The 288358-nt window shown below is 37.1% G+C and overlaps 1 protein-coding gene across 1 annotated transcript; it reads right to left on the minus strand.

Moving 5' to 3' along the window:
• Positions 1-40837: 40837 nt before the first annotated feature.
• LOC150083362 (fanconi-associated nuclease 1-like) lies at positions 40838-218574 on the minus strand. The gene is made up of 14 exons (XM_090377215.1): positions 218463-218574; positions 191300-191398; positions 181803-181937; positions 159953-160097; positions 151499-151579; positions 143939-144100; positions 136862-137015; positions 116876-117075; positions 110278-110373; positions 102362-102490; positions 79433-79538; positions 66729-66773; positions 57641-57695; positions 40838-41117 (listed from the first exon to the last, which is right to left on the minus strand). Exons 1-12 carry the CDS (start codon positions 218498-218500, stop codon positions 66739-66741), a joined length of 1380 nt encoding a protein of 459 aa, XP_090233341.1. The 5' UTR covers positions 218501-218574; the 3' UTR covers positions 40838-41117; positions 57641-57695; positions 66729-66738.
• Positions 218575-288358: the final 69784 nt, after the last annotated feature.

The following is a 288358-nucleotide window of genomic DNA, read 5'->3' on the forward strand; positions in this document are numbered from 1 at the left end:
ACACTATGAAGACCTCAGAGGGCTACTAATAACAAGGTTAAGATACTTCCCAAAAGGACTGGAGCACCACTTCCTGGACACTGAGGATGAATATAGGGCACTCTCCCAGTATGCGCAAGACTTATTCACCAGGAGAAAAACACTAATAGCTATCTACAGCAACGTACACAGAGATTGACAAAAATCGGCGCCAAATGTGACAAAAAAACTGAAACCTTGCAGAGGACCAGTACTTGGAAAAGAAGAGTGCTGATCACACGGAAGAGAAAAGCAAGGACGGGGGAATGCAGCACAGACAGTAGAGAACAGACTAAACGCAGCACAGTTGCAAACAGCTTGATGGCGATCTGAAGAGGACACCCTCGCCCTCTTCACCTATTATTCCCACTTCCTTGGGGGGAGGGGACATTTTTTGTTCCTTCTCCTCCACCCCCAAACTTCTACTCTGGTGGGGCATGGGCATGCCCCACTGAAAACTGGGGCTATCTACTCTATTGGCCCCATATTTCTGTCTTTTCCCCCCAATCTTCGGTCTCCCTCCCCTCTCTACCTTCATCATAGCGAAAGCCCCACACGTCAAAAACTAAATATGATAAAATTACCTTACGCCCAAAACTCGGCCTAGCAAACCAAAGCGACATTACCCCAGCGCAGATTTTTTATTTACTTATATATTTATTTTTATTATTATTTTTTTTTTTTTATTTATTTATTTTTATTTTTTTTTTTTATTTTATTTATTTATTTTTTTTTTTTTTTAAGGTCCTAGCCGCCGAAATCCCAGGAAATTAAGCGGCAGGACCTGCCAGAGTGAATCTACAGCTACTGGGTTCCTGGTCTGCCTCCACGGGGCGTAAGTGGGACAACGTTGGGCCTCAATAGGGGTCCAACGGCTAAATGACCAGATGAACAACGGTACAGAACACAACACATGAACAATTCCCACACACTTTTAAATCTCTGGCATTTCCCAGTGAACTGGTTCACCACAATGAAAGCAACGCGGAGATGGGGGAAACCCCTGGTGCCGTAAGACAACAACACACACTTACACTTACACTTACACGATAGGAAGGAGTATATGATGAGAGTCTTGTCGATCAATTCGGCCCTGGAAAGATTGTGCAAGGCTGAAGGGGTTGAATTTTTTTCAGCCTGGTCTGTACTTGTTAACAGGAGAGACTGCTTCTACAGGGATGGGATACACTTAAATAGAAAGGGTGCAAGAATTTTTGCTGATGCTATCGAGGCAGTGTTAGGTGGGTCGGAAAACTGCTAGCTTGGGGGGGGAGACAAAGACGAATAGATTAAAAGTAGCCACTGGCAGAGGTGAAAGCGATTCTTGCACTGCTTCTATTGGAATGAGCAGCAGCCTGGAAAACAGAATGCAGGATATTTCAGAGACTGCTGGTAGTCATTGCGGTACAAGTAAACACATGGGTTGTGTTAGGGTAGCTAAGAACAGGAACAGGTGCATGTATACTTGCGTGTACACCAGTGCTAAGAGTTTGGTAAATAAATTTGATGAATTTGAGGTATTGCTCAAAACATCAAAGGCAGATATTGTTGGGATATCAGAGACGTGGTGTCACACAGATATAAGGAATGCAGAACTAGAATTTGGGGAGTACAATGTGTACAGAAAGGATAGGAAGGGTTATGCTATTAGTTAAGAAACACATAAAATCCAAGGAGGTACAGCCAGTTGACATCACTGGACAGTGCAGTGTCGAGTCAGTTTGGTGTGACGTAAGCACTGGGAAACCAAAATTGAGAATAGGAGTGTATTATAGGCCTACCGACTCTGAGGGGTATAATAAAAAACTGTACAGGGAAATAGAGTGGGCCAGTAAATCAGAGAGTCTTATAATGGGGGATTTTAATTTCCTGGAATTTGTGGGTTGGTCACTCACACACTAGCAAGGCTTTTGTGGATTTATTGATTGATTGTTTTGTACATCAGCATGTTCGGGAGGCAACTAGAGGGAGTAATACTCTTGATCTGATTATCAATAGTGATTCTTCATGCACTAAGAATCTGCAGATAAAGGAACCACTAGATGTCAGTGGTCACAGTGTGCTGAAGTGGGATTTACTCAGAGATAACTACCATCAGGGGTAAAGGGAAGGGTTTTTGCTTTCGTAAAGGCGACTACGATGGTCTGAGACAGTATTTAAATTCTATACAGTGAGACCAACTGATGATGTTACCAACAGCAAATTCAAAATGGGAAGCATTCAAAGAATTTATCTTGGAAGCTACTAGGCTTCAGATACCAACTAAGAAATATTGTTTAAGTTTAAGGGATAAATGGATGTCAGATGAACTAATGAGACATATGGCAGAGAAGAAAAATGCATGGGATACATGGTGACATGGAAGGGTTGCTCTTATGAAGAAAGGCTTATGTTTTGCAAATTACAGTGTCTGGAGTCTAGACATCGGCGAGGTGATCTGATAGGTCATAAAGCCTTGAATGGTTTGAGCATGTTCAATGCTGATGGGATTCTTCCTCTTGCTCAGAATAATCACCTGAGAGTGCATAAATTCAAATTGAGGAAAGACATGTAGGATAGATGTGCCGAAATTTGCCTTTGGCCAGCGGGTAGTTGGTTGGTGGAACAGACTTCCATCCCTTGTTGTGGAAGTTGATGGCCAAAATAAATTATTTAAGGCTCAGCTGGACAGGTATTTCGAACGAACGGAGGGGTGAAATGGGAGTGGTTTTTTTTTTTTTTTTTTGGCTAATGCTGCATAAACTTGCTTTCCTGCATCATATGCCTCTACTAATGCTAATGCTTTATGAGTTAATTCGCTCCTAGCGCGCGCTCGTAAAGCGGGATTTTATTGCCCATAGATATAACGTTAAAAATAGGGGTTACGTTCTCGACAATGAAATTAGTTAGTTAATTAGTTTGTTTGAACAATGATTGATTTATCCAAAGTAATGAAAACCAAGCAAATTATAATAATAAATAAATTATTTATGACTTACAATTGTTAAAGAATATTTGTTCTTCATCATCATCAAATGCACACTCGTCAATCACTGATTATTGATTCACCACTCGCTGGTTTGTTGCACAAGGTGTCATCTTCTTCATAAATGCTTCAAGAGGCGTTTCTTTCCAAGATGATTATCTTTCATAAATTTCACGATAGCATGCATAAGCATTTTTTAATGGAACGCACAAATTGCAATTAACACGATTTGCGCGGAGTAACAAGTTTAAGAAGCGTTTAAAAAAAAAAAGGAAGAGAAGATTCTGAAAATTTGGTTTTTTTTTATACGATTGAAGATTTCAGTAAAGGGGAAACACATTTCGCCATAATAACGTAAAAATCACAATTCCAGGTTTTTCGCAAATGCAAGAAGATCAAGTTTACTACCCATTTATAATAGATTGTACTAACAGAAAAGCCCATAAACCGGAAGTGCAAATCGCTTTTATTGTTTTATGTGACCTCCAGAGAAATATCACAAAGCTGTTCAAAATTGGATTTTATAACAGAACATATGATAACGATGAAAGTGTAGTGCCTTTTAATGATTTGAATTGGTAACTAATACAATTTACACTATAAAAACGACCTTTTAGAGAATTATATTGCGAAAATTTTTTAACTTCCAAGGTCGTGGAACGAATTACCAAAAAAACAACGTTCACATTACAATATTTTCACGGTTAAAGGTCAAGGTGTCTCTGGTACGAATTAATACCGTAAAGCAGGGTACACTGTATTGTTTAGCTACTGGTGTGGTTTGAAATGCGGCGTTTATGAAATTGCAAAAAAAAAAAAAAAAAAGAATGTTTAACGTTCATTTTTTTTTTTGCAATTAATGTTCATATTTTCGATTTTGTTGATGATTGGAAAAAAAGAACTCGTAAAGCGGGAACTGCCTGTATCTTTAAAAAAAAAATTGCAATCTTCTCTGCTAATATAGTTGTGGTTATAAAATCTTCGTAGCCAGTGACAAAATTTCGCGCCTTTTTCTTTTTCACTCTGCCCGAATGCACTGAGTCTACTTTCTCCCATCGAGCACGAAACGTTAGCTCAGCTGTACACGTAAAGCAGTCAGACTTGCGTTAATTAAGACATTGGATGTATTCGAAAATTTGGTGAACATAAAATTTCTTTCCCCATTCACCACCTTGAAATTTTATTTAAAAATAAAATCCATTCTTTGGTTATTTGTTCAAAATAGATTAATAACTTTTTCATTCAAGTTTGCTTGAATGAAAAAGTTAGTTTGTTTGACACTGATATAATTATTTAATGGGAATTAAGTAGCTATATTAGTGTCAATTAAGAATTAAGTCTTTCTGTTATTTCTGCGAATAACAAAAAGACACACCCTTCACGGTTAAAGGTCAAATCGGCACTGCTCGCTTTGACTCATTTTGCCACCTCTAAAAAATGCGTATTGGCAACCCATCGACCAGGCATTGACTTGACCTCTGGGAGCAAAATGTGTAACTGTCTAGCACAGTTACGCCTGTGGTTAACCTTCAAAGTTGAAAACGATTTTGGGTTTTTATTCGTTTATTACTGAAATGATTATTGGAAATAGTTGTTTTCCCATGAATGGCTTTGCTTTATTTTAATTTTTGATTATTGGAAATAGAGGTTGAACATACTGTATGCAGGACCGGTTAATAAAAAAAATTCATTGCGTTGCACTGTTTTTCACAAAATTTCATATAACTGACTGTAAGCTGGGGTGCTTACCAATGAGCTGCCCCTGCAAACATTTGTGTCTATTCTGTGTTAAAAGTACAATGGTCAATTGTTCCTCAATGGAAAGCATCATAAAGCAGGATGCTTTTTTTTAAAATCAGCCAGAGATTGGATATGTCCTTGAGAAATAGTAGTAGTGTCAAATGATGCAAGAAAGCAAGCTTATACACCGATGAGCCAAAACATTTTGACCAGTGAGTCGTTATGCAAATCGAAGCTTGTTTGTTTGGGTTTTTTTGGCACATTAGCAACTAAGGCTATGCAAATCGAAGCAACTGCAGGTGAACTATGGCATGTGCATGAGTTGGGACACAGTATAAAAATATCTGATACTGAGCTCCGTTAAAAAGTGTTACTCTTGTTCTTCGAATGGGAAAGGCAGTGGACTTAAGCAAGTTTGACAAAGGCCAATTTTAATGGCCAGAAGACTGGGTCAGAGCATATCCGAAATGGCACAGCTGGTGGGGTGCTCATGGTCAGCTGTGGTTAGTACCTACCAAAAGTGGTCCGAGGAGGGGAACCCCACGAACCGTTGGCTAGGTGTTGGAAAACCACGGCTCATCGATGCTCGAGGTGAGGGAAGGCTCTCCCAGATGGTACGTAGTGACTGTGCCGCAATTCACCGGTCATTGCAATGCTGGTGATGGGAGTAATGTACATCACAACACACAGTACATCGAACCCTGCTGGAAACGAGGCTGCGTAGCTGCAGGCCACTCCAAGTGCCCATGCTAACCACGGTTCACTGGTGACAGCGCCTACAATGGGCACACGAGCATCGAAACTGGACCTTGAGTGATTGTAAGGTCATCTAGTCCGATGAATCACATTTCCTGTTGCACCATGTGGACAGCCAGGTATGTGTGCATTGTTTATCTGGGGAAGTGATGGTGCCTAGATGCACCGTGGGACGAAAAAAAGCCTGTGGCAGCGGTCATACTTTGGGCGATGTTCTGCTGGGATACGTTGGGTCCAGTCATCCATGTGCCAGGCACTCTGACGTCTACCACCTACCTATTTATCATTGCTGACCAGGTACACCCTTTCATGGCAACGGTCTTCCCCTCTGGCGGTATCGCCTTTCAGCAGGATAATGCGCCATGCCACACCGCCCGGATTATTTGAGACTGGTTTGCGGAACGTGAAGACTTCCAGGTATTGCAATGGCCTCCAAATTCCCCAGACATCAATCCCATCGAGCAACTGTGGTTTATGTTGGAACAGCAAATCCGATCTGCAGCATCTCAACCACGGACCTTACAGGATCTGCTGGTTACATGTTGGTACCAGATACCACAAGACACATTTAGAAATCTTGTAGCATCCATGCCTCGCCAGGTACGAGGTGTTTTGGCTGCACGTGGAGGACCAACGTCATATTAGGTAGGTGGTCACAATGTTTTGGCTCATCGGTGTATAGCATCAAGGCAAAAAAAAAAAAAAAAAAAAACTATACTTCACTCATCTGTACCCTCCAAGAATTTGTCTAATTCTTCCTTGAATTTCTCAACTCATCCACTTCCACAACAATAGATGAAATCCTGTTCCAACAATCAACCACCTGCTGGTTGAAGATAAACTTCCACACATTTTTCCTGCAATCATCCTTCCTCAACTTATGCCTCATGTGTGTAGCTCTGCAAGAGAAAGAATGTCATTAACATTTGGCTTACTCAATCCATTCAAGGCCTTAAACACCTAAATAAGATATCCCCACAGGGGAGATCTTATTTATCTCTTATTTTTAAATCATCTCAGAAGCATTGCAACTGTCACTGAGACACTGATGAGATTAGATTTGAATTCTTGCATAGTTTCCACAGATGGCAGTTTTCAGAACTAATATTTTTGCTCTTCCACTTGAGCATGCATTGAATAGTGTACTGATGCACTGCACTTGGAACTATTCCATATTATGTTAATTAGGGGTGCTACTGGTATATTACAGAACCATTCTGATTTCCAGGAGCATAGCTACCCTTTTTTTGGGCTCGGAGGCAAAGAACATGTTCAGGCCTCTACTTAATTAATGAAAATTGCAAAAACAGGAGATAGCCAAAGATGCCAGGCCCCTAAAGAGCCTGGAGGCAATTGCTTTGCCTGCCTACATGGTAGCTATGCCACTGCTGATTGCATAATATTCAGCAATGTAGATAATTAGACAGAATCACTGTAGCATCCATGGATGTCTCTTTTTGAGCATTAGTGAAGTACGTGTGAAGTTCCTATAACACTAAAGCACATGTGAATTTTTGATGAATCAACTGCATATAGCTGTTGGATAATTTGATTTGTTATAAAGCATTAAAAATAATTATTGCAAAATTGTTTGTATATTATGGAGGTTCCATTTTTTACTCATTTCTGGGAAGATATTGTCCATGGTTCCAGATTCCACATTTCCATACATCCCTTCAGTGTGACTTTAGTAAGTTTCTTTTTGTTAACTTTATTTCTAAAGTTGCTTACCAGAGGATTGCAAAGGTAAGGCCAAGCATCTTTCTCCTAAGGGATAATAGAGTTTGATGTGCATCTATATACAAACTGTGGACTGAGGATGTTAGTATGCACCTAATGCTATTCAAAGGACATTATGTAAACTGGATTTTGTTGCTGCAATGCTGGCTTCCTTGCTGAGCCATAGGATAGGACAGCATACAGTTCAGTTGCAATCAGATTATGATTTAGTAGAAATGACAGAGAGTACTCTGAGATATTCATTTTTCAGACATGTGGCTCATACATGTTGTACGTGTTTTTCTTAAACACATACAACATGTATGAGCCACAAAGTTCGTATGAGTTCAAAGTTAGTTGAATCATTAATTTCTTTAAAGATGATATATATATATAGAAGCAAAGTACTTATTGCTGAACACTGGGGTGCCAAAAGTCCTGTTCCATTATTTTAATAAACTCTTAATTAATTTCAACCCTTCATCCCTTTTAATAACTGGATATGCATATGATTTTAAGCTTTTTCGACTTGAAAATCGGTAAACGTTTTTTTGAAACAAACCTGAACATGAATGTTGTAAAAAAATAAGTTGCCAAATACTTTTCTGTTATAATTGACTCAACCATTGATGTAAGCAGGACTAATCAGTTTTCCTTATCACTCCGATATGTGACAGAAACAGGTCGTATTGCGGAGCGCTTTGTTCGATTTCTTGATGAAGACTTCTTTAGTGTTCTTCTTGCTCCTTTAAACAGGCTAGGGCTATCAATCACAATGTGTTATGGCCAGGCATATGATGGAGCCAGCACCATGGCTGGTCAAGTATCAGGTCTTCAAACAAGAGTAAAAGAAATTGCCCCTCATGCATTTTATACACATTGCTGCACTCATTTTAAATCTTATCTTAGGTGACTCAGTAAATTGCAAAGTTCCCAGTTGGTTGTACTTTGGAACTATAGAAAGCTTGTACACTTATTTTTCTGGAAGGAGAAGAGCAATGTAGCCAATTAGAGTCTTTTGCATTAACATTAAAGAAACTATCTGATACTAGATGGGGGTCCAGGAAATCTGCAGTAGAGGCAGTTGTGCAAAGTTTACCAGCTATTGTTGCTGTTGCCCTGCAACAAATATTAGATAGGGATATTAATAGCACCCCACAGCAGCTTGCTGAGGTAAAGGGCATTCTTACAACAGTTAAAACATATGAATTTATGATTTTTCTTATAGTATGGATAGAACTCTTAAACAAGGTGCTACCTTTATCTAACTATTTGCAGGAAGCAAGCATAGACACCCTGACAGCCTCTCACCTCATTAAGGTGCTTAACAATGATTTAAAAAACCATGCAAAATAATGACAAAAGTCATTTTAAGGAAATTGAGCAGGAAGCCGGTGAACTTTCTTCAAAGTGTGAGATAGCTTCCACATACAAATTCCAAAGAGGATGAAAGAGAATGAGATTCCGTGATGAAATTGCAGAAGACGACAGAATATCTGATAGTAGAAAACATTTTATAATAGAATTGTACTTGATGTCTGTGGATACAGTAATCAGCAGTACACAGGGGAGGTTCAAAAATTTCCTTGATGTGGCTTCAAACTTTAGTGTACTGGATCCCAAGCATTTTGATGATGAGGGTAATGTCAGCAGGTTAGAATTTCTAGCAAAGAAATATGCTGCCAATGTTCTTGATGACCAAAGTGAAATTATTCAGGAATACTTTTCCTGTAAAGCCCTGAAGAAAGAAATGATAAATAGCGAAACAAATTTTGGAGAACTTACCATCACAACAATGTTGAAATTTATGACTACCAATGATTTGATCTCAAGTTATCCAAATGTAAGCACTATATCAAATATTTTACACTATACCCGTAAGTACTGCTTCTGCAGAAAGATCTTTTAGCTGTCTAAAACTGATAGGGAATTGCTTATGCTCTGCTATGACAGACTCTCAGGACTAGTGATCCTTTCCAATGAAAAGGAATTAGCAAGCAAGGTTGACTACAGCAACGTGATAGATCATTTTGCCGCAGTGAAACCAAGATGCAAAAAATTTCTCTAAGACTCAAGATTGTAACTTTTAACTGCCAATGTGTTCAACTGTATAACATATTACATGCGTTTTGTGAGCCAAGGCTATTTTTTCATTTAATATATTTTTTTTTTGGTGTTGAATGTAACAACAGGGAAATTTCCCAAACTTAAACTTATAGATATGTATGTGTTTTATTAGCCTTAACTAAAGCATATTTTTTGTGTTGAATAAAGCAACATTATATATATTACAGCCTAAATAGATGCACTCTTGAAAATGCACGTGGTCTTAAAAATGCATTAAAAACATGTGGTCTTAAAAAAGCGTTGTTGATGTGAAATGGCTCTGAAGTAATCCCTTGACCTTTGTATGGCACCTATTTTTTTTTTATTATTATTAGTTACTTGGTGCAAGGAAGCCTGAGGCTTATGATGTACTAGCCAAAAAAAAAAAATTCCCCAAGTTACCCTGAGAGAGATTTAAAAGTAGAAGGGAATCACCAAGAAAGAGAAGAATAATGATATCCAGCTGGGTACACCACTGATATCAGTGGCAATAGTAATTTAAAATCATCCCAGGAGGAGCTTTGACTAAATCATAACAAAAAATTAATAATCAATTGTTACATAATCATATGCAAACACCAGTGTATTGTAATAAGAGGGCATGGATTTATTACTCTACTTTTCTGAAATAGATTAGTAGGGGCAATGGCGGGCCGTCCCGAGGGTGAAAAGCCTGGCACACGTCTCAAGGATGAAAGCACTGCACCCAGGCACCAACGTTCAAGGGGCACCTGGAAACCTGAAACTTACATACACATATGAAGAAAATTTTAAAAGGGAGTGCCAAATTTCAATTGGCACCACGTACCCTAGGAATGCTGCCGTGTAGAGGCACAGATGTAGATTGTTTACTGTAGTTTATCAAAATCGGTACATAGTGATATGACACTATGGGAGAAGACAGAGGGTGGTAATTAAAGGGTGCTGCTCTTCGTGGATTAATGTTATTAGTGGAGTCCCACAGGGTTCGGTGTTGGGTCCTCTGTTGTTTTGTTATATTTATCAATGATATTGATGAAGGTATATCAGGCTTAGTGTCGAAGTTTGCAGATGATACAAAGGTTGGCAGGGTTGTTAATGACAGTAATGGCAGTGTGCTGCTGCAACAGGATCTAGATAATTTGGGCAGATGTGCTAAGAAGTGGCAACTGAAGTTTAACCTTGGCAAATGCAAAGTACTGCATATGGGTAGAAGTAACCCCAGAGAAACGTACCAACTGTGTGGCACTACACTTAAGGTGGTAGAAAATTAAAAAGACCTGGGAGTAATTGTGCAGTCAGATATGAAGTTTTCTGAGCAATGCAGACAGGCTGCCAGGGCATGTCATGGGGTTTTGTCAATGATATATAGGAATTTTGCTAGCAGGGAAAAGGAGGTGATTGTCCCTCTGTATAAGGCAATGGTCAGGCCACGTACAGGTCTGGAGGCCTCATTTTAGGAAGGATGAGATTTGCTTGGGCATGTACAGAGAAGGGCAACAAGATTGGTGAGGGGAAGGAAGGGATCCTCTTACCAAGAGAGGCTTAAGTTCTGTAAATTGCAGTGGCTGGAGACTAGGCACCTGCGCAGTGATCTGATTGAGGTGTATAAGGCCTTGAATGGGTTGAGCACGCTGAATTCTGATGGGATCCTTCCTCTTCTTCAGATTACGAACCTAAGGGGGCATAAATTCAAATTAAGAAAAGACAGATGTAGAATAGATGTGCGAAAATTTGCCTTTAGCCAGCGGGCGGTTAATTGCTGGAACAAACTTCCATCTGTCGTTGTGGAAGTTGATAGGTTAAATAAATTTAAGGAGGAACTGGACAGGCGTTTGGAGGGAATGGTGGGATTTTTTTTTTTGGCTGATGCTGCATAAGCTCACACTTGCTTTCTTGCATCACATGCCACTACTACTAATACAAGAAAACTTATATTTTCAGCGATGGCCAGAAAGTAACTATGCTCGTATCAATATCAGCAAATATGATTTGGTAAATTATATCTGACATTTACAAAACTGTTAGCTACTACTACTACTACTTAAGGTCACCAATTTGGCACCTCCATAGCCAGGTGGGCAGGAGCAGCAGTGCGTAGCACACGCTTCTTGATAGACCGGGGTTCGAGCCCGTGACTACCAAATACGGAGGATGCGGAAAGGTCAGGGAATAACCACCGCATATCCCAGAGCAATATGGCCTTAGTTGCTAATGCTCCTAAAAACCAAATAACAAACAAATATCACCAATTTTAAACAGGAACATGGAAATAAAAAGGCTCAGGCATTTTATTTTCATTGAACTGCGAATTCAAAACCATATAATTCACATCAGTAAGAGCAGCCGCCAATTTACTCATTCTCCAAATGCTTGTTTCAACTGTATTGAAATCGTTGTATCTACTTCACATTAATAATCTCATTGCGTGAATTAACACCTACGTGATTCCTCTACTAAAAGCCATATACAAATTCTATTAAAATGTAAATTAAAATAATTAAATGTCAATTTGAAAATTGTAGATCTCTTAAAGTACTTTAATTTATTATAATAAATTAAATTAAGCTACACTATTAAATTGTAATAGCTAAATGTTTAATGAGGCGTCTCCGTAGCCAGGTGGGAAGGAGCAGCAGTGCGTAGCACACGCTTCTTGATTGGACCGGGGTTCGAGCCCGTCACCACCAAATACGGAGGATGCGGAAAGGTTAGGGAATGACCACCGCTTATTCCGGAGCAATATGGCCTTAGTTGCTAATGCCCCTAAAAACCAAATAACAAACAAACAACAACAAACAAAACAAATGTTTAATGATATTAAAACTGCTTCACACATCATTCCACTGATTATAATCTCCACTTAAAAACTAAACAGTCTGGAAAACAGATTACCTATCATCGGTTCAGGTTTGTATATAAAGATATTCATAGTGCACAGTTAACACCAAATCTGCTTTCCTATGCATTGCTGTTAGTTTCTTCCTATAAATTGTTGTAGGAAAGAAAATTTGGAAAATAGAGGAAAATAGTATAAAGGGGAAGTTGTAGGATTTTCTAAAGGGAGGAGCTGAAGCAATGTTTTGGGGAATCATTAAGCTTTAATCATGTAGCAGTTAAAAAAAATCCATATTATTTTGATCATAATGGGGGATATATCACTATATAATATCAGTGTAGACATACCATAGACAACTCTTAAAAAAAAAACTACAGTAGTAGTGTGAAAGGCATCATTTCATCTGTATCTCATATTGTGCACATCCTTTATGAGTTACCATGTATTGCATTACCTGGAATAAGTAATGCTTCACTTATAGAAGGCTATTGTTACTTATTCTCGGTGGGTTATTTTGTTATTTGGTTTTTTTCAGAAGCATTAGCAACTAAGGCAATATTGCTCTGGGAATATGCGGTGGTTATTCACTGACCTTTCCGCATCCTCCGTATTTGGTGGTGATGGGCTCGAACCCCGGTCTAAACAAGAAGCGTGTGCTGCGCACTGCTGCTCCTTCCTACCTGGCTACAGAGGCGCCCTCTCGGTGGGCACTGCTTGCAAAATGGTATGGGATAAGATACTCTGTTATCCACATACTATTCCTATTAGATTTAGGAAAGCAAAAAGGTGTAGGAAAGTGATAGTATGAGAGGGAGAGGAAGAAATGCCGGCGAAAGAAGAAAGGGACTGTTACTCCCACTCACTGACTGAACGAAATCACTCACAAATCCCCCGAATAGGCAACGCTTCTCCATCCTTCACAACAAGTTACCATGTATTGTACTATGTCAAATAAGTTTTTTTTTTTTTTTTTTTGTTAGTTGTTGGCGCATCAGCTTCTGTGGCCATATCGCACCTCCCAAGGTTTTTGCATTTTGTACTCTGATCCAAGCCCGAGGCAGGATTCGAACCTGCAACCTTTGGGTTGCCAAAATAAGTAATGCTTCAGTGGTGAAAAGCCGATGAAATGTCAACTAGCTTTGAAACGGTGCCATCTGGGTGGGTGTCCATAAAGAATAAATAATAGTCTTCTCTATTAGTGGAGCGTTACTTATTCGAGGTAGTGCAATACATGGGAAAGTCATTGTGAAGGATGAGCATAATATGAGATACAGATGAAATGATGCCTTTCACACTACTACCGTAGTTTTTCTTTGAGTTGTCTATGATGTATCTACACCAATATTTTAGATATAGAATCTTAAACTCTTAAAATATTATGCCTAGTTTCATTTATTTAAATTATAAACATTATGAAAATTTGGTCTCCGTTTTAAGTGAAATTTTCTGGAACCAATTATCCTCGGATAACGAGGATCCCTGTATAGTAAATTTTCAAGAACAGTTATCAATTTCTTTGTCACAAAGTAAACAAATTAATTTTGTGTATTACATAGGCTGAAAATATTTATTGTAGTCTGAAAATTTATTCTTTTAATTTACTTTCAGATATAAAATTTTTGTAATCTGTTTTGTTATTTGGTAATTATTACTCTGTATTCACAATCAATATGCAGAGTTTGGCATGTTTTTATATGAATTTTTAAGATAAATTAAAATACAAACACTGATGATCATATCTAGGAAAACTACTGCATTTTCGTTGTTCTTAGCCTACCACTATGCATGGTGCCAGAAAAGTTGCACATAAAATCACACGATTTTATGGGAAAAGTAGGAAATTATTAATTTGTGTAACACTATTTTAGGTATATTGGAGCACCATAAAATAATCGCATGGTTTTAAGTGGTGTCAGTTTGAATGTTCTTAGTAACTGGAGAAATTTTTAAAGATCTCTTCAATAAGGGCTGTAGTTTGCTGATTTCAGGCAGAAAGCTTAGTTTCCTCCCATGAATTCTTTTGGGATTTAAAATTTCACAACATGGAAATCAGCTGGGGAATATGTGCATGAACAGAGAAAACAGGTCACAAATCATATCAACTCAACTGGAGTACCAAAAATTTTGAAGAACAATCATCTGTGAAATGAACTGTGTGAAACTGATTGTAGAGACCAACTACAATCTGTGTTAAAAGATTTCCTGCATAAGGAATGCAAAGTATTTCCATTAAATTTTCCAATAACTGGTGGAAAGTTTGGCTGTGTGCAGTATTTCAAGGACAAAGGTGCCTTCACTATTTTTTTTTTATTATACTAGGCATTTCCTGTCATACCATACAATGTATGTAACAGATTGTCACAAGATGAAATGAATTCAGTCTGTATGCCATCATCCCTGCAAAGAAGTGATCTTGACCAATAAGATATTTGTAAATATGGCCCGATACTTCCATTATCCAATTTCTACCAGTTTTTACCTTATTCACACTCCCGAAATACACCAAGACCTCGCCATCCATTTCTGTCTGTCACATTCATACAACTGATATCCATTTCTGTCTGTCACATTCATACAACTGATATTTCAGTCATATAACTCATTCATCAATTCATTCTTGCTGATCTCCTCACTGACATCATAAATGATCACTTTTGGTCCCGGTGACCTAGGCTTGCAGAATGAGACACCCAAATGTCTTATTCTTTCATTCATTTTTATGCAATCATTATCTTCCTCACTCTTCACCTCCATGACTATTCCTTTCTCTACTATTTGTCAAACCTTTCTAACTCTAACTGATTTCAACATTCCTTTCATTGCTTTACCAATGGCATCATGCACTTACTTACTACTCTTCAGTAGAGAATCATCATCATTTGCTCTAATTAAAATTGTATGACCCTCTGCAGTGTATGCCTTGCTGCTTGTCTTATTATTGTGCTCATTTTCCCTAACTACGTTTGTCTCCTTTTTTACCATATCACTATAAAAAGTATCTCCTGTACACAAAGCAATTTTCCCACGTCCAACATTTACTGTAATTTTCCGTAAATCATTTATTTGTTCTTTATAGGTCGCAACCATCTTTTCCAGGGTGGACATCCTCCCTTTTAAACTTTCATTCTGAGCTCCCAGTTCTACTGCCCAACCTAGATAAAATTTTGAAAATCCCACTTCTGCTTATTCCAATATTCTCATTGAACAGAAGCTGCTGTATACTGGTTCAGAGCATTCCTGTTAATTCAGCAACCAAGCACAGAAATACATGACCCTGATTTTTAGATGGGCACACCCTCACTTCTTCAGCATCTGATTTTTTGGGATTACTTCATCCAGCTCAAAATCCAGGTTAAAGGCTACATTCTCATTTTCAACTGCATGCTCCACAATAGACTGAGGAGAAACTAATCTCCTTGATCCGCTCAGTCCCTCCATATCGCCATTAGTTATCAAGCTCTGCTCACTTCCCATTAAAACTAGATCTAAATCCACATTCTTGTATCTTGCATACCTTATCAAGAATTCCCTCCTCTTCTGATTGAAACAGTCTTCAAGTCATACTCCTGGTATTTTAACACCTGGATATTGATTGTTAACAGAATTCGGAGTGCAACCTGTGCTCACAAGTTTTAATATGGCCCTCCCAAATTTTTGCTGTCTTTCAGGTCTTCCAGTCAAAATTCCAGTCTCATTTTGAGTCATAGAGTTGCGGGACAGAGGGCTTTTTCAAGGACAACCCCAGAAACCACATCTTCCCATTCCCAGTCTAGTATTGTCATTTCCTCATGTTCAAAAGCTCCAGCATCCCCTAGTTGCTCCATAAGTTTCAGAGGCATATCTAGTTCTCTCTTGAATTTATACTTCCATCCACTTCCACAACAGATGAAAGCATGTTCCAACAATCAACCACCTGCTGGCTGAAGGCAAACGTCCGCACGTCTATCCTGCAACCATTCTTCCTCAACTTGAATTTATGTCTCCACGTGTGTATAGTCTCAACAAGTGAAAGAATATCATTAGCATTAAGCTTACTCAATCCATTCAAGGCTTTAAACAGCTCAATCAGATCTCCTCACAGGTGTCCAGTCTCCAGACGCTGCAATTTGCAGAACTGAACTTGCACCCTTTTGTTTCCTTCACCAATCTGGTTGCCTTTCTCTGTATCCATTCCAGCAGATTTACATTCTTCCTAAAGTGAGGCCTCCAGACCTGTATACTTTTTTTTTTTTTTTTTTTTTGTAGTTGTTGGCGCATTGGCTTCTGTGGCCATAATGCACCTCCCAAGGTTTTTGCAGTACTTTGATCCAAGCCCAAGGCGGGATTCGAGTCCGCGACCTTTGGGTTGCCAGGCAGGCACTTTACCCACCCGGCTAGCCCGGTCGGCCCAGACCTGTATACAGTATTCAAGATGCGGCTTAACCATGGCCTTATACAAAGGGATAATCACCTCCTTATCCCTTAGCAAAGTTTCTGTATATCATTGAAAAAACACCATGAGCTGTCCTGCAGCATATTTGCACTTCTCAGAGAATTCACATCTGAGTGCACGATTACCCCAAGGTCTTTTTCATTCTCCACTACCCAGAGTGTAGTACTACATAGTTAATAAGTTATTTTGGGGTTACTGCTACCCATGTGCAGTACCTTGCATTTGTCAATGTTAAACTTCAACTGCCATTTCTCAGCCCATTGACCCAATTTTCCTAGATCTTGTTGCAGTAGCTCACCCTGATGACTGTCGTTAACCACCCTGCCAATCTTTGTATCATCTGCAAACTTAGACATTAAGCCTGATATACCTTCATCAATATCACTGATAAATATTGAAAACAATAATGGATCCAGCACTAAATTCTGGGGAACTCCACTAATAATATTAGTCCACGAAGAGCAATGCCCATTGAGAACAACTCCGTCTTCTTCCACTTAACCATCCCTTTATTCATAGCAGTAACTTGCAAATGTTAATGCCACATTGCTCCAGTTTGTATAGCAGTCTTTTATGCAAGAGTATCAAAAGCCTTCCTAAAATCCAAGTACATGATGTACAAATTATTTTTTGCATATAGTTCCTTGTTCACTGCATCATAGTAACCTCTCATTGTTTAGACAAGACTGCCCCTTGACAAATCCATGCTGTGATTGCAGTATAATAGCATGCCTGTCCAAATGGTCCTGCATTACTTTTTTAACTAGTGATTCCATTATTTTACCCCAGAACACACGCTAAGCTAACAGGTCTGTAATTACTCATGTCACCTTTTCATCCCCTTTAACTTCCATTTTGCCTTCCTTTTCTTCTGATCCCTTTGTTTTGTTACTGCTACCATGGAGTCTGCACCAACATTATTTTTAGAATCCGCACTTGTGTTATTCTCCATCATTCTTTACTGCTTGCAGTCTTACAACTGCTGAATGAAAGGGACAGCCCCTCCATTATCAAACGATTTTACTATCAGTTATCGTCTCCACTAATTCTAAACATATACAAAGAAAAAATATATCTAGGAAATCTACTGCCTAGGAGAACCCAAAAACACATGTCTGTATCAATCTTAACCTCCCCTACAAGATCCAGCAAGTTCCCAGTTGGAAGAAACTCCTAAATTTGAAATACAAATGCACAAAGAGTAATTGCCAGCTCCCTATGCAATAGCGTATGCAGCCATTGTTACTGTAAGCAGTTAGAGAATATTCTAACTGCCAAAATATATTTTCACTTCTAGTATCTATATAATTACCAGACTTGTGACAAAAATTATATCCTCAGATAGAGCCTAACTTCCTGAATACAATACACATATCTATTATCTGCTATACTGCATTATTATTCATAAAACTGCCATTTAAATCAGCATTTTATCATAACTTTCATTGACAATGTTCTTCACCATAATACAATGGTGTTTTTGGTTGCTTATAAGTGAATTAAATAACTAATCTTTATTATTGCAAAGTAAAAGACAATCTCTAATATTAGCTGCACAATTTTAAGCCTGTTCCTGCTTTGCATATGACTGTTCAATGAATAGGGAGAGATTTCAGAATACTTTTGGCAGGGTAGGGCACAAGTGAATGAAAACATATTTAAATTAAATTGGAAGGGATCTAACACAAAAAGGATATTAGTCCATAAAAAGAATATTGATTAAAGAGCTATACTGAGTGTTCAATGAATATTTTACTTAATTTCCAGTTAATAAGTGTTTCTTGGTGTCCCAATACTTTTTGATCTGGTAAGAAAAAGCAACCGATATTCAAAAAGGTGTAATTACCTAGTCTGAAGCAACTACATTCCGATACTTGAATGGCCAGCTCAGACCAGAGTGCTGATCAAAACCTTTATTATAGATATTAACCTAACCAGGTGCATGAAAAATTCAAATTCCTCTGTGAACACAGAATTGGAAAATCAGCAAAAAATTGGTAAAAATTTTTAATTTTTTGATGCTACCTTTGTTTTCAGTCCTTTCTAATCACAACTGTGAATAATCCATCTTTTATATTAAAAACATATTTTAAATTAATATTTGAAATTAAAACTCCATTTAGACTTTGTCTGAACAAAATATAAGTTGAAAAACCACAAGCTTCTAAGCCCTTCTAAGTACACGGTCGAAGTGAGAGGTCCTTTAGGCACTTCAGATCACAACTTGGTGATTGTCTCTTCTCCAATGGAACCTTTATCTCATGGCTATTCCCAACCACGTGTTGTTTGGCATTACAAGAATGCAAAATGGGATGACCTGCGAGACTTCTTTTCTTCTTTTCCTTGGTCGGATTACTGTTTCAAAACTTTTGATGTCAACATTTGCTCAGATCGTGTCAGTGAAATTATTCTTGCAGGAATGGAATCCTTTATCCCACACTCCACTTTAAAATCTCGTCCTTTATCTAAACCTTGGTTTTCCAATAAATGTGCTAAGGCTGTCCAAGAGAAGAATGTTGCATATCGTAATTGGCTTGTTTCCAATTCTTCAGTTTCATTTTCTGCCTACACCAAAGCTCGCAACAGTTGTAAAGCAGTTATTAACCAGTCCAAACTAGAGTTTGAACAGGCTAAGAGTAGAAAACTTGCTTCTTGCCCTAATGGTAGCCGAGCATTCTGGTCTCTTGCCAAAGCTATTGGCCGCAACTTTTGCCCATCTTTGCTCCCACCTCTGTCCAAACCAGATGGTTCTGTTGCCACTTCAGCCAAGGATAAAGCTGACCTGCTAGCAACCCATTTTTCTTCCAGCTCATGTATTAATGATCTTGGTAAAACACCTCCCACCATTCCCAACACGCTTCATTCAATGCCTCCTGTGGTCTTCCGTCAAAAGGATATCAGAAGGATTTTGATGAATCTTGATGCTAGGAAAGCTCCAGGTCCTGATGGTATTTCTCCACTTGTTCTCAAAACCTGTGCTCCTGAACTTACTCCTATTCTTTGCCGCCTTTTTTCACTTTCTTATTCCAAAGGTGTTTTTCCTTCTGCTTGGAAATTTGCTCATATCCAGCCAGTTCCTAAAAAGGGTGACAAATCCCTCCCATCCAATTATCGTCCCATTGCAATTACTTCTACTCTTTCTAAAGTAATGGAGAAATCAATTAACCGCCAACTCTTAAACTACCTAGAAACCTTCCGTCTGATCAACGATCACCAGTATGGATTCCGTCAGTGTCGATCCACTGGAGATATTCTGGCTTATTTTACCCATTTATGGACTAATTCAATGGAAAGGTTCGGTGAAACACAAGTAGTTGCTCTTGACATCTCAAAGGCTTTTGATCGTGTTTGGCATAAAGGTCTTCTAAACAAGCTTCCATCTTATGGTTTGCCAACTGTTTTTTGTAATTGGTTATCCAGTTTTCTCTCTGATCGCTCACTGAGGGTGATGGTAGATGGCTCTCTGTCTTCTAACTTCTCCACTAATGCCGGTGTCCCCCAAGGTTCAGTTCTTTCCCCCACTCTTTTCCTCTTGTATATCAATGACCTTCTTCCATTGACTGGAAATCCTATCCATAGTTTTCCGATGATAGCACATTGCATTCAACTTTCCATTTTGAGAAACCTTGTCCTGCTCAATCAGCTTCAACTTCTCGAAAATCTGCTAACAATTCCTTAAATGCCGATCTTCAGGTAATTCTCCAGTGGGGCAAAGACAACTTAGTTGATTTCAACCCTTCTAAAACCCAGTCTTGTCTTATATCTCGCAAAAAGGATTCTTCTACTCCTATGCTTATCTTTAGTGACACTCCGATTTCTAGGCAAAATGATATATCTCTTTTGGGGATTACCCTGACTTCTAATCTCTCTTGGCACAAGCACATTACAAATATTGCTTCCTCTGCATCTAAAAAACTTGGTTTTCTCTTTCGCTCTCGGCGTTACTTTTCTTCCAAACAGCTGCTCACTCTGTATAAATCGCAAATTCGCCCTGCCATGGAATATTGTTCCCATATCTGGGGTGGTGCCCCCAAAACCTCTCTCCGGCTTCTTGATTCCATTCAGAAGAGGGCAGTTAGGTTAATTAATGATTCATCTCTAACAGAGTCTCTCCACTCGCTTTCTCATAGACGCACTGTTTCTGCTGCATGCCTCTTCTACAGATACTTCCATGGGCACTGTTCTTCTGAATTAACTTCTATAATTCCTGCTCTCTCTTTCAAAACAGTCCGAACACGTGCCGCCACCAGCCAACATCCATTTACTGTCCAACTTCAAACCCACAGAACCAACTTTTCATCTTCCTCATTTATTCATTCAACTGCCGTTTTCTGGAACAACCTTCCTTCATACGTATTTCCTGAAAATTACAATCTACAGAAGTTCAAGTCCAATGTCAACAAATATCTTCTTTCGTCTTCTTAACCTCAAACCCAAGCACGGTACTAAGTACTATAGGTTCTAATACCTCTCGTGTTTGTGGTTCACATAAAAAAAAAAAAAAAAAAAAAAAAAAAGCTTCAAAGAACATGTGCAGTTGGATGCCAGCCTGTCAATAACAGGAGTATCTGCTGAACGAAGTGGGAAGCATGCGTGTCAACAGTTTGGTTCTAGATGATACTTCAATATCATGAAGCCAGAGAGAATTACCAATTGGAGGAAAGCACATGGTAGTAAAGCCAGCTTGCTATTAATAACTGTACATTACAGATGTTATTCAACAGTGCATATGATTTGGTTTAACTTAATTCATGAATTTTTCCTAATTATGCAATAATTAATAGAGATTTCTGGAAATTTCAGTGGAGAAATCAAAGACAACATTTTCACAAACACCTATTAGGAGATTCAGCTATGTGGTGTAGTAGAGAAAGCAAAAATTGCTGAAATATTGTCTGGAGGTCTCAACCACCCTATATGTCTGACTCAGGGTTAAATGAAGACAAGTTATTAAATAAATAGTAAATAAATTTGATGAATTTGAAGTGCTGGTCAAGACATCAAAAGTGGATATCATTGGGATATCAGGGATGTGGTGCCACACACAAAGCAGTGCAGAAATGGAATTTGGGGAGTACAATGTAGGGTAGAAGAGGAGGAGGGGTGATGCTATTAGTTGAGAAACACATAAAATCTAAGGAAGTGCATTGAGTTGACAACGGGGGGAAGTGCAGTGTTGAGTGGGTTTGGCGTGACATAAGCAATGGGAAAACCAAGTTGAGAGTAGGAGTGTGTTATAGGCCTAATGACTTTGATGAGTACAATGAACAACTGCACAGGGAAACAGAGTATGCCAGTAAATCAGATTGCCTTATAATGGGGGATTTTAACTTCCCAGATATAGACTGGAACTTGTGGGTTGGTCACTCACATACCAGCAAGACTTTTGTGGATTTATTGGATGATTGTTTTCTACACCAACATGTTCGAGAGACAACCAGTGGGAGTAATACTCTTGATCTGATTATCAGCAGTGATTCTTCATGCATTAAGAATCTGGAGATAAAGGAACCATTAGGTGGCAGTGATCACAGTGTACTAATGTGGGATTTACTTAAAGATGTAACTATCATCAGGGGTAAAAGGAAGGTTTGCTTTCGTAAAGGTGACTACACTGGTCTCAGAGATTTTTAAATTCTATACAGTGGAACCAATCAACTAATGATGTTACCAACAGCAAATTCTAAATGGAAAGCATTCAAAGAATTAATCTTGGAAGCTACTAGGCATTTCATACCAACTAAGAACTACCAACTACTGAAATACTGTTCAAGGTTTAGGCCTAAATGGTTGTCAGATGACCTAATGAGACTTGTGGCAGGGAAGAAAAATTGCATGGGACGCATATAAATTATCAGGAGACACAGATGCCTATGGTAGATATAAGATAGTATGTAATCAAGTCACAACGGACATTAAGCAAGCAAAGGCAGATTATGAGAAATCTTTGGCAAACAATGCAAAAAAAACCAGCAAAGACTTCTTTATTTATGTAAACTCTAGAAGGCAGGGAATGAATCAGATTGGTCCACTTGACATCGACGGTTCGATTCTTGATAAACCTGTTCAGGTAGCTGACACTGAATGAGTATTTTGTTTCTACATTGACACACAAGGAGGTCTGTAGAGAAGTGGAGGCCAGAAGCTTATCAAACTCTGGCAGGGAGCTAAATGATTTTGTAATAACTGAAAGCAAAGTGGAGGAGAAATTATTGAATTGAACATAAGAAAGACACCTGGGATCTATCCAGTTATATTAAAGGAAGCAGCAAAGAAAGTAAGCAAACCCTTAGCCAAAATTATGTTTGTTTGTTATTTGGTTTTTAGGAGCATTAGCAACTAAGGCCATATTGCTCCGGGGATATGCGGTGGTCATTCCCTGACCTTTCCGCATCCTCCGTATTTGGTGATCACAGGCTAGAACCCTGGTTTCATCAAGAAGCATATGCTATGCACTGCTGCTCCTGCCCACCTGGCTACGGAGGTGCCGCCATAATTATGAAACTTCCTTGGACTCAGGGGGGGTCTCCATGGACTGGAGATGTGCAAATGTGTCCCCAAATCACAAAGGGGGATCAAAGAGTGGCACGGTTAATTACGTGGGAAGGAGCAGCAGTGCGTAGCAGACGCTTCTTGATTAGACTGGGGTTCGAGCCCATCACCACCAAATACGGAGGATGCGGAAAGGTCAGGGAATGACCACCGCATATCCCGGAGCAATATGGCCTTAGTTGCTAATGCTCCTAAAAACTAAATAACAACAAATAACAACGGGTAATTACAGACTTATTAGTCTAACTTCTGTTCCGGGAAAAATAATGGAGTCACTGGTTAAAGAGGTGATACAGGATCATCTAGACAAGACTGCAGTTATAGTTCAGACACAGCATGGGTTTGTTAAGGGGAAGTCTTGTCTGACAAATCTGATTGGATACTATGATGTGATCACAAAGGAACTGGATACAAAGAATAATATTTTGATATCATATATTTGGATTTTAGGTAAGCTTTTGATACTGTGGCACATGGAAGACTACTGTTCAAATTGGAGCAGTATGGCATTAAGGACATGTTGCTACTACGGATAAAGGGATAGTTGAGTGGGAGAGTGTGGTAATCAACAGACACTACTCTTCGTGGACTAGTGTTATTAGCGGAGTCCTCAAGGGTTCTATGTTAGGCCCATTGTTGTTTTCTCTATTTATCAATGATATTGATGAAGGTATATCGGGGTTAATGTCTAAGTTTGCAGATGATATGAAGGTTGGCATGGTTGTTAATGACAGTAATGATAGTACACTACTGCAACAGGATCTGGAAAAGTTGAGCAGATGGGCTGAGAGGTGGCAACTGAAGTTTAACATTGACAAATACAAGGTACTGCACATGGGCAGCAGTAACCCCAGAGTAACATATCAACCGGGTAGTACTACACTCAGGGTAGTGGAGAATGAAAAGGACCTGGGGGTAATTGTGCAGTCAGATATGAAGTTTTCTGGGCAGTGCAAAAAGGCTGCAAGAATAGCTCATGGTGATATACAAGAATTTTGGTAGCAGAGATAAGGGAGTGATTGTCTTCTTGTATAAGGCAATGGTCAGGGCACACCTTGAATACTGTATACAGGTTTGGAGGCCTCGTTTTAGGAAAGATGTAAGGTGATCTAATTGATGTGCATAAGTCCTTGAATGGATTGAGCAAGCTCAATGCTAATGGGATTCTTCCTCTTGCTCAGATTACTCACCTGAGAAGACATAAATTCAAATTGAGGAGGGACAGTTGTAGAATGGATTTGCGAAAGTTCACCTTTAGCCAGCGTGCAGTTGATAATCATAACAAACTTCCATCTGTAGTGGTAGTAGAGGTCAGTAACTTAAATAAGTTCAAGGCAGAACTAGACAAACATTTCGATTGAATGGATGGGTGAAATGGGAAGGTTTTTTTTTTTTTTTATTTGGCCGATGCTTGCTTTCTTGCATCATATGCCTCTACTAATGCTATTACATATGATTTTAAAATGAACAGTATACTGTATATCTTTGTCTAGTGATGGATGAAATGTATATATTTTTATTTCCATGGAAGAAATCTCACTGTAGTGTAAAATTGCATGTAAAACTGAATTAAACTAGCCCAAAAAAGTAGTATATATAGCCCAATGTATTGATTTAGTTGCATGGAGATATCTTTTTTTGTAACCCAATCTGTGACTTTTCACCCAGTCTGGCAAAATACTATGGGAATGGTTATGGACAGGGAGTTCTGAAAGTCAACTAATTTCATGACAATTGTGTGACTGATGCACCTCTTTGAACATAAATATTAATTCAACTCTTTCCTTCAATGTTATGTTTCTTTCCATCCTACCAACAATTATAAACTTGACATTACAAACAATATTATTTTCCCCTCTGCTTTACAGCTTTTTGGATACCTTGCATTATTGTAATTATGGCTATACTGGTAATAATAATAATAATAGTACCAATATTTTTTCAGTTGGAATAACAAGTACTAGTATTACCAAGGTATAGGAATATTGAAAGCCTCATGTTAATTAGAAGGTTATGCAATTTTTACCTGTGTTTAATTTAATTTTCTATTAATATTACATATTTCTAGAGAGTGGTTAAGCAAAATACAGCTTTTATTAAAATGTTTTTCAAAATGAGATTAAGATCATACCCTGAGTTTGAATAATCTCAGGAGAGTACTGAGTTTGTGTGGTGTGAGATAGTGGCAAAGTAAAGTGAAGGGTATTACAAACAGTATGATAGCAATGAACACATTAAAAGTCTCTATATGCACTTGAACATGCATTAAGGAGGACTGTAATGAAATAGTTTAAAGTGGAAATTTAAAGTACAGTGAGAATATGAAAATACAAATTTTTGCAGTTGAACACTTGAATTTTGTTTTAACTATTCCACAAACATACGATATGAAATTTTAATTTTTTTTCAATAGGAAGAAGAACTTTGCAGCCTTCTAAAACCATTAGCCTACGGGTAAAGAAAAGCTTTCTTAGTAGAGTAGCTAACAAAAAAACATTGAAATGGTTTATTAGTCACGAAAATACAAATACTTTAATAGATAATCTTTATTTGCTGATATACAACTGTTGTGAAGATAAAAATGAGGTTCAAGAAGTATATAATACTATTATTAAGGTATTTATTTGGTTTAATAGATTACGTGTTTTTCATTCCAATGCTTATTCTAATACTGTGATTAATTTACAAATGTATTTAACAAAATTAAAGTATTTTGCTTTTATATTTTATAAATAGTCCGCCCACACTATATTCTGAATTTATTTATATATTATGTGCATGTTTTTTCCAAAAATCCTTCCTTTGCAATATATCAAGTTGTGCTAAGAAATCAAGATGACCTGTCATCAATACAGTGATTCTGATTTAAGAACATCATACATTCCTCAGAAGTTGTTCATAAATCAGGAGCGCTTTTCCTGTACAAATGAGGTGTGGCAATAAAGTATTCAGACTGGTGCAATAACCCCAGGGGCTCATATCTAGCAAGTATGGGCTTGGTGCACCCAGGGTCCTGAGCTGGATATCATCATTCTTCTCTTTTTTGGTGACTCCCTCCTACTTCTCTCTCTCTCAGGGTACTCAAATTTTTTTTGGCTGGTGCATCATAAGCCTCAGGCTTCCTTGCACCATATGGCTAATAATAATAATAATAAAAAGAACACAAAGTGAAGGAGTTCAAAAAATGGTTTTATTTTTATTCAAAGTAATCACCACCTGATTAAATGCACTTATTACACCATTCTAAAAGTTTCTGGAAAGAGTCAGTGAAGGTGTGCAAAGAGAGGAGTTTAATTTGGCAGTTATATTTTTCTTTGTCTTGAAAATCTTGAAATCTGTTTCCTTTGAGGGCAGTTTTCACCTTGGGAAAGAGGGAGAAGTCTGCTGGTGCTAGATCAGGAGAGCAGGGTGGATGGTTGATCTGTATGATGCCATGTTTTGTCAGAAATGTCTTCACAACAAGTGCAGAACAGGCACGGGCATTATTGCAACAACCTGCTGCCTTTCTCTTGAAATTGTGGCCTCACCCGGGAAATGCACTTCAATAGCCTTTAAAGCATTTTGTATATAGAACACAGCATTGACTCTGTCTCTTTCAGGTGCATATTCCTTGTGAATCACACTCTGTTTTTTAAAAACAGCATCATCTTGATCCTGGACTTCTGCAAATGAAACTTTTGGCTTCAAAGGAAAAAATATTTTGAAGTCCACTGCATGCTCTGATGCTTTGTCTCTGGATTACTTGTACTGAAACACCTAGCACTCATTTCCAGTGATAATTCAGTCAAGGAAATTAGGATTGTCTTGACAAGCCTGGATAAAGTTTTTGCATAATGACACTCTTCATTCCTTCTGTTTATCTGTGAGGCTGTGTGGCACAAATTTTTTACAGACCTTCCTTTTCCCTAAATCTGCATGAAGAATTTGATGAATTGTGTACTTATTCATATCAAATTCATCAGCCATCATTCTGAAGATCAAAAAATGATCTCTTGTCATAATATCCAGAACTTTTGAAACAGATGCCCACTTCTTGGGTCATCAAGAAAATTCCCATGTCCATCTTTGAACTAGTTAACACTTCATCATCCATAAACAGTTTTTAACATTTCATACATTTCTGTTTCAGATTTTCCTAGTTTAAAGCAAAATTTGATATTCATTCATTGCTACATTGCAAAATCATAACACAGAACATTAATGCTACTAAAAAAACTGGTTGTTACTTGTAACCTGTCAGTCTACTGGACAATCTTTGTATCATCATCTGTTGGAGGAAGTTTGAACTACAACATACTGTTTCCATTTATTTTCAAACTCATCAAACATAACCACAACAGCACCAGTCCAGGAACTTTATTGCCACACCTCATAATGACACTTATATGAGAGAACATCAAAAAGTAAAGTTTTCTTTTTTTTATTGCTAAGAAAAAGTATTTTAAATGCCAAGTACAAATGAAATGCACATGTTTTTGATAAGACATATCCTTAAACTGTTTTTGAAATAGTCACTCATACTTGTTCAGGTACTTGTCCTATGATAAGTGCCTGAACAAGTGCCTCAAAGCTATGGCAACAGAAAAATGTGTTTTCATGATCGTCTGACAGCTTTCCACATTTAAAAAGGCATCCATGAGGGGGAATGAATATGATGAGTGCATACAGCATGTGGACATACATTTTCATGAAACTCCACTATTTCATACGTTGTATTGACAGATCATAAAGCCCATAAACGGCCACAAGTTCCCAGTGGTGGAGAGTGTTTTTTGCCCACAGATACTCAATTATTGCTTGCACCTCTATCAGCATATACACGTTCAGTATGGTTGCTATTTTCAACAAATGCTTTATTGGGGCATGCATTAATGTGTGTTACATTTGCCTGCCATCTATGGGTATCGCTACATACTAATGACTCCAAGTCACAGCCCACATGATTGTTTGTTACTGAGGTATATAATACAGGGAATTATCATTTTTGATTACCATCAAGTAACAATAGGATGCATGGAAAAAAAATTTTTTTCTATATTTTTTTACATTAATGCATTTTTATTTGCAATTTATTTTATATACACCAAGTATCCAGTGTATTAGATTGCTATATCTAATATTCCAATCTACCATCTTCAACTTCTTTAGTGTTCATAATGGCCTCAAGCTGTTGGGTCGTAGGTTCTATGATGTGCCAAAAATATTTTACAGGGATGCCGGCAAGTGCAATCTTGATCATATCCTACAGTCGGTCCAGATTGGATGGTGACAGATCCCTGGCACAGCAGCTTATCCCACTTTATTTTCACATATGTTCAAATAGGTCCAGTGACTGAGCAGATCAATGAATTATAGTAAAGTCACCTTTGTGCTCCTGGAACTATTTCTGAATGATCTGTCCCTTGTGATATGGTGAACTTAATAGTGGGCTGTGATATTAAATTGTTGCTCCAGTGGTATCAGATCTGACATTTGCCACAAAACCAGTTCCCACACCATCACACTTTTACTACCAGCTTGCAATACTGACACTTGGCATGATGGATCCATTATTCATATTGTTATTGTCATATCTTGGTCCTGCTTTCAGCATGGGAAAACTGGACCTATGGAATTCATTGGATTAGGCAATATTTCCCATTCTAGCTTACAAGAGTGGAGCCTAATGTGGTTGTCTGCTGACAGGATCTGACAGATTGTGCATTTCTTAAATTTTAGCAACTACAGTACTTACATTTCTCTAAACTTTTCCATAGAATTTGTCTACAGATGCATGATGTAAGCTACCTGTAGGCCTATTACCATTGATGTTATCCACATTGGCAGCTGTTAATTAGATGCAATGTAAGAGCCAGCTCTTACAATATATTGAATCTTTTCAATGTTCTTTCCAAACTAATGGTGAAATCCATTACTTTGGAAAGAACTGACAAGGCTTTGAATTAGATAAAGTAATCAAACCTCACTAGTTTGTGTGTGGCATCCTTGAATATTCTGACTTTGTCCTTAATTCTCAAGGCTTTCCAGAGACACCTGAAGAGGTGGCTACAGTTGTTGTTGAGATGGATAAGGACCTGAACTTGGAAGTAAGAGCTGAGGATGTCAGTGAATTGTTGGCATCTCATCCAGAATTTATAAATGTAGACCTTCTATTATTGAAAGAGCAGAAAGTTTCTGAACTGTTGAAGAGATTTCCTGTCAAGGCACTGATAAAAAAATAGGGGGGGGGGAAGTGTTGAGGGAGGCTTTCCAGTGTTTGGATATTGCCATGGCATGTTTGTAGAAGCATAATCCTAACCTTGTGACAACATCACAGGTTTGTCACAAGGTTAGGCTGTCACAATTCAAGGCTTATCTAACTTCATCATCTATTAGAGAAATATACAAGCAGAAGAGTTCAGCTGTCAAAACTTCTTTGAACTACTTCTGCAAGCTATCTACTAAATCACCATCAACTTCACACTTAGATCTTGAAGGGCTGCTCTCACCTTCTGCAACACCTCAATAATTTTAGGCCTATTAAACATGTGAAGAAAGAAGATAGGGCAAATAAAAATTAATAACCATATCTGATTGTTATTTGTACAGTACAGGTACAGTACTATACTGATTGCTGTTCTTTAATGTTTACCATTGATAATAACTATAAATATAATAAAAAATTTTCATTTTTTTTTATATTATGAGATGATCATGTAAGTCAGAGGAATTGACAGGATAGAGAAAATACAAGCACACTGCTGTATTTAATAATCATGTGGGCTTGAACCATGGCCACTCAAATGCATATGCTTCTGTACCCTAGTGCCTAACCACTCGGCTATAGTGGCCACTGTAAATATGTATACAAGTGTATGTATTTAAGATCTTTGGAGTAATAAATACAGTACTGTACTGTATTTAAGATATCAGTTCAATGTAAATTTCTGGGTTATTTAGATTAAAGTAACTGACACAACTAGGATATAGGTTATCTGGCTCTTGGATGAGAAACTAACACTTTTGCTACTGGTTTTTCTAACAACAGTTTTGATCCAGGATTGAGTCAATCTGTATTGGAAAGGGGAGAAACTTTTTTGGGCTTTCTTCTCACTATGACTGAATTAATCAGCCTCTGGTGAAGAATGCTTGACAAAAAATATTCAGTTTTTCTTTGTAAAATTGGAAGAAAAAGTTCTAAAAGTAGGATGGTTTTCCCTCCAAGTGAATTAAAATCTGAAGCGACATATTTATATTCAGGAATCAATGAATGTGTTAATTTATAATGCTAATCCCATGGGAAAATTGGCTTTATTATCTGATGATTCATTATCTGATGTATAATAAATGAAGGCATTATGCTGAATAATCAAGGACCATTTGTACTTCTTTCATCACCTGGCATTCTTAATATTTTAAGTAATGCAATTGTTCACAATAACTAAAATAAAATACTTTTTGAAAATTACAATTAAATGAATATATCCTATGAAATAAACATGAGCATAACCATCCAACAGTGACTATGAAGTCCACATCAATAAAGCATAACACATGTAAAGCAGGGATATCAAACTCAAATATGCTTGTGGGCTGCACTGGTACACACAGCCGAAGGCAGATTACGAGAAATCTTTGGCAAAGGATGCAAAGAAAAACAGCAAAGAGTTCTTTACTTATGTAAACTCTAGAAGGAAAGGGATGAATCAGATTGGACCACTTAACATACATGGGTTGACTATTGATGATCATGCTCAGGTAGCTGATAAACTGAATGAGTAATTTGCATCTACATTCACACATAAGGACTTATTCAATGAAGGGAATGCCAGAAGTTTATCAAACTCTAACAGAGAGCTAAGTATTTTGTAATAACTGAGAGCAAAGTGGAGGAGAAATTATTGAAGTTAAACATAAGGAAGGCACATGGGGTGGACGGGATCTATACAGCTATATTAAAAGAGGCAGCAAAGGAAATAGGAAAACCCTCAGCAATAATTATGAATGCTTCCTTGGACTCAGGGGCAGTCCCCATGGACTGGAGGTGTGCAAATGTAGCAGCAATTCACAAAGGGGGTTCAAAAGGTAACACAAGTAACTATAGACCTGTTAGTTTAACTTGTGTTCCAGAGAAAATAATATCACTGGTTAAAGAAGCATTGAAGGATCATCTAAACAAGACTGCAGTAATAGTATTAGCATTAGTAGAGGTATATTATGCAAGAAAGCAAGCTTATGCAGCATCAGCCAAAAAAAAAACACCACTCCCATTTCTTCCCTCCGTTCATTCGAAATACCTGTCCAGCTGAGCCTTAAATTTATTTAGGCTATCAACTTCACAACAAGGGGTGGAAGTCTGTTCCACCAACCAACTACCCACTGGCTAAAGGCAAATTTCCACACATCTATCCTACATCTGTCTTTCCTCAATTTGAATTTATGCCCTCTCAGGTGATTATTCTGAGCAAGAGGAAGAATCCCATCGGCACTGAGCATACTCAAACCATTCAAGACTTTATACACCTCTATCAGATCACCTCCCCGGTGCCTAGTCTCCAGACACTGTAATTTGCAAAACTTAAGCCTTTCTTTGAAAGAGCAACCCTTTGTTCCATTCACTAATCTTGTTGCCCTTCTCTGTACTCATTCCAGCAGCTCTAAATCCATCTTGAAATGAGGACTCCAGACCTGTATACAGTACTCAAGGTGTGGCCTGACCACTGCCTTATAAAAGGAAATAATCACCTCCTTATCCCTGCTAGAAAAATTCCTGTATATCACTGACAAGACACTATGAGCTACTCTTGCAGACCATCTGCACTGCTCATAAAACTTCATATCTGCCTGCACAATTACCCCCAGGTCCTTTTCATTCTCTACCACTGTCAGTGTAGTACCACAGAGTTGATACATTTCTCTGGGGTTACTGTTTCCCCTATGTAGTACTTTACATTTGTTAATGTTAAACTTCATTTGCCACCTCTCAGCCCATCTGCTCAACCTTTCCAGATCCTGTTGCAGCAGCATAGCGTCAGTAGTGTTCTTAACAACCATGCCAACCTTTGTATCGCCTGCAAACTTGGACATTAAGCCTGATATACCATCATCAATGTCATTTATAAATACAGAAAACAACAATGGACCCAACACTGACTCCTGAAGGACTCCACTAATAACATTAGTCCACGATGAACAGTGTCCATTGATTACCACTCTCTGTCTTCTACCCCTCAACGATCCCTTTATCCATAGCAGCAATTTGCCTCCAATGCCACACTGCTCCAATTTGTGCAGCAGTCTTTGATGTGTAACAGTATTGAAAGCCTTTCTAAGATCCAAATATATATTTTCAAAGTTATTCCCTGCATCCAGTTCTTTTGTGACTGTATCATAGTATCCAATCAAATTGGTCAAGCAAGACTTTCCCTTAACAAAACCATGCTGTGTCCGAGCTATAACTGAAGTCTTGTCTAGATGATCCTGCAGTGCTTCTTTAACCAGTGCCTCCATTAATTTTCCTGGAACAGAAATTAAACTCAAGTCTATAATTACTTGTGTCAGCATTTGATCCTCCTTTGTGAATTGGGGTCACATTTGCACATCTCCAGTCTATGGGTACCTCCCCTGAGTCCAAGGAAGCTCTCATAATTATGGCTAAGGGTTTGCTAACTTCCTTTGCTGCCTTCTTTAATATAACTGGATAGATCCCATCCACCCTGGGTGCCTTTTTTATGTTTATCCTCAACAATTCCTCCTCCACTTTCCTCTCAGTTATTAGAAAATCATCTAGCTCACTGCCAGAGTTTAACTCACCTCTGGCATTCCCCTCCCTGAATAACTCCTCATGAGTAAATGTAGATGCAAAATACTCGTTTAGTTTGTTAGCTGGCTGAGCAGGAGCCTCAACTGTTGAACCATCAATATTCAGTGGACCAATCTGATTCATCCTTTTGCTTCTAGAGTTTACATAGGTAAAGATACATAGGTTTCAATAGGTAACACTCTTGATTTGATTATCAGTAGTGATTCTTCATGCATTAAGAATCTGCAGATAAATGAACCACTAGGTGGCAGTGATCACAGTGTGCTGAAGTGGGATTTACTCAAAGAGGTAACTACCATTAGGGGTAAAGGGAAGGGTTATTGCTTTCGTAAAGGCGACTATGATGGACCGAGACAGTATTTAAATTCTATACAGTGGGACCAACTGATGATGTTACCAACAGCAAATTCAAAATGAGAAGTATTCAAAGAACTTATCTTGGAAGCTACTAGGCTTTACATACCAACTAAGAAATATTGTTCAAGGTTTAGGCCTAAATGGATGTCAGATGAACTAATGAGACATATGGCAGAGAAGAAAAATGCATGGGATACATACAAATTAACACGTGACACAGAAGCCTATGATAGATACAAGTTGATCTGTAACCAAGTTACAAAGGAGGTTAGGCAGGCGAAGGCAGATTATGAGAAATCTTTGGCAAGGGATACAAAGAAAAACAGCAAAGAATTCTTTACTTATGTAAACTCTAGAAGGAAGGGGATGAATCAGATTGGTCCACTTGATATCGATGGGTCAACTGTTGATGATCCTGCTTCAGGTAGCTAACAAACTAAATGAATATTTTGCATCGACATTCACAGATGAGGAGTTATTCAGCGAGGGGAATGCCAGAGGTGTATTCAACTCTGGCAGTAAGCTAGAGAATCTTGTAATAACTGAGAGTAAAGTGGAGGAGAAATTGTTGAAGATAAACACAAGAAAGGCACCTGGGGTGGATGGGATCTATCCAGTTATATAATTATGGCTAAGCAAACCCTTAGCCATAATTATGAGAGCTTCCTTGGACTCAGGGGGAGGTACCCATGGACTGGAGATGTGCAAATGTGACTCCAATTCACAAAGGAGGATCAAAGGCTGACACAAGTAATTATAGACCTGGGAGTTTAACTTCTGTTCCCGGAAAATTAATGGAGACACTGGTTAAAGAAGCACTGCAGGATCATCTAGACAAGACTTCAGTTATAGCTCGGACACAGCATGGTTTTGTTAAGGGGAAGTCTTGCCTGACCAATTTGATTGGATACTATGATGCAATAACAAAAGAACTGGATGCAGGGAATAACTTTGATATTATATACTTGGATCTTAGAAAGGCTTTTGATACTGTTGCACATGGAAGACTGCTGCACAAATTGGAGCAGTGTGGCATTGGAGGCAAATTGCTCCTATGGATAAAGGGGTGGTTGAGGAGAGAAGACAGAGAGTGGTAATCAATGGACACTGCTCACCGTGGACTAATGTTATTAGTGGAGTCCCTCAGGGTTCAGTGTTGGGTCCATTATTGTTTTCTGTATTTATAAATGATATTGATGATGGTATATCAAGCTTAATGTCCAAGTTTGCAGATGATACGAAGGTTGGCAGGGTTGTCAAGGACACTACTGACGCTATTCTGCTGCAACAGGATCTGGAAAGGTTGAGCAGATGGGCTGAGAGGTGGCAAATGAAGTTTAACATTAACAAATGTAAAGTACTACATATGGGAAACAGCAACCCCAGAGCAACATATCAACTCTGTGGTACTATACTGACAGTGGTAGAGAATGAAAGGGACCTGGGGGTGGTTGTGCAGGCAGATATGAAGTTCTCTGAGCAGTGCAGACGGACTGCAAGAGTAGCTCATGGTGTATTATCAATGATATATAGGAATTTTTCTAGCAGGGATAGGGAGGTGATTATTCCCTTGTATAAGGCAATGGTCAGGCCACACCTAGAGTACTGTATACAGGTCTGGAGGCCTCATTTCAAGAAGGATGTAGAGCTGCTGGAACGAGTACAGAGAAGGGCAACAAGATTAGTGAATGGAACAAAGGGGTGCTCTTACGAAGAAAGGCTTAAGTTTTGCAAATTACAGTGTCTGGAGACTAGGCACCAGCGAGGTGATTTGATAGAGGTGTATAAAGCCTTGAATGGTTTGAGCATGCTCAATGCTGATGGGATTCTTCCTCTTGCTCAGAATAATCACCTGAGAGGGCATAAATTCAAATTGAGGAAAGACAGATGTAGGGTAGATGTGCGGAAATTTGCCTTTAGCCAGCGGGTGGTTGGTTGGTGGAACAGACTTCCATCCCTTGTCTTGGAAGTTGATAGCCTAAATAAGTTTAAGGCTCAGCTGGACAGGTATTTCGAACGAACAGAGGGGTGAAGTGGAAGTGGTTATTTTTTATTTATTTATTATTTATTATTTATTTTTTTGGCTGATGCTGCATAAGCTTGCTTTCTTGCATCAAATGCCTCTACTAAAGAACTCTTTTCTGGTTTTTTTGCATCCTTTGCCAAGGTATTTCTCATAATCTGCCTTTTCCTGCCTAATCTCCTTTGTGACTTGGTTACAGACCTGCTTATATCTATCATAGGCTTCTATGTCACCCATTAATTTATATGTATCCCATTCATTTTTCTTCTCTGCCATATGTCTCATTAGTTCATCTTACATCCATTTAGGCCTAAACCTTGAACAATATTTCTTAGTTGGTATGTAAAGCCTAGTAGCTTCCAAGATAAGTTCTTTGAATGCTTCCCATTTTGAATTTGCTGTTGGTAACATCATCAGTTGGTCCCACTGTATAGAATTTAAATACTGTCTCAGACCATCGTAGTCGCCTTTACAAAAGCAATAACCCTTCCCTTTACCCCTAATGGTAGTTACCTCTTTGAGTAAATCCCACTTCAGCACACTGTGATCACTGCCATATAGTGGTTCCTTTATCTGGAAATTCTTAATGCATGAAGAATCACTACTGATAATCAGATCAGGAGTATTACTCCCTCTAGTTGCCTCCCGAATGCTGATGTAGAAAACAATCATCCAGTAAATCCACAAAAGCCTTGCTAGTGTGTGAGTGAACAACCCAAAAATTCAAGTCAGTATCTGGGAAATTAAAATCCCCCATTATAAGACTCTATGATTTACTGGCCCACTCTATTTCCCTGTACAGTTTCTTATTATACTCATCAGAGTTATTAGGCCTATAGCACACTCCTACTCTCAATTTTGATCTCCCAATGCTTATGTCACACCAAACTGACTCAACACTGCACTGTCCAGCGATGTTGACTGGCTTCACTTCCTTGGATTTTATGTGTTTCTTAACTAAGAGCATAACCCCTCCTCCCTACCTATCCTGTCTATCCTTTCTGTAGACGTTGTACTCCCAAAATTCCAGTTCTGCATTCCTTATGTCTGTGTGACACCACGTCTTTGATATCCCAACAATATCCGCCTTTGATGCTTTGAGCAATACATCAAATTTATTTACCAAACTCCTAGCATTGGTGTACACGCAAGTATACATGCACCTGTTCTTTTTCTTAGTTACCCTAACACAACCCATGTGTTTATTTGTACTGCAATGACTCCCAGCAGTCTCTGAAATATCCTGCATCTTGTTTTTCAGGCTGCTGCTCATTCCAATAGAAGCAGTGCAAGAATCACTTTCACCTCTGCCAGTGGCTACTGTTAATCTATTAGTCCTTGTATCCCCCCAATCTAGCAGTTTTCCGACCCACCTAACACTGCCTCGATAGCATCAGCAAATATTCTTGCACCCTTTCTATTTAAGTGTATCCCATCTCTGTAGAAGCAGGGATGGGATACACTTAAATACAAATTCGACCCTAATTCATGGCTTTCTTTCAACAGTGACCTGTACTTGTTACGTAATTCCGCCGGTCTCCTACTCTTAATATCATTAGTGCCAACGTGTACAACTATATCACCTTTTGTGCCCTTAAAAGATGATATCCGCTCTACAACATCATCAACCTTTGCCCCTGGCAGACATAGTTAAGACACAGCATGGGTTTGTTAAAGGGAGGTCTTGTCTGACCAATTTGATTGGATACTATGATGCGGTCACAAAGGAACTGGATGCAAAAAATAATTTTTGCATCATATACTTGGATTTCAGGAAGGCTTTTGATACTGTTGCACATGGAAGAGTGCTGTACAAATTGGAGAGGTATGGCATTAAGGGTAAGATGCTACAATGGATAAAGGGATGATTGAGTGGGAGACAACAGAGAGTGGTAATCAATGGACACTGCTCTTCGTGGACAAATGTTATTAGCGGAGTTCCCCAGGGTTCGGCGTTGGGCCCATTGTTGTTTTGTATATTTATGAATGATATTGATGATGGTATATCAGGTTTAATTTCTAAGTTTGAAGATGATACAAAGGTTGGCAGGGTTGTTAATGACAATAAAGACAATACGCTACTCCAACTGGATCTAGATAAGTTGGGCAAATGGGCTGAGAAGTGGCAACTGAAGTTTAACATTGACAAATGCAAAGTAATGCATATGGGTAGCAATAACTGAAGAGAAACGTACCAACTGTGTGGTACTACACTCAGGGAAGTGGAAAGAGAAAAATACCCTGGGATAACTGTGCATTAAAACATGAAGTTCTCTGAACAGTGCAGACAGGCTGCCAGGGCAGGTCATGAAGTCTTATCAATGATATATAGGAATTTTGCTAGTAGGGACAGGAAGGTGATTATCCCGTTGTACAAGGCAATAGTTAGGCCACACCTAGAGTACTGTGTACAGATCTGGAAGCCTCATTTTAGGAAAGATATAGAGTTGCTAGAACAAATACAATGAAGGGCAACAAGATCGGTGAGGGGAACAAAGGGGTACTCATACAAAGAAAGGCTTAAGTTCTGCAAATTGCAGCACCTGGAGAGCAGGCACCTGTGAGGTGATCTGATTGAGCTGTATAAAGCCTTGAATGGGTTGGGCAAGCTGAATGCAGATGGGATTCTTCCTCTTACTCAGATTAAGAACCTAAAGGGGAATAGATTCAAATTGAGGAAAGACAGATGTAGAGTAGATGTGTGGAAATTTGCCTTTAGCCAGTGAGTAATTGATTTGTGGAACAGACTTCCATCTTTCGTTGTGAAAGTTGATAGCCTAAATAAATTTAAGGGTGAGCTGGACAGGAATTTGGAACGAATGGATGGGTGAAATGGGAGGGTTTTTTTTTTTACCTGATGCTGCATAAGCTTGCTTTCTTGCATTGTATGCCTCTGCTAATGCTAATACACATATCGTCGATCCCATGCCAAAATCACAAATCTGCAAAAAGATAGTTTAAGATATTTAAAGATTCTTTGACTTTGGAAAAATCTAGTTTCTTTAATATCACGCCTGTATTGGTTTCTGGAAAATTTCATGCCTAGTACTAGTATTATTTTCTCTAAATAATTTGATATATGCCTTGTTAAAGAAGGCTCCTTGTTTTCTGTTTATGGTAGTTGTGCACTTAATGATATATATAATATATATATATATATCTTTAAATGTTCTTCTATGTTATGATGAATCTGTGAACTACATGCTATTCTATTAAAATTTCTACTAAGCAGAACCAGACTTGTCTGTACTTCCATATTATATTTTTTTTACTGTCAGTCAATGTTCTGTAACAGTTGCTCATATAAAGTACTATTAAAGCCCAGTTTCAAACTGGGCCTCTGGGTTATAATATCCATCTGAAATATATTTGAAGAGATGTTTTTGTGGTCTGTAATGCAGAATATTGTTACTTGTATTGTGGTTTTTGGCTTTCTCAGTTTTTTTTTAAATTCGAGTTAATTAACTTGACTAAAGTTAATGTTAATTAACTTAATCAACACTCTTTGCTATTTACTAAGTGCTTTAGTTTCTGATTCAACTTTTTAACTGGCAATGAACAATTTATTCAGTATTTCTGTTTGAATTATAATAATTAAAATAGACAAATTAGGTTTCCCATTTATAAGAAAATCAAAACTATACTTGTAATGATCTAAGTGGGATGGGATACACAGAACCTATATTCAGAATTGTAAGTTGGAAGTCATAGATAAAGATAGTAAATAAGACAAATGACAAATATATAATGTATAATTTATTTAGGCTTTGTTCAGTTTTAATGAATTCCTTTTGTTCTAATACAAACTCTGTTGCAATTACTCATAAGCATGGAAAAGAAATAGATGCTGAAATGATTCATAAAGACAAGTGCTGCACTCTGAGAATTCAGTAATGAATTTTCATTATGATCTTAAAGTTTTAAGATCATAAAATACTGAAGTTTCACTGTAATTATTTTTCCTGCTTTCCCTTATCAAATATTTATACTAATTTGGATGATTTTTCAACCAGTCTCTTTTCCATGAAAAATAAAACTAATAATGTGCTTTGTATTTTCATATTTATTTTTCCTATATCAATTTTCATCTATGAATTAATTATAATTGATGTGTTCAGTTTGTGGGTTATTTAGATAAAATGCTTTCATATCAGGCGAAAAAGATTTACTTCTTGCAAACAAAAATGGCAGTTCATTTGGCAGTCAACTTTAAAATTAATTTAAAAATTATATCTCTAGTCAAGTTTACAAGTTTCAATGAATTTCCAAGTATTTTAAGTTTGCTTATTTATTTATTTTTTTTTTTTTTCAGCTTGCTGTCAAGATTGGATTATTATATAAACATGAGCAATTAAATGAAGCAGAGCTGGTAGCAGCACATACATTTATGATAAAGTTACATGCTGTTGTAATTAAAATCATCTACATATATCAAGCAAGCTATTTTCAAAATATTCGATTTTTGTTTGAATCACTTGGTGAGTGCCATTTTCTGTTGAAACTTATTGCATCAAGGCACCTTTCAGAGAAATCTATGAACAGGATAGACAACATATTTATGTTCCTTAGCAGCCCTAGTCTAATAAACAGCATTTTCAGAAATGACAGTGAACATAACATGCTCTTAGAAGAAGTTGTGCAAGGTATGTCACAGCTGCTGAATGATGGTATCCTATAAAATTATAAGGTGTTCAAGATATTTTACTCGCAACCACCCACATAAAGATGCAAGCCGTGAACAATAAACTAAATTTATTTTATTATTTATGTAATCAAATGTAATGCTAGTTGCAATGAAAATGTTGAGAGTAACGTATACTATAGAAAGCTAACCTGGAGATTTAATTTAATTTCTTGCACATCCTAACTAATTCAAGGCCTGCTACTCTCTATGTAATTCCATTCTGTGCATATCTCCTCCTAATTCCATTATGAATTTCTTTAGCTATTATTTCAACTAGTAATATGAGTAAAGAGTATTCTCAAAGTTTTTCTTGAGAATTATCCATCGTTATTTCCAACCATCATTTATGATGGTTGATTCATTTATTTTTGTGATATATTTCATTTTTACCTTTTTTTTTGCAGCTCACCTCATTTACTATTGCTCAGTGAAATAATTATTAATATATTTATTATGTAGAAAATAACAGATATAAATAAAAAATATGAAAAAGCTCACAATCAAGTGGTATAAAGAGAGGTGCCATATTTTTCAAAATGTACCAAACTTTAGTCTGTAAATTAAGTAGATCAGTATATTGTGGGTTAGGAGTAATCATATGAATTTTGGTATTGCAGAAAAAAAAAAAATCTGTAAACTGGTATAGAAGGTATCATGGGACTGTGTGAAACCTGTGATGAAGGTTTAGTGCCAGGTATGCCAAATCTAAACTAAAGAATACTAAAATCTTTTTGTACACGATATACAAGAGTATGCATATGAATCTATTTAAATTAAACAGAAGGTAAGCAGCTTTCTTAGATTCAGTTTTTTTAAAGAAAAGTGTGACAGAGGTTGGACTATTTCAAAATATTTACCTTTTTTGGTCCTTGTTTACAATGTAATTCAAATACTCCTTACAAAAAGTATTTTAGCACAACAAACTTTGCGCTCCAAACATATGCTAAAATAAAATGAAATAAAATGATCAGAATGCCAACAGATGGTAACATTTCATAACAGGCACTAACTTTAAGGAAAATATTTACACTGTTTACATTGCCAACCTGGTTAAATGGAGCAAATGGTGTTAAATAGAAAACCTGGTTATAGGATGAGTGCAAGAGCAGATAATGATATCACATGGATGGCTAGGAGTCACAAATCTGAAAGGACAAAGAAATATTTTTGTAGGGATAAGCAGATCATGATGAGAAATTAATAAATTCTGAATTTAACCCCCTCCTTAACTTGGCTTGAAGATAGGATTCGAGAGTGAACCCAAAAATGTCTATTTACATGAAATAGACAATTAGAATATCACAAATAAATCAATTTCATCATTTGAAATTGAATCAAATGTCTTCTCTAATTTAATTTTAGTATTTCTATTCAACCATGTTATCACTTTCTCATAATTTAAAAAATTTTCTTCCTATTAGTACTTTGAATTAAACTATGTTAATTCAAAGTACAGAAGACTAGAAAATATGAGCCTCTATATTCTTGGGAAAAATTTTATTAAATTAAGAGAGATTGATATACTACACAATTAAAATTGCTACTAGAGTTGCCAAATCATGGAACTGATATCATATCAGTGGCTTAGGCAAATAATAGCATTAATGATGTCAGTCATTAATGATAGCATTAATGATTTGACACCTGCACCAAAACATCAACACATCCTATAGTCAAGTGTTTTCATGATGCATATGAGGCAAATCTTACTCCAATCTTTATACTCATATAGTATAGGCATTTAAGAACACAATATTTAAATTGATTTTTTTTGTGTCTTTGTGTTGTATTACTTTTAAACAAATGGCACTACCCAAAGATTAATCTGCCATTTATTTAAGTGTAAGACACTTCTATGACAGCCTGTTTTGGAACTTACTGGTCCCTCATCAGATAGCAGGTAGTTTTTCTAATGACAATTCAAACAGTAGTAATGTTGTTCAATGTGAATTACAACACAGTAGATGAAGTTAGAACTTTGTCATTATACAATAATCACTATTACAATCACTAAGCACTAAATACAATAAGCACATTACAATCACTAGGCAGTTTAAATTGTGATCATGCTAGTAGAAAACACAAAAGAAAGAGCCCTTCTACATTTCATAATTTGGAAAGGCTAAAATTAGTATTAGTAATTTTATAATTTTGAAGTTTAACTTCATATATTGCATGGCAGTTCACACATAGAACAATTTCATCATCTCTTTTTTTTTGGTGAAATGTCACAAGAAATCATGTACTTTTTCATAAGGGACCAGTATGTCCCAAAACAAACTGTCATGGCAGTTAACCTTTTTTGTGATGCTTTAAAAGTACTGCAACGATAAGTCAACTTGTGGTAAAGGCAAAGTTTATTCTGCTCTGAATGTTAAGACCATTGCATTTATTAGGTAGGTGAAATCCTGCTGGCCACAAAAACATAAGGGGGTGAAAAAGTCCTACTTTTCATAATAATTATCTTATTCATAAAAAAAAAAAAGATGTGCGAAACTTTCCCTTTATTCAGAGTACAATCAGTCCTTGTATAACACGTGTTTACATTACACGAATTCGATCATACACGATTTATAAATAGGGGAACGATATCTTATATAACACGAACCGAATTCACTTATGCACGATGCGCCTTCGTGTTTACAAGAAATGGCAGTCGAACGCAGAATCACCCCAACTGAATGCAACACGACAGGAATGAAGAGAAGATTCTGAAAATGTATTTATGTTTTTTATATCAGTGAAGGGGAAACACATTTCACCATAATAACGTAAAAACCCACACAATTCCAGCTATCGGTATTATCGCAAATGCAATTAGATCGAGTTTACTACCAGTTTATAACAGATTCCACTAGCAGAGAAACGCAACTGGTAACTGTTTTTGTTTTATGGTAACAACCCCTAGAAATGTGCTTTAGTAAAATGTGAATTGTTAATAGTGTATCTCTGCCTTTACGGTGTTGTTTATTCAGTTGCTACACACGTGCACAGCTTTGTTTATGTGTATCAAGCGTGCCTCCTTGTTTTGTAATTGTGCTTTGTTCCCTAAAAATGAGTAAAATACTTAATTAAAAGGTGTGAAAAGGAAGCGTCCTGGTGAAGACACTGCAGATTCAGAGAGAAAAAGAAAAGCAATATCGATAAACAGAGGCAGACTGGGTCAAAAATTCTTACCAGGAGAAATTTATAGTGGCCTCATACTATGATTTATGGCCAAAATCACACCGGCCTCCGGCCCACCGGGGTTTCCCCGGTAAGGCTTATGGCCAGTCCGCCTCTGTCGATAGAGAAAAAATATGAAATTGTGAAACGCTTTGAGCGAAATGAAAGACCATGTGATATTGCATGTGCTACAGACCTAAATGAGGCAACGCCGGGAATTACAAAGGATGCAGAGAAAATAAAAACAACTTTCATAGCAGGAACAACTCAAAGTGTAATTAAAATCCATTAGATTAAGACACAAAGAATTGGAAGAGATGGAATGGCTGTCATCTGTTTGGATAGAAAATCAAACAAAAAACAAGTTTGCTTACGACAGAAGCAAAAGCATTAGCAATATTTTATTACGTAATAGTCGTAATAAAATACTTACGTATTTTATTACGATTATTTATTGTGTTTGGTAATGTTTTGGTTACAAATGTGTGTTCAATCTTGGGTGGTCGGCACCTAACCCTATTTTTCCCATAGGCCCTGTTGTTTATATTGCACGATTTTGCATTGCACGAGGGTTTTTAGGAACACAACTATCGTGCTATACGAGGACTGACTGTAATTGTCTTTTGGAATAACTCCTACTTGTGGAAGTGGGAAGTTTATTTAAATTTAAAGAGGGAAATAATTAGATGGCAGTTAATCTTTTTTGCGATTAGAAAAATAATTAGATGGAATATGCAAGTTAAGGTAATGTAGTTTGTATTTAGTATGGTTTTTATTTTTTTTTCTGACTGATGCTACATTAATTTACTTTCTTGCATAATTTTAGCAATACTACTCACAATAAGTCAGCAGTTCTTAACCAATATATCGCTGAAAATGTGTAATAAGTTCATAGGAATACTTTAAATATGCCATCATTCAGTTGACAGAAAATTATAACGTGGTTGTGAACATAAATTTCTTAATATTTCCTCAGGTGGTAGATGACTTTCATCAACCGGTGAAATACCACCGCTTTGCTTATTGGAGGCTTGAAGTGGTGAAACCCATGTTTAGTCTCTAGAGCAAAGTTTCCGGCATCCCCTTCCCCCCCATACTTCTCCTTCAACCCATGCACAGTACTAAGTACTATAGGTTTTGATACCTTTCGTGTTTGGGGTTTTCATAAAAAAAAAAAAAAAAAAAAAAAAACTAAACATTGCAAAAATAAAAATAAAACCTTCATTTCATACACAAAGTTTCCATAATTGAAATCATAGTATGCTTATAAAATGTTAAAGAGTCCGATGATTCTGAGGAGAGTTAGGAGAGAGAGAGAGAATCACAGAACTCAAAAATTGACTTTCATTATTTTTCATATAAAACACATTAGGTGCATAAGTACAGCTGAGTTGTATTTCTTCTATCAGAACTATATGAGAAACATAAAAATAAACCAAGTTGTTTGAGGGACAGTACTTTCATATTCCAAACTTTCTAGTTTGGAATATGAAATCCTATTATTTATGAAACTTGATTATCTATTGAACAGTCGCTGAATGAATAATTTTTTTGCCCTTCTTTTGGGTATACTCTTTTTTTTTTTTCAGCATAGAGAAAGGATAAAATTGGAGGTGGTTTCCTGATTCTAGCTAAAACACATCTTCAAAAGATATATGCTTGTAAGTTGATTGAGAATAAAATCGAAGCATGTGCTCTTTTCGAGTTATGGTGATTGTCATGTATTGTGCTCCATCAGTTGCAATGGACACATTATTATTATTATTTTCTGGATGGATTTTGTTTTTTCACTTTTCTTGAAGAGTTGCAAAATTTTATATTGTCTGTATGTCAACACCCCCTACTAGAGGAAAACACTTTTTGATAGAATTTTTACTAATGAGTTTACTATGAATTTTTACTATGAATGACATTTGTGCTAATGTTGAGACTCAGTTTGTTTCTGATTACACCTCTTTAATTTTTAGTATGGTGTTCTGTCTGTTTCTGCAATTTCTAATAAGTTAGCTAAACAAGAGGGTTCTCCATCCAAAATATATTAATTCTGCAAAAGCTGATTTATTTTTCATAATCTTTTCAGGGTCATTCCTTCCCTCCCTACCAATTAATGATGCACTGGTTTGCCAGGTGGCTTTATGCAATTGCCATCAATTTGGTGTCACACATGTGCATGTGCAAACTGTTCAGTCAAAGCCTTGGTGGTCTGAGCAATCAAACAGAGCTTATTTAAACTGTGTAAGAAAAGAATATTGTATTGTGATGCTCATTTAAACTTTAATGAGTTAAGAAAGATGCACTTGAGAAGTTTGTTTGCTTAAAGGTTGCTGTGGGTAAAAAGAGTGTTTTCTGATAATGATGTTTATCATGTGAAATTGTGTTGGCTGTTATGGCATTCCAGTCAACCTTATCAGACTTCCATTGTGATAACCTTGATGGCTAACAAGGACTTCTCTCAGATATAGTCATATCACAGGGAAAAGATCACTCCCATAAGTTGTTCTCAACCTCTCATGTAAACAAAGGGAGGGGAGCAGACAGAAAGATCAATGACAGAAAACATAGGTAGGCATGTGGAAAAAGGTAATAAAGATAATGCAGACTCTATTACTTATATACAACCTTACCAGGTATTTATGTCCATTGAGATCCCTTAAAGAAGGTCATCAAGCTCTGTCTGGAAGATACTGAACTTGTAGTGCTAAATACAAAGAACAGATTGTTATGCAAACCCTAAAAAAAGGTATGAAGCAGACCCATTATACAGCAATTTCCTCTATGTTGTCAGTAAGAAGCATTATTTAGAAAGGGTATTGATGCCCACTAGGATGGTGACTCTACTGTGAGAAGGTCTATGCCCTGTTCTGTCCTTGCATTTTAGAATGACATTCCATATTCTGCAAGGTAGGGTCCTAATTTGCTTTCAATTATGTTCCCCACAAACAAAGGCAAATTGGCACCTGCCTATGAAGAAGCACCTCAATGTCATCAATATTCAATTGCAATATGAATTTGGTCATTATTCATGTTTTGTGTCTCTCAGGTGACTTCTGAAGTGCTCTGGGCTTCCTTTTCTCAGGCTTGGATTTATCCTTTTTGGAGAAGCAAGCACAGATGTTATCCTATGTCCATTTCTTCTTCCACAGAAAGCTCCAAGAGTAAATCATCAGAAACTTTGTCAACCTTTATATCCATTTTTTTCCCTTAAGTTACTCAGTTATTTAGGTTTGAGAGGCATCTCCTTTTCACTCTCTTTCAGTAGGGCTAGTGCATAAGGAGGGACAGTCATTTCAGGTTGCAGGGAAGTGTTCCATTGCAACACTTCCCTACAACCTTCTCAGTGTATGTAGGTTTATCACTGTATGTAGAATTTTACAGATTTTCCTGCCTCCCAGTTTGATATGTTCAGCTCTGCCCTCCTTCCATTGCTGGCATGTCTGAGAGTATGCAGATTGCACTCCTTGGCTTTTTTTTTTTTTTTTGTACCAGGTGTTCTCTACCAAATTCTGGCATCCCACTGATATTTACAATACCGTACATACAATATTATAGATACAATTTACACAATTGTACAGAAAATGAGGTACAGCCATTTAAAAGTACGCAACAACATTCGAAGTCCATCTAGCTCAATGTCACAAAGATAAGAACTGCAGTCCAGCTGCACATTTTGGCATCCAGAACTGAACAGCACAAGGAGCTGCCCAGTCCAGATGATAACAACACCCAGCACCAAAAGGTGCTTAGATGATAATAACTTTCTTCCAGATGTCAGGAATGATGTTATTTAAGGGTAAATAATCCATTATTAATCAGAACGGTACCACACACCCGATACCTACCTTAATCAATTAAGACTTTGTTCCAATAGCCAGAGACCAACTTATACAAATTCTGTGTCAGGCAAGCCCATATCCACCACTTTTCCTCCTTTTTGCCGCAGTCACATTGCATTGCAATCGACATTCTCTCATACATCCATCCTTTCCGATGTTAAAAACACATTAACCTAAAGAGTAGACTCAAATCAAGAGGCATGCTTCCTCTTAATACCTGCAGTGCATCATTGGACACAATCCAGCATGCCATAACAGCATTGCTCTCTGAACTGCAAATATCTTGTGCACATTTGTCCTTTACAATGTAGGGTGTATCCAAACATAAGCACCATAACTGACAATTGGTAAAACAACAAAGTTACAGAATAGCCCAAGTGCTTTGCTTTTAACTCCCCACTCCAATCTGGTTACTTGCTACCATATCAACAAAATGACGGATCTTCTGCATAACATGATAATGCCCAGCGCATGTCCCAAATTTACTCATTATTAAAGACTATTTTCGAGACCAATTTGTTATGTTAAAATTAAGCTGTGGGACTATTACTAAATGACTGGCTACTCTGGGCATACCCAAATACACAGATGATAGTGTATATAGATGACCTGGTCTGCTTGTGGAAGGAAACTCATAATTACAACTAAAAGAACATTCAAATTTTGTGTCATCAGAGCTGCATGGTTGGTGTCTTCATAGGTTAATAACATCAACTACAAAAAGCAAATCTTAAAAGGGCATTTAAGAAGATCCCAAAAATAATGTGATCTCAAGTTTAGTGCCTTGAGGGATGTTACTGCGATTAGCATTGCTGGGGAAAAAAAAAAGAAAAAAAAAAAGGTGGCTTGAAAGAGTTGTTCTGAGTGTCTAATCACTACTAGTCTCTATAAGGATATTCCCAGAATGAAATTGTTTGACCAATTGGCAGGCAGGGAAGCTCTGCCAACACTTCTGAATGAAGAAAGGTGATATTTTCCTGATGGACTTTTCACTAGTGGAGTGTATTAACGAATTGAGGTTCTGGAACTCTTTGTTTAGGTGACAGTGTCAGAATATAACACAATTTTCTGAGGAAAAAACTCAGAAGGATTTACATTATAAGGATTCATGAATTTTTTTTGGTTTTTTTTTTGTTGTTGTTGTTCAGTACCCTGGATCCCCGCCCACCATCCAAAGTGATACCAATTACCTGGAAAGTAATAAATTCACTTGAAAAGTGGACATCAGAGTTATCCAAGGATACCCACACCTCAATCAGCCAAAATCCTATTCTTCAGAGCAGTTGACCACTGCAGGCAAACCTGCCAGCTTGGAACGAGGCTGTAGACAGTGGACTCCAGTGATCATAATCTAGTTCCCCAAACTATATAAGCAAAGAAGTCCTTGCTGTTTTTCTTTGGCAATGGACGCTAAGAAAAACAGCAAGGACTTCTTTACTTATATAAACTCTAAAAGGAAGGGGATGAAACAGATTGGTCCATTTAACATAGATGGTTTGACTGTCGATGATCCTGCTCAGATAGCTAACAAACAATGAGTATTTTGCATCTACATTCACACATGTGGAGTTATTAAGGGAGGAAAACATCAGAAGTTTATCAAACTGTAACAGTGTGCTTAATGATTTTGTAATAACTGAAAGTAAAGTGGAGGAAAAATTGTTGAAGTTAAACATAAGAAAGGCTCCTGGGGTAGATGGGATGTTGTTATTGTTGTTATTTGGTTTTTAGGAGCACTAGCAACTAAGGCCATATTGCTCCGGGGATATGCGGTGGTCATTCCCTGAACTTTCCACATCCTCCGTATTTGGTGGTCACGGGCTCGAACCCTGGTTTAATCAAAAAGCGTGTGCTATGCACTGCTGCTCCTGCCCACCTGGCTACAGAGGCACCAGTAGATGGGATCTATCCAGTTATATTAAAGGAGGTGGCAAAGGAACTAAGCAAACCCTTAGCCATAATTATGAGAGCATCCTTGAACTCGGGGGAAGTCCCCACAGACTGGATGTGCAAATGTATCCCCAGTTCACAAAGGGGGAATCAAAGGGTGACAGGAGTAATTACAGACCAGTTAGTTTAACTTCTGTTCCGGGGAAAATAATGAAGTCACTGGTTAAAGATGTGTTGCAGGATCATCTAGACAAGACTGCAACAATAATTCAGACACAGCATGGGTTTGTTAAGGGAAAGTCTTGTCTGACAAATTTGATTGTATACTATGATATGGTTACAAAGGAACTGGATGCAAAAAAATAATTTTGATATTATTTACTTGGATTTCAGGAAAGCTTTTGACACTGTTGCACATGGAAGACTACTGTACAGATTGGAGCAGAATGGTATTAAGGGTAGGTTGCTACAATGGATAAAAGGGTGGTTGAGTGGGAGAAGACAGAGATTGGTAATCAATGGATGCTGCTCTTTGTGGACTAATGTTATTAGTGGAGTCCCACAGGGTTCGGTGTTGGGCCCACTGTTGTTTTGTATATTGTTCAATGATATTGATGAAGGTATATCAGGCTTAATGTCGAAGTTTGCAGATGCTGCAAAGGTTGACAGAGTTGTTAATCATGGTAATGGTAATGTGCTACTGCAACAGGATCTAGAAAATTTGGACAGATGGGCTGAGAAGTGGCGACTGAAGTTTAACATTGACAAATGCAAAGTACTGCATATGGGCAGCAGTAACCCCAGAGTAACATATCAACTGGGTAGTACTACACTCAGGGTAGTGGAGAATGAAAAGGACCTGGGGGTAATTGTGCAGTCAGATATGAAGTTTTTTGAGCAATGCAGACAGGCTGCCAGAGCAGGTCATGGGGTTTTGTCAATGATATACAGGAATTTTACTAGTAAGGAAAAGGAGGTGATTATCCCTTTGTATAAGGCAATGGTCAGGCCATACCTTGAATACTGTGTACAGGTCTGGAGGCCACATTTTAGGAAGGATGTAGATTTGCTTGAGCGTGTACAGAGAAGGGCAACAAGATTGGTGAGGGGAATGAAGGGATCCTCTTACCAAGAGAGGCTTATGTTCTGCAAATTGCAGCGGCTGGAGACTAGGCACCTGTGAGTTGATCTGATTGAGGTGTACAAGGCCTTGAATGGGTTGAGCAAGCTGAATTCTGATGGGATTCTTCCGCTTTCTCAGATTACAAACCTGAGGGGGACATAAATTTAAATTGAGGAAAGACAGCTGTAGAATAGATGTGCGGAAATTTGCCTTTAGCCAGTGGGTGGTTAATTTCTGGAACAAACTTTCATCTGTCGATGTGGAAGTTGACAGCTTAAATAAATTCAAGGAGGAACTGGATAAACATTTAGAGAGAATGGATGTGTGAAATATTTTTTTTTTTTTTTGGCAGATGCTATATAAGCTCATACGCTTGCTTGCATCACATGCCTCTATTAATACTATTACTCTACAAAACATTGGCAATTTCCTTTAACCATCACTGCGGTATTTTTATACAACAAGCCAAACTCGGACTAAATTTGAAATTTGTTAATTTAATTTCTCTGTATAAAAGAAACCTTCAGTTTCAAACTCACTTCTTCCAAGGCAAACTGGCCAAAGTTTCAGTTTAGCAGAATACCCAAATAATTTTAAAACCATGGAAAAAAAAATAATAATAATATCTTCCTCTTTGCCACAGAAAAATTTAATTAAATTATCTCCATGTCAATTGCTTCTCAAATGATGAATACTTCTCTTTCATATGTGTAATTTTTAGTGATTATTATTTATTTGTGTAGTAACTGCACGACTTCTTAATGCTAATGTGCATTGCAAATATTTAGAGATCTCTCATCCTGGGAATCTTATGATAAGAATATACAAAAACAAACTTGTTTGTGCACAAACTCAAATATATATTTAACCCCAGGGGCTCACATCTGGTGAGTATGGGCTTGGCACACCCAGGGTCCTGAGCTGGATATCATCATTATTCACTTTCTTGGTGATTCCCTTCTACTTTTGACTCTCTCTCTCTCTCTCTCTCTCTCTCTCTCTCTCTCTCTCTCTCTCTCTCTCTCTCTCTCTCTCTCTCTCAGGGTTACTTGGGGATTTTTTTTGCTGGTGCAGCATAAGCCTCAGGCTTCCTTGCATCATGTAGCTAATAATAATATCATTTACACTATAATAAAATAAAATGAATCCCTTTTGTAATTCATTTTCTAACAGCAAAACGATGGGCTGGTCTATGGCTTACCCTATTATAGTTCCAATATGAAAAATAGCAAGAGCTTCTTTAAATTAACTCATCTCACTATCTGTTTTAAATTATTATGAAAAATATAGATGAAAGAATTTTAAAACTCATGATATGTAAGTTTGTTCAAAACTGGCCTTCAGTCTGATCTTACTCTTAAACAGTTTTGGTTTTTTGAACAAACTTATATCTCATATTTAAAGTTTTTAAATTCTTTAATCTGTATTGTTGTTTATGATTATTTAACACAAGAAATAGTGAGGTGAGCTGAAAAAGCTCTTGCTATTTTTAATATTAGATTAATAAAACAGTAACTAGCAGCCATTTGGTTATAATTAATGTCCCTATTATAGTGCTTTTTCTTCACTCTTTTTAAACAGCTGCCATCCATCCATCCATCCATCCATCCATCCATCCATCCATCCATCCATCCATCCCTCCCTCCCTCCCTCTCTCTCTCTCTCTCCCTCTCTCTCTCTCTCTCTCTCTCTCTCTCTCTCTCTCTCTCTCTCTCTCTCTCTAACAGTCTTTCTGGACAACTCATTTCCTGCCACTGTATCAGGTTCCAAAGTTTGTTCAGACAAAAAATAGCAGTGTGATGAGCTAAAGTAAACAAGGTGTTTCTGCAAGTGCACCTAATATCAAAGCATACATTGATGCTAGAAGCTTCACTTCTACAATCGTATCTGGCCATGGAATCAATTCATAATATTATCCTGACAACCAAGGCAATAACACCCCATTACGTTGGATATCTAACATTATGTGTGACATACAATGACACCACAAGCTCTAGTGTTGGCAGCTTATCACATCTTACAGGAAGACATGTACCTCCCATTATTGTATACTGAGAGTTATATAAGCATGGATTGGGGGGGGGGGGGATTGTGAATATATGGAATAGATCTTGGACCAATGAGCTACAATAAGGCTCAAAAGATGAAGTCAGGTTCTGTCTGCAGATGATATAGCTGATCTCCCAGCACTGGGAGATGGTGCCTACTTGATAACATTGTTGAAAGGGAGTAATTTAGAGACAAGAAATTGATGGGGAAGGCATCACTCTGTGGAGATATTGACCTTCATATTTCTTACAGATGGTCTGTCAATACAATGAGAAATTGGGGTAAGACATTTGATCCCCACGTTCAATTATTTCAAGGTGCAGTTGGAAAAGTTTATTTTAATGAACTACAATATAATAAAATACTGGCTTCCACTTTCTTTGCACTTGTAACTGATAGAACAATCCTCTGTGTTCTTTTCAAGTCTGTGACATTAAATATTCCAAAGAGCAGCAGGAGATGCTACACAATAGTAGTAATAGTGGCATGTGATGCAAGAAAGCATGTGTATGAGCTTATGCAGCATCAGCCAAAAAAAAAAAAAAAAAAAAAAAATCACACCATTCCCTCCAAATGCCTGTCCAGTTCCTCCTTAAATTTATTCAATCTATCAACTTCCACAACGACAGATGGAAGTTTGTTCCAGCAATTAACCACCCGCTGGCTAAAGGGAAATTTCCGCACATCTATTCTACATCTGTCCTTTCTTAATTTGAATTTATGCCCCCTTAGGTTCGTAATCTGAACAAGTGGAAGGATCCCATCAGAATTAAGCATGCTAAACCCATTCAAGGCTTTATATACCTCAATCAGATCACCGCGCAGGTGCCTAGTCTCCAGCCACTGCAGTTTGCAGAACTTAAGCCTCTCTTGGTAAGAGGATCCCTTCATTCCCCTCACCAATCTTGTTGCCCTTCTCTGTACACGCTTAAGTAAATCTACATCCTTCCTAAAATGAGGCCTCCAGACCTGTATGCAGTACTCAAGGCATGGCCTGACCATTGCCTTATACAGAGGGATAATCACCTCCTTTTCCCTGCTAGCAAAATTCCTATATATCATCGACAAAACCCCATGACCTGCTCTGGCAGCCTGTCTGCATTGCTCAGAAAACTTCATATCTGCCTGCACAATTACTCCCAGGTCTTTTTAATTTTCTACCACCTTAAGTGTAGTACCACACAGTTGTTACGTTTCTCTGGGGTTACTTCTACCCATATGCAGTACTTTGCATTTGTCAAGGTTAAACTTCAGTTGCCACTTCTTAGCCCATCTGCCCAAATTATCTAGATCCTGTTGCAGTAGCACACTGCCATTACTGTCATTAACAACCCTGCCAACCTTTGTATCATCTGCAAACTTCAACACTAAGCCTGATATACCTTCATCAATATCATTGATAAATATACAAAACAACAGTGGACCCAACACCAAACCCTCTGGGACTCCACTAATAACATTAGTCCACGAAGAGCAGCACCCATTGATTACCACCCTCTATCTTCTCCCACTTAACCATCCTTTTATCCATTGTAGCAACTTACCCTTAATACCATTTTGCTCCAATTTTCAGGAAAGCTTTTGACACAACAGTGTCAAAAGCTTTCCTGAAATCCAAATAGATGATATCAAAATTATTTTTTGCATCCAGTTCCTTTGTAACCACATCATAATATCCTATCAAATTTGTCAGACAAGACTTTCCCTTAACAAACCCATGCTTGTCTGAATTATTGCTGCAGTCTTGTCTAGATGATCCTGCAATGCATCTTTAACCAGTGACTCCATTATTTTACCTGGAACGGAAGTTAAACTAACTGGTCTGTAATTACTCGTGTCACCCTTCAATCCCCCTTTGTGAATTGGGGATACATTTGCACATCTCCAGTCCGTGGGAACCTCCCCTGAGTCCAAAGATGCTCTCATAATTATGGCCAAGGGTTTGCTTAGTTGCTCTGCTGCCTCCTTTAATATAACTGGATAGATCCCATCCACCCCAGGTGCTTTTCTTATGTTTAACTTCAACAATTTCTCCTCTACTTTGCTGTCAGTTATTACAAAATCATTAAGTATCCTGGTACAATTTGATAACCTTCTGCCATTTCCAAATCTTAATACCTCCTCGTGTGTGAATGTAGATGCAAAATACTCATTCAGTTTGTTTGCTATCTGGGCAGGATCATCAACAGTCGATCCATCGATATCAAGTGGACCAATCAGAATCATCCCCTTCCTTTTAGAGTTTATATAAGTAAAGAAATCCTTGCTGTTTTTCTTAGCATCTTTTGCCAAGGATTTCTCGTAATCTGCCTTAGCCTGCCTAACCTCCTTTGTGACCTGATTACAGACTAGCTTATATCTGCCATAGGCTTCTGAGTCGCTTGATAATTTATATGCATCCCATGCATTTTTCTTCTCTGTTACGAGTCTCATTAGTTCATTTGATAACCATTTAGGCCTAACCCTTGAACAATATTTCTTAATAGGTATGAAACTTTTAGTAGCTTCCACGATTAATTCCTTGAATGCTTCCCACTTAGAATTTACTGTTGGTAACATCGTCAGTTTATCCCACTGTACAGAATTTAAAAACTGTCGGAGACCACTGTACTCACCTTTACGGAAGCAAAAACCCTTTCCTTTACCCCTGATGGTAATTATATCTTTAAGTAAATCCCACATCAGTACACTGTGATCACTGCCACCTAGTGGTTCCTTTATCTGCAAATTCTTAATACACGAGTGATCACTGCTGATAAACAGATCAAGAGTATTACTCTCTCTGGTTGTCTCTCGAACATGCTGCTGCAGAAAACAATCATCCAATAAATCCACAAAAGTCTGACTAGTGTGTGAGTGACCAACCCACAAGTTCCAATCAATATCTGGGAAGTTAAAATCCCCCATTATAAGACATTCTGATTTACTGGCCCACTCTATTTCTCTGTATAATTGTTCATTGTACTCATTCGAGTCATTCGGCCTATAACACACTCCTACTCTTATTTTTGCTTTCGCAGTGCTTATGTCACACCAAACTGACTCAACAGTGCACTGTTCATCTATATCAACTGGATGCACTCTTTTGATTTTATGTTTTTCTTAATTAACAGCATAACACCTCCTCCCTTTTTATCCTGTCTATCCTTTCTGTACACATTGTACTCCCCAAATTCCAGTTCAGCATTCCTTATATCTGTGTGACACCACGTCTCTGCTATCCCAACAATATCCGCCTTGGATGTCTTGACCAACACTTCAAATTCATCAAATTTATTTACTATACTTCTAGCATTGGTATACATGCAAGCTTACATGCTCCTATTCCTAGTTACCCTAACACATCCCATATACCCACTTATTTCAGGATGACTGCCATCCGTCCCTGAAACCCCGAACATCCCTCGCTCCAGGTCACTACTTATTCTAATAGAAGTTGTGCAAGAATCACCTTCACCTCTGCCTACGGCTACTGTTAAACTATTAGTCCTTGTATCCCCCCAAGCTATCAGTTTTCCGACCCACCTAACACTGCCTCGATAGCATCAGCAAATATTCTTGCACCCTTTCTATTTAAGTGTATCCCATCCCTGTAGAAGCAGTCTCTCCTGTTAACAAGTACAGACCAGTCTGAAAAAATTCTATCCCTTGCGCCTTGCACAATCTTTCCAGGGCCGAATTGATCGACAAGGCTCTCATCATATACTCCCTCCTATCGTGTCTGAGCAGAATTGCAGACACTTTCAAATTCAACCCTAATTCTAGGCTTTTGTTCAACAGTGACCTGTACTTGTTAAGTAATTCTGCCGGTCTCCTACTCTTAATATCATTAGTACCAACGGGTACAACTATATCACCTTTTGTGCCCTTAAAAGATGATATTTGCTCTACAACGTCATCAACCTTTGCCCCTGGCAGACATACCCTGGTCCTGTTCCACCTATCCTTTTTACAAAGCATGTTTCCCGTTTCCCTGACAAAAGAGTCACCAACAACTACTAGTTCCTGTGGGACCAGCGCATTCTGCCTTGGGGGTTGCCGCTGTGTTGCGTGATGACCAAGTGCAAGCTCTGGCGTTGATGTGGGCAGCTGAGAGCTTGATGGGCCCCCTCAATTTAGATCTTTCGAGGGCATCCACCCTGTCCTTCAAACTCTCATATAGGCCCATAACAATGCTGAGTTGTCGCCTGATTTCCTTACACTCCTTAACATCGCGCACACACAAAGACATCCCCCATGGCCATATCATGTTCCGTTCCAGAGAGTTCGGCAAACATTTCACAAGTTGCACATTTTTTTTAGGCTGTGATGCATTGGAGAATTGCCCCCCTCAGTTCTCCCCCAAGTCACAGCACTCCTGCCACTTTGTGCCCGTTGCTTTACTGCTCTAGTTTGGGGCATGCTATTTTAAATTAATAAGATTAAAAAATTAATGATGATGATGATGAAAATGCATATAAGGTTTAATTTAATTCAGCAGAATATTTAAATTTGATGGTTATTTGCAAATTTCCTTTTATCACCCATTTAGAGAAAAGCATAATAGAAGAGATACTTGTAAGAACAATGAGTAATTGTGGTAGAAAATAACACGTAACAGCATAGTAGAGTATATGCACTAAGTGGCCATTTTATAAGAAGCTGGGGCCATAATGAGACAGCATTCAAGGTTTAAGAATAACCCCCATTTTTGAGGGTTATCCCAAAAGTAATGTACAAAAGTGGTTAATTTAAGATGAATTTATTTTGTAACATAGTTTACATTAAAAACCTTCAAAGTAGATTTCATGCCTTATGACTGCTTCCCAATATTCAGATAATTTTTGAATGCTGTTTAACTGTCTGCTGAAGTTAAGTTGTCTCATGCATTAGGTGCATCAGACAGCTTAACATAGGTGCGTCACTCAATAGTTTTCTAAAGACAGAAATATTTGTCCACACAAAGTTCCTTCAGCTTGGGGAACAGACTGTAATAGTGTGACTCATGACTTGCTGGCGGCAATATTTAGAAGGGACAGCAAAGATGGATGCTTCCACTCAGCTGAACTGTGGAAATTCAGTGGACAGATGATTGCAACATTCCAGATTTGTTGGCTATTTCTTCACAGGTCATACATCTGGCATCCTCTCTAAAGTAATGACTGCTGATGTGTTGCCCATAGATGTTCCTGGTCTACCTGAGTGCTGTTTGTCTTCAAACACTAACCCAACCTTGATGAAATCTTTGAGACCAATGTGAAATGTGTGTGAAATGTTTGAGTGTTTGACCACATAAAATTTTAATTTTGATAGATCTGTTTCAGATCTTTGATCTGAAACTGTAATCTAACCTGAAGCAATATCACCATCCATTTTTAAAATCCTCTATGCAAACATTCAATGAAGGAACTCTGCTTCAAACACACTGATGTTGAGGTTAAACTTCATATTATCATCCTGAAAATTGTTACTCACACAGGCACAGTTTTATATGTACAGTGGACTCTCGATTTTCCAGGATAGACAGTAAAAATAAAATCCCGGATAATCTATTTCCCAGTTAATCCAAAAATATCGAAAACTGTTCAGCAATGTACCTAAAAAATATTATGATAGATAAAAAACTTACCACGGCATTTTCAAACTTTTTGTTCAGTTGAAAGCACAACTTTTTTCCATGATTTCTAAACAAAAAAAAAATATTTACTATAAAAAAAATTTTGACACTCTTGTCTTAAATAACGAAAAAAATTTTTGTCTTTTTGTGATGCGACGGACCACAACAATCCATGCGACACACTAAACCAAACTAAACATTTGTTCTCTTTCTATTGTTTTTTTGAGTGGCAGGCATGAAGACAGTGGAGGATGTGGGATAATAGGTATATTCATCTCTCAATCATGACTTATAATGCTGCTTCTTGTCACTTATTTACAACTTGCAAAACATCTATTTAAACCTATTTTATTTATTACTTGAATTTTATGATTTCTGGTGGATATATTTTTTTTTTACTTTGGAGTCTTTAACTGTCCTGGTTAATCCAATCTCGGTAAAATCGAGAGTCTGTTGTATATGAAAACTGAAAGTCACTTGATACTAAGGATCTGTGGTATTGGATCTGGCATGGAATAAATTGTTTTATATTTCGGTGTGTGATTTTATGTCTCAAATGTTGTATTATAAGTTTATCATTTGCAGGAAAGCAAAAACACCAGATACATATTAGCATTAGCATTAGTAGAGGCATATGATGCAAGAAAGCAAGCTTATGCAGCATCAGCCAAAAAAAAACCAAAAAAAAAAAAAAACCACTCCCATTTCACCCCTCTGTTCATTTGAAATACCTGTCCAACTGAGCCTTAAATTTATTTAGGCTATCAACTTCCACAACAAGGGATGGAAGTCTGTTCCACCAACCAACTACCCACTGGCTAAAGGCAAATTTCCACACATCTATCCTACATCTGTCTTTCCTCAATTTGAATTTATGTCCTCTCAGGTGATTATTCTGAGCAAGAGGAAGAATCCCATCGGCATTGAGCATGTTCAAACCATTCAAGGCTTTATACACCTCTATCAGATCACCTCGCCAGTGCCTAGTCTCCAGACACTGTAATTTGCAAAACTTAAGCCTTTCTTCGTAAGAGCAACCCTTTGTTCCATTCACTAATCTTGTTGCCCTTCTCTGTACTCGTTCCAGCAGCTCTACATTCTTCTTGAAATGAGGCCTCCAGACCTGTATACAGTACTCAAGGTGTGGCCTGACCATTGCCTTATACAAGGGGATAGTCACCTCCTTATCCCTGCTAGAAAAATTCTTGTATATCATTGACAAGACACCATGAGCTACTCTTACAGCCCATCTGCACTGCTCAGAGAACTTCATTTCTGCCTGCACAATTACTCCCAGGTCCTTTTCATTCTCTACCACTGTCAGTGTAGTACCACAGAGTTGATACGATGCTCTGGGGTTACTGTTTTCCATATGTAGTACTTTACAAATGTCAATTAAACTTCATTTGCCACCTCTCAGCCCATCTGCTCAATCTTTCCATATCCTGTTGCAGCAGCATAGCTTCAGTAGTGTCCCTGACAACCCTTTAAATGTGCAAATGTGACCCCAATTCACAAAGGAGGATCAAAGGCTGACACAAGTAATTATAGACCTGTGAGCTTAACTTCTGTTCCAGGAAAACTAATGGAGGCACTGGTTAAAGAAGCACTGCAGGATCATTTAGACAAGACTTCAGTTATAGCTCAGACACAGCATGGTTTTGTTAAGGGGAAGTCTTGCCTGACCAACTTGATTGGATACTATGATGCAGTCACAAAAGAACTGGATGCAGGGAATAACTTTGATATTATATACTTGGATCTTAGAAAGGCTTTTGATACTGTTGCACATGGAAGACTGCTACACAAATTGGAGCAGTGTGACATTGGAGGCAAATTGCTGCTATGGATAAAGGGGTGGTTGAGGGGGAGAAGACAGAGAGTGGTAATCAATGGACACTGCTCATCGTGGACTGATGTTATTAGTGGAGTCCCTCAGGGCTCAGTGTTGGATCCATTATTGTTTTCTGTATTTATAAATGATATTGATGATGGTATATCGGGCTTAATGTCCAAGTTTGCAGACGATACAAAGGTTGGCAGGGTTGTCAAGGACACTACTGACACTATGCTGCTGCAACAGGATCTGGAAAGGTTGAGCAGATGGGCTGAGAGGTGGCAAATGAAGTTTAACATTGACAAATGTAAAGTACTACACATGGGAAACAGCAACCCCAGAGCAACGTATCAACTCTGTGGTACTACACTGACAGTGGTAGAGAATGAAAGGGACTTGGGGGTGGTTGTGCAGGCAGATATGAAGTTCTCTGAGCAGTGCAGATGGGCTGCAAGAGTAGCTCATGGAGTATTGTCAATGATATACAGGAATTTTTCCAGCAGGGATGAGGAGGTGATTATTCCATTGTATAAGGCGATGGTCAGGCCACACCTAGAATACTGTATACAGGTCTGGAGGCCTCATTTCAAGAAGGATGTAGAGCTGCTGGAACGAGTACAGAGAAGGGCAACAAGATTAGTGAATGGAACAAAGGGGTGCTCTTACGAAGAAAGGCTTAAGTTTTGCAAATTACAGTGTCTGGAGACTAGGCACCAGCGAGGTGATCTGATAGAGGTGTATAAAGCCTTGAATGGTTTAAGCATGCTCAATGCTGATGGGATTCTTCCTCTAGCTCAGAAAAATCACCTGAGAGGGCATAAATTCAAATTGAGGAAAGACAGATGTAGGATAGACGTGCGGAAATTTGCCTTTAGCCAGCGGGTGGTTGGTTGGTGGAACAGACTTCCATCCCTTGTGGTGGAGGTTGATAGCCTAAATAAGTTTAAGGCTCAGCTGGACAGGTATTTTGAACGAACAGAGGGGTGAAGTGGAAGTGGGTTTTTTTTTTTTTTTTTTGGCTGATGCTGCATAAGCTTGCTTTCTTGCATCAAATGCCTCTACTAATGCTAATGCTAAATGCTAAAAAAACCCTGCCAACCTTTGTATCGTCTGCAAACTTGGACATTAAGCTTGATATACCATCATCAATATTATTTATAAATACAGAAAACAATAATGGACCCGACACTGAACCCTGAGGGACTCCACTAATAACATTAGTCCACAATGAGCAGTGTCCATTGATTACCACTCTCTGTCTTCTCCCCTCAACCATCCCTTTATCCATAGCAGCAATTTGCCTCCAATGCCACACTGCTCCAATTTGTGCAGCAGTCTTCCCTCTGCAACAGTATCAAAAGCCTTTCTAAGATCCAAATATATAATATCAAAGTTATTCCCTGCATCCAGTTCTTTTGTGACTGCATCATAGTAGGGCGCCTACGCAGCCAGGTAGGAAGGAGCAGCAGTGCGTAGCACACGCTTCTTGATTAGACCGGGGTTCGAGCCCGTGACCACCAAATACGGAGGATGCAGAAAGGTCAAGGGAATGACCACCGCATATTCCCGGAGCAATATGGACTTAGTTGCTAATGCTCCTAAAAACCAAATAACAAATAAACAAACTGCATCATAGTATCCAATCAAATTGGTCAGGCAAGACTTTCCCTTAACAAAACCATGCAGTGTCCAAGCTATAACTGAAGTCTTGTATAGATGATCCTGAAGTGCTTCTTTAACCAGTGCCTCCATTAATTTTCCTGGAACAGAAGTTAAACTCACAGGTCTATAATTACTTGTGTCAGCCTTTGATCCTCCTTTGTGAATTGGTGTCACATTTGCACATCTCCAGTCTATGGGTACCTTCCCTGAGTCCAAATAAGCTCTCATAATTATGGCTAAGGGTTTGCTTACTTCCTTTGCTGCCTCCTTTAATATAACTGGATAGATCCCATCTACCCTGGGTGCCTTTTTTATGTTTATCCTCAACAATTTATCCTCCACTTTCCTCTCAGTTATTATATAGATGTTTCTAAAGGCTTGCCAACATTCCCTTTCAAAAAATTGGCACTCTAACAGAATATGTTTGATAGTTTTTAAAAGGCTCACAGTTTTGGCATTGGGGTGGATCTTCTGCCCAGAGTAAATAAGAGTGAGCATCACATGAGTGTTCATTATGTAGCCTGGCTAAAACAATCATGAAAAATATAACTAGCCCTTTACAATGCGCGAACTGTATATAGCATTATTTATAACAAAACTGACTGCAGTAGGACAAGATAAAATTCATTATATGATAAAGCAACTAAGAGAGGAGTCATTGATGACTCACCTCCTCCTCTACACAGGATCTATACAGAAAATGTATTTCCAGACCATAACCTTTCCAAATCAGGTAAAGATCTCTCAGATCCTATAAATTATTGTCCAATAGCTTTAACTAATTGTCTCTTTAAAATCTTAGAGAAAATGGCGAGCAGCAGATTAATCTGGTACCCAGAAAAAAACAGTCACCTAAATAATGCATAATGCTTCAGACAGAACTAATCCATATTAGACCATTTAATGAAACTGGAATCCAGTATTCAAGGTGCTGCTTTCATTTGGACTGTGAATACCAAGTAATTATACTCTTCAATATTGATAAAGCCTATGATACTGTTTAGACATATGGCATCTTATGTGACACTTTGGACTTAGATGTTGCAATGAAGGATTCCTCTTTTTATTCAAAATTTCCTAAAAAAAAAAACATATTTACCGAGTAGGATATAGACTTCAGACATCAGTAATGCAAGTGTGCCTTCAGATGGCACTAATCCACATTAGACCATTTAGTAAAAAGGGAGAAAGATGCCTATGATACTGCATGGAGATATGGTATTTTATGTGGTGACACTGGATTTGGAGGTTGCCGTGAAGAATTCCTCTTTTTATTCAAAATTTCTTTAAAAAAAAAAAAATTCATACTTTCAAAATTGAGTTTGGACTTCCCAATCTGAAATGTATTAACAGGAAGGTGTACCGCAATAATCAATCCTCAGCACCATTCTGTTTGCAATTAAGGTAAATACTATTGCAGGCCAGTTATCATTCACAAGTGTCTCTATGTTGATGAATTTAGTATATATATCCAATCCCAAATTATGAGAACTATAGAAAGACAACTAAAGAATGCTATCAACAGTGTCAGCAAATGAGCCAAGAACAATGGATCTACACAAAATATCTGTGTACACCTCCTGAAAGGGCAATCTTCATCCAGATCCAGATGACAATAGATGGACAAGCGATTCCAATAAGATGAATAGTTAAGTTCTCAGGTAGGGCCACGTTAATGCTATGGCCAAACCAGCCATGGCCAGGGGCCTCATTTTCAGTGTAAATATTTTCTAAAGTAGTGATAAAAATTTCTAATAATAATAATAGTTTTTACGGATGACAGAAAAATATGTATCAATGTACGGATGAATAAAACAATATAATATAAATAAACAATATAAATATAAAAACCTATGTAGTATTTGTATTCATATGTATGTGTGTGTGTGTAATATATATAATAATAATACAAATTAAACATAGAAAAGAAATAAGAATTATACCTAGAAAAGGGAAGAATAAAAAACAGAATCACAAATATAAGTGGCAGCATAAAGCAAAATCCAACAACACATTGTGTAAGCTATAAAGGAATATAAATTAGGAAGGGAAAAAAAAAAAGCGGAAGAGCAAAAACATAAATAAATGACAAGGATAGAAGAGGATAATGAAGATATGTGGAAGGATAAATAAAGCCAAATTAATACAACAATAATACAAATTTAGATTGCCGCCCACTTGTTAATGCACAGGCAGAGTCAGGGGGAAAAAAAACAACAGAAAATAGAAATAGAATTTTTTTTTCCCTGCGTGTGGTGAATGTCAGCTGCTTTCCACTACTCACCCTGCTCTCTATAATTGGTTTATATTTCTGGTCATCAACTTCATTTCTTCATTCTGGTTTGAGCAGTGAGTGCTATAATCTTTTCTGTTTCTCTATTGCTGCATTAGGGCCTCCATGATGTCATTTTACTGTGCCGGGAGGGTGCTGTAATTTGCACTGCATTTGAAATGCAGTAATATTCACAGCCATTGTGTCCAGTGGCCTTCTAATGAGAATGGATATAATGATTGTTTTTATTTGTTCCTCGTCTTAAGTCTATTTTCTTTAGTGGTAGGTTTATTATGTTTCTTTTGTGATATTTCATTGTTTTGGCATCTGCATTAACAAGTGGGCACGGATCTAAATTTGCATTATTTGCATATTAATTTGGCTTTATTTGCCCTTAAATTAATATTTCAAAATTTTTATACATATTTCCCTAACCCATATTCATTTACCTCTTCTATCCTTGTCATTTATTTGTTTTTTTTCTCCTAATTTATATATATATATATATATATTAAAAGGGCCTCAAATTTAAATATGGCCAGGGGCCTATTTCATCCTTAATCTGACCTGTTCTCAAGGCTAGTTTTAGACAAAACCTTTTTGGAGCACATCAGGCATCTACAGACAACTTTGTAGAAAAACTGAATATATTTAAAGCCTTGTAAGCAACAGCATAAGGAGCAGATTGTTAAATAGTTGAATGATTTCTAATTCTTATTTACAAAATCAATGTTGCATATGTCAAGGTTATAGCTACAACGTGCTATAGTACGAATAGGATTCATTTGCAAGAAATATATATATACAGTCAGACCTCTCTTTAACGAACTTTCATATAGCGAAATTTTCTATGTAGTGAACTTTTTTTATTTCCCCTTGGTCATTACATTGAAAATAGTTTCCCTATAACGAAGAAAATTTCCATATAACGAACTAATTTCAAGAGCCCTGGGTATGAATTGTTTGCACCTCTGGCCTTTAGGCAATAAAGCTGATGCTGTAGAAAGCACGAATTAAGAGCTAAAAGGATTAAGCATTAATTCCTTTATCTTTTAATAGCTAAAGGCTTTAATTCCACAAATTAAGAGCTAAAACATTTTACAATTTAATGGTGCCTGTAAAACCCTGCAGGAGGAAACTGCCAACCACAGCGTGGGATAGAAAAATATGGGAAAGTTTGGGAGAGGCCTTTGCACAGCAGTGAGTCAGCAATGGCTAAAAAGAAGTAAAACCTATACAACTTGTAAGACTACTATGCCGAGAAGTCCTGCTGGTCAGCTCCACAGCCATTGGCAAAGATTAAGGCATATTCCTGATGCGGGCATTGGCTCTGGTCAACCTATTTTCTAACGTAAGCATCCTATTAGAGAATTAGGAGAGAGTGATTTTCCTTTATCTCGGAAATTCATCTGTTGTTTCGAAGAAATGAGTCATCTACAATTTCACCTGTCTCTGTTTACATGGTAGCTACAAGTGTTCCCTAATTTCAGCTTTGTTTTAACTGCTGTGCAAGTAACCTTACAGTGTCTAAGAGGAAATCCTTGAGTGTAGTGTGAAAAAGTGGAAGTGTTTAATATGTAGATCACGGCATTAAAAAAGAAATAAATCGCTTTAAAATATGATGTCCCTGCCAGTAGTGCGTCAACCATTCTGAAAAACCCTGTTTTGATTCTCAAACTGTTTGAGGAAATGTGACCCAGTCAGATGCGGGCGAAATTATGCCTTTGGGAAGATGTAGATGAAGCAGTTTTTAAGTGGGTGAAGTTGATTCGAGATCAAAACATGCCAATATCAGGGCTATTAATAAAAGAAAAGGTTATGGAGTACGCATCTTTTCTGGGGCACAAAACATTCCAAGCCAGTTCTGGTTGGCTGGACAAATTTAAAGAGCATCATGGCTTGCTCAAAAAGGTTATTTCTGATGAAAGTGGAGTTGCAATTGAAGAAGACCCATTGGAAAGAAACAGTTTCGAAAAAAATTACGGAGGACTACGGGTCTAAAGACATATTCAACATTAATGAAAAACATGTCTATTCTTTAAATTTTTGCCGAACAAGACACTGACTTTTAAAGGTGATAAATGTTTAGGTGGTAAAAATAGTAAGGAGAGAATTACACTCTTGGTTGCAAATATGGCTGTTAATGAAAAACTGAAGCTTTTGGTAATATGCAAAAGTAAATAACCACAATGTTTCAAGGGAGTAAAGTTGTTAGAGTTGGACTACAACTACAACAAAAAACCTTGAATGACGAAAGTAACAGAAAAATCACGTTGACTGTCGACAAGTGCCCTGCCCACATTCACTGGGTTAATTTTGAAACTTACAAGCGTGAAGCTTGTTTTCTTCCTTCTGAATAATTCGTCTTAACTTCGGCCAATGGACCAAGGCATTATCAAGAATTTGAAAATGCACTATGGAAGGCGCATACTGAAAAAAATTATACTGAGAATAGAAACCAACCAACCTATAGATTCTGCTATAGATTTGTGGATGTGCATATCAGAGTTGGCCAAAGTGCAGAGTCAAGATGTGATGGAAACAACGATTAAGAATTGTTTCGCAAAAGCAGGTTTTGCTGAAATGCTAATTAACAGAGATGAGAGGGATGAACTACTAGAAGACATTGAGCAATCTTGGGAAGAGTTCCAAGCGAGGTTTGATCAGTGGAGAAATTGTTCTTGTCGAATTTTTAGGAGTTGATAATGATGTCATAGTAGCTGAATATCTGAGTCACTCCAACATTTTGGAGCATATTTAAAGAACTAGTGACAATATCGACGATGAGTTGGATGAAAATGAGGGCAATATTAAACATTCCAAACAAATGTTGGCAGCATTTGAAATGTTGCATCAAGACCTTCAGTGGGAAGAAAATGTAACAGAAAATATATCCGAGTGTTTAAAGTTTAAACAAATGTGAACATTTTTATAAACGGTGTACAATAGAATCCAGTGTACAACAAGAAGTAACAAAATATTTTATGACATAATGCTTAAAAGTGTACTAATAAATTGTAGGCATCGTGTAAGTAGTCATTTCTTAACGACTACTTGCATACATATTAAATAAATTATTTAATATGTATGCATTAATAAATTGTTTTAAAATGTTAGAAAATTTATTCATTTCCGCTTCTTTCCCATCTTTTCCTATATTTCCAAATTTACAGTATTTTTCATTGTTGAAAAGGTCATATTTCTTTATAACGAAATTTCTGTATAATGAATTTTTTCAAGGGAATGATCAATTTCATTATATAGAGGTCTGACTGTATTTTAGATGCATATAAATTTATTAATGATTCAAGGCAATTATTTATACTAGCCTTTAGGCAGTTAGGAATCCCTTTTTAGCCTCTTAAATCCTATAGCTGGAAAAGAAGATAACATTTTTAAGACTATGATGACTAAGTAATTTTAATCTTAAATTAACTAAGTAAAACATTCTTTATACTTTACACATACCAAATACTTTACAGAAAAAATATACTGTCAGAGGCTATTATTTTTAAAACAGTATTAAAAAAAGTAAATAAAAACAATGCAAAAAGAAATACAGGTCAAACATATTTATAATTAACTTGAAAGAGTTTGATGAAAATATATCCATAAACTCATTATAAAAGTGACATGAACAAAATGAATGCAATACAGTAAGCATTATGTAAACATAACTGACATGTTCAAACACATCTATTTTTTAATTAACCATTTATATAAATTACGCTGATTTTTTTTTTTTAATCACAACATACAATTAAAGTTTTCAAGAAATTTCATTTTATCTGGTATGCTACTCTTCACATACATGCCTTGCATCAATAAACTTTTAACTGTTTCTAACTGCAAGACAGCTTTTGTGGGCAAAACATGTTTTCTGCAACTTCTGATAAATTTGTGTCTATCCTCTGCACAACCTTTTTCATTCTAGAACTAGCAAAGATTTCAGCATCTATTAATGTACTACTGAAAGACTTACAAGTCTTTCAGTACAACAAAAAAGTAGTGCTTTAAAGGAATAAAGTCATCTCATAATGGTTATATAACCATATTATCAATGATTATTTCATATTCAATCACACACACAAAGCAAAAACAATTTTGCTGCATAGTTAGTTTGATACAATTCGGGACATTCTACATAAACTCCATATATATTTTCACATCAATGTTCAGTTGTGAGCTTTTGACCAGATTTAGAAATAGCACTTTATTACCCACATTCCGTAATAGCATATAAAATCAGTGATTATGCCATGGTTGTTGCTTAATATTTGAAGGAAAAACTAATTTCATTACAGATAATGCATAGAGAGTAAAACTGTGTTCTCTCTACATTAATCAACTGTTGAGATTTGAACTGCTTAAACCAGTCAGTTCCTGGTTCGGAGTTTCATGTCCTAAAGTGAACTTGAGATAAGGAACTTTTGCTTATAGAATTGGTTCATTCAGTGGGGTTTCACTTCTAGCTGCCAAGAACTACTGCAAAAGAGCCTCTTGAACATAAGAATTTGAGCAATGTTTTTTTTATTATATTGTTCAACAAATTTAAACTTTTTTGTTTCTTTCTTAAAATATTTTGGTAAGGCAGTGCATGTTAGACTATTCTTAGTATCTAAATGCATGAATCTGTGAAATAAGCGAACATCATTTTCTCTTCTAAATGAAAATGTTATTGGTCGAGAAACTATATATTTCTAACATTTTTAAGTGAACTGGAATATGATTTTTTTTTTTTTAGCAAATAAAATTTTTGTTAAATGGGTATAGTTTTTTTAGCATTAGCATTGGGGGAGAAGACAGAGAGTGGTAATCAATGGACGCTGCTCATCGTGGACTAATGTTATTAGTGGAGTCCCTCAGGGTTCAGTATTGGGGCCTTTATTGTTTTCTGTATTTATAAATGATATTGATGATGGTATATCAGGCTTAATGTCCAAGTTTGCAGACGATACGAAGGTTGGCAGGGTTGTCAAGGACACTACTGACACTATGCTGCTGCAACAGGATTTGGAAAGGTTGAGCAGATGGGCTTCGAGGTGGCAAATGAAGTTTAACATTGACAAATGTAAAGTACTACATATGGGAAACAGCAACCCCAGAGCAACGTATCAACTCTGTGGTACTACACTGACAGTGGTAGAGAATGAAAGGGACCTGGGGGTGGTGGTGCAGGCAGATATGAAGTTCTCTGAGCAGTGCAGACGAGCTGCAAGAGTAGCTCATGGTGTATTGTCAATGATATATACGAATTTTTCTAGCAGGGATAAGGAGGTGATTATTCCCTTGTATAAGGCAATGGTCAGGCCACACCTAGAGTACTGTATACAGGCCTGGAGGCCTCATTTCAGGAAGGATGTAGAGCTGCTGGAACGAGTACAGAGAAGGGCAACTAGATTGGTGAATGGGACAAAGGGGTTCTCTTACGAAGAAAGGCTTAAGTTTTGCAAATTACAGTGTCTGGAAACTAGGCACCAGCGGGGTGATCTGATAGAGGTGTACAAAGCCTTGAATGGTTTGAGCATGCTCAATGCTGATGGGATTCTTCCTCTAGCTCAGAAAAATCACCTGAGAGGGCATAAATTCAAATTGAGGAAAGACAGATGTAGGATAGATGTGCGGAAATTTGCCTTTAGCCAGCGGGTGGTTGGTGGGTGGAACAGACTTCCATCCCTTGTCGTGGAAGTTGATAGCCTAAATAAGTTTAAGGCTCAGCTGGACAGGTATTTCGAACGAACAGAGGGGTGATGTGGAAGTGGTTATTTTTATTTATTTATGTTACTTTTTTTTTTTTTTTTGGCTGATGCTGCATAAGCTTGCTTTCTTGCATCAAATGCCTCTACTAATGCTAAAAAAAAAAAAAGAGGCACATGATCCAAGAATGCAAGCTTATATAGCATCAGCCAAAAACAGAAAAAAAAAAAAACCTTTCCCATTTCACTGATCCATTCATTCCAAATGTTTATCTAGTTCTGCCTTGAATTTATTTAAGCTATCAACTTCCACAACAATAGATGGAAGTTTGTTCCGGGAATCAACTACCTGCTGGCTAAATGCAAACTTCCGCACATCTATTCTACAACTGTCTTTCCTCAGTTTGAATCAATGCCCTTCCCAGGTTTGTAATCTGAGCAAGAGGAAGAATCCCCTCAGCATTAAGCCTGCTCAATTCATTCAAGGCCTCTTATACACCTCAATCATATCGCCTCACAGGTGCCTAGTCTCCAGAAGCTGTAATTTGCAGAACTTAAGCCTTTCTTCATAAGGCACCCCCTATGTTTCCTTCACCGGTCTTGTTGCCCTTCTCTGTACTCATTCTAGCAACTCTACATCCATCCTAAAATGAGGCTTCCAGACCTGTACACAGTACTCAAGGTGTGGCCTGACCATTGCCTTATACAGGGGGATAATCACCTCCTTATCCCTGCTTGCAAAATTGCTGTATTTCATTGACAAGACCCCATGACCTACTCTGGCAGCCTGTCTGCACTGTTCAGAAAACTTCATATCTGACTGCAAAATTACCCCAAGGTGTCTTTCATTCTCCACTACCCTGAGTGTAACACCACATAGTTGTTAAATTTCTCTGGGGTTACTGCTACCCATACGCAGTACTTTGCATTTGTCAATGTTAAACTTCAGGTGCCACTTATCAGCCCATCTACCCAACTTTTCAGATCCTGTTGCAGCAGCATAATGTCATTACTGTTATTAACAACTCTGCCAAACTTTGTATCATCTGCAAACTTTGATATTAAGCTTGATATACCTTCATCAATATCATTGATAAATATACAAAACAACAAGCCCAACACTGAACCCTGAAGGACTCCACTAATAACATTAGTCTACATAGAGCAGTACCCATTGGCCACCACTCTCTGTCTTCTCCCACTCAACCATCCTTTTATCCATTGTAGCAACTTACCCTTAATACCATTCTGCTCCAATATGTACAGTAGTCTTCCATGTGCAACAGTATCAAAAGTTTTCCAGAAATTCAAATATATGATACCAAAATTATTTTTTGCATCCAGTTTCTTTGTAACCACATCATAGTACCCAATCAAATTGGTCAGACAAGACATCCCCTTGACAAACCCATGCTGTGTCTGAATTATTGCTGCAGTCTTGTCTGAATGATCCTGCAATGCTTCTTTAACCAGTGACTCCATTTTTTTCCCTGCAGTAGAAGTCAAACTAACAGGTCTGTAATTACATGTGTCACCCTTTTATCCTCCGTTGTGAATTGGTGATACATTTGCACACCTCCAGTACATGGGGACTTCCCCCAAGTCCAAGGATCCTCTCATAATTATGGCTAAGGGTTTGCTTACTTCCTCTGCTGCCTCCTTTAATATAACTGGATAGATCCCATCCACCCCAGGTGCCTTACTTATGTTTAACTTCAATAATTTCTTCTACACTTTGCTCTCAGTTATTCCAAAATCATTTATCTCCCTGTTAGAGTTTGATAAACATCTGGCCCTCTCCTCCTTGAATAACTCCTCATGTGTGAATGTAGATGCAAAATACACATTTAGTTTGGTAGCTATCTGAGAATGATGATCTTACAGTCAAACCATTGATATCAAGTGAACCAATCTGATTCATCCCCTTCCTTTTAGACTTTTTATAAGTAAAGTAGTCTTTGCTGTTTTTCTTTGCATCCTTTGCCAAAGATTTTTCATAATCTGCCTTAGCTTGCCTAACTTCCTTTGTGACTTGATTACAGACTAGCTTGTATCTACCATAGGCTTCTATGTCGCCTGACAATTTATGTGCATCCCATGCATTTTTCTTCTCTGCCACGAGTCTCATTAGTTCATCTGACATCCATTTGGACTTGAATCTAGAGCAGTATTTCTTAGTTGGAACAAAAACCTTGGAATTCTTCGAATGCTTCTCATTTAGAATTTGCTGTTGGTAACATCAATTAATTCCGACTGTATAGATCCTAAAAAATCTCTGACACCACTGTAGTCGGATTTACGAAAGCAAAAACTCTTCCCTTTACCCGTGATGGTAATTACATCTTTAAGTAAATCCCACATCAGTACACTGTGATCACTGCTACCTAGTGCTTGTTTATCTGTAAATTCTTAATGCATAAATAATCAATGCTGATAATCAGATCAAAAGTGTTGCTCCCTCTTGTTGCCTCTCTAACATGCTGCTGTAAAAAACAATCATGCAATAAATCCACAAAACCCTTACTTGTGTGCGAGTGACCAATCCACAAGTTCCAGTCTATATCTGGGAAGTTAAAATCCCCCATTATAAGACACTGATTCACTGGCCCACTGTATTTCTCTGTATAATTGTTTATTGTACTGATCAGAGTCATTAGGCCTATAATAAACTCCTACCCTCATTTTTGGTTTCCAAGTGCTCATGTCACACCTAACTGACTCATCATTGCACTGTCCATCTATGTCAACTGGATGCACTTCCTTAGATTTTATGTGTTTCTCAACTAATAGCATCATCCCTCCTCCTCTTCTACCCTGTCTATCCTTCCGGTACACACTGTACTCCCCAAATTCCAATTCTGCATTCCTTATACCTGAGTGGCACCAAGTCTCTGATATCCCATGATATCTGCCTTGGATGTCTTATCCATCACTTCAAATTCATAAAATGTGTTTGCTATAATCCTAGCGTTGGTGCACATGCAAGTATAGGTGGTAGATGACTCTCATCAACCGGTATAATACCACCACTTTGCTTATTGGAGGCTTGAAGTGGTGAAACCCATGCTTAGTCTCCACAGCTAGGTTCTGGTCAACCCTTCCCATCCCTTCCATCATGTAGTATGACTGATGACTTTTGAGGTAGCAGTAGTAGTTGTTGTTGTAATTTGGTTTTTAGGAGCATTAGCAACTAAGGCCATATTGCTCCGGGTATATGCGGTGGTCATTCCCTTTCCGCATTCTCTGTATTTGGTGGTCACGGGCTCGAACCCCGGTCTAATCAAGAAGCATGTGCTATGCACTGCCGCTCCTGGCTACGGAGGCGCCAGTAGTAGTAGTAGTTTGTTTGTTATTTGGTTTTTAGGAGCATTAGCGACTAAGGCCATATTGCTCCGGGATATGCGGTGGTCATTCCCTGACCTTTCCGCATCCTCCGTATTTGGTGGTGACGGGCTCGAACCCTGGTCTAATCAAGAAGCGTGTGCTACGCACTGCTGCTCCTTCCCACCTGGCTACCGAGGTGCCAGTAGTAGTAGTAGTAGTAGTAGTAGTAGTGGCATGTGATGCAAGAAAGCAAATGTATGAGCTTATGCAGCATCAGCCAAAAAAAAAAAAAAAAAAAAATCTACAAAACAATTCTCTCTAAATGTTTGTCCAGTTCCTCCTTAAATTTATTTAACCTATCAACACCCACATCGACAGATGGAAGTTTGTTCAAGCAATTAACCACCAGGTGGCTAAAGCAAATTTCTGCACATCTATTCTGCATCTGTCTTTCCTCAAATTGAATTTATGCTCCCTTAAGTTCATAATCTGAACAAGTGAAAGAATCCCATCAGAATTCAGTGTGCTCAACCCATTTAAGGCCTTATACACCTCAATCAGATCACCTCACAGGTGCCTAGTCTCCAGCCGCTGCAATTTGCAGAACTTAAGCCTCTCTTGGTAAGCTTATCCCTTCATTCCGCTTACCAATCTTGTTGCCCTTCTCTGTACATGCTCAAGCAAATCTACATCAGGTTATGATGGACATCATTGCGAGATCCAATCTTCTTTACATTTCTAGGGTACAGCTCTAAAATGGTGTTCACAGGCTGGCCTCTAGTTGGTACACTGGACCGAACCTATTGGTAACTCTGTAGGAGGCTTATGGATCAGCTAGTGTATAATCTTGCTACCTCTACTCTGCCAGATAGTGACTGGCAGGAGTCTGAGTAGTGTGTATGAGGGGGCATTGTCAAGGCCATGTAATGTCAAGGATCAGGGTATATACTTACCATGTGTATGGCATATCTAAAAATTTCATTACTCCATACAGCATGTAGTCCCCCACAACCTTTTCTTACTATTGAATAGACCATGAATTAGCATTAGCATTAGAAGAGGCATATGACGCAAGAAAGCAAGCTTATGCAGCATCAGCCAAAAAAAACACCACTCCAATTTCACCCCTCCTTATGGGTTTTGATAATTAACTTTATAGTATCGGTGTAAACACACCATAGTTAACCAATATATATTTGAACTACGTATGTAGCGTAGAGGGCATCGTTTTAATTGTATCTCATAATGTGGTTGTCTTCACAACGAGATAGCTACTATTGCATTACTTCAAATAAATAACGCTTAGTATATAAATAAATAAATAAATAATGCAATAGTAGCTATCTCGTTGTGAAGACAATCACATTATGAGATACAATTAAAACGATGCCCTCTACACTACATACGTAGTTCAAATATATGGGTTAACTATGGTGTGTTTACACCGATACTATATAATAAATTTTTATTATAAAGAAAAAGCAAAACCAAAATATTCTGATATTAAAACACAAGATCAAATAAAAGGTAAACATTAAAATGCTTAAAAACGTATTAGGAAGAAGGGTTGATCTAGAAAAAGTCCGTGATGTTGGTTTGCCATTTTAAGTTTTGTAATTCATTTTGTATCTCAATGTAAGGACCACATGCACACTGAATCTTTCTTTTGAAATTGAGGCTCCTCTCTATTACAGGGTCATATTCCAAAACTTTGTCTATCAATGTTCTCTGCAATTTCATTATTTCTCCTAGAGCTTTCAAATTAAGAGTAGATTTTGAACTAACTTTTTCTACTTCATCTTTATCCTCAATTTTATCCTGATTGTTGACCCCGTTTGATGAGTTCAACAGGATTGTCTTCAGTCAATTCCTGACTGTGAAACACAAGCAACTCCTCAATTTTTTTATGGATGCATGTCTACAAGACCTTTTCATCCAGCTGGACAATGTCTCAAATTTCGTTATCAATGGAAGGAACTGCAGCTATTTCGGTGACAACCCCTAGCCAAAGCTTCTCCCAGCAAACATTGATAGTGGATTGCTGTATCTCATACAGTGACTCATGAATATCAATGATACAGTCAGCGCTATAGATTTTTTTCCCAGTATGTTGTGACATTATTATTATTATTAGCCATATGGTGCAAGGAAGCCTGAGGCTTATGCTGCACCGGCCAAAAAAAAAAAAAAAAAAAATTCCCTATTACCCTGAGTGAGAGAGAGAGAGAGAGAGAGAGAGAAGTAGAAAGGAATCACCAAGAAAGAGAAGAATGATGATATCCAGCTCAGGACCCTGGGTGTGCCAAGCCCATACTCACCAGATGTGGGCCCCTGGGGGGGGGGACATCCAGCATTATGTCTTCTTGTATTGTATTCATAACGCCCTTAACACTGCATTTGTATGGTATGCTTTAAATCAGGGGTATGCTTTAAATCCCCAACCTTTTTCATCGGAGGGCCACATAGAAAATTCATAACAAATGGCACTGACCGGGCTAGTCGGGTGGGTAAAGTGCCTGCCTGGCAACCCAAAGGTTGTGGGTTCAAATTCCACCTCGGGCTTGGATCAGAGTAGAAAATGCAAAAACCTTGGGAGGTGCGATATGGCCACAGAAGCCAATGCGCCAACAACTAACAAAAAAAAAAAAAAAAAAAAAAAAGGCGGACCGGAGTCAGTGCAATTTTGATGACTAAAAACACTGTAAACCAAAAAAGCAATTTTAGCGACTTCACCAGGTCAAAAGGGGTATACAAGATAGAAAAACCATAAAAAATTATAAATACGAGATATTTATAAAATTATAAATCATAAAAAATTATAAATACGAGATATTTATAAAATTATAAATAAATATTTATAATTTCTGTAATACTTTAATTTAAATGCTATAATACATTGTAAATTTAAATTTACAATGTATTATATTTATAATAATTTTACCTTAATAAGGGTTGTTACAAGATCCACTTTCTATATAAAGTCCAAGGACTTTGCAATGAAAAAAAAAAAGCCACAGTCATATCAAAAATCACAATTTTTATTGTTATAATCACATTTGTTATTACAAAAAACTATAAAAAATTATAAGAATTGGACTTTTGTTGCAAAAAAAAAAAAGCTATAATCATATCAAAAATCACAATTTTTATTATTATAATCGCATTTGATATAATAGAAATAGCAAATCAATGAGATGTTTGTAGTTGTTTAGATTTAGCAATAATTGAAATGTTAGGCTTAATAGTAGAAGTTCCCAATCTTAAAAAGTCTTGCAAATGTTCATCTAAATAGAAGAATGAAACCAAAAATAGAAGTTATTCTTCTTGCTAATTTTTTTAATTCTGGAAATTCATTTTCTGTCAAAGTTTTATAGAAGTTAATTAAAATGGGAAAAATTATTTTGTTCAATTTGATTTTTAAATAATTCTAATTTTGTCTGAAATGCTTTAATATTGTAGTACAAGTCATTTACAAGTTGATCGCAACTTTTGAGTTTTTTATTCAATGTATTCAAATGTTCACAAATATCTATTAAAAATGCAAGTTCCCATAACCATTCAGAGTCTGTTAGTTCTGGGACTGGTTTACTTTATTTTTTGTTCATGAATATGTCTATTTCGGTTTTGAGTTGAAAAAATCTTTTTAATATATTACCACAACTCAATCATTGTACCTCCATATGATACAACAAATCGGCATATTCGCTTTCCTCCAAGAAAATTTTAAACTGATGATGGTTCAGGCCATTTTTGCGTATAAAATTCACAATACTAATTATAGTCGACATGATTGTGTTCGAAAACAAAAATTTACTGCACAACGATTGCTGGTGAATAACACAATGAAATTGCATAGATCTTTTGATGTTTTTGGAATCAAAATATTTATTAACATGGCCGATGAAACCAATATTTTTTCCAACCATATTCTATGCACCATTGGTCATAATTGCTGTCAACAATTCCCAATCAAGCTGCAGGTCTTCAAACACTTTTGATACGCTATAAAATATGTTTTCACCAGAAGTTCTATTCTTCAAGCTTTCAAGTGCACTCAATTCTTCTGTGACTTCAAAATTTTTATTTATACCACGTATGTAAATGAGTAACTGTGCTGTGTTGGTAATATCTTCACTTTCATCAATTGCAATAGAAAAATTTATAAAATCTGTAACTTTTTGTTTCAGCTGATATTTAACATTAGAAGAAAAGTCTTTGATTCTTCTTGTTAAAGTTGACGTTGATAAACTTATAGCAGCAAAGTGCTTAACTCGATCAGGGCATATTTCTTCTGCAATTAATAGGCATGCTCGTTTCACAAAATCACCATCAGTAAGAGCCCTCCTTTCTTCAGCAATGATTTGAGATGCTCACAAATTAGCTCTAATTAAATTTAAATTCTGATTAGTGAAACATGTCATCTGTTGTTGTTGCCTCTTGAAATCAAAGCTCAGCTCTTGTAATTTGTTTCGCAACTCTCCTTGAAGTTTATCGTAAGTCGAGGCATGTTTTGTCGTATAATGCCGTTTAAAATTATATTCTTTCAACACAGAAACTGCTTCCTTACATATAAGGCACGTACATCGGTTATTGTCCCTTATAAAAAAAAAAATAATTGATCGATCAAAGTTCATTGAAGATACAACATTCGGAATCAGTTTTTCTTTTCCTTGACACTTGGTTCGCTAAAATTAAAATTAAAAATTCAAAGTTAAATAAAAATAATATGCATTTATATAAATAGCACTAATAAATTGGTGCAATCGATTCGCACCAGACCGCTTGACCTGGAGAGCATGATAATCGGTGCAGCAGCCCAACAACTGTGGTCTGAATGAGAATGGCTGACCAGGAGAAAGATTAATATGCGTACTTGCTTTTACACTGCAAACTGCAAAGAAAGCATTGCACACAATTCTTTCACTAATACTTACTTGATTAATTTAGATTAGTGTTTAGCAATTGTTTTAACAGGTGCTTATTTTAACTTTACTATTTCACTTTTTGACACAATGCTCATGTTTGCCAGAAATACTCGAGGCTATAAACTTATAGCCTTGGGCACTCACACTGTTTGGATTTCCAACATCGCAAGAAACACTGATGCCAAGTGGAAGCGCACAGAGTTCCAAAATTATATTTAGATGCATTTACATTATATTTTGATTAAAAATATCCTTATATATGATAACCAAAAAAGATTGCTATAGAATAAATTTTGACGAAGCGGATGAAATCGTCTGGCAGGCCGGATCCAGTTTGCAGGCCGTAGGTTGGGGACCCCTGATTTAAATGATACTAATACCCTTTGGTCTAAGGGTTGGAGATGCGAGGTTGTATTCAGTGATAGAAAAACCACTTCTGCACTTGAATTTGCGCAGAAGGAGCATTATCAATGATGACCAGTACAGTCAGTCCTCATATAACATGTATTTGCACTACACAAATTCGATCATACACGATTTATAAATAGGGGAACGATATCGTATATAACACAAACCAAATTCGTTTATGCACGATTCGCCTTTGTGTTTACAAGAAATGGCAGTCGAACACAGAATCACCCCAACTGAACGCAACACGATAGGAATGAAGAGAAGATTCTGAAAATGTTTTTGTTTTTTTATATCAGTGAAGGGGAAACACATTTCACCATAATAACATAAAAACCCCACACAATTCCAGCTATTGGTATTATCGGAAATGCAATTAGATCGAGTTTACTACCAGTTTATAACAGATTCCACTAGCAGGAATGCAACTGGAAATTGTTTTTATTATTTTATGGTAGTAACCCACAGAAATGTGCTTTAGTAAAATGTGAGCTAGTGAGGTGTTCATAGTGTGTCTCTGCCGTTACGGTGTTGTTTATTCAGTTGCTACACGCGCGCAGCTTTGTTTATGTGTATCAAGTGTGCCTCGTCATTTTGTAATTGTGCTTTATTCCCTAAAAATGAGTAAAATACTTAAAAGGTGTGAAAAGGAAGCGTCCTGGTGAAGACATTACAGATTCAGAGAGAAAAAGGAAAGCAATATCGATAAACAGAGGCGGACTGGGTCAAAAATTCTTACCCGGGAAAATTTGTAGTGGCTTCATACTAGCATTTATGGCAAAATCACACCGGCCTCCGGCCCACCGGGGTTTCCCTGGTAAGGCTTATGGCCAGTCCGCCTCTGTGATAGAGAAAAAATATGAAATTGTGAAACGCTTTGGGCGAAATGAAAGACCATGTGATATTGCATGTGCTACAGCCCTAAATGAGGCAACGCCGAGAATTACAAAGAATGCAGAGAAAATAAAAACAACTTTCATAGCAGGAACAACTCAAAGCGTAATTAAAATCCAATAGCTTAAGACACAAAGAATTGGAAGAGATGGAACGGCTGTCATCTGTTTCGATAGAAAATCAAACAAAAAACAAGTTTGCTTACGATAGAAGCAAAAGCATTAGCAATATTTTATTACGTAATAGTCGTAATAAAATATAAAAGTATTTTATTACGATAATTTATTGTGTTTGGTAATGTTTTGGTTACAAATGTGTGTTCAATCTTGGGTGGTTGGCACCTAACTCTATTTTTCCCAAAGGGCCTAGTGTTCATATTGCACAATTTTGCATTGCACGAGGGTTTCTAGGAACACAACTATTGTGCTATACGAGGACTGACTGTACTTTAAATTTGAGGTTTTTAGATACCATGAATTTTTTTGACTTTGGGGACAAAGCAGTCCACACTCTAAGAATAATGCTGCAGTAACCCATGCTTTTATTGTTTCCTCACCAAGGCACAGGCATTTGATTTTTATTCTTGCCTCTTAGTGCACGGGAGTTCATGGGGTGATAGCATAGGCTTTACTACATGGGGGCCCCTGAAGCATTACAGAATATGGATCCACGATTCTTCCCCATCCTAAAAAAAATTAAGATCAATAATTTGTATCAGAATTTATCACACAAGCAAAAAAGCCTCACAGGTGATATCCAGCATGATCATGAATAAAGGAAGCTTACCTTCTATATGGCATACTTCAACAGGTGCATCCAAAGAAAGCAAGTAGTCTAACCACATTATTTGTTTGGGAGACAGTCTGTCTCCTGGTCCTTTGACTTCTACTATCTAAAGAAATTCAACAAAATTCACTATTAAAATTTGAATTTATAAATACAATTAAATTTTATTTCTGAAAAGATTTTTTAAAAAAACTGTTATTAACAAACTTTTATTCACATCTGCATGCAATCAATTTGTAAAAATATCTTTTTACATTGGTTTCTATTCGTAAATTACAATAATACACGTATTAGGGACAAGGTTAATTATATTGCACAGAGGCACTCCAAGAAGTGGGATACATCCATTTCAACCGTTTCCCTCTAATCTTAGACTTTACACAAGATTTGCGGATGACATTCTTCCCTCGTTTACCCTCGAAATGGAAATAGATAATTCAATCAATTTCTTAAACCTTACCATTTATAAAGTGGGCACAAGATTAGGTACCAGGATTTACAGGGAAAAAACACACATGGGTAAATTTCTACACTTTCATTCACATCATCCTCTATACATTAAAGAAGCGGTTCTTTTTAACCAGATTCATAATGCCGTTAAATATAGTTATATACAGGATATTTTGGCGTTGAACTTAATTACCTTACAGAAATATTCTTAGATAGGAAGTATCCACTACAGTCGATAAATGATACCACTGTCAAGGTTAATAACAGAATTAATAACCCACATCAACGAAACAATCATCATGATGGGAAACTAGGAACCCAAATCGTTCTCCCTTATCACAGGCAATTCATGAGAGCTTCCCTGGACTTAGGGGAGGTACCCATGGACTGGAGATGTGCAAATGTGACCCCCAATCAACAAAGCATGATCAAAGGGAGACACAGGTAATTACAGACCTGTTAGTTTAACTTATGTTCCAAGGAAATTAATGGAGACACTGGTTAAAGAAGCACTGCAGGATCATCTAGACAAGTCTTCAGTTATAGCTCGGATTGGTTTGCTTTTTTTTTTTGGAGCATTAGCAACTAAGGCCATATTGCTCCTGGAATATGCGGTGGTCATTCCCTGACCTTTCCGCATCCTCCGTATTTGGTGGTGACGGGCTCGAACTCCGGTCTAATCAAGAAGCGTGTGCTACGCACTGCTGCTCCTTCCCACCTGGCTATGGAGGCGCCTATTATAGCTCGGACACAGCATGGTTTTGTTAAGGGGAAGTCTTGACTGACCAATTTGATTGGATGCTATGATGCAGTCACAAAAGAACTGGATGCAGGAAAAACTTTGATATCATATATTTGGATCTTAGAAAAGCCTTTGATACTGTTGCACATGGAAGACTGCTGCACAAATTGGAGCAGTGTGGCACTGGAGGCATATTGCTGCTATGGATAAAGGGATGGTTGAATGGGAAAAGACAGAGAGTGGTAATCAATGGACATTACTCTTCATGGACTAATGTTATTAGTGGAGTTTCTCAGGGTTCAGTGTTGGATCCATTCTTGTTTTCTGTATTTATAAATGATATTGATGATGGTATATCAGGCTTAATGTCCAAGTTTGCAGACGATACAAAGGTTGGCAGGGTTGTAAATGACACTAATGGCTTAAGTTTTGCAAATTACAGTGTCTGGAGACTAGGCACCGGCGAAGTGATCTGATAGAGGTGTATAAAGCCTTGAATGGTTTGAACATGCTCAATGCCGATGGGATTCTTCCTCTTACTCAGAATAATCGCCTGAGAGGGCATAAATTCAAACTTGAGGAAAGACGGTTGTAGGACAGATGTGCGGAAGTTTGCCTTTAGCCAACGGGTAGTTGATTGGTGGAGCAAACTTCAATCTTTTGTTGTAGAAATTGATAATTTAAATAGATTCAAAGCAGAACTTGACAAACATTTGGAGCGAGTGGATGGGTGAAATAAGGTTTTTTTTTTTTTTTTTTTTTTTTTTTGTCTGATGCTATATAAGCTTGCTTTCTTGCATTGTGCCTTTGCTAATGCGGGAAACGACTTCAGCAAGTCTTTGCTAACACAAATATAACCATAGTTTTTTCGTCATATAATAAACTAGGTTCCAAATTCAATACATATAGAACAACACACAAATACACTACACAGGATTATAATAATATTATATATCTAATTCAATGAAAAACTGACTGTAATGCCTGTTATATTGGGATCACCACGACTAATTTCGGTACTTCCAAAATCTCTAATGCGCGCGTATTATCATTTTAATAGATTTAAGTCTAACCTATCTAGTACGGAGTTAACACAGCATGTTGATTCCCACAATCATAATACACTGATTGATTCAACTATTACTATAATTAAATTGGAATAATTATAAAATTCTCCAAAATGAAGCTTTAGTTATTGAATGGTTTAGTCGACACATGTCATTGAACGTATTAAACACAAAACTCCCAATCAACCTCTAGCCCAATTTGGGCCTTGGCATAAATAAAATTCAGACGTGCTCTGAATTGCATCTCGGGTAATAGCTCTTCTTATTAATAACGTTCGTGTTCCTCTTCTCACAAAGCTAACTGAAGATGAATATCGAAGTTGTTCATGCACAACTATTGGTTTTTTATTAATAATTAATCTATTCAAGGTTATTTCCACGTTTACAATTTTAATTGTAAACCGTGAAATGGAATGTACATTCCCTTTCTTATGCATATATTTAAATGGGTTTAATTAATTTTACGTTTTAATTTTTAAAATTTAAATTGAACCACGACTTCAATAATGATTTAGTATAAGTAAGTCTCTCATTCTTATTAACTGTGTGCCTTCTATAATCTCATCACATTCAAGCAGATTCATCAAGAGGTGAGTGCTGAAAATTAAGCGGTGCTACTTTAATATATTTAGTCATTATAACACAGCACATAAGGAGTCCTTAAACTTACAGTTAGTTGTTAAAAAGTTAATGCAAACAATAATATTCATGAAAAAGGCTGTTTAAACATGTGTAATGCAAACACCTTTACGAAAACAAAAACCCTCCCCTTTACCCATGACGGTAGTTACCTCTTTGAGTAAACCCAGCATCAGTACACTATGATCACTATAATTTAGTGGTTCCTTTATCTGCAAATACTTAATGCATGAATAATCACTGTTGATAATCAGATCATGAGTATTACTCCCTCTGGTTGCTCCTTGAACATGTTGCTGTAGAAAACAATCCTCCAATAAATCCACAAAAGTCTTGCTAGCGTGCGAGTGACCAACCCACAAGTTCCAGTCAATATCTGGACAGTTAAAATTCCCTGTTACAAGACATTTTGATATACTAGCCCACTCTATCAACTTTTACAACAACAGATGGAAGTCTGTTCCAGCAATCAACTACCCGCTAGCTAAAGGCAAATTTCTGCACATCTATTCTACAACTGTCTTTCCCCAATTTGAATATATGCCCACTCAGGTTCTTAATCTGAGCAAGAGGGAGTATCCCCTCAGTGCTGAGGGGATACTCCCGCTTATACCTCAGTCAATATCTGGACAGTTAAAATTCCCTGTTACAAGACATTAGCATTAGTAGAGGCATTTGATGCAAGAAAGCAAGCTTATGCAGCATCAGCCAAAAAAAAAAAAAAAAGTAACATAAATAAATAAAAATAACCACTTCCACTTCACCCCTCTGTTCGTTCGAAATACCTGTCCAGCTGAGCCTTAAACTTATTTAGGCTATCAACTTCCACGACAAGGGATGGAAGTCTGTTCCACCTACCAACCACCCGCTGGCTAAAGGCAAATTTCCGCACATCTATCCTACATCTGTCTTTCCTCAATTTGAATTTATGCCCTCTCAGGTGATTATTCTGAGCAAGAGGAAGAATCCCATCAGCATTGAGCATGCTCAAACCATTCAAGGCTTTGTACACCTCTATCAGATCACCTCGGTGCCTAGTTTCCAGACACTGTAATTCGCAAAACTTAAGCCTTTCTTCGTAAGAGCACCCCTTTGTCCCATTCACCAATCTAGTTGCCCTTCTCTGCACTTGTTCCAGCAGCTCTACATCCTTCTTGAAATGAGGCCTCCAGGCCTGTATACAGTACTCTAGGTGTGGCCTGACCATTGCCTTATACAAGGGAATAATCACCTCCTTATCCCTGCTAGAAAAATTCCTATATATCATTGACAATACACCATGAGCTACTCTTGCAGCCCGTCTGCACTGCTCAGAGAACTTCATATCTGCCTGCACCACCACCCCCAGGTCCCTTTCATTCTCTACCACTGTCAGTGTAGTACCACAGAGTTGATACGTTGCTCTGGGGTTGCTGTTTCCCATATGTAGTACTTTACATTTGTCAATGTTAAACTTCATTTGCCACCTCTCAGCCCATCTGCTCAACCTTTCCAAATCCTGTTGCAGCAGCATAGTGTCAGTAGTGTCCTTGACAACCCTGCCAACCTTCGTATCGTCTGCAAACTTGGACATTAAGCCTGATATACCATCATCAATATCATTTATAAATACAGAAAACAATAAAGGACCCAATACTGAATCCTGAGGGACTCCACTAATAACATTAGTCCAAGATGAGCAGTGTCCATTGATTACCACTCTCTGTCTTCTCCCCCTCAACCACCCCTTTATCCATAGCAGCAATTTGCCTCCAATGCCACACTGCTCAAATTTCTGCAGCAGTCTTCCATGTGCAACAGTATCAAAAGCCTTTCTAAGATCCAAGTATATAATATCAAAGTTATTCCCTGCATCCAGTTCTTTTGTGACTGCATCATAGTATCCAATCAAATTGGTCAGGCAAGACTTACCCTTAACAAAACCATGCTGTGTCCTAGCTATAACTGAAGTCTTGTCTAGATGATCCTGCAGTGCTTCTTTAACCAGTGCCTCCATTAATTTTCCGGGAACAGAAGTTAAACTCACAGGTCTTTAATTACTTGTGTCAGCCTTTGATCCCCCTTTGTGAATTGGGGTCACATTTGCACATCTCCAGTCCATGGGTACCTCCCCTGAGTCCAAGGAAGCTCTCATAATTATGGCTAAGGGTTTGCTTACTTCCTTTGCTGCCTCCTTTAATATAACTGGATAGATCCCATCCACCCCAGGTGCCTTTCTTGTGTTTATCTTCAACAATTTCTCCTCCACTTTGCTCTCAGTTATTACAAGATTCTCTAGCTTACTGCTAGAGTTGAATACACCTCTGGCATTCCCCTCACTGAATAACTCCTCATGTGTGAATGTCGATGCAAAATATTCATTTAGTTTGTTAGCTACCTGAGCAGGGTCATCAACAGTTGACCCATCGATCTCAAGTGGACCAATCTGATTCATCCCCTTCCTTCTAGAGTTTACATAAGTAAAGAACTCTTTGCTGTTTTTCTTCGCATCCCTTGCCAAGGATCTCTCGTAATCTGCCTTCGCCTGCCTAACCTCCTTTGTAACTTGGTTACGGATCAACTTGTATCTATCATAGGCGTCTGTGTCACGTGTTAATTTGTATTTAAAATAATTAAATGCACGTGGCATAATACTTTAAGAGTTTAGTATCTATATAATATCGTTGTTTAGATACACCATAGACACTCTTAAAAAAACTACAAAGTAGTTGTTGTGGGCATCATTTGCTCTTTCTCATATTGTGCTCCGCCTTCACGACGAGTTGCCATGATACTGCACTACCTCAAATAAGTAACGCTTCACTAATAGAGAAGACTATTGTTACTTATTCTCAGTGAGTACCACCACCCAGACATGTTTCAAGGCTATTGGCCTATCATCAGTGGGTGGGCAGGTACCCTAGTATTGCAGACATGACGACCCAGTTGTGAAGTTAATCGCACAATATGAGAGATGCCAAAAGGTGCCAATATGAGAGATGCCTTTTGGCATCTCTCATATTGTGCGATTAACTTCACAACTGGGTCGTCATGTCTGCAATACTAGGGTACCTGCCCACCCACTGATGATAGGCCAATAGCCTTGAAACATGTCTGGGTGGTGGTACTCACTGAGAATAAGTAACAATAGTCTTCTCTATTAGTGAAGCGTTACTTATTTGAGGTAGTGCAGTATCATGGCAACTCGTCGTGAAGGCGGAGCACAATATGAGAAAGAGCAAATGATGCCCACAACAACTACTTTGTAGTTTTTTTAAGAGTGTCTATGGTGTATCTAAACACCGATATTATATCGTTAATTTGTATGTATCCCATGCATTTTTCTTCTCTGCCATATGCCTCATTAGTTCTTCTGACATCCATTTAGGCCTAAACCTTGAACAATATTTCTTAGTTGGTATGTAAAGCCTAGTAGCTTCCAAGATAAGTTCTTTGAATGCTTCCCATTTTGAATTTGCTGTTGGCAATATCATCAGTTGATCCCACTGTATAGAATTTAAATACTGTCTCAGTCCATTGTAGTCGCCTTTATGAACACTGTGATCACTGCCACCTAGTGGTTCATTTACCTGCAGATTCTTAATGCATGAAGAATCACTACTGATAATCAAATCAAGAGTATTACTCCCTCTAGTTGCCTCCCGAACATGCTGATGTAGAAAACAATCATCCAATAAATCCACAAAAGCCTTGCTAGTGTGTGAGTGACCAGCCCCCAAATTCCAGTCAATATCTGGGAAATTAAAATCCCCCATTATAAGACTCTCTGATTTACTGGCCCACTCTATTTCTCCGAACAGTTTCTTATTATACTCATCAGAGTCATTAGGCCTATCGCACACTCCTACTCTCAATTTTGATCTCCCAATGCTTATGTCACACCAAACTGACTCGACACTGCACTGTCCAGCGATGTCGACTGGCTTCACTTCCTTGGATTTTGTGTGTTTTTTAACTAATAGCATAACCCCTCCTCCCTTCCTATCCTGTTTATCCTTTCTGTAGACATTGTACTCCCCAAATTCCAGTTCTGCATTCCTTATATCTGTGTGACACCACGTCTCTGAAATCCCCACAATATCTGCCTTTGATGTTTTGAGCAATACCTCAAATTCATCAAATTTATTTACTAAACTCCTAGCATTGGTGTACACGCAAGTATACATGCACCTGTTCTTTTTCTTAGCTACCCTAACACAACCCATGTGTTTACTTGTACCCCAATGATTCCCAGCAGTCTCTGAAATATCCTGCATCTTATTTTCCAGGCTGCGGCTCATTCCAATAGAATTTTGATATACTAGCCCACTCTATCAACTTTTACAACAACAGATGGAAGTCTGTTCCAGCAATCAACTACCCACTGGCTAAAGGCAAATTTCTGCACATCTATTCTACAACTGTCTTTCCCCAATTTGAATCTATGCCCGCTCAGGTACTTAATCTGAGCAAGCGGGAGTATCCTCTCAGCACTGAACCTGCTCAAACCATTCAAGGCCTTATACACTTCAATCAGATCACCTCGCAGGTGTCGAATCTCCAGATGCTGCAACTTGCAGGACTTAAGCCTCTCTTGGTAAGAGCAACCCTTTGTTCCTCTCACCAATCTACTGATAATCAGAATCTTGTTACCCTTCTCTGTACTTGTTCTAGCAACTCTACATCCTTCCTAAAATGAGGCCTCCAGACCTGCATGCAGTACTCAAGGTGTGGCCTGACCATTGCCTTATACAAAGGGATAATCACCTCCTTGTCTCTGCTAACAAAATTCCTATATACCATTGACAAAACTTCATCACCTGCTGAAGTTTTACCCCCAGGTCTTTTTCATTCTCCACCTCCTAGAGAGTAGTACCACACAGTTGGTACCTTTCTCTTCAGTTACTGGTACCCATAAGCAGTACTTTGCATTTTTCAATGTTAAACTTCAGTTGCCACTTCTCAGCCCACCTACCTAACTTTTCAAAATCCTGTTGCAGTAGCATACTGTCTTTACTGTCATTAGCAACCCTGCCAACCTTTGTATCATTGGACATTAAGCCTGATATTCCTTCATCGATATCATTGATAAATACACAAAATAACAATGGGCCCAGCACCGAAATCTGGGGACTCTAATAATAACATTAGTCCATGTAGAGCAGTGTCCATTTATTACAACTCTCTGCCCTCTCCCACTCAAACATCCCTTTATCCATTGCAGCAACTTGCCCTTAATCCCATACCACTCCAATTTGTACAGCAGTCATCCATGTGCAACAGTATTGAAAGCTTTCCTGAAATCCAAGGTGTATGATATCAACATTATTTTTTGCATCCAATTCCTTTATGACTACATCGCAGTAACCAATCAAATTGGTCAGACAAGACTTCTCCTTAACAAACTCTTGTCTAGGTGATTCTGCATCACTTCTTTAACCAGTAACTCCATTATTTCCCCAGAACAGAAGTAAAACTAACTGGTCTATAATTATTTGTGTCATCCTTTGAACCCCCTTTGTGAACTGGGGATATGTTTGCAAATCTCCAGTCCATGGGGACCTCCTCTGAATCTAAGGTTGCTCTCATAATTATGGCTAAGGGTTTGCTTACTTTCCTTGATGCCTCCTTCAATATAACTGGATAGCTTCCATCTGCCCCAGGTGCCTCTTTTATGTTTAACTTCAACAATTTCTCCTCCACTATTCTCTAAGTTATTACAAAATCATTTAGCTCCCTGTTAGAGTTTAGTAAACTTCTGTCTTCCCCTTCCTTACAGCATTCCTCATGTGTGAATGTAGATGCAAAATACTCATTTAGATTGTCAGCTATCTGAGCAGGATCATCAACTGTCGAACCATCAACATTAAGTGGACCAATCTGATTTATCCTCTTCCTTCTAGAGTTTACATAAGTAAATAAGTCTTTGTTGTTTTTCTTTGCATCTTTTGCCTAAGGATTTCTTGTAATCAGCCTTCGCTTCCTTAACCTCCTTTGTGACTTGATTACAGACTAGCTTATATCTGCCTGAAGCTTCTGCGTTACTGATAATTTATATGCATCCCACGCATTTTTCTTCTCTGCCACTAGCCTCATTAGTTCATCTGACATCCATTTAGGTATAAATCTTGAACAATATTTTTTAGCTTAATTGGAAGACTTCTTTGAAGGCTTCCAATTTAGAATTCGCTGTTTTTAATATCATCATCATTTGATCCCACTGTATCATCACCTTTACGAAAACAAAAATCCTTCCCTTTACCCTCAATGGTAGTTACATCTTTGGGTACACTGTACTCAAAGATGTAACTACCACATCTGTACACTGTGATCACTGTAATCTAGTAGTTCCTTTATCTGCAAATTCTTAATGCATGAATAATCACTGCTGATAATCAGATCAAGAATATTACTCCATCTGATTGGCCCTCGAACATGTTGCTATAGAAAACAATCTTCCAATAAATCCACAAAAGTCTTGCTAGCGTGCGAGTGACCAATTTACAAGTTCCAGTCAATATCTGGAAAGTTTGTTTGTTTGTTATTTGGTTTTTAAGAGCATTAGCAATTAAGGCCATATTGCTCGGAAATATGCGGTGGTCATTCCCTGACCTTTCCGTATCCTCTGTATTTGGTGGTGACGGGCTCGAACCCCGGTCTAATCAAGAAGTGTATGCTACGTACTGCTGCTCCTTCCACCTGGCTATGGAGGCACACCAATATCTGGAAAGTTAAAATCCCCCATTACAAGACATTTTGATTTACTGGCCACTCTTTCTCTCTATGCACAATTGTTCGTTGCACTCATCAGAATCATTAAGCCTATAACATACTCCTACTCTCATTTTCCCTTTCCAGTGTTTATGTCACACCAAACTGACTCAACATTGCACTGTCCACTCATGTCAACTGGATGCACTTCCTTTGATTTTATATGCTTCTTAACTAAGAGCATAACTCCTCCTCCCTTCCTACTCTGTCTATCCTTTCTGTACACATTGTACTCCCCAAATTCCAATTCTGCACTGCTTATATCCAGGGGCTCACATCTGGTGAGTACAGGCATGGCACACCCAGGATCCTGAGCTGGATATCATCATTCTTCTTTTTCTTGGTGATCTCTCTCTCTCTCTCTCAGGGTAAATCAGAAATTTTTTTTTTTTTTGCCTGGTGTAGCAAAAGCCTCAAGCTTCCTTGCACCATATGGCTAATAATGATATCTGTGTGATACCATGTCTCTGATATCTCAACAATATTCGCTTTCGATGTTTTGATTAGCACTTCAAATTCATCAAATTTAATTAGTACACTTCCAGCATTGGTGTACATGCAAGTATACATGCACCTGTTCTTACTCTTAGTTACTCTAACACAGCCATGTATTTACTTGTTCCATGATGACTCCCAGCAGCTCTTGAAACCCCCAGAAACTTACCCTCTAGGTTGCTGCTCATTACAACAGAAGCAGTGCAAGAATCACTTTCACCTCTGCTTGTGGCAACTATTAATCTTTTAGTCTGTGAATCTTCCCCTCCCACAAGTTAACAGTTTTCCAACCCACCTAAGATTGCCTTGATAGCATCAGTAAATATTCTTGCACCCTTTCTATTTAAGTGTATCCCATCCCTGTAGAAGCAGTCTCTTCTATTAGAGAGCACAGACCACACTTAAAAAAATTTTATCCCACGAGACTTGCACAATCTCTCCAGGGCTGGAGTACTCCTAATGCTAGGAGTACAGTAAATAAAGTTGATGAATTTCAAGTGCTAGTGAAGACATCGAAAGAGGGTATTATTGGGATATCAGAGATGTAGTTTATGCAGAATTTGAATTTGGGGAGTACAATGTGTGCAGAAAGGACAGACAGGATAGGAAGGGAGGAGGGATTATGCTGTTAGTTAAAAAATATAAAAATCTAAGGCAGTGCATCCAGTTGATATTGGTGCACAGCTGAGTCAGTTTGGTGCGACATAAACACTGGGAAAGAAAAAATGAGGTTAGGAGTATGTTATAGGCCTAATAATTCTGATGAGCAAAACAAACTATACAGTAAAAGAGAGTGGGCCAATAAATCAGAATGTCTTATAATGGGGGATGTTAAACTTCTCACATATTGATTGGGACTTGTGGATTGGTCCACTTGCATACTAGCAAGACTTTTGTGGATTTATTGGATGATTGTTTTTTACAGCAGCATGTTTGAGAGGCAACCAGAGGGAGTAATACTCTTGATCTGATTATTAGCAGTGATTATTCACATTAAGAATCTGCAGATAAAGGAACCACTTGATGGCAGTGATCACAGTGTACTGATGTGAGATTTACTTAAAAAGGTAACTACCATAAGGGGTAAAGGGAAGAGCTTTTGCTTTCGTACGGTGACTTCAGTTGGACCAACTAATGATATTGCCAATAGCAAATTCTATATGGGGAACATTCAATGAATCAATCTTGGAAGCTACTAGGCTTTTCATACCAACTAAAAAAATCCCATTAAGGTTTAGGCCTAAATGGATGTCAGATGGGACTAATGAGGCTTGTGGCAGAGGAGAAAAATGCATGGGATGCATATAAAGTATCAGGTGATACAAAAGCCTATGGCAGATATAAACTAGTCTGTAATCAAGTCACAAAGGAGATTAGGCAAGTGAAGGCAGATTACAAGAAATATTTGGCACGGGATGCAAAGAAAAACAGCAAAGACTTCTTTACTTATATAAACTCTAGAAGGAAGGGGATGAATCACATTGGTCCCTTCACATATCGATCGTTCGACTGCTGATGATCCTGCTTAGGTAGCTGACAAACTGAATGAGTATTTTTGCATCTATATTCACACATGAGGAGTTATTTAGGGAGGGGAATGCCAAAAGTTATCAAACTCTAACAAGGAGCTAAAGGATTTTATAATAACTGAGAGCAAAGTGGAGGAGAAATTGTTGAAGTTAAAAATAGGAAAGGCACCTGTGGTGGATGGGATCTATTCAGTTATATTAAAGGATACAACAAAAGAAGTAATCAAACCATTAACCATAATTATGAGTGCATCCTTGGATTCAGGGGAGGTCCCCACAGACTGAAGATGTGCAAATGTATCCCCTATTCATAAAGGGGGTCCAAATGGTGACATGAGTAATTACAGACCGGTTAGTTTAACTTCTTCCCGGGGATAATTATGAGGCCGCTGGTTAAAGAAGCATTGCAGGATCATCTAGACAAGGCTGCAGTTATAGTTCAGACAGAGCATGGGTTTGTTAAGGGGATGTCTTGTCTGACCACTTTAATTGGAAACTATGATATGGTCACAAAGAAACTGGATTCAAAAATAATTTTGATATGATATATTTGGATTTCAGGAAAGCTTTTGATACTGTTGCACATGGAGGACTGCTGTACAAATTGGAGCAGTATGGCATTAAGGGAAAGTTGCTGCTATGGATAAAGGGATGGTTGAGTGGGAGAAGACAGAGTGGTAATCAATGGATACTGCTTTTCATGTATTAATGTTATTAGTGAAGTTCACCAGGGTTTGGTGTTGGGACCATTGTTGTTTTCTATATTTATCAGTGATATTGATGAAGGTATATCAGACTTAATGTCGAAGTTTGCAGACAATATAAAGGTTAGCATGTTTTTTTAATGAGAGTAATGACAGTACACTACTGCAACAGGATCTAGAAAAGTTGGGCAGATGGGCTGAGATGTGGCAGCTGAAGTTTAACATTGACAAATGCAAAGTACTGCTTATGGGTAGCAGTAACCCCAGAGTAATCGCAACTGTGTGGTACTACACTCAGTGGAGAATGAAAAGGACCCGGGGGTAATTGTGCAGTCAGATATGAAGTTTTCTGATCAGGCAGACAGGCTGCCAGAGCAGCTCATGGGGTCTTGTCAATAATAGAGAGGAATTTTGAGCTACTAGAACGAGTACAGAGAAGGGCAATGAGATTAGTGAGTGGAACAAAGGGTTTCCACTCACTAATCTCCTGTGATCTCCTAATCACTAATCACCTCACAGGTGAACTGGAATGTCTCATAATTATGAGACATTCTTTTAATCTGGCTATCGATCTGCTCAAAGACCCCGATGAAGTAGCGGGTAGATGACCAGGTAAAGGAATGTTTAGTTGATATTGATTTGATGATTAATTAATGCTATTTAAAGATTGTTAAAATAATTATAATTATAACTTTAACTTCATTAAGTATTAGTTATATCTTTAATACCATTACAGACCCCCAGGAATAGGTTAGACTACACATTCTAACTGAATCTCCTGTTCCGTATACACCTTAATACCTATATAGAAAATAAATACCAGAAAACTGAAGTAGTTTAAACAATCAAACTATATATATATATATATATATACATATTATATATATATATATATAAAGAATCTTTCTTTCTTTCTTTTCCTATTATTTCCTAACCTACCATTTAAGGTCAGGTTATGAAATAAGACAAAAAATAAAGAAACCTTTTCCCTTTTTCGTAACCAAACCTACAGAGCCGTGCCGAGGGTGAAGCAAATGAGGCTCCTGCCTCAGATTAAAAGCTGAAAGTGAAGGGGGGGGGGCGCCAAAAGAAAGATTAAATAATTGCCAACATTGCCATGATTAACAGTAGGGCGCAATTTTTTGTTCTTCCCTCAGGCACTAAAATGTCTCGGCACGGCCCTGCAAACCTAGATCAATAATATAGTAAAAACACTCAGGAACTCCAAAAATCTGCTTTTAATAATGAGAAAAAACATAATGAAGAACATAAAAATGAACGAAACGGAACAGAAAAAAAAAAATTCATGAATACAAATCATATAGTTGGACCTCAATAGCTATTCATGATTTGAGTAATAATATTCTGAAAAGTATCTTCATGATTTTTCCCATAAATTTGATGGCACATATATTCATTCATGTGACTTGTCAACATATCTTTACAGCTGCCATTTAGTCTTTTAATCACACTTTTTAGTCTATTCCACTGGGCTTCGATGTTATTCGTATGTGTTCCTGTATATGGATCTACAAAATGTTCCTTGTGTTTCACTGTTAAATGCTTGTAATTCTTTTTTTCTAAGGTCCACACCATTCATCTATTATTATGGTAGTATTTTTCTTCGCTACTTTTCTAATAATGTGTTATTTTGCTTTCTGACTTTTTATGAATTTCATGAAGATGTATTTTGATTCTCTTTCAAATACTCCAAACACCCATTTCTTCTTAGAGTGAATATTGGGAATGGCCCAAGGTTTCAAAGCAGCACACAAGCAGTGCAGCCATGGCAATAACAGTCTTGTGAGAAGGCATATTGTCCTGGTGAAACAAGACTCCTTTTCTGAGTTTTTCTTGGCACTTATCTTTGATGTGTTTGTGCAAATACCACACACAAGTTGCATAATATGCCCCTGTGACTGTTTGGCCTTTCTGAAGATAATCCACTAAAACCACTTCTTCAGCATCCTAAAAACCAATGCCATTACTTTACAACAGAAAGAATCAACTTTGCTATCTTTGGATGGGGGAGAAGAGCTGTGTTGCCACTGTTTGGACTGCTCCTTTTCTCTAGCTGAAAGCGATGGATCCATGTCTCATCCATGGTCACAAATCTTGCAAGAAAATTTGTTGGATTTGCTTGAAAATGATGCAAATGTTATCTTGACAACTCTTGTGCATTTTTGATCTGCTGTCAACAACTTTCGGACCCATCGTGCTGACACCATCCTATTTCATAGCAAGAACATCTCTTATAATGTGGTACACACATTCCGACGAGATGCCCAAGACACTAGCAACATACAAAACTGTCACTCATTGATTACTCATCACCAGATCATGAACACTGTGAACAACTTCTGGAGTGATGGACACTGCAGGTCTTCCACTGCTTGGGTCATCTTCCAGGCTCTCTCTCCTTTGTTTAAATTCTGCTGCCCACTTCTTAATGATGGAATAGGAAAGGGGCCCTCCGGTGTTGTAACCATATCCTCATGCATTGCTTCGGACTTTAATTCCATTTTCCCAAACACTGGATGACTGTGCAGTGACTGATTTTGTCCATTTTTCCTTGTTCACACAACTTTATTGACTTCAGGACCTGAAATTAAAAAAAAAAAAGATGTTATTGAAACTTGGTGCCTTACTATTTGAAGGGTTATGCAGAAATTTTTAATACAGTACCACTACCTTTTCATACTCAGACCATGAATTTTTCAAACCCGCCTTGTATATTTATATGCATTTTTTTTTTTATAGGAAAATATGCAGTTTAAATTGCATTTTCCAGAAACATTTATGATATTAAGGGAAACTCCATGTACAAGAATCCCAGACTATCAATGCATAACTTCTCACATAGTTAAATTTGTATTCAAGAACATGGCAATGTGTGTAAAGGAATGCATTTTGGTAGGTAGTGGTGGCAGGTTGGGGGTATGAGGGTTTCCATATTTAATATGTGAAAAGGTTTTGAGAATGATTATTACACAAAATTATTATTATTATTATTATTTTTTAAATTCCGATGTATTCACCTCAAAATTCAATACATTTATTGTATTTATTCTGTAAAGAGTTTAATCCTTCAAAAAAAAAAAAAAAAACAACAACATTCAGGTCGTGCATCAAACCAGACTTCCAAAGCGGTATTTAGCTCTTCTTCATCTTTAAAATGAGTTCCACAAAGGTGAGACTTGAAATTTCTAAACATATAATATCACTCCAGGCCAGATCTGGACTATACAGGGATTGATTTAATTTTTAAAATCCACTTATGAATTTACTTTAGCTTACTTTAGCCTGTGCAACTCAGCTTTGTGCACAGGTGCATTGTTATGGAGAAGCAAAACCCAATTACCCAACTTTTCTCATCTTTTCCCCCTTGAATTGCAGCTTTCACTATGGCATAAAGGTGGTATAATATTCTCCTGTTATTGTGATTTCAGATGCAAGGTAATCAATTAATGACAATCCTTTTGTATCCCAGAAAACTGAGACCAACACTTTTTTCCAGCTGATGGTTGGTTTCAAAACCTTTTTGAGGATGGAGATCCCCTGTGCTTCCATTGCATGCTTTGTAATTTGGATTCAGGATCATAAAAATGTAGCCGAGTTTCATCAACAATCACAAAATGAGACAAAAATCTTATCTGGATTAGCAAGAATTTATTTTAAATTCTCTTTTGATCACTTCACCCACTGATTTTTGTCATGAATGAAAAAGGTTCTTTGAACTCATCTTGCACAAGCTTCGGGCATTCCAAATGCTCATGTATTATTATTACAATGCTACTATGGGAAATGTTAAGTACTTTTTCAAGTTCAAACATTTCAATTCTTCTGTTTTCTAAAATTTTTTCTTCGATGATGACAATTTTTTCAGAAGTGATTGCTTCAGATGGCCAACCAGACCTTGGATCATCCTCAACTGACTCCCATCCTCTTTTGAATTCTGCCAACCATCTTGCAACAGTAGCATTACTGGCTGATACTTCTCCAAACACACCAGTCATTCTTTCATAAATTTCTTTAGTATTTCTACCTTCTTCAGTCAAAAATTTGATTACTAAACAGTACTCAATTTGCTGTATATTCATTCTTCTTACACCTATCAACATAAAAAAAATAAAATTTTAGAAACTGCATAAGACATTGACACAATTTTTTTTCATGTCATTAAACTAATAAAACAACCTTTTCTATAATTTATTAATACATTTTATATAACCTGTTCTCAGAACTTTCTGACCACCTTGCATATTCACATTACGATATTTAGGTAGTAAATGTTATTTTATATAATCCCCCCCTTCAATAATTGTCTCCCAGCATCTTGACTGATCTTTCATTATAGCTAGCTTTGGTTTCATAAGTGTGTGCTTATTTATTTAGTATTATTATTTTTATGAAAACTTCAAGCATGAAATGTATTAGAAACTACAGTACATAGGTTGAAGGCTGAGAAGATATTAAACTTGAATTTCTGTAGGTTATAATTATCCCTTCATAGCTTGTCTGCATTTCTATTAAGATGTTGAATGTTTTATTATTGTTACTAGCCATATGGTGCAAGGAAGCCTGAGGCTTATGTTGCACCAGCCAAAAAAAATTCCTGAGTTACAGAGAGAGAGAGAGAGAGAGAGAGAGAGAGAGAGAGAGAGAGAGAGAGAGAGAGAGAGAGAGAGAGAGAGAGAGATTGACAGAAGTAGAAAGGAATTACCAAGAAAGAGAAGAATGATGGTATCCAGCTCAGGACCCTGGGTGTGCCAAGCCCATACTCACCAGATGTGAACCCCTGTTTTGGCTCACTTTGGTAGAAAGCTCTTCAATGCTCTGAAAATATCTTCCAAAAACTTCAAAAAGTAAAATGACTTCCTAGAAGGTATTGTGGATTTCTGTAGTAGTGGTCTGTTTTGAACTATTATTGAATATCAATTGCAATTTAAACTCAATAACCTATGACACACATACTGTGCTTTTCTGCAAATAAAAAAGGCACAGTTACATATATATTTATGCAGTCAATAACAACTATATTATATAGTTAATAAATGCAAAACTATGATTTATAACATTATCTGTAATAAACTTAACCAGTATTTTATAGAGAAGTGACAATAATGATACTATACTTATGAACACACAAGAGGCAATTAAGCTATCTTCTATATTATATACAGCAATTTTTTTTATTAAAACTAAAAAACTTTTCCTTATAGTGGTTATGCACAATTATTTAGATTAATTATTGCAGATGAAGAATTTTGAGCTCATAGAACAGATAAGTAGATAAGTTTTTTTTGGAAACTGTTACCATCTTTTCAATTAATTAACATATTGAATTGTGCCTAGCAAATAGTTTAACAATCTCAGTCACATTCATTAGCATATTTTTAAATTTAGCTAAATATTTTGAGAGTTCTGACTTATCATTCATAGAGCTATTGTTTTTTATATTAATTTTAATTATTCATTAATTAAATTGTATTTAAATGGAAATCATGCCCCAGACTAGAACAGCAAAGCAATGGGCACAAAGTAGTGGGAGTGCTGAAGGGGGGCGATTTTCCTATGAATCATGGCCTAACAAAATGTGCAACTTGTGTGATTTGCAGACCTTTCTGGAACAAGATATGACACAAGGGGGATGTCCCTGTGTGTGTGTGTGTGTGTGTGTGTGTGTGTGTGTGTGTGTGTGTGTGTGTGTGTGTGTGTGTGTTCAGTGCAAAGAGTGTAAAGAAATTAGTCATGAACTTGGCATTCTGATTAGTGTTTATGAGAGCTTGAAGAGTAGGGTGGATGCCCTTGAAGGAATTAAAATGGGGGAACCATCAAGCTCTCAGCTGTCCAACTAAAATTCCAGAATGTATACTTGTGCATCAGATAACACAGCGGTAATCCCCAAGGCAGAATGCACTGGTCCCACAGGATGTAGTTACTGTCAATAACTCTATTGTCAAGGAAACAGGACATATGTTGTGCAAGAAGGATAGGTGGAACAAGACCAGTGTACAGTGTTTATTGTCAAGTGGCACTGGGGTCTCCTCTAAAACCATGTAGTATTCTCTGTGTTGCAGTACAAACACTGTAAACTGGTACTATAATTTTTGGTGTTGATCTGCGAAGGGTAGCATTAGGTTATGTTGGTCTGTTGTTCCTCTGGCATTTAGCTGCGAGGCCCTAGTGGGACCCCTCATTGCCCATTCATTGCCCTGATGAGGCAGCTTGGTATAGTAGGAGAAATAGTCTCTGGCGGGGGGTGAACCCTGGTCTGTGCCTGACCTTGCCAGGGATGGTGCCAGGTCAAAAAAAGAAGGGAGAAAAAAAACAGTCAGCAGATACCATGCCAGAAGGATGATGCATGACATCAGCACAACACACCTAACAGGTTGCCCCCACTGCAGTCTAATTTGAGGACCTGTCAGAACTCATATACTCAGCCCATCTATAGACTTGTCACACATATATATACGCAAGTACACACTTTTTTTTTTTACTTATTTAGGGGCAGACTGAATAGTAGGGCATAGGACAACTCTCTTGCACACATTTGTCATCTTGAATTCATCATCATTCAGTCAGACAGGATGCAGACGCCACCTAAACATAGCAACTGTCAGACAATCACATTTTATTTTATTATTATTGTTTTATTTTCTTTTTATGTACTATTCACAAACATTCACTCAGTCACCACATAGTTTACACAGATTACCTGACATTCACGCACATATAGGTCCAGGATGTGTCTGCCAGGGCCAAAAGTAGATGATGTTGCATATATCATCTATTAAGGGCACAAAAATAATATTGTTGCATATGTTGGTACTAACTACATTAAGAGTTAGAGATCTTCTGACTTACTTAACAAGTACTGGGCAATATTGAGGAAAATTTGTGAGTTAGGGTTGAATTTGAAAGCATCTGCAATTCTGTACAGACACAATACGAGGGAGTATATGATGAGAGTTTTGCTAATCAATTCAGCCCTGAAGAGATTGTGCAAGACTCATGGTGTAGAATTTTTTTCTCAGCATGGCATGTGCTTGTAACAGGAGAAAGTGCTTCTACAGGGATGGGATACACTTAAATTGAGGCAGCATTAGGTGGGTTGGAAAACTGCTAGCTTGGGGGGGGGGATACATAGACTAATAGATTGACAATAGCTGCAGATGTAAAATGATTCTTGCACTGTTTCTATTGGGACATGCAGCAGCCTGGAAAGCAGGGTGCTGAGAATTTCAAGACCTGCTGTGAGTCATCATGAAACAGGTAAATAAATGAGCTGTGTTAGGGTAATACTTGCATGTACACCAATGCTAGAATCAAATTTATTGATAAATTGAAGTGCTGGTTAAGTGAACAAATGTGGATATTGTGGGGATATCAGATGTGGTGTCACTCAGATATGAGGGATGCAGAATTTGAATATGAAAAGTACAATGTGTGCAGAAAGGACAGACAAGATAGGAGGGGTTATGCTCTTAGTTGGGAGCACATAAAATCTAAGGCAGTGCATCCAGTTGACATGGGTGGCCAGTGCAATGCTGACTCAGTTTATTGTGACCACTGGGAAAGCAAAAATGAGTGGAAGTGTGTTATAGGCTTAATGACTCTGATGAGCACAAAGAGCAACTGTACAGATAAAACAGAGTGGGCCACTAAATCAGAATGTTTTATAATGGAGGATTTTAACTTTTTGGATACGGACTGAAACTTATAGATTTATTGGATGACTGTTTCCTACAGAAGCATGTTAGAAAGGCCATAAGAGAGAGTAATACTCTTCCTCTGATCATCAGCAGTCATTATTCATACATTAACAATCTGCAGGTAAAAGAACCACTAGGTGGCAGTGATCATGTGTATTGATGCGGAGTTTATTTAAAGATGCAACTACTATCAAGAGTAAAGGGAAGGTTTTTTGCTTTTGTAAAGGTGATACAGTGATTTCAGACAGATTTTAAATTCTATACAGTAGGATCAACTGTTCATGTTACCATCAGCAAATTCTAAATGGGAAGTATTCAAGGAAATAATCATAGAAGCTACTAGGTTTTCATGCCAACTAAGAAATACTGTTCAAGGTTTAGACCTAAATGGATGTCGGATGAATTAATAAGACTCATGGCAGAGAAGAAAAATGCATGGGATGCATATAAATTATCAGGCGATACAGAAGCCTATGGTAGATATAAACTAGTTTGCAATCAAGTAACAAAGGAGGTTAGGCAAGCAAAAGCAGATTACAAGAAATCTTGAGCAAAGGATGCAAAGAAAAACATCAAAGACTTATTTTCATATATAAACACTAGACGGAAGAGGCTGAATCACATTGGTCCTTGATATCTAAGGGTCAACTGTTGATGACCTTGCTGAGCTTGCTGACAAGCTGAATAAGTATTTTGCATCTATATTCACATATGAGGAACTTTTTAGGAGACTGGATACCAGAAGTTTATAAAACTCTACTAGGGAGCTAAATGATTTTGTTATAACTGAGAGGAAACTGGAAGAGAAATTGCTGAAGTTAAATGTAAGAAAGGCATCTGGGGTGGATGGGATCTATCCAATTATATTAAGAGAGGCAGCAGAGAAGGTAAGCAAACCTTTAGACATAATTATGAGCAGCCTTGGATTTGGAGGGAGTCCTCTACAGATTGGAGATGTGTGAATGTATCCCCAGTTCACAAAGTGGGATCAAAGGGTGATACGAATATTTACCAACCTGTTAGCTTAACTTCTGTTCAAGGGAAAATAATGCAGTCACTGGTTAAAGAAGTAATGCAGGACTATAATGAAGCCTGACGTAGCCCAGTGGTCAGGAGCGAGAGTGCATAGCACGCGTTCCTTGAGTGGACCGGGGTTCAAGCCCGTGACTACTAAATACGATAAATATTTGTATTGACGATTTATTGTAAACTCTACTGACTTGGTTGTCATGCCGGAGTATAAACAGAAAAAATTTGTATAACTGCACTCCATCTATACAGGAGTTCAGTTGTTATTCTTCAGTCGCAGCATGTTTTGGTTAAGAGGCCATCCTGTCTGACCAATCTGACAGGATACTGATGCAGTAACAAAGGAACTGGATGCAAAAAATAATTTTGATATCATATACTTGGATTTCAGGAACACTTTTGACACTGTTGCGCATAATAGGCTGCTGTACAAATTAGAGTAGTGTGGCATTAAGGGAAAGTTACTGCTAGAGATAAAGGGATGGTTGAGTAGAAGAAGACAGTTGTTATCAATGTACACTGCTCTTTGTGTACTCTCTCAGGGTTTGGTGCTAGGCCCATTGTTTTCTGTATTTATTAATGATATTGATGAAGATATATCAGGCTTAATGTCTAAGTTTGCAGATGATACAGAGGTTGGCAGGGTGGTTCACAACAGTAATGATCATATGCCACTTCAACAAGATCTAGAAAAATTAGGCAGTTGGGCTGAGAAATAGTAATTCAGGATTAACATTGAAAAATGCAAAGTACTGCATATGGGTAGCAGTAATCCTATATTAATGTACCAACTATGTAGTACTACATGCAGGTAGTGGACAATGAAAAATACCTGCAAGTAATTGTGCAGTCAGACATGAAATTCTTTCAGCAGTGCACACAGGCTGCCAGGACAGCAAATAGGGTTTTGTCAATGATATACAAGGATTTTTCCAGCAAGGATAAGAAGGTGATTATTCCATTGTAATGGTCAGGCCACCCCTTGAGTACTTGCATACAGGTATGGAGGCCTCATTTTAGGAAGGATGTAGAGCTGCTGGAATGCATATAGAGAGAAGGGCAAGGGGCCATGAGATTGGCGAGGGGAATAAAGGCTGCAGGAAGCTTCCACCATTAATTAAGATTAACGATGGAAGCTTCCTGCAGCTACTACACCTCATCTTTATGCTTTCAGAGCTTGAAACTCTATTTTTATGTTTGTCTTCAAAGTTTCAAATATACCTAACTCTTACCAAGAAAGGCACAATTCTGCAAACTGCAGCATCTGGAGACTAGGTACCTGCGAGGTGATCTGATTGATGTGTTTAAGGCTATGAATGGACTGAGCAAGCTCGATACCTGATGGGATTGTTCCTCTTTTTCAGACTACACACACCAGGGGAATAAATTCAAGTTCAGGAAGGATGGCTGCAGAATGTGTGGAAGTTTGTCATCAGCCATCGGGTGGTTGATTGCTGGAAGAAATTCCTGTTTGATGTTGTAGAAGTGGACAGCTTGAATAAATTCAAGGAAGAACTAGACAAACTGTTGGAGGAGATAAATAAGTGAAATGGGAAGTTTTTTTTTTTTTTTTGGCTGATGTTGTATACGCTTGCTTTCTTGCATCATATGCTATTACTAATATCAATAATTTATGTCTAACATTAAATAATAATTATAAGGAATACTGAACATTTCTAATAATTTTCCTGAAAGTATGTCATTCTTATTAAGTGAATAATTATACAGGATCACAAGATTAGTGTCATATTAGTGACACTAATACGAAGAAAGAAAGGGATGTTTTTTTTTTGTTTTTTTTTTCTATACCTTAAAAATTCCAGTAGCAGGATTCCACACAACCAAGTCTGGAACTCCACTTCTACAGTGACGGAAATCTTTGGCTAGATGTTCACAGATTCCAGCTGTGAGATAACTTCCTAAACATCTTACAAGTCCCTGAAATATAAATTTTGTAGTCCTTGGCTCAGAAGTTTGAAAATAATGAAGTTAAAGCATAAACAATTTTATAATAAAATTTCTTGGATTTTACCTTTATTATTTTATTTATTATATTACCTTTATTGATTATTGCTAGTAATCATAATTTATTAGATGTTTCCATGGTGTTCTGTACTGGCAATGTTATATATGCAGTGCTTATAATTTTATATTATTTAAAAAATTCAGAGCTCCTTCCCACAAAATATCATTAGGCAATAATCTTCAACTGGCAAGAGTCATATTTGCCACCCAATTTCATATATTGTGGTTTTATATATATATTTTTTATACATGTTTTGTTTTGGTTACATATTTTCCTCTCAAAAAAGATCGTTAATTGCAGGATAACTTTCTTCTGCTTTCTAACAGTGTTAAGATATTCTACGCAATTTTTTCTTGGCTTCATAGTGCCAACAAATGGCTCTATCTGCTTATTGTCCCTTCACAGTTAACTAGGTTATTAAATCTGCTGTCAATAAGTTGTCAAATTACAGATGTAAAAGAACCAGAATAAGAAGAAAAAGCACTTGATGTCTCCCATTGAAGGAACTGTGATATCATCATCATCAGCTATTTTCAATCCACTGCAGGATGAAGGCCTCTCCAGCAACTTTCCAGTTCCTTCTGTTTTGTGCAATAGCCATCCATTTACTACCCACAAACTCATGAATTTCATCTGTCCATCTCCATCATTGTCTTCCAGGTTTTCTTCTAGCTCCTCTTGGGTACCAGTCCACTATTTTCTTAGTCCATCTGTCATCATGTCTTCGAGCTATGTGTCCTGCCCAACACCATTTTAGTTCTTTAGTTTTGATAAGAATGTCCTTTACTTGAGTTTGCTGCCTAATCCACGTGTTTCTCTTCTTATCTAACAGTCTGATTCCCAATATAATTCGTTCCATCCTTCGCTGTGTAGTTCTCAGCATTCTTTTCGTGAGTGCCCAAGTTTCACTTCCATAAGTCATGGTGGGGAGTATACATTGGTTCATCATTTTATGTTTCAGACAAATTGGGATATTGCTTCTCAGTATGTGACTACATTTTCTGAATGCTATCCATCCAAAATTTATTCTTCTCTTGACTTCCAACCATTTATCATTATTACAGCTAATGACTTGTCCCAGATAAGTATATGACTCCACCTTTTCAATTACTGCTCCTTCAATCATTATTTCCCTTTCTGTGGCATACTTGTTCATCATTACTTTTGTTTTAGCCATATTCATCTTTAGTCCCAAAATCCTTACTAACTCCGCATAACTGATTAAGATTTTCCTCTAATTCTTTGGGATCGTGGCTTATGACCACAATGTCATCTGCAAATCGTAAATGGTTTAGGTACTCTCCATTCACATTGACTCCTTTCTGCGACCAGTCTAATCTTCTGAAAGCTTCCTCAAGGGCAGCAGTAAACAGCTTTGGAGATATTGTGTCTCCTTGTTGAACTCCTTTTCTCAATTTTAAATTTACTACTGTCTTTGTCTAGTCTAATAAAGGAGATAGCGTTCTCATATATTTTCTTCAAAATCATAATATATGGGGTATCTATGCCTTGTCTTTCCAGTGCCCAAAACATTGCCTTATGCTGTATGGAGTCAAATGCCTTTTCATAATCCACAAATGCCAGGCATAATGGTGTTTTATATTCATTTGCTTTCTCCATTAGCTGTGATATTACGTGAAGGTGATCTATAGTTGAAAATCCTGTCCTAAAGCCAGCTTGCTCTTTCGGTTGATTCTCATAAAGTGATGACCTATTTGTTATTTAATAGTAAAATCTGCTTTCTACTAATTCCCACAGTTGTCTCCTACAATAAAGATTTGTCAAGTGCTATGCTCTTTGGTTCCCACCTCACTGAAAAGAACAGTTAGCCTACATCTCTAGCATTAAGAGTAACTGTGGAAGCTTTCTGCAGCTACTACACTTTATCTTTATGCTTTCAGAGTTTGAAACTCTATGTTTGTTTTCAAAGTTTCAAATCTGCTATTTAATGAAGACCTGGTTTAAGATGGAAAAGACTTTTTCTTTCTCTTTTGCTGCTCACTGCATTTCTCCTGATCTTTTTCTAGGGTTTTGAAGATACCACTGAATCTGTGTTCCACAGAATCACTTTTAACTTTTAATCCTCTCTCTCTCTCTCTCTCTCTCTCTCTCTCTCTCTCTCTCTCTCTCTCTCTCTCTCTCTCTCTGTTGGGACTGACAATATACCCAACTTTGTAGTTAAGCTGGCTAGTGTCTAAATCTTAGAGCCCTTAGTCTGTTTATTCAATAGTATGTATAAAAGATTTTTCCATCTACTTGGATTGAATACTCTATTTTTCCCATCTTCCAAATATCCACTTCTGCTAAGAATTTAAGTTTGACAGCCCAAAGTAATTTATTTCTTTTTACTTAAGTAAAGAGAAATAAATGACTTAAAGTTTCAAACATCTCTTCTGCATCTTTTGGCATTGTAAATTTTATCTCAATCTTTATTACATATCCAATATGGATATGTGGTAAGTATTACAAATTACACTGGTTAGCAGATAAAATGTTTCAATAACAAAATTAGTCAATTTTGACTAATATTGATCAGCTAAATTTACAAACTAATGAGAGGAATTATCTCAATACAGGCATGCAGAACATTTTGTTGCTAACAATACTCTATTTGGGTTAAATGAATTACAAATAAATAAATGAACTAACATTTATTAGTTCATTTATTTAAATAAATGAACTATAAATAAATAAAAATAAATAAATGAACTAACATTACTAACAAACAGCTATTAGCAATCTCTACACTTGGAGAGAAAACTAAATTTTTAGTACATAATTGTATTCATTTTAATTATAGACACAATGTCTTCTTTCACTCATTGATATTTGTTGGTGGTCTGATGTATTTTGATGTCAGGTTTTGGGGTCTTGACCATTGATTCTGGGTAGGTTTTATCACTAATGTTTTGTCTCCGAGTGTAGAGAATTCATTTAATTATTTTAAATTAATTTAACCCAAAGAGAGTGTTAGTAACGAAATGTTCTGCATGCCTATATTGAGATAATTCCTCTCATTAGTTTGTAAATTTATTAATAATGTAGAACATACTGGACCTTATTTTCTTCCATTTACTAATGCACTAAATACAAATATGACAATTGATACTATACATGTCACTTTCAGTGAGTTTTTGCTTGATTTTTGGGGAAATCTGGCCTTGAGGTACAGTTTGTGTGGCAGCACTGCAGCCATTGGTGCTGAGTCACACTATTTCCTGTCTAGACGTGTCAGTCAGTCTGATCCAGGCATCTGCCGGTGCTACACTTTGGTTTTTGATTGAGCAAAAATTTAAAATTTATCATGTAAATAGTGTGGATAATTTTTGTTACATTTGTGGTGAAGTGACATTAGCATCACAGAAGCATACCATTACTCCAGTAATAAAAAAAACATACAACTGTTATTTTGGCTGCAAGATTGGGGACCAAGACAAAAGCTGGGTGCTTCGTATTTGCTGCAATACTTGTGCTTCTAATCTCTGCAGCTGGTTAAATCACAAAGGCCACTCAATGCCTTTTGCCATGCCTATAATATGGAGAAAGCCTTCAGATCATATAACGGACTGTTATTTCTGTATGGTAATGCCTTTTCAGCGGGGAATTTCCAAGAAGAAAAAGTGGACTTTAGGCTATTTTTTCTTCTGCCAGAGTATACCAACTGCTATTCAACTGGTACCCCATGGAGGACTTCCTATTCACGAGCTATCAGCTGAATATGTTTTAGAATCTGGTGAAGAGTTAGGTGATGGCCGAGATAAATCACCTGAACCCTCCATATAAACAGATTCTGATTTTATTTCCAATTTCTTCTCTGTAGAACGACAAAAAATTATGCAAAATGAATTAAATGATCTTATCACAGATCTTTATTTACAAAAAAATAAGGCAGAACTTTTAGGCTCAAGACTGCAACAGTGGAATCTCCTTCAAGATAATGTTAAAGTGCCTGTATACCAGTACCACCAAAAGGATTTAACCCAGTTTTTTAAAATGGAAAATAATCTTTCTTGCCTATACTGACATCAATTGTTTAATGGGCTCACTTAATATTGACCTATAACCCTCAAGACTGGAGACTATTCATAGATTCTTCTAAATTGAGTTTAAAAGCAGTACTCCTACATAATGGCAACATACTACCATCAATTCCAATGGGTCATGCAGTTCAATATGAAAGAATATGATAATATGAAGTTTCTTATTGAACCCATCAACTACAAGGAGTACCAATAGCCGATTTGTGGTGACTTAAAAGTTACTGCCATCTTGTTGGGAATGCACAGCAAAGGAAACACAAAATTTTGCTGTTTTTTTTGTGAATGGCACAGTAGAGCATGGTCTTCTCATTACACAAGAAAAGACTAGCCTTCACGACAATCACTCGATCTAGGGATAAAATATGCCCATTACAGTCCACTAGTTGAACCAAGCAAAATCCTGTTACCTCCTCTACACATAAAATTGGGACTTATGAAACAATTTGTTAAGGCTATGGATCAAGGTGGAGCAGCTTTCAAAATACCTCAAGGAAAAAAATTCCAAGACTTAGTGAGGCCAAAATAAAGGAAGGTGTGTTCAGCGGCCTACAGATATGGGACCTTCTCAAGAACAAACATTTTGAACAGATCCTCCATAGTGATAAGAAAGCAGCCTAAGATGGTTTCAAACTTCTAGCAACAAACTTTCTGGGAAACAACAAAGCAGGCAACTATAATCAGCTTGTAAGAAACCTTCTGTCATCATACCATAAATTAGACTGCAGCATGTCATTAAAAATACAGTGGAAAAATAGTTTCTTCACTCCTGTCTGGATTTTTTACCAGACAACTGTGGCACATTAAGTGATGAGCATGGCAAGAGATTCAATCAGGGCATCTCAGCAATGGAGAAGCTTATTTGTTTGTTTGGGGATTTTTTGGCACATCACATCTATGGCCTCTGTAATCATAATTGACTATTGCTGGACTGTGACAAAAAATGCCCCAGGTGTCAATGCGATTTAATATATATATTTTTTTCAATAACTAAAAATGTATCAATTCTTATTATTTTAAACTGTTTTGTAAAGTTTTTTATGATATAACATATTTTTCAATATAAGATATATTAAAACAAAACGATATGATGGATGTTCTTTATTTATTCTGTTTTAGGCCTAATTAGCATATCTTGTATAAGACATGGAAGGTATTTTCAAAACTTGAAAAAAATAATTTTTTAATGCTGATTTTTTAACTCCATACATACGAAACAATACTTAAAAAATACTTTCATCAAAGAAATAAAAAATATTGAAAATTTATTGACCAGTGTTATTCTCAGACATTTCGTGGTACTTCCTGTACCACTTTCTCAGTGACTGTAAAGACAGCAGAACTATGGTGATATGATTTATCATAAAGTTGTTCATTTTGATTACACATTATTACCCATTAATTTGATTACACATTATTACCCATTAATTTGATCATACATTATTACACATTAATTCAATTAGTATTTCTTATTTGTTAAGGTTAAGGTTTAGTCTTAAATTAGCTAACAAACAGCTATTAGCAATCGGTAAAGAATTAAGTTTTAACAATTTTAAATAATTTTACATTAATTATTAATTTGGTTAATAAGATTAATAATAAATCAATTAACATTAAGTAAATGGATAACTGAATATTTTCACTCATTATAATGCTGTCCTTACAATACCATCACCTTCACATATCAAGACAATGGTTTACAATTCATTAGGACCAACAACACCTTGGTCCTGACCACCAACAGATAGAGAAAACAGAGATTATACAAAGAATCATTCATTATCAGAATAACAAACACTATTAACCAAAAAAAAAAAAAAGCATGCAGATAGCCGATAACCGCATACATATTTTTAAAAGCAGAGTATTAGAGCAGATAAAAAATAAAATAAGAACCACAATAAGTATATCCTGAAAAAAGAAACTCTCCCCACTTCTAACGTAATCTTGAACCCACCCACACAATTAAGATGCTCACAAAGATTAGCCACCAAACAGATCTCTAATCCAACAACATACAAATCCCTACTCTTGTTCTAAATACCCCTTCAGTGACAAAATAACCTAAGGTTAGTCGCAGGAGACCTTAACCAGACTTAGTTTTCCAAACTTTCTTAGTTATAAGAAATATGTAATCAAATTAACGTATAATAATGTATAATAAAATTAGTGGGTTTTATTTTTGTTATTAACATAAAACTAAAATTTTATTTTAGTTTTATGTTAACTTTGATTACATAAAATATGTAATCAAAGTTAACAACTTTATTATAAACCATATCACCATAATTTATCAATTCTGCTGTCTTTACAGTCACTGAAAAAGAGGTACACACAAAATAAAGTACCACAAAATGTCCGAGAATAATCTGCAATTCTTTAAGAAATTAAAGGAAAATTACACTCCACACAGGTTCTAAGTGCTCAATATTTCACCATTTCTAGTCCTTGATATACCTGTGCACCATGCTGCTAAAAGAATATTTAACTGATCTTTTTGAAACCAATATTTTAGCTACCGATGTCATCACTTGTAAAAGTCAAATTTATGTGGAATATAGAGGAAAGGGTAAATTTATGCATTTACCCATTCCTCTATATTTCACACTGTTTAACCTTCCAACTTACTTTATTATTATCAGTATTTTGCCAAGACAAGTCCATGCATGCACTTAACTATTTGTCCACATCTTACCATCCTTAGCTCATCCTCTTCATCTCCCTATATCCACCATCACTCACCTCTCAATTCATCTATCATGATTTTTCCTCAATTTCCACCTGAGTCTCTTCCTCTCTGCTTATCCATTATATCCCTCACCTTGCAACACATCCTGCCTTCTGATTATTTCAGTTAAACATCTCTTCCCAAAACCTCCTTATTTCTCACTTATTAACCTATCTTATCTTTTTGATCCTTCTCCTTACTCGTGTTTAATCTACAGCTAAAACAATGATTTCATTATGCATTTTACTCAGATGGTTTTCCTTTAACTGACAGAATACATTCTAGATGATAACTTTGGCAGAATTTTGTAGGTAGTCATAATGTAACTTCAGCCAAGTAGTCAAATTAAAGTATGGAATTACACCTGCTGCCACAAAATATGCTAAAATGCTTGTAAAGAACTGTAGGTGCAAACTTCAATATTCTCTGGAGTATAAGCATTTTATTTATTTAAAAGCTTGCCAGTCAAAATCTATTAAATGATAAGCAGACATAACATTTGCAGTACTAACAGGATGTCTGAATGGTAGATACTCACAAATCTCTATGATATATGAAAAAATACCTGATAAATGTATACACATCCAATATGTAGAGTATTTCGTTGGGAGTCAGTAAAAAATTAATGCTAAAAAGAGCATTTGAAATTAACAGGCAGACAATTTATACAGGAACTGTATCATTTGTAAAGGTATATGCTGTGTCATAGACTTCGAGCTGACATTATATTTGCCAAGCATAAAAGTATAAATAATGAAAAATTGGAAAAAATATAGTAAAAAAGATCTCTGCGTAAATCTCTTAATATCAAAACTAATACACCCTTTAAGTTCATGAATTAAAAAAAAAAAAAAACCAGTGAAACAGTTAAGGCACTAGGAACTTTTACATTATTTCACTTAGGATTTCAGACTAATAAACAGTACATGCCAACCTTTAGCTGTTGACTGCTAGTAAAGTTATCCCACTTCATTAGTGATATTTTGCCTTCTTCTTTATCCCAAACTTGTTGAATTCGTTCTTGAAGATCCTATGTTGGATAAAGAGGTTAGTAGATGACAAGGATATACAATAAAAAGTTAAATTAATATTCAGTTGTTTTTGTTTAATTTCAATTCAAGTACAACCCAGATATACTGCAACTCTCTGTAACACGAGAGGGCACTGAATGTCATTACAAGTGGATGCAGTGAAATTCGAGCTCAAAGAAATATGTTTTTTGCCTTTTTATTTACTTGTCATATTATACTGTACTTTATAAGTAGCTTTATAGACTTAGTTACACTTGTTATTTTTATTTTTAATTTAGATAGAGATTTTGTAGGTTACTACTTAATATATGTAAAACCATTGTTTCGTTTCAATCTTGCCACCATTGTTATAATATAGAGTGAGTGGTAGGGAATTCAAATTTTTAACTGTGGTAAATAGGTAGCTAACGTAAAACTAGATAGTGTAGTATCGATAACTAATTAATGAAATTTATTGAACTTATTAATTTTCATTGTATTCAATCAGATATTATGCCTCAGACTAGAGCAACAAAGCAATGAGCACAAAGTAGCAGGAGTGCTGTGGCTCAGGAATGAAATGAGGAGGGCTGTTCTCCAATGTAATACAGCCTCAAAAAATGTGCAGCTTGTGAAACATTTGCGGAGCTTTCTGGAACAGGGTATGATCTAGCCAAGGAGGATGTCTTTGTGTGTGCTAAGTGCAGATAGTGTCAAGAAATTAGGTGTAAACTCAGTGTTCTGATGGGTGCTTTTCAGAGTTTGAAGAGTCAGGTAGATGCTCTTGAAGATATTAAAGTGAGGATCCATCAAGCTTTCAGCTGCCCAACTCAGTGCTAGAGCTCCCTCTTGTGCATCACACTACACAGTGGCAATCTCTAAGGCAGAATGTGCTGTTTCCTCAGGAGATAGTTATTGTTGGTGACTCCATTGTCAGGGAGACAGGTAATATATTGTGTAAAAAGGATAGGTGGAATAGGACCAGGGTATGTCTGCCAGGGGCTTAGAGGGGTTTGATTTGATTTGATTTGAATTTTATTGGCGCATTAGCATCTAAGGCTATAATGCGCCAAGACCAACTTAGAGGGGAACAGGCATTCTGTGTGTTATCAGACACTCAGTCTAAAACACTGATGGATCCAATATCTTTCTATTTCAGAAGATTTAGGAGAAGTCCGGTTGGCGTGCCTCCCTAAAATCCACTCATGTACAGCTTCTCGATGGTAAGCCCTGTTATGTCACTTAGGTGGCAACGAACGCATAGAGTGGTTCTCTTCAAGACACCTGGTCAGCGTGGAGAGGAAAAGACCAAACCCTCCAGCACATGACAGTAATACAAAACAAATGGCCCTCAGTCAGCGGCTTTCACTCCCCCTCTTATGGCAGCGAGAGGATCAGAGTGGAAGCAGAGGGTGCTAAGAATCTCTGGGTACGATCAGGCTGCCATGCACGGAAACTGAACTTGGCCTGTTACAACGTAAGATCGCTGATCGGTGAAGACAGGATATTAGAGTTGGAAAAGGAATTAGAAAATGTGAATTGGAATATCATCGGTTTGGCTGAAACAAGAAGAAGAAACGAATCACTTATCAGTTTATCAAGTGGAAATCTGTTGTACACCAATGGAAATAGTGAAAGGAGAGAAGGTGGAGTTGGATTTCTAGTACATAAAGATATAAAAACAACTTTTGGAATTCAAAAGTACATCACTAAGGATGTCAAGACTACTATTCAGGATTTCTAAGAGGTACAAGCTAAAGGTTATAATGATTTAAGCACCAACATCAAGCCATGATGATGAAGAGGTTGAAGAAATGTACACAGAAATTGAGAGTCTTCTAGACGATCAGAAAACCCACAACACTATCATTATGAGGGACTTCAATGCTAAGGTTGGAAAGAGACAAAACAGTGCAGAAATGGGAACTATAGGAAATTTTCGAATTGGTGAAAGAAATGTGGAATTTGCAGAATCTCGAGGATTGTCAGTAATGAACACTTTTTTCAAGAAAAGGGTGAACAGAAAGTGGACATGGAAGAGCCCAAATGGATTAACAACTGAAGAAATCGACTTCGTCCTCACTAACAGAAGATATATTGTGAATGATGTTACCGTCCTGAACAAGGTAAATGTTGGAAATGACCATAGAATGGTAAGATGCACACTTGATATAGATATAAGAAAAGAAAGGAAAATACTGACTAGAGTTAATAATAAGAAGGTCTTTGAGATAACAGAAGAGGAGAAAAGGCAGTATGTACTGGAACTTAAGAACAAGTTTCAGCTTCTGCAGACGGCTCAGGACCAAGATATCGTGAGGAATATTACAACTTTCTGAAAGTGATAAAGCCCAAGAAACCTATAGGTAAAAAGAAATCCAAAGAAGAAAAAAGTAGTCAAGAAACACTTGTCATGATGTACCGAAGACGACAAATGAAGAGCAAGAAAAATGCTGACAAGGAGAAAATGAGTATACTGAGTTATGCAAAGCCATTAGAAAGAGACTCAGAGAGGGCATAAGAAAATTTAACACAACAAAAGTAGAACAAGCATTAAGGGAAAACAAAGGATTTAAATCAGCAGCCATAAGCAGTAATACAGAAAGACAAATGATACAGAAACTGAAGAATAGCAATGATGTACTTATAAATAGCAGAGAAGGTATAATTCAAATAGCAGAAGATTACTATAAAGAGTTATACAAGGAGCGAGGGAATGATGCCAGCAGTGGGGAAGATGGATCACAAATTAGTAACACATACAACATACCTGATATCCTTCGTGATGAGGTAGAACAATGGTCAAAGAAAATGAAGAATCAGAAAGCCCCAGGAGAAGATGAAGTTACTGTAGAGTTGTTAAAATTGGGAGGAAGAGACATGACACAAAAACTGGCAAAACTATTCACAAAATGCATTAGAAAAGGTGTGATGCCTAAGGAGTGGAATAATGCAATAATAGTTTTGCTGCATAAGAAAGGAGATAAATCATAAATTGGAAATTATAGACCAAATAGCTTGTTATCCCACATCTACAAGTTGTTCACAAGGACCATTACCAACAGATTAGAAAGAATACCTGATGAGAATCAACCGAAAGAGCAAGCTGGCTTTAGGACAGGATTCTCAACTATGGATCACCTTCACGTAATGTCACAGCTAACGGAGAAAGCAAATGAATATAAAACACCATTATACCTGGCATTTGTGGATTATGAAAAGGCATTTGACTCCATACAGCATAAGGCAATGTTTCGGGCACTGGAAAGACAAGGCATAGATACCCCATATATTATGATTTTGAAGAAAATATATGAGAACGCTATCTCCTTTATTAGACTAGACAAAGACAGTAGTAAATTTAAAATTGAGAAAAGGAGTTCAACAAGGAGACACAATATCTCCAAAGCTGTTTACTGCTGCCCTTGAGGAAGCTTTCAGAAGATTAGACTGGTCGCAGAAAGGAGTCAATGTGAATGGAGAGTACCTAAACCATTTACGATTTGCAGATGACATTGTGGTCATAAGCCATGATCCCAAAGAATTAGAGGAAAATCTTAATCAGTTATGCAGAGTTAGTAAGGATTTTGGACTAACGATGAATATGGCTAAAACAAAAGTAATGATGAACAAGTATGCCACAGAAAGGGATATAATGATTGAAGGAGCAGTAATTGAAAAGGTGGAGTCATATACTTATCTGGGACAAGTCATTAGCTGTAATAATGATAAATGGCTGGAAGTCAAGAGAAGAATAAATTTTGGATGGATATCATTCAGGAAATATAGTCACATACTGAGGAGCAATATCCCAATTTGTCTGAAACGTAAAATAATGAACCAATGTATACTCCCCACCATGACTTATGGAAGTGAAACTCGGGCACTCACGAAAAGAATGCTGAGAACTACACAGCAAAGGATGGAACAAATTATAGTGGGAATCAGACTGTTAGATAAGAAGAGAAACACATGGATTAGGCAGCAAACTCAAGTAAAGGACATTCTTATCAAAACTAAAGAACTAAAATGGTGTTGGGCAGGACACACAGCTCGAAGACATGATGACAGATAGATTAAGAAAATAGTGGACTGGTACCCAAGAGGAGCTTGAAGAAAACCTGGAAGACAATGATGGAGATGGACAGATGAAATTCATGAGTTTGTGGGTAGTAAATGGATGGCCACTGCACAAAACAGAAGGAACTGGAAAGTTGCTGGAGAGGCCTTCACCCTGAAAATGGCTGATGATGATGTCTGCCAGGGGCAAAAGTTGATGACATTGTAGAGCAGATATCATCTTTATATTATCAAGGGTTGGTCTTACCAAGAAAGGCTTAAGTTCTGCAAATTGAAGCGCTTGGAGACTAGGCACCTGTGAGGTGATCTGATTGAGGTGTATAAGGCCTTGAATGGGCTGAGCAGGCTCAATTCTGATGGGCTTCTTCTTCTTGCTCAGATTGCGAACCTGAGGGGACATAAATTCACATTGAGGAAAGACAGTTATAGAATCGATGTGTGGTAATTTGTCTTTAGTCAGCAGGTAGTTTATTGCTGGAACAAACTTCCATCTGTCGTTGTGGAAGTTGATAGCTTAAATAAATTCAAGGGGGAAACATTACATGTCTCTACTACTACAACATGGTTTCAGAAAACCACATATATACTAATCACTCTTCCACAGTAACATCGTGTGTCTTGTGGAGTTATTCTGAGTGGCTTGCAAAGTCATGTCAAGATGAATGTGGGAGAGTGAGTGGTATATCTTTCCTGATTGCTTAGGATATTCCCCATCCCTATTTAAATAGTTCTTTTAAATGAGGAGAGAAAAAATTTCTTGTAGTTTTTAGTAGTAAGAAATGAAGATTTAAGTTCAGCAAAATGTGCAGTGTTGTTGAATACAATACATGCTACTGGATAGCAGTTCTGAGATAAAAGAAAGATTGAACTTTATCAAAAATATTATATGAATTAAAATTTAAATAAAAGATTTCTTACAGCGAATTTTCAGTGGTGATTTATTTTCTTAATCTACCAAATGGTCGCTCACCAGATGCTTTGAACTTAAAATGCAGAACACTGTTTCTACACTAAACAATCACTCTCAGAAGGAGCCAGTTACTGTAACAGTTTGTAAAGTGTAAGGCATGCCCCAACAGGGAGAGTATGCAAACAAATGTTTATATAAAGAAATTCAACTACTCATAGTAACATTGGCAACATGATACAAGGAAGCAAAGCTTATACAGCAACAGCACAAAAAAAAAAAAAAAAAACTTCATTTTCTGATTACTGTTAATAATTTCTCTAATCCCTTAAATTTATTCAAAGTACCCACTTCCACAACATTAAGTGAAAGATTATTCCAACAATCAATTATTCTTTGGCTGAATGCAAAGTTCTGCATGTGTATTCTAATACCATCCTTTTTCAATTTAAATTTGTCCCCTAGTGTGTGGGTGTGTGTGCTTGCACACATATGCATCTCACCTGAAAAAGAGTAAAGATGCATCAACATTTAAGTTACATAATTCTTTTAGAGCCTTATACACTTCAAACAGGTCACTGTGCAGATAGTGTCATAGTTTCCAAAGGTTGCGATTTAAAGAATCCCAGTGTTTCTTAGTAAGAATATCCTTTTGTACTCCAGACTAATCATGTTGCTCTTCACTGCTCCCTTTCCAACAGATTTATATTCTTCCTAAAATGAAGTTTCCAAACATGTATGTAGTATTCCAGATATGTGATATGTCCTGACCATTTCTTTTACAATGGGATAATCACACCTTTGTCCCTGCTGACAATGTTTTCATAATTCATTCGTGATGTGCTTCTCCATCTAAGTTATTGTCAAGGTTCTATAATACAGATATATATTTTTAATCACATGACCTCTACATGAAATAATCAGAAACTTGAATTAATTGGTAGATGTGATAAATCAGAACTGGTGATTAAACTGGATGAAGATAATGTCACATTTCATGATATAAAGATAAACAAAATTCTGTTATAGTTTATACAGAGTGTAGTACATAAGTTTTCATAATTCATTCATGATGTGCTTCTCCATCTAAGTTATTGTCAAGGTTCTATAACACAGATATATATTTTTAATCACATGACCTCTACATGAAATAATCAAAAACTTGAATTAATTGGTAGATGTGATAAATCGGAACTGGTGATTAAACTGGATGAAGATAATGTCACATTTCATGATATAAAGATAAACAAAATTCTGTTATAGTTTATACAGAGTGTAGTACATAAGTTATAGATAGATGTATGAAATACAGTAAATGGATTTCATTCATTAAATTCAGTAAATGCATCAGAAAATTTATTCTATTATATGATTTTTTAAAACTAAAAGTTATGGGTAAGTTGAAAATATTATCAGTTTGGATTATTTTTAAAAATTATTCATATTCTCCTTTCCACTCCATTAGGAATAATCAGGAGTAACTGTACAGCGTATACTATTTCTGTTTTCTTCAAAAGATTGATAAAAATTGTTACCTCAATGGATGATTTTCGGAGTATCTCTAAATGATTTTCTATTTGCAGCTTCCTCCGGGTATAAAAGCATTCTGAATTGAGATCCAGTGGATAACACTGATAAGGGGAACGGAATGCATCAGATAATTTAATTTCATAAATTATTTCCCAGAACATCAAGCAGAATAGGGATATAAATGTTGAGCCCTCACCATGAATCCCTGTATAAAAATATGTCATAAAATAAGCAAAGAATTTTATTTTAAAAAATGCAAAGCATGTCTTTGGCAAACACATTTTTTTTAAGCTAAACATGTTTTTAAGCTATAATTTTAAAATATAGCTGCCTTAATCATTTATGCACTGTGGCCTTTGTTTTTCACTTTTCTCTAATAGCTGATTATAAAAGGTAATGTATATAAGGGTCATTCAAATAAAACCAACTTCGGAATAAACAGTTCTGGGAAGCACTGGGTTAAAACCAAGCACTCTCAGCATTAAGACCATCATAACCATTGTGACAACAGGCAAGACACCCTCACAGGGGTGAAATGAATGACCTTTTACAGAACAGCCATGGAATTTTGCAAATTTCGGGTAGTCATATTATTGTCGTAAAGAGCCATAAAAAATATTCCATTTATATTCTGAAACTTGTACATAATACCGTACAAGTGTATTCCTCTTACAAGATGTGGCTATTAAATAACAAGACTGTGTGTGCAGCCACTACACACCAAATGCCACTTAAGAAACAAAGAACAGTAGTTAACCTCGAACCTTTCCCTAGTTGTCTACCAGGTCATATTCCGACATGTTCATTTGCTTTACAGTGAGAAAAGTTTTCATTACTGTATGTTTTTGCAGTTTGCTGTAAAAATGACAGAAATGAGATTTGAACAACAAATCAGCCTAAAATTTTTAACAAAACTAAAGAAAACACCAACTGAAAGTTATGAGTTGTTACATCAAGTTTATGAGGAAGATATTAGGTCAAGACCTTGTGTATTTGAATGGCATAAAAGATTTTTAGAAGGAAGAGAGAACTGTGGAAGATGATGAAAGAATGGAAAGGGTAAGGAGATTGATAACATTGATTGTTGTTTAATAAATAGAATGGATGCATCAGAACTCAATATGGACAAAGAAACAGACAATTTTTAACTGAAAATTTAGTCATGAGAAAAGTGTGTGCCAAGATGGTGCCAAAAATTGTGAATGAAGATAAAATAAGACTCCAAATCAGTGAAGATGTTTTGAAAAAAAAAAAAAAAAAAAACTGAAGAAGATCCAGACTTTCTAAGTACTCTAATTACTTGCGATGAAAGTTGGCTTTTCGGTATGACCCAGAAACTAAAAGACAGTCAATGCAATGGAAGACAAAACAATCCCCCAGACCAAAACAAGCAAGATTGTCAAAATCAAAAATGAAAACTGTGCTTCTTGTTTTTTTTCAATATTAAAGGAATTATTATGGCTGAATATGTTCCAACAAATCACACTGTCAATCAAATGTACTACACTGAAGTTCTGACAAGGGTGAGTGAAAAAATTCAAAGGAAGAGACCTAAATTGTGGAATGATGGTTGGATGCTCCTTCAAGACAATGCTCCAGCACACAATGCACTCTCTGTTCACCAGATTCTAGGCAAAAAAAAAAAAAAAATCTCTGTGCATGAACATGCACCCTACTCACCAGACCTACCCCATGTGACTTTTTCTCTTTCCTAAACTGAAAAGTGTACTTAAAGGAGCCCATGTTCAGTTCACTACAGATATTAAAAAAAAGACCGAAGTGTTAAAAAGGTTTACAAAAGATGACTTCCAGAAATGTTTCTCTGCTTGGAAGAAACATATGGGACAGTTGTGTGTAGTTTTGAAGGAGATAACTTGAAATACAAAATATTTCTTTATATTTATTTTATTGCAAAAGTCTCATTATTTAATAGCCACACCTTGTATTAAAGAGGTAAAGGTGACATACAGTAAAATAAAATTATTTCTCCTTCCAAAATATACTATGTAAGGTATATTTTTGAAGGGAAAAGTGAAATGTAATACATAATTATTTCAATGAAGTACCAATGTCAAGCATCTTGAACAATGCAACCAATTCCACACCAGATAAGGGTCCCTCTGTATGTGTTCTGAAAGGCTGCAGTCTTTTAAACTACTTCATTTTATTTTAGCTGGCTAATAGCAAATGTATGAAAGTTGATGTGTTGATGTTGTTTGCAAACAATAATCAAAAAGTTAAAAAACAGTAAACAGTGTTTAGTGAATCGTTACTTACCTCAGTCTAATGTTTCATGAATGAATCATGAAACTCAAAACACAGCAATTCCTTGTTTTTTTATCACTGAATCACTAATCTTGTTCACAAACAGCAATTAGAGAATTTTAAGATCTAGAAAATTTCTCAATGTAGTTGGAGTGCAGTAAAAACTTATGGCTCTGAGACATAGGTGCAACTGGAATCTCAGTATGGGGGTTCGAAATTTTATCTTCTCAAATATTGGCATTTTTTATAATGAATATTAATCCAATATTTATTTATTTGGCCATACTCCCGTTAACGGTACACCCTTCTAATTGGCTGTAATAACAGGGGAAAGCAGTGATTGACAGGTTGTGACTCCACCCACTCAATGCATCCCCATCTTCATTTCAGGTGGACATGAAGTGATACGACGTCACTGGAGCGGTAAATGCAAAATTTGTGCATATGGTTTCTGGTGTGTGCTGTTTGATTGTTGCTGCTTGTTAGAGTTAATGTTCCATTGCTGCTTGTTAAGAGTTAATATTCCATTGTTGCTTGCCATGTGGTTGCTTATTTAGTCCTGAGTTCCTGTGTCGTTATCCTGTTCCATCCTGCAGGTAAACTGTTTGATTGTTTTTTGCTGCCGTGTGTTGCTGTCAATTTTTTTTTGTTTATTTCTTTTTGTGTTTTTTATACAAGCCTACAAGCCAGGACTGATGAGGTGAGTTTTATTTGTATTTCTGTGTTGTTTTCACATATCATTAACCTAGTATTGTGTTGTGTCGGTTGCGTTCTTTTAAAAAAAAAAAATCTATATTGTCATTTTGTGCTTGCGAAAAGAGAAATTTTATTGTTCATTGCACGTGTTCATTGACTTTCGTTTCTGTTTAGTGAAAAAAGGTTAGGTTTTTAAATTAGGTTTTTATGTGACTGGTGATTCAAGCAAAAACCAGTCATTGGAAGAAAAAAAAAATTATAACAGGAGTCATGTTTTTCATCGACTTTCATTTGTGTTTAGAAAAATGGTTATGTTTTTACGCAACTTTGGGAGGAATTCAAGCAAAACTGGTCGTTGGACAAAAAAAATCAATCATAATGGGAGTCATGTTTTTAATTGACTTTCATTTGAGTTTAGTGAAAAATGGTAATAGGTTTTTAGGTTACCTTTTTACACAACTTCAGGAGGTATTCAGCAAAAACTGGTCATTTGCTGCATGTCACGTTACTTTTTGTTTCTTGTTTTGAAAAAAAATTATTGTTTTTGTGAATTTTCATAATTTTAACTCTGACGTGTTATCTTGCGTGAGATTTTGTCTTCCCAGAATAAATTGCATTTATTTTAGTTGTTGCTACAAAAAAATTGCCATTTTTGCCGTTAATTTCATTGTTTTTCAGCTCTGACATACTGTTATGACACGTGACATCCGCCATGTGCAGTCATCGAGAAGAAGAGGGGGAACGTAGTGAGTGGGTGGAGTTACAAACCGTACGTCACTGCTTTCCCCCTCTTCTTCTCAGCGCCATTTTGTAAGGGGTACAGTTATCTGGAGTATTACCATTTATTTTTTTAAATTTCATTCATGGTCCAAAGGCTGAATGAAGCTAAAAAAAAATTTAATAACAGCAATCTCTTAAGAGAAAAAATGAATCAATTTTTCTGGCCACCATGCTGTGATGGGATTAACTATATATTCTATTAATTGTATACATCTTATACTGCAATTAAAGATTCTATTCTATTTATGAACTCCTATAAAACATTTTTCTATATAAGTACCTAAAAGAAGGATTTATAGTATTTAAAAAAATACATCAGAATACCAGATGAATATAGTGGGTCAACCAATTTTTACCATTCACTCTTTATTTCATTATATTACTAGTTTCAACAACATCAAAAATTTTAAGTCAAAAATCCGATTAATGTGGTTAATGGGCCAAAATATAGAGATAGAGATCAAAAACATCCTCTGAAAAAATGCTGATTTCTCTAGGATGTTTTAACAGAGTTAAATCATGTTGTATTTGTTCTCCTGTGTGATTTTATAAGTATGTTTTCAATTGGTGCAAAGTAGGGGAAGGGCATTCATTTGTACTTTTTGAAACTGGCAGTGTATTTTTAGTAGTCAGGTTCATGGTAGGGAAAAAAATTCACAAATATATTCCTGATGGAATTCAAGCACATTTTCTGGTTTCCATAACAATTGAAATATGATAGTACCAAAGCCACAACTCCCCTACTGAGAGCATATTGCTACATTGCATATCATTTTCATACAAAGTAGTTAGTTTCTTCACACTGTTCTCTTGACCTCGTGGTGGAGTTGTTATATTTCCATCTGGTAAAATACACAATAAATTCTGTAATATTTCCTCATGGTTCAGGAAAAAGTGTTGTTATAATTCTGTTAAAGAAACAGTGTAAAAAAAAAAGGAACAAACACAGAAAGTCTGTAATATTCCTCAGAAGAGCTTGTCTTACATCTTTGTGTCCGGTAACCAACTGTTCAAGAAATCATCATAAAAATTCAAAGTCCCTTAGCCAAAAACAGATTTTATGTTCATAATTTGTCATAAAATCTGTTTCTCACATTTTTTAAACTATTAAAAAAAAAAAAAAAAACACCTCTTTCAGGTACAAAGCAAAGGAAAGATGGGGGGATAGGTTTGAACCCTCCATCTACTCTTGGTTACGCTACTGCTCCAAAGTGATACCTTGAATCTACACAATCAGCTCAAACACTACTCTGGAGAATGGCCAAATTAATATTTAAATTTGCCTTTTCAATGGTGGCTTGCTGAATTTGCTCATTTTCCTAAACATAGCTGGAAAATTGGTAGTGCAGGATAATGGATGGTTATCACTAAACATGAAAATGTAAAGGCAAGCTACAGACTTTCTGTATTTGCTCCTTTTTTGTAGACTATTTCCTTACATTTCTTCTTGAACCACAAAGAAATATTACAGAATTTCATGTGTATTTTACTGAATAGAAATATAACATCAACATCAGACCAAGAGAAATGTATGAAGAAACTAACTACTTTTCTTTTTTTTTATATAAAAATTACCTACAATGTAGCTTTCAGTAGGGCAGTTGTGGCTCTGGTACCACTACATTTGATTTGGGGTTTGACTATACCTCTCAAACACAACAACCTGTTTTACTGTCTTGATTATTATTGTTAATGTAAAATGGTTATTTATGTCATGGTTGATTTGACAGACTCACCCACTTTTCTAAACTGCTGGATTTGGGAGGTTTGACTGTACTCTGTTTCGTGTTTAATTATTATATAAAATGGTTTGTTGTCTTGATTATTTATGTAAAATGGTTTCTTGTCTTCATTATTATTATTTATATATTTTATGTTTATTTAATTCACAAAAAACAGTAATACACATACATGCATTAGTTTCAATTTTTGTATGCTCAACAGTTTTATAAACTTAAACATAGAAGTAGCTATAGTTTCATGTTTAAATTTCATGTTTGTTTGTTTTTTTCAACATAATTAACAAAAGATTTGTTAAAATCATAAAGGAAAAACATTTTTAAATTTAAATTTTTCATAAAAATAAATTAATACCTCTAATATATATTTTAATTCATTAAGAAACAGTCAAATATCGGTACAGTACAAGCAGAAATTTAAAAATAAATAAATATAAATAAAAATAATAAAATAAATAAATAAATTGGTGAGCCTGTCATGTTACACGCCACTGTATTAGCATTAGTTGAGGCATATGATTCAAGAAAGCAAGCTTATACAGCATCAGCCAAAAAAAACAAAAAAAGACCCTTGCCATTTCATCCATCTGGTCACTCCAAATGTTTGTCCAGTTCAGCCTAAATTTATTTAAGCTATCAACTTCCACAATAGATGGAAGTCTGTTCCAGCAATCAACCACCCGTTGGCTAAAGGCAAACTTCCGCACATCTGTTCTATAACTGCCTTTCCTCAATTTGAATCTATGCCCCCTCAGGTTCTTAATCTGAGCAAGCGGAAGTATCCTGTCAGCACTGACCTGCTGAAACCATTCAAGGTCTTATACACCTCGATCAGATAATCTCACAGGTGCCTAGTCTCTAGATGCTGCAACTTGCAGAACTTAAGCCTTTCTTCATAAGTACACCCTTTGTTCCTCTTACCAATCTTGTTGCCCTTCTCTGTACTCATTCTAGCAACTCTACATCCTTTCTAAAATGAGGCCTCCAGACCTGTATACTCAAGGTGTGGCCTGACCACTGCCTTACACAAGGGGATAATCACCTCCTTGTTTCTGCTAGCAAAATTCCTATATATCATTGACAAAACTCCATGACCTGCTCTGGCAGCCCATCTGCACTAATCAGAGAACTTCATATCTGACTGCACAATTACCCCCATGTCTTTTTCTTTCTCCACCTCTCTAAGTGTAGTACCACATAGTTGGTACATCATCATTGCTAGGTTAAATTTGCAGACTATCCAAAAGAGGGCAGTCACAGTAATTAATAACTCATCCCTTACAAATTCTCTCTGCTCTTCTCTTGGGTTACTGCTATCCATATGGAGTACTTTGCATTTGTCAATGTTAAACTTCGTTGCCACTTATCAGCCCATCTGCCTAACATTTCTAGATCCTGTTGCAGTAGCATACTGTCATTAACAACCCTGTCAACCTTTGTATCATCTGCAAACTTGGACATTAAGCCTGATATACCTTCGTCGATATCATTGATATATACACAAAACAACAATGGGCCCAGCACCGAACCCGGGGGGCTCCACTAATAACATTAGTCCACATAGAGCAGAGTCCATTTCTTACCACTCTCTGCCACCTCCCACTCAACCATTCTTTTATCCATTGCAGTAACTTGCCCTCAATGCCATACCGCTACAATTTGTAGAGCAGTCTTCCATGTGCAACAGTATCAAAAGCTTTCCTGAAATCCAAGTGTATGATATCAAAATTATTTTTTGCATCCAGTTCCTTTGTGACCACATCGTAGTATCCATTGAAATTGGTCAGCCAAGACTTCCCCTTAACAAACCCATGATGTGTCTGAGCTATTACTGCTGTCTTGTCTAGGTGATCCTGTATCACCTCTTTAACCAGTGACCCCCAGAACAGAAGTTAAACTAACAGGTCTATAATTATTTGTGTCACTCTTTGAGCCCCCTTTGTGAATTTGGGATACATTTGCACATCTCCAGTCCATGGGGACCTCCCCCAACTCTAAGGATGCTCTCATAATTATGGCTAAGGGTTTGCTTACTTCCCTTGCTGCCAGCTCCATTATAACTGGATAGATTCCATCTGCCCCAGGTGCCTTTTTTATGTTTAACTTCAACAATTTCTCCTCCACTTTGCTCTCAGTTATTACAAAATCACTTATCTCTCTGTTAGAGTTTGATAAACCTTTGGCATTCCCCTCCTTGAATAATTCCTCATGTGTGAATGTAGATGCAAAATACTCATTCAGTTCAGCAAATACTCATTCATTCAGCTTATCAGCTACTGGAACAGGATCATCAACAGTCGAACCATCTATGTTAAATGGACCAATCTGATTCATCTCCTTCCTTCTAGAATTTACATAAGTAAAGAACTCTTTGGTGTTTTCCTTTGCATCCTTTACCAAAGATTTCTCGTAATCTGGCTAAATCTGTTACGTAATCTCTCGTAATCTGTTTGTTATGAATGGAGACATCATCATTGCTGGGTTAAATTTGCAGACTATCCAAAAGAGGGCAGTCAGAGTAATTAATAACTCATCCCTTACAAATTCTCTCTGCTCTTATCACACTAGTATTAAGTTTCTACTGCACATATTTCTACAGATATTTCCATTCAGGGTGTCTCAAAAATATTGGTATAAACGTTTAGGGGAGGTAGGTAACATCTAAAGGAATGTGAATTACATAGGAACCCATAACCGGAAACGTCACCGTAAGTCGGTAGACGGCACTGTTCATCAGATCGCGAGAGGGAAAATTTCTGGTTTACTCATTCAAACAGTAGTCGCCACACGAAGAGCATGCATCGATATACAAACTGTGAGCTGGCAGACATGCACCTAGTATATCGATTAGCAGAGGGCATTGGATGAGATGCTCAACGAATTTATGGAGAACGCTTCCCAGACAGACATGTACCGGACCACTGTTTGTTTGCGCATGTGCATCAAAATTTGTGCGATTATGGGTCATTTAGAGGTAACAGGAGTAGTGCGGGCAGACCACGTTAGATGCGAACTCCCGCCATGGAAGAAAGTGTGTTGAATGCCGTCCAGAATAATCCAACTACCAGCACACGTGCCATTGCCTCTGCCTTAGGAGTGTCTCGTTGACGTGTACAGCGTGTCTGGCACTACGAATCCTTACACCCCTTTCATCTCCAAAGGGTTCAGTTACTGCTCCCCCAAGATAATCCTGCACGTGTGGCTTTTGCGCAGTGGTTTCTCCAAGAAAGTGTTCAAGACTTATTTTCCAGCCTATGTTTTGTTCACGGATGAGGCTTATTTCACTCGGGAAGGCTTATTCAATCAGCACAATGCTCATGCGTGGGCTCACAACAACCCACATGGTGTACGCCCCCATGCAGCACAACATCGCTTCGCAATAAATGTGTGGGCAGGTATGGTCGGTGACTGCTTAGTCGGCCCATACCTGTTACCATCCCACATGAACTCCACTAAATATCGGATCTTTCTTGAACAAGTTCTACCGGGGTTACTTGACGATGTTCCAGAAAATGTGAGATGCAACATTTGGTTTCAACGTGACGGGGCGCCTGCCCATTATGGAAGGTGTGTTCGTGACCATTTGAACAGGCGTTTTGGATTTCGATGGATTGGCCGTGGTGAACCCATTGCCTGGCCCCCACGCTCACCTGATTTATCGAGCCTTGATTTCTTTCTGTGGGGGGCGCTCAAATCTATCCTGTATGAATCGCCTGTGGAGACGGAAATGGATCTCGTGGCGAGACTCGTCTGCACTGCTGCTACTGTCAAAGAAACTCCAGGTGTGTTCGACCGTGTCCGCCAATCCATGCTGCATCGGTGTCATGCATGCATCACGTCTCATGGTGGAACCTTCAAGCATCTGTTGTAACATCATGAAATGAATCCATCTTGTACTCCATTGTTAATATTATGTCAAATAAATTTTTGCCACTAATTACGGTCATTTCTGCTTCTTGTATCTCTGCTACTACTTTCCCGTGACGTTTTCGGTTATGGGTTCCTATGTGATTCACATTCCTTTTGAGACACCCTGTATATGCTACAGCAAAATGCTATTCCACCTCTTTCTTGCAAACCAATCTAAACACATGCCTCAACCAGTCAATATCCTTCTACAATTCAATTCAAAAAAATTAACATTTCCTCTTCTTCAATTATCCCTTCTGCTTCTGTTCTTTGAAATAACCTTCCAGCACAAGCATTTTGTGATAATTACAATCTATAAAATTACAATCAAGTCCAATATGAAGAAGTATCTTCTGTCTGATAAACTTTCAAGGTAGTGAAGTACAGACTTTGGAACAAATTTCCATTTGTCGTTGTGAAATTGGATAGTTGAAATAAATTCAAGGAAGAACTACACAAATTATTGGAAGGGATGGACAGGTGATGTGGGAAATTTTTTGTGGCTGATGCTTTATAAGCTTGCTTTCTTGCATAATTTGCCCCTACTAATACTAAGTACTAAAGGTTCTAATACTATTCATGTTCAGATTCACCATAAAAAATATACATATCCATATAGATCCTTGTATATACTATATGTTGATATGCATAACATGTAGATGTCATAACATTTGGGCCATACTTTCAGGATCAATTCAGGGCCTAAAAAAAAAAAAGAAATAAGTTCATATAAATCTGTCTGTTTCTCAATGGTTATTAAACTATGGTTTGAATTTTAAAAAATGCCTATTTTCAATGGAAAAAAGTAATAAAAATAAAAAAATACATGAGAATGTGCCTAGCATGAATAGACCCAGTATGTGCTTGCTTATTTTTATTATTTTTACCATTAAAAAATCCACAACCATTTTTAAAATTCAAACTGCCATAGCTCTGCAACATTCAGAATCAAACACACTTTATATAAACTTTTTTCATTGTTTTAGGGTCCTGAATTGATCGTGAAATTACAGCAAAAAAGTTACGATATGCCCTGTATCTTTTCAAATTGTTTTATCACCTTGCTGCAATATTTACTTGTAATTTTGCTAATATTGATATTGATGAAGGTATATCAGAGTTAATGTCTAAGTTTGCAGACGATACGAAGGTTAGCAGGGTTGTTAATGACAGTAATGATACTATGCTACGGGAACAGGATCTGGAAAAGTTGAGCAGATGGGCTGAGAGGTGGCAACTGAAGTTTAACACTGACAAATGTAAAGTACTGTATATGGGTAGCAGTAACCCCAGAGTAACATATCAACTGGGTGGTACTACACTCAGGGTAGTGGAGAATGAAAAGGACCTGGGGGAAATTGTGCAGTCAGATATGAAGTTTTCTGAGCAGTACAGACAGGCTGCAAGAGTAGCTCATGTCTTTTAAATGATATACAGGAATTTTGGGAGCAGGGATAAGGGGGTGATTGTCCCCTTGTATAAGGCAGTGGTTATGCCATACCTTCAGTACTGTATACAGGTCTGGAGGACTCATTTTAGGAAATATGTAGAGCTGCTGGAATGAGCACAGATTGGTGAGTGGAACAAAGGGCTAGTGTTACCAAGAAAGGCTTAATTTCTGCAAATTGTAGCTTCTGGAGAGTAGGCACCTGCGAGGTGATCTAACTGAAGTGTATAAGGCCTTGAATGTTTGAGCAAGCTCCATGCTGATAGGATTATTCCTCTTGCTCAGATTACTGACCTGAGGGGAAATAAATTCAAATTGAGGTTGATTAATTGATTGATTATGATTTTATTGGTGCATGGAAATCTAAGGCTATTATGTGCCATTCAAACTGAGGAAAGACAATTTTAGAATAGATGTGCAGAAATTTTCCTTTAGCCAGCGTATGGTTGATAGTTGGAACAAATTTCCATTTGTTGTAGTGGAGGTCAACAACAACTTATATAAGTTCAAGGCAGAACTAGACAAACATTCGGAGTGAATGGATGGGTGAAATGGGGACTGTTTTTTTTTTTTTTTTTTTTTTTGGCTGACACTACATAAACTTGCTTTCATGCATCATATGCCTCTAATAATGCTAATTAAACAAATAATCCAGAAATATTTTACTGCACATGTGGCAGTTGTGTTTCAAAGAAGGAACAATTCCACATATTTTATGATAGATGCTGAGGTTTCTCGAACTATGAAGTTCTTGTAAAAGTTCTTTTAAATCTAAATCACAAATTTTTTAACATTCTGCTTCCTTTTTTTTTTTAGAAATAGTAGATGTATATGAGACTATTTAGTTGACTCCTCTGGCACAAAACTGAAATGTGTCCTCCCCCACAACAGAAATCAGTATACTTCTGTTCCCCATTCAATTCACTTGAAAGAAACATGAAAATCTTGAATTTCTTGAAAAGGCTAAGTACAATGAACATGAGCACTTCATTTGTAAAGAGAGGGATACTTCAGTGCATTGCAACTTTTTAAATTTAGAATAATTTATATCATGGTCATGTGTTTCAGGCAGTTTTTCTTGCCCTTCTTTAAGTAGCCTTATTAATTAATAAATTAATGAAATATTTGCATGATTAAAATGAAATTTGAAATTAACATAAAAAACAATGTATTTTATTTTTTGATTGCATAAAAATTGTGACATAACAGAATGAAATGTGTTCTTTCTGAAATCAGCACTGCAAAATTATGGAAAGCAATGTATTGGAATAAAAAATAATGATTTTTTTTTTTTTTTAAGGTTTGAAAACCAGTATATGAACTGAAAAGATGTTATTTGTTATTTGTTTTTTTTAGGAGCATTAGCAACTAAGGCCATATTGCTCCAGGGATATGCAGTGGTCATTCCCTAACCTTTCCGCATCCTCCGTATTTGGTGGTCACGGGCTCAAACCCCAGTCTAATCAAGAAGTGTGTGTGCTACGCACTGCTGCTCCTGCCCACCTGGCTACGGAGGTGCCATGAACTGAAAAGAAATTATATTAACATATTCACTATATAAATTCACTATATTAATAGATACACTATATTTCTTAGTAATTAATAAATTCAAAAATAGATATGGAAGGAAGGCAAATAGATTTAAATTAGCCACATATATGGATAACAAAATAAACATAGGTTCTTAATGAATTCAATTTAATTAGCATTAGCCGAGGCATATGATGCAAGAAAGCAAGCTTATATAGCATCAGCCAAAAAAGAAAAAAAAAATCACATTTCACCCATCCATTCACTACAAAAGTTTGTCTAGTTCTGCCTTGAACTTATTTAAGCTTTCGACCTCCACTACAACAGATGGAAGTTTGTTCCAACTATCAACCACTCGCTGGCTAAAGGCAAATATCCGCACAACTATTCTACAATTGTCTTTCTTCAATTTGAATCTATGCTCCCTCAGGTTCTTAATCTGTGCAAGAGGAAGAATCCCATCAGCATTCACAGCTGCTCAAACCATTCAAGGCTTTATACACCTCAGTTAGATCACCTTGCAGGTGCCTAGTCTCCAGAAGCTGCAATTTGCAAATCTTAAGCCTACCTTGGTAACAGAAACCCTTTGTTCCCCTCACCAATCTTATTGCCCTTCTTTGTACTCGTTCTAGCAGCTCCACACCTTTCCTAAAATGAGGCCTCCAGACTCGTATACAGTACTCAAGGTGTGGCCTGACCATTGCCTTATACAAGGGGACAATCTCCACCTTATCCCGCTAGCAAAATTCCTGTATATCATTGACCATGAGCCACTCTTGCAGCCTGTCTGAATTGCTCAGAAAACTTCATATCTGACTGCACAATTACCCCCAGGTCCTTTTCATTCTCCAACTACCCTGAGTGTAGTACCACCCAGTTAATATGTTACTCTGAGGTTACTGCTACCCATATGCAGTACTTTACATTTGTGAATATTCAACTTTAATTGCCACCTCTCAGCCCATTTGCTCAACTTTTCCAGATCCTGTTGCAGTAGCATACTATCATTACTGTCATTAGCAACACTGCCAACCTTCGTATTGTTTGCAAACTTGGACATTAAGCCTGATATACCTTCATCAATATCATTGATAAATACCGAAAACAACAATGGGCGCAACACCAAACCCTGGGGGACTCAATTAATAACATTAGTCCACAAAGAGCAGTGTGATTGATAATCACTCTCTGTCTTCTCCCACTCAACCATCCTTTTATCCATTGTAGCAACTTGCCCTTAATGCCATACTGCTCCAATTTGTACAGTAGTCTTCCATGTTCCACAGTATCAAAAGCTTTCCTAAAATCGATGTATATGATATTAAAATTATATTTTGCATCCAGTTCCTTTGTGACCACATCATAGTATCCAATCAAATTTGTCAGACAAAAGAATTAGTTCAATTCCAATTTATCTTGCAAGTAACCTAATATAAATTTAATGTAATAGGTTTAATGTAATGAATAAAACCTATTTCATTTCCAAGTATAGAAACAGATACATAAACAGCTAAATCCATAAGTGATTATTTCTGGATTTGACTGTTTCCAAAAGAAGTTTAGAACAAATCTTTGAACAAATAGATAGTGATACCATTAACCCTTCACAGTCCAGCATTATTTCTGTTGTCTTCCTGTTCCAGTCCAGCATGAAATTGGGGAAAAAAAAAAAAAAATGAATACTGAATAAAATCTCTTCAAACATTATTTATTTTTTAGTTTACATGAGCTATTATAATAAAAGTGATTAATCTATCTATACATTAAAAAAGTTTTCCTCCTAGTGATATTTATTCGAGCCAATGGGAGAAGAGGGCGAGGCAATTACATCACTACAAATGCAATTAATTATTGATGACTGCCTCCATAACATTCACCAACCTCGTGCAAGTGATTCTCTGTCTAACATTTGATGTTCCATTGTAATATTTTTTGTATATTAATGAATATTGTATATTTGTAAATACTGTGGTTTCGTATTTTGTAAATATTTCAGTTAAATATTTTAGTCCTGCTCTTTCGGATGCAACAATATTCCTTGTGTATTATGGAACCCGCAGAAAAAGGCGTTTTCCTAAGTGACCTATGTAAACGCAGGTAAATAATTATCCTGGACTTCAGCGATATTGGCTGAAGTCCAGTTCGATGAAAACGTGGAAGATGGCGATAACTGACAGGCGAAGGCACCTCCCTTTTCTGATTGTTTTGTGTCGTCGAGGAGGGGGGGGGCTTAGCTTAGGGAGGGTGTTTATCCTTCCATCCTGCTGTTTTAAAATGGGCAAACGAGTTCCCGATTTAAAAACAGCGGCAAATGTGGGGAAAAATACCCTAGGCATAAAAACACCCTAGGAGTGGGCAGGGAAAGCAGTGGCATCTGCCAATAACTGTTTTGTTCCTGTCCGTTTGTCGAAATATGGGAATCACAACTTGTCAAACACTGCTTTCCCACTGTTTTGCTTGCTGCCACGTTGGAAGGTGTACACTGTTCTGGACTTTTACTGTGATATTTATTCGACCTTGAGAATGCCATGAACTGCAAAACTACAAATGCACAGGTAAATAATTACATAGGTCATTTCCTGATTAGATATTGACCAGTGCATTTTGACAGGTGTGTCTTTTACATAGAAAAGATTTGACTTACTCTGTATACCTCTACATTTTACATAGAAAAGCATGCATGGGGATGGGAGAGCAAAGTGAGCAGAGAGTGAAGTCCCCTAGTAAAACATTAAAAAATGTTTTAAATATTTGTTATTTATATGATTTTAGCATGTGGTATTTCTTGAAACATTCACCAGGGTGCAATCCTGATTTTCTGGAGCATGTCTCACTATACCAAAACCATTTGTTTTCTTCCACTACTAACCCTTCTGTCACCACATACTGCGCAGTCTTTCTTCTTATTTGATTTTCTTGTTTTACCACAAAATGAGGACAGCCATTCAATCTCTCTCTTTAGTATCTGAACTTGATGGCCTTATTTTAGACATCTCCTACTAGATAAAAAAGCAACTTCTTTCAAAACCAGTTGTGACGAAAGTTTTTTGTGATGGATCCGCCACCTACATCAAGGTGAAGCTGTTCACAATTGAGACTTCTAATAGCCAAAAAACAACTTTCTTCACCATTTCATCAATTTGCAAGTGAATGTATAATTCACACAGTAATGGTCAACTCTGTCTAGGCACTCCCATATTTTTTGTATATTCACAAATAGCAACTGGCTTTTTAAGCTGTAAGATTTCCCCTCCTTTTACCTTTCCTGTTGTGACCACAGTTTGGGTATTAGATGTGCAAATGTATCCGCAATTCACAAAGGGGATTCGAAGGGTGACACGAGTAATTACAGACCAGTTAGTTTAACTTCTGTTCCGGGTAAAATAATGGAGTCACTGGTTAAAGATGCATTGCAGGATCATCTAGACAAGACTGTAGCAATAATTCAGACACAGCATGGGTTTGTTAAGGGAAAGTCTTGTCTGAACAATTTGATAGGATATTATGATGTGGTTACAAAGGAACTGGATGCAAAAAATAATTTTGATATCATATATTTGGATTTCAGGAAAGCTTTTGACACTGTTGCGCATGGAAGACTATTGTACAAATTGGAGCAGAATGGTATTAAGGATAAGTTGATACAATGGATAAAAGGATGGTTGAGTGGGAGAAGACAGAGGGTGGTAATCAATGGGTGCTGCTCTTCATGGACTAATGTTATTAGTGGAGTCCCACAGGGTTCGGTGTTGGGTCCACTGTTGTTTTGTATATTTATCGATGATATTGATGAAGGTATATCAAGCTTAGTGTCGAAGTTTGCAGATGATACAAAGGTTGGCAGGGTTGTTAATGACAGTAATAGCAGTGTGCTACTGCAACAGTAGTAGTAGTAGTAGTAGTAGTAGTAGTAGTGGCACATGATGCAAGAAAGCAAGTGTAGGAGCTTATGCAGCATCAGCCAAAAAAAAAAAAAAAAAAAAAAATCATCACGCCATTCCCTCCAAATGCCTGTCCAGTTCCTCCTTAAATTTATTTAACCTATCAACTTCCACAACGACAGATGGAAGTTTGTTCCAGCAATTAACCACCCGCTGGCTAAAGGCAAATTTCCGCACATCTATTCTACATCTGTCCTTTCTTAATTTGAACTTATGTCCCCGTAGGTTCGTAATCTGAACAAGTGGAAGGATCCCATCAGAATTCAGCGTGCTCAACCCATTCAAGGCCTTATAGACCTCAATCAGATCACCGCGCAGGTGCCTAGTCTCCAGCCACTGCAATTTGCAGAACTTAAGCCTCTCTTGGTAAGAGAATCCCTTCATTCCCCTCACCAATCGTGTTGCTCTTCTCTGTACACGCTCAAGCAAATCTACATCCTTCCTAAAATGAGGCCTCCAGACCTGTACGCAGTACTCAAGGCGTGGCCTGACCATTGCCTTATACAGAGGGACAATCACCTCCTTTTCCCTGCTAGCAAAATTCCTATATATCATTGACAAAACCCCATGACCTGCCCTAGCAGCCTGTCTGCATTGCTCAGAAAACTTCATATCTGACTGCACAATTACTCCCAGGTCTTTTTCATTTTCTACCACCTTAAGTGTAGTACCACACAGTTGGTACGTTTCTCTGGGGTTACTTCTACCCATATGCAGTACTTTGCATTTGTCAAGGTTGAACTTCAGTTGCCACTTCTTAGCCCATCTGCCCAAATTATCTAGATCCTGTTGCAGTAGCACACTGCCATTACTGTCATTAACAACCCTGCCAACCTTTGTGTCATCTGCAAACTTCGACATTAAGCCTGATATACCTTCATCAATATCATTGATAAATACACAAAACAACAGTGGACCCAACACCGAACCCTGTGGGACTCCACTAATAACATTAGTCCATGAAGAGCAGCACCCATTGATTACCACCCTCTGTCTTCTCCCACTTAACCATCCTTTTATCCATTGTAGCAACTTACCCTTAATACCATTCTGCTCCAATTTGTACAGTAGTCTTCCATGCGCAACAGTGTCAAAAGCTTTCCTGAAATCCAAGTATATGATATCAAAATTATTTTTCGCATCCAGTTCCTTTGTGACCACATCATAATAACCAATCAAATTTGTCAGACAAGACTTTCCCTTAACAAACCCATGCTGTGTTTGAATTATTGCTGCAGTCTTGTCTAGATGATCCTGCAATGCATCTTTAACCAGTGACTCCATTATTTTACCCGGAACAGAAGTTAAACTAACTGGTCTGTAATTACTCGTGTCACCCTTCGATCCACCTTTGTGAATTGGGGACACATTTGCACATCTCCAGTCCGTGGGAACCTCCCCTGAGTCCAAGGATGCTCTCATAATTATGGCTAAGGGTTTGCTTAGTTGCTTTGCCGCCTCCTTTAAAATAACTGGATAGATCCCATCCACCCCAGGTGCCTTTCTTATGTTTAACTTCAACAATTTCTCCTCCACTTTGCTCTCAGTTATTACAAAATCATTAAGCACACTGCTACAATTTGATAACCTTCTTCCATTTTCAAACTGTAATAATTCCTCACGTGTGAATGTAGATGCAAAATACTCATTCAGTTTGTTTGCTATCTGAGCAGGATCATCAACAGTCGAACCATCGATGTCAAGTGGACCAATCATATTCATCCCCTTCCTTTTAGAGTTTATATAAGTAAAGAAATCCTTGCTGTTTTTCTTAGCATCCTTTGCCAAAGATTTCTCGTAATCTGCCTTCGCCTGCCGAACCTCCTTTGTGACCTGATTACAGACTAGCTTATATCTGCCACAGGCTTCTGCGTCACCTGATAATTTATATGCATCCCATGCATTTTTCTTCTCTGTCACGAGTCTCATTAGTTCATTTGATAACCATTTAGGCCTAAACCTTGAACGATATTTCTTAATCGGTATAACAGGATCTAGAAAATTTGGGCAGATGGGCTGAGAAGTGACAACTGAAGTTTAACCTTGACAAATGCAAAGTACTGCATATGGGTAGAAGTAACCCCAGAGAAATGTACCAACTGTGTGGTACTACACTTAAGGTGGTAGAAAATTAAAAAGACCTGGGAGTAATTGTGCAGTCAGATATGAAGTTTTCTGAGCAATGCAGACAGGCTGCCAGGGCAGATCATGGAGTTTTGTCGATGATATATAGGAATTTTGTTAGCAGGGAAAAGGAGGTGATTGTCCCTCTGTATAAGGCAATGGTCAGGCCACTCCTTGAGTACTGCATACAGGTCTGGAGGCCTCATTTTAGGAAGGATGTAGATTTGCTTGAGCATGTACAGAAAAGGGCAACAAGATTGGTGAGGGGAATGAAGGGATCCTCTTACCAGGAGAGGCTTATGTTCTGCAAATTGCAGTGGCTGGAGACTAGGCACCTGCGCGGTGATCTGATTGAGGTGTATAAGGCCTTGAATGGGTTGAGCACACTGAATTCTGATGGGATCCTTCCACTTGTTCAGATTACGAACCTAAGGGGGCATAAATTCAAATTAAGAAAAGACAGATGTAGAATAGATGTGCGGAAATTTGCCTTTAGCCAGCGGATGGTTAATTGTTGGAACAAACTTCCATCTGTCGTTGTGGAAGTTGATAGGTTAAATAAATTTAAGGAGAAACTGGACAGGCATTTGGAGGGAATGGTGTGATTTTTTTTTTTTTTTTTTTTTTTGGGTGATGCTGCATAAGCTCATACACTTGCTTTCTTGCATCACATGCCACTACTATTACTACTACTACTATCACAGAAAGTAGAAATCATAAGTACAGTTCTTTTGCCTTTCCATGTCAGCACTTCAACTGTATCCTCCTTTCGGAAACCAATGACTATGTTTTTCAATTTTCTTTGTCATCTTGATCCCCAGTGGTAAACCCTTCTTGTTTCCTATAACAGTGCATGCTAGGTGTATATTCAGTTTATGTAGTTCTTGTGTTAGTTGAATACTAGTTTAAAATTGGTTAGTGAACAAATGAAATTCACTATCCTAAACACATTGAAGAAGTGCTTTGATGATATGAAGCCACACCAGCATTGGTTGACAGGTCATCATCAATCTCTTAAGATTACATCAGGGGAAATAAATTGTAGCATTTTTTATTTTTTCACAATAGTAAAGTTTTCTACAATTCTTGAAATTTCATAAACGTTTTGAGGGAGATGATTTCCTAAATTCAAAACTGAGTCTTGTGATGGTACATTCCTAAATTCAAAACTGAGTTTTGTAATGGCACATTTATGAGAAAAAAAAAATGAAAATGAAAGTGAATCATTTTACAGAAACAAAAGCTATACTGATTTTGCCTTTACTAGGACTAATACACAATAGCAGAATTAAGTAGGAGTAGTAATTGAATTGTTTTTGATAAATTTATACCTGACAACCACTATAAGGCATATCAAAATTTTTACAACAGTTTGCAACAGAGGTCAGCAGTTTATTGAAACAGGAACATATGACTAAGCAAACAAAAAGCAGACTATTCTACAGCAAGAATCAGTAATGATTCCTTGACAGGAGACTAGTTTAAATTTCTTAACCCTTTCTAAGGAAATTCTAGTTGCTTGACTCTCAGTCAATACAAAAAGATAGTATACTATTTTACCTTCAGTAAATCCATTACATCTGTAATGTTCAAGGGCCAGTTCCTCAACTCCTAATATAGTAACATTTTCATCCTCAAGAAAAGAGCTGTGTGACACAAATATATGTTTGCGGCCAGGCAAAGATCGTGGAGATAAACAACCCTGAATGATAACCTAAACAAACAGAATACACACAAATATATTCATTATACCCAATAACATACCTAAACAATTGTAATGCTTTATCTGAGCATGATGACTATTGTGTGAGCTTATTGAGAAATGTCTCAATGAGAATCACATAGATGTGCAAGGTTTTTGACAATAATACAGTGGCAAAGCTAAATTTAAAGTTAGCCTGAACTTCAATAAAATTTTTGTTTATGTTAATGAAAAGGTGAATTTCTAATGCAGTAAAAATTCATATATCTGCCGTTAAAATACAGAATTATCATATATCTGGCATTTTCTGAAATTTTTCTTTAAAAAAATAAATTAAAAATCTAGAATTGCTCTGAAGTCCCAATCTTCATTAAATGCTGTTGCCTTAGTTACTGTAAATTATATGTGATGAAAACAGAAAATTTTACCATAACTTTCCCAATCAGTGTAATTTCCAAAAAACTGGTAGCTCCTGATTGACAGAGAGCTACTTCTATTGTAGCTAATTATTAGATGATTATAGGATAGCAATGAGGAAAACACCATGGAGGAGCATGTTTATGAATGAATCATCCAAATAACATGCCACTTGGGGAAGCAATGACAAAGTTTCCCATGGTGCTGTTTTATAGAGTTGTTTGCTTGTTTGTTATTTGGTTTTTAGGAGCATTAGCAACTAAGGCCATATTGCTCCGGGATATGCGGTGGTCATTCCCTGACCTTTTCACATCCTCCGTATTTGGTGGTGACGGGCTCGAACCCCGGTCTAATCGAGAAGCGTGTGCTACGCACTGTTGCTCCTTCCCACCTGGCTACGGAGGTGTCAATGGTACAGGTCGTAACAAGTAATGTCATACCAATAGTTATTACCAAATTAATAGAAGGGAAATAGTCGCAATGTTCCAAAACTACTTCTGGTAAAGTTTGAGGAATATCAGTTGATGAACCAAAAACAGGAACTATGTTTTATTGCTGCAATAGATGAAACACGTGTTCTATGGTTACCCTGCCGAGGGCTGAAACCGGCCAACCAGTAATAAAATTTTAAGGCAGACAAAGTGTCCCATGGTCGAGGGTGTAAGGTTACATATCTCAATCACTTTTACGATTATAATTTGTGGAATTTTTTACTCGATCCCAGGGAGGGGAAAGTGCCCCGTTTGCCCCCCTCTGCGGACGCCCATGGTCTGTAGTCTGAGCAGGAGGAAAAATTCCACCAGCATTGAGCTTACTCCATCCATTCAAAGCCCTAAACACCTCACAGTGCTTAGTCTCCAACTGCTGCAATTTGTAGAACTGAAGCCTTTCTTGATAAGGGAACCCCTCTGTTCTGCTCACAAATCTCATTGCCCTTCCCTGTACTTGTTCCAGCAGCTCCACATCCTTCCTAAAATGAGACCTCCAGACCTGTATGCAGTACTAAAGATGTGGCCTGATCACTGCCTTATACAATGGTATGATCATGTCTTTCCTCTTACCAGCAGAATTCCTATATATCATTGACAAAACCCTGTGAACTGTCCTGGCAGCCTGTCTGCACTGCTCAGAGAACTTCATATCTGACTGCACAATTACCCTCAGGTCTTTTTCATTTCCCAAAACCCCGAGTGTAGTTACTCTGGTAGCAGTACTTTGCATTTATCAATGTTAAACTTCAATTGCCATTTCTCAGTCCATCTGCCCAACTTTTCTAGATCCTGTTGCAGTAGCATATTGTCATTACTGTCATTAACCAACCTGCCAACCTTTGTATTATCTGCAAATGTGGACATTAAGCCTGATATTCCTTCATCAATATCATTAATAGATACATAAAACAACAATGGACCCATCACCGAACCCTGGAGGACTCCACTAATAACATTAGTCCATAAAGAGCAATGTGCATTGATTACCACTCTGTCTTCTCCCACTGAACCATCCCTTTATCCATAGCAGCAACTTGCCTTTAATGCCACACTGCACCAATTTGTACAGCATTCTTACGTGCAACAGCATTAAAAGCTCTCCTGAAATCTAAGTATTTATTTGGTTTCTTTGGTGTAAACTAAAACAGTACAGAGGATGATGCTTCCAAGCAGATCTGAAGGTTTTGTGGAATATACAGATCAGGTGCATGCACAAATCAAGTCTGCTATGATATAGATTGGATATCAGACTTGGATACAAAATTTCTTTTATATTTTTAGTGTTATAGCCTTGCATTTTAGATAAACAAAAATTTAAATCAGGTGTGGCATCTTAATTCATGCCAGATCATAGTAATAAAAGACAGCACCATTTTCTTACCTTGACTACATTTCTTAAACTGTTCAAGACAAGTGTGAAAATTCTTTCCTTGTGAGACTATATACCCACCTATTTCAGGAAATTCTTTCCTGAAATAACATGGTGACAGTCACATCCTCAGGTGTAGCAAAGGAGCTTGCAGGGAACCTGACAGGTGTCAATTTTTTTTTAATATCTGGATAAAGTTTTAGGTTTTTTTTTTTTAATTCTGCTTGAGCAATAACAATATTTCTTTTCTTAATGGATTCCAATACTTATTGTGTGTAACTTTTTATTTTTTAAATTAAAAAAATCTTTAAAAAATAATATTTTTTGCACCTTTTATTTCCAAAAAACAAAAAAATATTAATTCTGTTGAAAATTAAAAAAAAAAAAAAAAAAATTTCAGTCATAACATATAAACATGAATCTAGTAGATGTTTTCCAGTTAAAATGTCAAATTTCAAATGTGTGCATGCACATATATTTTTCCTTATTATGTATATATATATTTTTTTAAAAAATGTATAATTACTTCCATTCTCAGATTTGAAAATTACACACATTGCTAATAAACTAACATAACCCATAGACTAATAAACATCTTCAGTGAACATCATGTTTCTTATGAAAGAATAAATAAATAAATCTTTCAAAAACAACTTGTGTAAGACTGCAGATATTTAGAGAACTACAGAGTGACACAGTGTTAATTGTTTGGTGGCACCAAGAATCTCTCCCAAATCTATGTAGTATTTCTGTGATGCATAAAGTTCACTGTAAAGGCCAGATTATGTATGTGTAAGTGTTGGGTTTTTGCAGTGTAGTGTTATTATTGTTATTGTTGGTTTTTTTAGGAGCATTAGCAACTAAGATCATATTGCTCCGGGGATATGCGGTGGTCATTCCCTGATCTTTCTGCATCCTCCATATTTGGTGGTCACGGGCTCGAACCCCGGTCTAATCAAGAAGCATGTGCTACACACTGCTGCTCCTGCCCACCTGGCTACGGAGGCGCCGCACTGTAGTGTTGAGATGTGTTGTTATGTTCATCTGGCGCTTTAGCCATTGGGCACTTGGAAACCAAGGTGTAAAGTGTTCCCCCCATTGCCTGTCACTAACTTGAGGAGGTGGGCAAGGGCAGTGAGTACATAGGTATACAAGTACTCTGGCATGAGGCAAATCCTGGATGTCGCCTGAGCTTTCCAGAGAGGGCCCTGATTAAGGGGGGGAGAAATGACAGACAAAACAGGAGGAAAAATGAAATGAAGGGAGAGGTAAAAGCAGGAAAGAAAAAAAAAAATTGAAAGGGAGCATGGGGTGACAGTTTGAGTTTTGGACAAAAGAGGAAGGCACAGTAGGTGGATATAGGAAGAAAAATGGGATAGAGGGGGTACCCATGCAAAGGCAATGTACCTTCTGCTGGGGAAGACAGTTACGAGGCAGATACAGAATTAGAGTGATAGGGCCCACCAGGTGAAAAGTATGGGAAAGGAATGGGTAGAGTCCTTGGGAGGTGGAGGTTTTTCATGTTCATCATGGCTAGCGACATTCCCACGCTGTCCAGACAGCTGGAACCAGTGTCAGCATCCCAAACCATGCCATCCACGAAAAGAAATCAGCATCGCGTCAGCATGGGCATGATGGGGTCTTCTAAAAGATGGTTGCCCCCTTGCAGTCATGATCAGGAGGGGAGGTACCTGTTTACATGAGTACACAACATACAATTCCAATTCTCACACACATTTACATGCCCGCCAGTCAAACAAGCAAAGAGAACACTTTAATATATTTTTTTTTTTTTTTTTTTTTACAGAACGTGAGTCATTCATTTGGCCATTGCACAGCTAACAGACATGACCAACCCATCCATACTACACTTCTGTGGCTTGGCCTGCAGGCGCCTCCGTAGCCAGGTGGGAAGGAGCAGCAGTGCGTAGCACATGCTTCTTGATTAGATCGGGGTTTGAGCCCATCACGACCAAATACGGAGGATGCGGAAAGGTCAGGGAATGACCACCGCATATCCCGGAGCAATATGGCCTTAGTTGCTAATGCTCCTAAAAAAAAAAAAACCCAACCAAAAACCAAACCTTGGCCTGCAGATGTACCCACTTTTTTTTTTCCTGCATATATTTATGAGTGCCTAGATCACACTCATGAGACATTCATATTTGTTCTCATTTACACAAAATATGTTATCTCACTCATTACACTGCTCAGAATATGAATAAAAAATTTTTTTTTGTGTGAGTGTGCAGGACAAGTTAGCACTTCACATTCACTCAGAGGTTCACCTAGGCAGCATAGGTGCCCCACATGACCAGCACTTAGCAGTAGCCGACACATCCACACCCAAACAACCAGTCTTACTTGTGCATGCATGCCCTGCAAAAAGGGATTGCAGGTAACCTGACTGGTTGCTGCACTCAATTACTCTGAGAAAATCATATCAAGTAAAAATTTGTCTATATTTGGAAAGGTTGAAAAAATTTTAGATTTTTAATTCTTCTTCTTCTGGTGTCATAACCCAAGGTGGGTCTTAGCCTTCTCAACATTGTTCCACCAGTAAACTCTCCAAAATGTCAAACTTCTCCAACTTTTTATTCACATGATCTTTAAGTCCTCTTCTATGTCATCCATCCATCTTTCCTACAGTCTTCCTCTTGTCCTCCTACCGGTAGGTTTCCATTTCATTTTAGTTGTTCTGCTGTCATCCATTCTCATAACATGTCCCAACCAGGCAAGTCTCTGGCTCTTCACAAATCTGACGATGTCCGCACCCTGAATAAGATGGTCAAGTTCATGGTTCATTCTGATCCTCCAGGATCCATCAATGTACTGTATGGACCCAAAAACTTTTCGTAAAATTCTACGCTCAAACACTCCCAACAACTGCTCATCTTGTAATGTCCAAGCTTCACAACTGTATGTCACAACTGGTCTAATGAGACTTTTGGTATATTCTTAATTTTAAATGTCTATTCAATATTTTGGCCTTCATTAGTTTTTCATGAGCATAGAAACATCTGTTTCCACTCAGGATACAAGACTTAATTTCATTAGTAATAGAGTTGGACTGGTTTATCTGCGAGCCTAGAGATGTGAAATTTTGAACATGCTCAAATGAGAAGCCGCTACTTCTTAAATTTTTCACGTTATCTTCCATGTTATGGAAGTCCATGGAATGGAAAGTTAAATAACACAGTAGAGAGTGCATCACCTTGTCTAGCACCAGCATTAATATCAAAGGGAGTCGTCAACTTGTTGTCAATTCTCACCGCTGCCTTAGAGCCAACCAGGGTTGCTTTTGCATATTATACTCGAATGCTTTTTCCTGTATCTGCCTCAAGATGAAAATCTGGTCAGTTGTTGAGCAATTGGGTCTGAAACCACACTGATATTCTCCAATGATTTTCTTTGAATATGCTGCCAGTCTGTTATAAATAACTCCTGACAAAACCTTGTAAGTAATGCTCAGCAATGTAATACCTCTATATTTAGAGCAAAGCAGTTTATCACCCTTCTTGTGAATTGGCTGTATGATTCCAAGATGATCCATTCATCTGGGACTTTTTGCCTCAGACCATATTAACAGTATCGGGTTATATATTCTTCTTCATAGCGTTACTCCATCATTCTTGAGCAACTCTGCAGTCATTCCATCGGCTCCTGGTGCTTTAAAGTTCTTTAAGTACTTAATAACCTTTCAAATTTCTTCGCAGCTAGGATCTTCAATGCACGGCTCTACTGTATAGTACAACAGCTGTTTTGTTTCCGTCTTACCTCTCAAGATGCTCCAAAAATACTCTTTCCACCGTTTCAGAACCTCCTTTCTCTCAGTCAGCAAATTTCCTTCACTATCTCTACATGCAATAACTTTTGATTAGAATTCCTGTGTACTTTCTTTAATCTTCTTATGAAACTTTCTACTTTCCTTCTTGTTGTGATGTTCCACCATTTTGTCGACTTTCCTCCTCAAAACTTCTCTCTTTTTCTTTCTACACATCCTAGCCGTGGCAATCCGTTTTTCCTTGTAGTGTTCACTAGATTTTTAATTATTAACAGATAATGCAGGATCATTATTCTGGTGAGATACCACCTCTGTCATTGCCCTGCAGACACTGCTGGATTAAAATATTGTAGTAAATTCTGAACAGCATGAGGCTTGGTTTTGTATTTTGAGCCAATGAAATTTTTACCAGGCCTCTTGCTGTCTTCTAACAGTAGCATGTAGTAATATCAGCTGAGCTTTCTCTTGGACAGAAAATAAGACTGAACTAGACACATTCTTGCTACCAAATAATCCATACTGAAAAACAACATGCAATAATAAATAATCAAACTGCAATGGCCAGCAATCAACAATTTGATTTCTATAAAATTAGAAGATCCTACAAAACCAAACTGTTACTAATGTCAAGGTCTGCTGCAGTCACAGCATCCTTTAAAAATAATAAGATTATTATTAAATTTTCTTATGGAGTTTTGTAAATAGGATCCTATAAAATTTTCCTAATGCAACAGACTTTATGCAGATATACAAAATTATTTGGAGTGACATATTTAAAATACACATGTTTATAAGCAGACCTTTAAGTGAAATGCCAATATTTAAATAAAAAAATTCAAGTTCATATCTTTAATGTAAATTAATCATAACCAACCTTAGGTGCTTCTCTGATATGTGCTATTGGGAAAACTTCCAGATCCAACTTAATTGTCTTCTTACAGTTATTCAAAATACGTTTTGCACGTGATAGTAGACTATAGTGAAATCCTTTTCTGACAGCTTTATCTGCAAGACCTTTCTGAATGATATCCAAGGCCTTAAAAAATAAGATGGTAGCAGAAAAATAAATGTAAAATTGCATTAATCAGAAATCCAAATATAAAATAAAAAACATCCCTTAGTAAAAAAAACTTGTAAATACTTGTAAATTCAGGGTCATATAAAACACTGGTTGGCAAGGTTAATGTAAATAATATTAACGTTGCCATTAAAAAAAATCTAAATGCAGTGACTAGCCTATTTTTATAACTTAACTAATAATAAACTGATGCAAAATCAGTAAGAACCTTCATTATGTTTTAGCTAGAGCTTACACTTTTTATGGTACTCACCTCTTAATCCATATGGTTTGAAGACATCAAATTTAAGATGAAAGCAAAATGAAATTAAAAAATGCTCCAAAGAAAAAAGGAATGCACTACTCTTTTCTCAGGTTGTCATACATAATAAAAACTGTAATTTGGCCCATATTACAGTTTTAATTATGTTCATTGTTGGAACAAACTTCTCTCTGGTGTTGTGGAAGTGGATAATTTGAATAAATTTAAGAGGAAGAATTAGACAAATTATTTTAGATAATGGACTAGTGAAGGGTTTACTTCGTTTTTTTTTTTTTTTTTTTTTTTTTGTTGATGCTGAATAAGCTTGCATTATTTTCCTCCAATATTAGAATCACTATAGGCAAGGAAAAATGATCAAGAAGTTTCCACCCCAAACTATTAAGGTTATCTTGAGTTACACACATTGTATGGCTCACACTGTCATGCAATAACAGTACTCCACATCTCAAAAACTGAGGGCATTTTCTCTGAATTGAGTCCCAAGTTCTTTGAGAAATGTGCAATATGATACAGCATTCAGAGTATTGCTAGGCTTTTGAAGGTGCACAAGAAGAATGCCATGAAAGTCCCAGAAAAAGAAAAGTCACCATGACCTACTCTTCTTGAGACACAGCCTTAAACTTTGGGTAAACTGGGATGTTTCCATTTTAGTGAGGCATATTTTAATTTGGCCCGAAAATGATCTGGTTGCAACACAACTGATGTCTTTTTATGCAACAGGTTTCCAGTTGGTAATTATGTTGAAAAATAATTATAATTCTATGTTCAGTTTCTTGCTTGCTTCTTATATCCTTAATTTTGTTACTTACTTAAGAGGAAGTAACAAAATTAAATCTTTTTTTTTTGTTTCTACCTCTGCTGCTGTTTCTCTCCTCTAAAAATGAATTGCATGTATGAAATATACTGTGCATAAATAAGTAAAAAAAACAGAGAATTAAATAAAGTTAAAATTAAAAATTTTTCTCATGGGAAATTCATCTCTGAGTGACACAGCTTCATCTTACATGAAAATTTTCAAGCAGATGTCTATTGTGTTAGCCAGGGATTGGGCATACTTCAGCAACACCACTAACACAAAGTAACAATAAATGTTTATGGTTATATTTAACTGATTCCATAAATATTTTGGGTGCTGAATCCAATGATATCATTGGTTTTTCTCTAATGTCAATATTCTGACAGCAACTGAAGTTTTTATGACATTTGCATGTATTGCATAATGTGCATACTGATACTGTGATAAGTAAGAGCGTGCACCTACTAAATTTTTTGGACAGAAGTAAAACTGATTAGTAATGAAAATGCAAGGCGGAAATGACATCACTTCCTAGACGATGCTAATGATGCTAACTCAGTCACTAATGTTGACTTGGTAGAGCAAGTAGTGGGCGTAAGCATAAGACTTTACATCGATCATACTAAATATTTCGGACTGAAGTAAAACTGATTGGTAATGAAAATGTGAGATGCAAATGATGTCACTTTCTAAATGGCGCCAATTCAGTCACTAACATCGATTTAGTAGAGTAAGTAGTGAGCATGAGCATAAAGCATTACATTGTTCATAACTTCAGTTCTAGCTGTTCGATTTTAAAAATTTAAACGGTTTTGGTTTTCTTTCATCGTCTACTATCAAATACGATCTCAAGTATACATTTCCTAAAGATGTTTTCACATAAAATAAAACATCTTTGTGCGTATAGGATATCCACCCTGTTTTTTTTTTTTTTTTTCAGTTTGCTATGGCTACCAAACAAAGGTCAAATAGTTAAAGTTATCTTCAGACTTATTCTGCTATGCTTGCATATTATATAGGTTTGAAGCAGGTAAAGCACAACATTGCTGGTGGAACTAAGTTTTTCAGCACATATGCATATGAAGCTTATTTTGGAATACCTATGGGTGATCAAGGCAAGCTGTTGGCACCTCATTTCTGCTATGGTAATTGCAGATAAACATTAGAAGGATAGTTTTGTGGTAGTTTGTAGCATTATACATACCTTTTGCAATATTACCTCAAACATGGAGAGAGCCACTGATAGTTTTGTATAGTGCACATATCCCAACATACCACATCCTCTATTTTTCCAGTGCTATACAATAGACCTGCAATTCCCGATCCACCTTTCAAAGGGCTTTCAGAATCAGGTCATGAATCTGGTAAATATGATAACTGAGATTACATCTCCAAAGTGTGTTCAAGCAAAGAACCATATTTTCCTAATCAGCAAGAATTGGATAACTTAGAGAGGGACTTTGATCTAACTAAAGCCAATGCAGAGCGCTTCCTGACATTTCATTTAGAATAGTGGAATCTACTTGATCCTAGCTGCAAAACTTCCACATACAGAAAAATACATGTCACTTACACTTGTTTGCACTGTTGCAGAATCCCTGTGCTATGGTTTCAATTTGATTGGACTTCATAAATAAATTAGCATTAGTCCCAATCCAGAAACTAAGTACTATATACAACTTAAATTTGAAAGCTGTGTTACTTCACAATGAGTATATACTCATTGTGAAGTAACACAGACTGATTCCTATTGCATACTCTATTCATATTAAAGAAGACCATGGAAATGTGAAGCATGCATACAGAAGATCAAGTATGACCAGTATAAATGGGGATGTATCTGGTGACTTAAAGATGCTGGGTTTCCAAGTTGGTTTCACTAAGTTTCCATGCTTTCTCTGCCTCTGGGACAGCAGGGCAGGACATCAGTGCTACAGCAGAAAATAGTATCTGCCAGAATTGAGTTGCAGCCTGGTGCACAAGCCTTACTTCCACCTCTCCATATCAAGCTGGAAGTGGTCAAACAAAATTGTTAAAGCATTGGATCCTCATGATGATGCCTTCAAGCATAAACAATATGTTTCCAAAATTATACAATGCAAAAGTGAAAGGTGGCATATTTATCATTGCACAAGTTAAGCAGCATTGACTAATCACGGCTGGAAGGGAAAATAACTGTGGCTGAGCAAAATGCATGGCAGTTATTTTGCCAAGTGAATGGCTTTCTTGACAATGTTAAGAGTGAAAATTAGAAAGAAATTGTTCAAAAGTTGGCTGAAAATTACAGAAGAATAGCACAGAAAATGCCAATTAAGGTTCAGTCATTACTTGAACTCTCACCTGGATTTTATCAAACCAAATCTGGGCAATGTTATTGAAGAGCATGAAAAGAGATTCCACCATGACATTCAATCAATGGAGAGATACCAAGGAAGGTAGGATGAAGTTATGACATGGACAGGTTTCATGAAAGATGGAAGTTACATTCTAAAGTGGTTAAATGTAAAGTAAAGTTCTACATTTGGGAAATAATAACATGAGAATAATGGGTGTTACTATAGTGTGCAGTCTACCACGGCAACCGGACACTAGAGGGTGAGAATGCACTACCGGCACTATAAAGTGTTTTCTACCAGCACTACAGTGGATGCTAAAAATATGATATACGAATAAATATGAATGTGATAAAAACACAAAATTATGTACTAAATGATTTTTAATAAAAAAAAAAAAAAAGACTAAATATTAGCTATGCTAATTTTATGTAGTGCAGTATTATGATAAAAACACAAAGTTGTGCCGAATGATTTTTGATGCAACATTTACACTATAGCGTGTGGTCTACCTTCAGCTAGAAATAGGAAACCTAACGTTTGAGAAGAGAAGTCTAAAATTTTACCCTATGCAATGCTGTTGAAAGATTTCTACAGAAATGTCATCTTGACAGTGAACACCATCTTCTGGACATACCCCAAGATGTGGGAGTAGGGCCTTGTCATCGATGTGGTAGCGTCATGCAAGAAAAAAGAAAAGGCAACAGAGGTGGAGAATATAGGCCTATACTTTGTTGTCTGTGTAAAAGTGTGCCAAACTTCATGTTCCATCCGGAAAGGCAATGCATTCTTGCTGGCAACACCAGGTGGGTCAGAGTCTCTTTTGAGACAGTACGTGCTTTACTGAGACTGGCCCACTGTCCTTTGGTGTGGACAAGTACCCAGAATCATCTCTCCAGGTGATTGATGCTTCTGGGTAGCCAAGCGGCCAGAATAGAACAACAGAACACACACAAACCTACATCAACACATTTCTCGCCCTTTTACAGTTGATTCTGCTCTTCACAGTGACACAAGATGGAATTGAACAGATGTTCTAGGTGCCGACCTTTACAAAAACACATGTCCACATTCTTCCATTGTATAATTACACTGCAATCTGAGTTTGTGCGAAATTTTAGAACTGGTGTTCTTTTTCGTACTGGAAATACCAATGGACATGGCAGTTACTCTAACAGGAAATCTTACAATACTATAACTGACTAGTATGACATCTGCAGAGAAGTGTGTGGAGCCATTGTTTCTCACAATGCATGAGGTAAGATGGTTGGTACAGAGCTTAACACCATTCAGATTGACAAAGCAAGATTTGCAGGTCGAAGGAAATATAATTGTGGGAGAATGCTAAATGGCAACCAAGCTCCTCTCTCCGAAGATGGTAATGCCGTTGTACAAAACAACAGGCACTATAGATCAAGAATTGATGGGCTTTGGGTTTTTGGTCTCAAGCAAGATCATTGAACAGGAATGTGAATCTGGTTCAGTGATTCATTCCGATGAATGGCCTGTGTGTAGCAGTCTAAATGTCATGGGTTACTGCAATTTTATGGTGAACCATCAAGAAAGTTATGTGGATCCAGTGATAGGAGAAAACATGCAAACGATTGAATGGTCATAGTTGGATTCCAAAACACTTATTCTAAAGAAAATAAGAGGCATTAACAGTAAGCCTTTTCAATCTATAATATAAGTTTCAAAATAAGTTTCCATTGTATATGTCAATGGTGAGACAGCATGTGGAAAATTGTGTTGTGTCTGGCAGCTACATTTAAGAAATTGTGTTAAGATTCTTGGAAAGGTTCAGAGATGACTGACCCACGTGAACATGGGGGGAAGAGAAAGAGAGAGGGGGAGAAGAGATAGGCTAAAAATGGTAAGAGTTACAGGACTTGGAAACAAGGCACTTCAAGAAGGATCTGCTCAAGGTGTATAAAGCAATGGGAGGGGGGGCCAATCAAATGAAGATGAAATTTTCACATTGAAAAGAGACACAAAAACCAGGTAGCATAAATATATACTATTGGGAAAATCGAACATACTGGATCTCAGGAAATTTACATTCAGTCAGTGAGTTGTCAACCAATGAAATTAACTGCCTTCTTCAGTGGTTGGGGTTGACAGTATGGTGAAATTTAAGGGGCAACTGGATCAGCTCGTTCTGGTGGTGGTGGAAAAGGTATGATAAGAGTGATACAGGTTGCATAGACAAAGATACACACAGACTAGAAGAGTTTTTATTCAAAATGTTCAAGATCTAAGCTTTTCCAGATAAATGATATTTCTTAATGGTTATCTCTGCTTCGTTGGTGGTTATCCCACCAACTAACAACATATTTTTTGTAAGATATAGCAGGAATAAATGATTTTACAAATTAAATAAAGTTAGAAAACATTTTATTAAATGTAAAAAATCATTTAATTCATCCTTGGATGAAAAATCAGCCAATAACAATATTTATCTGGAATTTACAAAAATTGTGTTACAAGTACAATTTCAAGAAATTAATTATTGGTGGCAAATATGAAGTTAAAACATTGGAAACCAACATGGTTTCTGTTGGTGGCTGAGCTGTGCAATTATCAGGCAGCAAGATTTTTGCATCAGCTGGTATACCCCAATTTTCTTGGCCTCCAGCATAAAACAAGAGTGATTCAACCAATCACTAAAGTTTTCTTGAATAATCCATGCATATTTGTTGGCTCAATAAATCACAAGGAAAATTTTAATACCCTTGAAGGTGCAGTGTTTTGTAGTCTTTTCTATCATAAGAAGCTTGCACTGATTCACCATGGATATCTGCTGCATCAGCACATATTAATACTGTTAGTCTCTTTGGATTCCCTCACACCTGATGCTGACTTTCATTTTCAGACATTAAAGTATGCTGCATAAGACAATGCCAAAATAAACCTGTCTCATTAACATTATAGATTTAATCTAAATTAAGGTTATTATACTGTGCCAGTTTTGAGAAATCACTGACAAATTCCTATGTAGTTACACAACAAGCACACAATTTTTTGCGGGAAACTTTGAGATAGCAAATTTCACAATGTTTTTTTCAATTTCCACAACCATCCAGTAGAAATAATCACAGTCACCTTCAATCTTCATTTCATTTATGGTAGGCTTTCTTCATAATCATAGGTCCAGATAGAGGAATGCCTTCATTCCTACACTGGTGGCACTACAAGTACAACCCTATCTAAATCACTGTGGTGCAAGCCACATAATGATTTCCTCAGAGTAATGTCCAATATGTAAAAAAATTAAGAATTTTTTTCTTCCTGGAGTTTTATGTCATATGCTGTTGTTTGTCCAATGCAAAAACTCTCAGAAAAGTTAAGATACACTGACTTCTCCCACCCAATTCAACTTTGTTATCTTCTAGAAGTATCTCTTGTTTTTTTCTATTGTGGTTGATGAATAGTTGGAAATTTATATAAGGAATGGAACACTGAATATCTACAGTCACATACATGGGGTTAGCAAGTTAAATGAGATAGTGATGGCCAGTGGTAGCTTTTGGAACTAAATTGATACGTTATAAATTTTTTTCACTGGGAATTTTAGGTAAACAATCTTCTACCATTTGTGTGCGCGCGCGCGCGCGTGTGTGTGTGTGTGTGTGTGTGCGCGCGCGCGCGCGTGTTTCTTTTTTTGACTGTGGCAGCAAGGTTAAGAGCTTCTTTGTATCTTTTGGATTTACTGATATAATGCCATATTTCTTCGCTTCTGATTTTATTACTAATTTTTATTTTGCTCTTTATATACATGTATTAAACATGACCCATAAACAAAAATCTAAGCTAAAAATAATATTCAATATGAGCTCCACTATACTAGATTTATCACATTCAAATAATTTTATACATAAATACATTTGTAAAGGTTATGGATTTTATGTGGTGACAAACAGCAATATTTTACAATGTAAAACTAAATAAAAAAAACTACAGCTTACCTTTTCAGTTTGTTTTAAATGTTGGTCAAAATTTAATGCCAATCTATCAAACCAATATCCTCTATATTCTTGACAGTAGATCTGTAAAAGCACATATCGTAAAAAAAAAAGTAAAAGACATCCTTTTCATTGAATAACATTTTCAGAAAAAAATCAAAGCCTTGCAAATAATGTATACCTTAGAATATTATATGATTAAACATCTACCACCCATATTCCATATAATATATTTTTGACATTCTTTGAGAAATGGCTCTTATCCAATCATGATCGATATTTTTAGGACTTCAAACATTATTTATAGTTTGAGAAGAAGAAAACAAGATGACATTATTCATCTTAAATTATATTTAGAGCAAAGTCAGTTCTGCAATGCAAGAAATTAGGGGATATACAGATTGGATTAACAGTAGCCACAGGCAAAGGTGAAAGTGACTTCTGCATTACTTCTGTTGGGACATGTGGCAGCTTGGAAGTTCTCAAGGGACATGTAGACACATGGGCTGTATTAGAGTTACTATGAGGAATATAGCAAACAATTTAATGAATTTAAAGTAATGGTTAAGTCATCAAATGTGAATGTTGTAGGAATATTGGAGGCATGGTGCTACTCAGATATAAAGGACGAGAATTTGAATATGGTGAATATGACACAGTATCCTACATATGAGGATACAGAATCCTACAGTAAGTACAAACCATTTTGTATTCAAGTCATGAAGGGATTAAGGCAAGATTATGAAAAGTCTCTGACAAAGAATGCAAAGAAAAGTAGCAAATGCTTTGCTTATGTTAACAGCCGAAGGAAAGGGAGGAATCATTGGCCCGCTAGATACGGATGGTATAAATGTTGTTCGTCCTGCTTGGGTTTCTGATAAATTGAATAGAAATGAGAGCAGATATGTGTTATAAGCTAAAGATATTTATGAGAAATTTTTTAAGGAATCAAGATGCCAGAAGTATACCAAGTTATAACTGGGAGCTAAATGATTTTAAGTTAAATGAGAAGAAAGTGGAAAGTTTCTATCCAATTATATTAAAAGAAGCAGCAAAAGAGGTAAGAAAACATTTAGCCACAATTATGAGCACATCCTTGGATTCAGTGGAGGTCCCTAAGGAATGGAGATGTGCAAATGTCTCCCCAATTCACGAAGTGGGGGCGGGGGAATCAAAGGATAAAGTGGGTATTTGGAGACCTAAAAGCTTGACTCCTGTTTCAAGGTAAATAATAGAGTCACTGCTAAAGAATAACACAGGACTAGCTAGACAGGAATGCAGTTATACACATGGATTTGTTAAGGGAATGGTTTGCAAATGGTATATAGGTCTACCAGAGTTGTAAACAAGATTTAATTCTATGGAGCTATTAAGTGAAAAACTAGACATATGAATTTGTCCATGCATTTGATTTTTATGTTATTAACTAGAAATGTTGCTAAAAATGAAAATCCCAAAAAATTGTATGTATTTCACAAACATTAATTACCCAAACATATATTATTTTTAATATGCCAAAAAGATAAATGAGATTAAAACAAACATATACACCTCAGGGAAATATTGGATCAAAAGCCCAGTGGTGGACAAGTTAGTTTTAATTTTTCAATTGTTTATAAAAAAATTTGTCAATTCTCATTGTCAAATTTGGATTTTTTTTGTATCACTGCATCTTCAGACATCATAAGAACTGAGCTAACGAAGTGTCCATGCCATATCACCAGTAATGCACAAATATTTTTGATAATTTTTATAGCATCACTGTAAGTGGAACTTCACTGGTCCATTACCGTCATTTTTTTTCTCTCAGATTCAGTCTGTGTCAAATTTCTAAACACTTTCGATGGTTGTAATGTCAGTGTCTCCTTCAATGACTTCTGCTTTATCAACAATAACAAACTCTAATAAAGAAAAAATCACTGAGTATATCACTAAAAGTGCCATCAGTCTCAATGGCACTTAAAGCAGTACTTTCTTCATATTTTAAAAAAATATTATAGAAGTTTCCAGTTGATTCCTTCTTCAGTTGATTTAAAAAGAAAACCCTGCATAATTCCAAAAGTTCACAAAAACTAAGAAACCTGCTTTCTCTTTAATGATATGGCCAGTCATACTTAGACTTCGTTACCTTCAGAGAAAGTTCATTCAATGGTTTAGTACATTAAATCTCACTTCTAGAAAGAGATGGCTTACCAAAAAAAGACATGATCACAGTTCTTGAACGGGGAGATCAGGCTTCAATTGCACACTTGCATGAGCTGCTTGCCATATCTCTCTCTCTCTCTTTTTGTTGGCTGCAGTGAATTACAAATACAAATTTGTCTTCATTGTTTACTGAAATCTAACTTAGGAAAAATGCTGTTTTTTTTACTTGTCTTGTGCTTCATATATACAAACTTACAGCCATACTTCATTTATTTGAAATTTAGTTCACACCAGCCATAAAATGAGTGGCTACATGCATTCACTAACATCATAAACTACAGCAAAAACTACTTCCCCTTTATGCTGTTATTCTGATTAATACAAATTTTTAAAAAAGAATACTGTTAACATATATTTCTTCCATATTATAATTGAAAATAAAACTTCTAAAAAGAATTAAAAATACAAATTCTAAAATAATACAGTTAAAGTATTTTTCACATTCTTGCAATTGAAAATAAAATTAAATAAAATAAAAATAAATCTATTTGTAAAATCTCTATTTACAGCAGCAATATCATTTTTTAAAAACGGAGTGCTATGACTGTCAAAAACATTTTCATTCTTAAAACAGCCACTGTTTTAAGAAATGAAAAAATAAATATATTTTACAGATAAAACCCAAAATCCATTACTGCCAGTTCTTACTAGTAAAAACTAGAAGCTCCTAACAGCATTTGACGAAATGAGTTTTTACTAGCAAGAACTAGAAACCACTGCACCTGCAGGGAGAAACACGAATCCAAAGTGCAACTCCTAGTATTTACTGACATTTTTAGTAAAAACTATTTCCTTCAAAATTTCAGTCAGCAGAGACCACAAGAACACTGTAAAATGTAATAGAGGGAAAGATTAAACTTTAGAACATGACTCTTTGTGACGGCAAATAATGGCCAGATCTAGCTCTGCCCATTGCTTTGTGCTGATTGGCTTCTAATCACCATGATTCTGTGTTAGAATGAATGCCATTCTGCAAGCAAGTAGAGCTGGCAGGAATACAATAGACAGGTAAGGAAATCTCACCTTTGTTTGTAGTAGGAGTTTTACTAAGAGACTTTCATTTCTACTAGCAAAAAAAAAGGTCAGGTTAGTTTATGCAACCAAATTTGGGATGGGTTCAAGTGAAAAATGGTGCATACTAAACATTACAGACACCGTTTTTCGCTAGAATCCGTCCCGAATTTGATGGCATAAACTAACCTAACCTTTTTTTTTACTGGCTAAATATGAGTCTATTAAACTCCTGCTGGCTTTATTTGATTGCAGTAAAGCATTTACTCTAATGCAAAATCGTGGTGATTAACAGCCAATCAGCACAAAGCAGTAGGCCATCATTTACTGTTGTAAAGATCCATGGGTCTTGTTCTAATGTAAAGTTTAACCTTCCCATCTATTATATTTTACAGTGTTCTTGTGGTTTCCGTTAAATGAAATTTTTAAGAAACTATTTTTTACTGAAAGGTACGTGGTAAGAACCAGTTTTTACTAAAAATGTCAGTAAATATTAGGAGTTACATTTTCGATTCGGGTTTTTAACAGCAGGTGCAATGGTTTCTAGTTCTTACTAGTAAAAACTAGTTTTGTCGAATGCTGTAAGGAGCTTCTAGTTTTCACTAGCACGAACTGGTATTAACGGATTTTGGGTTTTTATGGTAACATATATAATATAGGATACTTTATTTTTACCATACATGGAATTGTATTAACTATAAAAAAAAAGTTCAAAAAGAAACTTGGTTTCTTTTTGAACATCCTTGTTGCAATTTCCAAAAATGAAGTTTTGTGATAAATAAAAGCAAACGCTAGGTTCTGAAATTAAAAAAAATAATAACCACTATCTGTTTTATTTTTACTATACATACAATTGTATTAAATAGAAAAAAGATTTGATTTGAATAAAGAGTCAATTTACATTTGGAAATAAAAATTTTTCAGTTATAAACTATTAAATTAGAGCATTAGGTCCTTGGGGTTGTCACAGACATTCTCTCAGATATGCCGGACAAGCTGTACTTGCTACTTGGGAATCTAAAACGCTGACTGAACTGATATTCGGGTGACATTCAAGTCAAGTGGACCAAATTTCAGTGAAGTCCGGACAGTCTGTGAGAGTCAAATCCTCTGCTTGCACCTTCACGATGGTGGCATTGTTAGTAATCCTCGGTATAACCTCCATGCACAAGCACACTGTGGGTGACCACCCAGGTGTGAACCAATGTAAGGAGGGGTTGAGGTGGGGCGCCCACACCACACCACATGGAGGAATGCCACCCCTCTGTGTTACCAGGCAATACTAGGTGGTAGATGAGTCTCATTAACTGGTGCAATACCACCACTTTGCTTATGGAGGCTTGAAGTGGTGGAACCCATGTTTAGTCTCCAGAGTTAAGTTCCGGTCAATACTTACCCCATCTCTTCCATCATGCAGAGATCCAATCTTCCTTACATTTAGAGGGTACAACTCTAAAATAGTACTCGCAGGCCGGCCGCTAGTAAGTACGATGGACCGAACCTATTGGTAACTCTTTAGCAGGCTTCCGGATCAGCTAGTGTTTAATCTTACTACCTCTACTCTGCCAGATAGTGACTGGAGGGAGTCCAAGTAGTGTGTATGTGGGGGGGGGGCATTGTCGAGGCCACGTTATGTCAAGGGTCTGGGTATATTCTTACCATGAGTACACCATATCCAAAAATTTCATTACTTCATACAGCAGGTCCCCCTGAATTTTTCTTACTATTGAATACACCATCAATTGTCAAACTAATAGAGTAAGCTTATCTGCAAAAAGATCTAAACCTCCAAAACACTTCCTAGTTCATTTCACAAATATACGTGGTCTGAATTCTAATCTCAACGATGTCCATTTCCACTTGCAGTCTTCCAAACCCCATGTACTTTTTCTGACAGAATCACAGTTATTGGTTGATTCAACTACTGCTCATCTCAGTTGCCCAAATTATTCGCTGTATGATTCCTTTCGCCTCAAAGGTGGTACTTGTGCATATATCCATTCCGATATTCCCTGTCAAAGACTTGAAATTTGGAATCTCCTCTTTTTGATCTTCTCGGGCTTAAAATCTTTCTACCTCATTGTGTCAAATTCATCAGTTGTCTCTACCATTCACCCAACTCCACTAATCACATGGAGCTCTTGGACTTCCTTTCTTTGCAACTCGACTTTCACAAGTCCAACTTTCCTAACAGCGAGGTAATTTTCCTTGATGATTTTAATGTTCACAACTCCAGCTGGCTTCCGCTTTCTATTCACACTGACCCAGCTGGTCGAGATGCTGAGGCTTTTGCAATTACTAATGACCTTGCACAGATTGTTCATTTACCTATAAGAATAGCGGATAATCCTTACCATACAGCCAACATGCTTGATCTTTTTCTTACAAACAACCCATCTAAGTACACGGTCGAAGTGAGTGGTCCTTTAGGCACCTCAGATCACAACTTGGTGATTGTCTCTTTCCAATGGAGCCTTTATCCCACGGCTATTCCCAACCTCGTGTTGTTTGGCATTACAAGAATGCAAAATGGGATGACCTGCAAGATTTCTTTTCTTCTTTTCCCTGGTCGGATTAGTGTTTCGAAACTTCTTCAGTTTGCTCAGATCGTGTCAGTGAGAAATTATTCTTGTAGGAATGGAATCCTTTATTCCACACTCCACTTTAAAATCTTGTCCTTTATCTAAACCTTGGTTTTCCATTTAATGTGATAAGGCTGTTCAAGAAAAGAACGTTGCATATCATAATTGGCTTGTTTCCAATTCTTCAGTTTCATTTTCAGCCTACACCAAAGCTCGTAATAATTGTAAAGCGGTTATTAATCAGTCCAAACTAGATTTTGCACAGGCTAAGAGTAGAAAACTTGCTTCTTGCTCTAATGGCAGCCAAGCATTCTGGTCTCTTGCCAAAGCTATTGGCCGCAACTTTTGCCCATCTCTGCTCCCACCTCTGTGAAAACCAGATGGTTCTGTTATCACTTCAGCCAAGGATAAAGCTGACCTGCTAGCATCCCATTTTTCTTCCAACTCATGTATTACTGATCTTGATAAAACACCTCCCACTATTCCCAACACGCTCCATTCAATGCCTCTTGTGGCCCTCCGTCAAAAGGATGCAATTGATGAATCTTTATGCTAAGAAAGCACCAGTTCCTGATGGTATTTCTCCACTAGTTCTCAAAACCTGTGCTCCTGAACTTACTCATATTCTTTGCTGCCTTTTTTCACTTTTTTATTCCAAAGGTGTTTTTACTTCTGCTTGGAAATTTGCTCATATCAAGCCAGTTCCTAAAAAGAGTGACAAATCCCTCCCATCCAATTATCTTCCCATTGCAATTACTTCTACTATTTTTAAAGTAATGGAGAAATCAATTAACTGCTAACTCTTAAACTACCTAGAAACCTTTTGTCTGATCAACAATCGCCAGTATGGATTCCATCAGTGTCAATCCACTAGTGATATTCTGGCTTATGTTAACCATTTATGGACAAATTCAATGGAAAAGTTCGGTGAAACACAAGCAGTTGCTCTTGACATCTCAAAGGCTTTCAATCGTGTTTGGCATAAAGGTCTTCTAAACAAGCTTCCATCTTATGGTTTTCCAACTGTTTTTTGTAATTGGTTATCCAGTTTTCTCTCTAATTGCTTACCGAGGGTGATGGTAGATGGCTTTTTGTCTTCTAACTTCTCCACTAATGCTGGTGTCTCCTAAGGTTCAGATCTTTCCCCCCATTCCTTTCCTCTTGTATATTAATGACCTTCTTCCATTGACTGGAAATCCTATTCATAGTTTTGCCGATGATAGCACATTTCATTCAACTTTCCATTTTGAGAAACCTTGCCCTGCTCAATCAGCTTCAACTTCTCAAATATCTGCTACCAATTCCTTAAATGCCAATGTCCAGGTAATTCTCCAGTGGGGCAAAGACAACTTAGTTCATTTCAATCCTTCTAAAACTCAGTCTTGTCTTATATCTCGCAAAAAGGATTCTTCTACTCCTATGCTTATCTTTGGTGACACTCCGATTTCTAGGCAAAATGAATCTCTTTTGGGGATTACCCTGACTTCTAACCTCTCTTGGCACAAGCACATTACAAATATTGCTTCCTCTGCATCTAAAAAACTTGGTTTTCTCTGTCACTCTCGGTGTTACTTTTCTTCCAAACAGCTGTTCACTCTGTACAAATCGCAAATCCACTCTACCATGAATATTGTTCCCACATCTGGGGCGGTGCCCCCCAAAACCTCTTTCAGGCTTCTAGATTCCATTCAGAAGAGGTCAGTTAGGTTAATTAATGACTCCTCTCTAACAGTCTCTCCACTTGCTGTCTCATAGACGTACTGTTTCTGCTGCATGCCTCTTCTACAGATACTTCCATGGGCACTGTTCTTCTGAATTGGCTTCTATAATTCCCACTCTCTCTTTCAAATCAGTCCGAACACGTGCCGCCACCAGCCAACATCCATTTACTGTCCAATTTCAAACTCACAGAACCAACTTTTCATCTTCCTCATTTATTCATTCAACTGCCGTTTTCTGGAACAACCTTCCTTCATACATATTTCCTGAAAATTACAGTCTACAGAAGTTCAAGTCCAATGTCAACAAATATCTTCTTTCGTCTTCTCAACCACCAACCCAAGCACAGTACTAAGTACTATGGATTCTAATACCTCTTGTGTTTGGGGTTTTCATAACAAAAATAAAAATAAAAAGTTGGAAATGACATGAAACTTCTTTTTTTTTTGTTGTTGTTGTTTAATTTCACTGCCGTAGATGTAGCTATGTAGATTGTTGGGGTGCAATAATCACCCTGTGTGACCAATTACATTACTAAAGCTTTTTAATAAAATTGCTGAAATTATGAATATGTTATTTTATTTTTAAAAAAAATACAGAATCATGTGAACTAGTAAAAAAAAATTCAGTGGATAACATCACAAAATGTCAGTCAAGCTAGATTGGCAGGATATGATGTTACCTTCCAGGTGCTTGATTGTATTTTTAAAGAAGCATGTGCCTATGAAGTTAATATCATAAATTGCAAATAAAAATGGAGGGGGGAGTCTGCTCCATCAAAACCAAAAAGTGGTGTTACCAAACAAAATATAATACATTAAAAAATAAAATAAAATTCCAATATGCTTAAACCACTCCATGACAAGTAAAGTATTACACCATCCTAATACTTAAGATGCATTAAGATTCTTTATTACAACAATTATTTTGATATAATTACCTCCTGATCAAGCAGTTCTTGCAGCTGTTCAACAGCCTTATGATAGTCTTTTAGCCGCTGAAGTATTTCTACTCCTTGACTTAAACAACGCACATAAAGGTGTCCTGTTGTAAAATGCCTCAAAAATGGTGGAAGGGAAGTATCTCTAAAAAAATTATAGTTACAGTAGTAACTTTAATATTCTATTAGAATGTAAACAATAAAATAATGTTGATATGAATAATATATGAATAATAATAATAAATCAAATGAAAAATTAACATTTTCTTGATCTCTAAATATATTGTAGGCATAAAAATAAAGAAACAAATTAGTCTCATTTTCATACATTAAGTCAGGGGTCACCAAACTACGGCTCACGGGACAGATCCAGCTCGCGTAGTCTGTTCATCCAGCCCACCCCGCACTGTGCTACAAATGATCAAAATTTCTAAAATATATTGTAATTATTTATATGGAAATATAATAAATAGTGAATCAACGAAATACTACTGTTTCAATGACAGCTTGTGAGCGGGGCTTATACCTGGGCAACATATTTCGTGTATTGGTAAATAAATATATTCGTTGTCTTCATTTTTGTTGTATTTACTGAATTGTACATATTGAACAAAATGATTGTACAGCCCGCGCTCGTCAATCTCTCAGTTATCTGGCCTGTCGTGAAAAAAGTTTGGTGACCCCTGCATTAAGTGAATATAAAAATTGACTTGCACTATTGGGCTAATCATCTGAAAGGAAAAGAATATTCCTGGTAGTGAATTTGCCTCCACTGAAAACAATAAACGCATCATATGCATTACACAAAAGAAGCTTTGTGTTGTGTGGGGTGTACAGTGCATATTTTACATCCACTAATCAAGCTCTCTCCTCTTATTCTGTGTAAACAATATACATATATATATATATATATATTTTTTTTTTATGAAAACCCCAAACACGAGAGGTATTAGAACCTATAGTACTTAGCACTGTGCTTGGGTTGGAGGTTGAGAAGACAAAAGAAGATATTTGTTGACATTAGACTTGAACTTCTGTAGACTGTAATTTTCAGGATATACATACGAAGGAAGGTTGTTCCAGAAAATGGCAATTGAATGAATAAACGAAGAAGATGAAAAGTTGGTTCCGTGAGTTTGAAGTTGGACAGTAAATGGATGTTGACTACTGATGGCAAGTGTTCGGACTGTTTTGAAAACGAGAGCAGAAATTATAGAAGCCAATTCAGAAGAACAGTGCCCGTGAAAGTATCTGTAGTAAAGGCATGCAACAGAAACAGTGAGTGGAGAGACTGTTACAGATGAGTCATTAATTAACCTAACTGCCTTCTTCTGAATGGAATCTAGAACCTTGAGAGTGGTTTTGGGGGCACTGCCCCAGATGTAGGAACAATATTCCATGGTAAGGCGGATTTGCAATTTGTACAGAGTGAACAGCTGTTTGGAAGAAAATTAACACTGAGAGCGAAAGAGAAAACCAAGTTTTTTAGGAGCAATATTTGTAATATGCTTGCGCCAAGAGAGATTAGAAGTCAGGGTAATCCCCAAAAGAGAAATTTCATCTTGCCTAGAAATCGGAATGTCACCAAAGATAAGCATAGGAGCAGAAGAATCCTTTTTGTGAGATATAAAACAGGACTTAGTTTTAGAAGGATTGAAATCAACTAAGTTGTCTTTGGTCCACTGGAGAATTACCTGGAGATCAGTATTTAAGAAATTGGCACTGGATATTCGAGAAGTTGAAGCTGATTGAGCAAGGCAAGGTTTCTCAAACTGGAAAGTGGAATGCAATGTGCTATCTTCGACAAAAATATGGATAGGATTTCCGGTCAATGGAAGAAGGTCATTAATATACAAGAGGAAAAGAGTAGGGGAAAGAACTGAACCTTGGGGGACACCAGCATTAGTGGAGAAGTTAGAAAACAGAGAGACATCTACCATCACCATCGGTGAGCAGTCAAAGAGAAAATTGGATAACCAATTACAAAAAACAGTTGGAAAACCATAACATAGAAGCATGTTTAGAAGACCTTTATGCCAAACACGATCGAAAGTGTTTGAGATGTCAAGAGCAACTGCTTGTGTTTCACCGAACTTTTCCATTGAATTTGTCCATAAATGGTTAACATAAGCCAGAATATCACCAGCGGATTGACGCTGACGGAATCCATACTGGTGATTGTTGATCAGACAGAAGGATTCTAGGTAGTTTAAGAGTTAGTTTTTTGGCAGTTAATTGATTCCTCCATTACTTTAGAAAGAGTAGAAGTAATCGCAATGGGATGATAAATGGATGGGAGGGATTTGTCACTCTTTTTAGGAACTGGCTTGATATGAGCAAATTTCCAAGCAGGAGGAAAAACACCTTTGGAATAAGAAAGTGAAAAAAGGTGATTCCAACCAGTGATTCCATTATTTTCCCCGGAACACAAGTTAAACTAACAGGTCTGTAGTTACTTGTGTCACCATTTGAACCCCCTTTGTGAATTGGTGATACATTTGCACACCTCCAGTACATGGGGACCTCCTCTGAGTCCAAAGAAGCTCTCATAATTATGGCTAAGGGTTTGCTTACTTCCTTTGCTGCCTCCTTTAATATAACTGGATAGATCCCGTCCACCCCAGGTGCCTTCCTTATGTTTAACTTCAACAATTTCTCCTCCACTTTGCTCTCAGTTATTACAAAATCACTTAGCTCCCTGCTAGCATTTGATAAACATCTGGCACTCCCCTCATTGAATAACTCCTCATGTGTGAATGTAGATGCAAAATACTCATTCAGTTTATCAGCTAACTGAGCATGATCGTCAACATTCAACCCATCTATGTTAAGTGGTCCAATCTGATTCATCCCTTTCCTTCTAGAGTTTACATAAGTAAAGAACTCTTTTCTGTTTTTCTTTGCATCCTTTGCCAAAGATTTCTCGTAATCCTCCTTTGCCTGCCTAACCTCCTTTGTGACTTGATTACAGACTAGTTTATACCTGCCACAGGCTTCTGTGTCACCTGATACTTTAATGCATCCCATGCATTTTTCTTCTCTGCCACGAGCTTCATTAATTCATCCGGCATCCATTTAGGCCTAAACCTTGAACAGTATTTCTTATTTGGAATGAAAAGCCTAGTAGCCTCCAAGACTGAGTCCCTGAAGGCATCCCATTTTGAATTCACCGTTGGTAACATCATCCAGTTCCTCCTTAATTTATTTAACCTATCAACTTCCACAACGACAGATGAAAGTTTGTTCCAGCAATTAACCACCCGCTGGCTAAAGGGAAATTTCCGCACGTCTATTCAACATCTGTCTTTCCTTAACTTGTATTTATGCCCCTTTAGGTTCGTAATCTGAACAAGTGGAAGAATCCCATCAGAATTCAGCATGCTCAACCCATTCAAGGCCTTATACACCTCAATCAGATCACCATGCAGGTGCCTAATCTCCAGCCACTGCAATTTGCAGAACTTAAGTCTCTCTTGGTAAGAGGATCCCTTTATTCCTCTCACCAATCTTGTTGCCCTTCTCTGTACACGCTCAAAAAAATCTACATCCTTCCTAAAATGTACTATACAGTACTTTGCATTTGTCAAGGTTAAACTTCAGTTAACTCTTCTCAGCCCATCTGCCCAAATTTTCTAGATCCTGTTGCAGTAGCACACTGCCATTACTGTCATTAACAACCCTGCCAACCTTTGTATCATCTGCAAACTTTGACACTAAGCCTGATATACCTTCATCAATATCATTGATAAATATACAAAACAACAGTGGACCCAACACCGAACCCTGTGGGGCTCCACTAATAACATTAGTCCACGAAGAGCAGCACCCGTTGATTACCACCGTCTGTCTTCTCCCACTCAACCATCCTTTTATCCATTGTAGCAATTTACCCTTAATACCATTCTGCTGCAACTTGTACAGTAGTCTTCCATGCGCAACAGTGTCAAAAGCTTTCCTGAAATCCAAGTATATGATATCAAAATTATTTTTTGCATCCAGTTCCTTTGTAACCACATCATAATAACCAATCAAATTTGTCAGACAAGACTTTCCCTTAACAAACCCATGCTGTGTCTGAATTATTGCTGCAGTCTTGTCTAGATGATCCTGCAATGCATCTTTAACCAGTGACTTCATTATTTTACCCTGAGCAGAAGTTAAACTAACAGGTCTGTAATTACTCGTGTCACCCTTCGATCCTCCTTTGTGAATTGGGGATACATACATTTGCACATCTCCAATCCGTTGGGACCTCCCCTGAATCCAAGGATGCTCTCATTATTATGGCTAAGGGTTTGCTTACTTCCTTTGCCGCCTCCTTTAATATAACTGGATAGATTCCATCCACCCCAGGTGCCTTTCTTATGTTTAACTTCAACAATTTCTGCTCCACTTCGCTCTCAGTTATTACAAAATCATTAAGCACCCTGCTACAATTTGATAACCTTCTGCCATTTTCAAACCTTAATAACTCCTCATGTGTGAATGTAGATGCAAAATATTCATTCAAAAGTACTGCCTGTATTCATATTTGAAGTGCTGTAATGTGTGAAACAGAGTGTATTAGTGAAAGACCATTAACATCCTTTGATGTTAATGGTCTTTCTGTGTACACTCCAGAATATTTATATATATATAATATAAATAAAAATAATAATAGGATGTATTGATAAAATTGAACCTCTAAAAATGAATGAAAAAGTTATTAATTTATTTAATCGGATTATGGATCCAGGACACTACTAGTTATAGCAGAAATACCCAGCAACCATAATGAAATATAGACAAATGTATTTGATCAGTGCATTGAGTAGGGTTGCTGACCTGTCAAGGGGAATTACAATGGAATAAATTGAGAATGCCTGCAAGGTAAAAGCAGATTACCTGAAATTAAATGAAATTAAGATAATAAAAATGGTGCCTAATCTGTAGGTCCAAACCTTTAACTATGTCATCAGAGGGTCAGCAGCCAAAACCATAGGAGCCACAGCAATAAGCAAGGTCTCTGTTTCTGTTATGATGTATATGTACGAAACGTATACAGCATGCCCCCGTTATAACGTGGTTCGCTTTATGCTGATTCGCTATAATGCTGTTCTTATATTATAACCCGTATCTGACTATAACGCTGTCACAGATCACTATAATGCTCTTTTACAGATTGCATTTTTGGCATATTTAACGAAATCATTTCATTTGATGGAGTTGATAGCTTGAAAATGAATAGCAAAACAGCATTAAAATGTTTCCCACGCTCAGTGAAATTTTCTCGCACACTAATTTAATTGCAGTACAGTGACTTGTTACGTAGTTCCGAGATCAACATTTTAAAAATGATCAAGTATATTGCTTGTAATATTTGCGTTATATGCATTTATCCGAAGTCTAGTCATCACTCAATACAGTATTAGATATTGTGCGTAACGGACAGTTTACTTGAACATTGTATCATAATTAATGCAACCAACGCAGCTACATTTTCGAAGAGTTAATAATGGCGGATAAGAATGAAAAAGCAACGTCTGAGTGCAGTACGAAGACTATAAATGTAAGAAAAAGACTGAATTTGAAAATTAAATTAGACGTTTTGAAGCGAATCGATTCCGGTCAAAGACAAGCGGATGTGTGCCATAATTTAGGACTTGCAAGTTTAACCATAAGAACAATTATAAAAAAAAAATAAAGAATTAATTTTAGCAGCGGGAAAGATAGCTGTTCAACTGCAAGCAACTGGGGCTAGGCCAGTTATTAGGATTGAAATGGAAATAATATGCAATGCAGAATTCAGTTAAGTTAAATATTATTAAAAAAAAAAAAAAAAAAGAGAAAGAGATTAGCCAATATGATGATCTGAAGAAAACTCATCTTAAAAAAAAAAAAAATTTGGAACCATTTAAAACTAGTAAGGGCTGGTTGAATAGATTTAAAATCCAGGGAGAAGCCGCAAGTGCAGAAGGAGCCGAAACTTTCAAAAAATAACTTGTTAAAATTATTGAAGAGGGATATTATGTGTTATACTGTACTTCTCAACAAGTTTTTAACATAGATGAAGCAGGACTTTTGTGGAAACGAATGCCTAAAAGAAGTTTCATATTGAAAGAATAAAAAAACATGCCAGGTTTCAAAGCGGTCAAGGGTCAGTTGACTTTATTGTTGGGTGGTAATTAAACTGCGAGGGATTTAAAATTAAAACCCCTTTAAGTTTACCAGGAAGAGGGACAAAGTTCAACCCAAAATCGACACATTTTTCATGATTAAATTCATCAATTAAATTCGATCAATTAAATTCATGATTTTAATTGGAATTTTAAGTTAAATTTTGATACATAAGTAGTTACCACATAATTATATATGTATGTAACGCAGAATATTTTATATGTACAAATATTTGAATATTAAATATTTTGACCGACATTTGTGCATCTTTTCACTACCGTTTATTATTGATTAGGAAATATCCTATGGCACCGACCGCAACTTGCAAATACATATGTTACCTTATGGGAATGCAGTGCTCGCTTAGCGCGGATTCACTTAGCGCTCTGTTTTTACGGAACGAATTATCAGCATTAAGCGGGGGTCACCTGTACATCATAGCCAACCCGACAGAGACCAAAAAGGAAGGAATAAAAAGAATAAAATTTGTTTAAATTTCAAACTGGGCAGTTTGCCTTTTTTCATACTTTCGCTTTTTTTTTCCTTTGACAGAATTTATAGGTTTTATTTTAGCATTTTTTTCCTTTGACAGAGTTTATCGGTTTTATTTTAGTATTTCACTTTTATTTATTTATTTATTTTTGAATTATATTCTTTTTATTCCCTCCTTTTTGGTCTCTGTTGGGTCAGCTATGATGTATACGTTTCGTATATATACATCACAACAGAAACAGACACTATATAAATGATAAATAAATAAATGCTCTTTTTCTCAGAACCATCCATGACAAGCTAAAATGTGCAATTGTTGTATGAATAAATTGGTCATGTGTGTGTGTGTGTGTGTGTGTGTGAACCGTGCAATTGTATGAATAAATTGGTCATGTGTGTGTGAACTGTGCAGTATTGGCATTATTATTTCTGGTGCAAGGGCTACTTAGGCCATATTGCACCTTATCAATGAGATAGAGGTTACACATGGTGACTCTAAGAACAGTCAGAAATGAACATACAGTTGTGTCCATTTTAGGAAGCAGAAAAATTCCAGGAGGTCTGCATCATTACCTATGATAAGGCAAAGTGTCAAAGGTTGTTCAAGATTTTGTAGAATCTGAATGAGGCTTTTCGGGCATGAGTGTATAACGTACATTCAATAAGAATATGCTTCACCATGAGTGGAGAGTTGCATTGTATACACTGCAGAGGATCATTTCCTCTGAGAAGAAAAAGATGGGTGAACTGACTATGACTGATTTGTGCTTCCTCCTTTCTGTTTACATGGAAACTGGAGGCCCATAACTGTGGTCCAGGTTTTATTTGAAGAACCTTGTTTTGCATGTGAGCTTGCCATAGAAGTGCCCACTGTTCCTTACATATACTTCTTATACTGGATCTGTAAACATTATATGGAACGTAATAATGTGACAATGCTTTGTTGGTTGGATGTTTGGCTGCATAATCCGCACTTTCATTCCATGATATCCCAGTGTGGCCTGGGATCCAGCAAAAGATGACTACGTGCTGGCATTCCTGGATATAGTATGGCAGGTGTGATTGAAACAAGTGAATTGTGTCCTCACTGCAGACAGGATCCCTCCCCAAGACTTGATTGCAGCAGAGGGTAACCTAACTTAGATGCCTTCCCACACTGCCCTCTGCTGATATCACGCTGAATCCTTTTCTCAGGCGGCATGGCATGGGATGCTAACACTGGCTTTAGCTGGTCTGGCTGGTGTGGGACAGCAAACTACTGACAAAAAAATGTCTAGATGGAGACCAAAACTCCACATAGGAACCGCTGGCCCTATGACTTTTATTCTTCCATTCTTTCACCTAAGGGCTCTACCTCCCTTCCCAAAATGGTACTGCTGCTCTTTACAGCCTCCTATAGAGGGTGAATTGCCTCTGCAGGGTAGAAGCTGGCAGTTTCTGGTAGAAGCCTCCCTGACTCCCTATCATCCACTCCTTTACCTTTCCTCCCTTTTCTCCAAGACTTGTAAGACAAGAAAGCATCTTGTCACCTGTCAAGTGATGCACCCTCCATTTGTGTTCCAGATAAGAACAGTCAAGTGCATACCACTCTGGTTGAAGGTGATCTAGTTTTATTGGGAGACTATTGTCAGATAAATAAGTAATATTTTTTGTAATAAAGATAGGTGGAACAGAACAAGAGTGTATTTGCTCAGAGCAGCAAATGATGATGTTACCAAGAGATTGTCAGATTTGGGGGGGGGGGGGGTAAAGAGAGCATTATTATTCATGTTGGGACTAACAATATTAAATGAACATGACACCTGACCATTTGTTGAATAAATATAGGACCATGCTGAAAAATGCTGCAAGTTAGGTCAAAATGTGTATGTGTATGTGTCTGCAATTCTTCCCAGACATGATAGGTGGGATTATATGCTGAGAGTCTAGTGGATTAACTCAAGACTTGAGGGAATTTGCAAGACTTCAGGAAGAAATTTTCATCAGTGTGGCCTGCACTTATAGGTAGGAGGAATTTATTTTGTAGAGATGGTATTCATTTGAACAAAGGTGACACAAGGATTTTTGCTAGTATCACTGAAGATATTTTAAGGGTTCCGGTGGGGAACTGCTAGTTAGGAGAGTGAAGTGTAATATAGATCTGCATTTATCTGATGATATGGGTGAAAGTAATGCTTGCACTCACCTCAAGAATTCTTGTTTGTTGCCACAACAGCTGACAGCAAGATGTTTTGAGGGTAGTAACATTTCAAATGAGTGGGATGAGAAAGATAGGAAAACAAGCCTAAATAACTTCAAGGGGTGTGTCAGGGTAGTAAACTTTAGAAGAATACTCAAGTCATGTTCATTCTGATATTACTGTGTCTACAGTAATATCAGAACTGTTTTCAATAAAATGGCTGAATTTGAACCAGGAGTTGGTTAGGACAGCTAATGCTGACATAATAGGGATAACAGAAACATGGTACCACCCAGAAATTGGGGATTCTGTTTGTTTGTTGTTTGGTTTTTAGAAGCATTAGCAACTAAGGCCATATTGCTCCGGGAATATGCAGTGGTCATTCCCTGACCTTTCCGCATCCTCTGTATTTGTTGGTGACGGGCTCGAACCCCGGTCTAATCAAGAAGCATGTGCTATGCACTGCTGCTCCTTCCCACCTGGCTAAGGAGGCGCCAGAAATTGGGGATGACGTGTTCTACTATGGTATGTATAATGTATTTAGGAAAGATAGAGAGGTTGGCAGGGGATGGTTGTGTCATGCTTCTTATAAAAAGCAGCCTGAGTGTAAAGAGAGTTTCTGCTGAGTCTGAAGTTATTTCTGCCAGCAGAGATAGGACAGCTAATCTGGGTGGTGTGAGTTAGTTGGAAGCAAAGATATAATGAGAGCGAAAGTAATCTGACCAGAAGATTGTACAAAGTATGACGAGACTCTTTACATGCAGATGGAATGGGCAAGCAAGTGCAAATGTCTTATTATGGGTGACTTCAATCTGTCCCAGATTGATTGGAATAAGTACGAGGGAAACTCACCTTGGGGAAAAATTTTTCTAAATAAACTAGATGATTATTATCTAGTACCAGCATGTCAGGGTGAGAATATTCTTGACTTCAACATTACTCACAAATTAGATAACATCAAAGGGCTTAAGATACAGGAACCACTGACAGGTAGTAATCAGAGTCGCCAATTGGAAGAAGAAGAAGAAAGGTGTTGTTGCAGTAGTTAAAGATAAAGGCCCTGGTTTTAATTTCAGAAGAGGTGATAGTTTAAGGTACTATATGGCATCTGTTAATTGGGTGAATTGCAGAGTGAGGGTGAAAACACTTGAATTATGGAATACCTGTAAAGCAAAAATCACAGAAGCCATGAATGCATACATACCATTAAGAAATACTGCAGGAGGAGGATGCCAAAATGGATGAATGTGGAGCTGGCTAGTCAAGTAGAGCAGAAAAAGATAGCATTGGATAATTATAGAGCAATGAGAAGTACTGAGGCCTACATCAGTTATAAGTTGATTTGTAATAGTAACACAGATGAGGTTTAGACAGGACAAGGCTGCATATTAGAAAGCACTGTCTAAGAGAACAAAGAATGGGGACAAGGAATTTTTCATGTACGTGAAAAGAAAGAAGAAAAAAGAGAATCAGATCAGGCCCTTGTGCACTGCATGTGGGACAGTCTTAGACAATGCAGCTGATGTTGTGGATGAATCGAACAGGACTTTGGATCTGTCTTTATTGAAGAAAGACCCTTCATGCTGGCAAGAGGCTGATTATCATTACAGATGCAAATACACATGCTCAGCTTGAGGAAAGGACAAATTTGGCCCTAAAAGTTATCCATGATTGGACTACCACATATAAACTAAAAATATCAACAGAAAATATTCAAGCAATTCTAATCAAAGGCAGCAACAATCAAGATTTATGGCAGACCAGTAAAACTTGTAACTAAATTCAAATATCTAGGAGTTATAGTTGAAGATAAACTGACCTTCCACCTGCATCTACTACATCTTGTGGAAAAGATCAGGAAATACACAGGCATGATTTCTAGAATTACAAGGTGTGACTAGGGTATATCTGCTATGGTGCAGGTGCCTAGTGCCACAGAATAATCCTCGAAAGAAATAGAAGAAAATTGGATACAATACAAAGGCATATCTTACTCACCATCACCAGGGCATGCTGCACCATTAGCATGCCTGCACTTCAGGTCCTGGCAGCTGTGCTCCCCTTGCATATGGAAGTGATTGTGAGAGGGTTCTAATACCACCACAGGAAAACTCTGCCAATGACAATCATGGACTATGTTCTCAACCTCACCAACAACCAGAAACAGGAAAGTAAAAACACTGTATCCAACCTCCTCCATCGATTGTTTATAAATTTTTCCAGGTATGTATTACTAAACTTTGTTATTAAGAAGCATATTGTAATAATTTTCTTTGTTGTAAATTAAATTTCAGCCCTAAATCATGCCGAGGGAACTTAGGCATAATTAGGGTAACTGCCGATTTATTTAAAGATGGTTTCTAAATTGCTTTGTACCAGCTATGGAAAACTATTTAAAGTGGAAAAATCTAGATTTCAAAGTTTTATTACTATTAGATAATGCACCAGGCAAACCAAAAGATTTAAGTCATCCAAAATATTGAAGTAATGTTCCTACTATCTAATACATCTTCTTTAATTCAACTATCAGATCAAGGCATTATATCTACCTTAAAACTCATTACATTAGAAAATCAAAACACTGATTCTGAATCTATTGAAGTGATGGTGACATGGAAACATTTTTATGGGCTGTATCGGAATCATAGCTTTATAGCTCAAAGAAGTAAAACCATCAACATTAAACGAGTGTTGGAAAAATGTATGGCCAGAGTCAGTTCATTCAGAAAATATGGTCAAACCAGCATAAAACAAAATTGGTGGGAGAGTAGAACTTCGATGATATGACTACCAAAGACATTCAAGAATTACTGGCAGAAAAAGAGGCTGATGAAGCAGATTTGGCGGAAATGGCACCGGAGGTAATCCAAATCAATTCAGAGGATGACAGCGTAGATGAAAATTCTAAAAAAAAACAAATTTTACGCTAAAAAGCATACAGGATGGCATAAACTTAGCCAAGCAATTAGAATCCTATTTTTTGAATGCAGATCCTTCGACTGAAAGGAACACAAAGTTCAAAAGGAAGCTTCAAAAATTCTTAGCTCCATACCATGCAGTTTACAAAGATCTATCAAGCAAAAACAAACAATCCCAGAATACTTATTTTTTAAAAAGAGTAGAAGACATGAAATCTAAATGCTGCAGAAGAAAGTCCAAAAGGTGAAAATATTCTGAAACAGAGAAAAAGGTTCTCATTTCATTGAAATTAACAGCAATGAAGAGGAAGAAAATTAAATGAACGTACATTACCTGACATATACACTGGTGCTCAAAGAAAGTGCATCACACCTTAAAATTTTAATTGTTGTCCGAATAATGTAAGTATATGGCAATATTTCTTACAGATTGCATCAGTAAGATTGACATGAAAAGGTGATGATGTAATATTGAATCAGCAATATTACATTACTTTCAGCTATATAAGCACACTCTGCAAGAGTTGCAGTCATTCCTTGCTTGTGTCAGGATGGCAAGTTACGTGCAGTTGACAGCACAAAGAAAGAGTTCTATTGTTGTTAACATGAGGAAGGATGTTCTTCCCATCATATTGCTTATAGATTGTCTTGTAATCAGTCGACAGTGAGTAGATTTCTTTCTAAACTCAAGAATACTGGTTCTACTGATAGGAAAAAAGGAACTGGATGCAAATGAGTCTACGCCAAAACAGGACCGCATTTTGAAGAGCTTATGCTTCTTCGTCTGAGCTGAAAAGAGAAGAGGAAGACCATACAGGAGTAGTGAGCAATAACAATCAGAAGACACATCTTTAAAAATGGACTTGTAACCTATCATCCTAGGAAGAAGCCCCTCCTCACAAAAAAAATGAAAAAGGCCCGATTAATTTGGTGTAAGGAGCATGTCAAAGAGACCCATTAATTACCATCAAGGGTAAAGGAAAGGGTTTTTGCTTCCATAAAGGTGAGTACAGTGGTCTCTGACAGTTTTTAAATTCTGTACAGTGGGATCAACTGACGATGTTACCAACAGTAAATTCTAAGTGGGAAGCATTCAAGGAATTAATCGTGGATGCTACTAAAACTTTCATACCTATTAAGAAATATTGTTCAAGGTTTAGGCCTAAATGGTTATCTAATGAACTAATGAGACTCGTAACAGAGAAGAAAAATGCATGGGATGCATATAAATTATCAAGTGACTCAGAAGCCTATGGCAGATATAAGCTAGTCTGTATTCAGGTCACAAAGGAGGTTAGGCAGGCGAAGGCAGATTACGAGAAATCCTTGACAAAAGATGCTAAGAAAAACAGCAAGGATTTCTTTACTTATATAAACTCTAAAAGGAAGGGGATGAATCTGATTGGTCCACTTGACATCGATGGTTCGACTATTGGTGATCCTGCTCAGATAGCAAACAAACTGAATGAGTATTTTTAGCATTAGCATTAGCATTAGTAGAGGCATTTGATGCAAGAAAGCAAGCTTATGCAGCATCAGCCAAAAAAAAAAAACAAAAAAAAAAGTAACATAAATAAATAAAAATAACCACTTCCACTTCACCCCTCTGTTCGTTCGAAATACCTGTCCAGCTGAGCCTTAATCTTATTTAGGCTATCAACTTCCACGACAAGGGATGGAAGTCTGTTCCACCCACCAACCACCCGCTGGCTAAAGGCAAATTTCCGCACATCTATCCTACATCTGTCTTTCCTCAATTTGAATTTATGCCCTCTCAGGTGATTTTTCTGAGCTAGAGGAAGAATCCCATCAGCATTGAGCATGCTCAAACCATTCAAGGCTTTGTACACCTCTATCAGATCACCCCGCTGGTGCCTAGTTTCCAGACACTGTAATTTGCAAAACTTAAGCCTTTCTTCGTAAGAGAACCCCTTTGTCCCATTCACCAATCTAGTTGCCCTTCAATGTACTCGTTCCAGCAGCTCTACATCCTTCCTGAAATGAGGCCTCCAGGCCTGTATACAGTACTCTAGGTGTGGCCTGACCATTGCCTTATACAAGGGAATAATGACCTCCTTATCCCTGCTAGAAAAATTCCTATATATCATTGACAATACACCATGAGCTACTCTTGCAGCTCGTCTGCACTGCTCAGAGAACTTCATATCTGCCTGCACAACCACCCCCAGGTCCCTTTCATTTTCTACCACTGTCAGTGTAGTACCACAGAGTTGATACGTTGCTCTGGGGTTGCTGTTTCCCATATGTAGTACTTTACATTTGTCAATGTTAAACTTCATTTGCCACCTCGAAGCCCATCTGCTCAACCTTTCCAAATCCTGTTGCAGCAGCATAGTGTCAGTAGTGTCCTTGACAACCCTGCCAACCTTCGTATCGTCTGCAAACTTGGACATTAAGCCTGATATACCATCATCAATATCATTTATAAATACAGAAAACAATAAAGGCCCCAATACTGAACCCTGAGGGACTCCACTAATAACATTAGTCCACGATGAGCAGTGTCCATTGATTAACACTCTCTGTCTTCTCCCCCTCAACCACCCCTTTATCCATAGCAGCAACTTGCCTCCAATGCCACACTGCTCCAATTTGTGCAGCAGTCTTCCATGTGCAACAGTATCAAAAGCCTTTCTAAGATCCAAGTATATAATATCAAAGTTATTCCCTGCATCCAGTTCTTTTGTGACTGCATCATAGTATCCAATCAAATTGGTCAGGCAAGACTTCCCCTTAACAAAACCATGCTGTGTCCTAGCTATAACTGAAGTCTTGTCTAGATGATCCTGCAGTGCTTCTTTCACCAGTGCCTCCATTAATTTTCCAGGAACAGAAGTTAAACTCACAGGTCTTTAATTACTTGTGTCAGCCTTTGATCCCCCTTTGTGAATTGGGGTCACATTTGCACATCTCCAGTCAATGGGTACCTCCCCTGAGTCCAAGGAAGCTCTCATAATTATGGCTAAGGGTTTGCTTACCTCCTTTGCTGCCTCCTTTAATATAACTGGATAGATCCCATCCACCCCAGGTGCCTTTCTTGTGTTTATCTTCAACAATTTCTCCTCCACTTTGCTCTCAGTTATTACAAGATTCTCTAGCTTACTGCTAGAGTTGAATACACCTCTGGCATTCCCCTCGCTGAATAACTCCTCATGTGTGAATGTCGATGCAAAATATTCATTTAGTTTGTTAGCTACCCGAGCAGGGTCATCAACAGTTGACCCATCGATCTCAAGTGGACCAATCTGATTCATCCCCTTCCTTCTAGAGTTTACATAAGTAAAGAACTCTTTGCTGTTTTTCTTCGCATCCCTTGCCAAGGATCTCTCGTAATCTGCCTTCGCCTGCCTAACCTCCTTTGTAACTTGGTTACAGATCAACTTGTATCTATCATAGGCGTCCGTGTCACGTGTTAATTTGTATGTATCCCATGCATTTTTCTTCTCTGCCATATGCCTCATTAGTTCATCTGACAACCATTTAGGCCTAAACCTTGAACAATATTTCTTAGTTGGTATGTAAAGCCTAGTAGCTTCCACGATAAGTTCTTTGAATGCTTCCCATTTTGAATTTGCTGTTGGCAATATCATCAGTTGATCCCACTGTATAGAATTTAAATACTGTCTCAGTCCATTGTAGTCGCCTTTATGAAAGCAATACCCCTTCCCTTTACCCCTAATGGTAGTTACCTCTTTGAGTAACTCCCACTTCAGCACACTGTGATCACTGCCACCAAGTGGTTCATTTATCTGCAGATTCTTAATGCATGAAGAATCACTACTGATAATCAAATCAAGAGTTTTACTCCCTCTAGTTGCCTCCCGAACATGCTGATGTAGAAAACAATCATCCAATAAATCCACAAAAGCCTTGCTACTGTGTGAGTGACCAGCCCCCAAATTCCAGTCAATATCTGGGAAATTAAAATCCCCCATTATAAGACTCTCTGATTTACTGGCCCACTCTATTTCTCCGAACAGTTTCTTATTATACTCATCAGAGTCATTAGGCCTATAGCACACTCCTACTCTCAATTTTGATCTCCCAATGCTTATGTCACACCAAACTGACTCGACACTGCACTGTCCAGCGATGTCGACTGGTTTCACTTCCTTGGATTTTATGTGTTTTTTAACTAATAGCATAACCCCTCCTCCCTTCCTATCCTGTCTATCCTTTCTGTAGACATTGTACTCCCCAAATTCCAGTTCTGCATTTCTTATATCTGTGTGACACCACGTCTCTGAAATCCCCACAATATCTGCCTTTGATGTTTTGAGCAATACCTCAAATTCATCAAATTTATTTACTAAACTCCTAGCATTGGTGTACACACAAGTATACATGCACCTGTTCTTTTTCTTAGCTTCCCTAACACAACCCATGTGTTTACTTGTACCCCAATGATTCCCAGCAGTCTCTGAAATATCCTGCATCTTATTTTCCAGGCTGCGGCTCATTCCAATAGAAGCAGTGCAAGAATCACTTTCACCTCTGCCAGTGGCTACTGTTAATCTATTAGTCCTTGTATCCCCCCAATCTAGCAGTTTTCCGACCCACCTAACATTGCCTCGATAGCATCAGCAAACATTCTTGCACCCTTTCTATTTAAGTGTATCCCATCCCTGTAGAAGCAGTCTCTCCTGTTAACAACCTGTTAACCTGTCTCCTGTTTTGCATCTACATTCACACATGAGGAATTACTAAGGTTTGAAAATGGCAGAAGGTTATCAAATTGTAGCAGGATACTTAATGATTTTGTAATAACTGAAAGCAAAGTGGAGAAATTGTTGAAGTTAAACATAAGAAAAGCACCTGGGGTGGATGGGATCTATCCAGTTATATTAAAGGAGGCGGCAAAGCAACTAAGCAAACCTTAGCCATAATTATGAGAGCATCCTTGGACTCAGGGGAGGTTCCCACGGACTGGAGATGTGCAAATGTATCCCCAATTCACAAAGGGGGATCGAAGGGTGACACAAGTAATTACAGACCAGTTAGTTTAACCTCTGTTCCAGGTAAAATAATGGAGTCACTGGTTAAAGATGCATTGCAGGATCATCTAGACAAGACTGCAGCAATAATTCAGACACAGCATGGGCTTGTTAAGGGAAAGTCTTGTCTGACAAATTTGATAGGATATTATGATGTGGTTACAAAGGAACTAGATGCAAAAAATAATTTTGATATCATATATTTGGATTTCAGGAAAGCTTTTGACACTGTTGCACATGGAAGACTATTGTACAAATTGGAGCAGAATGGTATTAAGGGAAAGTTGCTACAATGGATAAAATGATGGTTAAGTGGCAGAAGACAGAGGGTGGTAATCAATGGGTGCTGCTCTTCGTGGACTAATGTTATTAGTGGAGTCCCACAGGGTTCAGTGTTAGGTCCACTGTTGTTTTGTATATTTATCAATGATATTGATGAAGGTATATCAGGCTTAATGTCGAAGTTCGCAGATGATACAATGGTTGGCAGGGTTGTTAATGACAGTAACGGCAGTGTGCTACTGCAACAGGATCTAGATAATTTGGGCAGATGGGCTAAGAAGTAGCAACTGATGTTTAACCTTGACAAATGCAAAGTACTGCATATGGGTAGAAGTAACCCCAGAGAAATATACCAACTGTGTGGTACTACACTTAAGGTGGTAGAAAATGAAAAAGACCTGGGAGTAATTGTGCAGTCAGATATGAAGTTTTCTGAGCAATGCAGACAGGCTGCCAGGGCAGGTCATGGGGTTTTGTCAATGATATATAGGAATTTTGCTAGCAGGGAGAAGGAGGTGATTGTCCCTCTGTATAAGGCAATGGTCAGGCCACGCCTTGAGTACTGCGTACAGGTCTGGAGGCCTCATTTTACGAAGGATGTAGATTTACTTGAGCGTGTACAGAGAAGGGCAACAAGATTGGTGAGGGGAATGAAGGGATCCTCTTACCAAGAGAGGGTTAAGTTCTGCAAATTGCAGTGGCTGGAGACTAGGCACCTGCGCGGTGATCTGATTGAGGTGTATAAGGCCTTGAATGGGTTGAGCACGCTGAATTCTGATGGGATTCTTCCACTTGTTCAGATTACGAACCTAAGGGGGCATAAATTCAAATTAAGAAAAGACAGATGTAGAATAGATGTGCGGAAATTTCCCTTTAGCCAGCGGGTGGTTAATTGCTGGAACAAACTTCCATCTGTCGTTGTGGAAGTTGACAGGTTAAATAAATTTAAGGAGGAACTGGACAGGCATTTGGAGGGAATGGGGTGATTTTTTTTTTTTTTTTTTTTGGCTGATGCATAAGCTCATACACTTGCTTTCTTGCATCACATGCCACTACTGCTACTACCACTACTACTACTACTATTCCCGAGCAGTGGAAGTCAGTTATTTTCTCGGATGAGAAGAAATTCCACCTGCATGGCTCTGATGGGAGACAAATGATTCGCTGTAGACGTGGTGAAGAATACCATCCAGACTGTATGGTGTCTATAGTGAAATTCCCTACCAGCCAAATGATATGGGGGTGCATTTCGTATCGCGTAGTAGGTCACCTGCAGTTTATAAAAAGTTTCGTAAATGTCAATGGATACCTGGGCTATATTGGAAGGCAAATTGCTGCCAACCATTAGAGACCATTTCAACCTACCAAGTAACTGCATCTTTCAGACCCACGTAGTCCATGCACCATTAAACCTCAATACAAACAAACAAACAAACAAACAAGCATCTTTCAGGATGACTCTGCTCCTTGTCATCGGATGAAAAGTGTAAGTAGGCACTTCTGTAGTTATTTTAGCTTCGTTTCTGCATTAGAGATTCGGCAGCAATGTGTTTACATTTGTTACAGGTGAAAAAATGGTTTTAAGAACAGTTCATTACAACTGTTAGCTGGCCAGGAAATAGCCTAGACCCGAATCCTATAAAGAACTGTTGGCATCGTGTGGGATCTGCAGTTGCCAGAAACAAACCAAAGACCCTTCGTGAACTTCAGGAAGCCATAATTCGTGTATGGAACCATGAACTATCAGTTCATTATCTTCAGAAATTGAGGTTGTCGATGCCTCGACAGTGTGCTGCTGCCATCAGGGCCAGAGGCAGTTCAACTAAATATTAGTTTGCACCTGCTGAACTTTTCATTTTGTTTTCCATTTAAAATGATAAACTGAAGCAAATTGAGGGCTTCTGATAACATTTCAGCCATACTGTTATTGTTATTTGGTTTTTAGGAGCATTAGCAACTAAGGCCATATTGCTCCGGGAATATGCGGTGGTCATTCCCTGACCTTTCCGCATCCTCCGTATTTGGTGGTCACGGGCTCGAACCCCAGTCTAATCAAGAAGCGTGTGCTACGCACTGCTGCTCCTGCCCACCTGGCTACGGAGGCGCCATTTCACCCATAATTGTCGTGTTTATCAAAAATGTTGTATAAAGGTTGCAAATGCTCATTTTGGAATATTTTGAGAGTACCTGTCAAATATTACTCAGTTTTGCCTTAACTATTAATAAATATCTTTTGTTTATATTTCTATTTGTGATGCTAGTCATTAATGTAACATAACATCACAAAAAAGGGTGAGAAATGTGAAATTCCCAGGTGATGCACTTTCTTTGAACACCAGTGTATGTATCACAGTTTGTAAGACATTTGTTCAGTTATTACTATTTTTAATAAAAAGTAAGTTTCCAATAGTTATAAAAAAAATTATGTATTTTTGTTAGGCTTTTGGAACACAACCTTCCTTTTTGTACTGGTTCTTAGTCCAGCATAATACGGTTTTGCACTACATGAGATTTTATAGGAATCTAACTACCATGTTATACGAGAGTTACCTGTATTTCCAAGTAGACTCTTTTTTTTCTGAATATAATTATTATCTGAAAATGAACAAAGCTAACAGAATGAAGTCATAAATTTGCAGGAAAACCACAAAATTTTACATTCTTACAATTTTATAGTTTTATCACATTTAAATAAATAAATAAATTTTCTGTTTTGGCACGACAACCAAGTCAGTAGAGTTTACAATAAATCGTCAATACAAATATTTATCGTATTTAGTAGTCACGGGCTTGAACTCCGGTCCACTCAAGGAACGCGTGCTATGCACTCTCGCTCCTAACCACTGGGCTACGTCAGGCCCTTACTGTTGTTATTGGTACAAAAAAAAACAGTTACTATAATTTATTTAGTTTATTATGACTGAATATTTTTAAGCAAAAGGAACAAATGTGGAGCGAACCCTGTTCAATCTATAGCAAACCCAGACTGGGCCATTCTACGCACTTTTCATACGAGTGAAAAGTAATGAGCATCTGTAAAAGAATAAACAATGGAGAGAGTGCCTTTCTCCCACTAGGCATTTATAAATTTCCAGGAATCCTCAAAAGAACAAATTTTCCCATGGAATTTCCGAAAGTTGGCAGATATTTTCTTAGAAAATATTTAATGATCGTATTTGTGAGTGACTTAAGGGTCCTGAGGATTAGTAAACTTGGTCAAGGTTAGAACCCTATGACGACAAGGTATGCGAGCATGAAAAATGTGATGACAACTTGCATATTACTGAGCGCTAAGAACATTTCACCATCCGCTTACACTATTTGTGTGAACTGAATAAAGGAGGGAAATAAATATAGGTTTTCAGTTTCGGTTTGGGTTCGGCTCCACTCTGAACAAAAATATTAGTTTGTTTTCAGTTTGGGTTTTTGGTTCAGTTTAGTTTGATGCCCTGCTTTAATTATAATAGATAAATACTGGCTAGATAGAAAATGATCAAATTATCAATAATAGAGAGATTGATTTTGGTAATGCAATCCCCCTACAATGGACCAATAGCAAAAAAGGCCAGATAGACAACAGACCAAACCAACACACACCCCCAACACTACATTTTAATATACACTTTTCTGGCCTTTACAAAGCCTGTATTGTATCACAAAAGATCATCACAGAGTTTGGGGGAACCTCTTGGGCCGCAAAACCTGTAATGCTATGCACTATGTACTCCCCCATACTGAAATTCTGCATCCCTTATGTCTGAGTGCCACCACATCTCTGAAACTTGTACTGATAATATCAACAGTCATGTAAGAAAACAAGTGTTAGAAAAATAAAGAACATATTTTAAATGAAGGCACAAAACTGCTTTCAAAAGTGTGTTTACATCTTTGATGAAAAAAAAAATAATAATAATATATAAAGTTTTATGTCTTGACCAGTGTAATAATCCAAAACAGGCAGTAAAGATATTTTCAAAAATGTTTCACATTAATAGAGTTTTCATTTTTATACAGGTTTAAGAACTCCACTCCACATTCACTCAGTTAGAAAACCAAACAAAACAATAAATGTGAAAATAAATCAACAAGTACATTCAAAGTCATAAAATGACCATTTAAAACTTGCTACTGGGTCTTCATTTAACTTTTGTTCAGTTACCCACCTTCAGTGAGAAATCATTGAGGACAAATATTGGTGCTCTTGAACCAGAAGTAAAACCTCAACATGATCATGGCAAGTATACGCAAGTGACATTTTTGTCAAATAAAAAAGAAGAAGCCATCTGTGCTGTTCAAAAACAAATATAATATTCATGCTATAATTATCTTGAAATGTTAAGTAAGTCCTTCATATGACATGGAAAGTAAATACAAGGGCAAATGTTTGTCAATACACCAGTTACTGGAGCTGCCCTTAGGAACAGAATCTCAAAGTGGGCTCAGAAATGAAATCAGTTAAGTAAATTTCTTTAGTAAATTGAATGCAGAATTAAGTGTTTGTTTTCCATTAATTAATATTGATTAAATATTTATTTTTCGCAGTTAATAAAGCTCCAAACCTTGTTTTCCCAAACAGTGCTTTTTTATGGAATGGGTTCTATTTTTGCATAACCTCATTCATTTATTTTTCCTCTATTGTAAATTTCTGCTCTCAGTAAATTATATAAATTGTCTCTAAAGTTATCCATATCTCTAAATTGCTAAGAACAGCTTGGCCTCTGACAATAAAAAGATTCTGTTGTTAGCTGCTTCCAATATCTATTTTGTAAGCACTGCGGTATTTAAATTAATAATAAATAGTACTGTACCTTTTATGAAGGCCCTGATGACAGAATTGCAAATATAATTCTCTGGCTGTCTTATATGAACCGAGTGCTTGTTGAAAGTTCTTTGCTTCAAACAATGAAGCTATTTCAGTTTCTAGATGTTTTGCTTCTTCAAATCTAAATAATAAAATATGATTTGCAAAAATTATGTAGATTGAAATTCCATATGTATAATCCTGTACATTTAAAAAAACTGTTTTATTTCTGTAATACAACTTCAAGTGAAAACAAAAGTATAAGTTGCACTTGTTTTGCACACAGGTGATAATGGAAAGATTTCAAATCAAAAGGAACCAAGATGAAATTTATGCTCAAGTTACGGATTAGTATAGTAGTGTATTATTATTATTAGTAGTAAAACTAACAAATTTTAAGGTTTTCCTTAAATGAAGTTACTTCCACAAATGAGTCAAAAGCTCACAATGGGGATAATGAGACCGTACTAGAAAACATAATGCCACACAGTAAAGAAAAATTATAATTGTTTTCATGAGAGAAAATATTGTGGAAAAAACATAACACTGGATACAGTATATAGGTAATTACCATGTTATACGAGGTAACCCTCGTATAACATGGTAGTTAGGTTCCTATAAAATCTTGCGTAGTGCGAAACCATGTTATATGGGACTAAGAACTAGTGCAAAAAGGGGAGTTAAGTTCCAAAAGCTAACAAAAATACACATTTTTTAAAATTAAAAATAGTAATAACTGAACAAATGTTTTACAAACTGTGATACATATGTCACAGTTTATGTACATTCATTTAATTTTTCTTCCTCATCATCACTGCTAAGCACAATGAGAACCTTTTATCTGTTGCAGAATATCTTCACCTTCTGAACTTTCTTCTGCAGCATCTAGATTTCATGTTATCTTTTGCTCTCTTTAAAAAATCAGTAATCTGGGTTCGTTTGCTTTTGCTTGATAGATCTTTGTAAATTTCATTGTATTGAGCTAAGCATTTTTGAAGCTCTCTTTTGAACTTTGTGTTCCTTTCAGTTGAAGGATCTGCATTCAAAAAATAAGATTCCAATTGCTCGGCTAAGTTTATGCCTTCCTGTATGCTTTTTAGTGTAAAATTAGGAATTTTAGAATTTTCATCTATGCTATCATCCTCTGAACTGATTTGGATTACCTCTGGCGCCATTTCCACCAAAAGGCGCCTCCATAGCCAGGTGGGCAGGAGCAGCAGTGCGCAGCACATGCTTCTTGATTAGACCTGGGTTCGAGCCCGTGAGCCACTAAATACGGAGGATGCGGAAAGGTCAGGAAATGACCGCCGCATATCCCCGGAGCAATATGGCCTTAGTTGATAATGCTCCTAAAAACCAAATAACAACATTTCCACCAAATCCACTTTGCCAACCTCTTTTTCTGCCAGTAATTCTTGAACATCTTTGGTAGTCATATCATTAAACCTTCCCCTCCTACCAACTTATCAAGTTCTACTATCGCACTGATTCTGTTTTCTGCCAGTTCGACCATATTTCCTGAATGAACTGACTCTCATCATACATTTTTCCAAGATGCATTTAATGTTGACAGTTTTACTTCTTTGAGTGATAAAGCTGTGACTGCAATACAGTCCACAATTAAAAAATGTTTCCATACCTCCATCACTTCAATAGATTCGGAATCAATGTTTTCTAAAATCCATTGTAACGATTTTCTGATGTTATGAGTTGTAAAGGTAGATATAATGCCTTGATCTAATTAAAGAAGTTGTATTAGGTGGATTGATCATTACTTGAACGTTTGGATGACTTAAATCTTTTGGATGGCCTGGTGCGTTATCCAATAGTAATAAAACTTTGAAATATAGATTTTTCCGCTTTAATTCGTTTTCCACAGCAGGCACTAAACAATTTAGAAACCATTCTTTAAATAAATCAGCAGTTACTCAACCTTTTTTATGTGCTTTCCAATATACTGGTAATGCATGTTTATTTACATCTTTCATCGAGTATTCTGAAACGTAAATTAATGAACCAATGTATACTCCCCATCATGACTTATGGAAGTGAAACTTGGTCACTCACCAAAAGAATGGAAGAGAAGCTGAAAACTACACAGAAGATTACATTAGGAATCAGACTGATGGATAAGAAGAGAAACACCATGGATTGGCCAACAAACTCAAGTAAACAACATTCTTATCAAAACTAAAGAACTGAAATGGACTTTGGCAGGACACACAGCTCGAAGACATGTGGACTAAGAAAATAACAGAATGCTACCCAAGAGGAACAAAAAGAAAATCTGGAAGACAACAACAGAGATGGAAAGATGAAATTCAAAAGTTCGTGGGCAGTAAATGAATGGCCATTGCACAAAACAGAAGGAACTGGAAAGTTGCAGGAGAGACCTTCATCCTGCAGTGGATTGAAAATGGCTGATGATAATGATGAAACTAGCATAGGTTTTATCATGTAATCGCCTGATGCATTACTGCACATAAGTAACATTACACAATCTTTTGATGCCTTAAAACCTGGTGCATTTTTCTCTTTTTTTGAAATAAACATTCCGTTGGGCATTTTTTTTCCCACCAAAGACCTGTCTGATCGGAAGTGAAACTTGATATGGTGTGTATCTGTGCTCTTCACTAATGTTTTGAAATCCCTCTGCATACTTCTTGGCAGCTTCATTATCAGCCAATGCACTTTCCTCTTGAATTCTTATGTTATGTAATGAGAAGCAGTTTTTAAATTGCTCACACTAACCTTTACTGGCAACACACTTTGGATTAACAGAAGATTCTCCATTTTCTTTTAAATGAAAATTAATTTTTAGTGCCTTTTGTTTAATTATATTGACGTCTAATGGGATCCATCTTTTACTGCTATCGTAAATTCAAATACTGAGTGCTTTTTCCATTTTCTCAATTATTGGTGCTCGGGGACGAGCTGTTATATTTGAGGAAATGAAAGATCCTGCAGGGACAGCAGTTATAATTTTCTGTTCAATTTTCTTTATGATCCGGATTGTTGCTTCATTTAAATTTAAGCTTTTTGCAACATAGGATACCTTTTCCTCTCTTTTAAAATGATCCAAAATTTGTATCTTTGATTTTAGAGAAATAAAGTTTCTTTTGAGCAGTGCTTTTTTAATTTCCTTGGGCATAATTTACAGCTGGAATTTAATTTATAGCAATGAAATTATTCCAATACAGTTCTTAAGAACAAAGTTTAGTATTACATACCCAGAAAAATTTATAAACGATCAAATAAAAACCAAAATAACCTTACAAAAGTGCAATTCGTAACCTTAAAAGTTACAAATTGCACGCTTCGAAGTCAATTTTTTATGGTCTCGAAGACGCGCAAGTTCAATACCACAGAACCAAACATGGGGATTTCCCAACAAAATAAAATACGAGAATTTCCCAATAATAATTTTTTTTGCATAACAACTAGCGAGTCAACAGTGAGGATTCACAAAAAAGAATGGAAATGTTGAAAAATTGCATCCAACGTAACAGCAGGGTCCTCTCCCCCCCCCCCCCCAACGACAGTTCAAAAATACTATGTTATGTAAGGTTTGCTGCATTTCTCTAACCATGTTAGAGTGAAACGGTGTTGTAGAAGTACCACATTATACAGAGATTGCCTGTATTGTAATATAAATAATAACTTGATTTATGATGAAGATTGCTTCTCTTAAATGTGATATTATTTATTATTAGTGGCATATGATGCAAGGCAGCAACCTTATAAAGCATCAGCCAAAAAAAAAAATCCTCCCACATCACTAATCCACCCCTTCAATTAATTTGCCTCTTTCTTCCTCAAATTTATTCAAACTGCCCACTTCCACAACACCAGATGGAAGTCTATTCCAACAGTCAACCACATGCTGGTTGAAGACAAACCTCCCCGCATCCATCATACAACCATTCATCCTCAATATGAATTTATGAACCCTTTGTGTGTAGTCTGAGCAAGAGGAAGAATTCCATCAGCATTGAGCTTGCTCAATCCATTCAAAGCCCTAAAAACCTCGATGAGATCACCTCACAGGTGTCTAGTCTCAAGATGCTGCAATTTTCAGAATTTAAACCTGTCCTGGTAAGAACTCCCTTTCACCTATCTCATTGCCATTCTCTACACTCTTCCTAAAATGAGACCTCCAGACCTGTATGCAGTACTCAAGATGTGGCCTAAACACTGCCTTATACAATAGGATAATCACTTCCTTATCCCTGTTAAAAAAGTTCCTGTATCTCGTAGACTAAACATCGTGATCTGTCCTGGCATCATATGTGCATTGCTCAGACAACTTAATACGTGACTGCACAATTACACCCAGGTCTTTTCCATTTTCCACTGCCCCTGGTATAGTATCACATGGTACATTAATCTGAGATTACTTCTACTCATGATACTTTGCACCAAATATGCATTTATATTAAGCTTCAACTGCCACTTCTCAGCCTATTGGCCTAATTTGTTTAGATCTTGTTGCAGCAGCTAACTCTGCTTATTGTCATTAACTACCCTGTCAATCTATCATCTGCAAACTTACACATTAAGCCTGATATATCTTCGTCAATATCATTAACAAATATAGAAAACAACAATGGACCCAGGACTGAATCCTGGAGGACTCACTAATAACATTAGTCCATGAAGAGCAGTGTTCATTGATAATCATGCTTTGTCTTTACCTACTCAATCATCCCTTTATCCATAGCAGTAAATTTCCTTTAATGCCACACTTCTCCAATTTCTACAGCAGTCTTTTATATGTGCAACAGTATCAAAAGCTTTCCCGAAATCCAAGTATATGATATCAAAGTTATTGCTTGCATCGAGTTCCTTTGTTACTGCATTATAGTATCCAATCAGATTGGTCAGACAAGACTTGCCCTTAACAAATCCATGCTGTGACTGCAGTATAAGTGCATTCCTGTCTAGATGATCCTGCATTACTTCTTTAACCAGACTTAAACTTTAACTCCATTATTTTCCCCAGAACAGAAGTTAAGCTAACAGTCATCCAATAAATCCACAAAAGTCTTGGTATAGTGACTAACCCACAAGTTACAATCGATATCTAGAAAGTTAAAATCCCCATTATAAAACATTCTGATTTACTGGCCCACTCAATTTCTTTGTATAGTTGTTTGTTATACTCCTCCTACTATTTCTTGAGTCGGCAAAATGCGATTTGGAAATGCGATTGATGGAAATTTCTCGTAGATGAAAATACCTCAAATTTATCATTTCATTGTTTCCTTTTAACTTGAAAGACTTCCGACAAAGGATCTATTTGTATATTCACAGTCCCCTGAAAAAGTCATGTATTGCATTTATTTTCCCACTTGTGCATAGAGTTGGGTGCTGGAGGCAATGGCTGTACAAAAGAATGGACGACTAGGTGCTCGATATATTTTCATACCCATAGATCACTTATGGTCAAAATTCAGAAATGCATTTTTTTGGAGACTATTTAATTTATTTCTTTTGCTAAATTGAGGGAATGGACACGTTTATGTGTGTGTAAGTGGAAAGAAGGTGGTAAGTGTCATAAGCCATATGCGGAAGGACCTGATATGAAAGGAAACAGAACCAAAGAATCGGCAATATGGGCTTTGGGTACTTGAGAAATTTTATGATGAAATGCACCACTTGTAATCTTCCAAAGTGCCACGTTTGGTGCATGCGTCATAGGTTGGCCACCCCTGCCTTAGACTATGAGAAATATTGTTGGAAAATCTGTGGTGATTAAGTAATCGCTTTGTTGCTTGGACTACAGGGTGATTTTAATAAGTATTGTTGTTTCCTGTGCTTATGTCGAGTAGAACATCATTATATTGTGAAGGAATGGTCCATCAGAGAAGAATATTACCAATTTTAGACACACACACCAACCGTTTATGACTGGTTGAATAATGATAAAATAAAATAAAATGATAGAAAAGACTGTAAAATAATATTTACAAAAAACTTTTAATCATTTACAAAAAACTAAACTATAACAAAAGTAAAATAAGTAAATAAGTTAAAATGCATTAAAATATAAATATAAAAGTGATAAAAAGACGATAAAAAACACTAGAGCTTTCGGAGGTGTCTTCCTCCTTCCTCAGTAATAGTGAGACTTAAATGACACATCCTTAAATACCAGGTTCACGGCACACGTGGATGACCAGGCGCATACTCAGCATTCCTTTCACTTGTGCCGGAACCGGAAGTGGGCTGGACACGTGGAAAATTAAAACGTTTGTCTCTTGTCAAAACCACCGCCTCAAAAAGGGGGTGAAGCCTAACTCCCCTGTCTCTGTTTATACTATTGTTACCAGAGGATCCAATCCACAGACTTTCCAGCCACTTGCGGTCCCAGAATCTGTGCGCCCGGTCCAAGGATGTGTCATTTAAGTCTCACTATTACTGAGGAAGGAGGAAGACACCTCCGAAAGCTCTAGTGTTTTTTATCGTCTTTTTATCGCTTTTATATTTATATTTTAATGCATTTTAACTTATTTACTTATTTTACTTTTGTTACAGTTTAGTTTTTTGTAAATGATTAAAAGTTTTTTGTAAATATTATTTTACAGTCTTTTCTATCATTTTATTTTATTTTATCATTATTCAACCAGTCATAAACGGTTGGTGTGTGTGTCTAAAATTGGTAGTATGAATAATCCCAACCTCAGAGGCCTTATTGCAGATAGAGAAGAATATGTTTCCAGGAAACTCAACATCAAATGCATGCCTTTAGTGAAACCTGAAATGGTGCTTCTCCCACCTCTGCACATTAAGTTGGGTCTCACGAAAAATTTTGTAAAAGATCTGGACAAAAATAGAATACTTAAAAAGCCAATTTCCAAAAATTAGTGACGCAAAGTTGAAGGAGGGTATATTCATAGGCAAATTAGACAGCTTTTAAAGGATTAAATCTTTGAAACTAAACTTAACACTACTGAATTACCTGCATGGAAATCCTTTAGAGCTGTTGTTAGAGGGTTTTTAGGGAATAAAAAACTAGAGAACTATAAAGAGTTGATAAAAGAATTGTTGCATAGCTATCAAAAGTTAGGATGCTGAATATCGCTGAAGATACACTTCCTACATTCGCACCTGAACTTTTCCGAACAACTTGGGATCTGTCAGTGACGAGCAGGAGAAACGATTCCACCAACATATTCACACTATGGAGCAGAAGTATCAAGGACAATGGGATCCAGCAATGATGGATGACTCTTGCTGGTTTCTGATAAGGGAGGACCATTCTGCTCATAACAGGAAAAAATAATTGTAAGTAGAACGATTTCCTATTTTTGCCTCCACTTTTGCGGGTTAATTGCTTACTGAAATCCAAATAGGTGTTTATAAAGTTTAAATATGTTATTTTTTATCCATTTAGAATGTTTACTGATCATTTCTATTTCAAGCAATTAATTTACAAGAAAAGTAGTCATTTACATTTAGATAAGTAAAAATTCACAATTTTGGAAAAAAGGAGCATGAAGCCATAACATGAAAATTTGACATGCTACAAAACATTATACTGTAATTTTTGTTTTCAGCATAGACTGCAAAATACATTTGGTTTTTTGCAGTCAAAATCAGTTGATTTCATTCATGTTATCGAAAAAAAAGTTTAAAATTGTTGGCTAATGTAGTCATACTTGAATTAGGATTTTTGTATTCTTTCAGTTAACTGACTGATAATTGTACTTGAACCAAAAATAAAATTATAGATCTCATTATACTCTGTTTTATGAAATAATAGTAGAGTTGATAAAATTAGGGTGTTCTCGAAAAGCCATTGCATTAAAAATTACATTACCCTGGATTTTCCAGAACTTTTCCCAAACCTATCTACAGGCTAGAAATGTCTTGATTTTTTTTTTTTTTTTAATTCAAAGTGCATTTTGTACCAAAGTGCATTTTATTCTTCTTCAGAGTGTGTTTTGTCCTATTTTTTCTTTTTCAGAATTTGTTTAACCCACATTTTCCTGTAAATCTGGGCACTCTACACTAAACATACTATACTATAACACACTACATTATGATATAATATGTATTATTCAAAATGAAATGTCCTACAATACAATTTTGCATTACACAATGACACTAATTGTAAATGCTTGCAACTAATTATCATAACTTAAACAACCTATTTTAATTTGACAGTTCAAAGTACTACTAAACTACAGTTGTACCAGTCTATAGAATAAATATAATATTAATTATAGAACTATTTATATTAATTTAAATATATTATTTATAATTTCCATATAGAGAGAGGTCTCAATAACTTAATTCTACTGAGCATGTATGAGAAAGCTCTGTGGAGATAAACTGAGTCATCTATTACACCTTATGAATCATCATAAGGTAAGGCTTATAGAGTCTTATCTTATGAAGCATGACTCTTGAACAGTGTTGCCTGGCTCTCAGTGATAATCACATTCTCTAACTCATCTGATGTATATTCACTTTCATTAAGATACATAAGCTATCTTATATATTTTAAAAATAACATTTTACCCCTAAGTTAACAAATTGGCTCTATTGTATCATTTGTTGTTGATTTTAAAATCAATAAATAAAGTGCTGCCAAGCTTTAATAATCTTTAATATACTTCCACGCTAAATTTCATTGATGTGTATCAGTTATTTTGCAAATTAGTGCACTTTTGTCTTTTATAATTTTACTTCTGCTTATCAATGTAATTACTAGAGGTAAACTATTTGTGTGTTAATAAACTGAATGCCATATAATCATCCATAATATTACCATATTTATTATTTAAATTCTATTTCTATTAAAAATTGCCTTTCCAAAGCAGCAACTAAATATTTAATGATTTTAATGCATTTTCAAGAAATTAACTGCTTTTCTAATTTTTATTCATATAGAAACAATAGAAGCTTGCTTAGGAAAATACCAAAAACTTCCAGAAACAATTTTGCCTTTATTCATGTGACATTTCACTATTGGACTGTATATGAAAATGACCACAAACTCAATTCCTCCTTTTTGTATTACTGTTTTATTGCTCATCTTACATTAGGTTATAAGACAGTATTTTCATACCTATGTGCAGTTCTTCTTGGGCTTAATAAGTTTGGTTACCCTGCATTACGGTGAGATTGTTTTTGATGCTATCTGCACTTATTATAACTCTCAATGTATATTTTGTAATCAGACATACTAAACTTCTGCTGTTTAGATATAGCTAATTTATCTAATAAATAAATTAATCTATAAATTTGTCATTTATCAACATATGAAAGGTTTTGTATTTTGTGGTAATTATAGCCTTAACTTGCCTGCAATTTTATTACTTTACAACTTATTAGGGCAAACTACTCTACATTAAACAGGTCTGTTAAAGCTCCTTGCACAGCAGATGGAGAAACATATCAATAAACTAAAACCACAGTTTGCTTTTTTATTTTTTTATAACCAATTAAAAAAATGGTTAACTTAAAAACTACATAATCACTTATTTAAATTTTTACCTTATAAGATCTTCTCTATTTTGAAATAAAATTTTCTGTCTTACAATAGGAAAATCAGGAAAAACCATTTTTCTTGTATCCACCATTAATAAAGTGAAACTAAAAAATATAAATATAGCATTTTAATAATCTTTTTTAGAAACAAAATAAATGACTGAGTTTAAACAAGGAATACATCAAAATAAATGACTATACATCAAAATAAATCAAAATAATTTCCCCACTCGCGCATGGGGAAATCCAACTGATGAAAAACCCTAGTTTCCAGTTCCTCCATTGCTAAATTGGCCACAATGTCGCTGATGGGGGAACCCCATGGCCGTGCCATGGACCTGCTTATACATAACTTTTTGAAAAACCATGGTGGTGCTTGCGAGGCAAAATTCAACGCCTTTACAAATATCATCAATGCTTAGTGAAGATCTAGCACTAAAGCAGTCATCCCGTTCCAAGGCCAATCTTACACAATGCACCCCATGTTCAATGGGGATACATGTGAACAAAGATACCACGTCAAATGAAATCATAAGTTCATCTTCACCTATAGATTGGCTTCTTATAAAGTTCACAAATTCCTTACTATTCCTGATTACTAAAGTGGAGCGTCCCACTATAGGAGTGGAGGAGATATGTGGACGATACGTTCACCATTTTAAAAAAGGGAAAGGAAGATGAGGTGCTCAATTTACTCAACAGCTTTTCCACATTTATACAATTTACCTCGGAGGTGGAAGAAGCTGGGTCCCTCCCGTTTCTGGATGTCTTGGTTAGCAGAGATGGGTCTAGATTAAAAACTACGATTTATAGAAAGCCTATGTGCCATGGCTAATTTGTTCATTACAGCTCAGCACAGGCTCATCATCATAAGAACAGTGTAGCCAGGGCATTGTTGAATAGGGTGGGGACCCACTGTAGTACCCCTGAAGAAAAGGAAATGGAAATTTGCAGAGTCACGGTAGACCTCAGGAAATGTGGATACCCCCAGAGGGTCTTGGACAAATATATTTATAGGGCTGAGTCCAATCGTAGGGAGTCGCCTGCCCCTGTGGCTACTGCATACATTCCTTACTATCTGGGCCTTTCGGAACGCATTGTACGGGCACTGCGGGAGTGTCAGACTCGCTGTGTGCAACTTCCGGGTCGGAGGTTGCACACAGTGATATCTCAAGTTAAAGATCCCGTAGCCCAGGACCATACTAGCAATGTGGTCTACGAGATCAAGTGCCCGGATTGTGAGGAGTGTTATGTGGGGAAAACGGGGCGACGTTTAAAGGACCGTCTAGGGGAACACACGACCGCTATCAAGACTGCTAATTATGCGAGGTCTGCTGTGGCAGAGCATTTCTGGGAAAAGCAGCATCGAATCTCCCCTGAAGACGCGGTCATTACTGACCGCGCCCATGGATTTTGGGAACGCAAGTGGCTCGAGAGCTTGCGAATCAGTTCATCCAGTCACAATACTATTAATAGGGACAGGGGAATCCGTTTACACCCCCTGTTTGAGGCAGTTGTCCTCAGAAGGGATGACCGGTTCTGTTTGACACGCTCCAGAGCCACTTCCGTTTCCGACACGCACATGGGGAATGTAGATCATGTGTCTGATGACTAAGTGCATGAGTGCCATGGACCTGCTACTTAAGGATGTGTCTTAGCACTAGTAGTATGCTGTTGAAGAAGGAGACGGCAGTCTCCGAAAGCTCCAGGTTTCATTGTTTTATCGCTTTTAACCCAGTTTATTTTAGATAATTTTACTGATTTTAACTATATTGTAACTATATTTTAATTCATTGTATTTTCGTTACATTACTGTATATTATTTTATTTTATTTTATCTTATAGTAAATTTTCAGTTTAATTTCTTGGCTGGTGTTTATCATTAATTATTATAGTAATCTACATACCCCCAGCTCCAGATATTGCAACAATTGACGATGCTACCAGCTGGATAATGAGTAAGTTACACCCTTCTGCTACGCACATTCTCTGCGGTGATTTTAACCTTCAACCCACCTGAGCCCTCTCCTTCAACGACTAATGAACAATCTCTTTCCATTAAAGTTCACGATTATCAATGAGGAGCCAACGAGAGGCGCCAGTTGCCTTGACCTGATTCTATGTTCTGGAATTTGTAGAGTCGACATTCCACCAGAAACGTCCTTCAATTCAGATCACGACCCAATTGCATTACTTCTTGTTCTGCCTTTGCCCAGCTTCAATTGCTGTAATACTGTTGAAAAGAAAATCATATTCTCTCCGAATTTTCTGGATCCAAAAAAGTGCCTCGAGGCAGCACAGTCTATTCCATGGCATGTGCTTGATGGATGTGACCCAATCCTCGCAGTTGACCTAATCACAAGATAGATAAATACAGTCACCCTCTATGCGTCAGCCAAAACCGTACACATTTCTCCAAGAACTAGAGCTTGGTGGTCCAAAGATCTAGCACGCAGTTTCCACAACAAGCAGTACCTTCACAGGCAGTGGAAAATCTCTGGCACAACCCAAGATCGAATCCTATATTCCAGAGCAAGAGCTATGTTCAACAGACTCAAGGCATCAGCAATAAAGAAATACACCGATACTACCTTGTCTAAAGGAAAAGCGCCATACTCATCAAGACACAGTTGCATTAATTCAAATCTTGATCTAGATAACTGGATGGACTACATTTCAAGATTCAAAACCAATTCCGCTTCTACTGAAATCCCTCTCCAAAACTCTCAATTTGCGTCTACTGATGACCTCTCCATAATTTCCATCACAAGACAGCAATTGATATATGCTATTAACTCCTTGCATCCATCTAGTACCGCAGGATGTGATAAGATACCTCATTTCATAATCAAATGCCTTAGCCCCTATATCCTAGATGCATTACTCTCAATCTACAAATCTGTTCTTTCCACACGAGTTTTCCCTGCTCAATGGAATGAATACTCTGTGAGGCCACTACCTAAGGTTAAAGCACCAACAAGCCTAAAAGATTTCAGACCAATCGCAACTTCTTTCACCCTCCTCAAACTTCTAGAAAAGGTACTCCTTCCAGCATTAAACAAACAGCTGATGCCACAGAAGCCGAAACAGTTCCATTTCGTAGTCGAAAATAGATCCACCATAACAAACCTCATGGCCGCACAGACATCAATTCTTCAAGCCTTCGAAACTAAATCTGAATTAGCTATAGTGTACGCTGATATTGAAGCTGCTTTTGACAGCCTAGACGTCACAGCCCTTCTCAGTCTTCTGAAATTCTTCTTCAGGATTAATGGAGATCTACTAGCTTTCCTCACCGCCTTATTGAGGAATAGAAGTGTCCACCTCACTTTGAAGAAGACCCACTTTACAAGAAAAATCAATGCAGGAGTCCCACAAGGTGGTGTCCTGTCTGGCCTTCTCTTCTCAGCCATTCTGATTCCTTTCATGAGTCCTCGGGATAATGCTATAATATATGCTGACGATATAAAGTTTCTTACATTAATCCCACCGTCTGCAAACCCAATGACAATTACGTCTTCCATCACAGAGAACTTGACCGCCCTTTCAACTTACTTGAAGATATTTGAATTAAACCTTAACCCTTCAAAATCTGCAATAATGATTTACTCATTGAAACACCAACCAACAATAATTCAATCTTCAGTTTTAGGTACTCTCATCCCAGTAGTTACCTGCCATAAGGATCTCGGTGTCTATTTTGATCCGAAGCTGAAATTTAATATTCACACAGAATACCTCCGAAAACGATTTAACACCCTACGCTGGAGAGCGAAACAACACTTACTTCATTGCAACGATGCCGCAACCACTACCAGATATCTTCAAACCACTGTTTATCTGGCTATTTTATATGCTACTGAGATTTGGGCATCTGCGTCGCCCTCACTTCAAAAACCGGTGTTCTCGTGTGAATACTGGACCCTGAAATGGGCCACAAATAAGCATCGCCGACCCCCTCAATTGAGAACAACTGACATGGCTGAGCAGCTAAATGTACCCAGGCTCCCGAGGTTAATTGACAGCAGGCGTTTAATGACTTCAGTAAAAATGTACACAGGAGTAATAAACTCCCCAAACATCTGGGATTTCTGTCAGTGGCACAATCCTCCGCCATCCTTGAGGTCAGAGCCCACACTAACCTTCAAATACAACCAGCTGAAACTGTGTAGTCGGTTCCTACCTGCCCAGGCACTCCCCAAAATTCAGGCACTGCTCCGTCTTGGAGTCGACCTTCAGAAATTAGCTACCGACTACAAATACCGTCACATGCTCCTCGAGTGGCTTACATCTGTGGAACTGGGATAATTTCCTCCATATGACGTTCAGTCCTCATATTTTCATTATTATAATTTCATTTTTACATGTTTAATTTTGTGTAACTAACAATTTCCATGTAATGGTAAAAGTTTTTTTTGCCAATTAATCTCATTTATAATGTAAAACTCCTGGCCATGTCACCGTGATGAGTATTATTGTCTCTAGTACAAATTCTGTACTTATCAGCAATAAAGAATTTATTTATTATTCTTTCACTGTTCTTCATAATCTCTTATAAATCCTGTCAAGGCCATACTCAACTGTGAAAATGCTTTAGATTATTAAACTATCAGGAATTACTCAACAGTTATATACAGAGAGTACTACAGCAAACATAATATCCAATTGGAATTGGAAAATTCTAGGGGAGAGCAATGCTGTAAGCATCTACAGTTTTCAATTTTAACTTGGTACTGTGGAAAAATGGACTTTTCTATTTAAAGGAGTGGCAGATTCAAGGGACAAGTTTGTTTTATTGGATCTCTCTACAAAACTGGATCACATACAATTCCCTTGATAAAGTGAGCAGCAGCAGTCCAAAAGGTTAAGCACACCACTTAACGATAAACTGCAAATATGAAGATGGGGGGGAAGCAGAGGACACAATGATGTACTGCTGCATTTCTTCTTATTGAAAAGTAAATTAATATTGAGATAAAAATATTTCTTGCTAAATGCCTAAGAGTATGAAGAGTTGGTTTACATGGTTACTGCACATTCATCATTTCTACTACCTAGGCAGTATGAATGCATCATGTAATTATATCTCATATTATGAATACCTTCACAACGAGTTTCCATGGGATTGCACTACCTCGAATAAGTAACGCTTCACCTATGGAGAAGACTAATATTATTTATTCTCGAGGGATACCACCACCCAGACGGCACCTTTTCTAAGCTTATTGGCTTACTTATTGGTGGGTGGGCCCTGTTGTTGCAATAGTGACAACCCAGTTATGAAGTATAACTCCACAATATGAGAGATGCTTGATGGCGTGCATTGAAATGGTGCCATCTGGGTGGTGGTATCAGCCGAGAATAAGTAACAATAGTCTTCTCCATAGGTGAAGTGCTACATGTTCAAGGTAGTGCAATACCATGGCAACTCGTTGTGAAGGTATTCACAATATGAGATACAATTAAACGATGAATTCATACTACTTAGGTAGTAGAAATAATGTGTGTGGTAACCATGCATAAACCAACTCTTCAATATTGATATATATAATAAAAAATATATTTGAATTTTGTGCAAATAATGCTTCTTAGTTTAACAGTGAAATCCAGATGCTAGAAGGCTTCTTTGTGGGGTAGCATGTGAATTACAGACAGAATTAAAATTTAAATACTTCCACTACAATTTACATAGGTGGGCCTGTTTGCAGATTACATGTATATACTGCTGGTGATCATTGAACTGTCCTGCAAAACAACAGTACCTGTACCTGGGGATATCTAGCTGCCAGATATATGCTAGATTCTACCATATATCTGTTTTCAACTTCCCTCTTTTCTGAATGTATAGCGATGAGCACTTTGAAAAATAGCAAACTTCTAAAAAGTCAAACTAGCAAGGTAGTTTCAAATATTATAAGGTTCATGGACAACGAAAAGCAGAAGCAAAGTCCTAATTTAGACGTCAAAAAATCTGACAAGCACATTTTTTATGCAAGTAGAGTTTCTCTGCACAAAATGTACTGAATTCAAAAACAAGAAAATTTTGATGACATTCTATCAATGGAAGAAAAGGTCAAGAAAAGCATACTAATGTGAACTAGATGATTTTGATAAATCTGTAGTTCATACAATGAAATGTATTCAGAAGTGAAAATCCTGAAGCATTCTTCCCTCCTTAGGAAATTAAGAGATTCAATTGATTTGGATGGTGAAAAAAACACACTGCATAAAATATTAACAGACCTTAACAGTCTTATACGAGGGGGTATCAAAAAGTTCATACCCTGACCTAGATAAAACATCAGTAGTAAGATGCCATTTTTAATATAAGTTGTCTAGATATTCAATGACTAACATGTGAAATTTCATACCTGTAGATGATCGTACACCAGAGGTGGAGCCCATAATCCAAGGAGGGACGCTATGGTTGACAAAGTGGATTATCGACAGTCATCAAGTTCCTGCTGACGAAGAAATGAAAGCTGTGTATGAGCAGAATTGTCCACCCTATGACAATGTAAAAAAGTGGAAATGGGAGTTCCAGTGTAGTCGTAGAAGTGTCTTTGATAAGCCAAGAGAAGGAAGGAAATCAATATCCACAGACAGTGAGACAGTTACAAAGGTTGAGCAGCTGGTGCTGAGTGACAGACATGTGACAATTTATTTTATTGCAAATGCAGTGGGAATTAGTTATGGGTCTGCCCACAGCATTTTACATGATCATCTATGCATGTCTAAGGTCTCCACATGATGGGTTCCAAGATTGCTGATGCTTTTGCGGAAGCAATGTCGAATGCAATACTCTCACCAACTGTTGGATTTGTGTAATGCGGATGTCGAGAACTTTTTTGATCGGTTGGTGACAAATGACGAATGCTGGGTATACCAGTATGATCTGGAGACTAAAGACATGACAAAGCAGTGGAAGCACTTCCTCCCCACCTCCCAAAAAGGCAAAGCCCACTCCATCTGCAAAGAAGGTGACGTCTGTGTTTTGGGGCAGAAAGGGGGTTATCCTGACAGATTAACTATCTCACGGTTCCACACTTACCGGAGAATACTACTACAGAAATGCTTTGAAAAAGTTATGCAATGCTTTGAAGGTGAAAAGGTGTGGAATGTTAACTAAAGGTGTCCGTCTTCTGTCAGATAATGCACTGGCTCACACGGCCATTGCCACCATAAACTTTGTTGCCCAGTGCAGCTTCGAACTACTGCAGCACTCACCCTATTCTCCTGACCTAGCACCATCAGACTTCTTCTTGTTTCGAGAAATGAAGAAACCACTGTGTGGACGCCTCTTTGATTCGTCTCAGGAAGTCATCAACGAAGTGGAATTGTGGTTTCAGGCAAAAAGTGCAGACTTCAAGGCATTAAACAATTGATCCATAGATGGAAGAAATGTGTTGGTATACATGGAGAGTACATAGATAAGGATTCGGCTAAGGTAAAGAAAGCCAACATGAGAATAATGAGAAACGTCGGATAATTTATGCAGAAAATTAGTTTCCCGACACCAGACTCCAGCGCTGCTCGCTTGGTAAACAGACAGTAGGTGTTATCAGTCTGGAGACGAAATCGAGAAGGATATATTGATTGACAGGTAGGCATGGCAAACGATGAAATGATTGGTGGTGGGCATGACAGAGAACAAGCTACTGTGTAGTCATTGGTTGGCATTTTAATGTGCATTTATGAGTAAAGAACAGTGCATAATAGTTTTGTAATGAATGGTAAACAGGTAACAGTAGCGATGAATCTTTTAAATATGGAAGAAATTTGTAAGGAAAATAAAACGCTGGCTCATTTTTTGATGAAAACTAAATTAATAAAAGTTTCGTTCTGTTCATTTTTATGTTCTTCATTATGCTTTTTTCTCATTATTAAAAGCAAATTTTTGGAGTTCATGAGTGTTTTTACTATACTATTGATTTAGGTTTGGTTACGAAAAAAGGAAAAGGTTTCTATATTTTTCGTTATATTTCGTAACCTGACCTTAAATGGTAGATTAGGAAATAATAGAAACGGTTTCCTTATATTTAGTGACCTAACCTTAAACGTTAGGTTAGAAAATAATATATGGAAAGAAAGATTCTATATATAGTGAATAGCTGTTGAGGTTTTGATTGACATTATGATACGTGTGTGTGTATCCGCAAGAGTGTCTTTAAAAATAAAAGTACAGTAATAAAAAAATAATATTTTGTTAATAAACGATTTATGCGCTAGTCCACATGATTCTACAGTAAAAAGGTTAAGTTACCCCCTCCATTTCGGGAGGGGTTCAAGCTCCCATGGGATTCAAGTGGAGGTAACCTGACCTTTTTTCACCATTAGGGCATATCATTGAACAAGAAAATAAAAATACAGTCATAAAAAAATTTCTTTTTTATGAATGTATTTCTAAATATGACTGTGATTCTAAAGAAAAAAGGTTAGGTTACCTCTCCACTTTGGGAGGGGTTCAAGCTCCCATGGGATTCAAGTGGAGGTAACCTGACCTTTTTTCACCATTATGGAAACCGTTCATAAGAGCAAGTTACCATTAGTGCTTCTAAAATGATACTAACCTGATGTTATTGTGTGTTGTGTTCGCGCACCAATCAGCACATCGTTTGCCACACCTACCTGTCAATCAATATATCATTCTCGACTTTGCTCCAGACCAATAACACCTACCGTCTGTTTACTGAGCAAGCAGCGCTAGAGTACCGTATTGGGAAACTAATTTTCCACTCAAGTTATCCAATGTGTCTTGTCGTTCTCATGTTGCTTTCTTTACCTTCGCCAACGATTCAAGTTTCTATGAAGTTTCATCTTTCTAGGGCTATTATTTCTAGGTAAGGGTATGAACTTTTTGATACCCCCTCATATATGGAGCTTCCCTTATTTTCAGTCTGAATGTATCGTGAGAAGACTACCACATTGAGATGAATACTGAAAACTTCACAATGTTTAAAAATCAGCTATTATCTAACTTGCCCCAAAATTCAATTATAGTAATGGATAATGTTCCATATCATTCACAGGCAATATCTTCAAAATGCAACAAAATCATTGGTAATGGGCATCTTATAAAAAAATCTCTAAAAACAAATTGGAAACAGGCCAAAATTAAAAACTGGTCTGCAAAACACAATGTAAAATTAGCACTTGATATGTTGTAAGTGGCATTAAAGCACATTTAGGTGGCACCACTTTTCATGCAATTCTGCAGTCAATAATATATGTGATGTTACAAGCCTCAAGAGACAATTGTTCAATAAATATAAGGTGTACAAGAAGGCTATTTAATAAAAGAATGAGTTACTTAAAAAAGTTTAGTGTGGGAGATGTAAAAATTAGATCGTTATTATAGATGAATGATATTGAGCTATTAAACAGTAACCATCAAGGTCTTCATGAATCTGTAAATAAAATACATAAAGTTTACAGAAAAGCTGGCTTGAAAATTGGTTACACAAAAATAAAAATTGTGAAAGTTGAGAGAGATAAGGAAAATTTAGAGTGTAGATTCTAAATCAAAAATAAAAAGATAATCAAAACACGATTTTGCACATTCGGAACAGTATTGATTAGATTAGATGATTAAATATGAAAATAAATGACAGAATAAGTAAAACAAAGTATAGAATCTCAGGATTCCTGCTGGTTTCAAAGTGGGTAGTTTGAATAAATTTAAGGACTTTAGGAAAAACTAGGCAAATTATTAGAGGATGAACAGGTGATGTGGGAAAGTTTGTTTTTTTTTGACTGATGCTATATAAGATTACTTCCTTGCATCATTTGCCAATACTAATACATTTGCAGCAAAAGAAGAGATAAAAAGTTGTTTTTAATATAGTTTTTAGCTGAAGAAGCTGAGGGCTGGATAAGGTATAAAGAGATATCTAAAACTAGTATCTTCAGGAATGAAAGTTTTAAGAAAAATGAATTGAAGTAAGAGGTGAAATGACAAGGACATATTACAAATGAGGTAAAAAGAAAAACTCTTCGAGAAATAATATCCAATCCATAGTAAGAAAAACAAATTTTACATTGTATACAAAAAAGACAGGAGAAGGATCGCCTGTCTTTTCTGTATACAATGTCAACTAAACAGCTATTCAAGACAAAACTGAATGGTGGTAGGTTCAGAGGCAGAACAAGAGGTAGGTAAATCAATGATGTCAAGCAAACAGAGGAAAGAAGGCTTACTCTAGATATAGCTAAAGATTCAACAAGAAATATGACAGTATGAAGTGTGAAGAGAAATATGACAGTTTGAAGTGTGAAGAGAAATATGACAGTATGAAGTGTGAAGAGAAACATGACAGTATGAAGTGTGAAGAGAAATATGACAGTATGAAGTGTGAATAGTGAAGAGAAGTCAAAGTCCACAACAACTGATTTGTAATTTCACAGGGACCTGACAAATGATGATAACAGGTAAAACATGTGGGATTTAAATAATTAAACTCTGAGTAGTAGTGTCTGCAATAACAATGATGATGCCACTGAAACTGGGATGTAGCTCTTTAATCTCAATAAAATCTCTGAAAATAAAAAGCCTATTTTTAAATTTCTTTTAGTGATTCTGTTCTTTTTAGCTTTTCTTTCAAAAATTACTCTCCATTTTTCATCAAATATATTTATATTAATATATTTGAATACACAGTAACTTTATCATGAAAGAAAGCAATGTAGGTGAAATTTATATGACAAAATACAAAAATGACAAGGAGTTCTCTTGTTTTTAGGAATTTTTGATTTTTGTTTTTAGGAATTTGAGATGAGTAGCTGTCTCAGCTATTCATCTCAGTTCTTATGATATTATTTTTCATATACTTTGTGTTGTGAACAAAAATTATATGAAAAGTATATGAACACACACATACAAATGTATGTATGAGTGTTCAGGAGTTTATTTGTAAGCTGTGTGGAGTGGAAAATCCAGTCTCCAACTGTATTTGAATTGAGAACTCTCTAAACAGTGACAAAAAAGTGGCAAAATCACTTTATGTCATAGAGAACTGAAAAGAAGTATATAATACAGAAAAGAATACTGAGGATTTGTAGGCAGGGAAAGAGAGTGCAACATGAAACAATGTGTTCCTTACTAGTTTATGTGAGTGTACAGACTACCACGACACAAAATCCACTAATTAAATATTTATACATAACTAATTCTTGTCTATGCAGACCAATGTAGAAACAGCATTATTATATAATGTAGAAATAAAATCATTGATATGATGCTTTTTAACTGAAAATTATTTAAATTTGCTGAGGACTCACTGAGGATGATATGTGCCTACCACATGCAACATACAGGGACTCATAACCTCCTGAAAAAATGCATGGCAATTGCTGACTGGGCAAAATTGGCCTTCTCAGTGAAGGCCAATAGGCAGAAGGCAAAAGGATTGTAATTTCAGTTATATCAAAGAGGCATTCATTGCAGTAGTAGTAAAAATGCAAGAAAGCAAGCGTATGAGCTTATGCAGCATCAGCCGAAAAAAAAAACATAATTTCACACAAAAGTGGCACAACCATTCCCTCTAAAAGTTTCTCAGTTCCTCCTTGAATTTATTTAAACTATCAACTTCCACAACAACACATGGAAGTTTGTTTCAACAATTAACCACCCACTGGCTAAAGGCAAATTTCTACACATCTATTCTACAACTGTCTTTCCTCAATTTGAATTTATGCCCCCTCAGGTTCATAATCCGAGCAAGCGGAAGAATTCCATCAAAAATCAGGGTGCTCAACTCATTCAAGGCCTTTACATCATAATCAGATCACCTTGCACGTGCCTAGTCTCCAACTACTGTAATTTACAGAAATGAAGCCTTTCTTCGTAAGACAACCCCTTCATTCCCCTCAACAATCTTGTTGCTCTTCTCTGTACATGCTCAAGAAACTCTACATCCTTCGTAAAATGAGATCTGCACACCTGCACGCAGTACTCAAGGCATGGCCTGACCATTGCCTTATACAACAGGATAATCACCCCCTTTTTCCCTGCAAGCAAAATTGCTGTATATCATTGACAATACCCCATGACCTGCTCTGGCAGCCTGTCTGCATTGCTCAGAAAACTTCATATCTGACTGCATAATCACTCCCAGGTCTTTTTCATTTTTTACCACCTTAAGTGTAGTACCACACAGTTGGTATGTTCCTCTGGGGTGACTTCTACCATATACAGTACTTTGCATTTGTCAATGTTCAACTTCAGTTGCCACTTCTCAACCCATCTGTCCAAATTTTCTTGTTTGTTTATCCTGTTGCAGTACCACAAGCCATTATTGTAATTTACAGTATGACAAAGTATAGAATCTCAGGGTAAGAGTATTCCCGGGTAACAACCCTGCCAACCTTTGTATCATCTGCAAACTTTGACACTAAGCCTGATATACCTTCATCAATATCATTGGATAGTATGAATAATAGCTGTAATACTCAATACGTTCTACATTGATATTAATATTTGTAAATAAATAAGAGGAGTTTACCTCAATATAGTACGTAGAACACTTCCGTATGATACTCTCCAGAAATTAAAACGAAAAAATCGAAAACGTACATTAGAGTAAAAAATAAATACAGTCAGTCCTCGTATAGCACGATAGTTGTGTTCCTAGAAACCCTCGTGCAATGCAAAATCGTGCAATATAAACAAAAGGCCCTATGGGAAAAATAGGGTTAGGTGCCGACCATCCAAGATTGAACACACATTTTTAACCAAAACATTACTAAACACAATAAATAATCGTAATAAAATACGTAGGTATTTTATTACGACTATTATGTAATAAAATATTGCTAATGCTTTTGCTTCTATCGTAAGCAAACTTGTTTTTTGTTTGATTTTCTATCCAAACAGATGACAGCCGTTCCGTCTCTTCCAATTCTTTATGTCTTAATCTAATGGATTTTAATTACACTTGGAGTTATTCCTGCTATGAAAGTTGTTTTTATTTTCTCTGCATTCTTTCTAATTCTCGGCGTTGCCTCATTTAGATCTGTATCACGTGCAATATCACATGGTCTTTCATTTCGCTCAAAGCGTTTCACAATTTCATATTTTTTCTCTATCGACAGAGGCGGACTGGCCATAAGCATTACCGGGGAAACCCCGGTGGGCCGGAGACCGGTGTGATTTTGGCCATAAACCATAGTATGAGGCCACTATAAATTTTCCCGGGTAAGAATTTTTGACCCAGTCCGCCTCTGTTTATCAATATTGCTTTTCTTTTTCTCTCTGAATCTACAGTGTCTTCACCAGGAAGCTTCCTTTTCACACCTTTTAAGTATTTTACTCATTTAGGGAATAAAGCACAATTACAAAACGAGGAGGCACGCTTGATACACATAAACAAAGCTGTAGCAACTGAATAAACAACACCGTAAAGGCAGAGATACACTATTAACACCTCACATTTTACTAAAGCACATTTCTAGGGGTTACTACCATAAAACAATAAAAACAATTTCCATTTGCATTCCTGCTGGTGGAATCTGTTATAAACTGGTAGTAAACTCGATCTAATTGCATTGCGATTATACCGATAGCTGGAATTGCGTTGGTTTTTACGTTATTATGGTGAAATGTGTTTCCCCTTCACTGATATAAAAAACATAAATACGTTTTCAGAATCTTCTCTTCATTCCTATCGTGTTGCATTCAGTTGGGGTGATTCCGCATTCGACTGCCATTTCTTGTAAACACAAAGGCGAATCGTGCATAAGTGAATTCGGTTCATGTTATATAAGATATCGTTCCCCTATTTATAAATCGTGTATGATCGAATTCGTGTAGTGTAAACACGTGTTATACAAGGACTGACTGTAATTGAAAATCAATTTAACGCAATTAAAATTTTAAAAGAATCTAACGAAAATATTCAAAACGATTTTGCTTCCTTAGCTTTTACATCTAATTCCTTTGTAACCACATCATAGTATCCAATCAAATTTGTCAGACTAGACGTTCAATTAACAACAAACCCATGCTGTGTCTGAAAATTGTTTTGAATATTTTCATTAGATTCTTTTTAATTTTTAATTCCATTAAACTGATTTTTAATTGTGTTTAATTGTTAAATTGATTTGAATTGTGTTAAATTGGTTTTCAATTATTTATTTTTTACTCTAATGTAAGTTTTCGATTTTTTCGTTTTAATTTCTGGAGAGTATCATACGGAAGTGTTCTACGTACTATACTGAGGTAAACTCCTCTTATTATTTTACAAATATCAATATCATTGATAAATATACAAAACAACAGTGAACCCAACACTGAACCCTGTGAAACACCACTAATAACATTAGTCCACGAAGAGCAGCATCCACTGATTACCACCTCTGCCTTCTCCCACTCAACCACCCTTTTATCAATTGTAGCAACTTCCCATCATTACCATACTGCTCCAATTTGTACAGTAATCTTCCATGCACAACAGTGTCAAAAGCTTTCCTGAAATCCAAGTATATGACATCAAAATTATTTTTTGCATCTAATTCCTTTGTAACCACATCATAGTATCCAATCAAATTTGTTAGACTAGACGTTCCCTTAACAACAAACCCATGCTGTGTCTGAATTATTGCTGTAGTCTTGTCTAGATGATCCTGCAATGCATCTTTAACCAGTGGCTCCATTATTTTACCTGTAACAGAAGTTAAACTAACTGGTCTGTAATTACTCGTGTCATCCTTAGATACCCCTTTGTGAATTGGGGATACATTTGCACATCTCCAGTACACGGGGACTTCCCATGAGTCCAAGGATGCTCTCATAATTATGGCTAAGGGTTTGCTTTGTTCCTTTAATATAACTGGATAGATCCCATCAACCCCACGTGCCTTTCTTTTGTTTAATTTCAACAATTTCTCCTCTACTTTGCTCTCAGTTATTACAAAATCATTAAGCACCCTGTTACGGTTTGATAAACTTCTGGCATTTTCCACCCTTAACAACTCCTCATGTGTGAATGTAAATACAAAATACTCATTCAGTTTGTCAGCTATCTGAGCAAGATCACGAACAATAAAACCATTGATATGAAGTGAACCAATCTGATTCATCCCATTCCTTTTAGAGTTTATATAAGTAAAGAAGTCCTTGCTGTTTTTCTTAGCATCCTTTACCAAAGAGTTCTCGTAATCTGCCTTTGCTTGCCTAATCTCCTTTGTGACTTGATTACAGACTAGCTTATATCTACCACAGGCTTCTGTGTCACCTGCTAAATTTTGTATTAAGTGAGTGCAAAGTTCAAGAGAAATTGTTGAAGTTAAACATAAGAAAGACACTTCGGGTGGATGGAATCTATCCAGTTATATTAAAGAAGGCAGCAAAGGAAGTAAGCAAACCCTTAGACATAATTATCAGAGTATCCTTGGATTCAGTTGAGGTCTTCACAGACTGGAGATGTGAAATGTAATCCCTATTCACAAAGGGGGTTGAAAGGGTGACACGAGTAATTATGGGCCTGTTAGTTTAACTTCTGTTCCGGGGAAAATAATGGACTCACTGGTTAAAGAAGCATTGCACGATCATCTAGACAAGACTGCAGTTATAATTCAGACACAGAATGGGTTTGCTAAGGGTGAGTCCTGTCTGACCAATTTGATCGAATACTACAATGTAGTCACAAAGGAACTGGATGCAAAAAATAATTTTGATATCATATACTTGGATTTCAGGAAAGCTTTTGATACTGTTTGACATAGAAGGCTGCTATACAACCTCTTGCTCAGATTGCACACCTGAGGGGACATAAATTCAAGTTGAGGAAAGACAGTTGTAGAAAGACAGATGGGCAGAAATTTGCCTTTAGACAGTGGGTGGTTGATCGCTGGAATAAACTGCCATAGAATGTTGTGGAAGTTGATAGCTTAAATAAATTCAAGGAAGAACTGGACAAACTTTTGTCTAGTTCTTCTTTGGAAACTTTTAGAACAAATGGATGGGCAAAAAAAAAATTTTTTTAAAGTTTTGTGTTTTTTTTTGGCTGATGCTATATAAGCTGCTTTCTTTCTTGCATCATATGCATCTACTAATGCTAATATGGAAGTGCAAATTCACCATGAGCCTCTTTTAACATTCCATATGCTTTAGCTGATGATTTCTTGAGATGAAAACAAAATTAGAGAGCAGCATAATCTTGACTGACTGCCAAGGTCACGCCATGCACAGAAGTCAACTGCTCAGCTGCTATGTGATGCAGCATGGTTTGGTCTTAAATTCTGCAGCTCAGCTAGAAATAGAAAGCAGTACAGTTGTTTGTGAAAAAACCATGATCATTCTTTACTGAACAGCCTTCACACACGATCACTCACATGGCATCTATTAGATGCCAAAGAAAGAAAAAGACAGTATAAACATTTAGAGAAAACTGGTTGGGAATGTTATATGGAAGAATTTGATCCCTCTTAAAATTCTGAACAGATGAGACTCATGGCAGAGAAGAAAAATGCACAGGATGCAAATAAAATATCAGGTCATACAGAAGACTATGGTAGATATAAACTAGTCTGTAATCAAGTAACAAAGGAGGTCAGGCAAACTACAGCAGATTATGAGAAGTCTATGCAAAGAATACAAAGAAAAGCAGCAAAGACATCTTTACTTATATTAACAGTAGAAGGAAGACGTTGATTTCAATTGTTTTCGATTTCGATTGTTTAATTGTTGATGATCCTGCTCAGGTTTCTGATAAACTGAATAGGTATTTTGCATCTACATTAAAATATGCACAATTATTTAGGAAGGGGAATGGCAACAGTTTATTAAACTCTAACAGGGAGCTAAATAATTTTGTGATAACGGAGACTGGAAGAGAAATTGTTGAAGCTAAATATAAAAAAGATACCTAGGGATGGGTGGGACCTAAGCAATTATATTAAGGGAGGAACAAAGGAGGTAATCACACTCCTCGCCATAATTATGAGAGAATTTTTGAATTCAGACGAGATTCCTATGGACTGGAGATGTGGAACATATCCCCAATTCACAAAGGGGATTAAATGACGCCATGAGAAATTACAGACCTGTTAGCTTCACTTCTGTTCCAGGAAAAATAATACAGTCACTGGTGAAAGAAGCAATACAAGACCATCCAGACAGAAATGCAATTATACTGCAGTCACAACATGGATTCTTTAAGGGGTGATCTTGTCTGATCAATTTGATTAGATACTATGATGCAGTATCTAAGAAACTGAATGCAAAAAATAATTTTGTGATCATTTCCTTGGATTTCAGCTTTTTATATCGTTGCACATAAAAGACTGCTGCACAAATTGGAGTACTGTGGCATTAGAGGAAAGTTACTGCTATAGATAAAGAGATGGTTAGTGGGAAAAGACAGTGATTATTAATGAACACTGTTCTTCATGGAATAAAGTTATTAGTGGAGTCCTCCAGGGTTCAAGTTCTGGGCCCATTGTTGTTTTCTATATTTATTAATGATACTGTTGAAGGTATATCAGGCTTAATGTCTAAATTTACAGATGATAAAGGTTGGCAGGGTGGTTAATGGCAGTAATGAAGGTATGCTGCTGCAACAAAATCTAGAAAAATTAGGCAGATGGGCTCAGAACTGGCAGTTGAAGTTTAACATTGACAAATACAAAGTACTGCAAATGGGTAGCAGAGATACAGGTTAACGTACTATGTGGTACTTTGATAGTATGAACCAGAGCTATAATGTTCAATACGTTCTACGTTGGTATCAATATTTGTAAAAGAATAAGAGAAGTTTACCTCAAATATGATACATAAAACACTTCCATATGATACTGTCCAGATATTAAAACGAAACAATTAAAAAATCGAAAATCTTACATTACAGTAAAAAATAATTAACAATAATTAAAAATCAAATTAATCCAATTAAAAATCAATTTAATGCAATTAATAATTAAGTAAAAAATTAATTTAACGAAAAAAATTGCGAAATGATTTTCCTTCCTGAAGCTGATAATGCATTTCGACCGTATGTCATGATCACAGGAATGAAAATTACCGAATAGGGGTGAGCATGGAACTCAAAAAGGGATTATTTATATTTGCACATGTGCATAAAGGACCACGAGTCAGAGATTAGGTATGGCTGGCGAACATTAACAGAATTCTCATGTAATTTAATTTCCAGGTTTCTGCAATTAATAGTCTCGTATAATTATGTTGGACACTAAGTATTTTGGCCTCGTTAAATAAAAAAGTATGTTTTTCATTAATGGCATGAAAGGCTAATTCTGATGCTGCTGAACAAGAAGCACAAACTGAGGCTGCATGTTGATTAACACGAAAATTCAGAGGAATCTGCATAGGACCCTGATAAGATGAGTCGCAATCACTGCAAGAAATGTATACTAGGTCATTTATTTGTGCTGCAAACGAGGAAAGGACTGAGCGATTGTTCAGTATATGGTGTAATTTCCGTATTGGCCTAGCTACAATTTTAAATTCGGTACCTTTAAAGAATCTGGGTTTTTTTTGGTTTTTTTTTATTTAATGAGGCCAAAATACTTAGTGTTCAATGTAATTATACGAGACTATTAATGGCAGAAACTGTCGAAATCAAATTACATGAGAATTCTGTTAATGTTTGCCGGCCATATCTAATCTCCGACAAATAATCCCTTTTTAAGTTCCATGCTCACTCCCATTCGGTAATTTTCATTCCTGTGACCACAACGTATGGTCGAAAAGCATTATCAGCTTTAGGAAGGAAAATCGTTTTGCAATTTTTTTTCATTAAATTAATTTTTTACTTAATTTTTAATTGTGTTAAATTGATTTTTAATCATGTTCATTTGATTTTTAATTATTGTTAATTATTTCTTACTGTAATGTAAGATTTTCGATTTTTTAATTGTTTCGTTTTAATTTCTGGAGAGTATCATACAGAAGTGTTCTACGTATCATATTGAGGTAAACTTCTCTTATTCTTTTACAAATATTGATATCAACATAGAAGGTATTGAGCATTATAGCTCTGGTTCATACTATCAAATTCATTTTTAATCTCTCATTGACTATTTCATTCACTTCCTTTCTCTCCAGATACAACCTATCGATAGACACAATTATGGGGGATTTTTTGAATACCTTGGTGTAAAACTACATTAGATATTTCTTTTCTAAAGTATTGCCTTCACAACAACATTGTTCTGAAGTTTTCCAGGGTCAATTTAAATCATAAATTTTCTGGCATTAAGCAACTAGTACTTGCCACATCACATAATATAGTTAAGCTTGCCTTAAGATCTCGGTATTCAAATAAACAAAAATACCTTTCCCAAGTTTTGAAACTTCATGCCAAATTAAAAAATTATCTTCATCCTAACAATTAGTCTGTATTGACAAAACACACACATTAACAAATTGAATACATTATCGGGAGGGTCAAGACACGTTCATATGAGTTCTAACACATTGTCGTGAGCTTGCGACCAAATGCATACGAGTTGTGTGATGACCCCCCACATACGCACAACGGTCTACTGCAGAATACTTCAGCTAGTTTGCGAACAAACATCCCCTCGTCCAACATTCAACAAACCGACATATCAACAGGTTACAAATCTCTCCTCGTATATGCTATCGCAGGACCAGATTTCACTTTTATCCAAAGGATTAAATTTACAATTTAACACCTCGAAAAAAAATCCTAAAAACAGTGCATAATTGATAATGAATTTGGACTCCATAATGTTCCACAAAAAGATTTATTTATTCAACAAGTTAACCCGGTGGTGAATAACATAAAAGAAACACGACTTCTTAATTTGAATACAAATGACAGTTCAGCTTTATGTGAACTTTGGGAAAATAAAGACATTATTATTCAGAGAGCTGATAAAGGAAATACAGTGATAATACTCAATAAAACTGATTATATTAATAAGTTACAGTCAGTTGTATCAGATATCTTCACTTATCTTGAAGTAGACCCAGCACTATTTACCAATTTGGTCAATCAATACAATAAAACGTTAACCACATATAAAAAAAAAAAACTACTACATTACTAGGGCTCAGCTAAAGGAGTTGAAGGCCAGAACATGCAATATTCCTGCACTTTTCAGTCAGGTAAAATTACATAAGACTGATTTTCCTATTCAGCCAATTGTTTCCTACAGAAACTCGGCATTTTCATCCTTGGCCACACATGTATATAGCATTATAAAACCCTTTAGACAAGCGATACAATTTGGGATTAAGAACTACGATACACTATTTAATAACCTTAAGGACTGTAGACTTGACGGTAATGATAATCTATTCTCACTAGATGTTACCTTGTTATATACATATGTAAACATTGAATATACATTAGACATTCTTTGGGATGTGTTAAATAATAACTCGATACCAATTAATTATATGAAGCTTCCTATTAAGGAAATTTTTCACTTAATTAAATTCTTAGTTGTAGCCAACTATATCACCTTTTGAGACAAAGTATACAAACAAATTTTTGGTTTGCCAATGGGATTAAGCCTGAGTGGCCTAATATCAGAGATCTATCTCTCAACAATTGAACATATACATTTGACGCCTTTTCTACCCAGTATCACATACTATGGGAGGTATTTAGACGATGTACTAGTCATTTACCGATAGTAGCATCTTGGTGCTAATATCGGAAAATGACTAGAATATCCAAGACATTTTATATTCGTTTAATAATATTCATTCTAGACTCAAATTTACATTGGAGAGGGAGAATACAGATACTAAGTCATTAAATTTTCTAAATTTCACGCTTCTCGGGACACAAATAAAATCCAATTTAACATCTATCATAAACGTACAAACACCGGTATGCTTCTGCATTATAACAGCTATCACCCGTTCACCTACAAAAGATCGATTATCTTTAAAAAATTTCTCAATACTTATAAATATTCAATGACTGAATCTGCTTTGGGCTCAGAAATACAAATATTAACCAGCAGATTCTTAAACTTATAAATTCTTAAACTTAAACAGCAGATTCTTAAACTTAAAAATATAGGGGTTACCCACTTGCTACAATAGACAGAATTAGGGCACAAACTAAGGATAGAATACAAAAAATAACACCAACGAACAATAGTAATATCAAAAAATACTTTATTTCTGTCCCATAGGTTGAACAGTGGCACAAACAACTTAACAGATTCTTTAACGATACCGAATTTAAAATTGTAGCTAGGCCAATAAGGAAATTACACACTATACTGAACAACTGCTCAGTCCTTTCCTCGTTCGCAACACAAATAAATGACACAGTATACATTTCTTGCAGTAATTGCGACTCATCTTACCTGGGTTCTATGCTGTTTCTCTCAATTTTCAAGCTAATCAACAAATGGCCTCAGTTCGTGCTTCTCGTTCAGCAGCATCAGAATTAGCCTTTCATGTTGTTAAGGAAAACCATACTTTTTTATTTAACGAGGCCAAAATACTTAGTGTCCAACATAATTATACGAGACTATTAATTGCAGAAACCGTAGAAATTAAATTACATGAGAATTCTGTAAATGTTTGCCAGCCATATCTAATCTCTGACTCATGGTCCTTGATGTACATGCGCGAAACCAAATAATCCCTTTTTAAGTTCCATGCTCACCCCTATTCGATAATTTTCATTCCTGTGATCACGACATACGGTCGAAAAGCATTGAAACTTCAGGAAGGAAAATTGTTGTGCAATTTTTTTCGTTAAATTAATTTTTTACTTAATTTTTAATTGCATTAAATTGATTTTTAATTGTGTTCAATTGATTTTTAATTATTGTTAATTATTTCTTACTGTAATGTAAGATTTTCGATTTTTAAATTGTTTTTGTTTTAATTTTCTGGAGAGTATCATACAGAAGTGTTCTACGTATCATATTGACGTAAACTTATTTTATTCTTTTACAAACTATGAGGTACTACACTCAGGGTAGGGGAGAATGAAAAAGACAGAGGGTAATTGTGCAGTCAGATATGAAGTTCTCTGAGCAGTGCAGACAGTCGGCCAGAACAGTTCATGGGGTTTTGTCAATGATGTACAGGAACTTTGCTAGCAGGGATAAAGCAGTGATTATCCCACTGTACAAGGCAATGGTCAGGCTGCATCTTGAATAGTGTATATAGGTCTGGAGCTCTCATTTCAGAAAGCATGTAGATCTGCTTAATTTAGTGAATGACATTTCACTATATGTGACAATTCAGTGAAATTAGTGGTTACAACAATTCAGTGAGTACACTAATTTAGTGTAATCATGACAATTAAGTGTATCACACAGAGATCAAAAAACAAGTACAGGTCAATGTTGAAAAAAAAAAAGGCCATGAGTTAGGGTTAAATTTGAAAGTGTCTGCAATTCTGCCCAGACACGATAGGAGGGAGTATATTATGAGAGGCTTGTCGATCAATTCGGCCCAGGAGAGATTGTGCAAGGCTCAAGGGGTAGAATTTTTCTCAGCCTGGTCTGTGCTTGACAACAGGAGAGACTGCTTCTACAGGGATGGATGAGGATAAATGGGCCTGTTGTACTGGAATCCATAGGATATAAATGATGATTAGGTGTTTAGCCAGTAAAATAATATCTTTAATATAAATAGATACTGAATATCTTTAATTACAAATAGATACTTTAAATAGAAAGGGCGCAAGATTTTTTTTTTTTTTTTTTGATTTGGTAGTTGTTGGCGCATCGGCTTCTGTGGCCATATTGCACATCCCAAGGTTTTTGCAGTACTTTGATCCAAGCCCGAGGCGGGAATCGAACCCGCGACCTTTGGGTTGCCGGGCAGGTACTTTACCCACTCGGCTAGCCCGGTCGGCTAGGGTGCAAGAATATTTGCTGATGCTATCGAGGCAGAGTTAGGTGGGTCGGAAAACTGCTAGCTTGGGGGGATACACGGACCAACAGATTAACAGTAGCTGCTGGCAGAGGTGAAAGTGATTCTTGCACTGCTTCTATTGAAATGCAATTGAGCAGCAGCCTGGAAAGCACGGCAATGGGGATTTCCAGGACTGCTGGAAATCATAGTGGAACAAGGAAATAGATAGGCTGTGTTGGGGAACTAAGAATAGAAACAGGTGCATGTATACTTGCATGTACACCAATGCTAGGAGTATAATGAATAAATTTATTGAGCATGATGTGCTCGTCAAGACATCAAAGGCAGATATTGTTGGGATATCAGAGACATAAGCATTCTCTGATATCCACACACATAAGCAGTGCAAAATCGGAATTTGGGGAGTACAATGTGTACAGAAAGGATAGACAGGATAGGAAGGGAGGAGAGGTTATGCTGTTAGTTAAGAAATACATAAAATCTAAGGAAGTGCATCCAATTGATGTTGGTGGACAATGCAATGTTGAGTCTGTTTAGTGTGACATAAGCACTGGGAAAGGAAAAATGAGAGTAGGTGTGTGTTATAGGCCTAATGAATCTGACAAGTATAATGGGCAATTGTGCAGAGAAATAGAGTGGGCCAGTAAATCAGAGTGTCTTATAATGGGGGATTTTAATTTCCCAGAGATTGAACTGAATTTGTGGGTTGGTCACTCACACACTAGCAAGGTTTTTGTGAATTTATTGGATGATTGTTTTCTACAGCAGCATGTTCGGGAGGCAACTAGAGGGAGTAAATATTCTTGATCTGATTATCAGTAATGATTCTTCATGCATTAAGAATCTGCAGATAAAAGAACCACTAGGTGGCAGTAAATCAAAGATTTACTGCCACCTAGTGGTTCCTTTATCTGCACAAAGATTTACACAAAGAGATAACTACCATCAGGGGTAAAGGGAAGGGTTTTTGCTTTCATAAAGGTGACTACGGTGGTCTGAGACAGTATTTAAATTCTATATGGTGGGACCAACTGATGTTACCAACATCAGTTGGCAAATTCGAAATGGGAAGCATTCAAAGAATTAATCTTGGAAGCTACTAGGCTTTTCTTGCCAACTAAGAAATATTGTTCAAGATTTAGGCCTAAATAGATGTCAGATGTACTAATTAGACATGTGGCAGAGAAGAAAAATGCATGGAATACATATAAATTAACAGGTGACACAGAAGCCTATGATAAATATAAGCTGTAGCCAGGTGGGAAGGAGCAGCAGTGCGTAGCACACGCTTCTTGATTAGACCGGGGTTCGAACCCGTCACCACCAAATACAGAGGATGCGGAAAGGTCAGGGAATGACCACCGCATATCCCGGAGCAATATGGCCTTAGTTGCTAATGCTCCTAAAAACCAAATAACAAACTAAATATAAGCTGGTCTGTAACCAAGTCACCAAGGAGGTTAGGCAGGCAAAGGCAGATTACAAGAAATTGTTTGGTAAAGGATGCCAAAGATTTCTCGTAATCTTTGGCATCTTTGACAAACAATTTCTCCTCCACTTGATATCGATGATTCAACTGTTGATGATCCTGCTCAGGTAGCTAACAAACTAAATGAATATTTTGCATCTACATTCACACATGAGGAGTTATTCAGGGAGGAGAATGCCAGAAGTGTATTAAACTCTGGCAGTAAGCTAGATAATATTGTAATAACTGAGAGTAAAGTGGAGGAGAAATTGTGAAAGATAAACATAAGAAAGGCACCTGGGATTGATGGAATCTATCCGGTTATATTAAAGGAGGCCACAAAGGACGTAAGCAAACCCTAGCTATAATTATGAGAGCTTCCTTGGACTCAGGGGAGGTACCCATGGACTGGAGATGTGCAAATGTGACCCCAATCCACAAAGGAGGATCAAAGGGAGACACAGGTATTCACAGATGTTAGTTTAACTTCTGTTCTAGGGAAAATTAATGGAGGCACTGTTTAAAGAAACATTGCAGGATCATCTAGACAAGACTTCAGTTATAGCTCGGACACAGCATGGTTTTGTTAAGGGGAAGTCTTGTCTGACTAATTTGATTGGATACTATGATGTAGTCACAAAGGAACTGAATGCAAAGAATAACTTTGATATCATATATTTGGATCTTAGAAAGGCTTTTGATACTGTTGCACATGGAAGACTGCTGCACAAATTGGAGCAGTGTGGTATTGGAGGCAAATTGCTGTTATGGATAAAGGGATGGTTGAGTGGGATAAGACAGAGAGTGGTAATCAATGGGCGCTGCTCTTCGTGGACTAATGTTATTAGTGGAGTTCCCCACGGTTGTCAGATGTACTCTGGGGAACTCCACTAATAATCGACCCAACATTCCACTTCAGTGTTGGGTCGATTGTTGTTTTCTGTATTCATTAATGATACTGATGATGGTGTATCAGGCTTAATGTCCAAGTTTGCAGATGATACAAAGGTCAGCAGGGTTGTTAATGACAGTATGGTGCTGCAACATGATCTAGAAAAGTTGAGCAGATGGGCTGAGAGGTGGCAACTGAAGTTTAACATTGACAAATGTAAAGTACTGCTTATGGGAAGCAGTAACCCCAGAGTAATGTATCAACTGTGTGGTACTACACTGATAGTGGTAGAGAACGAAAAGGAACTGGGGGTAATTGTGAGGGCAGATATGAAGTTTTCAGCAGTGCAGACAGTCTGCAAGAGTAGCTCATGGTGTCTTGTCAATGATATACAGGAATTTTTCTAGCAGGGATAAGGAAGTGATTATCCCCTTGTATAAGGCAATGGTTAGGCCACACCTTGAGTACTGTAGACAGGTCTGGAGGCTTCATTTTAAGAAGGATGTAGAGCTGTTGGAACGAGTACAGAGAAGGGCAACAAGATTAGCGAATGGAACAAAGGGTTGCTCTTACGAAGAAAGGCTTAAGTTTTGCAAATTACAGTGTCTGGAGACAAGGCATCTGCGAGGTGATCTGATTGAGGTGTATAAAGCCTTGAATGGTTTGAGCATGCTCAATGCTGATGGACTCTTCCCCTTGCTCAGAATAATCGCCTGAAAGGGCATAAATTCAGATTGAAGAAAGACAGTTGTAGGATAGAGGTGCGGAAGTTTGCCTTTCGCCAGCGGGTGGTTAATTGCTGGAACAAACTTCCATCTGTCATTGTAGAAGTTGATAACTTAATTAGACAAACATTTGGAGCAAGTGGATGGGTGTGATGAGAAAGGTGTGTGTGTGTGTTTTTGGCTGATGCTATATAAGCTTGGTTTCTTCCATCACGTGCCCTTGCTAATGCTAATTAACAAAATCAATGAAGTAAAAAGGTTTAAGAAACAAGAGAAATACTTGCAATTTAGAAAAGAGGAAAGAGTAATGCAAAATTTTAGAAAAAAGAAAACAATAATATATTTTTCATCCATTATTTTGTATAAAAAGATTCACGCCGACCCATCTTATAGGCAGGTTGGGAAGTGAGTACATGCCTATTTCAGCACGACTCCGTCCATATGTAACACCTTTAATCCAGATAAGATTATTTATTATTATTTTTTTGACATACCTACTGAGCTGAATACTATGCTTTTCCAGCAGCACAAACTGGTTGAGGGTTGGGAAGCTAAAAGAAAATTACAGGAGCAGAAAACAGATGAAAGGAACAGAAATGAAGATTATCATTGCGAACAATGACAATGACTTTTGGTCTATGGAACAGTTCCCCCCCATCCTCCCATGTATATTTCCTAAAAATTACAACTTACAGAAGTGAAAGTAATGTGCCAACATGGTTCTCTTGTATCCCAAAGTTTAACCTATCTGTGGCACTTTTTTAACAGGATCTCCTAAAAACAAGTCGAATGTACATTAAAAAATGAAGGTGGATAGTATGTTCTGCCAAGGCTAAAAACTCCTCAATCAGATCTCCTCACATCGATGTGTGGAGATCTGATTGAGGGAATTTAAGGCCTTGAATTGATTGAGTAAGTTCAATGCTGAAAGGACGGTCATGTGTGGAAGTTTGTCTTTGTTCAGAAAGTGGTTGATTATTTGTACAAAACTCCCATCTGTTGTTGTTGAAGTAAGTAGTTGAATAAATTCAAAGAACTAGTCAAATTATTGGTGGGAAAGAACAGGGATGTGGAAGATTTTTTTTTTTTTTTTGGCTGATGCTTTATAAGCTTGCTTTCTTCCACTACTAGCCACTACCAACACTAATACTAATTTATGCATTTTGTTGGACTCACTGTACAAATATTTCAGTGTATTTTTAAATAACTTTAGCTCATACAGACTGGCCCAATAAACAACTTACAGCTGTGGTTGTCCTCCAGAAACCATTTTCATTGTCATCACTATCCAACAAAGTTCCAATTGAAAATAACATCAAAATTCGAATGAATATTCTGCGTGCTTCAGAAGTTAACTTAAAAACATGGTCCTAAGAATTGGTAAGCTCTAAAAAAAAGGAGGGGGGAAAAAAGCAAGTTCTGTTAAAAATCAGGAAAAAAAAAGACAAGGAAATAACTAAGCTCATTAAATAAATCAAAAAAATATACCTAATACAAGCATTCAGACTGATGATGATAATAATAATAAGTAGATGGAAATTATTAGTAGTACAGTATCTCCATCTGCTTATTATTATAATCATTGGCAAAAAAGTAATAATTTATTAATATATAAATTATTTCTGTTTGTACTGCTATGTTCAACTTAGGATTTATCAATGGTCACAGTGCATCATTCCTTATGGTGGCAGCAGTCAAGTTGTATGTATTCTGTCTGACAAGCACATGTTTACAAGTCAATTTATATGTGCTGGAATTCCTCCAGTAAGTGAGTCACAGTAATTGATAAATGTGTTGCAAAGCAACTATGAAAAATGGACATGCAATATGAGGTGGTACTCCATCCTGCATGAAAATAATTATGTCCAAGCAAACTCTTACATGAAGATTAGGAATACACACTAATTTGGTTTCATATGATCTGATTTGACTTTTCATAGTATACTGACAAAGTAGGCAATGATGTACCAAAACCAAGAATAAAGTGGATTAAAAAATAACCACATGCTGCCCTACCATTAATATCCACACACCTGCATAAAGACTAATAACCTTTATTTACAAAAAAAACTAATAATATGCATTGGAACCATTAGCCTTCATGACAATCTCTAGTCTACATGGCACACTATCAGTTTTTGGTAAATTTTCTCTGATATATTCTGCCATTTAGCCTTCAAAGTGGCAACCAGTTCAGCTCTGTTTTTTTGGGCAGTCTCTCCTCACACACATCTCATGATCTAATTCATCACACAGGTTCTTTAGAGGCTTAAGGTCTGGGCTCTAGGCTGGCCAGTCCAACTTTTCGATACGCGTGTTTCTCAAAACCAGTATGTCACAATGCAGTAGTATGATAGGTCCTGCTGACACAGGTATGGGCCAAAAACCAATGTGCTGCCGCAATGCAGGTATAGTGTGTTTAGGGTCTAACGGCACCAGGGGTTCCCCCATCTCTGTATAGTATATATTGTGGTGTGATACAGAACACTGTAGAGGCTAGAGGTTTAAAAGTGTATGGATATTGTGCTGTGTAATGTTTTGTACCATTGTTCATCTGGCCATTGGAGGGCCCCTAATGGGACCCCACCGTTGCCCACACTATACCTCATGGAGGCAGACCAGGCACACCAGTATTTAGATATTTACTCTGGCAGGTCCTGTCATCTAATTTCCTGAGATTTTCAGTGGCTAGGGCCTTAAAAAAAAAGGGGGAGAGAAACGCTAGAAAATTTGGTCATGCCAAAAGAGTTATGCAGGGTAGAGTTAAAAATTTTGAGTGTGGCATTTGTTTTAGTTTTGACAAGGGTTTTTGACTAGCTATCTCATGCCACTAGTCATGAGATAGCTAGATTGGGAAGGGAGACTAAAGACTGGGGGAGATGAGAGACAGAAGTATGGGGGACAATAGAGAAGACGGCCCCAGAATATCAATGGTCAGTGGGACAGGCGCATGCCCCACCAGGAAAGGAAGAAGTGGGGGAGAGGGGGCCCATCTCCCTCTACCACTGGGGAAGGGAAGATAGGATCATGAAAGGGAGTGTGGTTTGGAGAGCCAAGATGGCCAACAGCAGAGCTGTGCTGAGTCTTTGTTGCTGTGGTAATCTCATCCAGGATTCAGGAAGTCACCCGTGGGAGCAAGGTCCCATCCGGTAAGGTTTACATCAGAAATATGTGGTTTTGCTCATACTTGGGACATGTGTCCCGTCCAGTTGTCACTTGACGATTGATAAGGTCCAAGTCAGGGATATACAGCTTAGTCACAGTTGGGATGCGTGTTTTCCGTCCAGTTGTCTCTTGGTAGCCAATGGATTCAGGAATGGTCGATGCTTTGTGGTCACTTGATGGTAGTAGTATCTACAAGGTTGTGGCTATATTGGGTCCACGTGGTTGAGATACTGTCCATTAGTCTCTTGGCAGTCAAGGGGATGTCAGACCTTGTGGTGACATGTTGGTGGTGGTATCAGTAGGGTTGCAGCTATGTTAGATCCACTTGGTTATGGTTGGCAGGGTGTGGGAGGGTCAAACATCCGGCAAAGAAACTCTGAGCATATTTGGAGAAAGCTCTGTATGATTTTTCGTTCTATACGAGGCACTGTTCCTGAATTTTTGGAATGAAGTGTAGTTGGGTTATGAGGAGGACATGGAGGTCTTCGTAGAGCGCGCATTCATGCATCAGGTGGTCCCATGTTTCAGGGGAACTGCATGTGCACAGTGGATTATCTACTATTCCCAACATGGTCGGTTTGCTGCGGACTGCACCATGTCCTGTGAGGAGATAAGCGGTGTACAGGCCTGGGGGAGAACCATGATGGATATTGTGGATATACTGTTTGGATATTTGGCAAGAATTTCTGTGTGATGTCTCCTTTTGTGGTCTGCCAGGCACTGTTGCCAGATGGCTTGCAGGTAGGTTTGTAGCCATCTTTTCTTGACAGAATGGTTGTTGTCTGGGTCTGTGACATGATCCCTGTAGGTGGTGGTTTTCCCATGGCTCAGCTAGTATAGCATACCAGTGCGAGCCACCTCAAGGTCAAGGGGCAGGACTCCTGCTATCACTTGTAGTGTGTGCGTTGAAACAGTGCTGCATGCCTGTGTTATTGTCAGGAGGATTGGTTGTTGAATAATGTCCAATCTCTGTCGATTTACTACTGTGGATGCTTTTCTGAAGCAGGTGCCAGAGGCATAGGTAATGTACAATTGTCCAAAACATCTAGAGACACCTCAGCATTTATGGCTTTGTCCAAAACAACAAATTGCCAGACCAGAAAGAAACAGCTTGAGACTATCATGCTGCCTCTGTCAAACTTCATTGACAGGATGATACAGTGCAACATGTAGCTTTTTACAGGCACCACCACACTCAAGCATGACTGTCAAATTGGTATTGTAACTTATCACTCTAAAGCACAGCTTTTGTTTACAGTCCAAAAATGGCAGGCCTTACACCAAGCTATATAGTGTCTAGCATTAGTCAAGGAGATTAGTATCTTGTGGATGGCTGAACAACTTATGGAAACCCATATCATGCAGCATCCTATGCACTGTACTGGTGATGATATGCATTGTCCCAGTTGTCTCACTGAGGGGCTGTGCATGTTGTAACAATATCACATATGGCAATTGCCTGGGGCACACTATTATCATCCCAATCTGGAAATGTGTTAACTCTGTTGATTGCAACATCTTCCATTTGCAATCGTACTACTGTCTCCTTGAAGGCCTACGAGTCTTTTTTTAGTTGAGTCTGACATGTGGTGCTGGAGTAGGATATGGCCAACTATCAAATGAAAAGTGTACAAATATTAATGGTAGAACAGTGTATATTCCAGTGTATAAGGTCCAGTGTATAAGGTGACTTATATTTTTTGCCTTAAATTCATGCTTAATCATATATTTGCATATAAGTCAACTCCACAGAAAAAATTTTGGTGAATACTGTAAGACCTACTTTAAGAAGAACCACTGTCTTCTTTTTAATTCAATTATTTCTGCTCTTTCTTTTAAAAGTTTAGTGATATTTTATTGCACTACACAGTAAACTGTAAAGAGAGTGGTGTTATACCTCACTTTGTGTTACAAACCTTTTCAACAGATTAAAACATTCAAAAATATCCAACAGCTTTCTAGTCCTGGCTAAAAAAAAGCAATTCCTAAAAACTTCCAAATACAGGTGTGAACAAAGTTCTAAGTGTTAGAAATATACAAGGAGGATTTGAAAAGTTTGTGGCCTGAGTATGAAAGGGTAGTAGTACAGTGTTAAAAATTTCTATACATAATGGATAACACTTAAAATAGTAGCCCACCAAGTTTTGTGCATGTCAATAATGTATTTTAATTACAGGTCCTGAAATCAACAAAGTTGAATGAGGAAATATGGACAAAAATTCAGTCACCATGCAGTCATCCAATATTTATGAAAGAAGGAACTAACACCAAATGTTCATGAGGATCATGAGGATACAGTTACAACAATGGGGGAGGATGCCACTTCCTATTCCATGATTAAGAAGTAGGTAGAAGAATTTAAATGATGAAAGAGAGAGACTGGAAGAAGACTCATGCTGTGGACAACTTGCAATGTCCGTCAATTCAGAAGTTGTTGACAGTGTGCATGATATTGTGAAGAGTGATTGACGAGTGACAGTTTGGTACACTGCCAGCATCTTTGGCATTTCACTTGAACATGATTACCACATAATAAGAGAAGTTCTCAGTACAAAAAAAGGTGTCAGCACAACAGGTCCCAAGGTTGTTGACAGCAGATCAAAAACGCACAAGAGTTGTCCATGTCAAGTGAACAATTTACATCGTTTTCAAGCAGATCCAGCAAATTCCTTGCAAGGTTTGTGTCCATGGATGAGACATGGTTCCATCACTTTCAGCCAGAGGACAAAAGAGCAGTTCAAAGAATAATAACACAGCTCTTCTCCCCGGGTCCCACCCAAAATCCCGACAAGCCAAAATCCCGACATACAAATTGTATTTAAAAAAACCAAAGTTAAGAGTCTATATCTCAGAAACTGTTTTTGCACATAAAAAATGTTTTTTGTGTGTTCAAAACAGCTGCTAAAAACATTAAAAATTTCATTTGAACACATGGAACATGTACATTGATAATGATGTTAATATTATTGATATTTGATATTTTAATATATTTAATATATGATAATGTTAATATTTTATGTCATATTAATGAATGTTGTTGTTATTTGGTTTTTTAGGAGCATTAGCAACTAAGGCCATATTGCTCCGGGGATATGCGGTGGTCATTCCCTGACCTTTCTGCATCCTCCATATTTGGTGGTGACGGGCTCGAATCCCGGTCTAATTGAGAAGCGTGTGCTGTTGCTCCTTCCCACCTGGCTATGGAGGCGCCGTATTAATGAATAAACACAAACATATATATATATTTGAAAGGGGTAACAGGATATTTTTTTCTGTTACCCCTTTCCAAATATCCTGCTGGTGCCCATGGTCATGCCTAATGTACTTGTCAAAAAAATTTGTGAAAGTACAGCTAATTACAAATAAATAAATAGCTGTATAATTAGTTTTAGTTATGCCAATTGATATTTATGACAGATGTTTACACAGCTGCCAAAATACATTACTCTAAATTTTTCATATTCTGAAAGTATTCATATTTCAACTTTTTTTTCTTTAGCATTTCAATGCTATACCTTAATTATTGCTCAAAACGCCCTATACAATTACCAAAATTCAACTTAAAAAATTACCAATTAAATGAAATATAATAAAGTAAAATTAATTAAGTCGTTTTTATTTGCTGATCGTATTTTAAAACTGTTTGTTTTTGTAACAGAAAACATGATCTTCAAATTGAAAGAGGTATTTGTCATTAAAATTTTTATTTTTTATATTCCTTCTATACAAATGTAATAAGGTAAATTTTTACTTACTAAAAAACTAATAAATATGTAGAATTATATTCATATATTTTTACAATATAGTAGATACTGTCCAGATTCTGGGCTGTCGGGATTTTGGGCCAGACAAAAGATACTGAAAATGAAGAATAGCGATGGTGTACTTATAAACAGCAGAGAAGGCATAATTCAAATAGCAGAAGACTACTATAGAGAATTATACAAGGAGCGAGGGAATGATACCAGCAGTGGGGAAGATGGATTGCAAAGTAGCAACACATACGACATACCCGATATTCTTCCCGATGAGGTAGAACATGCATTGAAGAAAATGAAGAATCGGAAAGCCCCGGGGGAAGATGAAGTTACTGTAGAGTTGTTAAAATTGGGAGGAAGAGACATAACACAAAAACTGGCAAGGCTCTTTACAAAGTGCATTAGAAAAGGTGTGATGCCTAAGCAGTGGAATAATGCAATCATAGTTTTGTTGCATAAGAAAGGAGATAAATCAGAAATTGGAAATTATAGACCAATTAGCTTGTTATCCCATATCTACAAGTTGTTCACAAGGGTCATTACTAACAGATTAGAAAGAATACTTGATGAGAATCAACCGAAAGAGCAAGTTGGCTTTAGGACAGGATTCTCAACTATGGATCACCTTCACGTAATATCACAGCTAATGGAGAAAGCAAATGAATATAAAACACCATTATGCCTGGCATTTGTGGATTATGAAAAGGCATTTGACTCCATACAGCATAAGGCAATGTTTCGGGCACTGGAAAGACAAGGCATAGATACTCCATATATTATGATTTTGAAGAAAATATATGAGAGTGCTACATCCTTTATTAGACTAGACAAAGACAGCAGGAAATTTAAAATCGAGAAAGGAGTTCGACAAGGAGACACAATATCTCCGAAGCTGTTTACTGCTGCCCTTGAGGAAGCTTTCAGAAGATTAGACTGGTCGCAGAAAGGAGTCAACGTGAACGGAGAGTACCTAAACCATTTACGATTTGCAGATGACATTGTGGTCATAAGCCACGATCCCAAAGAATTAGAGGAAAATCTTAATCAGTTATGCACAGTTAGTAAGGATTTTGGACTAAAGATGAATATGGCTAAAACAAAAGTAATGATGAACAAGTATGCCACGGAAAGGGAAATAATGATTGAAGGAGCAGTAATTGAAAAGGTGGAGTCATATACTTATCTGGGACAAGTTATTAGCTGTAATAATGATAAATGGCTGGAAGTCAAGAGAAGAATAAATTTTGGATGGATAGCATTCAGGAAATATAGTCACATACTGAAGAGCAATATCCCAGTTTGTCTTAAACGTAAAATAATGAATCAATGTATACTCCCCACCATGACTTATGGAAGTGAAACTTGGGCACTCACCAAAAGAATGGAAGAGAAGCTAAGAACTACACAGCGAAGAATGGAACGAATTATATTGGGAATCAGACTGTTAGATAAGAAGAGAAACACATGGATTAGGCAGCAAACTCAAGTAAAGGACATTCTTATCAAAACTAAAGAACTAAAATGGTCTTGGGCAGGACACATAGCTCGAAGACATGATGACAGATGGACTAAGAAAATAACAGAATGGTACCCAAGAGGAGCTAGAAGAAAACCTGGAAGACAAAGGCGGAGATGGATAGATGAAATTCATGAGTTTTTGAGTAGTAAATGGATGGCCAGTGCTCAAAACAGAAGGAACTGGAAAGTTGCTGGAGAGGCCTTCATCCTGCAGTGGATTGAAAATGGCTGATGATGATGATGATGTTGTAAGGTGATGGCATTGGTTTTTGGGATGCTGATGGATTATTGCTAGATTACGTTCTGAAAGTCTATACAGTCACAGGGACATATTATGCAGACCTTGTAAGGCATTTGTGTGAAAATGCTTATTATGTAGCTGCCATTCCTTTATGATGGAGTAATTAACAGGCATTCCTTGCCTGTTAAGTACTTTATTGCAGACTGGTTTCTCTATAGTAATGCCTCGACATGGAAGCACATTTGCTTTAAGAAACTGACAATCTCAAAAGCTTACCACTTTTCAAGAAGTTAAAAAGTAAACCCAAAAACATAACTCCTGCATGAACTGTTTTCATCTGATGAAGATGATGGTCAAATTTTGGGTTTATCTGAGTTTTAAAAGGTGAGCAATGATAAAAATATAGTGGTGTCTAACAACCTCCTTTATCAATATAGGAGTATCAACAAACCTCCTTTATCAATATAGGAGTGTCTACAAACCTCCTTTATAATTAAAACATACTGTGTGAACAGAGTGCATGATACAAACTTGAAACCATTCCAAGTGATAGAGGATATCTTCAAGTTTTTATTCACTACCAAGAAAATGTGCAGCAGATGGCAGCATAACAGCAAAACTGAAATCGTGGCAGAATTCTTCAACCTTATGATTATTTCAGTCAAACATCACTTTTCACCCATCCTTCTCAAAACCTTCTTTCTCACTTATCAACCTATCTCTTATCTTTTTCATCCACCTCCATACACACACTTAAATTTTCCAATATTCTAAAATCTTTCATTCTCAATTCCACGTCTCTGCTCCGTAAAGTACCAGATATACCAATCTTTTCCTTGAACCAATTCGCAATCTCCCAAAATTTAATCCTCTTCATTTTGTCATTGATTGACAGCTTCTATATGAAAAGTTCAATCCTGTTTTTTTATTGACTGACAGCTTCTGTATAAGCTGTAACTTGTGTGGTTTCATCCTCCAACAGTGACATAACACATTACACACCATTAACCTTCATATGTTAAGCTCAAGACTGGAAGGTCATAATAAATTTCCATGAACTTCATGTAAAACTTTCTCGAACAAGTTTAACTGGACTCGCTCACTGTTGTTTTGCCACCAACTCAGCCAGGGCAGTTGCACAAACAGATATCCTTTATGAATTTTTCATACCATTGCAGAACTGTACATCAACTTGGTGGCATCTTTTTAAACCAAATTCGAGATTTACGCATAACAGCAATGGCTTGAAACAAAGTACACACTACACCTTCTCAGGGTTGGTAAATTCTGCCATGATTACAGTTTTGCTATTCTGTTGCCATTTACTGTAGCATGCACATTTTCTGGTTGGTAAATAAAAACTTCAAGTTGTCCTCTATTACCTGGTAGTGCCTCCGTAGCCGAGTGGTCAGGAGCGGGAGTGCATACCACACGCTCCTTGAGTAGACCGGGGTTCAAGCCCCTGACTGCTGAATACGGTCGATCTGCCAACCCGCACTGGACCAGCGTGGCAGATTATGGTCCATTTCCCTCAAGCATGAATTGTTGAGGAGGCTTCCATCCTGCAGTGGGTTGATAATGGCTGCACTTTACCTTTTTTTTTTTTTTTTTTTACCTGGAAGTGGTTTCAGGTTTGTATCAGGTACCCTGTTCGCACAAAAAGTCTTGTAAAGGGGTTTGTGGACACCCCTTCATATGTAATAAATTGTAATTATATTGGTATTAATTCATGCCTTTCGAACCCCAAGCACATGCCTTTAATGTTTAGAATTTTATACTTGGCATATAAATCAACCTTGAAATTTCAGATTAATTTTCAATGTTTTCAGGGAATGACATACACTGGGATGTACAGCATTTTATGTACACCACTCATGTATGCACCCAAAAATACCCACACCAATGACATCATGCAACTTGGTGTGCTCCTAAGATGTGAATCACAGCATCATGTCCAGAGTTGACAGAGCCAGGGGTAGGCCACTCGCAGTGCTTGACAAGAAAGAAGCAGTTCTGAAAGAGCAATCTCTTGATTAGCAAGCATGTGCTAGATAGATGGCTAGGAGCAACCATATTGTTTTTCACCCATATCACTTTCACTATGTTAAAGAACCTCTTTCCTGCATATTATAAAGGATACATATTCTTCTATGATTAGGTTGTGCAACACCAGGTGTCACTGACAAACAATTCTGAAAGTTGTTGTGGACTGACTAAACCTGCATCATACAAAGAGCATTTGGAAATGCCATGATATGTATTACTGGACAGTGTAAAATCTGCATGCTGCCACTCAGCAGAAGTTTCTACTTCACTGGGGACATTGGTATATAGGCCAGTACCCTTTGAAACAAAATCACAGAACCCTATCTACTTGAGTGGCATTACAGCCAGCATTATTATTTTATTTATTTATTTTTGACGTGAATAACGTCTATACTGGGGGTACCCTGCGGCGCTCAGGCTGTCACAAAAAGTGAAATGTCTAACCGCTGTTATATCTCCGAAACTAACAGACAATAGTTATTTGGTTTTTAGGAGCATTAGCAACTAAGGCCATATTGCTCCAGGGATTATGCGGTGGTCATTCCCTGACCTTTCCGCATTCTCCGTATTTGGTGGTCACGGGGCTCGAACCCCGGTCTAATCAAGAAGCGTGTGCTATGCACTGCTGCTCCTGCCCACCTGGCTACGGAGCAGCAGGTGGGCAGGTGGTTTATACTATTGTCTGGTTGCCAACAGACAATAGTATAAACAATTTATACTTATTTTGTCGGGTAATAATGCCATCAACGAATATGCAAGAAAAAATTTAAAATTTTGATATTTAATATAATTTTTTTCGAAAAAACTAAAAAGTTCACATTTTGGTCATTTGTCGTTGCACCTTCGTTACTTTCACTCTCAATAACTTCTAAACTATGACAGATAGACATAAACAGTAAGCGACAAAATTGTTCAGTAGGAAACAGTTTTTACATTTATAAATGGTTTTGATGTAGCTGTTATGGTTCCTGAGTAATAGCAATGCAAAGTTCAGAGTTGAAAAATTCGAGCATTTTGAAGTTTGTTTTCACATCTTGAAAACTATAAATGTTAGATAAAAACAGTAGGCAACAAAATTGTTGCCCTTTCAGAGCTCTACAAGGATATATAACTAGATTTCAAATCGGGTTTTTAGTTTTTGAGAGTTGAACAACTCATTACAGTAAATACTTCGTTCAGTTACTTCACATTTGTCGAGCAGTGTGGTTGTGTTTCATTTAGTTAAGTTGTGACCATGCCGAAAGTTACATCAACTAAACGTGTTCAAAGATTTCGACAAAGTCACAAATCTAACGTTGAAAAGCAAGCACCAAAGTTGGCGGCAGAACACAAGAGAGAGAGTCGTAAGCATAAACGTGAGCAAGATCAGTTAGAGGCAGATCTCTGGCCCAATTCTGGTGCAACCCCAATAAAGGTTACCACAAATCTTTATTGTTGATTGTAAATGAAAATATCGAATAAAATACAACTGATTTTATTAAGCTTAAATTTTATTTTTTCATTTCACATGACATTATTCATGGATCCACTTTCGGTTCCATGGAGCCAACATTGATTTTTTTTTTTTTTTTTCTTATGTGGAGGCAGTTCTGGGCTACACTGTGGCAACCTCAATTTATGCGAAGTAACTATTCATACAAGATACTACTCGTGAAGATACAAGCAAATGTGGTTTAGATGTGGTTTTGCAAAACAGGTGGACCCTTTATTTATGTAGTTTTGAGATACAGCAAACTCCAAGTAAGATAAATCTAGCCAGGTGAAAACAGCTCTGGAAATAGGATGGCATCCAACTCCCACTTCCAGTCCTGATTGTCCATCATTTTCATCTGCTGTGCTGTCCACCTCCCACAGTACACAGTAGTGAGTTTTTTTTTTTTGTTTTGTTTTTATTTGGTTTTTAGGAGCATTAGCGACTAAGGCCATATTGCTCCGGGATATGCGGTGGTCATTCCCTAACCTTTCCGCATCCTCCGTATTTGGTGGTGACGGGCTCGAACCCCTGTCTAACCAAGAAGCGTGTGCTATGCACTGCTGCTCCTTCCCACCTGGGCTACGGAGGCGCCTAGTAGTGAGGTGATGGTTCCACCATCACCTCAATACTTTGTACCCTGGGAGATTGACATTACTTTGTACGCTGGGAGTCCTACAGCCTTGTTACCAAGATTGTCTATCTAAATCCACTGGATTATTTTCTCTGCGGTTATTTCAATGAACAGATTTACAGAGACTTGCCTCGAGTATAGAAAATTTAGCTGCATCATCACTGTGGATACCTGTATGTTAAAAATGACATTCAAAAAAAACATTTCCAATGAGTGGTAGGAGCAAACTTCCCTTTCAACAGCTGACTACCTACCTACCCAAATATGCTGCTTCAGATACTGTGCAGTGTACATTTGCCAAATAAGGAGTACTGAAATAAATTGCAGATCAGTCTTTGTTTTTCATTATTCTAAACATCACTTTACATTATGAGTGCAAATCGCTCAGTCAAGAAGTAATCATCAATCTTTAATTGTAACTGCTTGTTACATAAGCACTGGGTCAAAGAACTGTTCAGAATGTTTTACGGTTTATTTTTGATCAAGAATCATTCCCCATGCAAATATCTGGCATTAACAATACATAGTCTATTTGAAATGATGAATATTTTTGATGAAAACTGCTTACACTCAGTAGGCAGTTTTCTACTGGCTAATACCAATAGAACAAAAACTGTCTATACATGAATTTAAAAGATGATTATCAGAAATTGACATTCACATTGCCAGTTTAAAATTTAAAAAAAAAATAATAATAATAATAAAAAGACTTTTACATCAGATAGGTTTTGAATTTTTAACAAAGGGGCAAGAACTGTCACTTTAAGGGCTTTGTGCCAATTCAGAAGTGTTTTAAAGTAATTTCCAGTTCTGCATAGAATTTAAACTGCACACAGACGTTAACATACAAGGTGGGCATATATTGTTCACTACATTACAAACTTCTGTTTAAAAAAAAAAAAAAAAAAGAGCATCAGATGAAGAGAAATGGTTTGTTTTATGCAAGAGAGCACAGTTTCCATACAGACATCAACTGGTTTCCACATGGCTTTATTTGTAGCACAAAGAATATTTAAATGATACTCAATTTCTCAATTTTGTGCCAACCATTGTCCAGCAACTATGAAGTAACAAACACAACTGTATTGGTGATTTGTGCACCAAGTTCATTCACACATTGAACTTTAGTGCAATAAACCTGTTACTTAAACATAACCCCAGAAGAAAAAAAATAATTCAGAAAGTTATATATGGGGAGTGGGGGGAAGGTCAAGGAATGGGTTCTCACTGCCCAGTACATCAGTGGAAATGTGTTTACAAGAATTTCCTAATTTTCCAGTTCCAATGTGGTGGAGTGCCATACTGCTGAAACATTTTATTGCTGATAAAATAATTAAAGCATAACCAGATAATAAAAAAAAAGGTAAAGTGCAGCCATTATCAACCCACTGCAGGATGGAAGCCTCCTCAACAATTCATGGTGAGGGAAAATGGACCATAATCTGCCACGCTGGTCTAGTGCGGGTTGGCAGATCGACCGTATTCAGCAGTCAGGGGCTTGAACACCGGTCTACTCAAAGAGCGTGTGCTACTGCACTCCCGCTCCTGATCACTCAGCTAAGATAATATTTACTACTAACTTTCTTCTCATGAAAAGAAAAAAAAAAAAAAAAGAAAACAATATGTGGATTTTCAGTGCTCCAAATTCTGTAGATGCCTAATTATCATACCATTCAATTCATTTCATTATCAGCATTCTGTCAAGGGCAGGTCCACATATGCTAACTACTTCTCTATATCTCCCTATCCTCACCCTCCTCTTCATCTCCCCATATCGAACATACCCTTTCAATTCATCTATCATAGTTCTCCCTCAATCTCCCTCTGGGCCTCTTCCCCTCAACTTTTCCCTCTATCACATCATCATCAATCCCTAAACTCACAGCACATGTCCAATCCAATTTCTCTTCTGCCTGGTTATTTCAGTCAAATTTCTCTTCTTGCCCACCCTATTCAAAATTTCTTTGTTTTCCACTTATCAACCCATCTTATTTTTCTCATCAACCTCCATACCCATATATCAAAACTTTCCAATATTCTAATATCTTCCATTCTACTCATTGCTATTTTTATTTCTCTGATGTACTCTGCTTCTTCCAGCATTAGGCTTCTCCAATACCTATATGCCCTACCTTTTCTATTCTCTCCCTTTCTCCTCCTCTTTCAGTATTTAACTCACACCTTTCTCTCCCCACTCTAATAATGTCTGTCTTTTCAATATTTATACTCATCACAAACAGCCACAACTTTCCTTTAACCTAGTAAACGATTTCTGCAATCCTTCCTCAGAATCGGCAACCAGTGCTATGTCATCTGCAAATCTAACATTTTCAATAATCTTTTCCCCCATATTTACCCCATACATTTACATTTCCTTTATCAAATGCCTCTTTAACCATTTCTTCTACATATATATTAATGTAATAAAAATATAAATGCACAAGGCATAATAGGATATGAGTGTAAATTAACTATAAAATATTGGCATAAATACACTGCAGTTAGCTCATAAAAATAAACTACATTCGTAGTTTAAAGGCATCGATTTAATTGTATCTCATATTGCGACCTTCAAAATGCGTTACCATGTATTGCACTACCTCGAATAAGTAACGCTGCACTAACAGAGGAGACTATTATTACTTATTCTCAGTGGGCACCACAATCCAGACAGTACCGTTTCAAGGCTCATTGGCCTATTGTGAAGGTAGTCACAATATGAGATACAATTAAATCTATGCCTTTACACTATGAATGTAGTTTATTTTTATGAGCTAACTATGGTGTATTTACACTGATATTTTATAATTAATTCAGGCTCATATCCTATTATGCCTTGTGCATTTATATTTTTATTACAGTATTATTCTGTACACCTTTCTCAATCACTTCACAACTGGGTTGGCATAATTGCAACACCAGGGTACCTGCCCACCCACCAACAATAGGCCAACAAGCCTTGAAATGGTGTCATCCGGGTGGTGGTGCTCACTGAGAATAAGTAACAATAGTCTTCTCTATTAGTGAAGCGTTACTTATTCGAGGTGGTGCAATACATGGTAACTCGTGAAGGTAGTCACAATATGAGATACAATTAAATCGATGCTTTACACTATGAAAGTACTTTATTTTTATGAGCTATCTGTGGTGTATTTACACCGATATTTTATAATACATATATATTAAATAAAGTCAGAGATAGATAACACCCACATCCCACACCTCTATCTATCTCTATACTTTCAGTGTCACTTTGTCCTACCCTAACTATTACTTTTTGATCAAAATATATAATCTACTAATCATTTTTCTGTCTCCTCCCAGTCCATTCCTGTACTTTCCAGTATATTCAACTTTTCATGTGTGTGGTATAATGTAGTATAATAAAAAAGATGGAGCCTTCTCTAAATGTGTAAAACACATACATAGATCTTTGTTCACTTCAGATATTATCGTCAACATTCTCATCATGCTTATTGCATACTTTGTTTCCCTTCCACTCCTGAAACCAAACTATCCTCCCGCATTTTTCTCCATTCCTCTTATCATGCCACATACATGAAAAGCTACTTGTCACTAAAAATAACACTGTCAAAGTAACCAATATTGTTTTCAATCCATCTGAGCATTCATCCATCTACAGCAAAAAGCCCTCTGACTTGGTTGGTTGTCCAGTTTCAGTGCTTACACAATTTGAATTTTATATGCATGAAGCTACCAACAAGAAGGATCTTCCGTGTGGTTTATCAGGTCGAATCAAGTTTGCTGCCAGAAGGACAAGTCTACCTCCTTGGGCTGCATTGAAAAGCTTTGTAAACCCAATAAAGCTTCATTAATGCTTTCTGGTGCAGAACACTGTTTCAACCACTGGTGCTTTCTCTCCATATTTCAATTGATAATGTCTCTGCACTTTAATAACAGATTTAAACTCCAAATATCACATCATTTTGAGATTGAGCTTTTTCAGCCCCATCCTCTAATAGTTACATAACTTGATGAAGTTTCAAGAACCTCTGAATTGTTCTTTCAAATGAAATGAACTGTTTCTCTTTATGTGTGTACTTTAGTTTTATTTGTAATATGGTGAATAATAAATAAGTCTACCCTATTTGTATACAGGGTGTCTATTTTGAGCGTCGCTGATTTTAAAAGTTGGTTAAAATTCATGTATTGTACATATGGCAACTTAGTGGGAGCCAGTAGAGGGGGAGGGGATATGGTCAAGCTTCATTGTTGTTTGAAACATGCTGTGACCAAAGCTGAGGTGCTGCTGTTGTTCATCTAAAAATGGCATCAGTGCAAGAGAAAGTGCATACTTTGTTTCAGTCACTGGTGTTGTTTGCAGAGACCAATCTATTGTCATGGTTTGCAGACAGCAATCTATTGTCATGTTCAAAGGTAACTTGTGTTCAACAAAGATGCACCTGACACGAAGTCTGCATGCAGATGGTACAGGATATTTTTGAACAATGGTAGCATGCAGAAGCAACATGTAGGAGGTTGTCTCAGAAGAGAAAGTTGAAGAGGTACATGCTGCCTTTGTTCATAGCCAGTAGAAATCAATCAGGTGTGCATCAAGGGAATTGAACATGCTCCGTGTAACTCTACACAGGGTCATACACAAGTGGCTGTGTTTGTACACCTATAAATTGCAAATGGTTCAAGAAATCAAGCCAAGTGACACACCACAGTGACAAAACTTCACTACTGATATTCTTGATTGCATCGACTAAAACCATGATTTCTCGAGTCACATTATATTTTCCGAGGCAATATTTCAAGTTTCAAGAAAAGTTTCTAACTGACAAAATATTCAAATATAGGGTTATAATGTTCGAATATCAGTGAAAGAGAATGTTGCAACAATTTCCTTTCACAACAAATCTGATTCTCTCGTGCTAGTATTACATTGAAATGAAGTCTTGGACAACTTACTCACTAAAATCAAAGAAAACGGGTATTAAAAATTTTCTGCTATAACTGACTCGAAGAAGCACAATCTCTCTCTCTTCTGCTATAGTGGACTTGACTAATCGTTTTTTCTCTGAAGCACAGTCATTGATATTACAGTACATGAGAAAACTGCTATGACTGTGCTTATGTTCATGTTCATTTGTTTATATTTAACAAATTTAACTGTTTGTTGTAAAAAATTTAACTAGAAGTAATACTACCTTCTAGTTATTATAAACAAGTTCAGTTGCTAGTGCTTAATATTCACTGAAATGTGCTTCTCAAAAACTGCTTAACTACCAGGTATAACTCCCTAAAATCCAATTGCAAAATCCAGCACCTCTCAATCCCTAAGGGAGCCATATTTTAAAGACTTTATTATACTAATGTTTACTTTCAAGCAGGGGGTGATGTTTCCTGGACCTGATATTAATTGAAACCTTAAGTGCTTGCCAAAAAGTCCAAATTCCAATTTCATATGACATCAATACACTTCTTTTTCTGTTCTGAAAGAACAAAAAAAGAAGTGCATTGATGCAAGGAACAAATCTAAACACTGCTGAAAGATACGATACCGGAACTGAGACTGCCTGAACTAAACTCTGGAACAGTCTCTGCAGTGCAGGAATTTATGTAGATTACTGAATGATTCAAAAAGAATCTTTGAAAAGACAAGCATAAACAAAAAAAAAAACTTATTCCAAAAATTCTAGTCCTCATTTTAATTGATTAAATTTTACTTTAATACAAACTTTCACACAAATTATACTTAACAGCACCTTTTTAACATAATTTCGGTGATATTAGAAGCAGTTTTTCTAGAAAAAACTGATCTATACTGACAACCATGCTTTAATAGTAAACTGATCATTTCATTCTTCCCTTTTCCTGGTGCAGTAATATTAAACAGTTTACTGAACTTTCTAATTTCAGGAATGGACAGCAGATAAAGAGCAGTCTCAAGATCATCCAAGTTTTCAGCTAAAAAAAAAAATTTTAATAAAGAAATCAGTTTTAAAATCAGGAAAAAAAAAATAAATAAAAAAGCTCAATTCAAAATGAAAGATATACAGTAAAACAGCAATTCAAACTGTCACATTTTGAAAAGTTGGTAGTATTTTTTAATTCCGAAATGTCAGTAATTAATAATTTGAAATGATTTTTAGCTTAGTCCTCAAACAAACATTTTTGCTTAATATATTTGAAAAAGAAGGAACTATCATGTTGGCAACAGTCATAGTTGGATATATTGTGCACAGGACTATGTGGCCACCTGTGATACATATACTGCATGCTTCTAATTTTGCTAACAGGTGTTAGCAAAACTGCATATGCCATTGTGTTTGTCTTATACAGTACCACTGGAGAATTACTTCATATAATTGTTTTTTGAAATGCATGTTAAATCATATCCTTAAAATAATAAATTTATTATGCTCTGATTACTGTACATATTGTGCCATTTTATAGGTTCATTACTTTTATTAACATTTTCACTGACATATAGTAGCCTCATTTTTTGGCCTGGCATGCTGCAATGATAATGCAAGCTGCTAACATCAAAACCTAAGTGATATGTGTTTTGGGTTAAAATGGAGCTCAGTAAAGAGAATGGGAAGACTTTCATATGAAAATTGTAGTAACAGTAGTGATTCCCTTGGATTCAGCATGTACAAGTGTTTTATAGTCATTGCCAAAACCAGCCAAATAGCAGTCATAAATCTCCAGAAAATGTCAAATGTTGGCCTTGAGTTTATTGTTATTGTGTGCTAGTTAGGATTGGCCCAAACCAGGAAGTTACTAAGGAAAATCTCTGGGAGATTTTCTAAAGGAAACAATTTGCTTTTTCACAAATTAAAACAAAAATACTTTTATTTTATTGGTGGAACTTCTCTTTTCAGTCCAACTATGCTACTATTCAACCATTTATTTATTTTTATTAACTTCAAGACTAAGGCCATAAGCCCTAAAATCTAGATGTATCTTAAAAGCTAAGTTAAAAAATTGGTCACTGACAAATGTGTAAGTACATTTTTATAACAAGTGAATTAAAACAGTAGTACATTTTTATAACAAGTGAATTACAAAGGGTACTAGGAAAGTTTTGCAATATGACGCAACAATGAATCACAGGAAGCTGCTTGTTGCTGCATGTTGAGACATGTTCATATGTGCATAGTAGCCGCCGCACCAAGTCGATGGGCTCAGTTATTCATTAGTAGTGAGAGTGTAAAGTGCTTGTGATGGCATCGTGGTCACAAAATGAGATAAGGACAGTTTTGCGGTATAATTTCGTGCGTGGTTTAACCATAGACCAGTGCTTAGAAGAAATGACTTTTGCACTAGATGATGATTGTCCACATCGTACAACGATATTCAGGTGGTATAGAGAATTCCAAAGGGGAAATTTCACTCTGGAGGATTCTGAGAGGCCGGGAAGGCCACGAACGTCAGTTACGGAGGAAAACGTTACTGCTGTGAGGAAAATGCTTGATGAAAACAGGCGAGTGACCTACCAACAGATAGAGGATACTTTGGGCCTAAATGCACCAGCAATTCATTCGATTCTGCAAGATCATTTGCACATGAAGAAACTTTGTTCTCTCTGGTTGCCGCATCAACTGACTGAAGAGCAGATGACACGACGTGTGACTTGGTGCCGGGAGATGTTAAAAAAGTTTGATAAGGGACAATCTCGGTATGTGAACAACATCGTCACAGGTGACGAGACTTGGCTGTACTATTACGATCTGCCGACCAAGGCTCAAAACAAAGTTTGGGTCTTTGATGATGACGACACACCTGTAATTGTCAGAAAATCCCGATCTGTAAAGAAGAAAATGATAGCTGTATTTTTCAAATCGAGTGGAATTGTGGAACGTGTCGTTTTGGACACGCAGAAGACAGTCACAGCTAAGTGGTATACTGAACAATGCCTGCCTAAAGTCATTGGATCTATGAAGAACCTGCGGCCAAAGTCAAGAATGGACACCTGGTACCTCCATCACGAAAATGCTCCAGCTCACCGTGCCAAAGCCTGCACCGAATATTTGACCACGACAGGACTGAAACTTCTCGAGCACCCTCCCTACAGTCTAGACCTTGCTCCCTGCGACTTTGCACTGTTCCCGCATGTGAAAATGAAGCTAAAAGGGAGGCGGTTTTCCAGTGATGAGGACCTTCTACGGGCTTGGGACAATGAGTGTGCTTTACTCCCTAGTGAAACTTGGCAGAACTGGTTTAAAGATTGGTTTCGGAGGATGGAGAGGTGTATTGAATGTAGAGGAAATTACTTTGAAAAAATTAAATAAACAAAGCTGTATTGCAAAACTTTCCTAGTACCCTTTGTAAAACAGTGTTTATATCATTCAATCTGTATGAGAAAATTTTTTGGGATTTGATTCTCTACTAAAAAATTAACATGTTTACTTTAAATTTTCCATTTTTCTTATCATGTTTATTTTTTATATGAGCATTTTGATTCAGGTTTTTAAATTTGTATTAAATTTTTTTGTTATTATTATTTTATTTCCAAATTACAGAAATCCTAAATTCCAACTAGTAGTAGTGGCATGTGATGCAAGAAAGCAAGTGTATGAGCTTATGCAGCATCAGCCAAAAAAAAAAAAAAATTTTAACACAACCATTTCCTCTAAATGTTTGTCCAGTTCCTCCTTAAATTTATTTAACCTATCAACTTCCAAAACGACAGATGGAAGTTTGTTCCAGCAATTAACCAACCGCTGGCTAAAGGGAAATTTCTGCACATCTATTCTACATCTGTCTTTCCTTAATTTGAATTTATGCCCCCTTAGGTTCATAATCTGAACAAGTGGAAGAATCCCATCAGAATTCAGTGTACTCAAACCATTCAAGGCCTTATACACCTCAATCAGATCACCAGGCAGGTGCCTAGTCTCCAGCCACTGCAATTTGCAGAAATTAAACCTCTCTTGGTAAGAGGATCCCTTCATTCCCCCTCACCAATCTTGTTGCCCTTCTCTGTACATGCTCAAGCAAATCTACATCCTTCCTAAAATGAGGCCCCCAGACCTGTACACAGTACTCGAGGCATGGCCTGACCATTGCCTTATACAGAGGAACAATCACCTCCTTTTCCCTGCTAGCAAAATTCCTATATATCATTGACAAAACCCTATGACCTGCCCTGGCAGCCTGTCTACATTGCTCAGAAAACTTCATATTTGACTGTACAATTACTCCCAAGTCTTTTTCATTTTCTACCACTTAAGTGTAGTACCACACAGTTGGTATGTTTCTCTGGGGTTACTTCTACCTATATGCAGTACTCTTCATTTGTCAAAGTTAAACTTCAGTTGCCACTTCTCAGCCCATCTGCCCAAATTTTCTAGATCCTGTTGCAGTAGCACACTGCCATTACTGTCATTAACAACCCTGCCAACCTTTGTATCATCTGCAAACTTCGCACTAAGCCTGATATACATTCATCAATATCATTGATAAATATACAAAACAACATCAATATCACTGATAAATATACAAAACAACATCAATATCATTGATAAATATACAAAACAACATCAATATCATTGATAAATATACAAAACAACAGTCAACCCAACACCGAACCCTGTGGGACTCCACTAATAACATTAGTCCACGAAGAGCAGCACCCTCTGTCTTCTCCCACTCAATCATCCTTTTATCCATTGTAGCAATTTACCCTTAATACCATTCTGCTCCAACTTGTACAGTTGTCTTCCACGTGCAAGTGTCAAAGGCTTTCCTGAAATCCAAGTATATGATATCAAAATTATTTTTTGCATCCAGTTCCTTTGTAACCACACCATAATAACCAATCAAATTTGTCAGACAAGACTTTCCCTTAACAAACCCATGCTGTGTCTGAATTTTTGCTGCAGTCTTGTCTAGATGATCCTGCAATGCATCTTTAACCAGTGACTCCATTATTTTACCCGGAACAGAAGTTAAACTAACTGGTCTGTAATTACTCGTGTCACCCTTCGATCCCCCTTTGTGAATTGGGGATACATTTGCACATCTCCAGTCCGTGGGGAACTCCCCTGAGTCCAAGGATGCTTTCATAATTATGGCTAAGGGTTTGCTTACTTCCTTTGCCGCCTCCTTTAATATAACTGGATAGATCCCATCCAACCCAGGTGCCTTTCTTATGTTTAACTTCAACAATTTCTCCTCCACTTTGCTCTCAGTTATTACTAAATCATTAAGCACCCTGCTACAAATGAATGTATGTATGTATGTAGTATTTATGTATGCTTTGCATTGACAATTTTCGAAATTTAGGTGAATGAATTTTTTATCATGAATTTTGAATTAACAAGGTTTGTGCAATTCAAATATTTCTTCAATATTCTCTTAAATTTGGAATTAGCATCTCACTAATTTAAAATTGAAAAGACCGGCAGTTTGGTAAATTCAGTAATTTTACTGAATGCAGAAAAAACCCTGAAGGTTAAGATGATCCATATACACAAGGTGATTTTTTTTTTTTTTCATTATACTATTTCTTTTCTTTGCACTTTTTGCAAGCTTTTTTTTTTTTTTTTTATGAGGACCAAAACACGAGAGGTATTAGAACCTATAAGAATATACATTTCTTGACATTAGACTTGAACTTCTGTAGACTGTAATTTTCAGGAAATACGTACAAAGGAAGGTTGTTCCAGAAAATGGCAGTGGAATGAATAAACGAGGAAGATGAAAAGTTGGTTCTGTGAATTTAAAGTTGGACAGTAAATGGATGTTGGCTGATGGAGGCATGTTTGGACTGTTTTGAAAGAGTGAGCGGGAATTATAGAAGCCAATTCAGAAGAACAGTGCCCATGGAAGTATCTGCAGAAAAGGCATGCAGCAGAAACAGTACGTCTATGAAACAGTGAGTGAAGATACTCTGTTAGAGATGAGTCATTAATTAATCTAACTGCCCTCTTCTGAATGGAATCTAGAAGCCTGAGAGAGGTTTTGGGGGCATTGCCCCATATGTGGGAACAATATTCCATGGTAGGGCAGATTTGCAGTTTGTACAGAATGAACAGCTGTTTAGAAGAAAAGTAACGCCGAGAGTGAAAGAGAAAACCAAGTTTTTTAGATGCAGAGGAAGCAATATTTGTAATGTGCTTGTGCCAAGAGAGATTAGAAGTCAGGGTAATCCCCAAAAGAGCTATATCATCTTGCCTAGAAATCGGAGTGTCACCAAATATAAGCATAGGAGCACAAGAATCCTTTTTGCGAGATATAAGACATACGAGTTTTAGGAGGATTGAAATCAACTAAGTTGTCTTTGTCCCACTGGAGAATTACCTGAAGATCGGCATTTAAGGAATTGGTAGCAGACATTCGAGAAGTTGAAGCTGTTTGAGCAGGCCGAGGTTTCTCGAACTGCAAAGTGGAATGCAATGTGCTATCATCAGCAAAACTATGGATAGCATTTCCAGTCAATGGAAGAAGGTCATTAATATACATGAGAAAAAGAACTGAACCTTGGGGGACACCAATATTAGTCGAGAAGTTAGAAGACATAGAGCCATCTACCATCACCCTCAGTGAGTGACCAAAGAGAAAACTGGATGACCAATTACAAAAAACAGTTGGCAAACCATAAGATGGAAGCTTGTTTAGAAGACCTTTATGCCAAACACGATCGAAAGCCTTTCAGATGTCAAGGACAGCTGCTTGTGTTTCACCGAACTTTTCCATTGAATTTGTCCATAAGCCAGAATATCACCAGTGGATCGACACTGATGGAATCCATACTGGCGATCGTTGATCAGACGAAAGGTTTCTGGGTAGTTAAGAGTTGGCGGTTAATTGATTTCACCATTACTTTAGAAAGAGTAGAAGTAATTGCAATGGGACGATAATTGGATGGGCAGGATTTGTCATCCTTTTTAGGAACTGGTTGGATATGAGAAAATTTCCAAGTAGAAGGAAAAATACCTTTGGAATAAGAAAGTGAAAAAAGGTGGCAAAGAACAGGAGTAAGTTGAGCAGCCCAGGTTTTGAGAACAAGTGGAGAAATACCATCGAGACCTGGAGCTTTCTTAGCATCAAGATTCGTCTAAATCCTTCTAACATACTTTTGACGGAAGACCACAGGAGGCATTGAATGGAGCACATTGGAAATGGTTGAAAGTGTTTTACCAAGACCATTAATACATTAAAATGGTCTTGAGAAGAAACAATCACCAAGTTGTGATCTGAGGTGACTAAAGGACCACTCACTTCGACCGTGTACTTAGAAGAGTTGTTTGTGAGAAAAAGATTAAGCTTGTTGGCTGTATGGTTAGGATTGTTCAGTATTCTGGTAGGTAAATGAACAATCTGTGTGAGGTCATTCGTAATTGCAAAAGCCTCGCCATCTTGACCAGCTGGGTCGGTGTGACTAGAAAATGGAAGCCAACTGGAGTTGTGCACATTAAAATCTCCAAGGAAAATTACTTCACTGTCAGGAAAGTTGGACTGGTTGGTTGATATGTTGTTTAATGGCACACAAGGGCTACTAAGGCCATATTGTGCCTGATTATATTCGGTAGTGCAATTACTAGTTAAAATCTGTTAAATAATCATGTCTGCTTCAAGAAAACAAAGAACTCGGCAAGATTTGCATCATCTCCAATTAGATGAGGTAATGTTAAAGGTTCTTTCAGATGCGAAAACGATGTGAAAATTGTACTTCAATAATTATTATAATGATTGCAATCTATTAGAATATGCTTCACTGTAAGTGTAGACTAAACTGTCAGTCTTCACTGTAAGTGTAGACTGACAATATGCACAAATAGGCAGATCTTCCCTCATGAGTAAATAAATATGGGTTAGATGCATGTGCCCAATACGTGTCCTAGCCAGGATCACCTCCTCTTGCCTATTTGATCGTGTGCTTGATGGCCACAACTTAGGTTCGTGTTTAAATTGAAGCAGCTTATTGCCACCCTGAGCCTGCCAGATTTGCAACCACTGCACATCACACACATATTTTATGCTGATTTGTAGGCTGTATATGGCACTTGGTAGTTAGAAGAGCTTGCAGTGATTGGATGTTTAGCAGCTTGATCTGCATATTCATTTCCTTTGAGGCCTACATGACCTGGTATCCAACAGAAAGGGACTGACTGGTTATCAGCTTGTAACGCAATTATATGAGAACTGGTTTGCTTCAATACGGGGGTGGAGTGGCTTAGATGAATTTTTCAATGCTGTTATTGCACTCAGAGAATCAGAGTAGATTATAGTTTTCTTAATCGACAGATTAATCATGTGATCCAGAGCTATTTTAATCGCCCACAGTTCAGCAGAATAGACGCTGCATTCCTTTGGAAGGGACACAGAACTAGAAAAAATAGACGAAACTGCCGCTGCACCCACTGTCGTACTTGTTTTTGAGCTATTGGTATATATTTGAAACCACCGAGAATTTTTACCTACATGTGCAGCATGGAGCTTCCTGATGGTGAGATCTGCTGCTTGCTTTTTCCCCCATTGTTGGAATGAGAAATCACAGACTGGAGTATAATTAGACCATGGAGGGTCAGGTGTGCTTGTTTCCTGAAAGATATTACCCATGTCTAAATTCCAGCATTGTATAGCAGTGCTGTAGCAGCCTTATCCCGACTGGCTTGTTTTCATTGGGTTTGTTCTGATAAAAGGTGGTCCATTGGGGCTCAAACAAGTATGGCAAGATAGGATGGAAGGGAAGGCTCCATATTTTTGCTGCATAGTTGAGTAGCAACATTTTCCTCTGAAGATGGAGTGGAGATTCGTGTGCCTCTATACATAAACTCTGTACAGGGGGATGTTCTGAATGCTCCTAAAGCAGTTCTTAGGGCACTGTGATGGATAGTGTCTAACCGAATTAGTGCACTTTTCCTGGCAGAGTCATAGATTGGAGCTCCATAATCCAAGCGAGATCGGATTAATACCCGATATAGCCGAAGCAGAGTATATCGATCAGCACCCCACGTTGATAATGATTGTACTCTGATGATATTTAAATTTTCAAGCAAATGGTTCTCAGGTATGTGATGTGTTGTAAGAAGTTTAATTTATTATCTAGGATTAGGCCAAGAAATCTGATACTGTTCGAAAGAGGTATGGTGGAATTTTTAAGTTTTAATTCAGGCTCAGGGTGGATTTTTCGTTTTTTACAAAAATGAATACATTTTTGGATTTTTGTGCTGATAAGCGGTAGCCATTGCGAGACATCCACAGCTCAATTTTGTTAATTGAGATCTGAAGTTATCTCTCGATAGAATTCATATTTTTCCCTTGGCACGAGATCATGAGGTCATCTGCATAGTGATATAATTCTACTGTTCCTGGAATATCATGGATGATATTGTTTATTCTTATTAAAAATAGGGTAGGACTCAAAACAGATCCCTGAGGGACTCCCTTCTCCTGGATATGGACTATAGAAAGAACATTTAGATAACTTGAAAGGTTCTGCCCTGGAGAAAGCTCTGAACAAACAAGGGAAGCCTGCCTCGTAGTCCAAATGCGTGAAGATCCCGTAGAATACCAAAACGCCATGTTGTATCAAAGGCCTTCTCTAAATCCAAACTTACCATAACTAGGTGGTCATTTCTGACAAAAGCATTTCTGATGTTTGATTCGTCTTTAGTCATCATATCTAATGCAGATCTATTTTGCCGAAAGCCATACTAATTTTTATGAAAGATGTTATGTGACTCAAGAAACCAGGTGAGCCACTTGAGAACCATTTTCTCCAGTGTTTTCTTTCCCCAAACAACTAGTTAAGGAAATTGGACGATAACTAACTGGATTAGAGAGGTTTTTTCCTGGATTAGGGATGGCTAATACAAGTGAATGTCTCCAAGAGCGAGGATAATCATGTTCCTGAAAAATTCTATTAAAAAATATTAGAAGAGTTTGTAAAGCAGCATCATTCAAGTGTTTTATCATAATACAGTGGTACCTCGACATACGAGTTTAATTCGTTCCGTAACCTTGCTCGTATGTCAAATTGCTCGTATCTCAAAGCAATTTTCCCCATTGAAATTAATTGAAATGCCATTAATCCGTTCCAGCTCCCAAAAAACCACCTCAGTTGTTTTTGTTAAGTGTTTTTGAATAAGAAAAATGTACTGTATTTACAAGAAGAAACATTTATTTATAAATAACAAATACATATTCTATAGAAACATAATAAAAGAAAAGGTGAAGTGCTTACGGAAGCGTATAATTTTCGTCATTGGTCTTCGCTTTTTTTGTCACGCTTTGCTCATTTTCACCTGCAGATCGTTTAAAAAAACTGTCCAAGGAGGTTTGTTTCTTCCTCCCTTTCAGGATATTGCGGAAATGTGTTAGGCAAGTTTCGTTGAACAACTCCGATGCACGACCAGTTGCAACTTTTTACCTTCTCCATCTCTGGCTCCTCTTCAAAACTAATTTTTCGTTGAACCACCATATGCTGCTGCGAATGTAGATCGTGTAACTCCTCGGTTGTCAACTCCTGAGTCTGTTCCTCGACAAGTTCGTTCACATCTCTCTCATCCACCTCCAGACCCATGGATTTTCCCAGAGAAACAATCTCCTCTACCACTGACACTTCGGGTTCCAATCCTTCAAAAGCCCTTTCAGCTACAGCCTCAGGCCACAGCTTCTTCCATGCAGATATTAAGGTCCTCGTTGTAACACCCAGCCAGGCCTGATCAATAATTCTTAGGCATATCACGATGTTAAAGTGGTCCTTCCAGAACTCTCGAAGGGTAAGGTTTGTGTTCTCCGTCACTTCAAAGCAGCGCCGAAAAATGTGCTTGGTGTACAACTTCTTAAAATTAGAAATCACCTGCTGATCCATGGGCTGCAGGATAGGAGTGGTGTTGGGTGGTAGGTAGAGAACCATTATAAACTTGAACTCTTCGAGTAAATCATCTTCGAGATTTGTTGGGTGAGCAGGGGCATTGTCGAGGACGAGAAGGACTTGCATGGGTAGGTTGTTTTCCTGTAGATATTTTTTAACAGAAGGGCCAAACACCAGGTTTATCCACTCCACAAAGAATTTCCTGGTGACCCACGCCTTCGGATTTGCCCTCCGCATAACTTGTAGTTTTTCTTTTAAAATCTTATGTGACTTAAAGGCTCTGGGATTTTCCGAATGGTATACTAGCAGAGGCTTGATTTTGCAGTCGCCACTCGCATTGGCGCAAAGTGCTAGAGTTAATCTATCCTTCATGGGTTTGTGACCTGGCATCGTCTTCTCCTCTGCCGTTATGTAAGTCCTATTCGGCATCCTTTTCCAGAAAAGCCCTGTCTCGTCACAGTTGAAGACTTGCTGAGGGATGTATCCTTTGGCTTCTATCAGTTCGGAAAACGTTTTGATGTAAACCTCAGCTGCCTTCACATCCGAACTTGCTGCCTCACCATGCCTGACGACGGAGTGAATGCCGGTCCTTTTCCTAAAGTTGTCAACCAGCCCCGACTGGCTTTAAACGAGTCTTCCGATTCCTCGTTTGTGGAAGTGTGTGGGATCTGCTTCAGCAAATCACCGTAAATCGCTCGTGCCTTCTCACATATGATACTTTGTGTTAAGAATCCTCCTTGAAGCTGCTTCTCTGTCACCCACACCATCAGTAGTTTCTCCATTTTCTCATGGAGAGAGGTCCGGAGCTTAGAAATTATTGTAACGCCCTTGGCTGGCGTTATACCCTTTATCAACTTCTTCTGTTTAAGCACAGTACATATCATTGATGTGCTACACCCGTACATCCTCGCCAAGTCAATTACTCGCACACCTTGCTCATGTTTTTCTATGATTTCACGCTTTAATTCAATAGACATCATCTTCTTCTTCGGACCCATGGTTATAAAAATAAATTTGATAATGTTTTGTAAATGTACAAAAAGCAAAAAACGCGAACCCAACTTATCAAAAATGCTACGAAAACGAGGGAAACAAGCACACAGACTGAGGTCTAGTCTGAGGTGGGAGAAACTGTTAGATGCTGCACACGACCCCAACATGCGCCCCGCATGTTGGGGTCGTGTGCAGCGGTGTAGTGTGCAATTCCTCGTATTTCAAATCTTGCTCTCATCTCAAAGCAAAATATCGCTCGCTCGGCGGCTCGTATCTCAAAACACTCGTATATTAGGGCACTCGTATATCGAGGTACCACTGTATAAAAAATACCATCAGGGCCAGCTGCACTATTGGGTGCTCTGTTAAGAGATTCCTTTAACTCAGATATTGTAAAAGGCTGGTTATATGGAAGAGAGCGACTGGTGTTGAAATTTAACTTCTGCCTTTCTGTTGCCTCTTTAATTCGTAGGAATGGAGCATCATATGAATTTGCTGCTGAAATTTCGGCAAAAGCTTCTGCAAAAGTATCTGCTATATCTTTTGGGGAAGACAGTTCCTGTCACTTACAGATCAATATAGGAGAGGATGACAAAGGATATTTGCCATTCAGATGTTGGATTTTCCTCCAGATTAATCTAGTATCAGTGTTTCTGGTAATAGTGGAAGCGAACTGTATCCAGGAAGATTTTTTGGCTTTCCTTCTTATTTGTCGCGCTTTAGCATTAAGTTTCTTGTAAATAATAAAGTTAATAATAGTGGGATGCTTGCGGAATATATTCCAAGCTTTATTCTTTTCTTTTTTTGCTCTATTACATTCATCATTCCACCAGTAGTTTTTATGCCTGCGTGGATGAGTCGACAACTGAGGAATAGATTTATTAGCTGCTGCTAGTATCTGTGTAGTGACATGGTCAGTGGCTTCATCTATTGACAGATTCTGAATCAAATGTTTATCTAAAGATATAATTAAGGAAAACTTTGTCCAGTTTGCCTTTGAGAATTTCCACCTTTTGTGAATTTCCTGATAGGTGGAGATAGTTTGGAATCTACAAATAATAGGAAGGTGATCACTGTTATGTGGATTATCCAATACTGCCCAATGTATACTTGGGTATAGTGTGGGGGAGCAGATAGACAAATCTAGGGCAGAAGTATTTCCTGTGGGAGAATGCACATGAGTATGTGCACCGGTGTTCAGCAGAGTTAGGTTGTGTGTGTCCAGTATGGTTTCTATTAGTCTCCCTCTTTTATCCATACGTAGACTTCCCCATAATGGATGGTGACCATTAAAATAACCCATCAAACAAATAGGAGGTGGTATCTGGGCAAGGAGCTCATCAAAGTCTTTGAGTACATACGTTTGGTTCGGTGGAAGATAAATAGATACAAGAGAAAAAATTATTCCAAGTTCTATTCTTACAGCAACAACTTCTAAATTAGTTTTTAAGGGGATTTGCCTAGATGGATTTGTAACGGATACTAAAACTGCTACACCTCAGTGGGCTGCAGTTGCTGCATTCCTGTCACACCTGTACAAAGTATATTTCTTTATTGAGGGGGTCACTAGTAGAGTTAAATATGTTTCCTGTAAACAAATGCCTGCTGGAACGAAATGTCGAATTAAGTCATGTAGCTCATTTGTATTAGTACGTAGTCCTCGACAATTCCATTGTAAAATGCACTGCATTATTTAGTTTTAGTGGTAGGATGATCCGGTTGTTTTTTAGAGGTAGTAGGCTTATTGCAATCTATTTTAATTTTATCTTTTTTAGGAAAGGTAGGCCGTCCAGTGTCCATATCTTCTTCAGCATAAATTTCTAATAAAGGTTCTTCTTGAGTTTTGTCATCTATATCCATTTCTGAACTATTAATGTGGCTCTTAGTAGATGATTCAGCTTTTGCCATTCTGGTTTCACTTTGGGACTTTATGCCACTAGTAGAGGGGATGGAAATTGGGGTATTACAAGTCTGGTCTTTGTTGTTTTGCTTCAAAGATGGCTGAGGAACTGAAAGCTGAGCCCTAGCCCATTCAGCAAGCGATGTGTTAGGTGGAACTGAGTCACTGGTTTGTGTAGCAACAGAATGATATTTCTTTGTAATATTAGCATATGTGCATGCGGGAGTATCTTTCAGAATTTGTCATCTCGCTTCCTGATAGGTCACTTTGTGTTCAACTTTAAATTTCTGTATTTTCTTCCCAAGTTTCCATAACTTGCAATTTTTAGAATAAGCAGGATGATCTTCCTTGCAATTAGGGCAAACTGCAGATGTTGCAGTACAATCAGTTTGAGTGTGATCCTGGGATCCACATTTTGGGCATATTGTGTTTCCTCGACATGTTGTTTGAAAGTGTCCGAACTTCTGACATTTATAACACCGTAGTGGATTTGGTATATAGGGGCGAATATGACAATTTAGATAACCAGCTTAACAGTATTTGGTAAGTTTGGAGTACTGAAAGTAAGTATTACACTACGGGTTGGAACGAGTTTGCCATCCCTACAAGTCAAAATTCTCTTAGCTTGTATGACCTTTTGATCTTTCAGTTCCTGCACCAGCTCCTCTTCTGTTACATTCAACAGATCCCACTCAGAGATAACACCTTTGAAACTATTCAGGGTGCTGTGGGGAGAGATTTTAACAGGAATTCCTCCAAATGTTGTGAGCTTTAACAACAGTTCTGAATGTTTGGACTGTGTTGTCTCAACGAGTAAATCGCTGACCATTTTAGGTGATTCAGCAGCATTTTCTAGAAATCTCAGTATGATAAATGGAGACAGTTTACTCACTGGTTGACTACTTAAAGAATGGATAATGAGGAAAGTTGGTTACTCTGGTCAGTTATTATCTTTTGTTAAGCGCTTATTTTGCGCATTTCCTTGGTCCAAGTTATACCAATCTGTGGTATTTGAGCTCGGTGGCTCTAATGTTGGATAATTTTCTTTATCCATTTCAGCTCCTTTTCTTCCTGGGGGATTGGCTTTTCCACCCAGGCTACCGGCCCCGCCACAGGGAGGCAGGAGCAGTGCCGCTTGTGGCCAAACGTAGGAGTTAATACGGTTAGTATATAATAAAGAAAAAGGTACTTTCCTTTTTTCTGGCTCTCCTTTTATACTTTTAAAAAGTAGAGCTAATTAACAGAAAGACTTTTAAACCAAAATAAACAAGGAAAAACTCAGTTGCTCTAGAAAAATTGCTCTATTAACTGCAAAGATATAGCACAGAAGATCGCTTGGCACCCGGGGCCAGTTGGACTGGAGAAAGTCAAGTTGCAAAGAGAGGAAGTCAAAGAGCTTCACGTGATTAGTGCAGTTGGGAGAACGGTAGAGACAACAGATGAATTTGACAGAATGAGGTAAAGAGATTTTAAGCCAGAGAAGATCGAAAAGAGGAGATTCCAAATTACCAAGCCTCTGACAGGGAATATTGGAACAGACATATGCACAAGTACCACCTTTGAGGTGAAAGGAATCATACAGCGAATAATTTGGGCAACTGAGAGGAGCAGTAGTTGAATCAACCAATAACTGAGATTCTGTCAGAAAAAGTACATGGGGTTTGGCAGACTGCAAGTGGAAATGGACATTGTTGAGATTATAACTGAGACCACGATATTTGTGAAATGAACTAGGAAGTGTTTGGAAGGTTTAGATCTTTTCGCAGATAAGCTTACTCTATTAGTTTGACAATTCATGATGTATTCAATAGTGAGAAAAAGTGGGGGGGGGGGCATGTTGTATGAAGTAACGAAATTTTTGGATATGGCGTACACATGGTAAGAATATACCCAGATCCTTGACATAACGTGGCCTCGACAATGCCCCCCACATACACACTACTTGGACTCCCTCCAGTCACTGTCTGGCAGAGTACAGGTAGTAAGATTATACACTAGCTGATCCGGAAGCCTGCTAAAGAGTTACCAATAAGTTCGGTCCGGTGTACTAACTAGCAGCCAGCCTGCGAACACCGTTTTAGAGCTGTACCCTCGAAATGTAAGGAAGATTGTATCTCGTCATGATGTTCAGCATAACCTCAAAAGTCATCAGTCATACTGCATGATGAAAGAGATGACTGGAACTTAGCTCTGGAGACTAAACATGGGTTCCACCACTTCAAGCCTCCAATAAGCAAATTGCTGGTATTGCACAGGTTGATGAGAGTCATCTACCACCTAGTACTGCCTGATAACACAGAGGAGCGGCATTCCTCCATGTGCTGTGGGCGTCACACCAACCCCTGCTTACGTTGGTTACCTGGGTGGTCACCCACAGTGTGATTGCACATGGGGGTTATACTCAGGATTACTAACAGTCCCACAATTGTGAAGGTGCAAGCAGAGGATTTGGCTGTCACAGACCATCCGGACTTCACCGAAATTGGGTCCACTTGACTTGAGTGTCACCCGAATATCAGTTCCATAAGCATTTTAGACTCCCAGGTAGCAAGTACAGCTTGTCTGAGAGAATGTCTGTGACAACCTCAGCTTCAAATTTTTTGTACCAATACCAAAAACGTCATTACTCTGTAGAGAAGGGTTTGGAAATTTGATTGGCAACAGTGAATACTTTTCAGTTGATGTGAAGAAAATGGCAGTGTATGGCAATTAACAAAACAAAAGTGTTTATTGTTAAGGAAATTCAATTGTTCCTACTCAAAAAAAAATATCAACAATACTTTGGCATATGTGATGGATGAACAAACCAAACAGTATTGAGGTCAATGGATCAATCTGTTTTACATGAAATGAAAAGTAATGCGGGCTGACTATCATTAAGCATTTGGTGGCTAATTTTGGCAGGGGGGAATGAGGCAGTGTTGTGTCTTCAGCTGTTAATTATGATGCATTACAGCATTGTTGTAGAATGGTTTTTAGCAAGAGGAGGTCGTTGTCAGTTAGTACTATTACTGAATAATTGCATTAATGATGTTACTAATACATTTACATTAATAAACTAAATAATTAATAAATAACTAAAAAAATTTTATAATTTTTTTCAAGTAGCTATCCAGAGAAGACTGCTTCAAATATTTCAGAGAAAGCTTCATACAGAATAGATCAATTTCCCTAACACATTTCAACACTGACTCAGGAACACTGGACACACTATGAATGAATTGCTGCAGTGAAGAGAAGTCAATCATTACATCTCAGAATGTTGGTACAGCAGGCTCATCTTCTCGTTCAGACTCACTATCAGTCATGTTCTGATCTTCATTGCAAATATCTTCAATACTTTGCAATTCACATGTGATAACATCATTGTCTACATCAATAATTTTCATAAAAATTTACTGTAAATCCCAAACTACTCTGTAGGAAATCCCATTCATCAAAAGGAAACCCTTCCTGTTTGTCACTTTCAACACTATCAACATTTTCTTCTATATCATTATATAGAACCCAGCCTTTTTAAAGGAATTAATTATAACAGTATGGTTAAGTGTATCCCATGATGCTTCTAAATAATGCATTGCATCTAACAGAGAAATTTTGAACTTTTCAATTTTTTCATTCAGTTTTACAAGGGTAAGCAATTTATATACAAGCTACTTACAAAAATGCATCTTTAAAACTTTGATCGCACCCTGATCCATTGGTTGCAGAACTGACATCGATTCCCCAGGGAAGAACTCCATGTGGACATTAAGTGCCCACTGTTTTTTGGATGAGTAGGGTAGTTATCGACAAATAAAAGAATTTTTCTATTCTTTCCTGCCATTTTTGAATCTAGAGCTCTTAAATACTCATCAAAAAGAGCACAGGTCATCCATGCTGTTTTACTGTTCCTGTATTTACATGAAAATGTTTTCACATCCATGAAACAGCGTGGTTTCTTGGGTTTTCCTATCACAAGTAATGGTAGTTTCTCTGAGCCATCCATATTAGCCCCCACTAGCATTGTAATTCTTTCCTTACTCAGGTTACCACCATGGCAATTCTGTCCTTTGAATGCATAAGTCTTATTAGGAAGGAGATTATAAGAGAGTCCTAATCAGTCAACATTAAAAATATTACACTTTCTATATTGTTTGATCAAAACATGTAGTTTCCTTTTTCTCCACTCGTCAACTTGTAACATATTCACACTAAAAGATTCTCCACAAATTACTCTGTAAACGAAACCATATTTCTTCTTAAATCTATCAATCCACCCATTGGAAGGAATGAAATCCATTCCAAGCCTATCAGCAATTTTGATGCCCTTCTCTCTCAACAAATTGCCATTAACTGAATTATTTGCAGCAGATATCTGCTTAAACCAAACCACTAATGCCTTCTCCACATCTCCATATTTTCCAGTTCATCACCTTTTAACTTTACACGAAAACATTAAGGGCATTTGAGTTCAACACTTCTTTTTGTGACATAATTCCATTTACTGTAGAAACTGCCATATTAAGTTTTTTGCCACCTCGACTCGTGTGCAAGAGGGATTTGATTACACCGTTTTTATGACATCAAGTTTTTCTTTTAATGTCAAAGGCTTTCTTTTTATTCCTTTGGAGTTCATCCTTCCAAATTAGAAAATTATAATATAGTATAATTAATAATTAATATTTGTAGCATCAAAATAAAACTGCCAAGGAGGGACAAATAATTAGAACCATACAGTCGATAGACAAAAATACAGTTATTCTTTAAAGAATTACCAAAAATACAAATGGTAATCTACAGAAATAAATAAAGTACAATGTTATAAGTTCAGCTTTCAACATACCTTAAGTCACAATTACAATAAGACACACAGCAACAATCCACTAAGTAATTCAGAACCATGAGAAGTTAACTGCAAGCGTTTCACTGCTTCATGTGGTCGACATGAAGAAATAAATACAGAAATAAAGAATTTCTGTATTTAAAAAACGCATTAAGCGGGAAAACATCATTATAATAATACACTGTGTATTCTTTATCACAAACTTTTTATGCGGGAAAACTTTTTACCCTACAAACTTCTTACGAGGGAAAATAATACATTACAATATATATAGGTGAAATTGGGACTCAAGAAACCAAACCTAGTACAGGGGAAAACTTCTTATGTGGAAATTTTTTTTCCGGTTTCTACTGTAACTGCATTCCTGTCTACAGTCCTGCATTGCTTCTTTAACCACTGACTCCATTATTTTCCCTGGCTTACAGGTTTATAATTACTTCTTTTACCCTTTATGAATTGGGAACATTCATACATCTCCAGCTCATAGGGACCTTTCTTGAATCCAAGGATGATCTAATAATCATGGCTACAAGTTTGTTTACCTCTTTGCTGTCTCCCTTAATATAACTGAATAGATCACATCCACCCAAGGTGCCTTTTTTAGCATTAGCAGAGGCATAAGATGCAAGAAAGCAAGCTTATACAGCATCGGCAAAAAAAAAAAAAAAAAAAAACACTTCCCATTTCATCCATCCATTCACTCCAAAAGTTTGTCCACGCCTTCCTTGAATTTATTGAAACTATCAACTTCCACAACGACAGATGAAAGTTTGTTTCAGCAATCAACTACCCACTGGCTAAAGGCAAATTTCCACACATCTATTCTACAACTGTCTTTTCTCAATTTCAATTTATGCCCCCTCAGGTTTGTAATCTGAGCAAGAGGAAGAACCCCATATTATTGGTAACTGCTGTAATATCTTAAAATATTCAAATTTGTAACCCTTTCTGTTCTCCCCACAGCATGGTCTGATGATGGGTATCAGTAAGATACACGAAACGTCACCTTATTAAACTATATTATAATTAATAATATAGTTTTATATTATAATATATATTATAATAATGTAGTTTTATATTATAATATATATTATAATAATGTAGTTTTATATTATAATATATATTATAATAATAGTATGAATCAGAGCTGTAATACTCAATATGTTCTACGTTGATAATAATATTAGTAAGTTAATAAAAGGAGTTTACCTCCTTAACTCCTCTTATTAACTTACTAATATTATAATAATGTAGTTTTATATTATAATAATGTAGTTTTATTAGGCAAACAGCCTAATAAACTATATTATTAATTTCACATGTATAAGAGTGATATGAATATAATAATAACCTTTATGTTAAAATATTTCATGAAATTTTAAGACATGTCAGTGCTTACTTCAATATTCACGAGTATTTATTTTTATTCCAGTGCCCCCATAATAATCATGTCGAAGTTGATGTCAAAAAAAGAAAAGTTGATGCTGAGTGTTGTGTTTTTAATGAGTGGTGGCCAATTACTTTTTTGCACTGCTTAATGATACTTGCACATGTCTTATTTGCAATGAAGCCTTGTCAGTGTTCAAGGAATATAATGTGAAACATCACTACACCATAAAACATGCCTCAAATTATGATAAATTTCAAGGAGCTTTGCGGCAGAAAAAACTCCAAGAACTAACCCAAACTTTTCAAAGTCAACAACAGAAGATTAGAACTTTTACTCATCAAATTTTATCTGCAGTTATAGCTATTTTTCGAGCCTCCCAAATCATTGCCAAAGAAGGAAGGGCCTTTACGGATGGAGAATTCTTAAAACGAATTTGTTTGGCAATTGCAAAAGCATGTCCTGAGAAAGTAAAGAATTTTGCATCTGTAAGTTTATCTTCATCAACTGTAATGAGAAGAACTGAAGATTTAGGAGACGACGTTCAAAATCAACTCGTAGAAAAAGTTTGTGAATTCACACATTTTTCAATAGCAATTGATGAGAGTGAAGATACAAGCCATACAGTTCAATTACTAATTTATATCTGAGGTGTAAATCAAAATTTTGCAGTAACTAAAGAGCTAGTTGCATTAAAATGCTTGAAAGATACAACAACAGGTGAAAATATATTTTTGAGTGTGTCAGGTGCAATTGATGGCCTCAAACTGAATTGGGATTTGCTATCAGCGGTTACGATGGATGGTGCTAAAAATGTGGTCAGTACTAAAATTGGGTTCATGGGCCAGCTTCATCAATATCTTGAGAGTAAAAATATTAAAAAAAAACAATGAAATTTCATTGTATAATTCACCAGCAGTCTCTATGTGGAAAATTTTTGGGGGTAGATTCAGTCATGTCAACTGTAATATCAACAGTAAATTTTATTTGCAAGGCTGATCTGAATGGTCAGCAATTGAAAAATTTTCTTGAAAAAATTGAGGCTGAATATGGTGATCTGTGACACCACACTGAAGTACGATGGTTGAGTCGTGGTAATGTGTTGAAGCGATTTTTTAAACTTAGGATCGAAATAGATCTACTTATGAACAAAAAATTGAAACCTGTTCTGGAACTTTCAGATCTCGAATGGCTGTAGAACCTTGTCTTTTTAACAGATATATGTGAACACCTGAATTTTCTTAATATGAAATTACAACAACAAGAAAAACTTGTCAATGAATTGTATTATAATGTCAAACTTTTGAAACAAAACTGGAGTTATTTAAGTCAACTACTTCGTAATAATTTTTCACATTTTCCATGTTGCAATACTTTATTTAAAAATATGCCTAGTTGTAATTTTTCCACTGAAAATTTTGTTAAAATGTTAGTTTGTGGCAGAAAAATTTTGCAGCTACATTTTCTGATTTTAAAAATAATTCAAAGGTGTGTGAACTTTTTCAAAATCTGTTTGCCATACTTGTCAACAATGTTAATGAGAATTTATAATTAGAGTTGTTAGATCTTCAATCTAATGATGCACTGAAGACAATATTTAAAAATGAAAATCTAATTCAATTTTATTCAACGTTATCTGAGTCAGAATATCCAAAAATTAAAAATTTTGCAAGAAAGGTTACATCAATTTTCAGAAGTACATGTGAGCAGGCCTTTTCAAAAATGAAATATTTAAAATCAAAAATATGATCACATCTGCCTGCATTTACATGACTTTTTAAGAATTGAAACTAGTACTTTCCAAGCCAATATTATGAAACTTAGTCACACTCTACAACTACATTCATTGCATTAATTATAATTTTTTTGCATTACTAACTGTATTTTTGTGATTAGTACAATAAATAAGTAATAATTCATTTTGTTAAAAATTAAAATTTGATATCAACAAACTGGTATACAGTAAACCCCCGCTATTCGCGGTTTCGCGGTCGCTGATTTAATATAAAATGAAACCTAAAAAAATGTGAATTTTAAAGCGCCGTGAACATTTTCTGCCATAAAAAAACATGGGAGTGGCTAAAATTATCTTTCCCGATCAAAACAGCGCTCAGTGGGTGGAGGGAGAGGGGTGACAAAATCGCGAGCGTGGATGTTTCTCGCTAATCCTTGTTCAGTATGTGTTATGCGCTTGTCATGGAAGGTTTCGTCGTTTGCTTTTAATTTATATGTTTATAAATTGAATAAATTTATCAATTTATAAATTGATATGCTTACAAAAGTGATAAATCTACCGTTTTGCAGTGTAAAACAGACTTTTTCTAGTGTTAATGGAAGAAAGTGACTTTATTGTGGACAAGTTCTTTCTAACCCGTACAAAAATATGGCTACGAATAACAAGAGAAATGTGAAAAGATCAAAGAAGGTGATGACATTAGCGAATAAAATTGAGTAGTTATTAGATAAAATTTCTAATGGTGAAAGTGTCTCCTCAGTGGCAAAACATTATAAAATCAATGAGTCAACGGTACGATCAATCAAGAAATCGGAAGAAAAATCTGCCGTAGTGTCCGTGAAAACGCGCTAATTGCTTCAAAAATTTGCTCTGTAACTCGTGATGTTAAATCAGAAAAATGGAAAAGGCTTTAAATCTGTGGATAGAAGACCGAACTCAAAATAAAATTCCGTTAAGTTCACTTCATTCGTGAAATGGCAAAACTCCTTTATCAACACTTTAGCGAAACTGGTGATAACACTGGCGGGATAAGTTTTTTAGCTAGCAAAGGTGCTGGTTTGAAAGATTTGTTTGAAATTTCTAATAAATATTACATTTAATATTAAATTGTTTCTTATTTTCATTTCGATGCCATATGCTTGCATTTCACTATGTACTGTCTATGTACATAGTCATATTATGAAGGTACATATAATACATACATAAACAAAATTTTAGACTAGTTTTTCTTATATATTTCATACTTTGGAACGGAACCCCTTTATTACTGTGGGAGCCATAACTAAGTATTCGCGTTTTCGGTATTCGCGGGGGTTTACTGTATTTTATATTATATATCCATCAATTTATTTTTTAATCTGTAGATATAGGTAGGTATAAAATTTGTTTCTCTGCAGAGAATGTAGTTTTCAGTAATCAGAAATTTTCTCAGGCCCACCAAATATTCCAAAAATTCATATGTGGCCCGCTTCTCTAAAAGTTTGGGGACCACTGGTCTAGATGATCTTGCATTGCTTCTTTAACCAGTGACTCCATTATTTATCCCAGAACAGAACTTAAACTAACAGGTCTGTAATTATTTGTGTCACCTTTCAAACCCCCGTTGTGAATTGGAGATACATTTGCACATTTACAGTCTGTGGGGACCTCTCCTGAGTGCAACGATACTTTAATAATTATGGCTAAGGGTTCCTTACTTCCTTTACCACCTCCTTTAATATAACTGAATAGATCCCAACCACTTCAGAGGCATTTATTGTGTTTAACTTCAACGATTTCTCCTCCACTTTGCTCTCAGTTATTACAAAATCATTTAGCTATCCATTAGAGCTTAATATGCTTCTGTTCTCCACTTCCATACAGAATTCCTCATGTGTGAATGTAGATACAAAATACTCATTCAGTTTGTCAGCTATCTGAGCAGGATCATCAATATCAAGTGGACCAAACTGATTCATCCCATTCATATAAGCTTATATAATTAAAGAAGTCTTTGCTGGTTTTTTTTGCATCCTTTGCCAAAGATTTCTTGTAATCTGCCATCGCTTGCCTAACTTCCTTTTTCACTTGATTACAGATTAGCTTATATCTACCATAGGCTTCTGTGTTGCCTAATAATTTACATGCTTCCCATGCATTTTTCTTCTCTGCCACGTCTCATTATTATATCTGACATGCATTTTGGCCTAAACCTTGAACAGTATTTCTTATCAGGCCTATAACATACTTCTACTCTCAACTTTGCTTTTCCAGTGCTAATGTCACACCAAACTGACTCAACACTGCACTGTCCACCCATATCAACTTGCTGCACTTCCTTAGATTTTATGTGTTTCTTAACTAATAGTATAATCCCTCCTCCCTGCCTAACCTTTCTGCACACATTGTACTCCCCAAATTCGAATTCTGCATTCCTTATATACGTGTGACACCACATCTCTGATATGCCAATGATATCTGCCTTTTGATGTCTTGACCAGCACTTCAAATTCATCAAATTTATTTACTATGCTCCTAGCATTAGTGTACATGCAAGTATACATGCACATGTTCTTACTCTTAGTTAACCTAACACAGCCCATGTATTTACTTGTTTCATGTTGACACAGCAGCTCCTGAAATTCCCAACAACTTGCTTTCCAGGCTGCTGCTCGTTCCAGTAGAAGTAGTGCAAGAATCACTTTTGCCTCTGCCTGTGGCTACTGTTAATCTGTTAGTCTATGAATCCAGCAGTTTTCTGACCTACCTAACATTGCCTCGATAGCAATGACATAAATATCAGTAAATATTCTTGCACCCTTTCTATTTAAGTGTATCCCATCACTGAAGAAGCAATCTCTCCTGTTAACAAGCACAGATCACACTGAGAAAAATTCTATCCCATGAGCCTTGCACAATCTCTCCAGGGCTGAATTGATTGACTATTTTTTTTTTTTTTTTCTTGGTAGTTGTTGGCGCATAGGCTTCTGTGACCATAATGCACCTCCCAAGGTTTTTTTGCAGTACTTTGATCCAAGCCCGAGGCGGGAATCGAACCTGCGACCTTTGGGTTGCCAGGCTGGCACTTTACCCACCCGGCTAGCCCGGTTGGCTTGATTGACTTGGCTCTTATCATATATTCCCTTCTATCGTGTCTGGCCAGCACTGCAGACACTTTCAAATTTAACCCTAACTAATGACTTTTTTTTCAACATTGACCTGTACTTGTTAAGTAAGTCTGCAGATCTACACAATGTCATTAGTGCCAATATCACCTTTTGTGCCCTTAAAAGATTATATCTACTCTACAAAATCATCAACTTTTGCCCCTACCAGACATAGCCTGGTCCAATTCCACCTATCCTTTTTGCACAATATATTTCCAGTTTCCCTGACAATTAAGTCACCGACAATATCTAGCTCCTGTGGGCCCAGCACATTCTTTCCTGAAGATCGCCGCTGTGTTGCCTGATGCACAAGAGTGAGCTCTGGCATTCAGAGCTTGATGGGCCCCACCATTTTAATTCCTTGGAGATCAGCTACCCTACACATGAAACTCTCATAGATGCCCATCAGAACGCTAAGTTGGTGCCTAATTTCTTGACACACTGCACCTAGCACATACACAAAGGCATCCTCCTTGGCTAGATCATGTCCTGTTCCAGAAAGGTCTGTAAATATTTCACATTTTTCACATTATTTTAGATTGTGATGCATTAGAGAATCGCTCCCTTCGGTTCTTCCCCAAGCCACAGCACTACCGCTACTTTGTGCACGTTGCTTTGCTGCTCTAGTCGGGGCATGATTCCCATTTAAATACAATTTGATTAACAATGAAAATTAATAAGATTTATAAATTTAATTGATAATACTATACTAAGCTAACAGATTCCTAATACAGTGCTACATATTATGCTATCTAGTTTTACGTTTTACACTATCAAGTTCGAGATATACATTACACTATTCTGTATCAATCTAATATACTACAACAATGGCAGCATGTTTCAAATGGTACAAGGTTCTATGGATCCTAAGTAGTAGCCTACAAAATCAATATCTCAATTAAAAAAAATTAAGTAGTGTGACTAGGACTATAAACCTACTTCTAGAAAATAAATTGATATGCTAATTAAGTCAATAAAACAGCAAAAATTTATCAAAAACTTATCTTTGCTGGAGCCGTAAATCTTCGCCTGCATGTGGATACATTTTATGTTTAGCTTTAACAATTTCTCTTCCTTTCCAATCAGTTATCACATAATCATTTAGCTCTCTATTCAAATTTGATAAACTTCTTGTATCTCCATCCATAAAAAATTCCTCCTGTGTGAATGTAGATGCAAACATACCTATTCAGTTTGTCAGCAACTGGAGTAGATTCATCAACAATTAAACCATTCATGCCTAGTGGATCAATGTAATTCATCCCCTTCCTTCTAGTGTTTATTTAAGTAGAGGAATCTTTGCTGTTTATCTTTGCATTCTTTGTCAGAGATTTCTCCTAATCCACCTTGGTTTGTTTGCCTCACCTCCTTTATAACTTGATTGCGGACTAGTTTATATCTACTGTAAGCTTCTGTATCACCCGATAATTTATATGCATCCCACGCATTCTTCTGCTCTACCACAAGTCTCATCAGTACATCTGATATTCATTTAGGTGTAAGCCTCGAACAGTATCTTTTAATTAGTATAAAAAGCCTAGTAGCATCTATGATTACATCCCTGAATGTTTCCTTTTTTAGAATTTGCTGTTTTTGATAACTTCATCAGTTGGTCCCACTACATAGAATTTGAAAACTATATTCATCTTTACAAAAGCAAAAGCCTTTCCCTATGCTAGTAGTGTGGCTAGTAGTATTGATGTGTTAGACTGCTAGCAGTCTAACACATCAATATGTTATGATCACTGCCACCTAGTGGGTCTTTTATCTACAGATTCTTTATGTATGAAGAGTCACTGCTGATAGATCAAGTGTACTGCTTTATCTCATTGTCTCTCTAACATGCTGATGTAGGAAACAGTCCTTCAACAAATCAACAAACTTCTTGTTGATTTGTTGAATGACTATTATAAGATATTCGGAATTACTGGCCCATTCTACTGCAAAAATATGTGTACTATACTACCTAACATATAAAATACCCAATTGTATTCAAAATGATAATGAAATTTCAATGATTTCCTTTTGACATAAAACAATCCCTTCCTTTCCCCTGTGAAAAAATAATTAGATTAGAAAGCGAACAAAAAACAACTGAAGAAGCTTTAGCTTTATGAGATGTATTTGCAGTTAAACAGAGGCAGAGGAAAAGATCTACATAATGCCTTAAATCTAAATAGCCAACACAATAATGAAGTTTTACTCAAGTTTCAAAAATTTCAAAAAAAAAATAACTAATAACATCCCTAAGTGTTATTTGCCTTTTATTATAATTTAGTCATGTTAGAATACAGGTAACCCTCGTATAACATGGTAGTTTGGTTCCTACAAAATCTTGTGTAATGCGCAACTGTGTTATGTGCGAATAAGAACCAGTACAAAAAAAAGGGGGTTACGTTCCAAAAGCTAACAAAAATACACCATTTTAACTATCGGAAAGTTAATTTAATTTTTATAATAGTAATAACTAAATATTTTAACTTTATTTTTATAATAGTAGTAACTTAAATAGTAATAACTGAACAATCGTCTTGCCTTTCAAACTGTGATACTTATATGTCAGATAATGTATGTTTGTTTAACTTTCTTCTTCTTCATCACTGCTAAGCACAATCTCTTCTGCAGAATTTAGATTTCTTGTACCTTCTGCTCTCTTTAAAAGTCACAATCTGCACACTTTGAAGTCACAATTTTTTATGGTCTCAAACAAGCACAAGTTCAATAGCACAGAACCTAACCCAGGGATCTCCCAACAAAATACACAGCAGACCCCCGCTTTAAAGGTATAAAGCACAAATTTAACTTTATTACCTTACCAATTAACACAGTTAAATGATACCTGAAAATTGGAAGAATATTTTACAGTTAGCAAAATAAAAATAAAGTTACACTTATGTACATAGCTTAATTAATACATACTGTAATATGTACATACTAACTAATTGATATTTCTGTTCACTGACTTTTTTTTTTTTTTGGTTGTAAAATTTAAAACAGTAAAAGTGATAAGCAATTAATAACAAAGAACACGGCACACACAAGTTGCAACAAACAAGATATGCACAAGTGAGATATGGGGGTAATGAGTTTCTGAAAATTTTTGTTTTTTATATGATTCAATATTTCATGGAAGGAGAAACACATTTCACCATAATAACATGGAAACCCATACAATTCCAGTTATCTGTACTATAGCAAATGCAAGAATATTGAGTTTCTACCCGTTTATAATTGATTACACTAACAGAAAAGCCCAATAAACCGGAAACTGCAAATTATTTTTATTGTTTTATGGTGCTGACCTCCAGAAATGTGCTATAGAAAAATATCACAAAGGTGATAATGACTAGTGAGTCAACAGCAGGGATTCACAAAGAGGAATGGAAACGTTGAAAATTACATCTAAAATAATAGCAGAGTTTTTCCAGCACAAAAGCTCAAAAATACTGTGTTATACGAGATTTCCCGCAATTCTCAAACCGTGTTAGTGCAAAACCGTATTATATAAGTACTATGTTGTGCAAGAATTGCCACAATTTATCAATCATGTTAGAGCGAAACAGTGTTGTAAAAGTACCGTGTTATACAGGAGTTGCCTGTACTTTATAGAAACATCAACAAGCTATAATATATGTAGTGTGTTACATTTAAGGTGAATTAGCAAATAGCAATAATTCGTGATTTATAACAACAAAAAAAATTATTTATATTTGCTAATGCACCTGAAATGTAACACACTGCATACATTAAATAACTTGGGGTTTTTTTTCCTGCTTTCTTTAGACTTCATAATGAAACCCAAATAGGATCCAAAATGTGAACCAATTATGGCAAGATTATTTAACTATTTTAAAGTTATTTTATAGTTGTACTATATTTAGGAATTATATTATTATCACATTATTTTATAGTTTACTACATTTAGGAAATCAATATACTAATTTGTCTATTTACTTCTTTAGTTCAATTTTATAACTATATTTCAATTTAAACTGAAGTTATATAAATAAAACAATTATAAAAATTATTATGCTTACCTGATAATAAGAAGTTATTTGAAGTAAGTTCATTCAAAAGTGGTAACATGTCAGTGTCAATTTCAGGATAATTTATTTTGGATAAACGTAACCATTTATGTTTTCTTTGGAATAAACGTACATAAAGCATCTGACATGAATCTACAATATAACAATAGAATATATCAAACAAATATATATAGTATGAATCAGAGCTGTAATACTCAATACGTTCTACGTTGATATTAATATTTGTAAAATAATAAGAGGAGTTTACCTCAATATTTTGATTTTTTTTGTTTTAATTTCTGGAGAGTATCATACGGAAGTGTTCTACATACTATATTGAAGTAAACTCCTCTTATTATTTTACAAATATCAAACAAATATAAAAAAATAGGTTATTTTAAAATGTGACATTATTTTTCAAAAAAGTGGTCCTAATTTATAATAAATAACAAGAACCAATCTTCCTTACATTTTGAGGATACATCTCTAAAATGTTATTTGCAGGCTGGCTGCTAAATAGTCCACCAGACCAAACATATTGGCAACTCTATACAAGGCATCCAAATCAGAGTGTATAATCTTGCTGCTTGTACTCTGCCAGATAGTGACTGCAGGGAATCTAAATAATGTGTATACAGAGGGCATTGTTGAGGCCGCATTACATTAAGGAGCTGGATACATTCTTATTGTGTGTAAGCCATATCCAAAAACTTCATTACTTCACACAAATGCTCTCCTCTTATTTTACTTTGTCTAATGAATTCTTTTTTTTCTTTGGTAGTTGTTGGCGCATCGGCTTCTGTGGCCATAATGCACCTTCCAAGGTTTTTGCAGTACTTTGATCCAAGCCCGAGGTGGGATTCGAACCCACGACCTTTGGGTTGCCAGGCAGGCACTTTACCCACCTGGCTAGCCCGGTCAGCTTGTCTAATGAATGCAGCATGAATAGTCAAACTGATAGAACAAATTTAGCACCAAAAAGATCTAAACCTCCCAAACATTTCCTCAATCATTTTACAAATACATGAGGTCTCAGTTCCAATCTCAATGATATCCATTTTCACTTACAATCTGCCATTGCCCCACTTAATTTTTCTGACAGAATCCCAACTATTCGTCGTCTCAACTACTGCTCATCTCAGTTGTTCTAATTATTCAGGGTACAATTTCTTTCACTTCCAAGGTGATACTTGTATATCTTTCCACTCTGATATTCCCTGTAAAGGACTTAGTAATTTGGATTCTCCTCTTTGTGATCTTCTCATGCTTTAAAACACTCTACTCCATTCTGTCAAATTCATCTGCTGCCTCTATCGTTCTCCCAACTCCACCAGTCACTTGGAACTCTTTCACTTCCCTTGTCTGAACTTCTATATTTCCCAGTCCAACTTTCCTAACAGTGAAGTAATTCTCCTTGTCGATTTTAATATTCACAACTCTGGCTGGCTTTAGTTTTCTAGTCACATGGACCCAGCTGATTGAGATGTTAAAGCTTTAACAATTACTAATAACCTCACAAATCTTGTTCATTTACTTATCAGCGTACCATGCACCTAACACGCTTGAACTTTTACTCACGAACAACCCTTCAAAGTACACGGTCGAGGTGAGTGGTCCTCCACTCACATTACCAAGTTCTGATCCACATACCGTGGTTCAGAACTTGGTGATGGTGGCTTCTCCAACAAAGCCTTTCCCTTGTGCTCTTAAATCTTCTGATGTCAATGTTTACTCTAATTGTGTGAGTGAGATTATTCTAGTAGTGACCATTATTTCACAGTCCACCTTAAAATCTCATCCTTTAGCTAATCCTTGGTTTTCCATAAATGTGCTAAGGCTGTTCAAGATAAGAATGTTGCATATTGCAATTGGCTCACATCCAAATTTTTGGGTTCATTTTCTGCCTACACTATAGCTCACAACAATTGTAAAGCAGTTATTAATCAATCCAAACTAGATTTTGAACAGGCTACGAGTAGAAAACTTACTTCTTATCCAAATGGTAGGCGAGCATTCCAGTATCTTGCCAAAGCTATTGGCTGCAACTTTTGCAACTCTATACTTCCACCTCTCTTAATGCCTGATGGTTCTATTACCTCCTCTGCCAAAGACAAAGCCGACTCACAGTGGTTAGGACTGTACTTGTTTCAGCAGTATTGCCTTGGAGCCACCATGATACACACACAAGCCCACCCTGGATGATGTGAATGGAAATGTATATATAATTGTATATAAATCTTCTATGTAAGTTTTGTATATATATATGAATGTATGTAAACCGCGTGTATTAATAAATGAAAAAAATTGAGTGGTTAGGATTGCACCCACCAGTATTGCACTACTTCCGGCGGGTGCGGGATTTGTGCATTACAGCACTCACAGAGAATAGTAAACCCTGACCTGGCTCCTCACTAATACTTTTAACAGGCCCATTTTGCAGAGATTCTGCACCATCACAGATGAACTAGGTTGAGATGGGCTTATGCTTAGGAGAAATCCTGATACACAAAGCCACCACACACACAAAAAAAAAAAAAAAGTGGCAAGGACTGGGGTGACCAGAACCCAGGAAACTGTACAAATCAACAAGCGACTGATCCTAGAAACATCACAAGATCAGTGGACCAGGAATCCTTAATGAAATGACCCTGACACTTCCTAACTGCAACTATGTGCAAGCATATACTAGATTCAAAAAAGTGCAGCCCTGCTGCCAAAGCTCCATCTGGCAATTCGTACCTCACTCCCTTGCGTGGTACCTTTACTTCCTTTCCCGGGCAGGGGTAGACAGGTTCTGTCTCCCGCACCCACCGCCCTCTTTTCGCTCCAGTGGGGCATGTCCCCAGTGGGCCCCGCCCTGCTGACCTGTCTGGGGACGCCTTCTCTATTGTCCCCGTATTTCTGCCTGTTTTCCACAGCCTTCTGTCTGTCCCCACTCAAACTATGTCATTAGCATTAGCATTATTAGTATTAGTAGAGGCATATGATGCAAGAAAGCAAGCTTATGCAGCATCAGCCAAAAAAAAATAAAAAATAAAAAACACTCCCATTTCACCCCTCCGTTTGTTCGAAATACCTGTCCAGCTGAACCTTAAATTTATTTAGGCTATCAACTTCCACAACAAGGGATGGAAGTCTGCTCCACCAACCAACTACACGCTGGCTAATGGCAAATTTCCGCACATCTGTCTTTCCTCAATTTGAATTTAGGCCCTCTCAGGTGATTATTCTGAGCAAGAGGAGGAATCCCATCGGCATTGAGCATGCTCAAACCATTCAATACTTTATACACCTCAATCAGGTCACCTCAACGGTGCCTAGTCTCCAGACACTGTAATTTGCAAAACTTAAGCCTTTCTTCGTAAGAGCAACCTTTTGTTCCATTCACTAATCTTGTTGCCCTTCTCTGAACTCGTTCCAGCAGCTCTACATCCTTCTTGAAATGAGGCCTCCTGACCTGTATACAGTAGTCAAGGTGTGGCCTGACCATTGCCTTATACAAGGGAATAATCACCTCCTTATCCCTGCTAGAAAAATTCCTGTATATCATTGATAAGACACCATGAGCTACTCTTTCAGTCCGTCTGCAGAGCTCAGAGAACTTCATATCTGCCTGCACAATTACCCCCAGGTCCTTTTCATTCTCTACCACTATCAGTGTAGTACCACAGAGTTGATACGTTGCTCTGGGGTTACTGTTTCCCATATGTAGAACTTTACATTTGTCAATGTTAAACTTCATTTGCCACCTCTCAGCCCATCTGCTCAACCTTTCCAGATCCTGTTGCAGCAGCATAGCGTCAATAGTGTCCTTAACAAAACCTGCCAACCTTTGTATCATCTGCAGACTTGGACATTAAGCTTGATATACCATCATCAATATCATTTATAAATACAGAAAACAATAATGGACCTAACACTGAATCCTGAGGGAATCCACTAATAACATTAGTCCAAGATGAGCAGTGTCCATTGATTACCACTCTCTGTCTTCTCCCCCTTAACCATCCCTTTATCCATAGCAGCAATTTGCCTCCAATGCCACACTGCTCCAATTTGTGCAGCAGTCTTCCATGTGCAACAGTATCAAAAGCCTTTCTAAGATCCAAATATAGAATATCAAAGTTATTTCCTGCATCCAGTTCTTTTGTGACTGCATCATAGTATCCAATCAAATTGGTCAGGCAAGACTTTCCCTTAACAAAACCATACTGTGTCCGAGCTATAACTGAAGTCTTGTCTAGATGATACTGTAGTGATTCTTTAACCAGTACCTCCATTAATTTTCCTGGAACAGAAGTTAAACTCACAGGTCTATAATTACTTGTGTCAGCCTTTGACCTCCTTTGTGAATTGGGGTCACATTTGCACATCTCCAGTCTATGGGTACCTCCTCTGAGTCCAAAGAAGCTCTCATAATTATGGCTAAGAGTTTGCTTTCTTCCTTTGCTGCCTCCTTTAATATAACTGGATAGATCCCATCCCCCCCCCGGGTGCCTTTTTTTATGTTTATCCTCAACAATTTCTCCTCCACTTTCCTCTCAGTTATTACAAAATCATCTAGCTCACTGCCAGAGTTTACATCACCTCTGGCATTCCCCTTCCTGAATAACTCCTCATGTGTGAATGTAGAGGCAAAATACTCGTTTAGTTTGTTAGCCACCTGAGCAGGATCCTCAACCGTTGAACCATCAATATCCAGTGGACCAATCTGATTCATCCCTTCCCTTTTAGAGTTTACATAGGTAAAGAACTCTTTTCTGTTTTTCTTTGCATCCTTTGCCAAGTATTTCTCATAATCTGCCTTTGCCTGCCTAATCTCCTTTGTGCCTTAGTTACAGACCAGCTTATATCTATCATAGGCTTCCATGTCACCCATTAATTTATATGTATTCCACGCATTTTTCTTCTCTGCCATATGTCTCATTCTTCTCTGCCATATATCCCTTTAGGCCTAAACCTTGAAAAATATTTCTTAGTTGGTATGTAAAGCCGAGTAGCTTCCAAGATAAGTTCTTTGAATGCTTCCCATTTTGAATTTGCTGTTGTTAACATCATCAGTTGGTCCCACTGTATAGAATTTAAATACTTTCTCAGACCATCGTAGTCGCCTTTACGAAAGCAAAAACCCTTCCCTTTACCCCTGATGGTAGTTGCCTCTTTGAGTAAATCCCACTTCAGCACACTGTGATCACTGCCACTTAGTTGTTCCTTTATCTGCAGATTCTTAATGCATGAAGAATCACTACTGATAATCAGATCAAGAGTATTACTCCCTCTAGTTGCGTCCCGAACATGCTGATGTAGAAAATAATCATCCAATAAATTCACAAAAGCCTTGCTAGTGTGATTGACCAACCCATTATAATCTCTGATTTAAAATCCCCCATTATAATCTCTGATTTACTGGCCCACTATTTCCCTGTACAGTTTCTTATTATACTCATCAGAGTCATTAGGCCTATAGCACACTCCTACTCTCAATTTTGATCTCCCAATGCTTATGTCACACCAAACTGATTCGACACTGCACTCTCCAGTGATGTCGACTGGCTTCACTTCCTTGGATTTTATGTGTTTCTTAACTAACAGCATAACCCCTCCTCCCTTCCTATCCTTTCTGTACACATTGTACTCCCCAAATTCCAGTTCTGCATTCCTTATATCTGTGTGACACCCCGTCCCTGATATCCCAACAATATCTGCCTTTGATGTTTTGAGCAATACCTCAAATTCATCAAATTTATTTACCAAACTTCTAGCATTGGTGTACACGCAAGTATACATGCACCTGTTCCTATTCTTAGCTACCCTAACACAAACCATGTGTTTACTTGTACCGCAATAACTCCCAGCAGTCTCTGAAATATCCTGCATCTTGTTTTCCAGGCTGCTGCTCATTCCAATAGAAGCAGTGCAAGAATCACTTTCACCTCTGCCAGTGGCTACTGTTAATCTATTAGTCCTTGAGTCAGCGTTTTACCAACCCACCTAACTCTTCCTCGACAGCATCAGCAAATATTCTTGCACGCTTTCTATTTATGTGTATCCCATCCCTGTAGAAGCATTCTCTCCTGTTAACAAGCAACTTCATATTTGACAGTTAACTTCATATTTGACTGCACAATTACCCTCAGGTCTTTTCCACTTCCTTGAGTGTAGTACCACACAGTCGCTACGATTCTCTTCGTTTACTGCTACCCATATGCAATACTTTGCATTTGTCAATGTTAAACTTCAGTTGCCACTTCTCAGCCCATTTGCCCAACTTATCTAGATCCACTTGGAGTAGCATACTTCTTTACTGTCGTTAACAATCCTGCCAAGCTTTGTATCATCTGCAAACTTAGACATTAAACCTGATATACCTTCATCAATATCATTGATAAATATACAAAACAACAATGGACTCAACACTGACCCTAGGGAACTCGACTAATATCATTTGTCCACGAAGAGCAGCGTCCATTGATTACCACTCTCTGTTGTCTCCCACTCAACCATTCCTTTATCCAGTGCAGAAACTTACCCTTAATGCCATACCTCTCCAATTTGTACAGCAGTCTTCCATGTGCAACAGTATCAAAAGCTTTCCTGAAATCCAAGTATATGATATCAAAATTATTTTTGACATTCAGTTCCTTTGTAACCAGATCATAGTATCCAATCAAATTTGTCAGACAAGACCTCCCTTTAACAAACCCATGCTGTGTCTTAACTATTACTTCAGTCTTGTCTAGATGATCCTGCAAAGCTTCTTGAACCAGTGATTCCATTATTTTCCCCAGAGCACATGTTAAACTAACAGGTCTATAGTTACTTGTTTCACCTATTGAACCCCCTTTGTGAACTGGTAATACATTTGCACACCTCCAGTCCATGGGGACCTCCCCTGAATCCAAGGAAGCTCTCATAATTATGGCTAAGGGTTTGCTTACTTCCTTTGCTGCCTCCTTTAATATAACTGGATAGATCCAGTCTACCCCAGGTGCCTTCCTTATATTTAACTTCAACAATTTCTCCTCCAATTTGCTCTCAGTTATTACAAAATCACTTAGCTCCCTGTTAGAGTTTGATAAACTTCTGGCACTCCCCTCATTGAATAACTCCTCGTGTGAATGTAGATGCAAAATACTCCTTTAGTTTAACAGCTACCTGAGCATGATCATCAATATTCAACCCATCTATGTTAAGTGGTCCAATCTAATTCATCCCTTTCCTTCTAGAGTTTACATAAGTAAAGAACTCTTCGCTGTTTTTCTTTGCATTCTTTGCCAAAGATTTCTCGTAATCTGCCTTTGCCTGCCTAACCTCCTTTGTGACTTGATTACAGACTAGTTTATACCTGCCATAGACTTCTGTGTCACTTGATACTTTATATGCATCCAATACATTTTTCTTCTCGCCACAAACCTCATTAGGCCTAAACCTTGAACAGTATTTCTTAGTTGGAATGAAAAGCCTAGTAGCCTCCAAAATGAAGTCCCTGAAGGCTTCCCATTTAGAATTCAACATTGGTAACATCAACAGTTGATCCCACTGTACAGAATTTAAAAACTGTCTGAGACCGCTGTAATCACCTTTACGAAAGCAAAAGCTCTTCCCTTTAGCCTTGATGATAGTTACATCTTTAAGTAACTCCCACATCAGTAAATTGTAATCACTGTCACCCAGTGGTTCTTTTATCTGCAAATTCTTAATGCATGAATATTGTTATTTGTTATTTGGTTTTTAGGAGCATTAGCAACTAAGGCCATATTGCTCCGGGATATGCGGTGGTCATTCCCTGACCTTTCCGCATTCTCCGTATTTGGTGGTGACGGGCTCGAACCCCATGCATGAATAATCACTGCTGATAATGTTAACAGGTTAACAAGCAATCTCTCCTGTTAACTTGTTAACAGAAGAGATTGCTTCTACAGGGATGGGATACACTTAAATAGAAAGGGTGCAAGAATATTTGCTGATGCTATCGAGGCAGTGTTAGGTGGGTCGGAAAACTGCTAGCTTGGGGGGAAACAAAGACCAATAGATTGACAGTAGCCACTGGCAGAGGTGAAAGAGATTCTTGCACTGCTTCTATTAGAATGAGCAGAAGCCTGAAAAACAAGATGCATGGTATTTCAGAGACTGCTGGGAGCCATTGCGGTACAAGTAAACACATGGGTTGTGTTAGGGTAGCTAAGAATAGAAACAGGTGCAGGTATACTTGCATGTACACCAATGCTAGGAGTTTAGTAAATAAATTTGATGAATTTGAGGTATTGCTCAAAACATCAAAGGCAGATATTGTTGGGATATCAGAGACGTGGTGTCACACAGATATAAGGGATGCAGAACTGCAATTTGGGGAGTACAACGTCTACAGAAAGGATAGACAGGATAGGAAGGGGGGAGGGGTTATGCTATTAGTTAAGAAACACATAAAAACCAAGGAAGTGAAGCCAGTCAACATCGCTGGACAGTGCAGTGTTGAGTCAGTTTGGTGTGACATAAGCATTGGGAGATCAAAATTGAGAGTAGGAGTGTGCTATAGGCCTAATGACTCTGATGAGTATAATAAGGAACTGTACAGGGAAATAGAGTGGGCCAGTAAATCAGAGAGTCTTATAATGGGAGATTTTAATTTCCCAGATATTGACTGGAATTTGGGGGCTGGTTACTCACACACTAGCAGGGCTTTTGTGGATTTATTGGATGATTGTTTTCTACATCAGCATGTTCGGGAGGCAACTAGAGGGAGTAATACTCTTGATTGGATTATCAGCAGTGATTCTTCATGCATTAAGAATCTGCAGATAAATGAACCACTAGGTGGCAGTGATCACAGTGTGCTGAAGTGGGATTTACTGAAAGAGGTAACTACCATTAGGGGTAAAGGGAAGGGTTATTGCTTCCGTAAAGGCGACTACGATGGACTGAGACAGTATTTAAATTCTATACAGTGGGACCAACTGATAATGTTACCAACAGCAAATTCAAAATGGGAAGCATTCAAAGAACTTATCTTGGAAGCTACTAGGTTTTACATACCAACTAAGAAATATTGTTCAAGGTTTAGGCCAAAATGGATGTCAGATGAACTAATGAGGCATATGGCAGAGAAGAAAAATGCATGGGATACTTACAAATTAACACATGACACAGAAGCCTATGATAGATACAAGTTGATATGCAACCAAGTTACAAAGGAGGTTAGGCAGGCGAAGGCAGATTACGAGAAATCCTTGGCAAGGGATGCAAAGAAAAACAGCAAAGAGTTCTTTACTTATGTAAACTCTAGAAGGAAGGGGATGAATCAGATTGGTCCACTTGATATTGATGGGTCAACTGTTGATGATCCTGCTCAGGTAGCTAACAAACTAAATGAATATTTTGCATCGACATTCACACATGAGGAGTTATTCAGCAAGGGGAATGCCAGAGGTGTATTCAACTCCAGCAGTAAGCTACAGAATCTTGAAATAACTGGGAGTAAAGTGGAGGAGAAACTGTTGAAGATAAACACAAGAAAGGCACCCGGGGTGGATGGGATCTATCCAGTTATATTAAAGGAGGCAGCAAAGGAAGTAAGCAAACCCTTAGCCATAATTATGAGAGCTTCCTTGGACTCAGAGGAGGTACCCATAGACTGGAAATGTGCAAATGTGACCCCAATTCACAAAGGAGGATCAAAGGCTGACACAAGTAATTATAGACCTGTGAGCTTAACTTCTGTTCCAGGAAAATTAATGGAGGCACTGGTTAAAGAAGCACTGCAGGATCATTTAGACAAGACTTCAGTTAAATTTAGACACAGCATGGTTTTGTTAAGGGGAAGTCTTGCCTGACCAACTTGATTGGATACTATGATGCAGTCACAAAAGAACTGGATGCAGGGAATAACTTTGATATTATATACTTGGATCTTAGAAAGGCTTTTGATACTGTTGCACATGGAAGACTGCTATACAAATTGGAGCAGTGTGACATTGGAGGCAAATTGCTGCTATGGATAAAGGGGTGGTTGAAGGGGAGAAGACAGAGAGTGGTAATCAATGGACACTGCTCATCGTGGACTAATGTTATTAATGGAGTCCCTCATGGCTCAGTGTTGGGTCCATTATTGTTTTCTGTATTTATAAATGATATTGATGATGGTATATCAAGCTTAATGTCCAAGTTTGCAGATGATACAAAGGTTGGCAGGGTTGTCAAGGACACTACTGACACTATGCTGCTGCAACAGGATCTGGAAAGGTTGAGCAGATGGGCTGAGAGGTGGCAAATGAAGTTTAACATTGACAAATGTAAAGTACTACACATGGGAAACAGCAACCCCAGAGCAACGTATCAACTCTGTGGTACTACACTGACAGTGGTAGAGAATGAAAGGGACTTGGGGGTGATTGTGCAGGCAGATATGAAGTTCTCAGAGCAGTGTAGACGGGCTGCAAGAGTAGCTCATGGAGTATTGTCAATGATATACAGGAATTTTTCCAGCAGGGATAAGGAGGTGATTATTCCATTGTATAAGGCAATGGTCAGGCCACACCTAGAGTACTGTATACAGGTCTGGAGGCCTCATTTCAAGAAGGATGTAGAGCTGCTGGAACGAGTACAGAGAAGGGCAACAAGATTAGTGAATGGAACAAAGGGGTGCTCTTACGAAGAAAGGCTTAAGTTTTGCAAATTACAGTGTCTGGAGACTAGGCACCAGCGAGGTGATCTGATAGAGGTGTATAAAGCCTTGAATGGTTTAAGCATGCTCAATGCTGATGGGATTCTTCCTCTAGCTCAGAAAAATCACCTGAGAGGGCATAAATTCAAATTGAGGAAAGACAGATGTAGGATAGACGTGCGGAAATTTGCCTTTAGCCAGTGGGTGGTTGGTTGGTGGAACAGACTGCCATCCCTTGTGGTGGAGGTTGATAGCCTAAATAAGTTTAAGGCTCAGCTGGACAGGTATTTTGAACGAACAGAGGGGTGAAGTGGAAGTGGGTTTTTTTTTTTTTTTTTGGCTGATGCTGCATAAGCTTGCTTTCTTGCATCAAATGCCTCTACTAATGCTAATGCTAATCAGATCAAGAGTATTACTCCCTCTGGTTGCCTCTCGAACATGTTGCTATAGAAAACAGTCATCCAATAAATCCACAAAAGTCCTGCGAGTGACCACCCCACACATTCCAGTCAATATCTGGAAAGTTAAAATCCCCATTATAAGCTGTCTGATTTACTGGCCCACTCTATTTCCCTGCACAATTGCTCATTATATTCATCAGGCCTATAACACACACCTACTCTCATTTTTCCTTTCCCAGTGCTTATGTCACACCAAACAGACTCAACGTTGCATTGTCTACCAACATCAATTGGATGCACTTCCTTAGATTTTATGTGTTTCTTAACTAACAGCATAACCCCTCCTCCCTTCCTGTCCTGTCCTGTCTATCCTTTCTGTACACATTGTACTCCCCAAATTCCAATTCCACACTGCTTATATCTGTGTGACACTACGTCTCTGATATCCCAACAATATCTGCCTTTGATGCCTTGATTAGCACTTCAAGCTCATCAAATTTATTAAATATACTCCTAGCAGTGGTGTACATGCAAGTATACATGCACCTGTTTCTATTCTTAGTTACTCTAACAAAACCCATGTATTTACTTGTTCCATTATGACTCCCAGCAGTCCAGGAAATCTCCATTACCTTGCTTTCCCGGCTGATCATTCTAATAGAAGCAGCGCAAGAATCACTTTTGCCTCTGCCTACGGCCACTGTTAAACTTTTAGTCTGTGTATCTCCCCCCCAAGCTAGCAGTTTTCCGACCCACCAAACACTGCCTCGATAGCAGCAGCAAATATTCTTGCATCCTTTCTATTTAAGTGTACCCCATTAAGTGTAGAAGAAGTCTCTCCTGTCAACAAGCACAGACTAGGCTGAAAAAATTCTACCCCTTGAGCCTTGCACAATTTCTCCAGGGCCGAACTGTTCGACAACGCTGTCATCATATATTCCCTCCTATCGTGTCTGGGCAGAATTGCAGACATTTTCACATTCAACCCTAACTCGTGACTTTTTTTCAACATTGACCTGTACTTGTTGAGTAAAAATGCAGATCTCTTACTCTTAATGTTGGTGCCTCCGTAGCCAGGTGGGCAGGAGCAGCAGTGCGTAGCACATGATTCTTGATTTGATTGGGGTTCGAGCCCGTGACCACCAAATACACAGAAAGGTCAGGGAATGACCACCGCATATCCCTGGAGCAATATGGCCTTAGTTGCTAATGCTCCTAAAAACCAAATTACAAACAACAACAAACAAACTCTTAATGTCATTAGTTCCAATGTGTACAACAATATCACCATTTGTACTCTTAAAAGATATCTGCTCTACAACATCATCAACTTTTGCCCCTGGCAGACATACAGTGGTCCTGTTCCACCTATCCTTCTTGCATAGTATATTCCCCATCTCCCTGACAATAGTGTCACCAACAATAACTAGTTCTTTTGGGACCAGCACATTCTGCCTTGGAGATTGCCTCTGTGTTTCCGAATGCACAAGAGTGAGCTCTGCTGTTGAGCTGCGCAGCTGAGAGCTTGATGGACCCATCATATTAATTTTTCCGAGGGCATTTACCCTACACCCCATCAGAACGCTGAGTTGGCACCTAATTTCTCGACACTCGAGACACCTAGCACACACAAAGGCATCCTCCTTGGCTAGTTCATGTCCTGTTTTAGAAAGGTCGGCAAACATTTCACATTTCACACATTTTTTAAGACTGTGATGTGTTGGAGAATCTCCCCCTTCATTTCTCCACCGAGTCACAGCACTCTCGCTAGTCTGTGATCTTTGCTTCGAAGCTGTAGTCTGGGTCATATTTTCCGTTTAAATACAATTTAATTAACAATGAAATTTAATAAGATTAATAATATTTTTGATTAATTGATAATACTATAATAAGCTAACAGATTCCTAAGACAGTGCTTCGTATTACGCTATCTAGTTTTACTTTATACCTTACACTATCAGTTCGAGATATATATATATACGTTAAACTATTTCTTATCGATTACAATAATGCGGCTAGTTCAACAATATTGGCAAGTATACATGCCAATATTGTTGAATATTGGCACGTATACTTGCCAATATTGAATAATATTTGCCAATATTTTGGAAGTTACACTGGGAGTCGTAACTTCCAAAAATCGCTGGTTAAATTCAAAAAAAGAAGCTAATGAATGCTACTAAACCTATTTAATATCTCTGTAAAACACAATGTACCATGTTAATTAACAAAGAATACGGTAAAAATTAAAAATACTTATCCCTTTATAGCAGCCAAAAATCCACTAACTGTTCTCTTCCACGACCAGAGCGTCCTCTCCTAATTGTATTCACATATATGAAAAATTCCTTGTCCCCATTCTTTGCTGTCTTAGTCAAAGCTTTCTCATATGCAGCCTTGCCTCCCTGACCTTATTTGTGATACTATTACAGATCAACTTGTACCTTTTATAGGCTTCGTACTTTTCATCGCTCTGTAACTGTCCAATGCTATCTTTTTCTGCTCTATTTGTCCAGACAGCTCTGCTTCAGCATCCTCTTCCTCCTGCAATATTTTCTTAACAGTATATAAGCATTCATGGCCTCTGTGATTATTGCTTTAAAAGTATTCCATAATTCAAATGTATTCATCATGACTCGGCAATCCTCCCAATTCACAGATGCCATATAAGGCCTTAAACTGTCAAGGTCCCCCCTCCTTCTAAAGTTCAAACCCATGCCTTTATTTTTAACTACTGTAAAATCTTTCTTCATCTTCCAACTGACGATTGCATTATTATTATTATTATTTTGTTATTATTAGCCATACGTTGCAAGGAAGCCTGAGGCTTATGCAGCACCAGGCAAAAAAAAAAAAAAAAAAAAAAGAGAAAGAGAGAAGTAGAAGGGAATCACCAAGAAAGAGAAGAATGATGATATCCAGCAAAGGATCCTGGGTGTGCATGGTCTCTTCCTGACAATGGTTTCTGTAGCTTAGGCCCTATGATGTCATCTGATTCATTAGTAATGATGAGGTCAAGAATATTCTCACCTATAGTACTTTCTCACCCATAGTACCATAACATGCTGGTACAAATAATAATCATCTAGTTTATTTAAAAAAGTTTTTCCCCATGGTGAGTTTCCCTTCCACTTATTACAATCAATCTGGGGTAGATTAAAGTCACCCATAATCCGACATGCACGCTTGCTTGCCCATTCCATCTGCATGTAAAGAGTCTCGTCATATTCTTCACAATCTTGTGGTCTGTAGATTACATCCACTTTCATTGTTCCCTTGCCTCCAACTAACTGTCACCACAGATTCTGTGCTGGCAGATACAATTTCAGACTCAGCAAAAGCTCTTTTCATGCTCAGGCTGCTTTTGATAAAAGCATGATCCTTCCACCCTTTTATCTTCCCTTGCCCATTACATCTGCATGTAAAGAGTCTTGTCATATTCTTCACAATCTTCTGGTCTGTAGATTACATCTACTTTCATTGTTCCCTTGCTTCCAACTAACTGTCACCACAGATTCTGTGATGGCAGATGCAATTTCAGACTCAGCAAAAGCTCTTTTCATGCTCAGGCTGCTTTTGATAAAAGCATGACCCTTCCACCTTTTTATCTTCCCTATCTTTCCTAAATACATTATACATATTGTAGTGGAACTCATCATTCTGTTAGCCTGTTATATCAACATTAGTTCTCCTAACCAGGAGTTCAAATTCAGCAATTTTATTGACAACACTCCTTATATTATTATAGACACAATTGAGACTAAGTAATCTTATATAGTTTATTACCCTGACACACCCCTTGATGTTATTTAGATTTGAATCCCAAACTTTATCATCCCCCTCATTTGAATCATTGCTACCCTCAGAACATCTTATTAACATCGGCTGTTGTGTCAACAAACAAGAATTAATGAGGTGAGTGCAAGCACTATTTTGACCCATATCATCAGATAAACGCAGATCTAAATTAAGAAAATAGGGACGTGTTATGTCCATCTCATTGGTCACATGAAGCTCTAAAATTCCATCATCTAGATCGTTCTGTTCATCAATATCCATTCCAGTGGAAAATGATGGCTGCAGTTTGGCTTTTTATGTCACTTTTAGTTTTGTTGTTGGAGGTACTTCGGGTGGGATGGTAATTGGGATATTACTGCCTTGTTCAGTTGTTTGTTGTGAAGGATATTGTTTGGAAGAGAGCAAGGAATGTACCCAATTAGCAACAAATTTATTTGGGGGTATTGATACATCTGTCAGAATACCTAATGATTGAAACTGTTGAGCAGCTGTGGCATACACCTGCTTTGACTCTGTTTTCATAATTTGTCTTCTCGTATTACGTAATGTTATTCTCCACTTTATATTTCTGGATTTTATTTCCTTTTTTTCCTTTCTTTGCAGGTTTTGGAGAATGCTGGGTGGCTACCCTTACAGTTTGGGCAATGAGTAGTGCTAAGAGTCCAATCAAATTGGTTGTGCTCCTTCAATCCACAAATAGGACACTGTCTCATCTCGACATGTAGTTTGGGAGTGCCTATATCCTTTGGCACTTGAAGCACCTGATGAGGTTAGGAATGTAAGGTCCCACGCATGTAAAGAGAGGAGGCCCTGCCTCCTCACTTTACATTATATTGATTTTCTCCTCTCTATTGGCCCTGCAAGTTCTAATGCAGGACCATTAATGTTCAATATCTATATAATTATTATTAGCCATATGGTACAAGGAAGCCTGAGGCTTATGCTACACCAGCCAAAAAAAAAATTTTCTGAATTACCTAGAGAGGGGGGGGGGGCTAGAAAGAAATCACCAAGAAAAAGAATGATGAACCATTAAGAAATCCTTTATAAAAATTTATGCAGATGGTATAATTTTATATACAGTTGGAAAGAACTTAACAAAAATGACTAATGATTTACAGCAGGATGTAATACATATGAAAACTTGGCTACATGATAATAAATTAGCACTCAGCTTCGAAAAAACAAAATTTTTGGTAATTAGACCTCATCAAATCTTAGATGGTCATCCCTCTATAATTACATAAACATGAATGCCTTCATGATCAGAATTTCATCCACTTAGGATGAAATTCTTATAGAAGTTTCAAATCATTGTTACCTATGGTAGAAGTTTCAAATCATTGTTACCTATGGTAGAAGTTTCAAATCATTGTTACCTTGGGTTATGGATTGACTACAGTCTAAGTTGGGCAATTCATATAACAGATTTGTACAAAAAAATTTGATTTTATGTGTACTTTTTTTCACTACATTAAGAATAAGTTAAATCTTAGAGAACAAACTTTATCTTATAATATGCATTAGTGGACTCCAAACTCAATTATTTAGTAAATGTATGGGCACAAGCAAATATAACTGAAATAAGGGTAATAAACAACTTAATTAACAGGAGTTTGAGACTTTTAATGTGAATAAACATTTGGAATGACCTGAATAACAGAAGACAATTTTTGTTGAAATATAAAATACTTTATCCAGTTCAAAAACTGAAGTTAAATTTAATCTTGAAAAATCTGAACATTATATTTGAAGAATTGAATGTGCAAAGGAATTTCTCACATAATTTAAGGAACTGAAAAGCAATTGTTTTGCCTCACCTAGGGTATTAAACAGATTTGGAGACAGGCATACAATGAATATAATAAACAATTTGTTGACTAGTGTTACTTCAGGCTCAGGAGAAGTTATCCTATCTCCAAATTAAAATTCCTAATAAGAAAATTTTTTATACTTAATGATTCAGTAGATTAGAATTGCTATGCAGATAAATTACTATCTCTGTTTGCAGTGTGGAATGTACTATGTGTTGTAACTTCATTATCTTTTCTGTTAAATAACAAATTTGTATGGAAAAACTGTTGTATGTGAAGAATTACAATTTGTCAAGAAATTTACTTTTCTTAACAAGTTCATTTATTGTAAATAAATTCTTTTGATGAAAAATAAATTGTATTGTATTGTATTGTATTATTAGCTATATGGTGCAAGGAAGCCTGAGGCTTTTTCTGCACCAGCCGAAAAAAAAAAAAAAAAAATTCCTGAGTTACCCAGAGAGAGCAAGAGTCAGGAAGCAGAAGGGAATTACCAAGAAAGAAAGAGAATGATGATGATATCCAGCTCAAGACCCCCAGGGTTTTACTACTTTCTGACTCTTGCTCTCTCTCTCTCTCTGGGTAACTCAGGATTTTTTTTTGGCTGGTGCAGCAAAAGTCTCAGGCATCCTTGCACCGTAGAGCTAATAATAATAATAAACTGTGTGGTACTACACTCAGGGTAGTGGAGAATGAAAAAGACCTGGGAGTAATTGTGCAGTCAGATATGAAGTTTTCTGAGCAGTGCAGACAGGCGGCAAGAGTAGCTCATGCGGTCTTGTCAATGATATATATGAATTTGCTAGCAGGGATAAGGAGATGATTATTCCCTTATATAATGCAATGGTCGGGCCACACCTTGAATAATGCATACAGGTCTGGAGGCCTCATTTTAGGAAAGATGTTGAGCTATTAGAACGAGTACAGAGAAGGGCAACGAGATTAGTGAGGGGAACAAAAGGCTGCTGTTACCAAGATAGGCATAAGTTCTGCAAAACTGCAGCGTCTGGAGACTAGGCACCTGTGGGGTGATCTGATTGATGTATATGAGGCCTTGAATGATTTGAGCACGCTCAATGCTGATAGGATTCTTCCTCTTACTCATATTCTGCACCTGAGGGGGCATACATTTAAATTAAGGAAAGACAATTGTAGATCAGATGTGCAAAATTTGCCTTTAGCCAGCAGGTGGTTGATTTCTGGAACAAACTTCCATCTGTCATTGTGGAAGTTGAGAGCTTAAATAAATTCAAGGCTGAATTAGACAAACTTTGGAGTGAATGAATGGGTGAAATGGGAAGGGTTTTTTTTTTTTTTTTGGCTGATGCTATATAAGCTTGCTTTCTTGCATCATATGCCTCTACTAATGCTAATGCAGACTGGTTCTGTAATTTGCAATCTCTGGAAACTAGGCAACGTTTTTCTTTCTCAGAGAACACATGCAAAGGGGAATGAATTTAAATTGATAAAAGATGGTTGCAGAATGGACATACAGAAATCAGCATTCACTCAAAGAGAAAATGATTGCTGGATTAAGCTTCCAACTAGTATTGTGGAAATGGATAGTTTGAATAATTAATTTAAAAAAAGGTTTGGACAAATTATTGGCAGGAATGGGCAAATACCAAAGGTAATTTTTTTTTTGGCTGGCACTGTATAAACTTTGCTTCCTTGTATCATAATGACAATACTAGTATACTAAAATATTAATGTTAGCACAATGCTTCCCCAAACTTTTTTGATGCCGACACACTATGTATGTGGCAAAAATAATTTGATACCCCACCCCACCCAGAATTTTGTAATTATTCAACACCCCACCCAATGTGCAGCTTCCTTTGTTTCAGGCCAAAAACATGCAAACAAAAGTAAGAGGGAGAAGGCAGATGTATAGTAAAAGTAAATTGCAGCCATTATCAACCCACTGCAGGATGGAAGCCTCCTCAACAATTCATGCTGAGGGAAATGGACCATAATCTGCCACGCTGGTCCAGTGCGGGTTGGCAGATCGACCGTATTTAGCAGTCAGGGGCTTGAACCCCGGTCTACTCAAAGAGCGTGTGCCGCTGCACTCCCGCTCCTGACCACTCGGCTACGGAGGCCTCTATATAGTACTAAGCATATGTATAGTACTAAGCATATATAGTACAAAATTGTCAAGCTTAACCAAGACAATCTGAAATTTTCTTGGTTAAGCTTGACAATTTGGATACATTCTTTCTCTTTGAAAACTAATAACTAATGTTATTAGTTTTCAAAGAGAAAGAATGTATCCAAAGCTCACTGGCCACTAAGTATGAAGCATGTGAAAAAATAAATGCCACAAATTTTTAATGCTTTACTCAATAACTGTATTTTAATCAATATATCTAATGAAAGGAACGCAGAGTGAAAAGAATGCTAATATGATGCCAAAATTTGGAGTATTATAGCAAACACTTTGGGAAGCTCAGCCCTGCATTAGTAACTTTTACATTTTTTGTGTGTGTGCAATGTTATAATAATATTACAGATTTATTCCACATAAATAATTATACGTAAAAACTAATCCTTTCCATAAGATAATTTATTTATTGTAATTATTCTTTTATTCAAATTTCTGATTTACCTGATAAACTTTGAAAGTTCCAAATGAATTTTCTGTCTTCGTCATTAAACAGTTTATAGTCATCCTCATTCTCAAGAACAGAATTAATGATATACCTTAAATTCTTCAGGTAATACGGTTCAGTAATTCCTTCATTAGTGTGTAAAGAAGTTTGAAGTTGTTTATTTTCACTTAACATTTCTCCTGATTTGTGCAATGCATCATCTGCATTCTGAATACTTTGCATACCTTGGTTCATTCTCATATCTACTTTTTGGTGTAATTTTTTAACATAATTATCAGAACTAAAAATGTTACTGGTTATGGAATTGTAATTATTTGTTTCATCATTTAATTTAGGATTTTCAGTACTACTATTCCTCCTTGAACCCTTACGTTCACAAAATCCTCTTTCAAGTAAACTCATTTGTTTTACATCAATGTCTTCAACTACTGATGTTGAAGGTTCAGGAGGATTAGGTGCTTTGAATAAATTCATCTTTCCATTTCTTTTAAAATAATCTGTTTTTTCATTTATTTTACTTGTAGTGGAATTGTAAGCATTACCAGCACATTTCTTGTTAATTACTAAATCTTCTTTACTGGTTAATTCAGTAGTATTTGAACATGAATTTAAAGTGAAAGAGTTTTTAGAAATATCACATATTTTTGGTAGTGTAACAGTATTATCTGTTTCTTCAAGAGTGGAATAGATGCACGATGATTCTTCTGGGATCATTTTCTCAAAATTTCCTCTCTTCGTGTCTGATGGTTGCTGATTTGATAATGTCCTGCGTGTGAGTGAAAGCTTTTGCCTTCTTTGTTTATTACTTCTCAGAAAATAATTATTATTTTCTTGTGTAAACGTTGAACATTTTAAATCTATTTCACCAGGTTCATTTTCAAGATAAGGGCCAAACATATGTACAAATTTAGACTTCTTTTTGTTAGAATTAATACTTATGGATTTTTTGGTATATTCTACTTCATCTTTCGACATTTCACTCTTTTTTTCTAGGTAAATAAACTTTTCACTTAAGGTATTATTACAACTATTTTCTTTTGATGATATTCTTGACTCAAGTTTTCATCATGCATGTGACATTTATCTATGATTCTGATACCATATGAAAAATCTGTTCAGTTAATTTGAAAGGTTAATCTGAAAGAAAAAAAATTAATATATAAATATGTATTGAAATTTCATAAATATTATTTATTCACTTTTTACCTTATTTATTTAAATAAAAAATCCATTTATTATACAGACAGACTTAAAGTGCATTACTGCATTAGGCCAAGCATGGGAAATGTTCTGTTCCCTCCAAAGAGAAATTAAGATTATTGTTATGTCCAACTTAGATACAAATACTGTTATGCATGGTTCAGCATAACTTGTTATAGCTTAGCTTTTTAACCATGGATAATGGTATTTGTCTCTACCAAGGCCCTGCTCAAGGATGCTAGACTTATTTAGCATTGGCCTTAAGGAAAAGGGGAGGAGGGGTGAACAAAAGCTTCACCAGGTTTCATCCTGATTTGTTCATTCCTTCCTTAATCCTAAAACCAGGTATGCCAAAAAAAAATTACAATATATCTGCTGTTAGATTGTGTGCAACAACCAATATTTTAAGAAAAATGGCTATAAATAATTTAAAATGGTGCACTTTTGAAATTCTTTTCTTTATACTGAATCATTACCACATAGGTAAGAAGAGTTTACAACTAGTAATTTTTGACAAGAATGTTTTTATTAACTATATTAATCAGTCATGTGAACTCAAACCACAGTTAACTCAAATGAATGTGCTATCAAACACCTGCAATAGCCACATCGTTATGTCCTCAGAAATAATCTTTAGTAGCAGTGGTCTTGTTATCTAATTTCCTCCCTTCCAACATACAGTGATATACAACTAGAAAAACAAAAAACCCAAAAATAACCCAAGTCCATTCCTCACCTTTTCTTCTTATGGTGTTATGGTCTTCTTATGAATGGGATTAAGCCAATTAAACTGGATTAATTATAGGTTAAAACCCTTTCACTATGGCAGGATGTAATAATCAAATTATATCAGTTGAGACATTGACCGGATTAACAAGGCCTCTGCTGTGCTTGTCAGAGACCCAGGACACAGTGATATGCTACTGGAATTAACCATCAAGACAAGTACAACCAACATAAAAATTATATATATATATACACTTTTCATGTGTGTACCTTGAAGAGTATGTACAAACAAAAGTGTAATAAAAACATTCAGAGCCCCTCTATTTTTTGAAACTGTCATTTATAGCAAATTAAAACTTTTCACAAGAGGAGTTATTAGGGTTTGAAAATGGCAGAAGGTTATCAAATTGTAGCAGGGTGCTTAATGATTTTCTAATAACTGAGAGCAAAGTGGAGGAGAAATTGTTGAAGTTAAACGTAAGAAAGGCACCTGGGGTGAATGGGATCTATCCAGTTATATTAAAGGAGGCAGCAAAGCAACTAAGCAAACCCTTAGCCATAATTATCAGAGCATCCTTGGACTCAGGGGAGGTCCCCATAGACTGCAGATGTGCAAATGTATCCCCAATTCACAAAGGGGGATCGAAGGGTGACACCAGTAATTACAGACCAGTTAGTTTAACTTCTGTTCCGGGTAAAATAATGGAGTCACTGGTTAAAGATGCATTGCAGGATCATCTAGACAAGGGTATGTCTGCCAGGGGCAAAGGTTGATGACGTTGTAGAGCGGATATCATCTTTTAAGGGCACAAAAGGTGATATAGTTGTACATGTTGGCACTAATGATATTATGAGACCGGCAGAATTACTTAACAAGTACAGGTGACTGTTGAAAAAAAGCCATGAATTAGGGTTGAATTGAAAGTGTCTGCAATTCTGCCCAGACACGATAGGAGGGAGTATATGATGAGAGCCCTGTCGATCAATTCGGCCCTGGAAAGATTGTGCAAGGCTCAAGGGGTAGAATTTTTTTCAGCCTGGTCTGTACTTGTTAACAGGAGAGACTGCTTCTACAGGGATGGGATACACTTAAATAGAAAGGGTGCAAGAATGTTTGCTGATGCTATCGAGGCAGTGTTAGGTGGGTCGGAAAACTGCTAGATTGGGGGGATACAAGGACTAATAGATTAACAGTAGCCACTGGCAGAGGTGAAAGTGATTCTTGCACTGCTTCTATTGGAATGAGCCGCAGCCTGGAAAATAAGATGCAGGATATTTCAGAGACTGCTGGGAATCATTGGGGTACAAGTAAACACATGGGTTGTGTTAGGGTAGCTAAGAAAAAGAACAGGTGCATGTATACTTGCGTATACACCAATTATAGGAGTTTAGAAAATAAATTTGATGAATTTGAGGTATTGCTCAAAACATCAAAGGCAGATATTTGGGGATTTCAGAGACGTGGTGTCACACAGATATAAGGAATGGAGAACTGGAATTTAAGGAGTACAATGTCTACAGAAGGGATAGACAGGATAGGAAGGGAGGAGGGGTTATGCTATTAGTTAAGAAATACATAAAATCCAAGGAAGTGAAGCCAGTCGACATTGCTGAACAGAGCAGTGTCGAGTCAGTTTGGTGTGACATAAGCATTGGGAGATGAAAATTGAGAGTAGGAGTGTGCTATAGGCCTAATGACTCTGATGACTATAATAAGAAATTGTACAGGAAAATAGAGTGGGCCAGTAAATAAGAGAGTCTTATAATGGGGGATTTTAATTTCCCAGATATTGACTGGAATTTGGGGGCTGGTCACTCACACACTAGCAAGGCTTTTGTGGATTTATTGGATGATTGTTTTCTACATCAGCATGTTCGGGAGGCAACTAGAGGGAATAATACTCTTGATTTGATTATCAGTAGTGATTCTTCATGCATTAAGAATCTGCAGTTAAATGAACCACTAGGTGGCAGTGATCACAGTGTGCTGAAGTGGGATTTACTCAAAGAGGTAACTACCATTAGAGGTAAAGGGAAGGGTTATTGCTTTCGTAAAGGCGACTACGATGGACTGAGGCAGTATTTAAATTCTATACAGTGGGACCAACTGATGATGTTACCAACAGCAAATTCAAAATGGGAAGCATTCCAAGAACTTATCTTGGAAGCTACTAGGCTTTACATACCAACTAAGAAATATTGTTCAAGGTTTAGGCCTAAATGGATGTCAGATGAACTAATGAGACATATTGCAGAGAAGAAAAATGCATGGGATACATACAAATTAACACGTGACACAGAAGCCTATGATAGATACAAGTTGATCTGTAACCAAGTTACAAAGGAGGTTAGGCAGGCGAAGGCAGATTACGAGAAATCTTTGGCAAGGGATGCAAAGAAAAACAGCAAAGAGTTCTTTACTTATGTAAACTCTAGAAGGAAGGGGATGAATCAGATTGGTCCACTTGATATCGATGGGTCAACTGTTGATGATCCTGCTCAGGTAGCTAACAAACTAAATGAATATTTTGCATCAACATTCACACATGAGGAGTTATTCAGCGAGGGGAATGCCAGAGGTGTATTCAACTCTGGCAGTAAGCTAGAGAATCTTGTAATAACTGAGAGTAAAGTGGAGGAGAAATTGTTGAAGATAAATACAAGAAAGGCACCTGGGGTGAATGGGATCTATCCAGTTATATTAAAGGAGGCAGCAAAGGAAGTAAGCAAACCATTAGCCATAATTATGAGAGCTTCCTTGGACTCGGGGGAAGTACCCATGGACTGGAGATGTGCAAATGTGACCCCAATTCACAAAGGAGGATCAAAAGGTGACACAAGTAATTATAGACCTGTTAGTTTAACTTCTGTTCCAGGGAAATTAATGGAGGCATTGGTTAAAGAAGCACTGCAGGATCATCTAGACAAGACTTCAGTTATAGCTCAGACACAGCATGGTTTTGTTAAGGGGAAGTCTTGCCTGACCAATTTGATTGGATACTATGATGCAGTCACAAAAGAACTGGATGCAGGGAATAACTTTGATATTATATACTTGGATCTTAGAAAGGCTTTTGATACTGTTGCACATGGAAGACTGCTGCACAAATTGGAGCAGTGTGGCACTGGAGGCAAATTGCTGTTATGGATAAAGTGGTGGTTGAGGGGAAGAAGACAGAGAGTGGTAATCAATGGACACTGCTCATCGTGGACTAATGTTATTAGTGGAGTCCCTCAAGGTTCAGTATTGTGTCCATTATTGTTTTCTGTATTTATAAATGATATT

This window comes from Mastigoproctus giganteus, chromosome 7, assembly GCF_048544385.1.
Source record: "Mastigoproctus giganteus isolate SK-2022 chromosome 7, ASM4854438v1, whole genome shotgun sequence".
Classification (NCBI taxonomy): Eukaryota; Metazoa; Arthropoda; class Arachnida; order Uropygi; family Thelyphonidae; genus Mastigoproctus; species Mastigoproctus giganteus.

Excerpts from the sequence above, each read along its gene's own strand:
- LOC150083362 (XM_090377215.1), bottom strand. The coding sequence starts at position 218,500 with ATGACAATGAAAATGGTTTCTGGAGGACAACCACAGCT. Across the intron at positions 137,016-143,938 it reads ATATCAGAGAAGCACCTAAG|GTTATCATTCAGGGTTGTTT; the intron begins GTTGGTTATGAT and ends CTGTTTGTTTAG. Across the intron at positions 66,774-79,432 it reads TGAAGTATGCCATATAGAAG|CTATAGGATTTAAGAGGCTA; the intron begins GTAAGCTTCCTT and ends CTTCTTTTCCAG.